The following is a 288,358-nucleotide window of genomic DNA, read 5'->3' on the forward strand; positions in this document are numbered from 1 at the left end:
AAACCAGCAAAAGACAACTTTGAAAAAATTACTCTGCGAATGAGGGTAGTTAGTGTTTTTCTGACATTGCTCAATGTTTGCTGTTTTGTTGAAATATTGTATTGAGAATAGCCTATATAAGATTAAGACATATCAATTCAGTTTTCCAAGTAAAAATCTCTTTCATATCTAAGAGTTCCATAGATAAATACATTTTTAACAATAAGGTATAAAAGCGTTCAACACAGACCTACAATGCACTCTGAGATTGTAAAGCGATGACATATGTTTCTGTAGAAGCCAAAAGTCAGTGCATTTCCAACTTCCCACTAAACAACTACATTACCCAAAATCAAGAAGAGAAATCCACCAATCACGGAATTCGTTGTTGCCACAAAAATTGAAATCACTTCAAAATGCTGCTACCAACCACTGCCATTAAGCATCGCAAATGACATAACTGAGTCTAGTAAATGACGACTTAAATTTCAGTCTTTTCCTCACACAAAGCTATCGTAGACTTTGATAGTAGTGCACGTGTTGGAGCTTGGAACTGTTCCTTCAAGAAAGTCTGGGTCAATTTTGATTTCATGTTGAATTTAAGCTTAGATGTTTGGGTCAGTTATGCTACTGATGCTGCATCACTTTGCTGCAGTGACCTGCTGTTGCTTTTTGTGGAGGCATGTCAAGCCAAGACATGTAAAGCAGCCCCACCTCCTCAGAAATGGCATAAAATCTCTCCAAGGAGAACAAAACAGCTGTATATCAGTCACGGTGAGCAGCGCGGTCCTCCTCTGTCCCGGCCCACTGCATGAAATACAGCCCATACAACTAGCTTTGTTAAGTAAAGTGTGTGGAGAAATGTGAGGGACTCTTAGGTAATTTGCTTATAAAGAGATTTTGCCCTGCTATTCACTGCTTCAGGCTAATCTCTCTTTGTGATATATAACAATGCAGTGTCAAATGAGGAGGAAATGTCAGGTTATGTTTCAGAGGCGGCCTTCTCCCCACCCTCCATCTGTAGTAATGGCCTCTGCTCACTGGAGCATATGTTGCCTGTTACACACCCACCATCTGTTCACTTCAACTGATGAAGTGATCCCGTTGCCATGGCGATTGGGCCAATCAGCCAACCAACCCTGGAAATCCTTCACACAAGAGTTTCCTCTTTCTCCCCGTTCCTGTGTGTGCTCAGGACGCATCTCACAGTGTCCAACTGGGTCACTTAAAGGTTTGTTGTTGTTGACCTGTGATTACTTTTCCAGTTTAGCTGACCCCTCTTGAGCATATGGTGACTCCAAACAGCACTTGGGGAAAAACGGCAAACAAACATCAAACACACCTCTTTCAAATGTCTACATTTTGCAGTATTCTTTGTATTTAAAGGAACAGTTTATTATTTACTCAACCTCTTGTTATTCCATACTCGTATGCTCTTATATTTGCTGTGTAACAAAGATGTTTTGAAGAATCTTTTACATACAATGAAAGTGAATGGTGACCACATCTGTCCAGTCTTGGGGAGTAACTAACTAAAAGTAGCAACACTACTAACTTAACTACAATAAGTAAGTAAAGTAGTTAAACTACAGTCAAGCTACTCTTTTAAAAAGTAGTTAGCTACACTACAAGCTACTAACAAAAAAGTAGCTAACTATACTGAAGTTATTTAAAGAAGAAACTATTTTTAGATATCCAACAATCTGATGATATTATTTATTTCCGCAATGATTGCTGAATTCAATAATATCACATGATAGTTATATTTTTAATTAGGGTGACATTCACTTTAAGAAAATTAAATATGGTTTTACTAAAGTAACCATAGTTAACCATGGTGTTTGTTGTTAAACCATAGCAACTACTAGTTACTACAATATTACTATAGTAAATGCATGGTTAACTTTCGTAAGAGTTAAACAAATAGGGCAACAACATTAAACTGAACACACATTTATACTTTATATATGCTAATAAATTGAAAAACATCCTATTTTATATAACTAAATTGAAATACAGTGATAAACAGAAGCAATGAATTAAATATTTTACTTAAAAAAGATTGCCCTTTAAGACTGTGTGAGGTTCAAGTGAATCAGTGAATCATGTAGGTGAACTAGTTCATTTAATGAAAGAACCGATTTATTTCAATGATTTGGATTTCCCAGTGCTACAAAGAGAACTGTTTAGGTGAGTGTGTTTTATTACTCCCTCAGCTCTATTGCTTTGTTCATAAGTGATTTAGGCTATGTTCCACTTCACTTTAAACATCCACTCACTAACTTCCCTAAGCACTTCCCCTCGGGCAAATCACCGCCACCATTTTGGAAGTCCGTTCCACTTTGTTAAGTGAGCAAGGGACGTTTCTATTGACAGACCCTTAACCCCTCGATTTTGACCGAGGGAGCAAGCCTACACATATGTAAGGTTCAGGCAGCTCCATCTCCAGAAATGCAACTCGACTGTGACATCACAGCAGATCGTACTTACCAGAGACTATTTAGCTTGAGAAGGAGCTCTTGTATTAAATTGAATGGAAGAATTTGAACAGCCACTATGCCGGGTGTAGAAAAGGAAGTCTTACAGGTAAAAGAACGAATCACCTTTGAGATACAGACATTGGCTGTCAGTAAACTCGAGAACATGCTTTCACAATAGAGTAAAACCGTCTGGTTCCGGAAGTAAAAATCCAATTGATTTATCCCATACCCAAATTGTTTATCAACTATAACTTATAAACCATTAAAGACAGACCTACCATGAGCTCCGAGGTTGTTCATCGATGGTATATGCTTCCGTTGAAGCCATCCGTCTGTGTTATTTCAACTTCATTGTTTAAAATCGTGTTTGATAGGGGGGAAACAACTACATTACCCACGGTACAGAAGTGAAAGATCCACCCATCAGAGAACCGCGTTCAGCGAAACTTGCGGAATGTGGCTCGGAGCGACTGCGCACTCCTATGACGTACTGTGAATGAAATAACCGAGTCGGTGTCTCTTTACCCTTAAACTACTTATATATTTGTACATACCGAAATATTTTGCAATAAAAGTTAAATAGTGTTTCTGTACTTATAATCAACAACCTAAAATCAATAGTTTTATAAATTCCCATCATTTTTATTCAATGACATCATTCGCAATGCTTCATGGGATTGTAGTCCGTGCCCTCATTAAAGACTTTAAGTACACAGTATTGTAACTTTGTCTTTATGTCCGATTTTCAAATACTTTTTCTAGTAGTTTTGATAAAAACATCTATTTCTTATTTGTAACATCAGATACATTTCTTAATATTCTATTCTAGGCCTAGTATACATTATTGCATGACATTATTTGATGCATGTATTTTAATGAGTTGATTAAATTGAAGTATTTGAAATAAAACATATTATGTCATATTTTGTATTGTAAGATAAATATATGCCCTAAAATTGCCTTTATAAAGATTTTTTGTTTTTGTTTTTGCCCCTGAAAAACAAGAATTTTCATTTTGAGGGTAAAACAAATGTGCACAGCTTTGAAACGTTTACATTTAAAATTGTATTACTGTATATTTATTTATTCCCTGGTGTAAGAATTCATATCTAATAGCTTAAACTACAACTACTTCTAGCTGAAGATCGTTCTGCATCTGTAGTGCAACTGATTGTATTTTATGACATCACTTTGACTCCCAGTTGGATAGACCAACAGCAGCCCATTGAAAAGAAGGCTTTTCTCAATGAGGGGCTCTTTGTAATGCTACTGTCTACAGCACAGACACTGATGGTGTCTGATGTCATTCCACACAACCGCCATCACCCAGCAAGGAGGAGCAGAAGCAAAGCCACACAAAAGAGCAGAGCAAGAAGTTAGCGACTGCTGAAACAGAACCTCAATTGCTTCGCAGCGCAAATGTATCTAACAGTTAAATGCTTGAACGGCAGCAGGGATAGACTGAGGGAGTAACTCCTGCCAAACACGAACACACACACACACACACACACACACACACACACACACGCACACGCACACACACACACAGGACAGTTTGATAGACCTGTTAGCCATATGTCAGTCTTTAGCTATAAAATGTAATGCTAGAGCTGGTAAAAGAACCAACTGGGAAGTGTTTTCAAAAGTTTATCAGTAATCAGGACTCAGCGGCTGATCTGCAACGGTTTTATGTGGCATCTGAGATTATGGGAAACTGAGCAGTGGTGTGTTACACAATAAACAAGCACTGCATTTCTACAGCAGTATACATAAGTAATTTAATCAGTCATAGATACTATGCTAACTGAGGATAGTTCACTGAATATTAACAAAGTGGAGCAAAAAAAAGCTGAAAGTTTAAACATGTCTTAATTTAAGGACAAACTAAAGTTTGAATGGGAATTAGGCAAGATATAGATTTAAAAAAAAATCAGTTTTAAAATGTTTCAGCCTTTTGACAATAATTAGTACCTCAATATCAACATAGTCTCATGACAACTCGTAATAAATATGAGATGGTGAAATTGAAAGATACCTTATGACTTGGCTCGTACAAAAAGGCACGACCAACCAATCATATACACTTCCTCGTCTCATTCCAAACCCTAATCACTTTATAACTTGGCACACAAAAGGTATTTTACTATTAAAATCATGGTAGGTTTAGGGTTTGGGGTTAAACTTCGTAATAACATCGTTCAATGGTTCATTTATTTTTTTTTTTTTATGGGAGTAAATGTCGTAACATTTTTTTTTCCAGTCATAGAAAACCATCATTTCAAAGAAACAACCATTATAGTCAAGTAGATTTAAAATGTTTAATGTGTAATGAGTTAAAGAGAGTCAAAACATTTTTACAATCAATCAAGGCATGTTTTTCCTCACTGTTTGTCCCTAAATGAATACAAGGAAGAATGAAAAAATTTACTTGGAAACTTTTGTGAACATTTTTGAGTGATGATGCAAATGAATCATTAAATCCGGGTCGAATTGAATCACTTATATGGACATTTTGAAGTTATTCATGGAACTGAGATGAACGTACCAACTCTATTGCCAGTTTTGTTACAAAAGGATGAGGTGTATAATATCTGCACTTTAGGCTTTCCAGAAGGCTTAATATCTCCACAATTAGCATAAACAAATGGAATTGCAAAAATGACAAACATGTTTTCAAACAGTTTTCCTGAACACTCCACCTATCTGCCAATGGTCAGAAAAATTGGGAATATTCATTATAGTGTACAAAAGGGCTAAAAGCTCCCCAGGGTAAAGGTTTTGTTTTGTCTTTCAAAAACTATGACAACATTTTCCTAAACAACTGTTTATCACTATGCACTGCAAAATTCTCCTGATTTATGAAATCATCGCTTGCAATGTTTTGGCAACACGATCATACAGAAAGTCGGCATATTGCTTCTGAATGTTCCAATACACTGACATTGGTCCCATTATTACTGACAAGAGTCATCTCCTGTAAGACATTTTTTCATCAGTTCAAGTGTGTTTACCATATCCTCTGACACGACGGATAGTGTGTTATGTCTTCAATGCGGAAGACCTGGGTTCTTGTCCCATGTTAAAACCAGGAAGTGATCGTGTTCACATAAACAGTAACAAGTACAATTCAGAGGTTCTGTTTTCCCTCGAAGATTAAATTTTTACTCCATTGATGGTTAGGTTCAGGGTTGGGGTTAGGGGGTAGAGTTATTAAAACATGCAATGGTCTTCATCTAGAGTATATTACATAATTTACAGCTAAAAACAACTCACTTTACAACTCGCTTCTAGTGCCCCTCTGTGGACCTTTCACCATCTGACAACTCACACTTGCCCTTATGTTCAAAACACTTCCCGCTTGGGCAACTGGGGGTGGTGCTTCGAATTTCGGTTTTGCTCAAGAAACGTTAACCTGCTGTTTTTGAATTCACTGTGATATCAGTCTGGTCTAAAGGCTGATTTTGAATTTGATCTAACATTTAATATCTTTTAAAATATTGTAAATTAATGAGAAGCCCTGAAATTATCAAATTTATTTTCAGATTTAAAATATTTATTTGTCATATTTATTAAATGTTTATTTTTTTAAAGGTGATTAAATCAAAAGTTTTTCAATATGTATCCAATAAGCGAAAGTTAAGTATTTGGGATAAAAAGCCCCCTTGTTCTTAAGTGGGGTGAATAGATTTGTTATGAAGAATGTTCAAAGTGGGCTCACATTGACTGTCCAAACACAATAGAGATTAATTTGTTTACAGAATACTTGAGATGGATATTGTGCACCCTTTTCTGAAGTGGTTATTTTGAGTAAGCATTATCTTAATTTGTTACTCAAAAAGCATCTTGCTGTCTCAAAAGTATTTGCATAGGTTGACAAATGTTGCCCTATACCTATTGCCTCTATATTAAAACAATATCACAATAATGCCACTGGTGACCTTTAACCCCAAGGGTGGGGCAAAACACCCCCTCGCCACTTTTTATTTTATTTTATTTTAAAGATGAATTTCCAATTTCAAAATTACCTTCCATTATTTCTATTTTTCACATAAATGTTGTTGCTCCATCAGTATTCAATAAAAAGTAATTTTTCAATCTTGATCATCAAAAAAAATAAAATAAAAAAAAAATCGAGATCGCACAAAAGCAATGCAAACTGCTGTGCTTTGGATTCACCTCTGAAACTTCTAATGACAAAGATGAAAATGATAAATACAATCTCTCTGAAAAGTATTTTGCTGACTTGATTTGCAAAGTTAACGAAGCACTTTAACACCACAGATCAGGCATCCATCCAGAGGTGAAGAGGGCGATGGAGAGAACAAGTGACAGAGCAGAGAGGGAAGGGTGGCCACTTCCTGTCTGAGTGCCACAGTCGGTCAGTGGAAATCTCAGTACTGAATGACAGATTGTGTTTAATAGTACAAAATAAAGCAATAATAATAATGAAGTCTTAATTAACATTATGGTTATTTAACATATTGAGATATTATTATTAAGTAAATTGTAGCATTTGGTTACATTATGTTTTGTGATTTCTCATACCTTCTTTATATAACATCCATCTCTTGCGCACTTTTGGCCTCTAGTGTGTGAGGCTTTTCAGACAGATAAACAGCAGCACAGGGCAGGGAAGAACAGTACAGCACCGTGAGCGAGAATGTTACCTGCTAGGACAGTTTATTTTGAACAAGAGGGGCGAACGGTTACAGAATTTAACATGGGAGTACAATACCAATACCAAACTGATGCGGATTGACAGAAGCGGACAGCCCGCCTGTGCACATGATGGTGCAAGGAACCGGATGGCGGGAAAAAAAACAATGTTAAGTGAAAAGTCAAAAGAAGATTGCAATGTATGTACTTTTCATGTATGGAAAACAATCTTTAAAAAACAATGCTGCCAAAACTGGCACACATGTGTCCTCAGACAAACTATGAATTAAATTTAGCCCAGTTGTGATTTACTGGAGCCTTTACGTCCAGTCGTTGCTGAAAAACCTCATCTCACAGAACAAAAGAACGAAAAAACCCCACAGACTGCATGTGGTGGTCAGCCCCTCCCTAGCATCCACAAGGCCCTACCAGCAAACACATCGAAACCAGCTTTATTTTCCCCCCACATTTGAGTAACATTGTTGGTGATGAGTCAAATATATTTAAATGCGAGTCTCTCGGTGGGACCAATGGCGCAATAAAATACAATAAAAATGCAACATGTATAAAACCATGTAGAGGCTGTGACAGCCTCTTATTATAGTTTCTTTGCAGTAACACCCCTTTCAATATTTGGGGAGCTTTGTTCCCAATGACCCTGGAACAGATTCAGATGCAGAAAATTGTTTACTTAGCAGCTCTTTTTCATAAACAGGCACCAGCAGTTGTCTTTATTTCTGTGCATGTGATTTCCGAGGGTAGAGCATCAGTAATTTTGAGATTTGTGTCTGATTGGATGATTAAAGGGATAGTTCACCCAAAATTAAAATTCTCTCATCATTTACTCACCCTCATGCCATCCCAGATGTGTACGACTTTCTTTCTTCTGCTGAACACAAACAAAGATTTGTTGAAGAATATTTCAGCTCTGTAGGGCCATTCAATGCAAGAGAATGAACTTTGAAGCTCCAAAAAGCACATGAAGGCAGCATAAAAGTAATCCATATGACTCCAGTAGTTAAATCTATATCTTTAGAAGCAATATGATAGGTGTGGGTGAGAAACAGATCCATATTTAAGTCCTTTTTATTATAAATCTCCACTTTCACTTTCACATTGGTTTTTCACCCAAAGTGATTGCATCGCTTCAGAAGACATACATTTGTGCTCAAAAGTTTGCATACCCTTGGATAATTGGTAATATACTATGTACCATTTTTAAAGAAAACATGAGTGAGCAGGCAAAACACATTTATCATATTCAACTGTAGGTTATAACAGAATGGCACGATCATAAATCAAAACATGGCAACAAAGAAAAAAATTAAATGACCCCTGTTCAAAAGTCTGCATACCCTTAGTTCTTAATGCTGTGTATTGCCCCCTTTAGCATCAACGACAGCATGCAGTCTTTTGTAATAGTTGTCTATGAGGCCCCAAATTCTTGCAGGTGGTATAGCTGCCCATTCGTCTTGGCAAAATGCCTCCAGGTCATGCAAAGACCGCACGTTTGAGATTTCCCCAGAGTGGCTCGATGATATTAAGGTCAGGAGACTGTGATGGCCACTCCAGAACCTTCACCTTTTTCTGCTGTAACCACTGGAGGGTCAACTTGGCCTTGTGCTTAGGGTCATTGTCGTGCTGGAATGTCCAAGAGCATCCCATGCGCAGCTTTCGTGCAGAAGAATGCAAATTGTCTGCCAGTATTTTCTGATAACATGCTGCATTCATCTTGCCATCAATTTTCACAAGATTCCCTGTGCCTTTAGACACACCCCCAAAACATCAGTGAGCCACCACCATGCTTCACAGTGGGGATGGTATTCTTTTCACTATAGGCCTTGTTGACCCCTCCCCAAACATAGCGCTTATGGTTGTGACCATAAAGCTCTATTTTGGTCTCGTCACTCCAAATTACAGTGTGCCAGAAGCTGTGAGGCGTGTCAAGGTGTTGTCGGGCGTATTGTAACCGGGCTTTTTTGTGGCATTTTAATTCGACCATGCAGCTCATTTTTGTTCAAGTATCGTCGCATTGTGCACTTTGAAACAACCACACCGTCTTTTTCCAGAGCAGCCTGTATTTCTCCTGAGGTTACCTGTGGGCTTTTCTTTGTATCCCGAACAATTCTTCTGGCAGTTGTGGCTGAAAACTTTCTTGGTCTACCTGACCTTGGCTTGGTATCAAGAGATCTCCGAATTTTCCACTTCTTAATAAGTGATTGAACAGTACTGACTGGCATTTTCAAGGCTTTGGATATCTTTTTATATCCTTTTCCATCTTTATAAAGTTCCATTACCTTGTTACGCAGGTCTTTTGACAGTTCTTTTCTGCTCCCCATGGCTCAGTATCTAGCCTGCTCAATGCACCCACCTGAGAGCTAACAAACTCATTGACTATTTATACACAGACACTAATTGCAATTTAAAAAGCCACATGTGTGGGAAATTAACCTTTAATTGCCATTTAAACCTGTGTGTGTCACCTTGTGTGTTTGTAACAAGGCCAAACATTCAAGGGTATGTCAACTTTTGATCAGGGCCATTTGGGTAATTTCTGTTAACATTATGATTTAAAAAGGAGCTAAACAACTATGTGATAATTAATGGCTTCATATGATCACTATCCTTAAATAAAAGTTTTTTTGCTTGATCAGTCATATTTTCAAAATCAATGCCAAAATTTCACAATTTCTGCCAGGGTATGCAAACATTTGAGCACAACTGTATATTAAAACACTGGAGTCATATGGATTACTTTTATGCTGCCTTTATGTGATTTTTGGAGCTTCAAAGGTCACCTAAATACATATTTTTTAAGAAATATTAAATATTTATAGATTAATAGCTGGAATGTAAGTACTGATTTGAAACTCCATTGTTTCAAGCTAAAGTTAAAACATTTTAACTAATACATAACACAGTGTAAGATCATTTAAAACTTCATGAAAAACAAAGAAACAAAATAATTTACCATCATTACATTTTTATTATACAGTATACTATTTTTGGTAACACTTTACAATAAGATTACATTCATTATCATTAGTTAATGCATTATGTATCATGAACTAACAATGAACAATATATACTGTATTTGTACAGCATTTATTAATCTTTGTTAATGTTATTTAATATAAATACAATTGTTCATTGTTAGTTCATGTTAGTTCATAGTGCATTATCTAATGTTAACATATAAAACTTTTGATTTTAAAAATGTATTACTATATGTTGAAATTAACATTAACCAAGATTAATAAATGCTGTAAGTGTATTGTTCATTATAAGTTCATGTTAACGTTGTTAACAAATGGAAACTTACTGTAAAGTGTTACCACTATTTCAGCATTATTAGCCATCAGCCACCCTAGCTGTCTAGATATTGTTTCAGTATCTGCCATTAAAAAAAATAACAAATAAAAAATAAAAAACATAACATAACAGTCGACCATTAGTGCTGACAGGCAGATGTGGCCTTTGATTTCAATATCTGATTATGAATATTGCACAAAAGATTCTATAATGCATCGTCATTGGATGTATAGGGGTTGGTAGATATGCAAATTATAATGCATGATAAGAAAATGTATGTGTAAAAACATTAGTTTTCTAAGAAGAAAACTTTGTATTTTCTCTTGTTTGATATGTGCAGTGCAAGTTGCAATGTTTTCAGCATATCATATTTAGGCTTGATACACATTCTGAACATATTCACTTATGCGCAGGCAGGGTTGCCAGGTGTGTGTGATAAAGACATCACAATGACCAATCCAATACCAATTCTAAAAATATGCCACTTCTAAAGCAAACACACAGATTTTAAAGGCATTTGTGCATTTTCTAATTTCATTTTCTTACTGTATAATGTAAGTAGCAGACTTTAAAATATTACATAAATATGGACCTGTTTCTCACCCACACCTATCATATTGCATCAGAAGACATGGACTAAACCTCTGAAGTTGTATGGTTTACTTTTGTGCTGCCTTTATGTCATTTTTGGAGCTTCAAAGTTCTGGTCACCATTCACTTGCATTGTATGGACCTACGGAGCTGAGATATTCTTCTAAAAACCTTAATTTGTGTTCTGCAGAGGAAAGTAAGTCATACACATCTGGGATGGCAAGAGGGTAAATGTTATAATTTACATTTTTGAGTGAACTATCCCTTTAAGAAAGTAAATAGTGTGAATTCTGATTATATGTTGCTTTTAAAAGCAGCCCGATCCTGCAAGAAAACCATTGACTTGGTAACTCTGCGCACAGGGGCGTTAAATCTTGATTAAACAGAATATGTACTAATAAATAAATAAAATTTTCACACCGTAATTCTATTTTGAAAAAGGTTTGGACTGTCTGAGAGTTGGAATGTGACCTCTCTTCTACCCTTAAGCCCCAATTACCCATAATGACATATGGAGAGGGATAAAATCTAGCTGCTTTCATCTGCCAAAGATTTATGCAATTCAAAATAGGAATTGGTGGTCTTTTCCTTCAATCGTTACCCCTTATTATGTTTCTCGCAAGTATGTTTTGGACTGATCGGCAGTGCGCTGTATTCTGTGTCCTTTGTGACATCTGGAGTGCGCTGGAACTGTCGCGGGTCCAACGAGCCCTGTGATCATTTCACAGATCTAAAGCAGAGCTGCGAGACGGGCCCTCCATAGCATATGGCTTTGTAGTTATCTCAGGAGTCACCCCCTCCTGGGTCGAGTCGTGGTCGTTCCAGTAGAGTTTAATAACTGCAAATTACATGTGTGTTTTAAAGGCCAGTACGATTAACAAACTTCCTAATGCCCCAAACTTGTTTTCCCACCCTCTTCATGTCCCCCCAATACCATGAGCCCCCCCAATGGAAAGTTCTCTCCACACCAGGCTTAGTGACACTTAGCTGTGAATGCTTAATTCCTCACAGATGGCAGCTTGAACAGGCATGCTGTTCCTCTGATGTTATGTCAATCACACGCATGAAGGCCAGGGTTAACGCACAGGAGCAGGGGTTACGTTTCATGTCTGTTTCTACGTGACCCCCTCAGCCGATCTCTCAAAAATGGAGCAGGGAGGTATCTCCTCTCAGGTGATGCTCTTTTGTGCCCATTATGATAATTCATGGTGGAAGTCATGGCTATTATTCCAGTCACCCTTTAATCCTACGCTCGGTTGCTGTAAATATCTTTGATGGCACATTAGCATTGTGCATGTTTTAGCCTCTATGGCTGTGAGTGGAATGGAAGTGTTACTTTGATGTTAAATGGACATCAGTGTGCATAGCAAGAGGTGAGAGTGGAAAGTGTGAGTCCAGAGACTGCAGAAAGTTTCCTTTGCCTTTCTTCAACAGTCATGCTAATTTTAGTTGCCCATTTTTGGCCTCGAAACCACCGCCTAACAACAAAACAAAGCCAGACACCTCAACAATCACAGACGTCACTTCAAAAGAAATAACACTTATTAGAATGTAACTATTGTTAATCTTACCGTGAGAGGTGATTCCTTTTAACTTTTAATTTGTATTAGGCCCATATTAACAGGATACAGCATTCACAATGAATTTAAGCAGCACAGCTCTGCATAGCTGCAGGAACAGTTTCAGTGCTAAACCTATTTTTGTTGTGCAAAATGCACTAAACTCAACAGAAAACATGGTAAAATGCACTGTAGACCTATTTACCAACATCATCGTTTGCAATATAGGGATTTTGGAGCAACATATAATAATGGAGTGACCTGCTCACCCTATGGTTAAAGAATAGTTTGTCTGACATATTTGCAAGTTAAACAAACAGTCACAAAATATAGAAATAAAGAGTTGTAGAATGGCAGTAAGCATAAAACGTCTGTCTGCAGCAATGGTCTAGGGTGCATTTCCCATACAACTACGTAACTCACTGCTTAACCACTGTAATACGATGCATTGTTGGACAAATTAACTAGCTAGTCACGGCTGTTTCCAGAAACCATAGTAAGTCTGTCGCACATCCTTCATTCGAACCACATTGGTTCAAAAATATAAGGCTTAATGACGTATGTGCATATCAAATTATAATAGCTCATTTAAATGTACTCCAGAAAGCTGTTTAATGTGCAAAAGCTGCTGAAGACATGAAAGTGCAATACACTTTGCAATGCGACAGATGCATTGCGTTGCAATAGTGGGGTTTCCCTTTACATCAGACTTTGGGATTCACCGGAGGCACTTGAGCACATACGCACATGCACACTCTTCAAAAACATATAAGAACAGCACTTATGCGTGAACATGGACACATTAGCCGTGTTCCTTGACAGAAACCGTGTGTTTTAAAGCCCTTTCTCTTAACAGCCTTTAATCCCTGAAATGGCTGCATTCGCGTCTACGTGATGTTTCAGAACGCCTCTTTCTGCGAAACCCCAGAATGAGCTGTTTTCTTAAGTGCATGTAAACGTGATCAAAGTCTTGACAGAATGAAAGGTATATATATAATAAAAGATATAGAAGCCTCAGCAAAGTGAAATGATGTCCACACAGAAAACTAACCAGGAACTAGGCTTCTAACCACAGGTGAAGAACTACAGTTCAAACCACACAACTTTGCGATGCAGTTTGCGAATATTTGTTAGAACTACAGTTTCGGGAAAACCAGATAGTTTAACTATGTTGGTAATGATGGAACTTGCAACAATAGACACATGTGGAGCACCTACCTCAGTACATGGTCTCATTATCGCACGTACTGGGCCAGCAGCGAGTTTCTCTGCAAACTCAACTGCCAGAGGGCTAAGGAGGAATGTCATCCAGGGATCACAGTCTGTGAACACGGCTGGGAGTCAAGAGCACACGTCTTCACCTCAAGGGAGGGGAAAGGCGCTATGTGCAAGCGAGTACACCAGGCCAGCTGTCCCGGAACTTACCTGCTCGTGCCTTCCAATACACGGGACGAGACCAGCTCAACCCGAAGATTGTAGAACCTCGCAAAGGTGTTGGGTGTTGCCCAGCCCGCTGCTCTGCAGATGTCTGCCAAAGAGGTACCACTGGCCAGGGCCCAGGAGGCTGCCACACTCCTGGTAGAGTGGGCTCATAACCCCGCAGGGGGTGGCATGTCCTGAGCCTGATATGCCACCGCAATGGCGTCAATGGCCCAGTGGGCGATCCTCTGTTTGGAGACAGCGCTTCCTTTCTGCTGTCCACCAAAGCAGACAAAGAGCTGCTCGGAGCTTCTAAAGCTCTGTGTGCGATCCAAATAGATGCGTAAAGCTCGCACCAGACACAGCAATGCCAAGGCTGGGTCTGCCTCCTCCTGGGGCAGTGCTTGCAGGTTCACCACCTGATCCCTAAAAGGGGTCGTGGGAACCTTGGGCACATATCCCGGTCGGGGTCTCAGGATCACGTGAGAGTAACCCGGACCAAACTCCAGGCATGATTCGCTAACAGAGAACGCCTGCAGGTCCCCTACCCTTTTGATGGAAGTGAGCGCATTCAGGAGGGCAGTCTTCAAAGAGAGTGCCTTAAGCTTAGCTGACTCCAAGGGCTCAAAGGGAGCTCCCTGTAGCCCCAAAGGACTACAGAGAGGTCCCAAGAGGGGACGAGGTGCGGTCTGGAGGGATTCAATATCCTAGCGCCTCCCAGGAACCTGATGATCAAGTCGTGCTTCCCCAAGTACTTACCATCTACTGCATCGTGATGAGCCGAAATAGCGGCTACATACACCTTCAGGGTGGAGGGGGACAGCCGCCCCTCCAGCCTCTCCTGCAGGAAGGAAAGCACCGATCCGACTGCGCATCTCTGGGGGTCTCGCGTCGGGAAGAACACCACTTAGCGAACAGATGCCACTTCATAGAGGGTGCCCTAGCCTGAGTGATCGTGTCCACCACCGCGGGTGGTAGGCCACTTAGGTCTTCCACGTCCCGTCCAAGGGCCAGATGTGGAGATTCCAGAGGTCTGGTCGAAGGTGCCAGATGGTGCCCCGTCCCTGAGAAAGAAGGTCCTTCCTCTTGGGGAATTCGCCGAGGGGGGGCTGTCGCGAGGAGCGTGAGATCCGAGAACCACGTCTGGGTGGGCCAGTAGGGTGGTACTAGGATGATCTGCTCCTCATCCTCCCTGACTTTGCACAGGTTCTGTGCAAGTAGGCTCACTGGGGGAAAAGTGTATTTGCGTAGACCAGGGGGCCAGCTGTGTGCCAGCGCATCTATACCGAGGGGTGCCTCGGTCAGGGCATACCAAAGCGTGCAGTGGGAGGATTCCCGGGAAGCAAACAGGTCTGCCTGTACTCGACCGAAGCGACTCCAAATCAGCTGGACCACCTGAGGGTGGAGTCTCCACTCTCCCCTGAGGGAAACCTGACATGACAGCGCGTCCGCTGCGGTGTTGAGGTCGCCCGGGATGTGAGTGGCTCGTAGCGACTTGAGGTGCTACTGACTCCAGAGGAGGAGACGGCGGGCGAGTTGTGACATCCAATGGGAGCATAGACCGCCTTGACGGTTGATGTACGCTACCGTCGCTGTGTTGTCCATCCGGACCAACACATGCTTGCCCTGGATCAACGGCCTGAACCTCTGCAGAGCGAGCAGTACTGCCAACAACTCTAGGCAGTTGATGTGCCAACACAGCCTACATTTACATTTGTATGTAAAATGCACCCTTTTCTCATGTAAATTAGATTTAACAATGATCACGTTTATAATAGTTCTCAATGGCCCACTCCAGATAACCATTTTAGAATTTATATCCTTAATTTACCTTCTTTGTTGATGCTATTAAAGGAACGACCAAAAGTAGTAACTTTATTTTCTGTAAAGAGCCATAATTTGATTACGCAGCAGAAAAGTTGTCAGTGTGAAACCTGTGTCAAACAGCCCTTTTTTTAACCAGCAGCTCTTCGAATGCTAGCACAGAAAATATGAGTGCATGTAAGGAGGTAGGTAAGTCGGTGATCAAGTTCAAGAGGGCTGTACCTCACTACTAGACATGTGATTCAGGAAGAGGTGCTGATTTTCCGTGCTGTGACCCGGGACGCTCTGATCTTTTACAGAGCAAAACTGTCTCTCTTGGGTTAAAATATTGGATCCAGGATGGGGCTTCCACATTCCCTTCCCCCTCATCCCAATTGCATTAAATGATGTCCCTCTCCACGAGAGCGAGACGGGCTCTGCAGGATAAGGTGGGAAATTGTGCAGTAAAACAGACTCTCTTCTCTGTAGACAGGTAAGTGACATGATCCCGCTGGCTTTGATAAGCGACACAGCTTCCTCTTCACAGAACTATGTCAAACAGAAGCTTGAATGCTCTTCTGGTCATTCACCTTTTTCAAGGAGGTGCTTCAGAGCTGCGTGTTGTTCTGTAAGTCTCACTAATACAGGCTCTAATTACACAGACAGGTGATAATAGACCCACAGCAGCCGAAAGGGTAAGACAGTTTTGAGAGGAGTGTTTTCTTTTGTTCTGTTTTCACGGCTGTTGTAGCCATTTAGCAATAAGGTGTTATGAGCCGGCACACTGACCACAGGCCTGAAAATATGACCAATATCAGCAAAACATGTCCAGGTCAAATAAATGCTGTTATAAATGTTGTTCATTGTTCATGATACTTCAACCATTTACTGATGTTAACAAATATAACCTTATTGTAGTGTTAAATATTTTCACCAAAAACATTGTGACTTACTGTATGTTTTAGACGGCAAACATTACAGTAATACAGATTTTTTTTTACTGTATAAAGAAATACAGTCAAATTTCTGTAATACAAATACTGTAATATCAATTATTTTATTTTTATTATTTAAATCAACATAAAGGCAGTACAACAAATACTACCGTGATAAATGTGTCATTATTTTTCCGCATTACAGTATGAGAATGAGATGTTTTTGCATTATGGGTGGAAATGTGTTTAATTTTCAGAAAAATAATGTCACAATGCAAAAAAACTGGTAACTACCTCTGGCAAAAGTTGTATTTGTTAACATTAGTTAACTATATGAATTAACATGAACTAACAATGAACGATACATTTTAAACAATAAAAATTACTTTTTAATCACTTATTAAATGTATATACTAATATGTTTTAATTTCTTTTTAAAGTTGCATATGTTAACATTAGCTAATGCATTTTGAACATGAATAAACAATGAAATATATTGTTCATTTTAATGTTAACAAATAAAACCTTGTTGTAAAGCTTTGCAAAATATCAAAACATTTATTTTTTTAAAGCAAAATGTATTTTCTTATCTGTTTTTTTTTTTTTTTTGTTGTTGTTGTTGTTGTTTTGTTTTGTTTTTGGTAAAATATGACCTAGGCATGTTCTTGACAGGTTTCATGAGATTCACCCATGTATGTTTGGGATAGTAGAGGGGTTAGGGTTTAGACACTAGACCATAGTAATGTTTCATTCACCCTGGGGGTCTATTGGGGAAATGTTCCCAGAGCCCCTGCTGCCCATTAGGTGTGAATGATCTCCATTCTCACCTTCGTAAGTACTTACACACAAATGGCCTGTCACCTCACAGATAGCCTCTTTCCACCAACATGGTGCGGGTTCCTGGGCCGGTGCAAATTCTTGAACTGTTCTGTGCGTTTCCACCATAGAAAATGTCGTTCCGGGGCCGAAAACCTGGTTTGACACTGGCCCCAAAAGCTTGCTGGTCTCCACGCAGGAACAGATTATGTCAGGGGCGGAGGGCGGGATAATGTTTCATCACCAAATTTTTCCCAAACAACAACAGTAGCTACCGTCTGCAGCAAAGAGTACTTCTTCACCCTATAAAAACAATAAAAAAAAAAACAAAATTATCAGAAATCAAAAGCATTCAGGTAACGCGGACAAAACAACCATTTTACTTGCGATATGATCTTAATGGAGATCCGAGATGAACTAGAGTGATTGCAAAGGGGGAAAAAATTGTCTACGAGAAGATCCAGCACGAAATCATGCACGCCGGCTTCAATCAGACAATTGACCAAATCATAAACAAATGGAAAAACACTTAAGGAAGTGCAGGGACGATAAGAAGGACCTAAATAAAAGCAACAGTGGACGGAGCTAAAAAGTCTGCACTGTCGTATGTAGCGTTGCTGGATCTTTTTCACAATTTATTAACAAAAAATCGATTTGTCAATCGATTTATTAAATGTTTAGTTGTTTTATATTTTTATTAATTAAATTACATTTGTATTATTATTATTATTAGTAGTAGTAGTAATAGTAGTAGTAATAGTAGTATGATTAATGATAATACATTTTATTTAATTAATTTATTATAATCTTTTATTAATATTTATTATATATTTTTATTTTATTACATATTTAGTGTATTTTTTTTTTCTTTGCAAGTTATGTTTTCACCCTAATTGAGACCCTTATTGTTTTGTGTCAGGTAAAAAAAAAAAAAAATCTAGTTCAGGCATGAAACTTTACATGGTACAAACTGATATGTTCTTTAAATTTGTTACCTGTTAACAAATCGGCTCGCTCACATGTGATATGTTAAGCCAGTCAATGGTTGTGTACTCTCTCTTTGCCTAACAATTTGCTCAGTTTGTAGGTAAGCTGCTTTCACTGCTGTGCGCTGCAAGAGTTTTTTCTGAAACATCCTCCACCCCAGCTCCACTTGACTAGATATGATACATGAGGATTTTATTCATGTCTAATTGTGCAGCAGCATGTCTAACATGCTTGATGCAGCATGTCTTGTGTTTTTCTAATTGTGCAGCAGCAGCAGCATGTCCACATGCTTAACTCAGTATGTCTGTTTATGTTCTAGCAGTAGCAGGTCTCCATACTTGCTCTGCACCAGCAACAGCGTAGCAGATTCAGTCCGCCAATACCAAAATCCTGATTTTATGTCATACCCTACATTAACATTCTAAATGTTTTAGCATGTTAAGTTGTCATGATTAAACTTCTTTAAATTGTGAGTAGCTTGCAGTTTGGCAAAATAGTTTCAAAAAGCTTTCCCAACACTGATAAATACAGTATACCATAGTGCTGAATGATTACCACATTCATATACAATGGTATTTACATATTACTTCAAGGCACTTCAAGGAATACCATTGTAATATACCATGATGTTAACATGACACTGTAACAGGGGTAAAATTGGGAAAGGAGGGGGCGGGAACTGACTGAACAGTCAAAGTAATATTTAATTTAAACAAAACGACACAAACACAAATGGCAGCTGCGTGTGGCTCTCTCTCTCCCGAACTGCCGCATCTGGCTGCATTTATCCCTCTCCTCGTCTGATTAGCCCGACTGGGGGCCGGGCATGCGTAGTCACATTTCCAAACAATAAACTATGGTAATATTAGATTTTAACAGCTGAGCTCTTTTTAAAGGAAAAGCAAAGCATTAATATGCATTTATACATGGCATTTTTATGCAAAAGCGTGGAAATGAGACGACTTGATTTAAACTTTAACTGACAGAGGTCTACAATAAACAAATCTGTTAACTTAGATATCACAGGCCTACTGCAGCAGATAGCACAGTCTGAGTTGATGTTAGAGAGGAAGCATTAGCACAGAGCTATCTCAAATCATTAGATTAGCAGCTGCTTTTAGAAACTGACCATCCTGACTTCTGTGCTCCACCTTTTCCCTCCCTGATAATTCTGTCACTCACACTGCCGCAGTCAGGTGATGTTTTAGGGAGCACTAATAATTAGCTAATAATTAGCCATGTAAGCGGCTGATAAGACAGCGGAAGCTGATGGTGAGAAGAAAGGCAGATGAGATGTTTTCGTAACAAGAACCATGTGTATCTAACAGACCCCTGCTGTGCCATATCTGACTAGACCTGTCATGCTCTCTCTCTCTCACTCACTCAATTCTGACATGAAATAGGGTGTCCTATTCTTCTAATCTTTATTTCATAAAACCATACCATACCATATACCATGGTACTCCAAAGTTTTACAAATAATAATATGACATGCCCAAAATAACATGGTATTACCATGGTACCATGTTCAAAAAACATGGTAATAACACTGTATTACATGGTACAAATGTATACCATGGTACAGAATGATTACCATATTAATATACCATGGTATTTACTCCAACATTATACAAATTATACTATGGTACATCCAAAAATACATAGTATTACCATGGAAACATGTCCACAAAACATGGTAATAACATGATAATACACGGTACTCGTGTATATCATGGTACAGAATGATTACCATATTCATATACCATGGTATTTACATGTAACTCCAATGTTCTATAAATAGTACTATGGTATGTCCAAAAATATGTAGTGTCACCATGGTACCATGCCCAAAAAAACATAGTAATAACATTGTAATACATGGTACTCATATATACCATGGTACTGAATGGTTACCATATTCATATACAATGGTATTTACATGTAACTCCAATGTTCTACAAATAGTACTATGGTATGTCCAAAAATATGTAGTGTCACCATGGTACCATGCCCAAAAAACATGGTAATACATGATACTCATAAATAACATGGTACTGAATGATTACCATATTCATATACCATGGTACTATGTCCAAAAAACATAGTAATAACATTGTAATTCATATCCCTGGGTATTTACATGGTTCTTTAAACATTCCAGTGGTACCAAATGATTACCATAGTCATATACCATGGTATTTACATTTGTGTACTCCAAGGTACTTCAAAGAATACCATGGTATTAAAATTGTGCATGTTTTTGTTTTTTTTTTAAGTAAAAAGTACCATGGTACTTGGTTCATTTTTTGGCCACACATTTTTTTCTTTATTTCCTAATGATTAAAATTCTGAAAAATTGATCAGTATTTTTGCTTTGATAAGTATTGGCTTTCATTGACTTTCATTTTCGACAAAGGCAATCAGTTGTTGTATTATTGATGTGGATTTGTTAACTTGGAATTGGTAAGAGTGTCCAAACCTAATGAGTGTATCCATCTGCCTTTTTTCTTACAATCACACAAGCTACTTTGAATTCAGTGCAGCACTTCATGACAGAACAAAACGGGTTTTGCCCATTTTGTGATGTGATTGAATTATATCTCTTTCCCACAAGCTGGTGTCTGCTTTATACCCTTGACACCACTCCCAATGCCACGCAGTGGAAAAGAAAGCCATTCTGATTGCAGAGTATAGTGTGCTTTGTAACAGGTAATTCAATTTTACACCATAGCCAGCGGCTGCATAATGCAAAGGCTAAAGGCATGTTAAGACATATAGCAAGAGCTTCACTAAACAGCACTTCATGGCTCATGTGTAAAAGTCATGTGGATGAGGGGATGAATGGGCTTAATGAATAAGAGTTGGACTCTGTGGTGTTAGGGGCTTGAACTGTGACGGCTAACATAATTCGCCCTCTATTGGTTGCTTGAATCTCATTGCTTTGTCACCTGAAATTTGATGAGATTATGCTAATAACAGAAACTGTGATGAAAAGTAAACTTTGCATGATCTATTGCATGTTTTACGCAGTGTTGGGGTAAAGACTGAATTAGCTGACACTATGATAAACCGATAAAGACAAGATTAATAATTCTATAATAAAGGCTTTGATATTTGCCTCTCTCTCTTGAGACATCATTATTCTAAAATTCATTACAGTGCTTGCAAGCAGGTGTCAAAAATTCTGGTTAGGGGCTATAAGTGTTAAAGGAATAGTTCACCTAAAAATGCAAATGTGTTATTATTTACTCCAAACCCATATGACCTTCTTTCTTCTATGGAACACAAAAGAAAAAAGAAAAAAAAAAACCACAATCTTTAGAAGTCTTTTTGCCATGATGTGAATAGTGAGGCTGTCAAGCTAAAAAAAAAAACACCATTAAACAGCAGTAAAAGTAGTCAATGTGAATTGTTTACTATTTACCAAGTCTTCTGAAGCTATATGATCAATTAAGCCTAATTTTAGTTTCTTACTTAACACCATGCCAGCTTCTATGGCTTTTTTCATGGCAAACATTTTTCTTGTGTCATGACCAACGAGGTTTTGTATTGTGCATTAGTTTTACTGTATATAAGTGACTTGCTTTAAAATGTAAGCATTAATTAAAGTGTACTTCTGTGTGTTGTTACATTGTACTTTTACTTGATTTTAAAATGCCAGCATGTAATCACATCTCTAAATAAAGTGGTGTAGTGGTCATGAAGGTTGTTGTACTGAGCGATCGAGTTAGAGAGGTATTCAAGCAGTGGCTGAGACAGATAGTGGCATTGTGTCAACACAAACGCCTCCCTGTCTATACTGTGTACCAAAGAGTTGATAACAGCAAGCACACTGGTGAGATGTGCCATTAGAGCAGACGGGTCAGAGTCTTCAGTTTCACACTATACCGACACTTCATCCCCCCGCGGCCCCTGTGTGTATAGTCCATCAGCTTCCTACTGTGTTGATTTAATAAGCCAAACTGTTAAAATAGAGATGACAAATAGGAAGTGGCTCAGTACAGATGCAGATGAGGACTAGAGGAGGGCTTGCTGGATGACTGTTGTAGATCAAAGAGTGTTCTGAAAGAGTTTGAACAGAATTAGCAGCTAACTGTTAAAGGAGACATTAAGGGTTAGATGCTGGAAAGCTGTATGTGAGCATGAGCATGCCATGTGTTTGTGGTTTATAGTGAATTGTAATGTTGGTTTGACAAAGCCACCTTTGATATTGTATTTATGTATGTATGTATGTATCTATCTATCTATCTGTATGTCTGTCTGTCTGTCTGTCTGTCTGTATATGAGCACGTTTCCACGTGGTATTAAGATGTGTTTCGGGTGATCCGATCACATGTGGTGAGTCCTAAATACAGGCCTAAACGGGGTCTAAAACATTTTGTGATCGGATCACAAAAACCACAGACGAATGTGGCCAAAAACGCATGTGACTAGATCGCATTTGAGGTGTAAAAGCTAATCCATTCTGTATGCATCCCGGCAGCAGTGAAGCACCACCCCTCACCTGTCAATCAACGGCTGCGATTAAACAAGTGTTTAAACTTTGAGAGTTTCGAGCGGCTTTAAAAGAAAATTACCGTCTGATCAGAAAATTTAAAAAAGCGAATACATACACAATCATGAGAGCTTCATAGATCTACTTTAGTGTGTCTGAAATCAATCATGAAATGAAGCATGATCAATTGAAGGTAATCCACTAAAATAATGGATAATTCTGCTTGACATGTTGCATTTGTGCTTAGATTAAATTTCAACCACATCTGGGAGAAACAGCACACAGTATTTTCTGCACTTTCTTTGTCTTTTCTGACTTTGTTGCACTTTATAATCACTGTAACACAAGTAACACACTGACAGAGTGATTGATGTATGTCATCATGAAACAGAGACCCTCCCCTCCAAATCTGAACACAAGTGGTCACAGGAGACGCATTTAAACTATCTATCTATCTATCTATCTATCTATCTATCTATCTATCTATCTATCTATCTATCTATCTATCTATCAGATAGGCAGACATATCCATCCTTCCTCCAATATAACAAGCTTTTTAAAACTTTTTGAATGTCAAGCCAGCATTCCAAGTTAGCTTCTTTTGCTTATTTTCTTTCCTTTTCTCTCTCTCTCTCTCTCTCTCTCTCTCTCTCTCTCTCTCTCTCTCTCTCTCTCTCTCTCTCTCTCTTGGAAATCATTAACAAAAACTACCATGGTACTGTCATGCTGTTTCATTGCATGATAAATTTACCAATGTAGTACCATTGTAGTACCCTGGAGTAGGCCTACCATGTAATTAACATGGTATATTAATATTGTAATCATTCAGTTCAGTGGTACAGTATAAATCAAAGTACCATGGTATTACAATCTGATACTTATTACTTTCTTATAATCTTTATCCACAACTTATGGTCAGCTTTCTAGAATTTCTAGCTGGACATTTGCTTTTTATATGGCACATGCTGTATCTACAAAATAAAAAAATAAAAATGTAAATCCAATAAATACTTTAACATAGAAAAAAATGATTAGACAACAGCTCAACATTTTATTTTAAGTATTTTAAAAAATCGTGTTTCTTTTTCATCTTTTTATTTATTTATTTATTTCACATACTTTTACTTTTCATTTATCTTCTTATACATACAGGGATAAAAAGCACTGTTCTGAATGTCTCCCACAAAACAAATATGACTGAAGTTATGAAACAGTGGCAGTTTTCATCGCTTATACTATGCTAAATCAGCCCTTTTCACTTTTCTGTGGTGTAATTTGGTTTGGCGTGACTGTTCATTGAGTTTAATAACAGAGAAATAAACTTTTTCCCCTGACATCCGGGCACACTCAAAACACCAGGGTCTTTTTCAATCACAGAAATCTGAACTACTTATATTTTATTTGTTCAAGTTTAGAATTATTTATCTTATTCATTATGTTAATTTACGGTAGATAAAATTCTTTGCAGCAATTTTCAAAAATATGTTGGCTTGACAACATGACTGGTCTAACTTCTTTATTATTATTATTATTATTATTATTATTATTATTATTATTATTAATTCTATTTGATCTATCTACATCAGATATCTACCTAGCAACACTTCAGCAACCATCAACAGCTTTAAACTTCACATTTCTGTTTAAACTGCCTAAGGATTCAAATTATATAAGGCCTATACAACCTTCAAACTTATGAATCCTCATCTATTACATATTTATTCATACTACAGAAAAAGTTTTGTTAGACACACATATGAAAATACATTAGCCCCATCAAACAGTCAGTCATTAAAGAAATTGCTCTATTAAATTCTAAGAATAGTGTGGATAAGAATATTTTAGAGTGGTAGTCCATTATTCAGAGCAATTTAACCACTTCATCCCAAACCTTGAACTAATTCAATATCAGCACATTGTGAAGTGTAAGAGGTGCTTGAATAGGAAAAGGAAGATAGATGGAGTTTATTTGATTTCTATTCTAAATTAGCTTGAGTCCTTCAGACCAGTGCTTCTCAGTTGGTGAGAAAATAGGACACAGTCTGGTTCTGATAGGGTTGTGGACAGCGGGAAAAGACAATGCTAAAGAAAACATATAAAATGCAACTAACAAAATAAGATTTTTGCAGCTTGTTCAATTTACTTAATTAATATGAATACAATTGCAGAACATTTTGTAACAAGTTGATTTCCTTGCATTCTATCCATTTGAATTTGTAAAATGGAAGTTTACTTAATGCATTTAAGTTGGGAATACATGAAAACGTTTTGTGGTGTTAATGGAGCACTGACGAAGCTGGGCAAGGGATTTCCATTTCCCAGCATGCTTTGCGTGGGAATCGAAAGGGAGAGTAAATGTTACAGTTAAGGGTAATCTCATGTGTTTTTGTGCAAAATGAATATATAGGAGATACTTGTTAGTGTTTAATGTTTGGTTATGTTGAGATTTAGAAGAGTTTCTGTTATGTTGGAGTTGACGACATGTAGATGAGGACAGGCAGATGTTGCAAATGAAATTGATTGCTCACTTTGTTGAGCAAATGCTGTGCTAACCATAGTATAGTTACTAAATTACACTCTGTAGTGTTTCCAACCAGCATGTATTTAGCATGCTAACATTCACTTTTACTAGTTAGTATGTAAAGAAATAAAAGTAAAGAGATCTAAATAACTTAATGTATTCCGGTTGATTCTGTTATATTAAATCATATTTATGTCTTGATTAAAACCAGGTCATAGTTGTTACCTCAGGAAGCACATTTATTCGAGTTACATTGACATGTCTAATTTTGTTGGGTTTACACAGTCCAACTAGGTTCTTTCTACACAAAGTGTTTATGTTGAGATTACATAGTAATTTTATGTTAAGAAAACTCATTCCAAACATGTGAAACCACTGTCCACTCCTGAATCAAGTTCAGCAAAACATTTAGAATAGCAAAACAAATACTTATGAACTTTTAAAAGGAGACAGTGTTTCCCATATCTTTTGTTGTTGCCACCAAAATACTGTGTATCAAATCAAACTTAACAATATTTGATGCAAATTCTGTCACTTGGTAGAAGATAGCCAAATAAGGCAGATGACAAGTTGTGTGACATGCCCTCATTCTCAAAAACTGGTAAATATATATATATATATATATATATATATATATATATAGACTGGCGGCCAAAAATTTGGAATAATGTACAGATTTTGCTGTTTCGGAAGGAAATTGGTACTTTAATTCACTAAAGTGGCATTCAACTGATCACAAAGTATAGTCAGGACATTACTGATGTAAAAAACAGCACCATCACTATTTGAAAAAAGTACATATATATATATATATATATATATATATATATATATATATATATATATATATATATATATATAAACCAGACTTCATAAATGCAGGTTATGGGTTTGGTACACTGTAAATGTGCTCAGTTGCATATGTTACATTAAGGATCTATTTCTATTAAAATTACTTTTATTGGGGTAACCTAATGTATTCAGGTTGATTCAGTCATATTAAATCATATCATGCCTTGATTAAAATCAGGTCATAGAGTTGTTTCCACAGGAAGCACATTTATTAGGTTTCTAATAAATAATAAATAAAATAAAAACAACGAAACATTAACAAGTGGAATGGAAACTAAAGAAAGACTTCTCACAGAAGCCTCTGACTTTGTATTCATGCCCCGCCCCCTCTTTTAATGGCTCCTGTTGCCTCTGGCGTTTCCCAGGCTGTAAATATTGGGCCACAGGCCAACGATTCATATCTGCATCATTGTGCTAATACCCTTATATAGTGTGTCATACAAACATATTAGTGTTGTGTAAAGATGTTATAGTGTTGCAGTTCAAAAACTGCTAGAAATAGCTAAAAGTTGGTGCTGGAACTGTGAAACATGGTGCAGGATGCTGATGGTGTGTGTGACAGATGGTGTAATTCTGGAATGTTAGTAAACAGCACTTTCACCGGTGCCACCACTTCCCACACTAACTCAAACTGAAAGGTGAGAAAGCAAATTTATTGGGAAAAAACTGCCAGTGTCCATTCTAACGAAGGAATGGTTCATAAAAACTGAACTCACTCTGGCCCAGATGGTGCTCACACCTCTTGAGTGTTCTGCTAAGAAAACTCCTCATTTGGCACAATTTAGCAAAACAGTGACACTGGGTAAAAACAAATACAGCTGAAGACGTAGCCCATCACCAGGCCCAGACTGAATCTCCAGACCTTTTTTACATTTTCAGAAAAATACAATATGTCCTGAATGACGTACATTGCAAAAAGCTTTCTGCTGAATTCTCTGCATGTGGATTCTGTGTTAGCTTCAAACTTTGGTTTCCATGTTGCCATTCTTCAAGCAAGCTCAATCCGACAGCAAGACACTTTGGCCTGTCACTGTTTAATCCCCTTTAAGAATCACCTCATGCAACACCCTTCAAAGGGAGAGTATTATCGGTTGCATTATCATCAAGTCTGGTTCCACTAATGGAGAGCTGGACAGATTCTGGAAAAGAATGGCTGAAGTTCTCGGGTGTTTCTTCAGCTGGGCACTTGTGGCCCTGTGGACTTAATGAAAATAAACACTTTTCACTCTCTCAAGTTTAATTTGTCAACTAACAATGTCCAAAATCTAAATAAGTAATTCAGTAATAAGTAATTATTTCAAAAAGTTGTTTTTCTGACCCAACAAACGTAATTCCCACAACAGTGAAAATTATTTAATTTGTTTGATTGGATTCTGTGTTAGAAATTACATTTGAAACATTTCTGGAATAAAATTGCAGAATCCTGTGTCTTGTATATATAGTAATATAATATAATATAATATAATATAATATAATATAATATAATTAGTATAATATAATATAGAATAAAACAATATAATATAATATAATATAGTATAATATAGTATAATATAATATGATATAATATAATTGTAACGTGGGTGTCTTGGAGAGGAAGAGAGGAGACGCAGGAGTAGATTTTTTTAGTTCTTTTTAATTATAAACACTGGAGTAGAACAATCGCATGAGTGGAAACAGAAGAAAGGCTCAACAATATTAATCGCTGGAGTGGAACAAACGCTGGAACAAACACTAAATCTTAACATTCAAACTAAGCTTAACATAACACCTCATAGCGAAATACTTCAAGGACTGACAAAGACTTAACAATACTAGAGGGTATTTATACACTGAGAAACTAATGAGGGAATAGAAGTCAGGTGCAGATGATGAAGAACTGATAGAAGTGATTAGGGCAGTGAATCCTGGGAAATGGAGTCCGGGGGGAGAACTTCAGATGAGGGAAACAAGACTGTGACATTCCCCCCCACCTTTTAAAGGGCGACTCCTGGCACCCAAGGACGGATGAGGAGGGTATGATGATGCAGAAGATGAAGGATCCAAGGATGATGATCAGGAGGCCTAGGGAGCGGATTCAGGGCTGGGAAAGGATCCGGATGCCTGGGGGGCGGCTTCAGGGCTGGGAATGGATCCAGAGGCCTCGGAGGCGGCCACAGGGCAGGGACTGGGTCAGGACGCCTTGGAGGTGGCCACAGGGCAGGGACTGGGCCAGGAGGCCTGGGAGGCAGCCACAGGGTTAGGATTGGGTCAGGAGGCCTGGGAGGTGGCCACAGGGCAAGGACTGGGTCAGGAGGCGGAATCGCTGGAGCAGGACACTCTGGGGAAGCAGGCAGAGCCACGGAAGACTCTGAGGGCAAAGCCGTGGAAGAGTCTGAGGGCGGAGCCGTGGAAGGCGGAGCCATAGGAGGTGGAGCTGTGGGAGGCTCGAGGGGCAGAGCCGTGGAAGGCGGAGCCATGGGAAGCTCGAGGGGCAGAGCCATGGAAGGTGTAGCCGTGGGAGGCTTGAGGGGCAGAGCCGTGGAAGGCGGAGCCGTGAGAAGCTCGAGGGGCAAAGCCGTGGAAGGCGGAGCCGTGGGAGGCTCGAGGGGCAGAGCCGTGGGAGGCTCGAGGGGCAGAGCCGTGGAAGGCGGAGCCGTGAGAAGCTCGAGGGGCAAAGCCGTGGAAGGCGGAGCCGTGGGAGGCTCGAGGGGCAGAGCCGTGGAAGACGGAGCCATGAGAGACTCGAGGGGCAGAGCCGTGGAAGGCGGAGCCATGGGAGGCTCGAGGGGCAGAGCCGTGGGAGGCTCGAGGGACAGAGCCATGGAAGGCGGAACCGTGGGAGGCTCGAGGGACAGAGCCGTGGAAGGCGGAACAGTGGGAGGCTCAAGGGGCAGAGCCGTGGGTGGCTCGAGGGGCAGAGCCGTGGAAGGCAGAGCCATGGGAGGCTCGAGGGACAGAGATGTGGAAGGCGGAGCCATGGAAGGCTCAGGGCTGAGAGCCATGGAAGGCTCGGGGCTGAGAGCTGTGGAATAGAGTACAGGCTGAGACTGGGGATCGACATCCACGGTCGAGAGCTCAGGTAGAGACTGGGGAATGACCTCCATGGTCGTGAGCACTGGCAGAGACTGGGGAAGGACCTCCGTGGTCATGGACATGGGCAGACATTGGGGAAGAGTCCTTTTCTTTCTCCTCTTTCGGCCAGCAGGGAGCATGGTTACGGGGTCAGTCAAGGCTACAGGCACTGGCTCTGGGACGGTCAAGGCTACAAGCACTGGGACAGTCAGGCTACAGGCACTAGCTCTGGGACGGTCGAGGCTAAAGGCACTGGCTCTGGGACGGCCGAGGCTACAGGCACTGGGACGGTCAGGCTACAGGCACTGGCTCTGGGATGGTCGAGGCTACAGGCACTGGCTCCGGGATGGTCAAGGCTACAGGCACTGGCTCTGGGACGGTTGAGGCTACAGGCACTGGCTCTGGGACGGTCGAGGCTATGGGCACTGGCTCTGGGACGGTCGAGGCTACAGGCACTGGCTCTGGGACGGTCGAGGCTACGGGCACTGGCTCTTTAACTGTGGCAGACTTGGGCACTGGCTCGTTAACCGTGGCAGGCTTAGGCACTGGCTCGTTAACCGTGGCAGGCTTGGGCACTGACCCGTTAACCGTGGTCGCTGCCACTGACTGCGGCAGGAAATCAACCACCGGAACCAGGAGAGGATGAGCACCCCCAAAAAAATTATTTAGGGGAATAGGATGGAGAGGAGTTACCATGGAGATAGGGGTGTGGAAGGCGTGGAGATAGAGGCCATGGAAGGCATGGAGATAGGGGCCGTGGAAGGCGCAGAGGGAGGAGTCTTGGAAGGCTGCGAGGGGTCTACCACCGGAACTTTGTGAGGGTCTTCCTTATGGGTAGGTAGAAGTGAGAGGAGATGTAGGGACAGTGAGGCTCTGACATATTCCAAAAATGAAAGATTCTCCACTTGCGGAAGGGCTGTTGGGCGGTGAAAGTTCAAGCCCATTCCATAGATGGAACAGAGGTAGGGGTCCGAGAACTTCAAAATAAGAGTCCTTGAAGAGAATGAGGGAGACAGACTGTGACAATAATATAATATAATATGATATAATATAATATAATATAATACAATATTTAAGCAATATCACACAAGCAAGAGTGTGATATGGCCCTACATCAGCACTGCTGTGATTCGGCCGCAGACCGAGTGCCATAGGTAATCACAGCAGTGCTGATTTAGGGCCATATAGCATGATTGCGAGTGTGATATTGCTTACATACAACAGTTCAATGAACAAGTAAATGTAAAAAAATTAGGAAAAACTGAGTGCGGTCATAAAAACGCATTTATGCATGGAACTACTTTATTAGGTGGCGGATCAGAATCTGCCATTGCTGGTTCAAACCAAATGATGCGTCTAAGCCTCCGTTAGTAATTCAAAAAATTTCACTTCAGAAATAGTATCAGGGCTTGTGCTGTTTCTAACAAGTTATTGGATAAACAAGGATGGATGTGTGTGTGTCTGTGTGTGTCTGTGTGTGTGTTTGTGTGTGTGTGTGTGTGTGAGAGAGAGAGAGAGCGATAAAGAGAGAGAGAGATGAAGCGTGTGCTATCACCTGTTGCCACTCCCAAGCAGAGATGCTGTCAGCTTTCTGAAGATCAGCTTTCTCAGTGGAAAAATAGCCATCCAAGTGGGGGTATTCCTCTCTATTTCGTGGTAGCCAGTGCGCTAGAGTCATTCACTATTAAAGAGTGTGTATCCAATGTGGAAACTCCGGTAAAAGGTAAGCACCTTGAGTTGTGTAATTAATCAGTCTGTTGTGTCTCTCAGCTGTGATGAGCCGTAATGCTGAAGTTGTTCATTTAAAGCCGTTTAAAGCTATTTCCTAGCTTTAGTAGTAAACCTTAAAACGACTGTAAAAATTAAAATTTAAACCACTTTACAGCTCAAGTAATACACAATTTTAACTAATTAATTAATGTAAGTGCTTTTATAAAATCATAAGCATCACATTTCTGCTTTTAAACCCTTAAAAAAAATTGCCCCATTGACTCCCATTGTAAGTGTCTCACTGTAACCTCAATTTTTAGGGATGAGTCGAAATACGCTTTTGTGGTAATCAACATTATGCCACAGATGTTGTTGACTGAGCTTAACTTGTATTGTCATTTTTATTTGTATAGCGCTTTTCACAACACACTTCGTTTCAAAGCAGCTTTACAGGAAATCATGAATTAACAAAAAATGAAACTGTAAAGTCTTAGAGTGATCATTCTGTAGTTTGATTGAATATGATTGTAAATTGTGTATAAAAATGTAATAATTAAATAATAATTGTATTTAGAACCCCAGTGAGCAAGCTGAAGGCGACTGTGGCAAGGAACACAAAACTCCATAAGATGTTTGTTAATGGAGAAACCAGGCTCACCTGGCTAAATAGATGAGTCTTTAGTCTAGACTTAAACTGAGTGAGTGTGTCTGCATCCCGAACATTGTTAGGAAGACTATTCCGTAGTTTAGGAGCCAAGTATGAAAAGGATCTACCTCCTTTTGTGGATTTTGAAATTCTTGGAATTATTAACAAGCCAGAACTTTGTGATCGTAATGAACGTGAGGAAATATAGCTTGTCAGAAGGTCACTTAAGTACTGTGTACAATGAACCTAGAATATTCCTTTAACCGGTAATGATGCACCATAAATATATAAAAAATTATATTTTGTTAATTAAATATTATGATATAATATAAGTGATATTCACTCTTTTTTAGCTCTTCACTGACAATTTTGTGTCCTTGGTAACCAAGTACAGTTACTTTTTAAAAGATTTTATTAGTTGCAAAATTGTTGGTTGTGGAGGGAATGATGCCACAACTAAGCAACAGTTGTAACATAAAAAAGTTGTAATGTAAAGATTCATATACATCATTGTCACACAATACATATTGGAATGGTTTATCTTTAGTATATGTTTAGTTTAGTGATAAACTATGATTTGTTTAGATCATAGTTTATCATAGTTGATCAAAAAATGTAATAATTCATATTTGTATAATGGATTTTTTTATATCTGGGACAACGGTAAAACAGTAAAGTCAATGCATAAATGGCATTTTTAAAGTAGCAAAAATAAACAATGAAGGCAAGGTGCCAGGTTTCCAATATTAATTTTTACAGTGCATAGAAGATTAAACACCGTATTGTAAAGGTAAGGTGAGGACAGTGCCAAACCATGTGTTCTTGATCTTTCCATACAATAAAGTGGAAGACAAAACAATAGAGATTTTCTATTAAAGCAAGAGTAAATATCAACCTATAGAAGAGTATGACAGGCAGGCTCTATAACAGCATATGATAAATGAAACAGTGCTGAGAGGAGGGATGCTTCTAAACAATGCACAGGTGTCCAACTGATTGTTCTCCTGTTGATGAGTGTGTTGTGATGGTGACATGTTTAGCAACTCTTGGGATTATCAGCACACATCAACACACAGAGGTATTAAAATATCTCATTAGTGTAAGGCATCTAATGCATGTAAATGCATAGCAAACAGATGCCTTTCAGTTAAGACTGATAAGCAGGCGCAGGTGCAGACTTTTTACAGACTTTCTGCTAACTGTTTACTTTCATGTTTTCTGCCCTTATTTCGGGGGGAAATCGGCAGAATTGTGCTGAATGGATTTAAATGTGGTAAAATGTCCTTTCACTGGGAGCTCAGAGAACTATACTCTTATTGGTAGCTGAAAACATTGAGACATTTTTTGACACTTTTTGACTTTTTGAGTTGCTCATTTGTGGGCTGGACTCAGATGTACAGCAATTAGCAATTAGTACTTAAGTAGTGAGAGAACTGTAGCGGTGGCACTGGTGTGCAGTAAAGACCTGTGAGTCTACCTGCACGAGTCCACCGAGCAAGGACAACGGCAATGCGCCAACCACTACGTTAAGTTTACATACGTCACATAGTATTTCTATTTCTTTATTATACTATATTATTTGTATTCAGTACATTCCAGTTGTTTCAGGTGAAAATCTACATGCACACACTATAGACAATGCACTCCAGAACACATAAGGTCACTTAGCACTGCCTCTCCACAGCCCCTCTCCATCTCTGTTGGACTGTGGAACTGCCAGTCAGCTGTCAACAACGCTGACTTCACTCTGGCCTATGCCAGTCAGTCAAAACTCAATGTTTTGGCTCTGACTGAGACCTGGATCTGCACAAACAACACTGCAACTCCCTCAGCTCTCTCTACTGACTTCACATTCACCCACACCACTTGTCTAACTGGGCGGGGTGGGGGAACTGGTTTGCTCATTTCCAACTCATGAAATTCACTCCACTCTCATCTCTCTGCAATAAAACAACTTTTGAATATCATGCCATTACTGTCATTAATCCTGCGAAAATTCACTTTTTGGTAATGTATCGTCCCCCAGGTCAGCTAGGCAACTTTACTGAAGAGCTAGATGTATGGCTGTCCTCATTCCTTGAGGATAGCACTCCGCTGGTGGTCCTTGGGGACTTTAACATCCACCTGGACAAAATTCAAACAGCTGACTTTCTAGCACTTCTGACCTCATTTGACCTTACAAGACTGGACACCCCTGCAACTCACAGAGCAGGAAAAAAGCTAGAGCTCATCCTTACACGTAATTGTATCACCACTAATCCCCTTTTTACTCCTCTACATATCTCTGACCATTTCTTCATCCAGTTTTCTGTTACTTTCCCTTCTTCTTTACCTCTCACTCCACCTAAGGTCTCCTTCCACCCCAACCTTCGCTCTCTCTCACCCACTCGCTCCTCTTCCATAGTCTCTGCATCCCTTCTCTCCACTAACCATTTATCTTCACTTGATTTAAATGAAGCTACAAATGCTCAATGCTCAACATTAACTTCTTGTCTTTATAGTGTCTGCCCTCTTACCACCAGGCCAGCACGTGCCACACCCTCCAGCCCCTGGCTGTCAGAGACACTTCGTGAACATCGCACCGAGCTGAAGGCTGTGGAGAGAATGTGGCACAAGTCAAAAGACCCTATGGGTCCTGAGCAAGTATCAATCACTTCTCTCCTCTTTTTTCTGCCAGCGTTTCTAGTGCTAAAATTGATTATTGCCAGAATAAGATCAGTAACACTTCAGATTCACGTAAACTATTTTCAACTTCCTCATCTCTTCTGTATCCTCTTCCACCACACCCTACTATTTCTCTGACTGCTGATGACATTGCCACGTTTTTATTGACAGAGTAGCAAACATCAGCAGCCAGTTTTCTACACCTAACACCCACAGCCACTCTCTTCCAACATCCCATCCTCTGTTCTCCTCTTTTTCCCCTCTCTCTGAGACTGAGATCTCCAAAGTGCTTCTTTCTAACTATCCTACAATCTGTCCACCCCTCACATCTTATGTAAGCTGCCTTTCCATCGATCTTACTCACACTCACACACATTATCAACACATCTCTCACAACAGGAAACTTTCCCAACACATTAAAGCAGGCTCGAGTACACCACTGCTCAAAAAACCAACACATAACCTGACAGTAGTCGACAACTACAGACCAGTCTCTCTCTTACCTTTCCTGTCAAAAACTATTGAGAGGGTCGTATTCAACCAGTTGTCTACTTTTCTCTCACAGAACAACCTACTCAACAGACATCAGTCTGGCTTCAAAAAGGACATTCAACAGAGACTGCCCTCTTGTCATTAGCTGAAACCCTGCGACTGGCAATAGCTAACTCCAAATCATCCATACTCGTCCTCCTTGACTTGTCTGCTGTTTTCGACACAGTGAACAATAAGATTCTCCTGTCCACCCTCTCTGACCTGGGCATCACAGAAACTGCGCTTGGATGGGTTGAATTATATCTCATTGGCAGATCTTTCAAGGTCTCTCCAAATCAAACCAGATGACCACTGGTGTTCTTCAAGGATCAGTGCTTAGACCCCTACTCATCTTAATATACACAACATCACTTGGACCAATCATTGAGGCATGTGGCTTTTTCTACCACTGCTACACAGATGACATGCAGCTCTACCTGTCGTTCCAGCCTGATGACCCAACTGTCTTGGCTCGTATCTCTGCCTGCCTCTCAGACATTTCAGCCTGGATGAAGAAACGCCACCTTCAGCTCAGCCTTGCCAAGGCAGAACTCCTCATGAACCCAGCCAACCCATCTGTTGACCAAAACCTCAGTATCCATCTTGGATCAACTACACTATCACCAACCAGGACAGCTCGGAACCTGGGAGTGGTGATAGATGACCAGCTTAATTTTACCGCCCACATCTCATCAACCTCCCGATCTTGCAAATTCGTGCTCTACAACATCAGGAAAATCAGACCTTTTCTGTCTGAATATGCTGCACAGCTCCTGGTCATTTCAAAACTGGACTAATGTAACATTTTGTTGGCTGGCCTCCCAGCTAACACAATTAAGCCACTGCAGATGATCCCGAATGCAGCAGCGCATCTTGTCTTTAATCAGCCAAAAAGGGTTCATGTCACCCCCTCTTGATTTCACTGTACTAGCTACCTGTAGCTGCCCACATCAAATTCAAGGCTTTGACTCTGGCCTTCAGGACAGTCAATGGAACTGCACCCACGTACTTCAATTCACTTCTCCAGGACTATGCTCCAACTCGCTCTTTGTGATCTATGAATGAGTGGCACCTGGTGGTCCCATCACAAAGAGGCTCAAAGTCTGTTTCAAAATCTTTCACTTTCTCTTTTCCACTGTGGTGTAATGAGCTTCCAACCTCCACACGATCTGCTGATACCATCTCAATAATCAAGAAACAGCTGAAGATGGTGACGCCATGCGAGGAGCAGACATGTGAGCGACAAGCTCCGTGCACTTTGCTAGTTTTTTTTATTATTTTCATGTTATAATCCGGTGAGATTCGATACACCCAGTTACATATTTGTTCTTTGAGGTAAACATGCATAGAAGTCAAAATCTGGAGACATTAAAAGACACTTACGTGCTCAAGCTTTGGAAAAACTGGAAGATTTCGAAAATAGGAGCCAAAGAAATAACGTACAGATTGTTGGAATTCCTGAGCATGAAGAAGGCAGAGATATGGTGAAATTCCTAGACGAACTCTTCCCAAGTCTACTCGACATAACAGGCCATAAGCTGGAAATCGAGTGAGCTCACAGAGTCCCGGCTCACAGATCTGCTGAAGGAAACAGGCCCCGATCAATTCTGGCCAAATTTTTTAGATCATCCGATAAAGATCTCGTGTTGCGCAAGTCAAGGAGCAAAGGAAAGCTTTCTTGGAAGAATCACAATATTTCTATCTAGTTCCCAGACTTTGTGAATTCGACAAGAGAGAAACGCGATTGATTCAAGGAGTGTAAGAAACTCTTGCATCAACGGAAGATCACTTTTGCACTAATGTTTCCGGCCAAACTGAGAATAGATACGAAGGATGGCTGCAAAGTATTTACGTGTCCCAAGCAAGCACTGTCCTTCATAAATACACTGGAGTGAGTAAGCCATATGGTGTTTCTCATGTGAGTGGATTGACTCGCTGTATATACACTCGATTGTCTGAGGAAGCTGGGCGCCAATTTTGTTTCTGTTTGTGTTGGTTCTGCCTAGCGGCTAGAGTTTGTTTTGTGGAATAACACTTCTCCTTCAAGAAACTTTTGCATTGACGGAGGATCGCGTTTGCACTGGGGTTCCCGGCCAGATTGAGAGTAGCTGCTGGGGAGGGCCGCAAAATATCTACATGCCCACACAAAGGATGTCTTTTATAAAGTTGACGGACTGAGTAAGTCATGGTGTATTTTTTTATGAGGCCTCCAATTGAATTTGACTCTTGACCATCCGAGGAACCGGGACGCCTGTTTTGTTTCTTTTTGTGCTGGTTCCGCCTAGCAGCTGGAGTTTGTTTTGTGTAATAACACTGCTTCGGGACAGTTGTGGATGAATCTGTTCCTTCCTTGTGCTTATGCCTACTGTTGGCTGGAGTATGTTTTGTGGAGTATTTTTGCTGGACATTGGAATGATTACATCATCTGCTGCACTCATAAACAGCCGGTTCACTGAACACTTGTTTGTCTGTCCAAGGAAACTGAACGGCTTTATATTAGTTGGAATTTGTTTTGTGGAGGAACACACCTTCGAGACAGTTCTGTGAATGAATCTACACATTCATTGTGTTTATTCTGCCTATTGGCTGGGGTTTGTTTTAAAAAATATTTTCTGTTATGTAATTTTGCCATACAAAATTTGTGCAGAAGCACCGGACTTGAGCAATCCGATGGCAAACTTGTCGCGGGGGCTCTCGTAGGCGTACATGGACCTTTTGAGTTTAGAGGGATTGACGCTGGTTGGCGCTGTCGTGCGCGGGGTTAATGCGCAAATTTTTCTTTTTTCTGTTTGTTTGGTTCGGGGGGGAGTTCGGGGTTTGATTGTTGCACTAATGTTGGAATGTGGTCTGTATAATCTTGTTTATTTTGTCTATTATATCATAATGTCAAATGTTAATATGAGTGGGTTATCTTTCTCCACATGGAATGTGAATGGGTTGGGGCACCCCATAAAAAGAAGGAAGATTATTTCTTTTCTTAAGCATAAGAAATGTGATATAGTGTTTCTTCAAGAAACACATCTTTCCTCGCATGAAGCTGAAAAATTTAGGAAGATATGGGGTGGACATATTTTCTTTAGTGCTAGCTCAAGTAAGAGCAGGGGAGTCATTACATTGATAAGTAAGCATCTACAATTCAAATCTCTCAAAAAGATTAAAGATAAATTATGGAGAATCATTATTGTTTTAGCAGAAATTCTGGGGCAAAGGTTGGTTTTGGCTAATATTTACGTGCCTAACGCTGATGATCAGGGCTTTTTTATTGATCTTGAAGGGATGTTGCAAGCCGCTGGCACCCCTCATGATATAATATTGGGAGGAGACTTTAATCTTTTGATGGACTCAGTTCTTGATCATAGTGAAGCAAAAGTGTGTAAGCCCCCTAGAGCAACACTGACACTTCACAGGATGTGTAAAAATCTTGGTCTTGCAGATATCTGGTGACTTTTGAACCCATCTGGTAGGGACTATAAATTTTTTTCATCAGTCCATAAGATTTATTCTAGAATAGATTTTTTTTTATATCTAACTCCCTCATTTCATCTGTTGTGGATTGCTCAATTGGAAACATATTAGTCTCAGATCACGCCCTGGTGTGTTTAGAGGGGTTGCCACATACAGAGAAAAATAAATCATATAGTTGGTGCTTTAATGTATCCCTTTTGCAAAATCCTGATTTACAACAAATTTTAAAGACTGAAATCAATGTTTATATGGAGACCAACTGGTCCTCAGTATCTTCTGTGGGCGTGGCTTGGGAGGCACTTAAGGCAGTTCTTAGGGGTCGGATCATACAGTATGCCTCATTCACCAAAAAATCCAAAGCACGAGAACTCGTGGAGTTTGAAGGGAATATTAAAAGTGCAGAGGCAGAGCTGAGGCGGCAAATGTTGTCTGATGGCCTCAGAGAATTGACCCGTTTGAAATACAGATATAAAACTATTTTGTCACAGAAAGTGGAGTTTTGGTTATTCAGGGCAAGACAGTCATACTTGAGTTGGGGGACAAAGAAGGGAAGCTTTTGGCTAGATATATAAAGCAGAGAGAGTCTTTTTCTACCATTCCCTCAGTGAAATCTGCTGGTGGTGAAATTTTACCTCGGCCATTAATATTAATAATGCCTTTTAAAGAGTTCTATCTTGATCTTTATAGTTCTACGTCTTCGTCTACTGATGAAGATATTAGAAACTTTGTAGAACCATTAGAACTCCCTAAATTGACAACTGAGCAAAAAAATTCTCTTGATTCTGAGATAACCATGGAGGAGCTTGATGAGGTAATTAAGGCCCTGCCTACTGGCAAGGCTCTGGGGCCAGATGGCTTTGCTGCTGAATTTTTTAGATCTTATGCTACAGAATTGGCTCCACTTTTATTACTTTTTATTTTATACGGATTCATTAAAGAATGGAAAGCTTCCCCCAACCATGACACAAGCCCGGATCAGTCTGATTCTTAAAAAGGACAAAGATCCAAGTGAGTGTAAAAGTTACTGTCCAATTTCCTTGATCCAGCTAGATGTAAAAAGTTTGTCAAAAATTTTGGCTAACCGATTAAGTAAAGTTATGACATCTCTTATACACATAGATCAGGTGGGGTTTATTCGGCACCGTAGCTCTTCTGATAACATTAGGCGTTTCATCAATATCATGTGGTTAGTAGCGAATGATCAGTCTCTGGTCACTGCCATCCAACTTGATGCCGAAAAGGCATTTGATATGGTAGAATGGGATTATCTTTTTAAGATTTTGGAAATGTATGGGTTCGAGAATACATTTATTGGTTGGATTAAGTTACTTTATAGACACCCTGTAGCAGCGGTACAAACAAATGGATTAATTTCAGATTATTTTACTCTGAATAGGGGCACATGGCAGGGTTGCCCTCTTTCCCCATTATTGTTCTGTCTTGCCCTGGAACCATTAGCAGCTACGATAAGAAAGGAGGATGATTTTCCAGGGGTGATGGCTGGAGGTGTGGCACATAAGCTTCTGCTTTATGCAGATGATATTTTATTATTTGTCTCTGAACCTACTAGATGATATGCCTTGCCTCCACAGAATTATTAATTCCTTTTCCAAATTCTCAGGATACAAAGTCAATTGGTCTAAATCCGAAGCTTTGGCTCAGTAACGGCTTTTCAGCCGAGTGCCTTCCAGTGGCCCAAACAGGGCATTAAGTATTTGGGTATTTTATTCCCAGCAAATTTGATTGATTTAGTTAGAGTTAATTTTGACTCTTTAATAAAAAGATTTTCGAGCGATGTGGACAGGTGGGCTTCATTACATTTATCGATGATTGGGAAGGTTAATGTTATTAAAATTAACTGTATTCCAAAATTCAACTACCTGCTACAGTCACTCCCTATAGATGTCCCCCTCTCTTATTTCAAGCAATTTGATAGCATAGCGAAGTCCTTCATTTGGAATGGTAAACGTCCCAGACTACATTTCAACAAATGACATAGGCCGATTGACAAAGGTGGGCTAGGCCTACCCAAGATTTAGTTTTATTATTATGCGTTCGGTCTCAGGCATTTGGCTCATTGGTTGCTTCCACCTGAAAGAGCCCCTCCCTAGTTTTCTATTGAACAGGAAGTCCTTGTCCCTATTTCTCCATTGCAAAGCTTTTCTATCAAACTAACCAGAGAAGTTAAGTCACACCGCGTTATTTCACATTTGCATGTGATTTGGACAAGAGTGGCCAGAGTATTTAATTCGGACATTTCTTTAAATGTTGCCTCAAGCATATGGCTGAACCCCAAATTATGTATCAACAAGTCCCCTTTCTGTTGGTCAGAGTGGATTGTGAGGGTGTTACTACACTCGGCGACCTGTATGAGAGTGAAGTGTTGAGATCTTTTGAGAATTTGGGTTATCATTTTGGGATTCCCAGATCTCAGTTTTATAGGTATTTACAGCTGCACCACATGCTCTGTACTGTTTTTGGGAGCTGTGACACATACCCCTAAGGCAGCAGGTGCTTTGGGAGAGGTGATTGCTGCTTTTGGAAAAGGTCATGAGGCATCAGTGTATTACTCCCTGCTAGCTCAGAGTCTGGGGGATGGAGCTTTAACTTCTATCAAGAGATTATGGGAGAAAGATTTGAACTTGGTATTGGAGGAAGGAGTGTGGACTAGGATTCTAAAAAATGTCAAGTCTGCATCTAGAGAGTTGGGAGGGCAAGGGTTCGCCTTATGCAATTTAAGATTTTACATAGATTTAATTGGACCCCCTGTAGATTATATAGGCTTGGTCTTAAAGACACACCCACCTGCTGGCGATGCCATTCAGAAGTTGGAGACACAACTCATGTCTTTTGGGGGTGTGTTAAGATTTTTGGTTGAGGGTTCAGAGTTATTTGTGTGACATTTTGGCCACTCATGTTTTACTTTGCCCCAGACTTTGTATTTTGGGCAATGGGGCGGTCATAAATTTGGGGGACAAATTTATAAAAAATGTTGTTCTGACAAGTGTTATGATTGGCAGACAAATTATTTTAAGGGGTTGGAAGTCAGACAGAGCCAGAATGGTCTGCGGAGATGGGGAGGGTGGCAGCTTTTGAAGAAAGGGTATCTAGAGGATTGGGTAATTTGGACTTGTTTGTGGGAAAGTGGGGCAAATATCTGGCATTTTTGGAGGGCTCTCGAGGAGGGACAGTGGAGAGAGAGGTGTAGATGTTATGTGTGTGATTATTATATTTTATTTATTTATTTAATTAATTTTTTAATATTTGTTTTTGTGTTTCTATAATCATGTGGGACCACTGGGGTGTTCTTGTGGGTGGGGTTGGGGATTGGGTTGTAGTAATAGAGGGGGTTAAGTATTGATACTTTTTGTAAATGTTTTTGCTTTTATTTGTTAATACATGAATCAATAAAAATAAAATTATCTAAAAAAAAAGAAAAAAAAAGAAAGAAACAGCTGAAGACATCTGTTTCAAGTGCACTATTTCATCAACACTAATTGCAATTTCTATTTAACTTAACTTGCACTTATTGTACACAAAAAACCTCTTTCTCTGTCTCTTTCTTCTGCACTAGCACCTATTCTACTCCAGCCACCTTGAGAGCTTTGCAGTACAACACTGTAGATGTTGTTGAAATTTGTATGACAAATTGCTTGCTATGTTCCTCATTTGTAAGTCGCTTTGGATAAAAGCATCTGCTAAATGACTAAATATAAATGTAAATTAACAAAGATATTCAATAAACATGCAAGTGGTTTGGGAAGTGCAGAACCATGATAAAATCTATACATAATTTTTTTTTAATTGGTTCCTTTTCATGAACCCTTCGAATGAATTGATTTACTAATATGAATCAAACTTTCTAATACTACATAAGAAAGAAAGCCATTTGATTATTGCATCACTTTGCTTGGCTGTAAAGCTACACTGAAAAAAAATGGCTTCTTAAATTTAAGTAATTGCACAAAATATATTTATTTACATTTAAAATAAATATTGTGAGTAAAAACCTCCTTTACATCTGGCACAACAATGTTGAAATCCCCGACTTTGTGTCTGAAGCCAGATTAGGCACGAGACTCACACAGCTCTGACAGCTCCGATGAAGCCATTTCGACCATTCTCAAAATCATTAGCATTCTACCAATCAACGGAGGAGCTGACTCCCACACCCCCAAAATCCCACCATCCACACCCAGACACACTGCCATATTGTGAAAAGGAGATCTATCATCACGCACTAACGGGAATCCCTTAAAACAAGCCTCATTCTTCTGCTTGGGTTGCTCACTCACAGACAGTACTGCATTGGAGGTGGGGGGTGCTAGGGTCATACTGTCCTGGGAAATTTAAGTTCTCCATTTAAATCAACAAACGATGTGGCCTTCTGCCAAGTATATGAATGTGCCCGGTGGCAGATGGCAGTGTTCCATACCCATAGACTCACGCAAGCCCTAATCCCCAGGGGATTATGCATTCCCGGGTCATCAGTTGTTCACATCAAGGAGAAAAAAAAGGGGAGTGCGCGAGAGTGGGACAAGGCGGAGAGAGGGGAAATCTTGTTCTCCCCTTCCCAAAGTGAACAAATAAATTTCAGGTCACTTCAGCAGAGATGTAAGCCTGGAAAAAGCCTGATTAGGTGTCTATCTCATTAGACTGTGGATATTGGAAAGCCTAATAAATAATGATGCCACCTAATTATAAAAGGCAGACAGTGCGCCTCAGTGGGTGTTTTAGTACAGTGTTCTCAACTGGTTTTGCTTCAGGGCCCAGATTTCACATTGGATTTCATATAGTGACCCTAAAGAGTATGAAAATTGTTTATTGTATGAAAATGTACAAAAATGTCCTTAAAATCAAACAATAAAATGCATTAATATAACCATAAACTGCAAAAGACAACAATATGCAAAAGCAACCCTGTCTCATTCATGACAAGTTGTAATAATAGTATGAAATAGTGTAATCGTACAAGTTGACTTGTTCAAAAATTTACAAATTTTACTCCCATTCAGAAAAATAAACTAACCAACTAACAATTGTATTACAAGTTTAGCCCCTAATCCAAACCTAAACCTAACCATAAAGTCTAACCCCTTACCAAGACCCTAAGCCTTCCATGATTCTAATAGGAAAAACACTGTAGTGTACCACAGAAAAAAAAGAGAAACATCAGGGTTTTAAATGAGCGTCTTACAATTTTTTCAAAGGTTTAAACCAAAACCCAGGCCTAAACCTAACCATAAAGTGTAACCACTTACCCAAACCCTAAACCTACTTTTCCCATATGGCAATATTGTAAGAAATCTTTCCAGTAGGCTCGAACAAAAACTTACGACTTTTACTAACATAAAGAAAAATTAAAGAGCCAACAATAATGTTATTAAGATTTTAACCCCTTACCCTAACCTAAACATAACCATATAATCTAACCCCTTATCATAACCCTAAGCCTACTTTTCCTGTTTGACATAATTGTAAGAAAACATACCAGTCGGATCGTAAAAAATGTTGACTTTTACTCGTATAAAGAAAATTAAAAGAACCAACGAATTATGTTATTATGATTTTAAGCCCTGACCCTAACCCAAATGTAACCATGATCTTAATAGAAAAATTAGTTTTGTTTACCATGGAAGAAACAAAACATCAGGATTTGGAATGAGATGTGGAAGCGTATTACAGGTTATTGACATACAGTACTGTGCACAGTACTGTGTTTTAGGCACTTGGGAAAATGTTGCATAGTGAGGATGTCCTCAAAAATAATGCCATAAATAGTTTTCATTTATCAATTAACGTCATACAAAGTCCAGTAAACATAAAAACAGCTAAATCAATATTTGGTGTGACTACCTTTGCCTTTAAAACAGCTCTAATTCTCCTAGGTACACCTGGATACAGTTTTTCTTGGTTGTTGGCAGATAGGATGTTCCAAGATTTTTGGAGAATTCATCACAGTTCTTCTATCTATTTAGGCTGTCTCAATTGCTTCTGTCTCTTCTTGTAATCCCAGACTGACTCTGTGTTCAGTGGGGGGCCTCTGTGGGGACCATGCCATCTGTTGCAGGGCTCCCTGTTCTTCTATTCTATTCTATTCTATTCTATTTGCAAAAGAAATGTTTGGGAGTCTCAAATGTATTTTTCCTATTGACACACTAAAGCTGAAAATATAAATAACCATCTTAAGACAAATGTTTTTGTAAAGCATCTTATGTGCCTAAGACTTTTGCACAGTACTGTACATCAGTCATTTGTATTGTATAAATAAATATAGCATGAGTAACCAATTTGGTCAATGACGTTTCCTTTGTTGATTGGTTGTTCTTTATTGGTTGTACTTGTCTTTATGACTCAGTGATTTTTTTCATACATTGTTTGTATGAATACATACCCACCATAGGCAAATTTCACCGTGACACCATCTGACCAGCTTAAATACGAGACAAATCACGTCCCGTATTGATTCGATATGGGATGCATAATTTTATCTTTAAATACGGGACAATCCCGTATTTTACGGGATGGGTGGCAACACTAGACCTGCGACCCATTTTTAGGTTGAGGCCCACCAGTCGAGAGCCTCTGTTTTAGTATAACTCACCGCATTCGTAATCCCATGCAAGTTAGACATGGTTTACAGAGATGAACGGGGCTCAGTGGCAGCCAGGGGTGGTGCTAGTGTCAGTGGACATTCTGGGCTTAGCCCAGACCTCTGTGGATATGGGGTCATACTTTGATGAAATATCAGAATATAATACACTTTATAATTAAAATCTTAATACATCTATGATGTGTCATTTATATAGTAAACTAAAAAAGTCTCACTAACTTTTGTCTCAGATACGCTCGAAGATCAGAAACTGCATGCTTTTAACATCTATACTTTAAAAAGCGATTTTAAAAAACCTTTGAAGGCTGCAGTATACCAAGTGTCCTCCTTTAAACGAGACGGCCTTTGTAGGACAAACGGAAATGGAACATAACATGGTTGCTATGACAGCACGCCACTCTTTAACAAGCACGAGCGCTTTGAGTGAGAAGGGAACAAAGTCCCTCTGGAAGGGAATGTATGAGGTAAATTTTAGGAGAGTTATAATGATGTACAGAGAAAAGAAAATAGATTTTACAGGTGTACTTTTAGTCTAATACTTTATTTTAATTATATATTAATATAATAATACATATTATACTCTACACACATTTACTGAGGTACTTCAACTTGAGAATTAACATTACTTGTGTTTGAACAAATTGGCGTTATTATTTTTAGACATTTCCGTTGAAGCAAAGAATTGTGGGTTGTGAGTGCCCATGAAGGATACACCTCATGCATCCTCCGAATTCCCGTGAAAGAAGGTCGCATTCGAAGTGTCCTACTCGCTTTTTTGAAACGAGACAGCCTCGATGACGTATGCAGCCGATAAATGTGACCTCTGGAGGACGCATCCTTCCAAACGAGAGACAGCCAGCATGTACGGCTCTATACAGTTTTCAATGATTCGTCGGGTGCTTAAGTTAATATACAAGAAAGCAGGTTGTAAACAGGCTAAGTAGATACTAGACATTAAAAATAATAGCTAGATCGCCTAAAGTTTGCTATGTTTATTTTATCGGTCTTAATAAAGTGTTTTGCTAAACACACAAATGTCCTGGCTCGTGACTTTAAAGTTAGCAAATTCCTCGAATACATCTGTATATATTTCTCCTTGTTTTCAGGGATATACATCTAAAAATTTGGTACTTACTACATCTGGATGGACCAACTCAACACAGTTTCCAAGACACACAGCTGCAATCACGTGCCTCAAGCTCTCTTCTTGCATGCGCACACAAAGGCTACATGAGAGCTGGAAAACAGCTGCTGACAAGACAGCACGTGGGTACTGAATTGAGTCTGTATTTGGTGTTGTCAGTACCGTAGAAAGACAGGAATCATTAATTTATATATATTACCCTAACTTTAAAATGCAATGTTAAAATAATAAAATGTAATATGTTTTCATATCAACTTGATACCCAAGCACTAGTACTTATGACGTCACTACAAAAAGATGATCAAAACATTTCGCTTTACGGAAAACATTCATGGCTTAAGCCCCGGTAGCCCAGCCCTGGAGCCGCCCATGGTAGGAGCCCTTATTTTCTCGAACTCATTTAGTTGCCCAAGTGTCATTAATTTCTAAGATGCCTGCTGATTTTCTTCATTGTTTGTTTAGGTGGGAGAGTGCCACCTCAGTCCCACACTCAGCCATGTGCGTGTGTTTGTACATTTCAGCTGCTGTGGCCCAAACAAAGAGCCTCATGTGACTCAGCAGTTGAGGGAATAATGTTCCTCCCCCCTCAGACTTTCTCACACCTCTCCATCTGGACGGGCTTCTTTCCAAACGTCAATCACAGCAGGAACTCCCATTTTTCAACCAGCTTTGGGGGATGACCCTCTCTGGGAGATTTAGTGCAGTGTCAGTTAGATCGTTGATTTCAGCTCTAGACTTTTGAGAGATAAACTTGCAGAAGCCGATTTAATATCGCCCAGAGGTCCTAAAGGCTCGTAAAAGTCATTTGACCAAAACAACATGCCAATCCTTAGAATTACTAAAGAAGCTGTTGTTAAATAAACAAATAAGAATGAAAATAAAGGAAAAATGCTAAGGATGCATTGCCTTTATAATGATATCAAGTATTTTGTCATATTCCAATTGCATACAAAATTATATAAAAGTACTACAATTTAAACTTTTGATAATAAATAAAATGTCATTTAAAAATAATTCAATAATCAAATGTGATCAATGTAATATGACCTTTGTTTTAATGCCCACTAGTAGTTTGCTTACACATTTACAGGAACTCACCCAACGGAAATACGGAGAGGCCCTCTAGTGGTATTACTAGTGTAACTGATATACACGCAATGTTTTGTATTTTAGCGCCCCCTGTCAACATGATCAAGAAGTGACACTGTTGTGTTCTTCCTCCAAAACTGATTCTGATGTAGCCTACAGTTCATCCTGGTAAAATACTGACGGGGTTTTTTCTAAGCCAGTGTACTATTAAAAAAAAAACAAACAAAAAAATCTCATTAAATAAAATGTATATTTATATATAAATAAAGTGTAATACAATTTCCATTTCCTAAACTGTCAAATTCTATGAATTCATTGGACCCCAGATTCAATTTGTTATTATGTTAATAACAATTATTAACAGTTATTATGTCATTATTTTACCCTAGAGGTTCAAAATTGTGAGACCACACTGACAATATGTTTTTCATTTCGCTCGTTCATTTTTTGAAGTTTGTTGAAGTGGCTTACACTGACACCTAGTGACATGGATGCTGCCTCATTTAAACACAGTAGTTTTGTGCCATCTTAAGTTTATTTACTTAAAATTACCCATTCATGATCAAAATAATGAGCTGTTGATAGTCAACATTATCGTGTATTGTGCACCAAGGGTTGAGGTCTGCATGCGCAACACTGTATCTTGTTTCTATTGTCAGTAATACAAGATGATGTTGTCTTGTAGACTATATGCAATGCATTAAATTTCCCAATGGGAGGCTTCATGTATGTCGTGAAGTACATGATTAACCATGTTTGAAAAGAAAATTAAGAAAGTGACATGTTCTAATAAGATGTTTATTTAAGAACCGCTTATATTGTATTTGTAAGTCAAAGTTAATTTACTAAAAATGTTTAAGTTACGTTTACTCACTGATCAATATTATGTCATAAAGTTAAGTCGATTTTACTTAGTTTTATACCATTAAAGATTTACTTAGAAAAACTGTGTGCAAAAACTTGGGAAATAAAAGTTCAGTAAATCTAACTAGTCATTTTGGTTCAGTGAATGGAGAAAATTATGTATAGCCTATATTGAATGTTAAAGATACCACTTTTCCTCTCATATAAAAAATGAATCTAAAGAAATGAATAGTAATTTTGAAACATATGTATAAAAGCATGACCACTAATGTGAGTTGAAGAATTCAGTCATATAAGTAACCTTATAAAAGCTCTTTTATTCTACATGGGGCAGGGGCGCCTCATGGGGGCGGCCATGTTAGCATCACATGACCAGCCAAATACTACTCGCTTAATCTCAGTAACTGCCCTGTTACTGGACGCATTTATTAATGAATTAAACCTGGTTTACTGTACATAGTGAATTTCTACAATGGCTTTGGTAACTGAAAACAAGAAGTTACCAAACATAACAGCAAATTCAACAATAAAAACAGTATGAAGAAATTTGCATTAATTATTTAAGACCAGTGCATGCTTGGAACATCAGCTTCGAAAAGTTAAGTAAAATTTAATTGTGAAATTTTTGTGAATTTTACTCAAATTGGCAAATACATATGACAAGGTTTTCTACTTTAGGATTCATACATGATGACATGTAAAAATAACAAACAATCATGAATAATATTTATTATAAGCTAGAGCATTCATTTTTGCATGTTTGAATGTAGAATTTACTTAATATTTTCTGCTATATTTACTTCTCCACAAAATATTTTTTTCTTTCGCTATCATTTTCATTTTTCCTTAAAAATTTAATTCATCTATTGAGTGTGAACAGCACAGCTTGCATCCTTTCAAAGTGATGCAGCCTAAATATATAAGTTAGTTTTTAAGTATTTAAAAGTCAAATATAAAAAAAAAGACAAGTTAAGGAAATCTTTTCACTTTGTCAGATTTTCAGAAGAGGTAAACATCGAATATAATGATGGAAAATGAGTAACTGATTTGCAGATTAAGTATACTAAATAAACACATTTTTTAAAAGTAAAAAGACTAATTTGGAATAGTAATAATGTATAAAATATTTTATTATTTTATTTTTTTATCAATGATTTATTGGTAAAGTTATTAGAGATAAATGACAAGATTAAGATGGAAGAACAGAGTGTGATTCACCTTGGAGCTGGTTGGTTAAATTCATGTCTTTATGAAGGACTTTATGAAATCACTATAGAAAAAGGTGAATGGAAAAAATACTTCCAGAACCAAGATGGCTGAAAAAGTGGACGGGCACTGTTGTGCTCTGTTGCAATGCCCGGCAACCACCCAAAACATCCTAGCAATCACATATCAATCCCAGAACACAATAAAGTTAAACAGAGATTATGGAAGAAATTTATTTTTATTCAAGTGCATTTAAAACAGCCAAATATTGTTAATGTCTATTAATGTTATCAATTACCGGAAATCATCAAAATTATGATCATAAATCACTATCATACGTTGTAAATGAAGAGTAAACATGATTTTAAAACTATTCAATTGAAATGACTAGACAGAAGTGAACTAAAACAACTGTGGGAACCAACCTGAAGTCATCAGATATACTCTGGACGCACTACAAATCTAAAACTGTAGTCATCAGGACAGGGGTTCGGCAGGCCCATACTGCTGTTGTTAGGAATCACCGCCACATCGTTTTTGAAATCTTGGACATGAAAGACTTTGTTTACATTTTTACAGCTGAGAATCAACCTGTTGTTGTAGCGAATGGTGCTGGTGTAATCGTACGCATTGCTATAGACGAAGAACTTCGCAACAGGGAGAGAATCACATGTAAAACCATAGTAAGAGCACTCTTGAATGCTAAGAAACACCTGCGCTTGCCATTGGACCTTTTGGTCTTTGAAATAGGCACTAGTGTGTACAGGAGCTGAGAGAGTCTGGATTCTGTTATTTTGCCCATAGTAGTAGTGACTGGGCTGATAATTGACTGTGGTGTCATTGACAAATACACTCAACTCGTCTGCAGTGTAGATTCTGGGCAGATACTCATTACTGATGTTGTCCAGTTGCTTCCTGATCTTAGAGAAGGGAAGAGTGTTGAACTGAAAGCCTTTGAGCAAGCCAGTTAGATACAGTTTCTCTTGATTCTGACGGAGAATGCTTGAGCTATACAGCAGGTCATAGAGTTTATCAACTGGGATCAACAGGAAGCGGATGTGATTCAGGAGACTGACCTGTTGTTCTGGACTAACTGCATCATCTTTGTCTTGGATCCAGCTCTCCAGTGCTTCAAGAAGAAAAGCTTCATCCCTGACAACCAGGTCTGAGCGCAACAGAAGAGTGTCCATCATGTGAAAGGAGAGGGTGTTCCACACCGGAGAACTGATGAGGAACTCACAGTTCCAGGAAAGGTACTGAAGGACATTCTCCTGCAGAACAATATCGCCTGTGCGGACACCATACTCGTACATTGACACTTGGGTCTGGAAGCTGTTGTCTTCAGGAATGAGTAAAGTGAAGACCCTGCCAACATCCTCCATAAGCTTCTTCACTCCAAAGATATAAGCCAACTGATGGAGGCATTGAGCCGATGTGATGGAAACATCAACCTGCCTAGTGTACAAATACCTGAAAAAAACATATCTGTTTAGTAGCTAACACAGCACTTATATTATTTCTTCTGTTAAAACGTATGTATTATTTGAGCTTTAAAGTTATGTAAAACATTTTTTTGATGTATTTTTCACTCCCTTGTAGAATCTAACCATTATTTTTAAAGGGGTATAACAAGACAACAAAAAGTGGGGGACAAATACAAATTATGGATTTTCTTATTATAGAAAAACTATTTTTTTATTTATTTCGCACTACACAATAAACAGATAATAATATGAACAAAATGTATAATGTCAATCAAATTCTGTGTAAAATGTACAATTCTGTTAATTACATCAGTAGTAAATCTTGACGGCACAAAATGCACAGTTTCCTAAGAATGACTGATAGAATAAAAGTTGCACAGTTAAAAAAAAAGGACAATATTACAACTGATTTAAAAAAGGTTGGATTCATCTAAATGAAGTGTTCTTCCAAAAGTTACCTGAGAAAATCAGAGACATGGGGATGGCACGTCTGGCTGACCTCCACTGTGAAGTTTTCGGGGTTGTGTGTTATGTTTAATTTTGAATAAGCCATGAGGATCAAACTGTGTACACAAAAGGTCAATTCTGCATCTTCACTGAGATCACGTACATAAATGCTAAAATCACAACCATCTCCACTGTCAAACAGAACGCCAAGATCATCAGACAAACCCAGACTGTTATCCACGGTGAAGTGACGATTGATGCTCATGTTTTTACCTACAAAGAAAATGGAAAATATAAAGTTTAATAGTAATAATAGTAAACATTTTCTAAAGTTTAAAAATAACAATAATAGAAATACACTTCAAATTATAGATGTGAACGGCAATTATTGGGGTCTACGCACACTGGACAAGGGGAAAGAATGACCACAATTTCCCAATTTGTCACAGAAGGGTGGTGAATTTCAAATTTCTTAAAGGGATAGTTCACCCAAAAATGAAAATTTTCTCATCATTTACTCACATTCTTTCTTCTGCAGAACACAAACAAAGATTTTTAGGAAAATATTTGTAGGTCCTCACAGTGCAAGTGAATGGTGGCCAGAAATTTGAAGCTCCAAAAAGCACATAAAATCAGCATAAAAGTAATCCATAAGACTCCAGTGGTTAAATCAGCACGTTCAGAAGTGATATGATAGGTGTGGGTGAGAAACGGACCAATATTTAAGTCCTTTTTTACTATAAATTCTCCTTCCTGCCCAGTAGGTGGCAATATGCACGAAGAATGTGAATTGACAAAAACAAAAGAAGAATAATGTGTATGTGAAAGTGGAGATTTAAAGTTAAAAAAAAAATACATATATACTGATTCGTTCCTCACCCACACCTATCATTTCGCTTCTAAAGACATGGATTTTATCACTGGAGTCTTATGGATTACTTTTATGCTGCCTATATATGCTTTTTGAAGCTTTAAAGTTCTGGCCACTATTCACTTACATTGTATGGACCAACAGATCTGAAATATTCTTCTAAAAATCTTTCTTTGTGTTCTGCAGAAGAAAGAAAGTCAAACACATCTGGGATGGCAAGAGGGTGAGTAAATGATGAGATCATTTTTATGTTTGGGTGAACTATCCCTTTAAGAAAGTTGAAATTAACCTCTGAAGCAGTTATGAGTGTCTTTTATTATAGCGCCCTCTCTTGGAATTTTGTGTGATCATTTTGTGTGTATCAAAATGCCTTCTTGTAGGAGTGCCCTTTGAGGACAGAGAGGGAATTTACACTGCCTGGCAAAAAAAAAATTGGATTTAAATAAGCAGATACTTAAGAGCCTATGATTGGATCATTATTGCAGTGATTAATATGTTTCAGCAGGCAACAATCCTTTTAACCCTAACTGATGCAGTGTGTAGCTTTTCATTTCTTATACAACCATGTCAGAAGATGCATCCCGTGGTCGTGGAAAAGATGTTACTGTGTTTCAGAAGCGGCAAATTACTGGCCTGCATCAAGCAAAGAAAACAACTAAGGAGATTACTGAAACCACTGGAATTGGGTTAACATTAAGAACTGTCCAACACATTATTAAAACCTGGAAGGATTGTGGTGAACCGTCAGCTTCGCAGAAGAAATACGGTCGGAAAAAAGTCTTGAATGACCATGGTCGGAGATCACTAAAATGCTTAGTGAAGTTACATCATAAAAAATCGACAGCAGAACTCACGGCTATGTTTAATAATGAAAGTAAGAGCATTTCCACGTGCACAATGCAACGAGAATTTACAGGATTGGGACTAAACAGCTGTGTGACATAAGAAAGCCACTTGTTAGTGAGGCTAATTGGAAAAATGTATTTCAATTTACTAGGGAGCATAAAGATTGGACTGTGGAGCAATGGAAAAAGGTCATGTGGTCTGATGAGTCCAGATTTACTCTGTTCCAAAGCGATGGGTGTTTCAGGGTAAGAATTGAAGCACATGAAGCGATGCACCCATCATGCATAATGCCTACTGTACAAGCCTCTGGAGGCAGTGTTATGATCTGGGGTTGCTTCAACTGGTCAGGTCTAGGCTCAGCAACGTAATGCGGCAATAAAATGAAGTCAGCTGACTACCTGAATGTACTGAATGACCATCAATGGATTTTTTCTTCCCTGACGGCACAGGCATTTTCCAGTATGACAATGCCAAGATTCATCAGGCTCAAATTGTGAAAGAGCAGTTCAGGGAGCATGAGAAACCATTTTCACACATGAATTAGCCACCACAGAGTCCTGACCTTAACCCCATTGAAAGTCTTTAGGATGTGCTGGAGATGGCTTTACGGAGTGGTTCGACTCTCCCGTTGTCAATACAAGATCTCGGCTAAAAATTTATGCAACTCTGGATGGAAATAAATGTTGTGACATTGCATAAGGTTGTCGAAACTATGCCACGACGAATGCGCATGCTTAATCAATGCTAAAGGTGGTCCAATGAAATATTAGAGTATGCAACTTTTTTTGGGCCAGACAGTGTACTTTCTGAAAAAGCTTTGCATTTCCTCACAGTAGTTTTCATTCCCATAACCATAGTATTTTTTGTAACTACAAATATTACAGTTGAACTATGGTATTTGAATTAAAACCATAGTAACCACAAAATTGACCGTGGTTTTACTACAGTAACTATAGTTGAACTATGGTATTTGTAGTAAAATCATAACCAGAAAATTGACCAAGGTTTTACTACAGTAACCATATTTTAATCATGTCATTCATGGTAAAACTGTAGTAACAATATAGGAAAATAAACTATGGTAATAAAAATCTTAATCATTCTACCTAAAAACTGTTAGTTTTGCTATAGTAACACTGGCTAATTTATGGTACATGTGCCATGCTTTTTAAAACCATACCTGTACCACTAACCATGGTGTTACTATAGTAAAACTTACTATGTTTTGAGGCAGAATGATTTTGATTTTTAATACCATAGTATTGGTTTTCCTGAATCATTACTATGGTTTTACTACAAATATCATGGTTAAAATATGGTTACTGTAGTGAAAAAACATGGTTAATTTTTGTAAGGGGTGGATGAAGTTATTTAAACCCAAAATAACTGTGAGGGAATGCAAACTATTGTGATTTCAGAAAATAAATTCTCTCCATGTCCTGTCCTATCCTATCATGTCCTGTGTGTACCAAGATTCATGAAGTTTGAACTTTATGTTAAGAATATGGGCCACACCCAAAAAATATATTGGGTTGTGTCTGCTAAACAAACGTTTTGTCAGGAGGGACTCCTGCCAAATTTTGTACCAATCGGACAAACAGCCTGGGACGAGTTAGAAAAGGTACCTCACAATCACACATTATTGAGAATATATGAATAAACCCTGACATTTCTCTTTCAAAACATGTTTTGTCCCAACCCTGCTCCGTTCAAAATATCAAAATGAGAACAACTGAACAAAAACATGAGGATTCCTTCTAGCACCTTCTCTGCTTGGACCTCTTAAAATAAATAAATAGATACAATTATATCACAAGGCATATTTCATATAGCGTTACATGAGCAAACAAGAGTCGCAAGTTTAGGAAGATCCTGTAGATGGCTCACCAGTTTCACAGACAACTCCTGCATCTTCTTTATGTGTGCAGTCAGTTACAGCCCAACCTTTGAAGCAGCAATCAGACAATGAGTTCTCTGAGCCTTTACAGTTTATATTATCCAGCCAGATTGGACCAGAGCCTAAAAAGGGTCAAGAAATCAGACAACTGTTGACAAAGACAGAACTCAACAATCAAATTCGGTCCTAAACGTTGCGCTGTGGAACTTGCCTTCACCATATTGTCCTCCAGCCATGGCTGATACAGCTCCAGGAAAACCCAGCTGACGACACACCACCTGAGCTTCAGCCAGTTCCCATCCATCATCACACACTGAACCCCACTGTCCATCATGATACACCTCCACACGACCAGAGGAAGGCAGATCACCCACCAATCTCACTCTGCCCTCCCGTTTAGGCTTTAACTGTTCATCTGGAGCAAGTAAAACTTGTTTATTAAGAGGCATCATAAAAATGCACATAAATTGTCTTTAAAACTACTCTTAAGTAACATAAATAAAAACACATTGCAACATTACTGCCCTACAGAGGACAAATGCAACGATGCCAACACTGAAAATCTAAGAAATGGCTTCAAAGTCCTTCAAGTTGCAAGGCAGCTCACATTCTTATTTTATTTAAAAGCAGTGGTTTGTCGATATACTAACCAAACAGAGTCCAACGCTGTGCTGAAACATGAAGAAACAGCAGAGGCCATAAAAGATACATGATTCTTCTTTTGCTGGGGAAACTCAATTCAGCAAAAGTATTCAGGAAAGAGTATAATGATGAAAATCCTTACCGAAAGAGCTACATAACTTCGTCTTGTGTTTATATGCCTATTAAATCAGGTCATCCATTGTGATGTATCACTTACATAGATCTCCCACTGTCCAATCACATTTGAGGGCTACTTTAAGTTTCATTTCACGACAAAGCAAAATCAAAGAACATGAGAAACTGCGATGTGAATGTTCAAACAAAACATGTTTGTGCAAGAGATATTAGGTTCACAAAAAATTCACACAATGCAAAGAGGAAGTTCTCAGCTCATTTATCAGTAAGCCTATTGATATATGAAAACAAATAAAAAAAACTGTAATGCTTAAATAAACCTGACTGTTTGCTTTCTTATTTAATTTTTATCCATTAGGCCTTTGTAATCCAGGGTGTTGGCATTTCGGTGACTTGCTTGGATTGGTTTTGAAGCAGACCTGAGCACATATACATACACATACTGCTGTTTCTGCAGACAATAAAATGTACAAACAATTTACACTTATTGTCACATACTTTATATTATCCTATAGCTTTAATTTCCATGTTGTTTTGGATACGAAGATAATTTTAACATGTATTAAAGGCAAAGAATATATATGTCACTGTAGTGTCGTTTACTTTGCATTTGTACTATATTTTAGTCTTTGTCGCTATTGCGGTACATTGCCCTAGATTGGAATCAGAAGTTTTGCTCAGGCAAGCATCATTCACATTTTCTTCAAAAAATGTAAACATTTGTTGTTAAGCTATTGTAATACTATGTGTGTTACATGTAACAAACATAAAAACACATTGTTTCATCCCGGACGAGCCCCCAATTTATGTTACGACCCAAGTTTGGGACCAACATAAGAAGGTCCCAAACTTGGGTCATAACATTAATTGGAGGCTTGTCCGAGATGTAACAATGTGTTTTTTTGTTTATGTACGTACCAAATTTCTTAGTTATGTGGTGTTTACCTGTTTTGTAAGTGTTAGGCTACTATAGTCTATTTGTATCTTCCATTAAACTTAAAGGGATAGTTCACCCAAAAATGAAAATTCTCTCATCATTTTCTCGCTCTCATGCCATCCCAGATGTGCATGACTTTCTTTTTTCTGCTGAACACAAACAAATATTCTTAGCAGAATATTTCAGCTCTGTAGATTCATACAATGCAATTCAACAGGGTCCAGACCTCTGAAGCTCCAAAAATCATATAAAGGCTGCATATAAGTAATCCATATGACTCCAGTGATTAAATTCAAAGGCGATATGATAGGTGTTGTTGGTGAGAAACAAATCAATATTATGTTGTACTGAGATCTTCTATACCGAGATAACAATCTCAACGTTTTTACCATAGGAGAAAGCATAAAGGTCAACTATTGTGTTACAACAATATGTCACTGTTTGCAGATACCATACAATGGAATGGGAAGAGCCGTAATCTGACACCATACCTGTCGCAAAATTGTCTGTGTCTTCTCTTTTAAAACAGTAATTTTATCATAGTAAACTCCACACATAGTTTCTTTCAAAAGGATTGTTTAGTGTAAAACATTTTGAAGATTAGTGGACAGGTGGTCAGTTCATTAAATGATGAGCTGTTTCCTCACAAAAGCAGTTTATTCAGCACACTGATGCATCTCCTCCATAGACGTCCATTAAAAAAAAACAGCCTCTTGTCTCCTTGCCAGTGTACCGCCGATAGAATATCTATGGGACTGCTGCATTATGCATTGCTTTCCTAAACTTGTAGGCTCGCCTTGATAGAGAGGCTCTGGCTCTTGTCTTCTAAGTGTTATTGTGCATTCTTCATACATATTGCCACCTACTGGGCAGGGAGGAGATTTATTGCAAAAAAGGACTTAAATATTGATCTTTTTCCCACCCACACCTATTATATCACTTCTGAAGATATGGATTTAACCACTGGAGTCATATGGATTACGTTCATGCTGTCTTTATGTCCTTTTTGGACCTTCAAATTTCTGGACTCTGCAAGTTGACTTGCATTGTATGGACCTACAGAACTGAAATATTCTTCTATAAATGAAGAAAGAAAATCATACATATCTGGGATGGCATGAGGGTGAGTAAATGATGAGAGAATTTTCCCTTTAAGTCAACTGGTTAAAAGAGTTTTGCATATTATTGTGTTTCATGAGCACATCTGGTCATTGTCACCTTGGTTCAATGTAAATAGTAAATATATATATATATTTGTTTTTATTTTTATTTTATTTTTACTTATAAACCACTAAATATTACACATTTGAACAGTTCTCCAAGAAAAGTGGGTACTTGAACAAATCTTATCGCACATAACGTCATCAGGATTTCAACGTTCATAATGTTTAAGCCAAAAACGTATGAAATTAATTTAGATCCAAACATATCTAATGCTTACATGAACAGTCTCTTCTGTTTTCCCATGAAGACACACAAGTTCAACATGCCTTGTGCTTCTCTTGTGATTTTGATTCAGATTCGTGACAAAAGGAATCATTCATGCCGGTTCACGCCGCTTTTTGAACCGATTTTGACCACTGATATCAGTGGATTTGACAGATTAAAACAAAATCGAATTGATCAAAAGATTTTACTTAAATAATTCGCTCACAAATCGGACATCTCTTTCACCGACACAAATGCAGTTTACATTTGCAGCTCTGTTATTTTTTGCTGTTAGTGTGTAGTTGAAAAAGTAACGAAAGTGTCTGGAGAAATGTAATGGAGTAAAAGTTTAATTTCCTTCTCAAAATGTTGTGAAGTGAAAGTGAAAGTCTACAGAAATATTTATACTTGAGTAACAGAAATATTAAAGAATACTTATAAATACAGTAATGAAGTGTGCATCTATGAAATACATTTTTGAAAAATATGACGAATGAAGAGTCTAGTACAGAGATGGCCAAACCAGAGCCCGCTGGCTAAAGTCAGCCCAAGATGACCTTTGATTTGGTCTACCTTGCCGTATAAGACAAGAGGGAAAAACAATGACAAAAAAAAAAAAAAAATAAAAAAATACAATTAAAAATGCTACTGATGCAGCTTTCATTGCATTAATTTAGCAGATTGCAGAGTAATGTTTTATTTTTTGTATAATTAAATCATAAAGGAGGGGAACCACACTGAATCAACTTAATACAAATATTTCAATTGATATCACCCAAAAAAGTTTTTTCAAATTTATTTTCCACTTTAGGCCGACTCAATTTCAATAGGTCAAACACACTTTAATGATTTGAGTTCTGTCAATCCCATAATTCACATTAGTATAACTTAATTTTGCTGCAACTGAACTTAAATATTCTACTTTTTTCCAAATTAATTTTGTGCTTTACTTGTATGTATAAACCTGATCATTTCCAACATAATAATATGGCTTGATTGAATGTATTATTTTCCACTAACTTAACTATAAAGTTTGTCAAATTTAATTAAATTACTTCCTTAAAAATGAAAAAACTAAAGCTGGGTTAAAACATCAAAGACTCAAATATGACTTTTTAAAATCAATTATTTTTATTAACAACTTAGTTTGTTTCTAGTACATTCACCAAGTTTAGGTCCCCACATAACAAAAGGCTTAGTGTATAATACACTTGACAAAAACTAGACACATTCTTACAAACAAACATAGTTACTGGTTTCTGTAGTCTACTGTCTTGACGTTGAACACTGAGAGACATCCTGTGCTGTTCAAGCTGCAAGAGTAGTTTCAGGAACACTTTGGTCAATCGAAGAGGTTTTGGATGAGCAAGGTTGAGTACATGTATCAAAGCAAGAAGCAGGGCACAATCAGAGGCAACTGAAGTTAGTTCATTCAAAACCTTCACTCCTTCAATTACTATGCCAGTGTCAGCAGGTGTTTTTTTTTTTTTTTTATCTTCCCCACGAATCACGAACACTGCCATGGTGAGCTGCTCCAGGCCACTCGGAGCACCATCTGCCTGGCTATCCTATAGCAAACATTAAACAAAAGAACAATCATTTGCCCTATGCTATCATAATTACAAAATGCACAAGGAGTCAAAACATATACAGCTGGGAGTGCTAGTGGGAGTAGTAGAGCATTAAATGCAAATAAATCATCAGCTTCAATCATTTTTTAATACACATTTCGGCATGTATCTGAATTGTCTCTGTTTCCATTCAGGTTTTTTTATGCCTAATAAATCAACACAGACAATTACACTGTTGTGTGTTCAGAACAATAGGATATGCTGACATCCAGCTCACTGCTGAAACTTGAGGTACTCCTTGATGAGGTCATCAGCATTTTCTCCCAGGAAAAATATTAGGGCCTTCAGGACACTCTCTTCAAAGATGAATGTTTTCAGTCTGTGATAAAGCAATCATGATAAGTTTTCATATTCCAACTCTGTCTGGTCATACATGCTTACACATGGCCTACCACATCTTAAGCCCAAAGTATCCACAATAGTCCCATGACGCTTTGCGGGCGATGTGGTTGGAACTTCCAGTTAAGCGTAAACAATCGTTATGTTTTGTACTAACACAGCATTAAAAATTACAGAAACTTGAGAACAAATTATCACAGAATAATAGTGAGGCGATATTGTTCTTCCCCACCTATCTGTTAATGATTATGGGTTTGAGGATGATGGCCAAATATCACAAATAGAAGCATTTTGGTTATTTTATTGAGTCTTTATCCATCGATGGAAGAACCTGAGCAGACTAACCTGAAAAGCTATGTAGACTGTTAGCGCCTTCACAGCTGTAAAGTTGGACATGTTCTGAGAACTGTAGATAATTATGGTTATTTTAAAGCATATATTGAGTCTAGTCAGAACCTGAGATTACGTACTTACTGCAGATACAGGGGAGGTCCAAACAGCAGGATGCTCGTGTATTACAGGACTCAGGCGATGAGACTGTCATGCTGCTGTTTTTCAGATAAAATTCAATTATTTTGCAGGAGATAAATGTGTAGTAAACTCAATCTAGCTTTATAATTGTTAGTTTACGTACATAATCTCCGTATCTAAATGCTATAACCTACATGAAATGTTTTAGTGTTGACTGAACAACTGATCCTGTTGATAGATTGAATTTATTGTTCTTGTGTATGAAATAACGATGTATTAGCAGCCACACAATAAACTGTACTGTACAAAAAGAACTACATGCAATACAAATAAACATTTATTTGGACATACACTACAAACATTGTACACAAAATTTCAATGTTCTCTGTAAAACAACTATAAAACTGTATGTATTATTAAAAGCACTAGCTGTACATATAAATTTAATTGATATTGAATTAATGTGCACACTGTTTTCCAAATCACCTTTTCCCCTTAAGGGAAGACAAGCACATTCTGCAAAGACACTCAAAAGAAAGTGAAGTTCAGGCAGGAAAAATCCAGGAAAGAGGACAATCATATTACATTAATTTCAAACGTGATAAAACATCTCACTTCTGTACATGTCTCATCTAATAATTATGGTCTTCTACTGTAGAATTATTCATTCAGCATCACAGCATGAACACAGTTGAAAACATCATCACTATTCACAGACAGGAATAACACTGTTCCTTTTTATACTAAGTAATAATGGCATAACAAAACACACGAAGGCCAACACTGAATAGAAATGAACAAACTCTCAAAATGTTTAATGAGCTTCCAGCACATGTACACACACCTGTTAGCACAATAATGCTAAAGTTTATATTTAAATCATTGCGCTCTGTTTCTGGACATCTATTGCAGCCGGACCATAACGGTGGATAAAATAAGTAATCCCCACTGTTGACTTCTTGCCAATAAAGTGAACCCAAAGTCCTACTTGAAAAATTGACCCGTACCCGGCAGACCTCTCATGTGAACTACTCTAAGAGCGCTGACAACAGCGTATTCGCGCGTGTACCCACAACATCATGTGACCCCTCAAGTGGTTTTTGCAGAGCTTTCCTACCGGGGCAGGGGCACCCCCAACGTCCGGGGCCCCACGCAACTGCATGGTTTGCGTAGTGTTTAAAACCACTTCTGTCGCTGAGAATAGGCCTGTTCGAGATGCCAAACGCCTCGCCTTGAATGTAGACGAGAGTAGACAGCTGCAGTCAAAAGAGGAGTGAAATAAGAGTTGTCAAGTCAGACATTTCTCACTTCTTGTAGTGGATCAGACACCTTCGAGATCAAAGGCAGATATCGCGGGATTCACGTTCATGTGCTGTTGTTAATAAGTGGATGCAATTTAAATTCTGTTGATTTTAAATGAAAATAAATATGATGAAAAAGACACTCAATGTATCTGTTATATAATTCCCCCCATAAGACGTGTCTTTCCATCCATTTTTAGTTTAATAAAGACACATATTTTAGATATTCCAGAAATATGATACCTATCACATACAGTATTCCATACAGAGATTGCACTGTCATAGTGTTGGGAATATTCACATATAATTTATACACATAAAAGCATGATATCAGAGATCAGGGGCACCTGCAACTGTACAGCTGTACGCACTGTGCGTACCACGAGAGGGCGCTAATTAATGCTGTTTTTATTTTTTACATAATTTTTTAATTGATTATTAATCCATGTACACTCATGAGATATTGAGAAAGCAAGAGAGAATGAGAAACATTTGTGTGTTGTAAAGTGCATGCATGGGTGTGGGGGTGGGTGGGTGAGTGAAAAGAAATCTGATTGGTTAGTTTAGATTTTTTTTTAATTGGCACTTTTTCCACACACAAACAAATGACATACAGATAGTTAACATTTGAACCCAGGCTCAAAATGAGTAAACGCTTGCTAAAACAGCTCAATTTGATCGAAACATTTGCAAAAAGGCCTAAAAGTATTGTGGCAAATTAAGCAAATGAGATCACTCCTCCTCCGCTAGAGACTGCAGTCTCCTCAGCACCTGAGACCAGGGAACCTAATGCTAGCTGCTCAACCTCCTCCCATGGAACCTCTTCCCTCCTACAGCAACCTTCTGCTAGTCCTGCCAGCCCACAGGTACCTGTTAGCTGCCCTCTAACAGTAACTGATGTATCAGATATTGGCAAATTTAAAGCAGATGAGCTTAAACTGGCCACTTATTCCGTTAAACTCATTGCACTGCAAAGTAGATTCAGACCGCTCACAGACTGGGTCGCTCTGTCAAGATCCATTTTTGAAAAGCAAAGAAAAATCCCTGATGAGTTTTTCAAACGAGACTTTATATCCAACATTGAGATACAGCATATCACAGGGTAGCCTGCTCTGTGTGGCCTGCATACTTTTCTCGTCTGGCAACATGGTTCTCAGGACAAAACTGCTCAATGACTGGAGTAATGGCAAAAAAATTGTTACGAAGCATCTATCCACACAAGCACATCAGAGTGTTTTTTTAGGCTACTCAAGAAATTGTTTATTTTCTATATATTTACATTATAATATTGTACTTTACATGTGTAAATATATTTACATTGATGTTACTGTAAGTCTAATATATTTATTGTATAACTTGTTACCATGTCTATATTTTACCAATCATTTTGTATGTTTAATCTGTTCAATGAAAATATTAATACATTTGCAATGGTTTTTGAGAGTGGTGTATGTTTTTGATTCATTATTGGATGGAAGGGCATGAGTGTGTGGAAAGACATAATATGCACCGTGGGCCGACTGTGGGCTGCCAGCAAGAATGTATTCTAAATCAACCTTTGTAAAATGGGGAGAGTATTGAGACAATTCATTGAAATTAGCCAGTTTACTGTCATTTTAATTTCACAAATAAATGCAATCAGAAGCAGAGGAATTATAATCAAAAGGGAACAATTGCCCTTCTGATAGGACTGTAATATTGGTCCTGATGTTGCGCCTATCGCAGGTTGACACTGGTTCTGACCCTAAAGCGAATCATCATGGCCCTGTTCAAGCTGGCAACCTGCACCAAGTAGTGGGGGAAACTTTCAGTCTTAGTATAAGGACCATCCATCGATGTGTATATGCTGTGTGCACAACTATTAAAGAAAAACTGAAGCGGTGTAATATCAGGGTTTACATATGATAAATTCCTGATATTCAATAGGCTATTTTGAACAATCATCTAATCTAAAGCATCTCCATCACAACTGCATTATGTCCCGCATATTTGTCCAGCAACTTTTAACGACCAACTGAACTTGATTGTCATCTCAAATTAATTTCAGTGTCATAATGCAATTTACATTTTCTGAAGAAGCTCAGCAAATGCGATCCGAGGTAAAGAGGGTTAGATTTAAACTATTTAAAAGTTTTAAAATATTCAAAAGTTAGTTTTCTGAAAGTGAACTCAGCACTGGACAAATAGTTCTGATAGTCTTGAAAAAAGTGTAGAACATTCTGAGAAAGTCATTCAGCCGACTTTTTCCATCTACAGAACAGGGTAAGGCTAATTTAAGTGTGTGTAAAAAAAAAAAAAAGGCAATATTATTTTCTCGTTTGGTAATTTATATTTTTAATGTAATGCTTTTTTCATTTGTAGCGCAAAGGCATTTTTTTCAAAAGTAAGCTAAACAATCATTTTTATAGAATTGGGCTATATGTTAGTGTTCCAAAAACGCACACTGAAGCTTTTCTCCTAGTATTGTAAATTTATTTTTAATTTAAAATATATTTGTGCACAGAAATGATGTTTTTTGTATTGTGGGCTAATTCCATGACTGCCGTCTATTATTTTGAATGGTGTGGCAAAGCAGCTTTAATAAATAACCAAATGGCTACCGCGATTCAATTAATCGCAAACAGTGGCCATTCATTTGTTCTCCGTGCACTTGTCGATGACAAAAAAGAGTTTTGCAAGCGCGAGGGGGAAGGCGGGTCTACCTGCTTAACCAATCAAATGAGGTATCCCTTGACCAGTTTACTCTGATCTGATTGGTTTAATAACGTGACAGACAGCTTCTTCTTCATATGGCTAAGCGTCATTCCTCTGGGTATCTCTCCTCTCTTAAATATTAAGCTGAAATAAAACGCGCACTTCCGCCAATGCCGCGATGACGTCATTTTTGCTGCGAGCAACCTCGCAAACAAGTATCGAGTTTAAAGTCATTATGCAGCAGTCAGCAGCGCGCTTGAGCACTTGATGAATTTAGTGTAAGTGGGCGCAGTGAGGAGCGCTTTGTCGCATAGTTACTGAACTTAAGATGTTACGGGTGCATAAACCTTTCTAAACCTGTTAATTCGACATGCAAATAATGTTATGCCATGTCTCCGTAAGCGAGCGACGCGAACTTTGAACTTTATTTTTTTATTTATTTTAATTAACAATTCTAATGAAACTGGAAAAAAATGAAGTGCAATTAAAATGTGTGCTGTTCAACTTTTTGAAAGATGGCTTTACAACAGCTGTGAAGGGCAACATCTCTTTGGCAGCAACAAACCTAATTCATCTGTGTATTCTCTACCTGTCGGGTATTTCGTTGTCCGGGAAAATACATCATGTATGTAAATAAATTTGTTTTGTTCCCTTCTTCACGATATATATATATATCGCAATATCCAACTACATGTGCAACCCCCGGGCTGAGGGATCGGTGAATATTCTTGCTTAAGTGTTTTTGCATTGAAAATTAAATTATTTAAAAAACTAAAAACTTAAATCAAATACATTTCTAAAGTCAGATTGCACTCCAAACGAAACGAAAAACCAATTAAAATAACGAAGTGATCAAAAAAATTATATATATATATATATATATATATATATATATATATATATATATATATATATACAGGTGCATCTCAATAAATTAGAATGTCGTGGAAAAGTTCATTTATTTCAGTAATTCAACTCAAATTGTGAAACTCGTGTATTAAATAAATTCAATGCACACAGACTGAAGTAGTTTAAGTCTTTGGTTCTTTTAATTGTGATGATTTTGGCTCACATTTAACAAAAACCCACCAATTCACTATCTCAAAAAATTAGAATATGGTGACATGCCAATCAGCTAATCAACTCAAAACACCTGCAAAGGTTTCCTGAGCCTTCAAAATGGTCTCTCAGTTTGGTTCACTAGGCTACACAATCATGGGGAAGACTGCTGATCTGACAGTTGTCCAGAAGACGATCATTGACACCCTTCACAAGGAGGGTAAGCCACAAACATTCATTGCCAAAGAAGCTGGCTGTTCACAGAGTGCTGTATCCAAGCATGTTAACAGAAAGTTGAGTGGAAGGAAAAAGTGTGGAAGAAAAAGATGCACAACCAACCGAGAGAACCGCAGCCTTATGAGGATTGTCAAGCAAAATCGATTCAAGAATTTGGGTGAACTTCACAAGGAATGGACTGAGGCTGGGGTCAAGGCATCAAGAGCCACCACACACAGACGTGTCAAGGAATTTGGCTACATTTGTCGTATTCCTCTTGTTAAGCCACTCCTGAACCACAGACAACGTCAGAGGCGTCTTACCTGGGCTAAGGACAAGAAGAACTGGACTGTTGCCCAGTGGTCCAAAGTCCTCTTTTCAGATGAGAGCAAGTTTTGTATTTCATTTGGAAACCAAGGTCCTAGAGTCTGGAGGAAGGGTGGAGAAGTTGCTTGAAGTCCAGTGTTAAGTTTCCACAGTCTGTGATGATTTGGGGTGCAATGTCATCTGCTGGTGTTGGTCCATTGTGTTTTTTGAAAACCAAAGTCACTGCACCCGTTTACCAAGAAATTTTGGAGCACTTCATGCTTCCTTCTGCTGACCAGCTTTTTAAAGATGCTGATTTCATTTTCCAGCAGGATTTGGCACCTGCCCACACTGCCAAAAGCACCAAAAGTTGGTTAAATGACCATGGTGTTGGTGTGCTTGACTGGCCAGCAAACTCACCAGACCTGAACCCCATAGAGAATCTATGGGGTATTGTCAAGAGGAAAATGAGAAACAAGAGACCAAAAAATGCAGATGAGCTGAAGGCCACTGTCAAAGAAACCTGGGCTTCCATACCACCTCAGCAGTGCCACAAACTGATCACCTCCATGCCACGCCGAATTGAGGCAGTAATTAAAGCAAAAGGAGCCCCTACCAAGTATTGAGTACATATACAGTAAATGAACATACTTTCCAGAAGGACAACAATTCACTAAAAATGTTTTTTTTATTGGTCTTATGATGTATTCTAATTTTTTGAGATAGTGAATTGGTGGGTTTTTGTTAAATGTGAGCCAAAATCATCACAATTAAAAAAACCAAAGACTTAGATTACTTTAGTCCGTGTCCATTGAATTTATGTAATACACGAGTTTCACAATTTGAGTTGAATTACTGAAATAAATGAACTTTTCCACGACATTCTAATTTATTGAGATGCACCTGTATATATAAGTAACGACCTTTCCATTTACGGTCAGGCAAGTATCCGTCTAAACATGCAGGCGGAAAATTACTTACACAAATTAAGACATAAAAACAATTATAAATGCCCTGTGGAAATAAAGTGAACTGAACTCAAAGCACCTCCTGAGCTGAGATGTCTGAGGTCATTTGCAGCACTCATAGATGATACTGTTCTTGCAAAAAACAAAGGCGAACGCCTTTTGTATCTTGTCGCTCCCTCATAATGCAGCACATTTGCAAGAAAGTCAGAAATAGCAAAAATACTTTGTGTACCAGCTGCATGATGAAGAGAGACACTTAAACACCTGTTACATCTCTCATCTCCATCTGTAGTTCCATCTAGGGTCGGAAATTAACAGGATCTCTGGACTAAAAAAATCCCCTGCAATCTGATATAGTTCCAAATTAATATATCCATTGCGTTCTTAATTTGAATTTTTGCTGAACATTATTTCTTTCGTGCCGTCCGTTGTGCAGATGTTGCCGAGTTAGTGGTGGATGCTTGCGCACAGACACTCAAGGCACTCCGCTTCTCACGCTTTGCATCAGTTCTGTGTCCTGCTCCCGCACTAAAAATACCAAATGCTACAATGTAGTTAATAATAATATTAACAAAAATAATATCTGGATGTGTTAAATAGCCGTGATATTAAATAAAACATTATTAATGATACAATAAAAATTTGACAGAACATTAACCATTTTTAGTGTATGAATCATATCTCTGACTAATGTTCATTGTTAAATATTTATTTTTGCATTGTTTTATTAAATTGGCATGGAGTTGCTAAGTTTTTGTTTATACGCTCCTCATTCCAAATCTGTAGAAATACTGTCATCTACTCCTCCTTGTCATGCATTTGTTTTGCAGGCTGTTAATTTAATAGCCAAAATATTTGGAAATATGTGAATGAGAAAAAGTTTTGTTCAGTAACAATGCACATTATGCAATGTAGAGACCATGCAATTTTGAATTATTGAAACATGCCATTTAAAAATGGAAGTAATTGTTTCATTTAAAGTATTTGATATAAAAGGATGAGAGAGTCATTTTATAAGGTTAGAAAAAAATTATATTTGTAAAGGTAAAAAAAAAATGCTCCCAGGGGCCTGGGTAGCTCAGCGAGTAAAGATGCTGACTACCACCCCTGGAGTCACGAGTTCGAATCTAGGGCGTGCTGAGTAACTCCAGCCAGGTCTCCTAAGCAACCAAATTGGCCCGGTTGCTAGGGAGGGTAGAGTCACATGGGGTAACCTCCTCGTGGTCGCTATAATGTGGTTCGCTCTCGGTGGGGCCTGTGGTGAGTTGTGCGTGGATTCCGAGGAGAATAGCATGAAGCCTCCACACGCGCTCAACAAGCCACGTGATAAAATGCAGGGACTGACTGTCTCAGACGCAGAGGCAGATTCGTATCACAAGCCAAAAGGCTCACAATATGCTACAGACTATTCGCGTTTGGTTGCACAAATATGCGTGTTATTTGCGGCATTTTTCATATAGTATAATGAGTCCCGCCCGCTGATTTCCACAGCCAGTAAATTTGCACTGTTCTCACCCAATCAACAATGAACTGAGTCAGACCAGACAAGTTCATCGCTGCCAAATAAATGTGCCTGTGTGAAGTAACTTGTCTGGTCTGACTCAGTTATTTGTTGATTGGGTGAGAACAGTTCAAACTTACTGGCTGTGGAAATCAGCGGGCGGGACTCATTACACTATTAGGAAAATGCCGCAAATAAGGCGCGTATTTGTACAACCAAATCGCGTTTTAGTCTATAGCGTATTATGATCCTTTTGGCTTGCCATAGATTCGTCCTCCACCACCCAGATTGAGGCGAGTTACTACGCCACCACGAGGATTTAGAGCACATTGGGAATTGGACATTCCAAATGGGGGAGAAAATCACAAATAAAATAAAAATGCCCCCATATGAGCCACTGTTTAATTCATTTTTAAATATTATAAAGAACGGTGGTTTGCAAAAACTACACTTATGGATAAATCATTTCGCTAATATAATAATATTATTAACAAGAAAATGCAATAATACGCCTTTTTCACAGACTGATGATGCGTTTCTCCCTTATTTAGCAGTGTAAATCTAGCAAACTTTTTTATATGATAATTTTTTTTAAATATTGAGTGTTGATTTATAACATTATGCTTTGTGTTATATTACCCTGGAATTAGTTTAAAAAAAAAAAAAAAATAATTACCACAGCTGCGAGGGGGTTTCTATTACAGTTGCTGAGAGAGTGACAGTAAATTTGCCATCTTCTCCCATCTGACTGTCTTAATCCACCGCTCTCTATTTTTTTTAAAAATATTATTCTGGAAAGTCATTCAGATGTAATAGTGGATTTTTTTATTTTGGTCTTAGAGCAAATGGGTAAGTAAAAATATTTGCTGTGATCTCCCATTCACTGCTGTCGAAGTTCACCCTGCAAACGCTTACTTCCGCGTTCCAAAACCCAAAGTGTGAAAAAGGTCCCACACCAAACGCTATCGTAAACATATTGTGACGCATTTATTGTGCGCCATTTTCTGCGGCTGCACGTGACAATGAAATCGCGCTCCTCCTCCTCCTCATGAGTGCAGCGAAGATGGCGCAGGACAGAAAGGTGCCCAGCGATCTCTACCAGCATGTGTACTCGTTTCTCGTGGAGAACAAGTTCAGTAAAGCCGCGAAAGAGTTCATAAAGCAGGCCAAAGTGGTAAGCGACGCTTCTCAGGTTTATTATAAAGTCCCGCGCGTGTGTGTGTGTTGTAGGTGTGCAGTGTGTCGATCGGCGCGTGCAGTTCAGCACACACGTGGGAATTACATGCAGGTAGTCTGGAACACTTGTTTAGGCGCTGTGTAAATATGTTACGCTTAAAGACATTTCATTTCTGCCCGTTGTTAATTTATGTAATTTTAATGTATAGTATTATAGCTAAGTGTGTTTTTTGTGGTTTTAGTTTAATAAAAATCAGAATGTTACAAAAATTTGTTGAAAATGTCAACACTTTATATCATGATCAATGGAAACGTGGGTAAATGCTTCATGGTGCCCAATGTTCAAGCCAAATCTACAAAATAGACTCTTGGTCATTTTAGTGTTCAAGATCAGTCTTTGAACGGACAATTAAGTGAATTGTTCTTTACCTATTCAAAAGATTCCATCATACAGTGTTTATTGCTCTTGACCTATATCTTGTATGATAGCTATGCGACAGTTTAAACATCTGTCATCAAGAAATTCACTGTGATAATTGCTCTGGTTTCCTCCATACTAAATTTAGATTTTCTAAAAATATTGTATCAAAAGTGAATCAGTGTGAAATATTTTACCTATTTCATCCTATCAGAAACCTCAGGACCAAAATGAGGACAATCTTCTGGATATCTTCAGTTTTTGGGTGAAGTATGTACAAGCTGTTTCTTTTCTGAATATGTTGTTCATTTAGCTCGCTTTTTTGTCAGATACATTTGATATTAATACCACTTTTGGGGTGTGGTTTTCTTTTTGCCTGCACCAGGTCCCCAGAGACTAAAAAGCGAAAAGCGGTCGCCAATGGCCCCGCGGCTGTCAACGGCCCCTCAGCTAAGAAAGCAAAGAAAGATAAAGAGAGTTCCAGTGAAGACTCCAGCAGTGATGAGGAAGATGCTGCACCTGCAAAGAAAGTCACAAAAGGTACATAGTTGTATCACTTACTATGTCATCATAAGTAGGGATGTGCAAAACTTTACATTTAAAGAAAACAATTGACTAGTCGGACCTCGCTAATTGAATAGTTGGCCGTTGTGACTCATCCCTAATCTTAAACATTGCCTAGGGATTGCAATCATACGGAATTAATGGTTTCAGTTCCACTTAATGTTCCATTTTAAATGCATACAATTCATGTTTTCTTTGTTACAGTAAAAGCTCCTGTTCCAGTGAAGCCAGCAGCTTCAAAAGCAGAAAGCAGCAGCTCTGAAGACTCAAGTGAATCTGAAGATGAGGCTAAAGCTCCAGTGAAGGTCTGAAAGTCGATGCAATTTATATGAGCGTGTGTTTGATATCACTGTAGGTTTGCTCTTCTTGAATCACAGCCTGTTCATTTGTTGCACAGACACCCGTGGCTGTGAAAGCCGTTGTTAAGCCTGCAGTGGTGGCCAGGAAAAAAGACAGCAGTTCCAGCAATGAAGAGTCAGACTCTGATGAGGAGCCCTCTAAAACTCCAGCTAAAGGTGATCTGAACAGATGAACACATTTATGATGGCTAGTTCTGTGGATAATTCCTGGTATAATTGCTCAGGCTTTTATGAAATTATAAGCTTCACATTTTTGCCTTTAAACCCTCAAAATATTGGCCTCGCACATTCCAACTTCCTTAATTTTTTAAAGAAAAGGGACAGGTCAAATTTTTTTGTTTTGTGCTTATAAGTATTATGACACACAATGTTGTGGCTTCACATTTCTACTGTTGCAAGGTATATACTGTCACATTGCACAGCCCTAATCAGTTGAAAACTCAAATCATTGATGTGTGTTCCTCAGGGGCCAAACCCATAGCTTCGACCCCTAAGCTGGCGTCCACTCCTGCAGCTGCAGCTCAGAAGAAGCAAGACAGCAGCAGCGAGGATAGCTCGAGTGAATCTGAGGATGACGCACCAGCTAAGGTACTTTTAACCTTTGGCACGTGAGTTTTTCCTGTACTGACTGATCCCCCAGCGTGAGTAATTTTATTTGTGCTGTAATAAAAAAGAATTTCACTTACACATCACAGCAGATGCACTGGAGGACAGATTATATATTATCAAATGGATGTGATTTACAGGTGTTTATAATGATCAAGTATGATAGATAAGATATGAGCGCAAACTTGATTGCTGGCTGTGCGTGCCGCCATGTTTACATTGGAATGCAGCATGGGTTTCTGATTTCATCAAGCATAGTAGGTTCTAAAAACCTAGACCTTCCACTTGTTGTGCCAGAATGAGTGACGAACGGAAGGGAGAAGGCTCAAGTGGATTAACTAGTTCAGGGCTATTCAACTTCACAGCCAAGTGGGCCAGATGGAAAAAAACCTCCGGGCATGTGGGCCAAGCCAGTTTATTTTGTTAATGAAAAGCTTCTATCAGATATAGTGTTCTAGTTAGCCTATAGTAATTGTTCATTACATAAATAAAACATAAAGAGAAAAAAAATCCAGCAGAAAATTCAGAAAAAAAGAAAAAAAAAGTTTGCAATTAAAGGAATAGTTCACCCAAAAATGAAAATCCTCTCATGATTTACTTACCTTTAAGCCATCCCAGATGTGTATGACTTTCCTTCTTCAGCAGAACTGAAGTGAAGATTTTTATAAGCACATTTCAGCTCTGTTTGTCCATACAATGCAAGTAAACAGGTGCCATCAGTCTGCTGGCTGTTTGACGGTCCGAAAGTCATATTTAGGCAGCATAAAAGTAATCCACATGACTCCACTCGATCAATTAATGTCTTCTGAAGCAAACCGATTGGTTGGTGTGAAAAAATAAATCACAAAGCTATCGCGTGATGTAGTCTTGATGAGGCATTCATGTGAGAACGTCACGCGAGAGTTTGGTCATTTTAAACAGCATCCCAGCACTGGCCGGAAGCAACGATTAAAAAAAAAAAAGTTTTAATTATCGATTTGTTTCTTTCACAAACCTATCGGCTTGCTTCAGAAGACATTCTTTGATCAACTGGAGTCATGTGGATTACTTTTATGCTGCCTAAATATGCCTTTTGGACTGTCAAAAAGCCAGCAGCCTAATGGCACCCATTCACTTGTACTGTATGGACATTTAGAGCTGAAATGTGCATCTAAGAAATCTTAATTTCGGTTCTACAGAAGAAGGAAAGACATCCACATCTTTGTTGGCTTAAAGGTGAGTAAATCATGAGAGAGTTTTCATTTTTGGGTGAACTATTCTTTTAATCATGTCCCTGGACCATAATAAGGAATATTCCTACCATCAGAGCATTTCAAACTTGTAGTACCACCTGTTTTCAGCAGGGGCCAGTAAGCAAAACTCCAGCTGTATAGGCAACACGCAGCTGTACAGAGAACAAACCACACTTAGGCTTAACACTAGCGATCGCACGTGATGAGGGCACGTTCTTGATGAATTGGTGTTTGTGTTTGATCTGAGCCTGTTATAATCCTCTCTCTGTATCACAGACAGCGGTAAAAGCACCCGTCCCGGTGAAGACCCCTCCAGTCAAGCCAGCAGCCCCTGCAGAGTCCAGCAGTGAAGAGTCATCCTCTGATGAAGAAGAGACTCCTCCTACTAAGAAACCCAAGACTGGTATCACTGCACTTCTCTCTCACATTGATCTATCCTAATGGTGCTGTGAGTGATGTTAGCCATTTCATGTAGTATACTAGTGTTTTTAAACATTTATCATGGAATAATGCCTGTTTTACTTACTATTGTAAAGCAGTGCAAACTAGGGATAGGCATTAAGTAATTTTGAAGTAGAGTACGCTAACCCAGGAAAAAAAAATAGAGGACCTGATTACTCATAAATTAAAATGCATGTTAAAAATAACAAGTATGGCACGTGCGTGAAATTTATCATTTGTTTTATTCACAAACTTTACCGTGCACTGTTTCCAAATAAGATAACTTCAACAAACTATGCTTTTCTTTTGGGGAAAGAAAATGAAATGAACAATATGCATTAATAAAAATGGAAAACAAAAAAAGATTTAAAAATATCCGCAAAAATATTTGCGCTCAACCGGAGCTTATGATGACATTAGGGTAACGCAAATATATAAACTCTGAGTCTACATAAAGGCTATCACATTTTTATCATTGCACATGTTATTATTGATATTGAAAGTTTGCCTTTTATAAAATGCGCTCTGCCGGTATTCAGCATTTTAACACATACTGGTCTGATAAGCTCTGGGTTCCTTGTGTCTTTCCCCTATAAAAGCAGATCCTTGTACGTTGCTTTGCATAACTCCAACTAGGGGTGCTTCGATCGATTGGCCACCGATCTAAATTGGCAGATTTTCATCTTAAATCCATGATTGGCGATTGGCCGATCGTGCCTAGATTAAGGGCCTGTCTTTTTTTGCAGCACACATACAATGCTACTGTAATGAATGAGCACTTGCTCAGCCCTTGAAACATACAGTGTGGCCACTGGAGGATGAGTTGGTGGCAATTCTAAGCATTCACGAATTTAAACTTTCAGATATGCTGTAATTTAGATGAATATGCCAGTTTGTTTTAAAACGTGTAAGAATAACATGTATATGAATATTAAGTTGCCATTTTCTAGAGTCGTTACGGTAGTTATTCTGACTCGATGCACGGTGAGAACTAAAGAGACTGAAAACGGGCATAAAAACAAATTAAACATACAAATTCAAATGAGTATACGTGATGTAACGTAGGGATAGAGACTGTTTGAGTGATCATGAGCGCTCTCCAGGTGCTCTCAATATCTCATCAGTCACCCATCTCAGCGCTAATCTGTGAGGGTCCCAATTTAAATCAAACTGATGTTGGTCTCAATGCCACTAATAACAGATAACTGTTCAACCTTAAATAACGGCACCGTGTCTTCACGCATTTGCTTAATGAGTTATTTGTATTGCAACAAAATGCCAAAGGCGGTAAACAAATCATAAATACTAATGATTCCTCACAGGAGCAGTTTTGGAGCTAGTAATAGACAACTTTCTTATTTTTGTAAGTATCTCTGCTGTGTGTGATGCTCTCATGGTTTTTACTGGTTGCCAGTATGTCACAATGACCTTTTGATATTGACAACAGAACTATTCATAACTTTTTTTCAACTCAAATAAATGTCAGCAAATCACAATTAATGTAATTTCACTATGTGGGGCATAAACATAACTGCAGAATATAACTTGCAAAAGTGTGGCTAAGGGCACTTTAAAAAAAAAAAATTGGTATCGGTCGATCTTAGTGTTAAAAAAATATCTGTAATTGTATCAGCCTCAAATTTCTTGATCGGTGCACCACTAACTCCAACAAGAACCAAATTCCAATAGGGTTGAATTCAATAATAATCTAAATATTACAAGTATTGTCTTGTAATATAACTTGGATTTGCTTTAGAAGAACAATACATCTTCTCTCATTCAACACCTCGACAACACATCCACAGCGCCCCCAGTGGACTAAATTGTAACTACAAGATTTGGTGAGATTCAGAGGGAAAATACATTGTTATTCAGCGCTGCTCACAGGCAGTAAATGTGATCTTAAAATAGAGATCGACTGATAGTGGATTTTGCAGATGCTGATAATTAATATGGCGTAAAAGACAGATAACCGATTTATCAGTTGATGGCTTTTAAAATCAATTTATCGAATGTTCATGAAAAATGCATTTGAGTTTCCTTACTATGACGGGCACAGACATGGAGACAACAAGAGTCCAAACTGAGTAAAAGCACAGATGCTGTTTGTTTGACCAAAATTCTAATAATAACACACACACACACACAAAACAAAACCTAAAACTTGATGTATAACATGGAACTTTTACCTAAAAGCCCAAAACACCCAAGGGACTCACTTGAAATGTCAGAGATGTTGCTCTGATACAATGCTTTTTGCTTAAATGTTAACCAAATTAAGCTTTTTATAGCCCATATACAGCTCTGGAAAAATTAAGAGACCACTGCAAAATTATCAGTTTCTCTGGATTTACTATTTATAGGTGTGTGTTTGAGTAAAATGAACATTTTTGTTTTATTCTATAAAGTACTGACAACATTTCTCCCAAATTCCAAATAAAAATATTGTCATTTAGAGCATTTATTTGCAGAAAATGACAACTGGTCAAAATAACAAAAAAGATGTAGTGTTTTTAGACCTCGAATAATGTAAAGAAAACAAATTTATATGCCAAATTCCAGCCTTGTTGAAGCACCCCCAGATCCTCCACCTGGTCATCTAATGGTTAGACGGAGACCTGGAGAAGCCTTCAAGCCACAGTGTCTCGCACCCACTGTGAAATTTGGTGGAGGATCGGTGATGATATGGGGGTCTGTGATTGAAAATCAAGGTTATTCCACCAAATATTGATTTCTGAACTCTTTTTATTTATTTATTTTCTCCCCAATTTGGAATGCCCAATTCCCAATGTGCTCTAAGTCCTCATGGTGGCGTAGTGACTCGCCTCAGTCCGGGTCGCGGAGGACAAATCTCAGTTGCCTCCTCGTCTGAGACAGTCAATCCGTGCATCTTATTACGTGGTTTGTTGAGCGCGTTACCGTGGAGACGTAGCACGTGTGGAGGCCCACGCTATTCTCCGCGGAATCCACGCACAACTCGCCACGCGCCCCACCGAGAGCGAGAACCACATTATAGCGACCATGAGGAGGTTACGTTTTCGTTTTCTTTACATTATTCGAGGTATGAAAACAAGGCATCTTTTTAGGTATTTTGATCAGTTCTGTCATTTTTCTTTAAATAAATGCTCTAAATGACAATACTTTTATTTAGAATTTGGGGGAAATGTTGTCCATACTTTATAGAATAAAACAAAAATGTAACTTTTACTCAAACACATTCCTATAAATAGTAAATCCAGAGAAACTGATAATTTTGCAGTGGTCTCTTACTTTTTCCAGAGCTGTATATTTACCAGATGAAAGGTTTAATGAGGAATAAGGTTTATAATTATTCACAAAATATGGAGTAGGAGACTTGATGTACAGTATGTGCTGACAGGGCACGTTTCTGTATAGTATCTATACATTTTTATTTGCATGCCCTTCAATTTAAAACGCTTGGTTATCTAATCAAAATATGCATTGATGTCAGTTGAGAATAAAAATAAAGATGAATATAGTCAATGAAGCAAATCTCCACTATTGTTTTTATTTCACCTCTAGAGGCCACTGTTATACTGTACAATCAAGTCGTTCTAACCAACAGAGAAATTATTATTTTTAAAACCATCGGAGCAACTATCGGCACAGATTAATCTGTAAAACCAATATGTCAGACTACCTCTAGCTCAAAATCACTGACAGGCAGAGTCTAATTATTGGCTAAACGATAGTTTTCCATGGTCAGATTCCTTTTTGCTGTTTACATAGCCCAGGGATGTCACAGAGAAAGGTGTGATTTGTCGGGAAAGAGGGATGTTTTCTGCGTGCCATTCCATAAAAAAATCACTTGCAGCACCTTTAAGAGAAAAGTGGGTTTCTAATAAAAAAAATAAAACTTTTTTATTAAAGAGAATCTCTTTTCATAGGACAGTTCAGTGCTGTTCCGCCTCCTGGGACACTGACAGCGTCTGCTCCAGTCAAAGCTAAAAAAGCCCCTGGTAAGAGTTTGAGGTGTCCTTTAGACTTACTAAATCATTTATCCACAAGACGGCAGTGCATTAAAGTGATTTGTACCACAATTTAGGCACAGTGCTAAGTGGAGTGCCTAAAACCCTCTTAACCAGTGGTTCTCAAACAGGGGGCCTCTGCAAACTTTCAAGGGGGCCACAAGATAATTTGTATGTAATATTGTGTAGGTTGTGAACAACTGCTCTTAACCATGGTTTGATGATTTCATTGTATAAAAGGCACAACAAATACTTCCATGATGTTATACTTTATAATTTAAATATCTTGTTCTTTTTTGCATTAGTCATGGGAATTTTGGTGAAAACTGCTTAATTGTTCTGAAAATGTTGCAATGCAAAAAAAAACTTAAGGTCCTAAACAGGCTTCATTTTCTTTTTAAGCAAACATTTTCTTATTTTTTCTCTGATTTTGGGATGAGAAATGAGAAATTTTTGACAGGCTTTGTTGGGTTTCCCCTGTAAATTTGTGTATGTATTTCATGTGACATTTGGTCTCTCCCAGCAGCCCCAGTAAAGACTGTGACCCCCAAACCTGCAGCTAAGAAAGACTCCAGTTCTGACAGCTCTGGTACAGCCCTCTCCAGATCATCACCACAAACAGTCATTTTTGTTTTGTTTCTTCTATGACCGAGTGCTAATGAGTTTCTTTTTGTCAGATTCAAGCTCAGAGGATGAGGTACAGAAGCCAGTGGTGAAAGCCGCACCGGCTAAAGCAGCTCCAGTTAAGCCAGCGCCTGCAAAGATCTCTCCTGCTCAGGAGGAGGAATCTTCAAGCTCAGATTCAAGCTCGGAGGATGAAGTGGCAAAACCAGCTGCTAAAACCACAACTGCAAAGGTTGTGCCTGCTAAAGTCACACAAGTCAAAGCCGCGGCTGTCAAAGTCACCCCTGCTGCAGACGAGTCTTCATCTTCTAGTTCTGATGACTCTGATGATGAGGATGTGGCAAAGAAACCAGCCACAACAGTTGTCCCGGTTAAACCTGCGCCAGCCAAGAAAGCTCTGGCTAAAGTCACACCCACTGCAAAACAATCATCGTCTAGTTCTGAAGACTCTGAGGATGAGGAACCAGCCACAAAACCTGCTCCAGCGAAGGCTGCCCCTGCTAAAGCTGCCCTTCCAAAGGCGGCAACTGCTAAGAAAGACGAATCCTCAAGTTCAGGTGAGTTAGTCAGTTAAGAGAGGAACTGTACATTCAGTAACTTTGACCCAGAATTTATACTGAAGAACACACAGATTCATAGTCTTCTAAAAAGCTGTTAAAAGGTAAAAACGTCTAAAGGGTTCATTCACCCAAAAAGAAAAATTATGTAATACATAAAAAGTACCACTTTCTTCTGAGCTCAAAGGAGATGTTGGGTACAATGCTTTAGGGTTGCTCGATACACTAATGAAATATCGCAATACCAAAAAATTTGAAACGGTATGATATCATGTTGCTAATCTTTATGCAGTTCTTTCAGTCAAGTCGTTTTCTGTGTGGCTTTATCAGTAATCTGAGGCTATTTATTTGTTGCCGAAGTATCGATACCGAGGTACCAGGGCTGGTATCGTACCGAAATCAGAAGTTTGGTATCAGAGCAACCCTACAATGCTCAAGCTGCTCTTTCATAATACAAAACTAAAAATGAGTGGTTAGTATGATTTATGCAATACATTCCAAGTCTGTTGAAGGCATACAATAGATTTGTGAGGAACAGACCAAAAATTAAGTAGCTTTTCACTGAAAATATTCTCTCTGTTGGTTGCTCTCAAATATCATTCACGTTTACACACTCAACACATTGGCCCCATTTACACATTGCATTAACATGCGTTTAATATCTGGATAGTATCTGGATATTTGCATTTACACCTTGCACTCAAATGCGTCTTCAGAGATCCGATCAAAGATACCAGTGCAAAATTGAAAATGCTACTTGCGTGTGTTAGCAAATTTGAAATACACTAATGGATAATTCAAATGCTTTCCATTACTTTGACAGTCAGGGTTTTTTCTTCACTGATCATGTTTTTGGTGGCCACTTTCATTGTTCATTCTACATTTTTTCCATACGTTCTTCAATTTCTCCTTTTGTGTTTCTTGGAAGAAAAAGTATCAGTGGTTCAGAGTGTCACAGGCAAGTAAATACTGACTTGAAAATGTAAAATAATAAAACAAATTTATGTACATAATGAATTTTCACTTTTAGGTGAACTAAACTTTTAAGAAAGCTAGAGCTAATAACTTGAGGGATAATGTACATTTAGCTGATTATCGCAAAATAAACCGGCTGGGTTAGGCCAGGTGATCAGGACCCCGATGCGAATGGGAGTTGACTGTTCATTATCCTGCTTACTACACAACTAAAATGCTAATACATAAATATATGGACATGAAATATTGAATTGCGTTCAAATTATGTTAATGCATAAGAAATCGCTGAACAGCTTAATTTCACATTCGGTTTCTGTCTGGTTCTTCCAAATAATAGTTCTGTTGGTGTTTTTTTACGAAAATAACCACCTGACAGCTCATTATCCATCTTATTACAAGACTACTTGCCAATTTAATAAATAAATTGACATGAAACATTGATTTTCGTTTGTTTTATTATGCAAGAATAAATCACTGATATGATTGGAGTTGAAATTACCCGGATAACTGGTCTATGTCTTAATACACGAATGTGCGGTTGTTACTCAAAAATATCAGACCGCTAGATGGCGCCATTGACCAATCAGAATAAAGTATTCCAGAGAGGTGTGTAATAAGAGCTAATAACATCTTTATAAACATCACTCATAAGCTGTTTTATCTCACAGATTCAGATAGTTCTGAAGATGAGGCACCAGCTAAACCAGCAGCTGCTCCCAAACCTGTGAGCACTCCGAAACCTGCAGCTAAACCTGCGACAAAGACCGCTGAAAGCAGCTCTGACTCGGACAGCTCTTCAGAGGACGACGAGGAACCTAAAAAAAAAACTGCCACCACACAAGTATCCAAACTGGCTGCTACTCCAGCAAAACCAGCCCCAGCCAAACCTACTCCTGCAGCTAAACCTGCGACAAAGCCCGCTGAAAGCAGCTCTGACTCGGACAGCTCTTCAGAGGACGATGAGGAACCTAAAAAAAAACATGCCACCACACCGGTATCTAAACTGACTGCTACTCCAGCAAAACCAGCCCCAGCCAAACCTACTCCTGCAGCTAAACCTGCAACAAAGCCCGCTGAAAGCAGCTCTGACTCGGACAGCTCTTCAGAGGAAGATGAGGAGCCTCAAAAGAAACCTGCCACAACACCGGTATCTAAACCCGCTGCTACTCCAGCAAAACCAGCCCCTAAAGCCACTGTTAAACCAGCCGAAAGCAGCTCAGACAGCTCTTCAGAGGAAGACGAGGAACCTCAAAAGAAGCCTGCCACCACGCCGCTATCTAAACCCGCTTCAACCCCAGCCAAACCCACTCCTACAGCTAAACTAGCCCCTAAACCGGCCAAAAGCAGTTCGGACTCCGACAGCTCTGACTCGGAGGATGAGACTCCAGCTCCTAAGACGGCTAAACCAACAGCGAATGTTGCAAAGAGCCCTGCGTCTGATGCCAAAACCCCTGTACTGGCCAGCAAGCCTGCAGCCGAGTCTAGCAGCAGTGACTCTGACAGCTCCAGTGAAGATGAGGCACCAGCTAAGACAACCGTGACTCCCAAAGTCACGGCGACCAATGCTAAACCTGCGGTCGGCAACGGAAAGGCTGCAACAAAAACCCCCACCTCTGCAGCGAAGATGCCGGCCAAAAAGACAGCCGAGTCTTCATCCTCAAGTGACAGCAGTTCACAAGAGGAGGAGCAGCAGCCAAAAACACCAGTCGTGAAAACACTGCCTGCTACAAAAACACCGGCTGCTAAAGCCAAAGCAGAGAGCAGCTCATCAGAGGACTCTTCATCTGAGGACGAGGAAACAACAGAAGCCCCCAAGACTCCTGCTACTTCAGCAAACGGTAGTGCTAGTGCTCAGTTTTTCTGATTGTTCAAAGACACCAATATCGTCCAGAGTTTTTTGGGTTGACGTGACATTTCTTAGAGGCCTACTCATACTGTTTCCTAACAAGATGTCAAGTAATTTTTCTGTTCTCACTGAATGTGAAAATGCGGCACAAAGAAACAATCACAGGCATTCAGAACATATTTGTTACAGCAAGGATCACAACTTATGTACGCGATTTGATTAGTCAAATTGTAATTGTAAATTGTCGGTGAATCAGACGACAACAGATTTATCACTTTTCCTTTTAAAGTGTTGCGCATGTTTGGGACACTGTCAGTTTGAGTAAAATATTAGGCTACATTTGAACCGCTCTTATATGAATACACTTTGCCAAGTTAAGTGTAAAATTGCTCTTTCCAGTGTATGAAGTGTCAAGCTGACTTTAAAACAAAAGCATGGTCTGAGTTCAGCATCTCTTCTATCTCTTCTGATCACAGGCACACAGAACAAAAGAAAGAGGGATAAGGAAGAAAAGACCCCCAAGAATAAGACAATCACCACATCCACACCTCAGACTTTTCCCCAAGTCAAACAGAAGGTAAAGGGCTGAGCATTTTGAACATGTTTGTGTGGACTTTTGGACCTTAAATGTGTGCAATGTAAAGTGCATGTTCAAACGCACCCAAACCAGATAGAAATTCTTTGTTCTTTATTGACAGTGGGAAAAATCTGAATCCATATGGCCTACACATACACAACTATACGTTGCAAAAAACAATAAACAACAATGCATTGTGGGATTTTAGTAGTGGTCAACCCATATAGGTTTTTAATAGCTGATACCGATCTCTAGAAAGGAGGGCAGGTAAAATACAGATATATGCATAAAATATAATTTAATTGACAGCAAATGAGGTGATGTCCTGGTGCTGTTGTACCCTAAAACCATAAACAAATATTATATTTTGCTAAAGAAAATGTAGCCAATTTTAGGGCCATTATGTTTTTTTACACTGTCAATTTATTTTCATAATTTATGCACATTGTACCCCAATTCTTATTACCGCAATGCAAAAATGTATGTATGAATATATGCATTATTTAAAGGGATAGTTCACCCTAAAATGAAAATTCTCTCATAATTTACTCGACGTCATACCATCCAAGATATGTATGACTTTCTTTCTGCTGCAGAACACAAGCAAAGATTTTTAGAAGAATATTTCAGCTCTGTAGGTCCATAAATTCTCCTTCCTGCCTGGTAGGTGGTGATGTGCACGAAAAATGTGGAAGTGGAGATTTATAGTAAAAAGGGATTTAATATTGATGTGTTTTTCACCCACACCTATTATATCACTTCGGAAGATATGGATTTAACCACTGGAGTCTTATGGATTACTTTTATGCTGCCATTGTTATTTGGAACTTGCATTATGAGGACCTACAGAGTGGAAATATTCTTCTAAATATGATCGTTTGTGTTCAGCAGAAGAAAGTCATACACATCTGGGATGGCATGAGTAAATAATTAGATAATCTTCATTTTTGAGTGAACTACCTTTAACGTCAAGTATTTGTACGTGATACAGTATTCACTTCGTACTGCCTTTTTGATTTTCGCTGATTTAAAAAAAAAAAACAAGTTCAAATATTTGAAAACAAATTGTTTATCCAGTCATTTTAAAGAGAGGTTAACACAAAATTGGAGGCAACACTTCCATTCATCAGCTATACGGACAATCTCAAAATGGCCAAATATTGACCTTAAGCAATTTTTTATACAGAACAGATGTTAAATGACTGGTACTTTATTTAATATTCCAGAATATTGCTATTTTAGCTTGTTTTTCTTTTATACACGCTTAAATACTAATTGGCAAAATTATCTCTTAGCAGAGGCAACAATTCTCCAGTGTACTCATGTTCTTACAGTAGGAGCATACTGTCACACTGTTTGTTTATGCACTTATGCTTAAATGCATTTTCTGTCTGTTTCTCTGTCTGTTGTGTGGCCTCTAAAGGCAAGCAATGCTCCTTTCCGTAGAATAAGAGACGACGAGATTGATGTGGACCCCCGCCTAGCAGACAATTCTTTTGATGCCAAGGTAAGAATGTCAACATAATTATATTATTATTAACTAGGGATGTGCGCTACGACTAATTTGACTGTCGTTTAAACGGAAGTTTTGTAACCGACTAGTCTAAAGACAAACCAACCTTCAGAAAACAGTTAAAAAAAAAGTTTTTATGGGACCCATTTAAAATACGTAATCTTTCCAAATTCCACTGAAAAGGGGCATTTATCTGCGACGTGCTCGCCTTGAATTATGATCATTGTACATTAAATATAGAACATGACACGCATTCACCTTTAGCGAATACAGGTTTATTTATTGAAAGCAATTGAATGAATAGTGCAGGATCAATGGAACAACCCTAAAAGCCTGTTCTAAACAGAAATCACCAAGTGAAAGTTACTTAACATATTAAAACAGTCAGGACATTGTTGAAAATAATTAACAGGTAGACTAAGCCAAATCTATGAGAGCAAAAAAAATGGCTGAAAAGTTGCGCGTATTTCACGATGTGCAGTTGTGCATTAACCATTGATCTGATATGACAGCTGTTCGGTAAAGAACGTTAACCAATAACAGTTACGATGTAAAAAAAAAAGAAAGAAAAAAGTAGTTATAGGATAGAAAAATATGCCTGATGTAGCCTTGTTGAAGATAGCCTTCTTAATCAGCAGATTAAAAAATGCATACCTAGTCTAAAACAGTTATTTTCTAGGCTACTTACTCAAAAGTATACATTTTTGGATGAGTAAAATTAACACGTTGACATGGTCTGGTGAAAGACGGGACTTGACTCACCTGAGGCGTCTATCCTGCACTTGAAAAAGCCTGCACAGCGGAAAAATAACATACAAGCATGCACAGATGTAAAGAAGACTCAAATATGAAAACATCCTTAGGGACTTTCAAACATTTGGAAAGCCGATTCCCGCACCACTGAAGTGATTTCATAACTACTTTGCTGAGTTTGCTTGTCTAGCGAGAGGACATTTTCCTGCGCACACCGCGAGTGAGAGAGAGAGCAGCAGCATGCGCAGCCTGAGGTGAAATTCAACTCTGTATCTGCTCCAGATATCCTCTTTTTAAATAATATTTGTATTATTCTATTTAAAATATGTAACATTAATATGACAGTAATTTAAGTGCAGCCTCTGTTAAAAAAAAAAAAAATTATATAAAGCCAAACGTAAATGTGTAAAAATTACGATCAGTTTAATGGGGGGAAATATTAACCGACTAGTAATTCCAGTATCGACTAGCAACATCAGAACCGTTTAGTCGACTAGTCTCACACATCCCTAGTATTAACATCTCGTGACCACTTATGATCAGATCACACCATCCGTTTTCTCTGCATGTTAATAAACCACAAAGTCAGCACTGTTGCCATCAAAAATACTCTTGCCACAAATGTAAAGTTTCGATCAGAATGCTCCGTTATTTTAATCAAGCACTGAAGGTGTTCCATGAAGTCTATGTATGCGTTTCTTCAACTTTGGGCCATTTTGTGTCCCAGGGATTGATTTTTATTAAAACTAATAGATTCTTTTTGTTATATCAAGATCACATTAAAACGGAAGAAAATAGGAAACCATTTACCAGGCCATTTATTTTTGGTACATTTTAAATGCCTTTTAATATTTTTCTGTTTTAGCCTTGTCTCAGACCAAGACTTTCAATATAAACTATGAAAATCTATTATGAATATATAAATGAATACATGTTTAAAACAATGATAGTCTATACAAAAAGTTTCAATATTTGTTAATGATTCGTCAACCTTTCGAAAATTGTGACTCACTGTTGTGGTGTCATTTCCACCACAAACAATTTTGCCCCAATTTTCTTTTTTCTTTTGTCTCTCTCTCCAAAAGTGTCAACAAGTGTCAGTGAAGAGTATGCTTGATGAAATATGAGTGATGTTTAAGAGAAAAAGAAAAATCAAAGTTGATTAAACTTAAGCAAAATATTTTTTTAACGGGTGTCATTGAAATCAAGCTGCAATTTAGCCATGTTATTCAAACATTTGAAAATATTATTTGTGTATTTAGGATACCGGTACATAAAATGTTAGCTATGAACTTAGCCTTAGCAAGACAAAAGAGTCAGTAATTTTATTTTAAAACATTAAAACTGTCATTTCCATCAGCATCATTTCCACCACCGAATCCTATTAAACACAATACAGAATTTGAGGTGTGCTGGAAATGACAGAGTGGTGGGAATTTTCATGACTTTCAGAAGAAATGACAAATCTCATGTGATGCATGTACATACACTGTTTGTAGACAAATTAAAAAGTGAGTGTGAAAAATGTTTTAACCCTTCTATTGCGTTCGGGTCATTTTTGACCCGTATAAGTAAATCATAATTTTTAAATACCACATAATGTTTTGTGTGGGAACCAAACTCTGTGACATTGTCAAGCCTGCCAAAATGAAAAGGAAAAAAAAAAAATATATATATATATATATATATATAAGTTATTTAAGAGAGATTACCATTTTTATTAAACTATCTCTTTTGCATTCCCAGGTCAATTTTGACCCGGGCATCAGTTGTGGCTTTGCACATGATATTATGCAGATATTTTTGCTGCATAATAAAGACTGAATCTTGTTTACAAACATACACATATATTCTAACTGCACTCTCACACACACAACAGACAAAACAGATGTAACAAACATAACTAAACTATATCAAATGAAAAAATGACTAAAGGGAGGTGTGACGAGTAAAAGATCTAGCATACATAGTCTGGATAAGTTCTGAAGGAAGAAAAGTCCACATTGCCGCACTCTACAGACTGATCTAATAATGAACCAGCTTGCAGCATAATCACACATTAACATTCAGCAGAAACGGAATACATTTTAGTTTAAAGCTGCACTACATAACTTTTGTGCGCTCTAGCGACATCTGTGGTTGAAACTTAAAATGGCAAGCAATCTGCTGAAGAAGACATTACGTCAGTGGTGTTTCGGCACTGTTCTTCTGACATCGCCTGCGTGTGGTCGTGACTGGAGCCGGTGTCATAACGTGCTATTTTCATGTTCATATGTTACACAATTAAACATTTGAAATGGAAATATTACTTGCTTTAAGATAACACACTTATTTACATATTTGTATGAATATCCAAGCATTATAGCAGTTAACTTTACCAAACAGATAACGGATAAACATCCATCTAGACTGCAAGGTTGCTGTCCTGAACTGTGTGTGACTGAACTGAGTTGAACAGCTCAGTTAGTTTCTCCAGCTGGATCATGAGATGACCTACGAAAGTATGTGTGTGCAGACATGATGTAATGATGCAAGGATAAACGTCATAAACCAGCGGTTTTTGCGCCAAATCCAAACCGACAGCTCAAAATACAAATCATTTTTATAGGCTTACCGGAGTGAGTCGGGGTAAGGACATTGTTTTGAACACTGATTGTTTATGTACTCAATCAGAAATGGCAATTTGTTCATTTTTAACCAAAAAATTGTTAAAAGTCTAAATACTTTGTATATAAGTACTGATGTGTAGTTATGTTGTATAGTTGATTTGATTGCGTAGTTTTTGACTACTGAGTTGTTTTTCAGCAGTAATGAGTGATTAATATGGAAGTTAATTGGTGAATTACTAGAAATTCTCAATTTTAAATGTTTATATGAATTTAATGCGATATTTTCAAATTAAATTATATATAATCCTTGATAAAAAAAATAATAAAATATATATCTTCACATGTATCACACTGGTTTAGCTGTAGTTAATGTATATTTTTTCATCATCCATAATATAAATTATATTTTTGTGCCTAAAATTGAAGGAACATCCATATATTTGCTTCTGCAAAAAAAAAAAAAAAAAAAAAAGAAATGTATCCGATATTTTCCATTTAAGCCACACAACTGGTAAAGTTCAATGTTTTAGCACAACGGATGATTTACAGGTGAGTAGCTGGTCCTTGTGTGTTGTCTGAGGTGCATTAGCATTTACATTGAGAATGTAAACGGTGCCCATATAATAGGACAACATTTACAATAAGAGTTTTTATTTTTATGCATTTATCATGGCATGTTCCATTTCTTTGACCTGTCTATTATTTATTTTAGTTGGGAGCCAATGGAGACTGGGGACAGAAAGCCAACAACGTTCTTAAATTCACCAAGGGCAAATCTTTCCGCCATGAGAAGACTAAGAAAAAGCGCGGCAGTTACAGAGGCGGTGCCATCTCCACCTCCGTGAACTCCATCAGGTTCGACAGTGACTGAGAACCAAACCAAACAAGCAACATCAGAACTCACTCCATCTATTTCTCTTCTTTGCTGTATGAGGTCTAGCCAGTGCTGTTCTGGCCCATCTACCCTCTCTTCCTGCACGGCTGGCAGTTTACTGACACGGTTTTACGTTCAGTACCATTGTGCCAGCATAGACTGAAGGCAGCAACAGAAAGTAGTCAGGTCCATATACATTCTTTGATGCAGTTAGACATGGCAACCACATGGTGGCGCTGGTTCATTGAGTGTTGCAAATATAAAGCCTCTTGATTGGCTTCAATGTAAAAAATCTGTTTTTGACTTGGGTTTGACAGATTATGTATGCACATTCTAAAAGCCAATTGTTAATAATGTACTAGAAATTACAAAAAGATGAGTTTTTTTTTAATGTGATATCCCTTTGTTGGAAGAAATGAGGATAAATGTCGAGTTGTCTCACTGATGGTCATTTCAATATAACAAATGTCATTTTTATGCTTGTGTTAACATTTACGAGCCTATCCATATATTTTGAGCCTGGTTACTTTTTTGTGTACGGTTCCATTTTAATTAGAAGCCATATAGTTAATGACTCCGCCCATTTCTGTTTGACTGACACTGGAACACCTGAATTGGAACAACACATTTATCCTCATAAAATTTTAGTAGTTTTTGATATTTTATTGTCCATTCTGTGTTACACAGGGTTTTGTCATTTTTCTCCCTCATCAGTCTTATAACTGTAATTAAAATCTCGACTGATGAACCACAACTGCTTGTCTGTTTTGGTCAAATTTCATCACTAGTTCTGACAGGAGATTAACATTTATGCCACTATGGTTGAAATGAATATTAACTGTAAAAATATTAAACTGTACCAAATTCGTAATAAGTATGGCTTGGAATTCAAAGTGAGCATGTTTATATGCACTATTTTAACCTGTTATGCTTAAAGGTGCACTCATTAACTTTTTTCTAGTGGTGTGGATGCAGCATTATTGAAAAACAATAGTTTTTAGTTACTGATGCCTTTATAGAAATTCAGTCAGCCATGATTCATTTAATCCATGAGTGAAAGTGTCAACAAACAGGTTGTTTACTGAGATTAAGCGAGTAGTGTTCAGCTGGTCATGTGATTCTAACATGGCTGCCCCCATGTGTGGACCCTCTCCATGTAGAATAAAACAGCTTTTGTAAGGTTACTGATATGACTGGAGTCTTAATCTAATGTGAGTGTGGATGATTTTTATACACGTTACTTAATTATAGATTTTTTAGGAGTAAAATTTTTTTAAATGGAAAAATGTACTGAGTGCACCTTTAATAAGCTGACAATATTTGTGGTCAAATAATCCTTTCCAGGGAATACACAAACTAATCAAATGTATACCTTGAATGCACATTAAGGGGCCGTTTACGCAATGTTTTCAACTAAAAACAGAAAACTTTTTATGCGTTTTGGCTGTTCGTTTACACGACAACGGCGTTTTGGGGCCTGAAAACGCAAACTTTTGAAAACGGGTTTCATAGTTTAAGTTTTTGAAAACGATGCCGTTATCGTCTCCGTTTAAACATACAAAAACGAATTTGTGAAAACGATGACGTCATGCGCACGCGTATTACGTGTTATATAAAGAATAATGGATTGATAGGCATCAATTTGAGATGTATAATTATCAGTATGAATACTGGTGTCTATGCAAATAACAATAATCAACAATTTATTCATTTGGAGTGTTTTGTATGGAGTGTAAACATTGTACAGTAGGCAGAACCTGCAATTTGAAAATCTTGAAATTAATGTATGGATTCAGATGGGGGAAATTATTTGTATTTTAAATGTTATTTATTTTATTTGATGTACTTTTACCCTGCAGATCATTCACCCACCGCTTATGTATATAGCCTGTAGACAGCTGTGATGCCATGTACAGTATTCAATGATATGCTTAGAATATGAAAACATGAGGCACTGAAAATGCATGTTAGATCCAGTGTACACAAGACCTCTCTCTCCGTCAGAAGATATCCATATATCAGAGGTCTCTCTGATATCCAAAACCAGTCAACATCAACAGCTTACGTAAACTTACTCTCCTACCAGCCCAAGAGTCAGCAGGGGGAATACAGAAGGAGGCAGGAGATGAAGTGATGGTAAAAATGAGCAGTTTATTGAATAATCTTGAGATTTCAGTCTATAGGCATGCGCGCGAGTACTTCAAAACAACACACGAGACATTCAAAACTACAATGGCGGACTACAGGACAGTGTTTGTGCTGCTCAAGATTTTGAGTTTATTGATGCTTCTCCAGCAAAGTAATTGTAGTAATAAAGCAATCTCATCGTCTGTGCAGACAAAATTGCTCGATGCTTTCACCATCTTCATTGTTTGTGTTCACCGCTGTTGAAGAATGCTTATGTTCGCAGGCGCGTAGTGTTTCTTTACAAAGTGACATCAACAACTTCTGGCCTGGCATGCATAATACAGCGTTTTTAGTCGTTTTCGCGGATCCGTGTGAACGGGGATCGTTTTGACAACGTTGTCGTCTGTACGCGAAACATTTCCGTTTTTAGTACATCGTTGTCATGTAAACATGCCCTAAGTCACTGGATAAAAGCATCTGCCAAATCCATAAATGTAATTTTATTTTTAAAGATTTCCTGTTTCAGTGGCCAAATTAAAGGCTCGACAAAAAACCAAAATATAATAAATAAATAAAAAAATAAACAACAAGGGTAAAGTGTTTGGTATCATTGTAAAGAAAACCTTTCAGAATTTCTAATGATAAATTCTGAGACTCTCAGCCTAAGAAGCTGCTGAAAAATCACGAAAAGACTTAAGCTAAAAATTTAATTTCTTCTTATTTTACTAATTTGACATTATATACCTCAGGGTGTGAGTAAGTTGGCTACAAAAAAAAACTGCTTTTGTTTTGTTCCCAATCATGTCAACTGTGAGTAAAATTTTGTGTTGATAAGACAAAGCAATCAAAAGTTATTGCATTACAAAAATAATTTATCCTAGTGTCCAAAAGCCTCTTCAAACAAATAAAACAATAGTTGTTCATAAAAACTAATTACACATGCAAACACAACAATGACTAAAGGTTTGCATACCATGCAGACATGATTACACTAATGAGATTTCACAGATTGAGTTCCTTTCTGTGCCATTTGAGTCATCAAGTCTGTGTCATGTACTTGGTGCCAAACTTCCTGGTGGCCAAATGTAAAAGTAACTAATCACGTCTCTCTGCCCAAATATGGATGACTTTCCGATTGGTTTAGTGTTCCATGACGCTACATCATTTCCGATGAAGTCATCTAATCCAGGAAAGCTATAATGCTTTCAGCCAGATTGTCAGATAGCCAGATGCTGTGTGTACTGTGCACTTTGTGCTTAGTGTGGATTATCTAATGATCTATGCATCCAATTACCTTGTGTGTGGGCTTGTTTAAAAGATAATTGCCTCTTCTAAGTAATAGTATGTGAGATTTTATGTTATATTTCTTTTCGTGAAGTTATAAGCGAAAACGCGGCATATGAGCAACATCTGTTCACATAAAAAATAATGTCAAAGACATATACTTAGATATTATTACACGCTATATTTTATCTGGTTGCATTCTACTCTTTGAGAGCTTTCCAACAACATAGGACACATGGCTGTTTTAGGAGTTTGATGTTTTTACTTATTACAATAATATGTATAGTGCAAAATTATGAATAAATGATCAAAACGGAACTCTTCTGATTTGTCTGCCAATTTCAAAGCACTTGTTCAGTTTTGGTCATAATGCTTGCATGCATTGGAATGTAGAGCTTCTAAGCTTACAAACGATACCTAATTTGTGCTGGTCAAGACATAGTTATTATTAATATTTAGATTTTTTTTTTCTTCTCACGGGCCAGCTGGCGCACCCACCCGAGCTTACATTTAAGGGATAAACGCCTAAAACTGTCATAAACTGTTAAAACAAAAACCGATCGTCACAGGTAGATTTTTGCCTATTAACCTGATTTTGTGTAACAGGTAAACACCTTTACTAGCGTACCTGCTTTTCTCATATGAGCATGTTTGTGTTGCATTAATGTTCATGTTTTGACGCCAAAAGCAGAAAATAATCAGATGATATATAAATGCAGTTTCTGACGATGTCAGTTTTTGAACAAGGTGGTTTTGGCAATATTTTACATTAATGTTCCCTTTGTTAAGGGTTTATAAAGGGGTTCATCAAATGCTAGTTTTTCATTTACAAAGGCATTATAAAGCACTGATGTGCAAACCCCACCCCCCCAAAAAACAAACAAAAAAATAAGCCAAATAGTGAGCTATTTTACCCAACGTTATAAATACTTAACCCTTGTACTGTAATGTAAAGTGGACACATATAAAGAATTTATTAAAGAGTTGTCAACAACACCTGTGCATAGGTAATGTAGTTGTTCACCAGGAATTCCACTATTAAACGCGATTTTCATACAATTAAGTTGAAATAACACAGATGGATGGCTTCAACGAAAGCATATATCATTAATAAACAACCTTGGAGCTCATGGTAGGTCTGTCTTTAAAGTTTTATAAGTTAGCTTTGAAAATCAATCAATTTGCCTATGGATGGGATTTTTACTTCCGGAACCAGACTTTTGCACTCTATTACACAGCGGCCTGGAATACCCGATTCTGTTTGGTCAATGGCGCCATCTAGCGGTCTGTTATTGCTCTGTAAAAACCGCAGCTCCACGTATCAGACTGCTCATCCGGGGTATTGCAAGCCATCTCATCAAGCTAATAAAATAATTTAAATTCAAATCAATGCTTCATGCGCATTTGTTTTTAATTTATTTGGCAAGTAGTCTTGTAATAAGATGCATACTAAGCAGTCAGATGTTCATTAATTAAAAAATATACAACCGAACTAAACGCAAACCAGAGGTGGAATTTCAGCTGTTCAGTGTTATATTTCTTCTCACATACAGTACTGTGCCAAAGTCTTAGGCACATAAGATTTTTCACAAAAACATTTGTCTTTACATGGTTATTTTTATCTTCTGCTTTGGTGTGTTAATAGAAAATATAGATTTTAGATTCCCAAGCATTTCTTTTATGAATAGAATAGAAGAACAGGGAGACTGCAGCAGATGGTATTGCCCCCACAAAGCCCCCCACTGAACATCGTGTCAGTCTGAGATTACATAAAGAGACAGAAGCAATTGAGACAGCCTAAATAGATAAAAGAACTGTGGTGAATTCTCCAAGAATCTTGGAACATCCTATCTGCCAACAACTAAGAAAAACTGTATCCAGGTGTACCTAGGAGAATTGGTGCTGTTTTAAAGGCAAAGGTGGTCACACCAAATATTGATTTAGCTTTTTTATGTTTACTGGACTTTGTATGACGTTAAGTGATAAATGAAAACTATTTATGGCATTATTTTTGAAGACATCCTCACTATGCAACATTTTTCACAAGTGCCTAAAACTTTTCCTATTAACAGTTTCAAAGCAAATCAATGTTTCATTTCATCTATTTGTTTATTTGGCCAGTAGTCTTGTAATAGGCTGAATAATATATAATGAGAATGGTCATTTTCACAAAATAAATACCAACAGAACTCCGACACAAACCAGAAGCAGATTTTAGTGGTTTATCCATTTCTTTCTTCTCAAATTACATAATTTCAACACAAATCAATATATTTTATATCCATATATTTATTTATTTGGTTAGTAGTTGTGTAATAAGCGGGATACGTAAAGTCAACCGGTGGTGATTGTACAATAAACTCCTTCAGGGTGATACAAATCCCCTCCGCTTCACGTCGGGTCCTGATCACCCTGTGGGGGTTTAATTAAGCAATATCACACCAGCAAGAGTGCGATATGGCCCTACATCTGCACTACCTCCGTGAAGTTGGCACCTCATATAATTAAATAATCATCAAAACTATTCCATTCATTTGTGCTGTGTTTGTGCTGGTTTGGTGTTTGAAATATTAAGCATATTTCTTTGGGCTGTGTGACGTCACTCTCCACCCCATCTCGCTCAAATCGATCCAAACTGGTGCTGGTCGTTTGTGCTCGGTTTGTGCCGTTAAAACAAACGCTGTAACTATTTCCCTTCCTTAGATATAGCAAGAATGTTTTTGGGAGCGGTGACGTCATTCTCCACCCAATGTTATCTAAATTGCACCAAACCGGTGTCATTCGTTTGTGCTCGATTTGTGCCAGTTTGTGCCATTAAAATGAACACTTTATTTATTTCCATTCCTTAGAAATATCAAATATGATTCGGGGCTGTGACGTCGCTTTCCACCCCATGTCGTCCAGATCGCTTCAAACGGGTGCTGGTCGTTTGTGCCGGTTTGTGCCATTAAAAGAAACAGTGTTACTATGATCGTTTCTTATATATAACCAAAACATTTTTTTAAGAACAGTGACATCACTCTCCACCCCATGTCGTCCGAATCGCTCCAAACTGGTGTCATTCGTTTGTGCTCGGTTTGTGCCGTTAAAATGAACAGTGTATTTGTTTCTGTATCTGTATCTGTACAGACCTGTCTGTGGTCATGAAGTCATTTGAGAGACTGGTGTTGGCCCATCTGAAGAACATCACTGGACCCTTTCTAGATCCCCTTCAATTTGCTTATCGAGCAAACAGGTCTGTGGATGATGCAGTCAACATGGGATTGCATCATATCCTGCAACATCTGGACAGACCAGGGACATATGCAAGGATCCTTTTTGTGGACTTCGGTTCAGTTTTCAACACCATCATCCCAGCTATACTCCAGAATAAATTACACCAACTCTCTGTTCCCATGTCTATCTGTCAGTGGATTACCAGCTTTCTGACGGACAGGCAGCAGCTTGTGAGACAGGGGAAACTCACTTCCAGTACCTGTACAATCAGCACTGGTGCCCCCCAGGGATGAGTGCTCTCCCCACTACTCTTCTCCCTCTACACCAATGACTGCATCGCGTGTGGTGTAGTCAAAACAACCTTGAGCTGAACACGCTCAAAACGGTGGAGATGATTGTGGACTTTAAGAGGAACCCCCCAACACTGTACCCCCTCACCATTCTAAACAGCACTGTGGCAGCGGTGGAGTTATTCAGGTTCCTGGGCACTACCATCTCACAGGACCTGAAGTGGGAGACCCACATTGACTCCATTGTGAAAATGGCCCAGCAGAGGTTGTACTTCCTTCACCAGCTGAGGAAGTTCAACCTGCCACAGGCGCTGCTGATACAGTTCTACTCAGCAGTCATTGAGTCTGTCCTCTGCACTTCAATATCTGTCTGGTTTGGTTCAGCTACGGAATCGGATATCAGAAGACTACAAAGGACAGTTCGGACTGCTGAGAGGATTATTGGTTGCCCCCTGCCCCCCCTTCAAGAACTATACACTTCCAGAGTGAGGAAAAAGGCTGGAAAAATCACTCTGGAGCTTTTTGAACTGTTGCCTTCTGGCCGACGCTTCAGAGCTCTGAGCATCAGAACCGTCAGGCACAGGAACAGTTTTTTCCCTCAGGCTATCCATCTCATGAACAGTTAAATTGCCCCATTGAGCAATAACTATGTGCAATACACAGTTTAGTCTTTTTTATATTTATCCAACACATCCAACCTCTTCTGCCATTTCATTCCTCTGAGAAAAAAACAAAAACAAAACATTTGCACTGTACATAACATATTTGTATTTACATTGTACAACACAGATTGTATTAGATTTGCACTACCCATGTGTATGTATGTACACTATATTGCCAAAAGTATTTGCTCATCTGCCTTTAGACGCATATGAACTTAAGTGACATCCCATTCTTAATCCATAGGGTTTAATATGACGTCGGCCCACCCTTTGCAGCTATAACAGCTTCAACTCTTCTGGGAAGGCTTTCCACAAGGTTTAGGAGTGTGTTTATGGGAATTTTTGACCATTCTTCCAGAAGCGCATTTGTGAGGTCAGACACTGATGTTGGACGAGAAGGCCTGGCTCTCAGTCTTTGCTCTAATTCATCCCAAAGGTGCTCTGTCGGGTTGAGGTCAGGACTCTGTGCAGGCCAGTCAAGTTCTTCCACACCAAACTCACTCATCCATGTCTTTATGGACCTTGCTTTGTGCACTGATGCGCAGTCATGTTGGAACAGGAAGGGGCCATCCCCAAACTGTTCCCACAAAGTTGGGAGCATGGAATTGTCCAAAATCTCTTGGTATGCTGAAGCATTCAGAGTTCCTTTCACTGGAACTAAGGGGCCAAGCCCAGCTCCTGAAAAACAACCCCACACCATAATCCCCCCTCCACCAAACTTCACAGTTGGCACAATGCAGTCAGACAAGTACCGTTCTCCTGTTAACCGCCAAACCCAGACTCGTCCATCAGATTGCCAGATGGAGAAGCGTGATTCGTCACTCCAGAGAACGCGTCTCCACTGCTCTAGAGTCCAGTGGCGGCGTGCTTTACACCACTGCATCCGACGCTTTGCATTGCACTTGGTGATGTATGGCTTGGATGCAGCTGCCCGGCCATGGAAACCCATTCCATGAAGCTCTCTACGCACTGTTCTTGAGCTAATCTGAAGGCCACATGAACTTTGGAGGTCTGTAGCGACTGACTCTGCAGAAAGTTGGCGACCTCTGTGCACTATGCGCCTCAGCATCCGCTGACCCCGCTCTGTCATTTTACGTGGCCTACCACTTCGTGGCTGAGTTTCTGTCATTCCCAATCGCTTCCACTTTGTTATAATACCACTGACAGTTGACTGTGGAATATTTAGTAGTGAGGAAATTTCACGACTGGACTTGTTGCACAGGTGGCATCCTATCACAGTACCACGCTGGAATTCACTGAGCTCCTGAGAGCGGCCCATTCTTTCACAAATGTTTGTAGAAGCAGTCTGCATGCCTAGGTGCTTCATTTTATACACCTGTGGCCATGGAAGTGATTGGAACACCTGAATTCAATTATTTGGATGGGTGAGCGAATACTTTTGGCAATATAGTGTATGTGTGTGTCTGTACGTGTGTATAATTTTCTTTTTTATTTTCATTTTTTTTTTATTATCTATGTCTTGCTGCTGTTTTTGTATTGTTTTTGTGTTGTTGTACACTGGAAGCTCCTGTCACCAAGACAAATTCCTTGTATGTGTAAGCATACTTGGCAATAAAGCTGATTCTTATTCTGATTCTGATTCTGTTTCCCTTCTTTAGAAATAACAGATTTAATTCGGGGCAGTGACAACACTCTCCACCCCGGAGAGTGACGTCACTCCTAACCGGTGTCATTAGTTTGTGCTCGATTTTTGCTGTTGAAAGAAACAATCTAACTAATTCCCTTACACAGAAATAACAAAATTATCTCCTGGACGGATCTGTGACGTCAGTCATGCATTTACCTCATCTCTTCCAATGCACTCATTTTCTGACTCGTTTGTGCTCTCGGTGCAGGTTTCTTACCGTTGCTGTTAATGTTTTATATATATATATATATATATATATATATATATATATATATTTACTGAACAAAAATATAAACACAACATGCAACAACTGAGTTACAGGTCATTTAAGGAAATCAGTCAATTGAAATAAATTCATTAGGCCCTAATCTAATCTAATCAATGCATATGGAAAATTTCTGGGATCTTTTATTTCAGCTCATGGAACATGGGACCAACACTTTACATGTTGCGTTTATATTTTTGTTCAGTGTATATATATATATATATATATATATATATATATATATATATATATATATATTGACAGTTTGACCATTGGCAGTAACTTCAAGCTTCAAGAAAGAAAGAGGTTCAAGTTTGAAACCTCATGAGGATAAGGGGGATGGGTTTATGTCTGAATATATATATATATTTTTTTTAACTTTCACAAAATGTGCATCATTGTGCACATCTAATCTTAATGTGTTTTATAGCAGGGAACAAAGATGTCCTACCCTTATTGGTGTGACCAATGCAGGATAATATTATTCATGAGGATGCTCATGTGAGTTTCTATTGAATGCCAAATACTAATAAAAACATTAATCTCTCTGAAGTGTGCTTAATTCGTTGTAATGAATTGTAATGAAAATGTATATATTTTCCTACACACATGCTCTGAGTTTCTTTTATTTATTTATTTTTGAGTATTGTAACTCAAGTACATGTTAATACTTACCTTTACCCACAGCCAGACCTTATTTCCCACAATGCAGTGCTTAGGGTAAATACAAGTTTTTAAGGGGGCAGAGACTACAACATCTATAAACTATTAAGTGTTCAGATAACTTAAACACCACACACTGAGATTGTTTAATCATTATTTACTGTAAAAATGAAAGTGTTACTCCTACTACAGCAGTATCAGTACAGTTACAGTAATGACAGTACATTTTTACAGGTAAATGAGATCACAGAGTATTGTGTCGAATATCTTAAAAATCATTACAAATGACAATCTGTGGCACAAATACAGGGGATTTGAAGCTTGAAGTTACTGCCAATGATCAAACTGTCAATATATATATATATACATATAAACAATAGCAGCAATGGTAAGAAACCTGCAACCAGAGCACAAACGAACGAGTCAGAAAATGAGTGCATTGGATCGGGGTGGAGAGTGACGTCACTGCCCCAAATTAAATCTGTTATTTCTAAGGAATGGAAATAAATAAAGTGTAATTTTAATGGCACACACCGGCACAAATCGAGCACAAATGAATGACACCGGTTTGGTGCGATTTAGACAACATGGGGTGGAGAATGACGTCACTGCTCCCAAAAACATTCTTGCTATATCTAAGGAAGGGAAATAGTTACAGCGTTTTTTTTAACGGCACAAACCGAGCACAAACGACCAGCACCAGTTTGGATCGATTTGAGCGAGATGGGGTGGAGAGTGACGTCACACAGCCCAAAAAAGAATGCTTAATATTTCAAACACCAAACCAGCACAAACACAGCACAAATGAATGGAATAGTTTTGGTGATTATTTAATTATATGAGGTGCCAACTTCATGGAGGTATCAGAACTGCTGTGATTTGGCTGCAGGCACGAGGCCGCAGGCCTGCGAGTGTGATATTGCTTATATACAACATTTCAGTGAACAAGTAAATTTTAAAAAATGAGGAAAAACTGAGTACGGTCATAAAAACGCATTTGTGCATGGAGCTACTTTCTTACGCGACAGATCAGAATCTGTCGTTGCTGGTTCAAACCAAATGATGTGTCCAAGCCTTCGTTAGTAATTCAAAAATGTCACTTCAGAAATAGTATCATGGCTTGTGCTGTTTCTACCAAGTTATTGGATAAACAAGGATGGATGTGTGTGTGAGAGAGAGAGAGTGAGTGTGTGTGTGAGAGAGAGAGAGAGAGAGAGAGAGAGAGATGGAGCATGTGCTATCACCTGTTGCCACTCCCAAGCAGAGATGCTGTCAGCTTTCTGAAGATCAGCTTTCTCAGTGGAAAAATAGCCGTCCACGCGGGGGTATTTCTCCCTATTTTGCGATAGCTGGTGCACAAGAGTCATTCACTATATACACCGCAATTTCCTCCGGCATTTTAAACAATGTGTCCTCTCCAATGTGTAAAGTCCGGGAAGAGGTAAGGGCCTTGAGTTTGTGTAATTAATCAGTCTGTTGTGTCTCAGTTGTGATGAGCCATAATGCTGAAGTTGTTCGTTTAAAGCCGTTTAAAGCTATTTCCTAGCTTTAGTAGTGTAGTAGTAATACGAGCGATCACGTAGTGCTGATGTATGTAAACACTGGCTGACACAGATTCACTTCACATCACCTAACTGGCTCATATTACACATAAAAATTATCTTTTGCCACCACTTGCTGGCTAACATATGTAAAAAAAAAAAAAAAAAAAAAAAAGACAAACCATAGCTCTTAACACATCTGCACTGCTCTTACACTTTAGTTTAGAATGCACGAACACAAGCAGAGTGATACACACAGTGAAGCATCTGAGTGCTGATGGTGTCAGACCATCAGTGCTCATGGAACGTCTCTCGTCCAATCAGATTCGAGGACCGGAACTAACTGTTGTATATTGTGCAATAACAATGACTGACTTTACATTATCCCTTACTTAATGAACGGAACCTTATTGTAAAATGTTACCCATTTTTATTAATGTTGTTATAACTGCATATGTCAATGATTTATAATTCTTTTGTAAATGACTTCTTAGTCATAAATGAACCCCTTAATAAACTCTTAACAAGGGGAACATATATTTAAAATGTTATCCTTGTTTTTGATAGTTATCAGTGTATTGCTGTAAATATGCCCAGTGTCAGTGAAAGAGTAGCTTGACTTTCAGAAAGGTACAACTCAGGAAGTCAAACTAAATATGTATTTTATATTAATGTTATATGAAGCTTACCATTTTTGAAACTATATTACCAAAGTTTGATTATGAATATGATTTCAAATCCTTTTTTTTTAAACAAATAAACTATTTATTATAAGATTTTATCATTGCCACTTCACTTAACACTGTTATCGTTTAGCTTCATGTGTCGTTCGTTTTTTTGTTGTTTTGTTTTTTTTGAGTCAGACCCCCTCCAACCCCCTTGTAATTTGTGCCCTGATCAAATCCCCTCATATTCAATAACTAACACACAAACACGACACAGCCGTCAGTAATGTAAAAATCATTTAATAGTATCGCTCTTTCAACATCCTTATAAATGTAATTCAATAAGATTTTCAAAATATTAATGCGGTTCATAGTACAATGGAAATTGCTTGTTGAAAGTCAGTTGGAAGCTAATAATCTGCTTCTGGGACATCTGGATACTTTTGAGAAAAAAGGTGTAAAAATCGACCTTCTCACATTTGAGCTTTTTGCTTAAACAGTGAAAGCAAGTGTTTTAAATCAAATATGGAAATCATACAAATAACCTAAAGAAAAGAAACTCATGGCACTGGCTACAGGACAGAACATTTATTGAGTATTGCTTTCCACTGTCATTCTTGCCGTTTTGATGCCACATTCAAATTCTAGTGTGTGTAGAATTGTGCAACTGAAAAATTGTTAAAACATCGACAAATAAATACAAGATAACCAAACTTTTTTGTCTTAATGCTAAATAGTTGTTGGTGGGGGTCTTAAACGTGGCACAGAAGCACTGAATGCACGAGCACTGGTTATTGTAGCATACGTGTATCAGATGTGCCACACTAGTTCATTTTTTAATGATTAATTAAACTCCATCAGAGGACAACTCTCCAAGCATTACTGCTGTTTAGGCATGGCAAAGTCCCAGGCGGTGTCCTGGGCACACTTCCACATGGCACGCACAAGCCGGGTGAAACCCATGTCCTTGGGTTTCTCCAGCCCACGCATCAGCCTCTGTTTCATGATGGCGATGAATTCCTTATTACTCAGCTCTCCATTACCTAAAAGGGAGCAGATGACAAAGAGAAATATGATGGGTAATTATCACCACCAGTGCTGGCCAACTCCATCTGCACAGCCAACCTCAGCAGAATTCAAAGAGGATACTTTTAAAATAGAAATAGAAAAATATTTAGATGATTTTTGGTCATTTTGAAATTATCAGCATCGGTCGATAACTGTGCCTAATTAACACAAGTAGTCATTCCAGACTACTGTCTTGTGCCCATTTTTTGTTTTCAAATATATATATATATATATATATATACACACACACAGTGGCAAGAAAAAGTATGTGAACCCTTTGGAATTAGCTGATTTTCTGCATTAATTGGTCATAAAATGTGATTTCTTCATCAAAGTCACAAGTATAGACAAACACAATGTGCTCGATCTATCAACACACAAACAATTATAATCTTTCATGTCTTTATTGAACACATCCAATTAAACAAGTGCTGTGAAAAAAGTAAGTGAACCCTTGGATTTAATGACTTGTCAATCCTCCTTTGGCAGCAATAACCTCAACCAAGTGTTTCTATTAGCTGCGGGTTAGACCTATACAACATTCAGAAGTAATTTTGGACCATTCTTCCTTACAGAACTGCTTCAGCTCAGCCATATTTTTAGGATGTCTGGTGTGAGCAGCTCTCTTGAGGTCATTTCACAGCATCTCTTATTGGGTTAAGGTCTGGGCTCTGACTGGACCACTCCAAAAGTTGGACTTTCAAAAGTTAGACTTTCACTCTGTAGTATATTTACTTTGATGTTTAAGGTCAATGTCGTGCTGCATCACTCAACTTCTACTAAGCTTTAGCTGGCGCACATCCACACTGATATTATTCTGTAGGATATCTTGATAAACTTGGGAATTATTTTTTCTCTTGATAATGGCAAGCAGTCCATGCCCCGAAGCAGCAACGCAACCCCAAATCATGATGCTCCCTCCACCCTAGGGATGATGTTTTCATGTTGGTATTATGGCATTCGTAGTGCTGCGTGTTCTTCCCAAACAATTAAACCATAGTTTAATCGGTCCACAAAACATTTTCCCAGTAGCGTTGTGGAGTGTCAAGGTGGTCTTTTGTAAACTTCATCAATGTTTTTGTTAGAAAGCTGAGGCTTCATTCGTGGTGTCCTGCCATGGACACCATGCCTGTTTAATGTTTCCTGTATAGTAGACTCATGAACAGAGATGTTAACCAGTTCCAATTATTCCTTCAAGTCTTACGCTGTCAATCTAGGGTTCTTTTTTTTACATTACTGAGCATTCATCTTGGCTGGACGGTCACTTCTAGGGAGAGTAGCCACAGTACTAAATCATCTCCATTTATAGACAGTTTGTCTAACTGTGGACAGATGAATATCTAAGCTCTTCGAGATAACTTTGTAACATTTTCTTGATCGTAGGTCTTCTGAGATCTTTGCAAGGCCTGGTCAACGTCAGCAGATGCTTCTTGTGAATAGCAAACTCAAAATGGTTGAGTGTTTTTATAAGTCAAAGTAGCTCTTACCCACACCTCCAATCTCGCTTCATTAATTATATGACAGGTTTTCCAACTCCTGACTCTAATTAGCTTTTTTTGTCATCTTTAGCCTAGGGATTCACTTACTTTTTCCATGGCATTATGTTTAATGGGATTTGTTAAATAAAGACATGAAAGATGATAATTGTTTGTGTGTTGTTAGCTTCATCACATTGTGCTTTGTCTATACTTGTGACTTTAATGAAGAAGAATCACATTTTATGAGCAATTTATGCAGAAAACCAGGGTTCACATACTTTTTCTTTCCACTGTATTTTTAATGAATTTTCAGTAAGTATTGTGTAAAAAAAATAATACAAAAAAGCAAAATAGAAGCATTTTCACTAATGGTCTTCAATTAATTACTTTTAAGGACATTACTAGGATTACACATTTCTAAAATAATAATATTTATTTAGACTACATAAAAAAAAAATAAAAAAAAATAATAATAATATGTACATCTGTTTGTATTCCTGTCACAGCTGAAGGGTGTGTGCCCTTTAAGGAAGATATACAGACATTATTTTAAATTTGTTGTGCAGAAAAGAAAGTTGAAAGTAACTTAAAACTTAAGTAATTATTAATGTGATTACTTTTCCAATGAAGTAATCGGTAAAGAAATCTGACTAAAATTTTTTAAGTAGTAATGGCCACACTTTTTTACAGTGTTCATGTTACTGTGCATTTACATAAGTAATTAATGATTTATACTAATCAACTACATATGTTTGCCATGTAATTATTTTTAGAGCTGCTTGTACTTACACATTGTTTATGTTATTACTATAGTAATTAATAACAGTAACGTAATATGTGTGTTGTAGTAATTTTGAATGTGTATTGGATTACTTTAAGTAACTTACCAAATGCATATATAATTTATATGTATTGCAATTCAGCAATCAAAGGTCAGGAGCTTCAGTTAATGTTCACATCAACCATCAGAATGGGGAAAAAAATGTGATCACAGTGATTTAGAGTGTGGCATGATTGTTGGTGCCAGACGGGCTGGTTTGAGTATTTTTGTAACTGCTGATCTCCTGTGATTTTCATGCACAACAGTCTCTAGAGTGTAAAGAGAATAGTGCCAAAAAAAAAAAAAACATCCAGTGTGCAGCAGTTCTGTGGATGAAAATGACTTGTTAATGAGGTCAGAGGAGAATGGCCAGACTGGTCCAAGCTGACAAGAAGCTGACAGTTACCCAAATAAACACACAACTGTGCTATGCAGAAAAGCATTTCTGAACACACAACATCTCGAACATTGAGGCGGATGGGCTACAGCAGCAGAAGACCCCTCCAGTAACCAATACTCTCAGCTTAGAACAGGAAACTGAGGCTGCACTGGGCACAGGCTCACCAAAACTGGACAGTAGATGATTGGAAAAACATCACCTGGTCTGACAAATCTGGATTTCTACTGAGGTCCACAAATGGTAGGCCCACTGCAGTCTCAGTTTTCTGTTCTTGGCTGACAGAAGTGGAACCCAATGTGGTCTTCTGCTGTTGTAGCCCAGCCGCCTCAATGTTCGACATGTTGTGTATTCTGAGATGCTATTCTGCTCACTACAATTGTACAGAGTGGTTATCTGAGTTACCATAGCCTTTCTGTCAGCTCGATCCAGTCTGGCAATTCTCCTCTGACCTTTCTCATCAACAAGATGTTTCCGTCCGCAGAACTGCTGCTCACTGGATGTTTTTTGTTTTTCTCAACATTCACTATACACTCTAAGAGACTGTTGCGCATGAAAATCTACCTGTGGCAAATTCAATTGATTAGACATGATTTGGAAAGGCACACACCGTTCTATATAAGGTCTCAAAGCTGAAAATGCATATCAGAGCAAAAACCAAGCCATGAGATCAAAAGGAACTGCCTCCAGAGCTCAGAGACAGGATTGTGTCGAGGCACAGATCTGGAGAAGGCTACAAAATGTTTAAATGTTTATTTAATGTCTTAAATAAATCTGAAAGCATTGTAAATATACAGTACTGTGCAAAAGTTTTAGGCACTTAAGATGTTTCACAAAAACATTTGTCTTAAGATGGTTATTTATATCTTCAACTTTAGTGTGTCAATAGGAAAAATACATTTTAGACTCCCAAACGTTACTTTTGCAAAAAGAAAGATTAGAATAGAAGAACAGGGCGCTCTACAACAGATGGCATGGTCCCCACAGAGCCCCCCACTGAACATCGTGTCAGTCTGAGATTACATAAAGAGACAGAAGCAATTGAGACAGCCTAAATAGATAGAAGGACTGTGAGGAATTCTCCAAGAATCTTGGAACATCCTATCTGCCAACAACCAAGAAAAACTGTATCCAGGTGTACCTAGGAGAATTAGGGCTGTTTTAAAGGCAAAGGTGGTCACACCAAATATTGATTTAGCTTTTTTATATTCACTGGACTTTGTATGACGTTAATTGAAAAATGAAAACTATTTATGGCATTATTTTTGAAGACATCCTCACTATGCAACATTTTTTACAAGTGCCTAAAACTTTTGCACAGTACTGTATATACAGTGCATAAGTATTCACAGCCTTTGCCATGACACTCAAAATTGAGCTCAGGTGCATCCTGTTTCCACTGATCATCCTTGAGATGTTGCTACAACTTGATTGGAGTCCACCTGTGGTAAATTCAGTTGATTGGACATGATTTGGAAAGGCTATCCAATCAATATATATAAAACCTGTCTATGTAAGGTCCCACAGTTAACAATGCAGGTCAGAGCACAAACCAAGCCATGAAGTCCAAGGAATTGTCTGTAGACCTCCGAGACAGGATTGTATCGAGGCACAGATCTGGGGATGGGTACAGACAAATTTCTGCAGCATTGAAGGTCCCAATGAGCACAGTGGTCTCCATCATCCGTAAATGGAAGAAGTCTGGAACCACCAGGACTCTTCCTAGAGCTGGCCGCCTGGCCAAACTGAGCGATCGGGGGAGAAGGGCCTTAGTCAGGGAGGTGACCAAGAACCTGATGTTCACTCTGACAGTGCTCCAGCATTTCTCTGTGGAGAGAGGAGAACCTTCCAGAAGAACAACCATCTCTGCAGCACTCCACGAATCAGGCCTGTATGGTAGAGTGGCCAGACGGAAGCCACTCCTCAGTAAAAGGCACATGACAGCCCGCCTGGAGTTTGCCAAAAGGCACCTGAAGGACTCTCAGACCATGAGAAACAAAGATTGAACTCTTTGGCCTGAATGGCAAGCGTCATGTCTGAGGAAACCAGGCACCGCTCATCACCTGGCCAATACCATCCCTACAGTGAAGCATGATGGTGGCAGCATCATGCTGTGGGGATGTTTCTCAGCGGCAGGAACTGGGAGACTAGTCAGGATTGAGGGAAAGATGAATGCAGCAATGTACAGAGACATCCTTGATGAAAACCTGGTCCAGAGCGCTCTGGACCTCAGACTGGGGTGAAGGTTCATCTTCCAACAGGACAACGACCCTAAGCACACAGCCAAGATAACAAAGGAGTGGCTACAGGACAACTCTGTGAATGTCCTTGAGTGGCCCAGCCAGAGCCCAGACTTGAACCCGATTGAACATCTCTGGAGAGATCTGAAAATGGCTGTGCACCGACGCTCCCCATCCAACCTGATGGAGCTTGTGAGGTCCTGCAAAGAAGAATGGGAGAAACTGCCCAAGAATAGGTGTGCCAAGCTTGTAGCATCATACTCAAAAAGACTTGAGGCTGTAATTGGTGCCAAAGGTGCTTCAACAAAGTATTGAGCAAAAGCTGTGAATACTTATGTACATGTGATTTTTGTTTTGTTTTTTATTGTAACTTTTTTTTTTAAATAAAATTTTAGTTTTGTAATGAAATAAATTAATATGGTAGCACAATTATATTTTTGTCTACAAAACTAATTTCAAACATTTAAGCATACGCCTTCAGATCAAAAGATTTTTAAGATCATGAGAAATATTTCAGTCAAGTGTTTCAAAACTTTTGACCGGTAGTGTATCTCTCTCTCTCTCTCTCTCTCTCTCTCTCTCTATATATATATATATATACACACACACACACACACACACACACACACACACACACAGTATATACTGTATATACAGTATATGCACACACATTGTGTCAGCCATTGGCCATCCTTCTCTTTTGATATTGGCATTAGCCACTGCAAAACCCGTATCAGTCTACCACTATTATAAATGCACACAGACACTCACCGTCACAATCGAAGAGTGCAAAGACCACGTCACACACATGGTCCGACAACTCCACCTTGGCAACCGTGCGTGCTACCTGCTTCATGGTGGCTGAAGAGATGGGATGAGATGGAGAGAGAGAAAATTACAGTGTGTAGATTGATAAGTGGAGCAGTAACAGAGCAGTCTTGTCCCACTCATGAGCTTCATGAACACTGTGCCTGAGCTCGATTAATGGATATAATGTACAGTTTTGCTGGGCTTGATCAATATTGGAAATTCAGTTTCTGAAGAGAAAGCTTCACCATATAGAAAAGGAAAAGATGGATAGATAGAGAGAGAGAGAGAGAGAGAGAGAGAGAGAGAGAGAGAGTACAGTCTGTCAGGAACTTTAAAGAAGGTCATCAGGGGATCTAGGAAAAGTAAGGGTAAGAGACATGGGCGATGGAGCCAGGGAGTGGGGGCACTTTTTCAGCCTGCATCAACTGAACTTAGTTGACTGATATTAAAATGTAAATAGTAGAGCAGGACACTTCAACAACCTTTTTTCAGGGGCCAGATTATCCACAGGAAAATTTGAAGGGGTGCCAAACTTTTTTGCCAAACATTATAACTATAATGTTAACATGAAAACAAAACTAATCACCACTAATACAATGCATTTATTTACATTACATAGTCAGAGGTATTCAATTAACATTTTTAAGGTCTGTCCACAAATTCCTTCTAAATATCTGGCCGAAGAGCAAACATCACACCCTCAACTAACAAATAGGCTTGTATAAACTTTACTTTGAAAATAAAAAAATAATAGGGTTATTGTTTACAAATTATGAAAACTGAGAATGAACATTTATATCTGCTAAATTCTGTATCTTTGACAATATCAATACACATAAGAAAACAATGGCAATCTAATGTAAAACTGTATTTTTACATAAAATAAAAGTCTATTATGTCTATTAAAGTTCCTCTATTATCCTGCCATTCAATGAGGGGGAAATGAGCCTTTCCTTGTCAGATACTTTTGTAGATAATCATTGGTAAACAGAAAAACAAACTGATTTGATGATGTTGGGGATTTAGAATGCCGACTCACAGCTGTATATAGAACCAAACACAACCAGGATATATACAGTTGTGCTCAAAAGTTTGCATACCCTGGCAGAAATTGTGAAATTTTGGCATTGATTTTGAAAATATGACTGATCATATGACTGTCTTTTATTTAAAGATAGTGATCATATGAAGCCATTTATTATCACATATTTGTCTGGCTCCTTTTTAAATCATAATGATAACAGAAATCACCCAAATGGCCCTTATCAAAAGTTGACATACCCTTGAATGTTTGGCCTTGTTACAGACACACAAGGTGACACACACAGGTTTGAATGGCAATTAAAGGTTAATTTCCCACACCTGTGGCTTTTTAAATTGCAATTAGTGTCTGTGTATAAATAGTCAATGAGTTTGTTAGCTCTCACATAGATGCACTGAGCAGACTAGATACTGAGCCATGGGGAGCAGAAAAGAACTTTCAAAAGACCTGCGTAACAAGGTAATGGAACTTTATAATGATGGAAAAGGATATAAAAAGACATCCAAAGCCTTGAAAATGCCAGTCAGTACTGTTCAATCACTTATTAAGAAGTGGAAAATTCGGAGATCTCTTGATACCAAGCCAAGGTCAGGTAGACCAAGAAAGATTTCAGCCACAACTGCCAGAAGAATTGTTCGGGATACAAAGAAAAACCCACAGGTAAAGACGGTGTGGTTGTTTCAAGGAGCACAATACGACGATACTTGAACAAAAATGAGCTGAATGGTCAAGTTGCCAGAAAGAAGCCTTTACTGCGCCAATGCCGCAAAAAAGCCCGGTTACAATATGCCCGACAACACCTTGACACACCTCACAACTTGTGGCACACTGTAATTTGGAGTGACGAGACCAAAATAGAGCTTTATGGTCACAATCATAAGCGCTATGTTTGGAGAAGGGTCAACAAGGCCTATAGTGAAAAAAATACCATCCCCACTGTGAAGCATGGTGGTGGCTCACTGATGTTTTGGGGGTGTGTGAGCTCTAAAGGCATGGGGAATCTTGTGAAAATTGATGGCAAGATGAATGCAGCATGTTATCAGAAAATACTGGCAGACAATTTGCATTCATCTGCAAGAAAGCTCCGCATGGGACGCTCTTGGACTTTCCAGCACGACAATGACCCTAAGCACAAGGCCAAGTTGACCCTCCAGTGGTTACAGCAGAAAAAGGTGAAGGTTCTGGAGTGGCCATCACAGTCTCCTGACCTTAATATCATCGAGCCACTCTGGGGAGATCTCAAATGTGAGGTTCATGCAAGATGACCAAAGACTTTGCATGACCTGGCGGCATTTTGCCAAGACAAATGGGCAGCTATACCACCTGCAAGAATTTGGGGCCTCATAGACAACTATTACAAAAGACTGCATGCTGTCATTGATGCTAAAGGGGTCAATAAACAGTATTAAGAACTAAGGGTATGCAGAGTTTTGAACAGGGGTCATTTCATTTGTTTCTTTGTTGCCGTGTTTTGTTTTATGATTGTGCCATTCTGTTATAACCTACAGTTGAATATGAATCCCATAAGAAATAAAAGAAATGTGTTTTGCCTGCTCACTCATGTTTTCTTTAAAAATGGTACATATATTACCAATTCTCCAAGGGTATGCAAACTTTTGAGCACAACTGTACATGTATGCAGGTTCAGTGGCGCTTCGAGTTATCACTTTTAACAAGCACTACAGACGCTGAATTGATGAGACACGCCCGTTTAACACTTGAAGAATAAAGAACAAAAGGTAACTTTTCTGTACATTTTCTTTGAAGTTCGCTTTTCATTATCGATTTATCTTTTGTTGAAAAAGGTTGTGCATATGAGCTGACATCACTTCTGTAACAACTGCTGTGATGTCAGTCGAAGACTCAAATAAAACTGATTGGCCGCCAATTGACTAGTGCTACAGTAGAGTCCAAAAATCTGACACATTGAAAACCTGGGATGAAAATTTTATATAAACCTGAAAATAAAGTTTTAGCTTCTTTTTTTTTTGTTGTTGTTGTTGTTGTTTTGTAATTAAACCAAACGTTATGACAGAACATGAAAGAAAAATAGGCAAGATAGGCACCGTGTCTAGGTCACTAATAAAATGTAAGTAAATTGGTGACATTGACCATGTTAACTGCTTAAACATTTCCTATTCATTTTGCATCAAAGTTTCTTTGTTTAAATTTCTCAGAATCCTAAAACTTTGTTTCCAGATTTAAATTAGACATACATATAATCCCCTTAAAGCAGATCTAGACCGGTGGTGCTTGTGGAGGAGGAGGGTTTCAGTGAGAAAATGTTTGTAAGGTGCTGCAGTGAAACCTTGTAGCGTGCTGCAGTGAAAACCTAACTCAACCCTAACCCCCAAACAACTGAGGCAATTTGAATGTTAGACAAAGAGAGAGTATGCAAGTAAATTGGTAACAGATTACATGTCAAAGGACCTATCAATTGGCGCCATGTTGAGTTTCATGACTGAACTTAGAATCATTTATAAAAACAGAAAGGCTGCGTAAAGATATTAGATCAAATCTAATATTGAATCTCATTGCCAAGTCAACATGGTACATTCTGTCGGAATGTCCCGCTGGGACAGCTGTTTTTAAACAGCTGTCCCAGCGGGAGAGGAACCGGACAAGCCAGAGAGAAACAACCAAGCATCCATCATAGTCAGTCTCGAGGCAACCAGTTTCTTTCCAGACATGGCCTCAGGATCAAAACATATCAGATGATAAAAAGACACCGATCAAGAGATGACAAGCTGATGAAAAGCCTCTTTTGTCTTCATAAGGATCAGTGATTCACTGAGTTTCTTTTGGAAAATGTTAGCAGCTGGAGATCAGACAGAGAGACATCCAGTTATCATTCAGCTACTAGATGAATCAGTCCCAGCGATAAGCCTTGTGTGGAAGAGTGCGGATTTAAACAGGACAGCCCTGATGCAATGCCACAGGCTGTGAGGTGCAGAGAGACAAGTAGCACTGCAGTACAGTATTTATAGTGGTGTTTGCTAAGACAGGAATGCTCATACTAATGTAAACAAACCCCTAACCCCTAACCCTAAGTGTTAAGAGGTGTTCATACTGAAAGAGGTTACATTTCTGGAAGTTCCTACTCAACTGCAGTGTCCAAGTGTATCAGGAGACAGATCACTTGAGCTTCACTGTCTGTATGGCATTGCTGCGTATCTGAATAAAGTTGAACTCTGTTCAATTTAGTTGCATCATTAACAGTCTCTTGTCACAGATTTCTCCTCAGACTGACAACTCTCAGAGCAACCACTAAGAACACCTTATCAACTGTATAGCAAAATGCTAAAAACCACTCCTAAGCATCCATATAGCAACATGCTAACAACCACTCAGAACACCTTAGCACATAACACATGCCAACAACCGGCTAACAACCACTAAGAGCACCTTATCAACCATTTAGCAACATGTGAACAACCACTCACATTTCCTTTATAAAAATCGAAAGTTTTGGCAAACTTGCCGCGAATTTGCCACTCTTTCTTTTCACATGCAAATTAGCTTTTCAGGAAACTCTTCATTGTCGCCAAAGGTTTGCTGCAGGTTCACCACTACCGGTAAAGAACTGCAAACTTCTGGCAAACATCTGCGGTGAATCGCAAGCTCATTTGCATTTGCATGAGTGGGAAGTTTGCTGTAAGCTTGTCAGAACTCTAGATTTTTTTGGAAGGGCTTATAAACCGTTTAGCAACATGTTAACAACCACTCAGAACACCTTATCAACTGTATAGCAACACACTAAAAAACACTCAGAATATCACAACAACCGCATAGCAACATGCTAACAACCACTCAGAACACCTTAGCATCAGTACAGCAACATGCTGACAACCACTCAAGTCACCTTAGCATCCATATAGCAAAAGGCTAACAACCACCTTTGCAACTTCATAGCAACAGGCTAAAAACCACTCAGAAAACCTTAGTAACTGCATTGCAACAGGCTAACAACCACTCAGAAAACCCTAGCAACTGGGGATGTGCAAAACTACCAATTTTCATAATTGACTAGTGGGTCGGTTGTTTGAACGACTACCCAGATAGCACACATACGTCTCTGAGATCTTTGTTTAAGAGAGTTTCATCTGGAAAGCATTGCATTCTAATTAACATCTGCTACACATTTTAAAAAGATCAGATCACCAAGAAACATTTTGAAAACTTTAGAAACTGTTTCAAAACAGTATGACGTAAGCAGCCTTTTTTGCTAAAATCACGTGACTTGGCCAGTTTCATATGCGCTCCAAAGCAGTGGTTCGAAACAAATAATTCGTAAAGGTTTCAAAGCTTTGAAAGCACCCATCACTACCTGGGAGCACCATGTAAATACAATAGTATATGAATATGTTAACTCTTAAACGCATACCTATATAAATAAAAAGTTTTATAATGGTTTAAGTACCAAAAGTGTATAGGGTATGATCCTATAGACCCTAGGTATGTAATAGTGTTGTTGTTGTTTTTTTGGACTACCATAAATGATATATTTTTTATGGTTATTTCATATCTATATAAGTTTACTATCATAGGATATCTATTTCGTTGTTTATTACAAGAGAAATTAGTACTATACTCATACAAATAAACACTATATCACGTTGATGTTCTCTGCAACATTGGTGAATTATCTGTATCTCATATGCGTGTACACATACATATTATACATGCTATTTATTACTCAAGGTGGCACTGATGTTTCAGTGATTGACTTGATTTACATTTGACATTGCTAGCTGATGCAGAAACAACATGGAAGTAAACTATAGCAAGTGTAACACATGAACGGTATGACATGACTATTGTCATTTGGGTGTACTACTGAAATTATGTAAGTTGTACATCTATTCAGATTCAATAAGTGCCTGAGAAAATACTTGTGTCTTATGTGTAGATTATGTGTTATGTGTTGCTCAATATGTTTGACAGCCAGTTACGTCTCGTGAAATATCAGTGTTTTTATTAGTTGCATTATCTTTTTGATATATGCAAAATAAAACATCAAAATATATAAAAATGTATGCTATGTGGGCATTTTCTAGATCCATTTCGATAGATATACGTGCCGGGTCTCTAAAGACCCAAATATTTAAGAGTGTTTGGTGAAATGCCCATGCATTTAAGGGTTAATCATATAACGAAGCACCAGGAGGATGAAAAATAAAACATAAACATAGTGATTTTGCATACTGAACACATGGGTTTGTATAGGTAGCATGTATAAATATGATTTTTTTTATATGTACATGCTTTTATCTTGCACCATACTGTGTACTTGTATACTGTATCACACTATACTGTACTATGGCTTTGATAAACATCATGTGAATAAGTCTTTTAGAAGCTTTGTCTATGACAGTATGCTCCATCTAGTTGAAAAAAATAAAAAAATAAAAAAATCAAGTAGCTTAAATGTAGCAAGCTACGTTTCGCATGTAGCTTGTAGTGTAACTTGCTACTTTCTCTGAAGTGTAGTTTTCAGCTTCGCTTAACAAATTTTTCTGTTGAGTAGTTGTTAGCTTAGCTTGCTAAATTTTTTGAGTAGCTTGCCCAACACGGTGTATGTGTTTGTGTGTGTGACAGTGTAGAAGATTAAAGTACTGCTGGGAAGAGCGCCAGCAGCAGTGAAATGGGATGCATCTGGTGGAGTGTTTAACAGTCCAGAGGATCTGCTGATGGTGGGAGTGAGAGGAGGAGGAGGAGAAATCAATGATGCAATATGGAGATTAGAATTGGGAATTCTCTCATTAGAAAGTAAGTCTCCCAAAGCCAGATCTTTGATGATAGATGTGAAATGTGGTTCACTTAGCAGCCTATTCTGACCAAGAAAAGCCCACTTACACATAAAGGGACCGTTTAAGTAACCAGTCAAGCGACCAACCATGGTGTGTGCTCTCCATGTGACATTTAGGCTGTGTTCTGTTTCAGGATGAGATTACAGTAGAGTTGAGATTTTGTGAACATGTTTGTACCTTTATCTATTGAGGCACCCGCCATGTGATAGAAACTCAGTGCAGTGTCCACGTCATTCACATTCTTCAGGAAGGTGAAGAAGTTCTCCACTTCTTCAAAAGTGATACCCTAAAAACAGACAGAGAAAGACACAATTTATTATAAAGCAAATCATTTAGTTTAATTCTTTAATGATGATTATTCATTGAGCTCAGTTAGAAAGACGAGTATTAGTTAAGAAAAACATGCTGTGTTTGCAATGAGCACAGAGCTGTTTTCATACTCTAGAGTGCTGTAGTGCTTTCATGCTAACGTAAGTGGCTGACGTAACGTTTACACTCGTCCTGCCAAACATCTCAGCTGCTCCTCGACGAAATTAGTGTAATTGGATGAATCTCAAGAAGCCTGTAAAGAACATGTCTGTCATATTTCAACCAAAATAAAAATATACAGAATTACACCCCTCCCCCCCCAGAAGGTCTGCTGTGGCACAAGTCACAGAAAATTTTAATGATGGTTATAGGGGGAGCCTGGGTAGCTCAGTGAGTAAAGACGCTGACTATCACTCCTGGAGTCGCGAGTTCGAATCCAGGGTGTGCTGAGTGACTCCAGCCAGGTCTCCTAAGCAACCAAATTGGCCCGTTTGCTAGGGAGGGTAGAGTCACATGGGGTAACCTCCTCGTGGTCGTGATTAGTGGTTCTCACACTCAATGGGGTGCGTGGTAAATTGTGTGTGGACCGCAGAGGGTAGCATGAGCCTCCGTATGCTGGGTGTCTCCGCGGTGTCATGCACAACAAGCCACGTGATAAGATGCACGGATTGGCGGTCTATGAAGCGGAGGCAACTGAGACATGTCCTCTGCCACCCGGATTGAGGGGAGTCACTATGCCACCATGAGGACTTAGAGCGCATTGGGAATTGGGCATTCCAAATTGGGAAAAAATAAATAAATAAAAAAAATAAATGATGGTTACAGGACGAATGCGTCACAACAGAGTGCATCGCACCATGCATATGGGGCTGCTTAACTGCAGACCGGTCAGAGAGCCCATGATGACCCTTCTCCACCGTCAAAAGCGCCTACATTGGGCACGCGGGTGTTGGAACTGGACCTTGGAGCAATGGAAGAACGAAGAAAATGAAGAACCCCTTCATGGCAATGGTATTCCCTGATGGCACTGGCCTCTTTCAGCAGGATAATGCACCCTGCCACACTGCACACATTGTTCGGGAATGGTTTGTGGAACACAATGAAGAGCTGACCTCCAAATTCCCCAGATCTCAATCTGATTGTGTATCTGTGGGATGTACTGGACCAACAAGTCAGATCCACGGCGGCTCCACCACGCAACTTATAGGACTTGCAGAATCTACTGCTAATGTCTTGGTGCCAGATACCACAGGACACCTTCAGGGGTCTTGTAGAGTCCATGCTTCAGCAAGTCGGCACTGTTTTGGTGGCATGCGGAGGACCAACGGCATATTAGGCAGGTGGTCATAATGTTTTGGCTCATCAGTGTATAAATTAATATATTACTTAATTTATCAAGTATGTACACTGTACATCATGGACATATTCTTTATACACTGAAAACCATATAAAGTTGACTTTACTCAAATTAATTGAGGGGGTATTCCACATAGCCTCAATTGTGTACTCAATCGTTTGAGTTATTAACACTTAAAATCTTAAGTATAAAAATTTAAAATATGTTCAAAGAGCATAGATATTTGAGGCCCAAAACTTGACATTTCAAGCAATGCTTAACCCTCCTATGGTATTCGCAGTCAAAATTGGCCGACTACTGAAACTGAATGGGAAAGAACAAAAAAAAAAAAAAAAGAGCATTTTTTTTTTTTTATCTGTTAAATACAATCAATAAATCAGCCACAATGCAGAAAAAACAGACAGAAATAACAGGGTGAGACGATAACACACTCACACACACACAAACATCAATAAGTGACACTATAATGTACACTATATGGCCAAAAATATGTGGACACCCCCTTCTAATTAAAGAGTCAGGTTACTCCGTTAATACCAGTGAAGATAAATCATAATTCTACTCCAAACAATGGCATTCTAGGGCATTCGGTGCTTCCAACTTTATGGCAACAGGGGAGAGCCCTTTTCTATTTCAGCATGAAAATGCCCCTGTGCACAAAACAAAGTCCATAAAGAAATGGTTTACTGTGTCTGATGTGGAAGAAATTGACTGGACTGCACAAAGCCCAGACCTGAACCCCACTGAACACCTTTGGGGTGAATTGGAATGCCAACTGAAAGCCAGGCCCCATCGCCCAACATCAGTGCTGGACCTCAGTGATGCACTTGTGTCTGAATGGGAACAAATCCCTGCAGCCATGTCACTACATACAGTATAGTGGAAAGCCTTCCCAGAAGAGTGGAAGTTGTTATTGCACCAAAGGGGGAAATTGATGCATATGGTTTTGAAATTGAAGTTTCATCAAGCACATATGGTGTCCACAAACTTGTGGCCATATAGTGTACAGTCCAATGAGAATCACCAACAAGGATTATTACCAAAAAGTCAAGTAAAATGTCTGGATAAGAATTTGTGGGGTAAATGTACATAACTGTCCTGAAAATAATGTTACAATGAAAATGAAATATTAACAATACTAAAAAATGTGTTCCATTCTGAGCTAAGGGTTTGGGGTTAATTAGTCTTTAATGAGTCTAGGGCTCTGTGAGGGACAATTATTGGGATTGAGACTCTTATCAAGAATAAGAGAAAATTTACAAATTAACCATGCGACCCACTAAACAGCGCTACGAAGATCCATTTCCTTGCCTGACCCATTAAATGCTCATTCATTAACAGTAAAATTAAAAAATGTACACTGATATGGCAATGTGAAATGTCACATCATAAAGGTTTTAACCCCTGCTGTATATTGAATGGGTCATTTCATGAGGAACCAATTTTCCTTGATCCTTTGATATAAAAGAGCTTGATGTACTATGATAACACATAATATAACTGTCAGAACCTGGAACTACATTGACATTTCACACTCACAGCATACAGCACTGTAAGATTGGCGGTTTGCCCACCTGAGCATCCTTGAACATTCTTTTGAGGTTCTTCTGCATCTGCTTGAGTTTGCGAGACTGAACTCCACTGTAGGCCAACAGCATTCCTCCAAACTGCTTCTCTGTGATCCTGCCATCTACCGGATCATTCCTCTCAAACTACACACACACACATACACAGTGAGTGCTGAATAATGGCATCAGAAGTGAATCTTGTGCTCAGCTGGTCAATATAATTTACAATGCATGTTCCACTGAATACTTAAGCATGGGGTTGGCTGTGCCAAGTCACAAAAGCTTAGTAATTTAAACCAGGTTCCCACTCTTTCCAAGGCACAATTTTCCAGGACATTTCCAGGACATTTTATGTGCCCAGCAATGGTAATATTTAAGCAAAAACACATGCGTCCATTTAAATCAAGCTTTTATTTTGCCGTTTCTGTTTTTTTATTTTTTATGGTAGTTTCTCACCTCCAGATAAGCATTTTGCTCCATGGCCCAGTGTAATTATTAATCCCCGTAAAGCTGTGATTCAATGAAATAAAATACATAGTCTGTATGTGCTGCACACTTCAGAGTGCTCTCTGTTTCTGTCATCTCACACACACAAGAGCGAGCACTTTAAGGTTCCTCTGGTACCATGAGCTCGCTGGTCTGCTGAGGCCCCCTTCAAGTTGTTGAGGGGGTGGGTGTGGAACTGCTATGCACTCGCTAGTCTGCTGAGGCCCCATTCAAGTTGTAGAGTTGTCAACAACCGCTCCTCCCGCTTGGCCACGGGAGTTGTAGGCCCCTGGGCTTCAGCCCATGCGTTAATGCACCCCTGCGCATGATAATCATGATGAGGTGTTTTCAGTGTATGAGCGGCCTGCTCTACACATTCATTTTGATGTGCACATCACTTGCAGATTATTCATTTATTCAATTAAATCAGAGACTTTTTTAGTTTAATTATCACACTAGGACATATCACAATTTTAATTTGATTAATTTTACATTCAAACATTAATTTTCATCCAAATGTGTCATATTCCATGACATTCTGCGTTTTATTGCTAATGTAATTTATATGACTGGATTCTGTTTTCCACATACTACATGTGGTAACTGCGGTATAAGCTGACTCCGATCGTTGAATTATTGTAAATTAATTCACATCCCGAGGTATTAAGGCCGAATCACCACGCTACCAACCCAGTGTGAATTATTTTTTTTTTTTAATCAGTGGTTGAATATGAATAAGTTTATAACCCACTGGGATGCAAACTCACGAGAGGCGATCATCTGACAATCACTGATCCACGTTTCACCCCTTTTTGATGGGGTGAGCAAGAGACAGACACAGTGGGTGTGGCGTCAAGCCTCAGAGAAGCATTTATTGGAAATAATGATAAAAATAACACGTCCATAAAAGGGGAAAATAAAGTGTCCAGGGGGGGAATAGTGTTCATAATAAAGGGGGAATCTGGCATCCTTAAGGTGAGACGGGGGCTCCGTGAATGGCAGGTTAGTGTCTTTGGAATGGCCCAGGCATGAGCTGGGTCCGTCGGCCGCACACGCTCCCCTCCAGGGTCCACGGCGCAAGGGGCGGCGGCGTTCTTGGTGGCCTGACTTCCCAGGCCCGCGGCAGGTGAGAGGGGAAGGCGGCCCGTCGGCCGCGATGTGTGCTGTTCTCCCCCGGCGACTCATTTAATCCATCTGGGGGTCCGAGGAGTGGGTCCGGCGGCGCATCCACTCGTCCGAACCCTCCCAGCTCTGGTCCTGGGCGTGCGAGGATGCCAGCGTGTGCACACATGGAGATTTGAATCTCCGCTGTCAGAATGAGGCTTATTAATTATGCACCTCTTCTCGCTCCCCTGCCCAACTCCCGTTGTGAGCCTGGCTGAAGGGCGGCCCTAAGAGGCGGGGCGACGATGATGAGCCGGAGGGATAGATCATTCCGCCACACCTTCCACATGACAAGCATTTCAGAAAGCATCACGGAGGGGTGAATTTACGAGTTTGCCACGCATGAAAGCCGGAGGAGTGCATAATACACATTGAAACCATGTATTTGGAAGTGAAAAAAAATGGCAATTGCTTTGATTGCAGAAAATAAAGAGGACTCGACTTGTTTATGTTTAGGCCTTAGCGTTTTGTAGTTCAATAACTGGGGTCTCTGGATACTCGGAAACGATAAGGTAATAATTAATTAAAATAAAGGATAAGACATTCAATATCTCTTCTTAAATTTGGACAGTTTAAAAATATTTCTTGTAGCTTTGTACTCTCAAAGACAACATTTGTGTGAGGCAAAAACGTGCGTGAAAAACATTTTGGTGTGAAGTTGGAGCCAAGGTTGCGCTGACGTGTCACTTCATAAACTTTAATGTATTCGGGAGCGCTGATGTGAGTCATGTGAAAGCCCCTGCAACGTGTATAAACATCAGTCACTTTTACGCATTAATAGCTCTTCCTCCCTTTTCTCTCCGTGATGAACAAGGTAGACTCACATGCTGATGCTGAAGTAAACGAACAACATGCCCCTCTCTTTCCTCGGTCGGTACATGTACCAGGTCATTCAGTTTGTTTATGAATGAGAAGTTTCACAAGTGCCACTTCTCACTGTGCATGCGCTGCTGTAGTCAAGCACACGATTGGCCGTAGCTGTAACCAATCAAGTGATCTGCCGCATTTGGACCGCGACTGCCAAGTGCACGATTGGGCACTGTTGTAATCAATCACGAGGGTGCAAGCGTCCTTAACCATTGACGTTGTTACACAATGCGCAGCCGTCGACAGTGACAAAACGATACGAATGTGTATTTGACTCCTATTCCGAGCCCCCATCATTACCATGTTTTTGTACATGTAAAGAAACCTTGCTAGCAACACAGTCAAACCGTTTTATTATACTAAAATATTTTGCAGGACAAATAATTATTTTCCAGGACATTTAGGTATTTTCTAATTTTCCATGACTTTTCAATGATTGGAAAACTGCACTGCAAAATTCCAGGTTTTCCAGGACGCGTGGGAACCCTGTTAATGTTAGCTGACAGCAAAAGTCGAATAGCTCTCTCTCACTGGAATGCATCAGAGTTATACCATTAGATTCACAAACTTTTTTTTTATATTGAAAAAAGTTGCTTGCACATTCTTCAAAAAATCTAATTTTCAGTTTTATTGAAGTAATAGGGGTTTGGCAAAACATGAGTAAATTATGTCAGAGTAACAAACCCTTTAAAGGGGATATAATGCATTAGCCATATTTAGTGACTGTCGGGGCTGTAAAAATGCTTATCTCGGCTCTCTGTAATTTTAGATTTAAAAGCTGAGGTGAGAGTGTCCTGCAGGTGGGAGCTGTTAGCAGATAGAAGGTGGAATATCTGCCAGATGAGAGAGCTGCTGTCTCAGCACATATCTCAAAGACCAGATAAAGACAGAGAGAGAGAGAGCGAAATAAAGGTCTCAGTGACAGCAGCTGCCTAAAGAACTGACACTCTCTCGGACACAGAGGAGGTTACGTCACACTTGCTCAGTCCAGACTGCTGTCAACTGCTCTATAGCCCTTGGTAACCTTGTTATGTGCACCCCTCAGATGTCTGATCATTTGTTCTGTTGTTTGTTCTTTCTTCCTTTCAAGCTGGTCTGTTTGATGGTTTTAGAGTGGTTTTGGGGACTGCTCAGGCTGGGAGACTAGCTGGCTGATAGACTAAACTGCAGCTGAGCACTAGACCAGCTAGAGCAGCTTATACCAGCTAAGACCAGCAAACCAGTTTAAGCTTCTTTAATATGTTTTTCTCAGCAGGATTATTTTTTTCTTACTTTTCTTTCTTCCCTTTTCTTCAACAGCTCAACCCATCTCCTCACACTTAACACTAAATTAGGATTAATACCCTCTTATTTCCAGGAAAATATTCTGTGTGGAATGAGGTAACAAATGAAATTATGCCCAATGTCCCCTGAGACTGCGCTTCAATTGGAGAGAGCTAAAAGTTACTTCAAACTTCAAATTTATTTTTCTGTTATCTATTATATGTAGTCTATACTTCTCCCTCCTTCTTTCTCGGCCCAGTACCTCAAGTTTAAGCACGTCATGCTGCAATTTTCTCTGGAACTCCAGGAAACTGCCTATGGTGAGTTTGCCTTTCAAGTCAGCACCGAAAAAGTAGGTGGTGAGAGCTGAACTGCAGCCTCCGGACTTCAGAGTGTTTCCTGTGGTGGAGCGATCTCTGTGCCTCATCCCCATACTGGTCTGAGAACGAATGATACTCTGAACCTGCAAAAACACAAAGAGACAGATGAAAGAGGAAGAACGAGAACAAGGAGGAGGATAAGTAGGAGAAAAAGGAGGAGCAGGTGGAGAAGTAGCATTAGGAGGGGAAGCAGGAGGAGGAGGAGAAAAACTAGAAGAGGTAGGAGAAGAGAATAGAAGAATAAGATGATTAAATGGAGGAGAACGGGAGAAAGGGATGAGAACAAAGAGAATGAGAAGCAGGGGAAGAATGAGAGGAAGAAGCAGGAAAAGAAGATTGAAAAGAAGAAAAAGTAGGAAGAGGAGGATGAGGAGGAGAAAGGAGGAGGAGAAGCAGCAGCAGAAGAAGAAAAAGGAGGAGGAGGAGGAGAACAAGATAATGAAAAAGAGGAGAATGAGAGAAAGGGAGGAGGAGAATGAGGAGAAGTAGGAGAAGCAGGAGAAGAATGAGAGGAAGGAGGAGGAGGAGGAGGAGAAAGGAGGAGGATAAAAGCAGAAGAAGAAGAAAAGGAGGAGGAGGAGAAGGAAGTGGAGAAGAAGCATGAGAAGAAAAAAGATGATGAACAGGAGGAAAAGGAGAGAAAGGGAGGAGGAGAAGCAGGAGAAGAATGAGAGGAAGGAGGAGGAGAAGCAGGAGGAGGAGGAGGAGTAGAAGAATGAGGTTGAGAGGCAGGAGAAGAATAAAAAGTAGGAGGAGGAGGAGGAAGGAGGAGAAAAAGCAGAAGAAGAAAAAAGGAGGAGGAGGAGAAGGAGAGGGAAGACGAGAAGCAAGAGAACAAAAAATACGATGAAAAGGAGAAGGAGAGAAAGGGAGGAGGAGAACGAGGAGGAGGAGGAGAACGAGAAGAAAAAGTAGGAAGATGAGGAGGAGGGGTAGGAGAGGAAGGAGAAAAATAAAAATTTGGAGAAGAAGAATGAGGAGGAGAATGAGAAGAAGTAGGAGAAGGAGAGGGAAGAGGAGGAGGAGCAGGAGAAGAAAAAAGACGGAGAAGGACACAAATGAGAAAAATAGTAGAAAAAGTAGGAGGAAGAGGAGAAAGAGGAGGAGAAGAGTAGAATGAGAAGGAGAATGAAAGGGAGAAGAAAAAAGATGGAGAAGGACAAGAAGCAGTAGTAGAAAAACAATGAGGAGGAGGAGGAGGAGGAGGATATGTAGAAAAAGCTGAAGGAGAAGCAAAAATAAGTTGAAGCAGCAGGAGGAGAAGGAAGTAGTAGTAGGAGGAGTAGAAGAAAAAGAAGTTGATAAACTCTGGAAGGTGCTCTCCTCTTCAGAAATCCTTTAAAAAAAAACAAAACTCTCTTTTCTAAAGTTATTTTTTGTAATTCATTGATGCAACCCTGACCTAAAGCTGAAATCCACAGAGAAGAACTGTACAGTTTGCTTTCTTTAATTGTCTTGAAACACTTCCAGAATGTAAATGTCTACAAGACAAGAGCTCTGGGACAAATTCAAGGAGTTCATTTCAGGGTGAAGTTCTAACTGTTCAGGTGTCCAGGGACTGAGGAAGGTTCAGCTGGAACTGGGTAATTGTCACAAGGACATCAAGGGCATTTAACTCCTGTAGTTCTATGGGAATAATGGTAGTGTGCTGTTTAGCAGTGATTTTTGTGAGGATCTGGGACACCACCTTAAGAGAAGCATCAATAAATCACTGACTGCACAAATTCTGCAATTTAATAAATCATTTCAACAGGGTTTGTTGGTAAGATCAAGCAATTTTGATGTATTCCTTTAAATTTAAGCCTAGCATTTCAGAATCAGCAGCTGTAAAACACTGTATTTGATGTTATGAATGAAAGGAGTGCGAATTTTGTTTTCTGTAAACCATAGGCCATATTCTGCATAGTCTCACTACTGGTGTTCCACATGCCCAGGAAAGAGTGTTAAATATTCTCTTTGATGTGACTGTAGTATATTAGCTCTGTTGAACACATACAGTGTTCTTGCCTAATGGGTGCAGCATGTACCCATGATGCTTTGTGAAACACTCAGTGACTTTGCAAAGAAAAGGCAAATGTAGGCAGAAGGGCAAATTCAAATAACAAAACTTACATTGAACAGATTGTAAATATATAGCAGCTCTATTTCAGAACATTTTCATTTGATTAAGTTTAGATATGATACTAAAAAGCGTCTTTGAGGGTCTGTGTGTTCACCTACTTGCTCAAACTCCTCAAGGTCGACCTCTCCATCTCCATTCAAGTCAAACATTTTGAAGGCGATCTCAAAGTTCCTCTGAGGAGCTGCAAAAGGAATGAAATAGAGAAAACATATTAAAGTTTATAAATAGGGGTGCAAAACGGGGTTTACAACATGATTTGGCATTGAATACCATACTAGCACCAAAATTACCTTTTTTATGTATGTCCTATAAAGCCTACAAATAACCTCAAAGATAATATGAAACGATAATAACAGAACATCATATATTGAACAAGATGCCTGTAGCTTACTCTGCAACAAAACCGCAACTCAACTGTTGCAGCGTTTCGAAATGAGCAGAAACTGCGTGGTGACTAAAAACGTTTTCCCACATCCAGAAGTAATAAGCACCAAATATTTTAGAGACATTACTCTGAAAACAAAGCAGAATAAGTTGGCACTGTCTTATTGATTGATATGCAACTTAAAAGGTATGACTCCACTCTCATTTACAAACAAATTCTGTATCTCTTACAATAGCTTTTCAAAAATGTAGGTATAATTATAAAGCTTTATCTACTCCGTGCCAGTGGTATAGAAAAACTATGGAAATTTACCATTGCTCTTGCATAGCAACAACAACAGTGTAATAGCAGTATTTGTAGTAAAAGCACAGTAAACGTTTACATGGGCACCAGAAAGCGGCTTATTGCGGGAAAGCAGCATTCCCGTTTACATGCACTGTATAAGCGGTGTACTCTTTATACCTGTATATAGCAACATAATTTCCCTTCGATGCTTGTGTAAATAACAAACATTTCCAGATTTATTTCCAGATATTCCAGAGATGTTTGTGTGTTTGTAACCTTAACTTCAATATTGGGGTTCCCCTCTTACATAAAACTCTGGGATTCCCCCAATGTGCATGTGCATATACGCGAACGTGAGGGACCATCGATATTTTATATTAGTGTGTATAAATGGGTATAGTTTATAGTGTATGTGCTTTTCCCACTGTACTCCTACTTTCCGCTTTGTTGACTTGTTGTTGGGCTCCATCCTATGACGTTTGTTATCCGGTCTGTGCTTATGCATTTACATCACCACATTAAGCCGTGTTCTCCAGGAGAAACCTGGGTGTGTTAAATCGCTTTCTCTTAATCCCTTAAACGCCGTAAGGAAAACGGCGTTCTTGTTTACATGACGTTTCAGAACACAGCTAACTGCCAAAACCCTGGAATAAACAGTTTTCTTAAGTGCATATAAATGCAGTCAATAAAAGTATTTAAAAATTTTAAGGAATTACACTGTAGTTAATACAGTATTTGTAATGAAAAATACACTAAAAACATTTTAAAATATGTAACTAAAACTACCACAGCTACAAATTAAAAATGAAGCAAACTTCCTCACTCTCCTAATAGATTTCGAATGAATCTACGAAATTCCGCGGCCGAAGAAGCCATGGGCGGCATTAAGCGCATGTGAAACCAGCAAAAATCTAATTTCCAAGCAGCCTCTTTTTAAAGCTGCATTTTATACTCTGTGAGAGTGAAGGTAAAAAGAAACTTGCTACTAAAATGATATCCTTGTCCATTGTGAATACCCTTACAAAAAATCTAAACTAGCCGCAAACTTGCCATTCGTTATTTTCCCATGCAAATGAGCTTTTGATTCGCCGCAAATGTTTGCCAGTAGTTTGCAGCTCTTCGCCAGTAGTGGTGAACCTTTCAGCAAACCTTTGTTAACAATGGACAATTTGCCGCAAGTTTATCAATTTGTCACAATCTCATTTGCATGTGAAAATTATCAGTGGCAAATTTGCTGCAAGTTTGCAGCAAATTTGCCATGAACTCGCGATTTTCGTAAGGGTATTCAGTGAAGCTGTGTACGAAGCACCACCCACACAGAGGTCACTGCCAAACCAAGCAAATTCCTATAGGTCAATGTGGAAAATTCGCCTGTCAAAGTTCACCAAACAGGAAATACGCAAGGGCAAATTCTTCAACAGAAGTCCAACCGAAGTCCACTGCCAATAGGTGTCAATTCAAAGTCCAAGAACCTACTATCATATCGGCCAGCAAAACATAAACAAAAAGTTACTTTATTTTAGAAATTATTTTTGTAAATACTAAAGACTCCAGTGTCTGATAAATTCTGATAAAAACACAATGGTAACGGAAAACACACTCAGATACACTCACTGGAGAGGACGGTCGTGAGGAAGATGTAGTCAGAGAAAGAGATGAGTCCACATTCTCCCAGTGTGTAGAAGATGCTTCCCTCATCAGCAAACCTCTCTCGGTCCTGAGTGATCTTCTACAGGTGCCCACAGAGAAACAGAGATAGAGTGTGTCAGCACTGCTTCTCCTAAACACTAGGTGGCACATTTGAGTCCTGTTTGAAATGAGAGCTCCATACAGTGTGAACAGAGCAGCAGATAGAGGTACTAGCATGCTAACACTGACGCCACACAGTACAATCATGCAATGCTGCATTCTCATACAAGAGACGAGTAAGAGAGGAAACAGCATGAAAAACAAAATTAAAAAATTTGTTATGTTAAAATTGCTGGGCATCATAGGCCTGTTCAAATTAAGTAGGTTTCCTATCCAAACAACATTTGCAGGGCTCACTGGCACATTTGAATCTTTAAATCAGGTGGGATGCCTGCCTAAACAGCAATTTTGGGCATCCTATGTGTGTACAAAGGTTAACATTAAACACGTTGGTTGCCTTAACATTCTATGATGACCATAATATTTTCTAGGTAGGCAGCTCACTAGATTTCTAGACGCAGCCAATGTGTCTATTATGAATAACAACATTAACTGCAAGTAATCACTTAGTTGGCTTTACAAATCCCGAGAACACACTGTATTTGATACTTCTGGTTCACATTTCATAAGTCTGAGCGAAGGTGACTCCACAGTTGTGTGAACACAGTTTTCATCCTGTGTTTTGACATAAAACAGACAGTGACTGAAGAACAGATGCCACACACTCAGAATAATTAAGTGTGGGAATACACACACACATACACATAGCATGCCAGTTCAGCATCTGTTGACATATTGTGTTACCTCTGTCTGGGATGGATCCCATCAGTGTGTAAAGGGGAAGATAAAACGGGTTAAAACACAACCTGACCATTACGCAGTAAATCAGGGCTGCCACACATCATATGCGTACAAATGCACCATTGTGACTACATTCATCCGGTTGCAGCCTTTGACTTCTTCATGCTAACACACACACACACACACACACACACACTTATGCAATATCCCAGATACACTGCCCACTCAACACACACTCTCCCTCTGAAATAACACTGAATAAACAAGCTGTAACATGATACAAGCCAATTATATATGATATATACCTCCATCTTGACTTCAGCGTCACTAGATCATAAATAGAAAATGAGATTTCCCCCTGAAACTCTTATTAGTCATGTTTTCCTAAGGCTCGTACAGGGTTAGGGATTTGACGAACACCTAACCCTAATTATAGAGCTTAACAGTTCCTGTCCACTTATATAATATAGTGCTGCATAACAGAGCATCACAGAAGTGAGATATTGTTTAAATATAATACAATTACTATTGACTTATTATTATTATTATTATTAGTAGTATAACAGTGAATATTACATAACTATACAGTAGTGGTCTATTTCTGTCATACTTTTTTCATTTGAATTGAGCTTTTATTTTGAAGTGTTTCTGTGTTTTGACCAAGGAGTTCTGACATAATGACAGCAGATTCCCAATCTGGAAAAGCCAGTCGCTATGTGACTCAAAGTGATTTTTAAACCGCGAAAGGCTACTATTTAAATAAATAAATATGAAGTCTGTATATGACTCGTGCTAAAAGGTGAAATAGCACTATATATTGCAAACTGTATATTTATCACTTTAAATCACAGCTTTTGCTGTTAAATAATCTCACTAGGACATGACGTGATTATTATTTGTGCGCTGAATGTTTATGTCTGACATTCGTATGTCAGATGGTATCGGTTTTTGGTATTGGAGCATTTTTACGAGCACTAGTACCAGTACATGAGCGCAGTATCAGACCCGATTCCAATATCAGTATCGTATCGGGACATCACTAAACATAAGCATATACAATCAATTTACCAACCTCGGAGCTCACGGTATGTCTGTGTCTAAAGGTTTATAAATAGCCTGCGGTCAAATATTTTTGTATGTTAAAGGGTTAGCTCATCATTTACTCACCCTCATGCCATCCCAGGTGTATATGACTTCCTTTCTTCAGCAGAATATATTTGAAGAAAAAAACTTAGCTCAGTAGGTCCTTAAAACGTAAGTGGATGGCGATACCACCTTTGAAGCTCCCAGAAGAACAGACAGTCAGCATAAACGTCATTCATACAACTTCACTGGTTACATTAATGTCTTCTAAATTAACGATCGCTTCTGGTGTGAAAAATATCAGTATTTAAGTACTTATTAACTATAAATCATTGCTTCCGGTGAGCAGCAGTACACGCGACATAATCGCGTTGGCACGTTCCCGCGAGAACAGACGCAAGTGCGACACAATCGGAAGAGCAGCGCTGTTTACAATTGAGTAGGAGGAACACTGTACAGAAGATTTTGATTTAAATCTGTATTTGTATCTGTATTTTTACTCACAATGGTGCATTTCTGTGCTCATCCTGGATGTCTCAACCGAGAGAAAAATTTGAGATTACGTCCGAACATGCCAACATGAATACGTCACATGACAGACCACATGAACTCCGCCCTCTCGTGAATGTGTATACAGCCGCTGACCGGAAGATGATTTATAGTTAAAAAGCACTTAAATATTGATCTTTTTCGCATTAAAAGTGATCGTTTCGCTTTAGAAGACATTAATTTAACCAGTGGAGTCATATGGATGACATTTATGCTGACTGTCTGTTCTTTATGGTGCTTCAAATGTTGTATCACCATCCATATGTGTTTTAAGGACCTACTGAGCAGAAAATATATTTTTTCTATTTTTCTTCAAATGTGTTCTGCTGAAGAAAGAAAGTCATAAACATCTCTAATGGCATGAGGGTGAGTTAATGATGAGAGAATTTTCATTTTTTGGTGAAGTATCTCTTTAACGCTAAATTGTATAATTAACCTTGTCCCAGGAAACCAATGTCCTACGTAGTTGTGCTGGGATCATGGCTTTTCTATCACTCCACGCTCTTTCTTCTCACATAAAAGTAATTCCATCTCAAATCAATATTTCATAACCATTTATTTGTTTATTTGGTAAGTGGGATAGCATACAGTCAGGAAGTCTGTGTCGTGTCAAGGTCCTGGTCAGCCTGTCTCAGTTTATTTTGAGTGCACATTATATCTTAAGTATTGCATTTTGGGGCATAACATATCTTGCACCATTTATGATACAGACATTAAGTAACAGTAAGTATCCATCTAGCAACCACCCAGAACATGCTAGCAACCATCTAGCAACACCCTAGCATGCAAAACAACAAGCATAAAACAACTCAGAACACCTTAACAACTGCACAGAAAGCCCCTGGCAACCACCCACAACACCCCAGCATTGTAGCAGTGACTTTTGCACAAGCAAGCACTCACATTGTGAATGGTGTGTCAATGCAAGTATCACTAGTATTATTGCTCATACTTAGCTTTAAGGATTTTAATGAAACCCCTAACAATACTTCACCAGACTACACCAAACTTCAGCAAGTAACTCGTAACTCGAGAGGTGTGCTGTTACTTTGCTAAGCAATCAGACGTATACCTTTGCAGACATGGAAACAGGCAAAAAATTCCTATAGAAACTGAAGGAGGGACTAAAGCCATATCATGGGACCAGAATATAAGAAACTTGGGTGTGGGATCTTTTTACTTTTTGGCTTGTGGGCAAGCAAACAAGAACCTAGCAACCCACCCAGAACACCCTAGCAACCATCCAGAACACCATAGCAACTGCATAGCAATGCACTAAAAACAATCTGAACGCCTTGGCAATTGCATAGCAACACCCTGGAAACCCACAACACCCAGGCAGTGAGTATTGCATGGGCTGGCACCACTCACAATTTCTAGTGCGAGTAATTGCTTTGCTGCAGTTTTCTCAGCATGAATTTGACTGCATGGAGGGTGGTTTGTGTGTGTAGGGGACAAGGTGTACACAGGTTATTTTTGTACCAGCTCTGAAACTGGTTGGAGTGTGAATAGATTCGAATAGCCAGCGGGTGCTGTTGAAGGAGCTGACAGTAACAAACGTGTGTGTGAAAAGAAGTGGTGAGGGGCTAATAAGCTCCAGGCTCAATGTGTCCCTTCTGTCACCTTCAGAAGACACTCAGGAGATCCAGTCTTAGATCTGAACACCTAACACACACATTAGCAGTCGGAGAGAGAACGGTCAGCAGTGCATTAACATTGTGCTAAACTCTCTCTGTGCAAAGACACTTGCTCTGTTCCAAAACCTAGTTAACTGCCAATGGAGGCAGCATTTTAAGGTATCATAGGCCTCTAAGATTCCTTGTTTTAGCCATACTCTAAAGCAGCATTACAGGAATCCTTTACGGAAAAGGCAATCCCATAAGGAAGAGTGATAAGCTCAGTGAATAAATCAATGATGGCAGACGAGGTGAGATGTTGAATATAAATTTTGTCCGTTTTTTTCTGCCTGGTTTCTTTTACTGTGGCGGAGCCATTGTGATCACAGGGAATGAGAGAAGCCTGTGAGGTAAACCTCCCAGACAGTCTCTGGTGAAAAGTAAAAAATAAAGCAGGTGGGGGGTGCAGAGAAAGAGAGAGCTGTGAAAAGCTCTAGAAAGGCTTTCAGCAGTCAGCTCAATCTCTTTAATGACTAATCTTCAGATGAGCTCCGCAAGCCTGCAGCCAGAGAGTCCAGAGACTTACTCAGAGTTCATACACACAAACGTACACACATCTTGTTGGTCCTCAGACTAATCGGGCCTGAGAACTTATTTAGGCTGCTTTCACACTTCCAAGTTTAATTCCACCCCTGCCCCTGCAAGACTCTTTTCAATTTGTATTTTTGAATCTGACCCGTGGTATGTTTGCACCTTCAACGTGACTGTACGACCATAGTAGTAAACAACCAGAAGGAGAAGATGCCAAAAATGAAAAGAATGCACACTTTTAACTCTACAATTTTACTGCTGTTTTTGTCTCTTTGGTTTTACTACTAAACCTTGGCATACACAGAACGTAACGTGTCAGTTTGCCGCATACGTGTTGCAAGAAATGTAAAGAATGTGAGCAGCTTGCCAAAGGCAATTTCTGCAGAGACAAGCAGCATTTGCATCTCTGGTTGCAGGATATCTGTAAAGCTTTACATGCTTTATCAATAGTGGTTCAACTATGCAAGTTAGCCAGATTGTTTTCATACCAATTGCGAACTACACTGGTTGTCCCAGACCTCGATTTTCAAGTTTACTCATAGGTGTGCACCTGAGTTCGGAAAACAGTTGTCATACCAACCAAATGGATTGAACTAAAATATTATACAGACTTGGAGCCACACCAAAAAGCTCTACTGTAAAAACACTTTTATGTGTGTCCTAACCAGGTGCGACACGATAATGCAACAATCAATAAAAGCTCTCTCTCCCATGTAAACCTGAGTTTTTGTTCTAACCAGCCACAACTGTGACAAGCAACAGTGTTAGGGGTGTTCACACTGTCAATGATTAAGTCACTGGAGTTCACCAAGTCTCTAGAAATGACAACTAGTTGGCATTTCTACTCGACCGCTGTATCCAACTCTCTCAGGTGAAGGATCAAAGTCTGAACTCCCATTGGTAGTCACCACATTGTATCCTTTTAAATTGCATGAAATTGATCTCTGCTCAGCTTTGTTGTATCGCCAACGTCACTCAGTACGTTTACATACCATTTAAAAGTTCAAATTCAGTCAGACTTATAAAAAACTGTTTAACTGTCATGTAAACACTTGAGTCTGACTGAAATCGCACCAGTCTGATTATTGCAAAGTCAGACTAACAGAGCTAAATAATGTGATTGGAACCAAGCTTCATACATCATGTACACACCTTAACCAGACTGTAATTGGCCTTGTCCTCATGCTCCAAAAGACAGTTGATATTTAACATTTCCTCAGCTGACGTCCTTCCTTCAAATAGAGAGAGATGACGACTGTAGCCTGACTACACAAAGACCTGCTGTAGCTCGATTACAACTTTGCACGTAAATATATTGACTGTTGCTGGAAAACACAAAGTATCATCGAAAATTAATGACTTCTGGTTGCTTAGTCCCAGCAAATCACTTTCAGTGAAAACACCACTTTAGAATGGACTAATGCTGAGGAACTTTGACGTGAGATGCCTAGAATGTGCACACGTAATGCAGTGGAAGAAGTGGCAACATTAAGGAAGAGACTCCTCCTTCCTTAACTTTCATTTAAAGAAGTTTACGATACTGTATTATCTATCATTTCTCGTGATGCTCCGTTCTTCAAAAGACAGCATGAGTAATCTTCAGAGCTTCAGTGCTATACATGTTTGGAAAAATATGGGGAGGGAGAGGGAGAGAGAGAGAGAGAGAGAGAGAGAGAGAGAGAGCACAAACAAGCAACAAGCCTACTGATCTGCGTCCAAGCATTAGGCAGCAGGCCTATGAAAAGAGGATGAATGTGAAATGTAGAAGGCGTGCAGCCCCTAAAGACAGGCCTGTTAGCACCTTAGGCTGACCTTCAGAGCAAAGCAACTGAGTGTTCCCTTTCCAAATGCCAACGATGAGTCCAAGGGTTTGAATGATGCTCTAAGTCTCTCATAGTCTGAACTAACAAGAGCTTAGGAGGTAACGACAGAAATGTTAGTTGAAAGCCAAGCTCTTGATGGGATAAATTACTACTTCCTGTTCTCGTTATTTTCGCTCTTTGGGGGCTTACACACAGGATCAATCTTGCAGCTAGATGGAGCACGATGATGTGAAGTGGAACGCATACCGTGGTCACGAGATGCATTTTTAGCACCCATGGTAGTCATCAGCTGTAGACGAAGTACCATGATCTACTTTTTAAAAAACAAAAAAAACAGGGTGTTGTAGTTTCTCTAGATGTTTTATTTATTCAGGATATCCAGACCACTTGATTATCCATCTTAAAAATGCAACTTTCATGGCACAAGACACTACAAAGACTCTCCCCCAAATGACCAAAACCGTCCAGCTGAGGCATGTGTCCGCAGATCAAATATTAAAGGTGATCAGTGTAATGTCCAAACAGAATTGCAATCTGTTTGTTTGACAAGGTTAAATGGGCCGGCCATATTAACAATGGCTCACCCAATTGCGTGACTATGGGGTGGGACTTCGGGGTGGACATTTTTAAAATTTGCTTGAAAATGTAAAATATTTGTAATATTCTGTATGGTGCCACAAGTAGCACAGAAATTACACTGTGGTGATGTGGCCGTGGCCGAGCGACGTCTGTGGAGAGCGAGGCTGGGAGAAGGAGAACGGTAAGGATTGACACCTGTGGGAAATGATCTCTAACAGCTGTTCTGTGTTTCAGTGAGAACTGGAGGGGGATAAAAAGGGTGTCCAGACTGCCAGAAAGGAGAGAAAGAGAGAGTCCAGCAGAGTCCAGTGTGTGCATTTATATGACGTTGAGAAGCGAACCTTAGGTGCTTGTACTGAAAAGTGTATCAAATAAAGACTTATGTGGATTGTTTATCTGGCTCCCACCTCCTCTTTCCTGGGTTTCGTCACCACTGTGATAAATCTCTTGCTGGGCCATGCCCACATCACCACAGACACATTTCACCCAAAACATAGTGCAACACTAGAACACTAGAATGTGTCTTCGCCCCCTTATTCTTGTTTTTTTTATTTTTTTTCATCTTTTCTTTATGTTCCTCCTCTGATAGTTGAATATTTTAGGAAAGCTGTGCACTGCAATTTGCTGTATCAAGGTAGTGCTGGAGGAAAGATCAGTCTGTGTCTCTGTGGTGTGGGACTCCTGGAAACACTTTACATGTGCCTGTTTCCCGAAAAACTAGGAGCTTCGTGCTGCTGACTACAAAGAGCTGCCCTCAGATATGGCAGCAGACCTTTGCTCCCACTGTGCTTTGTGTTAGGTCCAGGAGTTTTGTAGAGCATGCATTGGTCTTGTGTAATGCAAGCTGTTCTGCAGAGTTGTAATTTAACAACCTCATTACAAATTATCAGCAGTTCTGCTCCATTAATGTCATACAGTTTGAAACTATATTATCCATAAACCCCATTAGGAAATTGTTTGTTCAACCAGATCCGAATCTTGACAATTCAGTAACACCACTATCCAAGAACTAAGCACAAGACACACACACGTCTTTTCCCGACTGATAGGAATTGAGAGACAGGGTTTAGAAATGGATCAAACAAGCTTTTGGTTCAAGCAGAATCCGTTTGATGTCAGAGCTCAGTTTTTTTGGTTGGTGCAAAAGCATTTTTTCTTTCTCGGGTGCACACCTGTGAATTGCACCCAGTTCCGCTGGAAAAGGTGGTCTGGTGTATGGTTCGTGTGAACTTCAGTATGGTTCACAATTGGAATAAACACAAATCCATTAGCATGAGCCAGTTAGTCCCTACTGGTAGATATCGCAATACCCTATTCTGCTGCCAAAAAGCATCACTGTCCTTTGACAGCCATTCAGCAGCAATATATAAAAAAAAAACATTTCCAGCAACAATGAGGCAAATACTTACAGCTTTTGCTGGACCATTTAGAAGCCACCCAGCTGGCAAATAAAAACGAAAAGGACTGAAAGAAAACAACAGAATGAAAGACTGAAAGATACATGCAAGTGGTGTTCACACATACAGTGATTTGTATCAGTTTTAATTTTAAATGAGCGACGCCATGAGCAATAGCAACCATTGGTGATGCGATGTGGGTGTGTCCAGCAATGTCCAAAGTTGAGAAAAGTTTAACTTTATGCAAATGAGCAGCAACTCGATTCGGTGACTGTAATGGATATATCTCTCTTATTTTCGAACGTATCTTTTCTGTGTAGTGCTCTCATGGTGTTTACTGGTTGCCAATATGTCACAATGATCTTTGATAGTGACAACAGAACTATTCATAAAAGTTTTAAATTCATATTAATGTTAGCATTTTACAATTAATGTAAACTGAATTTTACAGTGTTGAGCATAAACAAAACTGCAGCATATAACTTGTAAAAGTGTGACCGGGGGCACTTTAAAAACAAATATTGGTGATCTGACAGGTACCGGCAGATCACGGTGTTAAAATATCGGTGATCAGCATCGGCATTACATTTCCTGATCAAGAAAAGCAGGTCTTATGAATCTTTTCTCCTAAACATACACAACTGGCAAATTAGTAAAAAACTTTCCTTACAAAATAAACCCCATATGCAAATATTAAATGTCAGCTTCGACACAAAGGTAGAGTTACACAAAGCTCAATATTAACACAATATGCCTGGGAGACTTAGAAAAAGGCCATTGTCCCATTACACATCTCAAATAAACCCATACATATTCACACATGAAACTCTCACAAAACTACTTCTTGTTTGAAGCCATATGATACCATATATGATGCGTTCAATTCATTTACAAAAGCAGCCTGAACATTGTTAAATTAATCAAGAAAAGTCACATGGGTTTGGAACAACACGAGGGTGAGTAAATATTGCCAGAATTGTCGTTTTTGGGTAAATTTGCAATTTCAGAGCTTGTGACTAATCATGTGAAAATCTAATCCAAATTCAGAAACTGGTTTACTCAACCCAACCCCCCCTCCCACCCCCCCTCCCATGGTTGTCAATGGAAGGCACCTGCTAAAACCAAACGTCAGATTAAGGTCAGCCAAAAAATATCAGCCCCATCAGCATCCCACATATATCAGGCTCCACCCCCTCCCACCCATTCATCCATCATGGTCATGGTGGCATCACAGTAACTAGCGGTACCATCAAGGGTTTGACAGTTTGTCTGGGCAGTGTCCTAAATAAAATTCTAAAGTTAGTCAACTCATGCTGTGTGCTTGGTTTTCATGCAGTTAAAGGGCCATTGAGGCCCAGTGAGCAGAGATTAAAGGAAAGGAAGCATGTGTTCCTGGGTCCAGGGCAAACTGTGATGTCACCGAGCACAGGCAGGGGGCGCTACAATACGCCAGCTCTTCCCCATACCACTAGCAGGCTGTCCTGCAACCAGTCAATTGCAGGCATTGAGCGCAGAGCATGCACAATTATCTAAAGCACAGGCACACATCTCCGCTTCAAACAGAGAGAGAGAGAGAGAGAGAGAGAGAGAGAGAGAGATAGACAGAGAGAGACAGAGGAACATTCATCTTTCTGAGTTGCCAGAGATCTTGACTGGTCTTTAAAACTTTTCAACCTGAGGCTGTAGAAATGCAAAACTCCAAATGTGTGTGTGTGTTTGTGTGCACGCTATTGAGCAGCAAACATCTCCGAGTCATATTTACTGTTCCCACCCTTTTTGACCAATGAATTTCCATGATTTTTCCATGACTTTTCCAGTCATTTCTGATTACTGGAAATGGAATTTTAAAAGTAATTTTAACTGACAGATAGGCTAAAGAATCATTTCGACCAATTAAACTCAAAAAGTTTAAAGGATTTGCTCACAAATTGGATATCGCTTTGGCTTGCGATCATGTTTGACTATACACAAGCTCTAAACAAGAGCAATATCTAGGTGAATAAATATTTTAGAGCAGAGCAAAACTAGAGGGGAAAAAAGGATATTCACTAAGTAAATTTTAAGGACTGAAAAACACTATTTTAAAATTATTCAAACTATTGGGAGGGAACGCAATAGTTTTTGCATCCTCTTGCAATAAATTTTGCGTCCCCTTGCAATAGTTTGCGTTCCCTCGCAATAAGTTTTGCGTTCCCTAGCAAAAAGATCTGCGTTCCCTCGCAAAAAGATCTGCGTTCCCTCGCAATAAGTTTTCCATTCCCTCGCAATAAGTTTTGCATCATCTTGCAATAACTTTTGCGTCCCCTTGCAATAGTTTGCGTTCCCTCGCAATAAGTCTTGCGTGCCTTCGAAAGAGTTTGTGTTCCCTCGCAGTAAGTTCTGCGTTCCCTCGAAATAAATTTACCATTGTTGTACTATAGTAACCATATTTTAACTATATTCATAGTAAAACCATAGTAATAATACAGGACAATTAAAACTATGGTAAAAAATATCATAATTTTGTGGTTATTATGGTTTTACTACCTCAAGAATTACCATGGTTTATATACTGTAAAACCATGGTTACTATATGGATACAGTATACTGTATTCATATATTGTTACTACAGTCTACAATATTACTATTGTAAAACCAAAGTCAAACACCAAAATGATTATTACCATATTATTACTGATTTCACTACCGATTTTGTTTCACTTTGAATATCATGGTTAAAATATGGTTAATGTAGTAAAATTCTGGTAAATATATTGCAAGGGAACACAACTTATAAGTGGCTCTGTAGAACCCTGCACATTTCACCCTAAGAAAAAAAAATTGTAATTACATTGTGTCATTATATTTTTTTCTTTTGATTTTGTGATAAACTATGAAATAAAAAATATTCTATCAAATTTATTTTTTCAGTAATCTCAAATGACTGTGATTAGTTCATCCAGAAGAGCTCTGAGACAATAATTTGCACTTGAATAAACACACTGAGAAACTTTAATAAACACTGAATTAAAAATGCACAGCGACGAGTAAAACAGGATATTTATTGTGTAGTCACAGACCGATATATACAGTATGTGCCAGACCAATAAATCTGCCGATATTTGATCCTTTTGATTATCAGCATCACCTGACAACTATGCTCGATTGGCTGATTAATAGACGCATTGTCAGTTTTGCAAGATATGAATCCACCAATGGATCGCTGGTCTGATCCCCTGACAGTGCTGCATTATTCATGTACATCAGCATTTGCACATGCATGCAAAGATGAACATGCACTCTTGCTTTCTCTGTGCAGTGCACAAAAGGAGCATCTCTATGCTCAATAATTCAGCAAGAGAGACAGCAGCTGGTCTCCCTCCATATTGTTCCAGAACAGACTGTACTGCACATGTGCAAATGCAAGACCTTGGAGCATGTGCGTGTCTGCGTATGTGTGGGTGGGTGGTGGTACAGAGTGTGTGGGCTTCAGAAGAATGAAGTGACAGAATCTTCTATATCAGTGGTTCTCAAACTTTTTAGGTGAAGAACATCCATTGATCAAATCAGAACATCCAAATATCACCTGGTCGCAACAATGTTACTTCTGATTTATTTTATTTTAGCTTTGAGCAAATCTTTAAGAGCAATCTTAAAGAGACAGTTCACCCAAAAAAGACAATTCTATCATCATTTAGTCACCCTCATGTTATTCCAAACCCATATGATATTCTCTCTTCTGTGGAACACAAAAGATGTTAGGCAGAATGATCAACCACATCATTAAAATCACCTGCCTAATATTGTGTAGGTCCCCCTCGTGCCGCCAAAACAGCGCCAACCCGCATCTCAGAACAGCATTCTGAGATGTTATTCTTCTCATCACAATTGTACAGAGCGGTTATCTGAGTTACCGTAGACTTTGTCAGTTCAAACCAGTCTGGCCATTCTATGTTGACCTCTCTCATCAACAAGGCATTTCCATACACAGAACTGCCCCTCACTGGATCTTTTCTGTTTTTGGCACCATTCGGAGTAAATTCTAGAGACTGTTTTGTGTGAAAATCCCAGGAGATCAGCAGTTACAGAAATACTCAAACCAGCCCATCTGGCACCAACAATCATCCATGTGATTATCTTATCAGATGATCGTGTGGCAGCAGTGTAGTGCATAAAATCATGCAGATATGGGTCAGGAGCTTCAGTTAATGTTCACATCAACCATCAGAATGGGAAAAAAATGTGATCTCAGTGATTTGAACCGTGGCATGATTGTTGGTGCCAGAAGGGCTGGTTTGAGTATTTCAGTAACTGGTGGTGGTGTAGTGGACTAAAGCACTGAACTGGTAAGTGAAAGGTTGTTGGTTCAATCCCCACAGCCACCACCATTGTGTCCTTGAGCAAGGCACTTAACTCCAGGTTGCTCCAGGGGGATTGTCCCTGTAATCAGGGCACTGTAAGTTGCTTTGGATAAAAGCATCTGCCAAATGCATAAATGTAAAATGTAAATGTAGAATTTACTCAGAATGGTGCAAAAAATAAAAACATCCAGTGAGCATCAGTTTTGTGGACAGAAACGCCTTGTTGATGAGAGAGGTCAACAGAGAATGGCCAGACTGGTTTGAACTGACAAAGTCTACGTTAACTCAGATAACCGCTCTGTACAATTGTGGTGAGAAGAATATCATGTCAGAATGCTATTCTGAGATGCAGGTTGGCGCTGTTTTGGTGGCACGAGGGGGACCTACACAATATTAGGCAGGTGGTTTTAATGTTGTGGCTGATCGGTGTATATACAGTATATTTTCTACATTTTTAGTAGCCTACAGATGAAGTCCGATACTGTTTATTAACAAAAGCTCAGCGGCGGCATTTCCCGGTTCTATTGGCACCCCAGAAAAGAACTGCTTTCAATGGGTGCTTCATTAAAATTTAGCTGAAATTACCAAAAAGGCAGAAACACCCAGTTTCCAAAAGATTTCTAAAGATTTAGGATTTTTACAAATTTCAATCAGGATCAGGACAAACTCAGGATTTAACATGAATTATGATATTTCATTACGGGTCACCATAATTGTTTTCGCATCTGCTCTAATAAGACCAATATCCACCACAGCTGCTGTTGGTAGATTTGAACTTTTCACTAAGGAATTGCACAAACTCCAATCACATATGGTTGTTTTTAATTTCCAAAACATGGAAAAAGATACTGAAACTCTATGAGGCAAATATGAGCGATTATCTTGTATGAATATGACCACCATGAAAGATCAAATGGGATGAACCGGACCCCGTCACACCAACACCCATATTCACCACTGATATGCTGCACAAAACAACCCGGAAGCATAGTTGCCTGCGGTGTGACATTACATTAATTTAATTTATTGCAAATTTCCAGAGTCGTGTCACATATCACTTGTATATGGATACCACAGTTTGAGAACCACTGTTCTAGATCAATTCAGATTAACCCAAAGTCCAGAGCACTGCCTTGGGGTCCATAGCAGGTCTTGTGTGGGGTGTGGCTTGCAGAGTACGCACAATGTGTGTATTATGTGTTATTCTGTCTAGTGGGTCTAACAACACACACCCTAAAGCTCTAGCCTGCCTGATCATGCAGTCTGTATGTCTGTGTGCATGTGTGTTTGTGTTTGTGTGCATGTATGGGCAGGTTTAAGTGGTTTACGAGGAATTTTTTTAGGTTACAAACTGGTAATTACAAGGGTATTATGCTATAAATGTGGTTTATGAGGACATTTCTATTGTAAAAAAAAATACTAAATTATGTTTTATTGAAAATGTAAAAATGTAGAAAGTTTTTTTGTGAAGGTTAGGTTTAGGGGCAGGGGTAGGGTTAGGGGATAGAATCTAAAGTTCGTACAGTATAAAAATCATTAGGTCTATGGAGAGTCCTCATAAGGATAGCTGCACCAACATGTGTGTGTGTGTTTGTGTCTCAAGGTTTGCCTTCCTTAACCATTGAGCAAAGGTCACCACCCACTAACCAATATTACAAAGGTGAAGTGTGTCATTGCTTGCTGTTAAAATACTATTCCAGTGGATAGGAAAATTGTGCAGACACTTTTAAAGTCAACATACTGCAGTATTAAGATTGGTGCAATCATGTCTAAATCAACTCATATTAAGACCTTTTATTTACATCTGCCAAAATGAACCCAACCCAAAAAGAACCCAAGAAGTTACACTATATGGCCAAAAGTTTGTGGACACCCCCTTCTAATTAATGAATTTGGTTCCTCCATTAAATCCAGTAAAGAAAAATCTTAATGTTTCTTTATATAATGGCTTGGGCTTTGTGTGCTTCCAAATGTGTGGCAACTGTTTGGGGATAGCCCTTTTCTGTTCCAGTATGACAATGCCCCTGTGAACAAAGTGAGGTCCATAAAGAAATGGTTTACTGTGTCTGGTGTGGAAGAAATTGACTGGCCTGCACAAAGCCCAGACCTGAACCCCACTGATCACTTTTGGGGTGAACTGGAACAGCAACTGTAAGTCAGGCCCCATTGACCAACATCAGTTCCTGACCTCACTGATAGCCTTGTGTCTGAATGAGAGCAAATCCCTGCAGCCATGTCACTACATACAGTATAGTGGAAAGCCTTCCCAAAAGAGTGGAAGCTGTTATTACAGCAAAGGGGGAAATTGAAGCCTAAGGTTTTGAAATCAAATGTTCATCAAGCACATACAGTGTCCACAAACTTTTGGCCATACAGTGTACATGTAAGTCCTTTGTTTGCAAGGTTTGTAAGCACTCCATAAGATAATTATTAATCTGTATTTTGACATGCTTTCCAGTAAAAAAAATACATATATAAACGTCCATAGAGTAAGATAAATTACTTTTAAGTTCAGTCATGAAACTCTACATGGTTCAAGCTGATAGGCCCTTAAAACATCTAATCCAGTGGTTCTTAACCCTGTTCCTGGAGGCCCCACAACACTACAAATTTTGGATATCTCCCTAATCAAACACACCTGATTCAACTCATCAGCTCACTAGTGGAGACTCCAAGACCTGAATTGAGTGTGTCAGAAAAGGGAGATATACAGAATGTGCAGTGCTGGGGGGCCTCCAGGAACAGGGTTGAGGACCACTGATCTAATCTGTTAGTCAATAGACACGCGTATTTCATGGCCCAAGCAGATACATACTAGTACTACCATACTCCCTTTGACTAGGATTTAAATAGCCTCTGTTGTTTGCAGATAGCTGGTCTTACTGCAGTACACTACAAGAGTGTTCTCTCTGAAACCCTCCTCCTCCCCAGCACCACTGGTCTAGATCTGCTTTAATGGGATTGTATTTATGTCTAAATGTGCAGCAGAAGCAATTAAGCTATAACATTTTCCTCCATCTTAAAGGAACAGTTCACCCAAAAAATGAAAATTCTCTCATTATTCACTTACCCTGATTCCATCCCAGATGTGTCTGACTGTCTTTCTGCAGCAGAACACAAATGAAGATTTTTAGAAGATTTGTCAGTGCCATTACTTTGACAGTCCAAGTCATATTTAGACAGCATAAAAGTAATCCACATGACTCCAGTCGATCAATGAATGTCTTCTGAAGCAAATCGATATGTTTGTGTAAAAAAAATAAGTCGTTAATTAAACCGATATTAACTTATAAAAAGAGCTTCCTGCCAGCAGCTGACACGAAGCGTGACGCAATCGCGTCGGCAAGTTGACATGTGAATTCGGAAGCGGTGTTTATTTACAATAGAAGAATAAATGTCATGCGAGAGCTGGCCATTTCAAACAGCATCAGAGCCCTGGATGGAATCGCCGATTTAAAGAACATTTTAATTATCGACTTGTTTCTTAAATAGACCTATAGATTTGCTTCAGAAGTCATTCATTGATCGACTGGAGTGGTGTGGATTACTTTATTGCTGCCTAAATATGACTTTTGGACTGTCAAAGTGCTGGCACCTGTTTACTTCTATTATAAAGACCTAATAGAGCTCTATATTCTCCTAAAAATCTTCATTTGTGTTCTGCTGAAGAAAGACAGTCATACACATCTGGGATGGAATCAGGGTAAGTGAATAATGAGAGAATTTTCATTTGTAAACTATTCCTTTAAGCTTAATTTACATAATCGCCAGCCAGTGCTTTAAACATTTATTCTGAGTGTCCTTGACTGAAATGTACTTGAGAATCAAAATTATGTAATATAATAAAGACTTTTTTAAGAGAATATATCTGGAGTTTAAATGTATTTTTCTCACTTTAGTTTATTTCTTCTTGTTTTAAACATAAACCATACAAAATTTTGTTAGACTCATGCTTAAAACAAGAAAAACTATTTATATGAATTATTCATTTATTTTAAGAATGTTTAGATATTTTTGCTGGAAAATGGGACAACAATACTGATTAAGAAAATGATTTTTTTGCAATGTGTTGAATCAGAAAACACACTGATGTTACAACCAACATCTGGTCATAAGATATCTCAGCATAATATTCGCTCTGGTAGTGCAGACACTATCAGGCTCTCCGCTCTGCTCTCTCTGGAAATGCACAGTCAGTCCGTTAACGCCTTCTCTGCTGTAATCATACTATTCAAATCTCTCTTTTCTGCTGAGCTAAAGCTCTCACCTGCTCATATGGTCCAGGAAGGCCAAGGTTTATTACCCATCCAGTGATTTTTAATGAAATTTAGAGCTTTTTGTTTTGCCAGAGCTCCACATCTGGGAACTCCTATTCCCTCTCTGACAACTCGAGGAGAAGAAGAGAGAGAGAAAGAGAGCGAGAGAGAGAGAGAGAGAGAGAGAGAGAAATAGAGGTCTAGAAAAGTTCAGCTAAATCGCGCATACAAACGCACACACACAGATCCATGCAGCTTGGCACACGCCCCATACCTGCCAGAAGTCCTGCAGAGAGGGAGGGGTGCACAGATAGGGGGAGGGAGGTTCCAAGGGAGGGATGGAGAGGTAAAGAGATGGCAGAAGAGAGAATGACGGGTTTATTTGGTTAAATGGACGCAGAAAGAGCCGAGAGAGCAACAAATTAATCACAGTCAACACAAACACAATGGTATCACTTTAGAATTTAAAAACACAATGTAGGACATCTTGAGACCTGGAGGAACAATGAATTCATGTGTTAAAAGAGAGAGAGATGGAAGGTCAACATAGATAAACAATTACATGTTTATACAGATAGCTATTGTATTCAGTGTCGGGGAGTAACTTGCTAAAAGTAGTGATGCTTTAACTTAACTTTTGAAAATTTTTCAGTAATGTAAAAGTCGCTCAGATGTTTTAAAAATAGCTTAGCTTTTATTGGAACTAAAAACATTTTTCAACCAGTAGTGATATAACGCAACAAAACTACTGTAATATTTCTTCCTCTTTCTTGTAGTGTTGTGAAGTCTGATTCATTTCAGCAAATCAGTTAATTGAGATGGATTGCTTTAACGAATTGGTTCATTTTAATTAACTAGTTTTAAAAAAGATTTGCCGATTCATATGAATGATCATACTATAGTGTTCACAAAAGTCTCTGTGCGACATTTCAAGTTTTTTTTATGGTGAAATTAAATATAAAGTTAAACACTGCTGCTTATAGCATAATAAATATACATAAAATCTAATAATTATCCAAAAGATACTGAAATTGCTTCAATGTAGCTAGCTTTGTGAATTGTATTTTTTCTATATATATAGAATAATAATAATAATAATAAAACAAACTCTAATAAATATTTAAAAGACATCGTCCCCTTAAATTTCTTCAATGTAGCTAGCTGGGTGACAGAAATAAGAAACTGTATTTTTTATATATTTTTTTTTTTGCTTTGTAACTTTATTTTCATGGCAATTAAACAGATATTACCCCAAAGCCATAATGCAATTTCCTTACCATAACGCAAAAAAAAAAAAGAAAAAGAAAATAATTATTTGTCATTACCGTAATGTGAAAAAATAATATATTATTTAAACGGTAATGTATTTATACATCACGGTAGGATTTATAACAATGTCTTTAATTTATGCAGATTTAAATTAAAAAAAAAACTTTGTTCAGTAATTAAAAAAAAAAGGGAGCATCACTATCAAGATTAATGGGGATTACAAAAAGCTAAATAGTTCAAATACTGATGCATTTTGGTAATGAGAATTTGAAGATAAATGTCATAATGCAAAAAAAAATTATTTCTGATTTTTATCTTTTAACTTGTGGTGAAATGTAACCTGGACATGCCTTCATGAGATTCACCCAGACACTTTTATTAGTAACTTGTAGTGTAGCTAACTACTTTTTCAAAAGAGTAGCTTGACTGTAGTTAACTACTTTTATTATGTGTAACTTAGTAGCTTCCCCAACACTGACTGTCATACTGTAGGAAAACTTACATCAGGTTTGCAAAAAACTTGTGCATATTAAAGTGGGCTAAAGGGATTGCACACTTTTGGTCTCTCACACACAAACACAACACCTTTTTGCTGTGAAAGTCACACTTATGATGCATCAGCTGTGATGACCTGTAAAACACTTTTGGCATATGATGAACGTGATGGTTAAACATGCTGGTGTGTTCACACTCTCACACTCTCACACAATTATGCACAAGTGTTTATTAGCATACTGCACCCATGCACTAACCACTAAAAATACTGTCCAAGTAACCTCATTACAACTGTGATTCAGTGGCCATGGCAACATGAGGAAATGAGGAAGAGGGTCTGGATTCAGCAGTCCTGCCACGGGCCGTTTAAGGCAATCCAGGCGCAAGCTTGGACAAAAGAATAAAAACGAAGAAATAGCAAGACATACTTCACATTCCATTAGGCCACGATGTGGCCAACAATCCCAAGAGAAAACAACATGAGAAAGGGAAATGGAAAGGAAGAGAAGGGAGTTATCGAATAGAATAGGAATTTTGCTGGGAAATAACACACAAAAAAAGGCTGTACATATAAAAGACGTTACCATAGGAGGTTATAGAGTTATACAGACTTTTTTTTTTTTTTTTTTTTTTTCCTACCATGGTTTTCACCAAAAACACAAGAGTTACTAAATTTTTTGTTATAACAGGAAACCTAGAATAAATTGCTATGGGATCTCCTTCAAAAAGTGTAAGCAACTTTGAATCTACTGTAATTTTGTTTAATTTCTTTGTTTTGTTTTTTTGAAGTAGGGTTCCTACCTTTTTTAAACTATTGATTTCCATGACTTTTCCAGGCATTTGTGATTACTGGATACAGATTTTCAGAAATGATTTCTAATCAGACCGCTTTGCTAATGAACCATTTAGACTTATTTATTAAAAAAACTCAAAAGAATGATTCACTGACAAACCGAACATTACTATGGCTTGTGAGCAGGTTTTCCTCTACACAAGAACAATATCTAGCTCATGAAATATTTGATAGCAGAGAAAAATTAAAACAATATATATTCAATATAGAAATGTACATGACCTGCGAGATTTTATTAATTTCCATTCCTTTTCCAGGTCTGGAAAACACAATTTTAAAATTCCCTGATATTAATTTCAAGGCTTTCCATGACCGTTGGAACCCTGTTGATGAGAGTGGTGGTCGTCGATACCAAATTATCATAGTATTACAGTAGTAAAAATAGAATGCAACAGTGTGGTTCCAGAAGCATAAATCTCATTCATTTTTTCCACAGGCGAATTGATTTTTAACGATAACTTATAAACCTTTAAAGACCTACAGTGAACCTTGAGGATGTTAATCGATAGTAAATACTTCCGTTGAAGCCATCATTCTGCGTTATTTGAACTTCTTTGGTTAAAAACAGTTTAACAGCGCAATTCCTGTTTAAGAACTACACTGCCTATGATACAACAAATAAAGCAAGCCAAAAGAGCTCTGCAGTGACCGCCCACTTGCATGACACACTGTGAATAACGCAATCGAGTCGGTCTCCATACACTCTCAAACTACTTGTATATTTGTATATATGAATATTTTGCAATAAAAGTCAATTATAATGTTTATATACTTTTAATCAACAACTTTAAATCAATAGTTTTATATTTTCCATCAATTTTACTTTGTCAGTTGCAATGCTTCATGGGATTGTAGTTCATTCCCTCATGAAAGGATTCACTTCAGAGCTAGTTGGTTTGGTTCATGGCTTAGAACTCTTTTATGAAGAATTTAAAGGTGCACTCAGTAACTTTGGTCTTTGTGTCATCTTGGACTTACACTGACACCTATTGGTTTGGATGCAGCATCATTTAAAATCAATAGTTTTCAGTTTCAGATGACATTGTAGAAATTTAATATTCACAGTCAGCCATGATTATTTTAATCAATGAGTGAAAGTGTCAAATAACAGGATGGTTACTGAGATTAAGCGAGTAGTATTCAGCTGGTCATGTGATTTTAACATGGCCATTCCCATGTGTGGATCCTCTCCATGTAGAATAAAACAGCTTTTATAAGGATACTGATATGACTGGAGTCTTCATTTTAATGTGAGTGGTCATGATTTCCTACATATATAGCAAAATTACAATTCAAGTCTTTAGGAGTTCAACTTTTATAATGAGGAAACAATTACTGAGTGCTCCTTTAATAAAATCTCTATGGAAGAAATTTATGGGAAAAATATTTCAGAAACCAAAACGGCTGAAATAGTGGACGGGCACTGTTGCGCTTTATAACTGTAGTAACTATGGTAATTTGGTCACTAAGTTTTGAATGGCTCTTCATGTAGCTCAACTGGTAGAGCACAGTGTTGTCAACATGGGTCAGGGAACACACAATCACATAAAATATATACCTTGAAAGCACTGTAATAAAACTTTTCTATAAAAAATAAATAAATAAATAAATAAAAGGTGTATCATGGTTTGATTAGCTGTGAGATTTTTCATTGTCTCACCTAAGGTTAATTCACCAACTATCATGAATATTCCCATTTTTAAATGATGTATCTATCAGGTATCTATCTGATTAGGCTAATATTGAAAGCAGGGCTTATTATTGCTAGTTTAAACAGTATACACTTTAACTAAATAGTTATCAATCTTTTACGGCTTTTACTGTACATTATAATGTTTTGATGGCAATTTTACTTATCAGCCATCACAAAAATAATTATCGGCTATCGATGTCCATAAAATGTTTTTTACCTGTACATTTCTAGTACAAGTGGCTACAGTGGATGGGAATAAATCCAAGAAAACAGAGAGAAGAAAACAAAGAAATCAAGCCAGTGAGGCAAGAAAAGGCACATATAAAGATAGACACAGCAAAGATGAATTTAAAAAAGGTCACCTTGAGACATACAGTTGAAGTCAGAAGTTTACATACACTTAGGTTGAAGTCATTAAAACAAAATTTTTACATTTTTTTTATATGAGCAAACTATAGTTTTGGCAAGCGTTTAGGACATCTACCTTGTGGATGACATGAGTCATTTTTCCAACAATTGTTTACAAACAGATAGTTTCACTTTTAATTGACTATATCACAATTCCAGTGGGTCAGAATTTTACAAACACCAGGTTAACTGTGCCTTTAAGCAGCTTGGAAAATTCCAGAAAACGATGTCAAGCATTTAGACAATTAGTCAATTAGCTTCTGATAGGAGGTGTACTGAATTGGAGGTGTACCTGTGGATGTATTTTAAGGCCTACCTTCAAACTCAGTGCCTCTTTGCTTGACATCATGGGAAAATCAAAAGAAATCAGCCAAGACCTCAGAAAAAAAATTGTGGACCTCCACAAATCTGGTTCATCCTTGGGAGCAATTTCCAAATGCCTGAAGGTACCACGTTCATCTGTACAAACAATAGTACGCAAGTATAAACACCATGGGACCACGCAGCCATCATACCGCTCCGGAAGGAGACGCATTCTGTCTCCTAAAGATGAATGTAGTTTGGTCACTCCCAGAACAACAGCAAAGGACCTTGTGAAGATGCTGAAGGAAACAGGTAGACAAGTATCTATATCCACATTAAAACGAGTCCTATATTGACATAACCTGAAAGGCTGCTCAGCAAGGAAGAAGCTACTGCTCCAAAACTGCCATAAAATAGCCAGACTACAGTATGCAAATGCACATGGGGACAAAGATCTTACTTTTTGGAGAAATGTCTTCTGGTCTGGTGAAACAAAAATTTTACTGTTTGGCCATAATGATCATCGTTATGTTTGGAGGAAAAAGGGTGAGACTTGCAAGCCGAAGAACTCTATCCCAACTGTGAAGCATGGGGGTGGCAGCATCATGTTGTGGGGGTGCTTTGCTGCAGGAGGGACTGGTGCACTTCACAAAATAGATGGCATCATGAGGAAGGAAAATTATGTGGATATATTGAAGCAACATCTCAAGACATCAGCCAGGAAGTTAAAGCTCGGTAGCAAATGGGTCTTCCAAATGGACAGTGACCCCAAGCAGACTTAGTTACACCAGTTCTGTCTGGAGGAATGACCCAAAATTCCAGCAACTTATTGTGAGAAGCTTGTGGAAGGCTACCCAAAACATTTGACCCAAGTTAAATCATTTGAAGGCAACACTACCAAATACTAACAAAGTGTATGTAAACTTCTTACCCACTGGGAATGTGATGAAAGAAATAAAAGCTGAAATAAATAATTCTCTCTACTATTATTCTGACTGTAACAAGGTAAAAGGGAAAGGAGGAGGCAAGAACCGGCTTGACAATATAAAAAATATTTTAATAAAACAAAAAGACACAAACATAAACACATACAGGGCAGCTGCCCGTAACTCTCTCTCTCTCTAACTGCCGCCTCCGGTCGCCTTTATCCCTCTTGAGGGCTTGATTAACCTGATTGGGGCCGGGTTTGCAGCATTACAACCTGGCCCAGCCCTCCTCCCTGCCACACTCCTCCCTCCTTCAGGCCGGGGAGCCCCCGGAATGACGTGGTGTGCCCTTCCGGCCCCGCCTGCCACTTCACAGCAGGAGGGGAAGGAGGACGCGGGGAACCGGTTTCTTTATCTCACAAGTAAGGCTTTTAATTAACAAAACTTGTAGCGTTACAGCAACTCAACAGCTTCACAAACAGTCATCAGCTTCTCAATGGCTTGTCAGCATCACAATAACTTTATCAGCATCACCATAACTTTTATCAGTGTCACAGCAGGTCTCGTCCCTGACTCCCTCTCTCTCGACCTGCCGCCTCCGGTCGCCTTTATCCCTCTTGAGGGCTTGATAAGACTGATAAGGGGCCGGGTGTGCAGCATCACGACCTGGCCACTCTTTAAATAGTGATCCTAACTGACCTAAGACTGGGAATGTTTTCTACGAATAAATGTCATTAATTGTGAAAAACTGAGTTTAAATGTATTTGGCTAAGGTGTATGTAAACTTCTGACTTCAACTGTCTCAAGAACACAGAGTAGAGATGATACCAGAAATAACACACTGAATGACAATTATTTTTTTCTAAATTGCACAAAATATATATACTGTATATAATGACAACATATGTCCCTGATGAGAACGTAGTTGTAACACAAAATATTTAAATAGTGCTGTGAGTTTTTCTCCAGTGCGTCAGAGTAAAAGAGAAAATGTCTCGAAGAACGCTCGGCAGTCTGAAGTGGATTGAGCTGTGGATGAGTTTCTGTGAAGAGACTGAAAGGGTTTTATGAAGAGTGCATGGAGAACAAACATCTCCAACCTGCGTCATCCTGTTGAGATGTACAATAGCAAAGTAACGACTCGGCTCCCACTCACTCACCCACATTTACACACACACACACACACACACACTTGCAGCTTACCTTTCCATCATAGCGTTTCACCACAAACTGATCAAGACCAAGGTCTGTGAGAGAGAGACAGAGAGAGAAAGAAAGCGAGTCAAACACAATGGCTACTGACTACATGGACAGTTGGGTCATTGACAAATTGCCCAAGGTGATAAAAATACAAAATCTTTTAAAAATCTAGTTTAAAAACAAGTGTCAATTTCATGGAAATGCTTTCGTTGTGTCTATGCTGGTTTCATAAATATTAAAAAAAACATTTATGGCATTTTCTACATTCTATTGATTAAATGGCTTTAAAAATGCCATGTGATGTAGCCATCAAGTAAAAGGTATTAAAATATTTAATTTGCACCTTGAATGTATATGAGTGTACACAACTTAATCATTAATTTCTCAAATCAAAACGTTTTATTACTGTTAATCCATCTGACCTGAACAAAATGTGCTTTTTAATAAAAATGTCAAAACATCTGATTTTGTTTTTTAATTTTACACAAAGGAGTCACATGACAAAAAAAATGGCTACCTGCATGTTGTTTACACCACCTGGCTTTGATTTGGTGGACAAATGTTTTTTAAATATTAATTATATTTTAAAACTATTTAACTGTTATTTAAAACTAAAAATAAGTTAATTAATTAATTAATGTAAAAAATTTCACTGTTTATTTATTTATTTATTTTTTAAAGAAAAATAAGAGTATTCCAAACTACTTATGCCAAAATGTTTTAAGAATTTTTGGTTTTGATGAGACTTACTGTTTCCAGACACAGGAGACTCAACTCACAGTTGCTTAGCTTACTAGGACTCAGAACAGAGTCTTTATCATACATAAACATACATTTGTAAACAAACCTTCTTAGTGGTCGTGGAACTTACACATGTCAGTACAGGAACTGCTCATTACTGATGTGTACAAGTGATTAATATCAGCCATTATCGACTCATTTCCATTGTCAAGATCTTCCTCATAAATACCAAAATCGTTCAGCATCGATTTATTTCTCCATAGATCCTGTATAACATTGCAGGGCTATAATGTAATACAGATGCCATAGAGCAGAGCTGAGCTCAATATGAGCTTAATCTGTGCAGGACCTTAACCAGGGTTTGAAAATAAGCGAGGTCCAGGGTGGGGTGTCAAGTATGTGAACCCTTTGGAATTAGCTGGTTTTCTGCATTAATCGGTCATAAAATGTGATCTCATCTTCATTAAAGTCACAAGTATAAACAAAAACAATGTGCTCAATCTAACAACACACAAACTATTATAATCTTTCATGTCTTTATTGAACACATACAACTAAACATTTACAGTGCTGTGGAAAAAGTAAGTGAACCCTTGGATTTAATAACTGGTCGATCCTCCTTTGGCAGAAATAACCTCAACTAAGTGTTTCCGGTAGCTGCGGATTAGACCTGCACAACGTTCAGAAGGAATTGTGGATCATTCTTCCTTACAGAACTGCTTCAGATCAGCCATATTCATAGAATGTCTGGTGTGAGCGGCTCTCATGAGGTCATTCTACAGCATCTCTATTGGGTTAAGGTCTGGGCTCTAACTGGGCCACACCTTAAGTTGGATTTTCTTTTTTAGAAGCCATTCTGTAGTGGATTTACTTTGATGTTTAGGGTCATTGTCCTGCTGCATAACTCAACTTCTATATAAATTAAACATATTATTAACTTCTCCCGAGCTTCAGCTGGCACACAGCAACCCTGGCATTATCCTGTAAGATATCTTGATAAACTTGGGAATTAATTTTTCCCTTGATGACGGCAAGCGGTCCAGGCCCCGAAGCAACAAAGCAGCCCCAAATCATGATGCTCCCTCCACCGTTCTTCACCGTTGGGATGATGTTTTCATGTTGGTATGCGGTGCCCTTTTGCGGTGCACCATACGTAGTGCTGTGTGTTCTTCCCAGACAATTCAACCTAAGTTTCATTAGTCCACAAAACATTTTCCCAGTAGCGTTGTAGAGTGTCATGGTGGTCTTTGGCAAACATCAGGAGTGCAGCAATATTTTTGTTGGAAAGCAGTGGCTACCTTTGTGGTATCCTGCAATGGACACCAAGTGAGCAGCACTGAATTATACTGTACTTTCCCTGTGGATCTCTCACCAAATTTCGCAGTTATAATTGAGTCCACTAGGGGGCACACTGTGAATATGTGTTATCGAGGTGTTGAATGAGAGAAGGTGGTATGATGGCATTTGTTCTTTGGAAAGAAAAGCCTAGCACTAGCAATACTTGTAATATTTTGATTCTTATTTAATTCTACTCTATTGATATTCGGAATCATGCAAAGCAACAGACGAGAACCTACTTTTATGGTTGAAAGAAACTGCAAAGCGGTACGAGAAACTCAGAAGCTTATCAGACCAGTAAGTGTGTATGTGCGTTAAATCTGTGAACATGGGCAGAGTGCTTTTTATAAAAAGCCAACTTTCAACACTTGTTTTTCCTGAAATAATAACATGTGAAATGATAATAAATGTGGTAGCCTTTTTATGTAGACTCAGAGTTTATACATGTGCATTATCCTAATGCCGTCAGCACTGGTTTCTAAGTAAGCAGGGGCGCCATAACCGGGGGGAAGGCTCGGACAATTCTTAAAGGCCCAGGACAGACTGGGGGCCCAGCAGAACCCCCAGTCTTTTCCTGCATGATTTTGTGATAAATGGCCACTTCGCACTGGTTAGCCAAAATGAAGACTGCTCTTAATTGATAATAGAAGATGATCTAGCGTGTGGGATCCTCCCTTAAGGTGTTCAGTGGTGTATCCCAAACAGGCATTTTAAGTGCTAAATGCGCTTCCATTTTTACAGCAATGCGTAACTCGCGCATCCTTGCGCTGGACGCGTCATAAACCAGGCTTGACTGGATCATGCAGATCACTAAACAGTGTGATGCAGACCACAAAACCTGAATTAAACATATAATTTTCTACTTTGATGCACTATGGAGAATGTCAAACATCTCATAAGGCCAGACAGACCTGACATTTTAAACAGCGCTGAAAAGACGAGAAAACAATGTGTGCCATTACTGTAGCAACACCATCTGTAGTAACAGGTATGATTTGACAGAAATGTTACAGAATCATATTAAAACTATAAAAGGGGAAGGAGAAGCCTACTTAGTTTTATTATAACAAAGGCTGTTTTAGTTTTAAATTTTGTGTTTAGGCTACTGTTTTTTTCCAAATGTTTTTGATGTTATTTTTCAATCTTTTTTGCACATGTATTTTTTTTAACGCCTATTGTTCATTTTATTTTTTCCAAAAAGAAAAGCATAGTTTGTTGAAGTAAGCTTATTTTAACCATTCTGGGTAACATTTGTAAATAAAACAAAATATAAATTTCACGTAGGTGACATTGTGAAACATTACTAAAATGAATGTAATAGCCTAGCCTTCACCATGGCCAGTGTTTGCATATTTGGCATATTTCATACTGTAGCCTGTACTACAGATGGTGTACTAGTGTAGTGTGCTACTGTTTTTTGAACGTTCCTTACAGATAATGTCATGATGATCATTGCTTTTGTCTTTCAGAATTCGTAATGCTGCCAGCAATAATCTGCCCACTGTCTACGTGCCTTTTTTTTTATTACTGTCAGTTTAAGTGCCGACGATGTGAAGTACTGGGTGGGAAGGACTTAGACTCTCTAATCTAGCCAACTGTCTAAACTGAATTATACACACAGACACTCAAAGGATGATTTTACATTCAGTTGTATATAGCTTCAAAATTTTCTTTTTGAATATGAAAAATGTACAGAGGTCTGGGACAGTTCACCCAAAAAGGATAATTCTCTCATCATTTACTCACCCTTATGTCCTTTTAAACTCGTATGACTTTCTGTCTTCTAAGGAAAACAAACAAAGATGTTTGATGGAGATATGATGTGAAAATACAGTATCCGTACAATGCAAGTCAATGGGTTCAAACGCAATCATGATTTGAAGCTTGATTACACTTCCTCGTGCTTGGCGCATGCTAGCTTCAGATGTAATTGAGCTTCAAATCATGATCACGCCTAGGAAACTGCAGATGACAAGATTAATAGTAAAAAAGGAGTAACATTTTGGTCTGTTCTCACCAAAAACCGATCGTATCGCTTTAGAAGACATGGATTATACCACATGATTCATATGGGTTACCCTAATGCAGCCTTAATCTCCTTTTTGGAAGTGTTTGAACTCATTGACTTGCACTGTATGGATATATTTACATCATATTCCCATCAAAGTATCTTTGTTTGTGAGTTTAAGACGGCATCATTTTTGGGTGAACTATTCCTTTAATGCTGATCTAGAGTCAGATAGGTGATTGGTATTGGTACAGACTACTAAAACTTCAGTATTGCGACAACCAAGTGCAGGTAGTTGTAAAGTGTTAAAGAGCCCCACCTAGACAAATTACTGTTGCATCCTAAACACTCTATATGCATGGAGCATTTGAATGACAGGTCATGAAAGAGATTACGGGTGAAAAGCCAGACCTAACTCACAGTTGCTGCTCCTCAAGGTCTGAACAGACCTTTGAGCTCAGCAGATCTGTTTAATTCTGCTTCTGAAACAGGATGAATTATGGAGCAGCTTTCCTCGTAGCCAGATGAATAATGAATTTTATGTTCACTTGCTCACTCTTTCTCTCTTTTACAACCACTCTTCTCTCCCTAAAGGAACAGCTGACTCTTTAATCTCACCGTAATGACATCACACACTGCTGTGGCACGACAGGTGTCTCCTGACATCCAAAAACACTTTACAACAGGAACTACTTTTTCTGAATGACAGGAAACTTATGTGCATGGTAGAACCCTGCACAAACCGCTAAAATGGAGGTCTGGCGCTTTGGGGGTTTGTGTAAACTGTATGTCAATTATGTATGTCAATTATATATTCAGTGTGGTCTATGATTCCATTCTACAGTCAATAAAGTCATATTTGTGGATCATTATTACAGCTGGAAAATTGCAAACGTCATTTCCAAACTTCCAAAGTATTCGTACAGTCAATATAAACACCCCATAAAATCTTTATGGTAGTATACTCCAAAACATTACAAAGTTCACTTTTAGCCAATATACACATTTAACATTTAGGGTATTTCTCTTATGGGAAAATGGACCAAAATATATTGATAACTTATTCTGCACTACACAGATTTTTGTCCAATCAAAGGCTCTCTAGAATGAGAATGTCCCTCCCCCTGAGACAGACCAGCAAGAAGCAAATCATGGTTCATGGCTATGACGTAAACTAAAGGCTATTGGCTATTATTTTAAAAAGGGACAAGCCCATCGGTATGTCCCAACCAAACTTCCTGTTTCAACAGGAAATGTCAACACAGGGCAGACAACTGCACTAGTCAAGCCATTTCATGAGGTCTATAACAAATTTATGGCAGCCACATTGGACACGCACCATGTTAATGAAAACTAAAACAAAATTGCAATTGGAGTGTAATTGGAAAAACTAACACTAAACTAAAATACATTTTCATGACTCCAAAATTAACTATAATTAAACACAAATGACCACAAACTAATTTTTGTTTTAGTTTTCAATGCACATTACATAATACAATTTTAAACCTTTGCAATCCTAATAATGAGAAAAAAAAAAAAAGAAGAAAAAAACATCTGAATAATTAGCATTTAATGCAACGTTTCGGTCATGCAACCCTCATCAGAATATAAACGTCTACCTGGCAGGCAAAAAAAAAAAAAAAAAAAAAAAAAAAAGGGAAAAGGTCCCCACACATATATAGGGATCAGTATGTCGTAGACTTGGGGGTGCTCTCTTTTGACTTTGCCCAGTAAGCAATAGGGATGGGACGATATTTCGAATTTTGATATATATCATGAACCAAAAACATGGCGAACCATATCGTGGCAAAACTCGATATCGGTCAATGTGATCATAAATGAAATGACCCGTCAATCATTATAATCTCTCGATCGCTTGATTTTACCACTACTGCGCTTTTTTTCTAAATTGTTTACAGGATCCGCACAAGGTCCTTAAAGTGCTTGATTTTAGCTTTTAGAAATTTAAGCAATGGAGTACCTGGAAAATCGCCTTGTTTTGATGAAAAGTGCTTGAGATTAAGACGGATCGTTTCCTCCGTGTAATGTGTGTCCGTCAAAGATGAGGCGCACTCCACTTTCATTGAACAATGTGTATTAAAATCCTTTCTATTCTTTACAGTCAGATAAAAAAGTGAAAAGAAATATTCATTTTAATCTTACGAAGCATGGATGCGCTAAAGAAACTCGTTGATGTTCGCTGAAGCAGAACACTGTGAGGAGCTTGTTCATCTCTTAAAGTGACAGTAACCTTTTTAGCATTTCTTATACAGATGAAATTAAACTCGACATTACTTCAAACAGCGATATCTCATATCATTATTATATATACAATTTCATGATATAATATTATTTAATATAATGTTGAATCTTTGTATTTTTACAATGTTACATTTTGATTATAAAAATGATGACAAAAAATTATTAAAATATAAATATACACTTTCGCATACTTTTTTCAGGACGGGTTTTGTTCAGTTCTGTTGCTTGTTCTGAATCTGATCAGCCAGAATATAGTCCACTATTTTTGAAAGCTTATTGTTTGTGATCTTTTCTTATAGAGAAAGGTATATTATCAACACTTATTATTTAAACTTTGAGCATTTATATTGTGTATTAAAGAACTTTATTTTGATGAGAAATGAAAATGAGCATTTTGCTCAAACATAAAAAAAAATAAAATAATAAATTGTTATTATATCGAATCGAGATTATATTGAATCGTGAACCTCATATCGTATATATCGAACCGAATCGTGAGAGAACCATATCGTCCATCACTACTAAGCAACCATCTTGCAACCATTTAGTAATGCCCTAGCAAGCAATGCCCTAATGATCACCTAAAACACCCTGTGATTGCATAAATATAAACAAGTAGCATAAAAGCATAAAATAATCAAAATTTTAAACACATTCATTTTTGAGGAGAACGCAAAGGTATTCGAGCAAATTAGGGATGTTAATGATAAATTGATCAATTGTTGTTAATAATTCGATTAAGCTTATCGATCATCGGTTAATTCATTTCAGGACAAATGCGTTCAATAATCATGCTAGTAGATATTAAAGGGTTAGTTCACCCAAAAATGAAAACTCCATGATTTACTCATCTTTAAGCCATCCCAGATGTGTATGACTTTCTTTTTAGAAGCACATTTCAGCTCTAAATGTCCATACAATTAAAGTGAAAGAGTGCCATTAGACTGCTGGCTGTTTGACAGTCCAAAAGTCTTATTTAGGCAGCATAAAAGTAATCCACATGACTCCAGTCGATCAATGAATGTCTTCTGAAGCAAATCAATAGATTGGTGTAAGAAACAAATCAATAATTAAAAAGTTTTTTTTATCGTTGCTTCCGGCCAGTGCTGGAATGTTTGAAATGACCAAACTCTCGCGTGACATTTGTTCCTCTGTTGTACACAAAGCATGGGCTTCCGACGTCTCACATGAATGTGCCATGACAGCAATGTGATGCATCGACTGCTGGCAGGAAGTGATTTTTTAAAGATAAAAAAAGTTTTAATTATCGATTTTTTTTTTTTTTTTTTTACAAACCAATAGGCTTGCTTCTGAAGACATTAACTGATTGACTGGAATCATGTGGATTACTTTTATGCTGCCTAAATATTACTTTTGGACCGTCAAATAGCCAGCAGACTGATGGCACCTGTTTACTTGCATTGTATGGACAAAGAGCTGAAATGTGCTTATAAATATCTTCACTTCGGTTCTGCTGAAGAAGGAAATTTATACACATCTGGGATGGCTTAAAGGTGAGTAAATCATTAGAGGATTTTCATTTGTGGGGGAACTAACACTTTAATAAGACTGTCTATACAGTCATCCGCCATTAGAGGGTGCTTGTGCACTGCATGTCACGTCTTTTCCGCATCTCAGAAGAAGAACCACAATCAGTGTCGGAGCGTTTCTCTGTAAATGAACATTATGTTTTCTGCATACACATGATGGTGTGTTACAGTACAACATGACAACAAGCACTTTTGATCTGCTGGTCTCCTTGTTTTATCCCAACATACAATTACGTCAGTGATCGCTGGGAAATCTTAAAGGCACATTCAGCTGACATCTTACAAGCACCAAAGAAACAGTATGTTATGTAGGCTACTGTGTTTACGCAGCATGTAAGGACTGGACAAAATTTCAAATAAAAGAATGTCCAAAGGTCCGAAATATTCCACGATCCACAAAGTGAAGTTTTAATGAACTCAAATATGTATCTTGTATACAAGTAATTATTAACAGAAATTCCTTAACAGTAATTCGACAATTGACAAAATCGTACTAAACATAGCCTAAATGTACTGAAATACACTGAACTCAGAATAGTTTAAGAGGAAAATGCCAGTACTTGCATTTCTAAAGTGTATTCATTTAAAATATACTTAAAAAGTAGGCTAAAGAGCAGTCCTCCACGTGTGTATTGTGGTATTAAAGTTAACGATTAATCGATTCATTGATCGTTAATTTCCATGACAATCAATTATGAAACTCTCTGAAAACTGACATCCCTAGAGCAAATATAAGATAATTTGCTTTGCACATTTTTTACCTCTTAAATGGGTCAAACATTGATCTGAATATCACAGGAGGGTTAAACGTGAGAATGCCACAAGATAGCGATAACACTAAATGGCCATTAGAAATTTAATGGCACTAAACAAATTTACATGATATTAGTTGTTTAACTTTGGCAGCCCTAAAATACTCATTTTAACCCTTATGTTGTGTTCTGGTCATTTTGACCAGGACAAGTTTTTTTTATTTCATTTTCTTCTTAATATTTATTTATTATTATTTTTATTTTTTTACTTAATCCAATTGGAATACAATTCCTTGAATTTATTCACATATGGTATCTGCAAACACCAAACAAATTTGGACCATTTAAAAAAAAAAAAAAACTTGTTTTTATTTCACTTTGTAACACTTGATGTGTTCCCAGTCAAAAATGATCGGCCAATGGAAATGAATGGATTACACTACAAAATACAGAAATATTAAGTGTTCAGGAGCATCCCAATCCTTTACTTGAGCACAAATGTGGATGTGTGTTTGCACACACAAAGTCTTCAAACATGTGCACACACACAACACACACAAACACACACACACACACTGTGTGTTGAGCGCCCTTTTGTGCATCATGTTTCCATGTACACTCTTTGAGGAATATTTCAAGATCTACTCATCATATTATGTTGTGTTTGGGCTCGTTTGAATCGGGATAGTCTACTGTAAGTTGCAATATGTCTTGTTTTATGTTATATGTATGTTTCAGGACGTAATAAGGAAAAATGTGACAAAAAGACACTCCTGTTTATTCTATTTATGTGTCTGTGGGAATCTCATTTACAAAAGCTCACTGCATCCTATAAACTGAGACCTTTCCAACGATATAAAATACATGGCTATGTCATCTTTTTTTATGGTTTTACCAACTCTGAATATAATTGTTGTGATAAAAAATTTGCAAATGATGAGAACGAAACAGTTAATTGTCAGCTAATTAAAAATCATTATTTAAGAATTGGTAGGATCATCTATATGCATTGTAAAGTCCAGATCCTAAGCTTTAAAATGACACCTATTTTGTTCAGATCAAGCAAATGGTTATTCATTTATTATGTAATTATTATATATTTTTTGGTTTTCCGTAGGGAGTGCCCCCCACTAGCCCGGTATAAGCTCAGTGCAATGAAACCTTCTATCAATAAAAATATATATTTTTAAAAAATATGTTCAAAAAGGAGTAAAAAACCCATTATAATTACTAAAAAAGAAGTTGATAAAAAGATCTAATGCAAAATCTTGTGATAATATATGGAATATGAGAAATCTTAGTAGGCCGGTCATTTTTGACCGGGAATACAAAATGTGTTAGCACAAAACAAACACAGCACAAAGGTTAAAATAAAAACTGAATACACTGAAAACAAAAATTAAACTGAAATAAAAATAAAAAAAAACACTGAAAAAAAAAAAAACTTAAGACTAAACTAAAACTAACAATCACTGAGTGAAAACTAACAAAAACAAAACAAAATTTAAAGGACAAACTGAAAAAAAAAAAAAAAAAATCTAAATTCAAAATAACCCCCGACAGCGTGCAGAGTAATGAAACTCAAGAGTGATTCCTGTAATAAATACATCTAAACACTTATGTAAATCTCAAATGACAAAATGATGCACAGCTTAAAACTGAATGACTATCATAATGCACATAATGCATAATTCACAAGCTCTTAGAGCAAACAATTATTTATTCATTACATTTACACGTGGGAGCTGTGTTAGGCCCGTCCTGAAACGAAGAAAAAAGTAAAACCCCTTTATCCGAGCCCAACGAGGCACTACACTCTAATAAAGCTAGCAAAACTGTGCTTCGTAATTATGGTTGCAAGGTATTTGGCTGAGAGGAAAGCACTTGAATGGGCGTCTGAGCGTTCTGCACTAATTCGTGGTGTGTCTTTCACACTCTTTCTGCTATACGCACACTGCCCTACTTCCTAACACACCAACCTAGACAGTCACGCAGAGTCCACAATCTAGTTTGAAAATTAGGTTTGGAATAACATGAGGGTGAGTCAAGGGACAGAATTTTCATTTTTGGGTGAACTATATACTTTAAATCAGAAAATCAAGTGAGAGAATAATAAAATAGAAGAGAGAAAGGTTTGGTTATACAACTGAAGAGAGATAAAGCAAGAGGGCGAATGCCAAGAGAGACAGACAAAAACAGAGCGACGAGGAGATATAAAGAGAGCAAGTGTAGATGGATGTGGAGGTGTGATTTGGCTTTCAGAGGAGTGCTGAGGTGGGCAGTATGAAATAAGGATCTCCGCATCTCCGTTTTGCCATCATTTAGACTCCAGTAAAAGGACATAGCAGGCCCCTGTTAAAGAGGAGGACATGGCCAATATACTGTAAGCCCTTCCACATAAATTGACAAAGCAGTGACTACTTTCAGCGATTCCAGTAAAATTACATCCCTAAAGGGCATATTTAAGTGGGTATTTTCTCATTTCCACTTTGCCTTAATAGTGCCCATTTATCTTTGCATGGTCCTACTGACAGCCCATGTGATTAAAGCACATCTGAATGCACAGCATTACAAAAGAGCACTGTGCAATGTCTTTTGGCCAAGTGGCACATGTTCCTGCATCAACTTCCTTTGTTGTTTCCCAACCACAAGCCTAACCCAATCCCTTCCATTACTGTATGGAAAAAAGATGCAATGAAAGTGAATGGTGACTTAGGTTGTCAGTCCCTATCATTCTACCTAACATCTTTTGTGTTCGATGGAAGAAAAAAGAAAGTCATACAGGTTTGGAATGAAATAAGAACAAGTAAATGATGACAGAATATTCATTATTTGGTTAACTATGCCTTTAAATCAAGAGCATTCAAATGTGTGACCTCATAAACGTGCATCTTAAGTTATCTATCATTAAATTCCAAAATGGCAAAATGTAATTTATAATACATTCTGGTCTGGAAATTTTGAACAATTTAACATTGAACTCAAAGTGTGGATGCATTCAACACATCCAAACACACTCACACAGACTTTAAGAACCACGTTTGCAGCCATCAGCACTTCCAACAGTTATTCATGGCCAGCGATCAAATCTATCCCATCAGCTTTACCTCTGGGTGAGAGTGACTGGACTTGTTCATTAATTTAGCAGGCACTGTCGCCCTCATACATGCACACACACAGCTGATGAGTTGGGCTGCACTCATGGCATTCCACTCCTCTGAAAGCCCCTACTCAGTTTGGCATCATGTGCATGCAACAGCTGCTGTCCTGGCTCAGATGTCATGATCCAAAGTATCATGAGAGGTCGGACAAGGTCCAAGATGACCCAGGAGGGTGTTCGAAATACAAGCCAAAATAGGCTTTTTATATATATACACATATATAATGCTAAGGATGCACCGATAACATTTTTGGAGACACAAGTAGAGATTACAAGTTCAGATATTTTCTTTTTGGTCTCACTGATACCACAGTACACACTGAATAAAATGATTTTGTGGTGAAGTAAACATAGCAGAAAAGATCAAGTACTTTCTACATTGAATAAGTTACTTTTAGGGTGAACTTGAAAATATGAAGTAAATTCTACATTTGTACTTAAAGTAAATATTATTGATGATTGTTTGTTATCTTTACAATGCATCATCATGTATCAGTCGTAATGTAGAAAACCAAGTAATATTTATTCGCTAATTTGAGTAAATTTCATAGGTAAAAAAAACTTTTCGAAGCTGGTGTTCCCAGCATGCATCAGATGATCTTGCATGGTTTCACTGTTTGCAAGTTTATTTACACCGTTTTTAGTTGATTTTCCTGTTACATTTGGTAACTTCTTGTTTTGTGAAGTCTAAAGTTCTTTTTCTACCTAAAATGACCTGTTCATGATAATAAAAAAATTACCTTTTTATTGTTGATGTCATCATGTTTTGCGCACCAAGTGTTGAGGTCTGTGTGCGCAGCCCTGTATCTTGTTCTATCTATAGCCTGTAATATAAGGTGATGTTGTCTAATAGACTACACAGCATGCATTGCGCTTCCCAGCTGAAGACTTCCATATGTAATGTGATACGTGATCAAATGTGTTTAAATTCAATTTGACTAAATGTATATCAGATTTGTAAGTGAAAGTTACTGTATTAACTGAAATGTTTAAGTTAAATTTAACTCACTCACTTTAATGTCATGAAGTTAGGTAGATTGGACTTGATTTTATTCCATTAAAATTTACTTCGAAAAACTGTGTGCAAAAACTTGTGAAAGTAAATTTTACTAGTCATTTTTCAGGGTTCCCACTCTTTTCAAAGCACAATTTTCCAGGACATTTTATGTCCCCAACGGGTGTAATATTTAAGCAAAAACACACTAGAGGTCATAATATGTATATTGTGGTTATTTTTTTTTTTCTGAATTCTCTTTTTGACAGTTTAATTAAATTATATTATCAAAATGGTGTTTAATCAAATAAATTCATTAAAACTTTCATCAAAATAAAATAGAATTATATTATTTTAATTTTTCAACATAACATTGCATTATTTTTTAATGAAATGAAGTACTTTAATACAAAATCCTTAACACAATCCGAAAAAACAGTGGAGACATATTTGTCAAATGAAGTGCTGCACAACAGATCATCACAGATGTGAGATATTGCGTTATTATTATTATTTAATTTCATTTAATTACACTAAACATTACATATCAATACAGCAGTAATTGATTATAGTTTTTTTTTTTTCGCCTTTTCACGTGTCCATTTAAATCAAGCTTTTTTTACGGCAGTTTCTCACCTCCGGATAAGCAGTCTGCTACGTGGCCCAGTGTAATTATTAAACCTTAAAAAGCTGTGATTTAATTAAATAAATATATGATCTGTATGTGCTGCACACTTTAGAATGCTCTACTCTATGTCATTTACTACACAGACGTGATGATCATGATGCGGTGTTTTTAGCGTATGAGCCGCCAGCTTCAAACATTCACTTTGAAGCGCGTAGCATATGCAGATTATACATTTATTCAATTAAATCGTAGCAATTTGTGGTTTAATAATGACACTAGGACATATTACGATATTAATTTAAACCTTGTTAGCGACACAGTCAAGCAGTTTCGTTATGTGAAAATACTTTCCAGGACAAATTATTATTTTCCAGGACATTCAGGTATTTTTCTCATTTTTCATGACTTTTCCATGACTGGAAAACTGCACTGCAAAATTCCCGGTTATCCAGGATGTGTTGGAACCCTGATTTTTTTCAGTGTAGTGGGGTTGATGATTTGAGGGTGGTTTAGCATTTTCAAGAACTCCACTAATAATAATATAAAATACAGGACATTATAGATGATGATCACCAAGGCATCATTAAATCAAAATACATGATCTACTCTTTAAGTTCTTTTTTATGTTTCCATCCAAGTTATGCATTTAATTTATGCGCAAAATCTGAAAAAACTATTTGTGAATAAAGCAGCATTTCCATCCCATGTGTTCAAGAAAATAAAATCTGCAATTCTAGGGAAATATGATATGAAAATGGAAGTTGAAGCCACTGTAGCGCTTCTATTAAATGGAAATAATTACTTGAGGTTCAGAACACGCTGACAAAACGCTCTGATGAACTTAATGAAAGCGTGTCAGACAGTTCTGGGAGGTAACAGTGGCCAATCAATTTGATACCATGCTTTGGCTCTGGCATTTCAGTATAACCAGTGCAACATTTGAGATCCTATACGATGATATTGAGGATCCTTTCTGAGTGAATAATGTATTCGCATGGCTTGTTGAGGCAGTCACATTACTATAAATTCTATAGGAAAATGTTCGTTAAATGTTTCCATCGTAGTTTTCTTATTGAATAAAAAATCAATCCACCTCAAGCGAGCATATAAATGTTTTACGCACATTTTGGAGATTTTATTTGCATCATGGGGTTTCGATCTAACATTTTTTTATGCAATATCCCAAAAGTCGCATAAAAACACATGGATGGAAACCCAGCTAATGTACTGGCTAAGAAATATGGATCTAATGCACCTCATGTAGTTGGTTTAGAGAATAAACAGGCAGTGCAGAGCTGTAAAGAAGCTGAATGAAGCTTTATTAGAGTTTTATTTTTTATCCCTATATAATTCCCATTCTTCCATTTATGTTATTTCAGTTTTGATGACTTAATTATTCTAAAGCTAAAAAAAATGAGTTGGCACTTAAAATAGGAAAGATCTTACATTAATTTATTTGGTTGACATTTCCGTGAAATTGCATTGTATGAATTTGCAATGTTCTATTATATACAGTACATACATTTAAAATGTAAGATCTTTTGTTTTGAACTGCAAAAACAGAAGTGCAAAAATGTTTTAGAAGTACAAAATAATCTTTTTTCATATCAGACATCATGTAATCATATACAATTACTTTTCTGTATCTTTTGCATCTTTTTATCTTGTATTTATCTTTCATTATGGCTCTCTTTAAAATGTCGGCCTGTGTTCAACAGATCCAATCCACATTCAATGGAAATTATTGATTGTTAGAACTGTATATAAAAAATAAATAACTAAATAAATAAATAAATTCTGAAGCATAACTCCTAAGTAAAACAGTGATCTGATGTAGAGGTCGACCGATAGTGGATTTTGCGGATACCGATAACTAAGGTGATGGAAAAGGCAGATAACCGATTAATCTGCCGATAGTTTTTTTTTAAAATTGATTTATAGAATGATAAAAGTGTTCTTTGTCTTTACTTACTATGACGGGCACAGATATTGAGGCTACAAAAGTCCAAAATGAATAAAATACCACTGAATGAATGAATAAAAAAGCAGTTTATTGTGCAACCAAAATTCCAATAATAACCAGAAAATTAAGATTTGGAGGGACTTTTAACTAAAAACAAGCCAGAAATACACCGGAGACTTTTGTTTAAAAAATGATAAAGCATTTAATAAATTAATCTTTTTATAGCCTATAATTTCACCAGATGAGGTTTAATTATGAGGAATAAAAAAATTAGAATAAAAAATAAAAAATAAATAAATAAATAAAAACCTATCGGCATATATTTTTGGAGATAACCGATAGTTCCAAAAAGCATCAGTATTACCAGTTTTACTGATTAATTGGTGCCAATAGTTGCTTTTCAGAACTAGCAGATATAACAGATAGTTCTAAAAAGCAACAATCGGCACCGATTAATTGGTAAAACCGATATATCGGCTACCTCTAATCTGATGACAATATAAGGTAAGTGGCAACACATCGGTATCGTTATCAGTATCAGCCTGTCATTTTTTGTTAAAATCAGTATTGGTAAAAAAAATTCATATCGGAGCAAACCCATAATAAATTCTAAATTTTGTTGAACCCTGGTAAAGATTTGCAACTCACTCTCAGGCTGTTTCTCATTGGGCGTGATGGAGCGCACAAAGTCCTGTGGAGTCATGTACACCTCTGCATCTCCGTGTTCGCTGATGATCTTCAGAGTGGCGAAGTAGCGAAATATCTTGTCTGGGGTGGAGTAAGCTCTGATCCTGTTCTCATACTCCATCACCTGTATCACACACACACAAATGCACAGTCAATGCTCTCCAGTTCTCTTGGCTCAAAACTAACAAAAAGTACTAAAAAGCATTATAGTATTATCGTGTCCCGTAGTAATTCCATGGTATTCCTTAATGGACAGTGGAGTAAATTGTATATTCTAAATGGTCATATTTGACAGAGGTTAATATAAAAAAAGCATGCTGTGTACGATATGGAGCTCCAAGCAGGAAGAAAAGTAGCTGAACAGGTCATTTAAATAACTTAATCTAACCCTCGGATCTTTTTAATAACCTGTCATTTCAGATTGTTACAGTGGAAAGATTTGAAGGTACAATCTTGACGGAGCAGACAAAGTTATGAATTATGAGTAGACCAAAAGTTAGTTATGGTCTGAGGTGAAGACATGCATTACCTGAAAATAATAAAATCGAAATAAAAATAAATTATGTTAACTATGAAACATCTATACAATACCACCCTCAGTACAGCCTAAAGCAGTGTATTGCAACTTATCTTTCAAAACATAATGCAATGTTACTGACTGCCCATTTTTTAGCCGCTTATTTTTTCTTAAAAAAAAAAAATAAAAAAAAATATATATATATATATATCTTTAAGAGAAATCTTAAGCCATGAACCAAACCAATCAGCTCTGAGATAAATCACAATTTTACAAAGTTTTATATTTAGCTAAAAAAAAAAAAAATTTGAAAATCATAAAAAAGGCAAATGTGCAAGACTGTGTACTTATTCTTTAGTGATGGACTGAACTACAATCCCATGAAGCATTGTGAGTGATGTTAAAGTTACTGATTTAGGTATAAACGATATATTATAAGTATGTAATGTTGCAAAACGTTCACAACAGGGCTGTTTCAATTACTCGATTGACTTTGATTACTTGATTAAAAAAATTCTCGATTAAAATATAAGGCGGAAGCGACACATTCCAAAGACGAGGGTCCAAAACATAATGACAAGAGATGTCAGCTGTGCGAGACTTTAGATTTGAAACTTTAGATTTGAAAATCTAGTTGTCTATCGACCAGAAATAGCATAACATCACTTCTGCAATGCAATATTAGGCAGGTGGTTTTAATGTTGTGGCTGATCAGTGTAAGTATATCATCACTTAACACTTTGTTTTAAAAGATATGTTTTCACTAAACATATTTCTCTCTGGAGACAATAACTAGAGGGCTTTTACATCCGGGACCCTACTGTTCACCCCCATCAACCTCTCTCACCTAAACATGGTAGCCAGAGGCATAATTTTGTTTTAAATATGATAAGAAAAGGTAACTTGTGCATTACAATTTTCACTTTTGATTATCTGAAAATATTTAGACACATTTTGATTTATATTTAGTGATTATTGTGCTTTACCTCTCTTCGTGTGATTAATGGATTTGCATGTTTGCACAAAGAGATTTGTAGAGAAATCATAGTAATCAATGGCAGTTTTACTGGTGAAACATTCTTGGTATCTAGCCATTGGTGAGGTTTCATCTTCTCTCATTTAACAAGCATCCGTTTTTTTGCGAGTGACTCGTTAAGCAGGCTACTGTAGGCTAATGAACTCTATTTCTATGTTAATTAACCATCATCTTGCATTCAGCTATTAGGCAACGCAACTGATTGTAATTGCAAGATGAAACTAATAATAATTTTTATATAATAAATTGCATGAACGGCTTCTATTAGCAATGCTTGTAATTTGAAATATTATTTGTCAATCATACACTAACATTAGTGACATCAAGTAACCTTTGTCAAACATGTCCATTTATAATGAGATATTTTTTCTACCATTATAAATCTGCACACCACAGTCTGAGAACTGTTGACATACAGTATTTGCATAAGTAATATATTTTACAGGTGAAGTGTGCAATTTGTTTTTATATTAAAATACTTACTCCTCTCCCAACTTTATATGCAGAGACTTTATGTGCAGAGCTGAATGGCAAAAGAAACCAAAAAATGCACTGCATATATTTATTACAAGTTTATTACAATTATTATGATGCTGACTTATACATTATTTTGTATACAAATTTACAGATAACATTCTTTTTAATGGTGTAATTCAGTTATAAGAAAAAATATGCATAGTGTACCTATGTGCAAATGCATTTCTCCTTGCTATACCGAAATCATACCGAACCACCAAAAAAAGAGATACTTACTAAACCATGAATTTGTATACCGTTGCCGCACTAATAAACTTTAGCACTATTCTTTTGCTGCCTTGCAAGCACTGCTATTTCAGGAAATGCAAATCTAACTTTTAGAACTGTTTTAAAGTGATCGTGACACTTGGTTTTGAAATATTAAAGGTCATGGTTACCTGCAGTGAGGATGACGGTTATACTAACTTTTTCATGTCATCAAATAAACACCCTTCCAGCACAAGACCATTTACTGCACAACCTTCAGAAGGAATTTTGGACCATTCTTCCTTACAGAACTGCTTCAGCTCAGCCATATTCTTAGGATGTCTGGTGTGAACGGCTCTCTTGAGGTCATTTCACAGCATCTCTGTTGGGTTAAGGTCTGGGCTCTGACTGGGCCACTCCAAAAGGAGGATTATCTTTTTTTGAAGCCATTCTGTAATATACAGTATTTACTTCAAGGTTTAGGGTCATTGTCCTGCTGCATCACTCAACTTCTACTGAGCTTCAGCTTCACCCTGACATTATCCTGTATACCTTGATAAACGTAGGAATTAATTTTTCCCTCATTGATGGCAAGCGGTCCATGCCCCGAAGCAGCAAAGCAGTCCCAAATCATGATGCTCTCTCCACTCCATAATGTTTTAATGTTGGTATGCGGTGCCCTGTTATGCCATGCGTAGTGCTGCGTGATCTTTACAAACAATTCAACCATTGTTTCATCAGTCCACAAAACATTGTCCCAGTAGCCTTGTGGAGTGTTAAAGTGGTCTTTGGCAAACTTCAGATGCTCAGCAATGGTTTTGTTGTAAAGCTGCGGCTTCCTTTGTGGTGTCCTGCCATAGACACCATGCCTGTTTAATGTTTTCCAATACAGTAGATCTCATGAACAGAGATGTTAACCAGTTCCAATGATTCCTTCAAGTCTTTAGCTGTCACTCTAGGGTTCTTTTTTACCTGATTGAACATTCTGCAGAGTGCCATTTGAGTCATCTTGGCTGGACGGCCACAGTACTAAATCATCTCCATTTATAGACAATTTGTCTAACTGTGGACAGATGAATATCTAAGCTCTTCGAAATAACTTTGTAACCCTTTCCAGCTTCATGCATTGAAACAATTCTTGATCGCAGGTTTCTGAGATCTCTTTTTTTGCAAGGCCTGGTCCACGTCAACAGATGCTTCTTGTGAACAGCAAACTCAGAATGTTTGAGTGCTTTTTATAATTCAGTGTAGCTCTAACTCACACCTCCAATCTCATTTCATTAACTGAATGACAGGTTTACCAACTCCTAACTCTAATTAGCTTTTTGACTCAACTGCACATCCTAGCATAGAAACTGCATTTGTGGAGCAGTGCACGCTTATTCATTAAGTGTGGGGGAAAAATAAACACGACAGCAGATTTACTGTACAGAGAATGGAGACTTCACCTGCAAGTGGTGACCCAGGTGTGGCAGAGATATGGGTAATCTGTCGTATCTCTTCACATCACCCGAAAACGCTCGCTCACTGTCATCTGAACCAGTGTCAAAAGCAAAACTGCACGAGAGATACAGCTTTTAAGCGAGACTGAACGGCATCCAGAGAAAAGAATCGTTTTGAGACATTTATGTATAGTATCTAATAATGCATCGGCAATGTACACTTACGTTTATCTTGCCAATAAAGCTTGATATGAATTGAATCTGCCCATTTGATCTTATTATTTAAAAAGTCAATTTACTTCCATTTTGTAACAAATGCTGCTAATTGAGCTTAACTTGTACTGAACCCGGAACATACACACATGTTTTCTGTACAAATAATTTTGTAACCATACAGATGTTTTTTAACCTTTTATACTCACTGAGCACTTTATTAGGAACACCTGTACACCTACATATTCATAAGATTATCTAATCAGTCAATCATGTGGCAGAAGTGCAATGCAAAAAATCATGAAGATATGGGGCAGGAGCTTCAGTTAATGTTCACATCGACCATCAGAATGGGGAAAAATATGATCTCAGTGATTTAGACTGTGGCATGATTGTTGGTGCCAGATGGGCTGGTTTGAGTATTTCTGTACCTGCTGATCTCCTGGGATTGTCATGCACAACAGTCTCTAGAGATTACTCAGAATGGTGCCAAAAACAAAAACCATCCAGTGAGTAGCAGTTCTGCAGACGGAAATGCCTTGTTGATGAAAGAGGTCAACGGAGAATGGCCAGATTGATTCGAGCTGACAGAAAGGCTACGGTAACTCAGATAACCACTCTGTACAATTGTAGTGAGCAGAATAGCATCTCATTATCCACAACATGTCGAACCTTGAGGTAGATGGGCTACAAAAGCAGAAGACCACATCCGGCACTTTATTAGGATCATAGTGTTCCTAATCAAGTGCTCAGTGAGTGTATGTTTTTAATAAGACTAACCAGCAAAATATAAACTTTCAGTCATCCTACTGGTGAAATTGTTACTGCCTGAATGAATTCTTTGGGATGTTAAAGTTGCAAACAACGGTGGACTTTAAGAGCTACCACAGTCCAAATGAAATAAGGATACAGAAAAAATATAAATTACAGAATGTGTCAATACAGCGGAAATTGTTTCAAACTTCAAACAACGTGTTACAATTTATAAGACTTCATTAATCTGAGCCAAACGTAAAAAGGAGTTTATTCATAACAAATACTTGCAATCAGGGCAAAATGAATCAATACTCATTCTGAAAGAAACGGTTCTACTTTCAAACTCATTCAAACTAAGAAGTTTGGTCTGAGATGTCTTTTTGTCTGTACGAACAGGGATGGCAGAAGGGACAGTGATGAGATTGGCACCCATCAAAAAACATTTGGTATTAGTAACTTAATTTAGAATTTCCATTTCAAGCCGCTTTAAGATTAACAATATGACACTCTTCAAGATCACTCAGAGTCTGGAAGGGACAATATATTCCAAAACCTAATGACAACTCACGAGAAGAGCATGAGACTTGACTCACAGTTGATTTTAATAGAGTTTGTCATTAGCATGTTGCTAAGCTAACCACGTGATACTTTTATGAAGCATATTATTACACAGCAGCATAACTTATTAATATTGTTTTACCATTCACAATTCTGGGTACCTGCTGCACCAGGGGCAGTGGTAGCTCAGCGGTTAAGGCTCTGGGTTACTGATCAGAAGGTTGGGGGTTCAAGCCCCAGCACTGCCAAGATGCCACTGTTGGGCCCTTGAGCAAGGCCCTTGACCCTATCTGCTCCAGGGGCGCCGTATCATGGCTGACCCTGCACTCTGACCCCAGCCTAGCTGGGATATGTGAAAAAGAAGAATTTCACTGTATATGTGCAAATGTATAAAGTGTGATAAATAAAGAAAATTATTATTAAATTATTATATGGCATTCTGCTTTCTGTAATTTGGCTAACTTCTACCAAGTGACAGAAAAAAATTGCGCCAAAACACTGTAGAGTTTGACAGGAAGCCTTTGACAACAAACAACAACAAATCATATGGAAATAGTTTTCTCCCCCTTTTTTAAGGATAATAAGCCTAGATATTTCACTATTGTAACTATAAAATAATGGGCCTCATTCATGAAACTTTCATAAATTCTAAATTAAATTCGGAGTAATTTGCGAGTATAACGGACCTTCCCGAAAACTTTCCGCCGGATTCACAAATGCTTCATACTCCACAGATTTGTTAGTAAAACGTGTGTATGTTCGTGAATTCCAAACATTTGCAAAAAAGGGCCGTGTGTACGTTCATTCACAATGATCATAATCCACACCCCTTAAAACTTCATATGAAGAAGGCACCAGACTTGCCTGTAAATGCTTTTAACATCTATATGAAACAGTAATGAAATCGTTTTTATGAATGAAGTGCATTCACATTGTAAAATTTTGATTTAGCTATCATTAGCATATTAAGGAGTGAGGACTCATTGCATGTTTTTGCTGTCATATGACACTCTTTTGTGAATCAAACAGTTCAAGAAGTACATAAAAATGGTTTGACATTGAATTTGTTTTCCAAAAAAATTGAAAGAGGATGTCCACCATTCTCTGGTTCAGTTTGCAGCACATCGCCAACATCATTTGTGAAACTTCTCAGATAAATCATAATGGTAACAGTGATATACTTGCAATTGGAAGAATCTTCAGAGAAATTAATGGAATGCCTGAAGAAGAACTTTGACCGAAACGCTATGAGATATTACCAATTTGCAGGCAATACGACAATGTGCCAGATTTTTCTATTTTTTTCCCATTGTACCGTGCACGCACCTGCTTGCGATGTGTTTATTTATTGGTTTAACAACATTAGCATTGACTGTACGTTATCAACTGAACGTGATTTACTGATGCCTATTCTAAATTATAAAACCTAAATTATAGAGCTCATATAAAAAACTGTTCGTTAGAGGGCTTTAATGTTTTTAAATCAAGCACTTCTGCTGGAAAAACCATAAGCAGAGTTGGAAAAAATTATACTTTGAAAAAACAAATTCAAGCAGTAAAGAAAGATTTCTAAATAAGAATAGGCTATGGTTTAAAAAGCAAGCAAAGCTTTATTTTTATGTTTTGTTTTTTGTTTTTATGGATAATTTCACTCATTTAATTATTAGTTAATTTCTTCATTACTTATTTATTTAATTTCACATCTATCAAAGTCGAATGGCAGTTTTCCTGAAAGAACATGTAAGCCGGGGTGCCAAGGTGTTTGCATTCAAAGGGCAGAACTCCCCAGGGAGGCAAAGAGCAAATGTATAATCTCTGAGAAAATCAGTGTAACAGTATAAGGATGGGCAAGGAGGAGGTGGGAACTGGCTAAACAGTCAACATAAAGATTTAATGATATAAATGAACTTAAAACAACATAAAACATAAACGAATAGACACACATGCAACGCGGCCGCGTTCGTCTCTCTCCCTCTGGAACTGGCGCCTCCAGCTCGTCTTTATCCCCTTCGCAGCTGATTAGCCCGATTCAGGGCAAGCCATGTGTCCACATGGCCCGGCCCGGCCCTCCTCCTAATCACACTACTCCATTGCTTGACTCAGGCCGAGGAAACCCCTGGCATGCCGCCCTCCCTTCCCTTCCTGGCGGGGGGTTGTTGCCCTTCCGGTCGTGCCTGCCGGCAGGTCTTACCCGCCTTTCTGGAGCCCTGGGAGTGACGAGGGGAGGGAAAGGGGAGAGGGAAAGAGCGAGGCGGCGTGACAGAGAGAGAGAGAGAGGAGAGAGAGAGAAAAACTTGCTCGCCGGTTCCCGGACACGCTGTCACCTGGTCCTCAACCACTCCTCCACCCTCTGGCAGACGACAGCTCGCTCCACCCCTGGCGGAAGGCAGTGAGTCCTCCGGACCCTGGTAGATGGCCGTGGCTGCTCCTTTGGTGGATAGCAGCCGTTCCTCCGGCTCTCGGCGGCCGGCAGCGACCACTCCGTCCCAAGGCAGATGGCCGCAGCTGCTCCTTTGGCGGATGGCAGCGGCGAGGACACCGTGACAGCGCATCCCTCCCTCCCGGGTTTCGGCACCACTGTAACAGTATAAGGATGGGCAAGGAGGCGGCGAGAACCGGCTGAACAGTCAATGTAAAATATAATGATATAAATGAACTTAAAACAACAGACACACATGCAACGTGGCCACGTACGTCTCTCTCTCTCTTGAACTGGCGCCTCTGGCTTGTCTTTATCCCCCTCTCGGCTGATTAGCCTGATTCAGGGCCGGCTGTGTGTCCTCAAGGCCCGGCCCCACACTCCTCTTCATCACAATCAGCATAGCAACTTTCTCGCAAAGATACCATCTCACACCCAAATGAGCAAGAATTGCCTTATTGTTTCCTTCTCACATCTGTTCTCTCTCCTCCTCCCTGTCCTGTCCCTCTCAGCTCAAAATCACCTTAAAACACACTTAAATTTTGTAGGTAACAAATGTTAATTATATTTCTGGCAAATCATGTTTCATATAATTGAAAAGGCCTCAGTGCGACTGCTACGAAGGTCTTATTACCTTCTCTGTAAAATACATAACACAGTTTTGAGAATTTCGAATTCTGACCAATTTTGTGGGCCTGCCTACCTCATGTATGCAGATAAGGTGTGACGCCAGGACTTCCAAACCAATTCATCGCCAAATTACTATTGTCATTCCATTTGGTTGTGGTCTGAGTATTTAAGGAAATTTAGCACATTGTTCATTGGAATTTTCTGTAGCCAAAAATCCCCGTGGTGCTTACACTATGTACTGTTGAAGTTAGAAGTTTACATACACTTAGGTTGAAGTCATTAAATCTAATTTTTTTAACCACTCCACAGATTTCATATTAGCAAACTATAGTTTTGGCAAGTCGTTTAGGACATCTACTTTGTGCATGACACAAGTCATTTTTCCAACAATTGTTTACAGACAGATTGTTTCACTTTTAATTGACTATATCACAATTCCAGTGGGCCAGAAGTTTACATACACCAAGGTAACTGTGCCTTTAAGCAGCTTGGAAAATTCCAGAAAATGATGTCAAGCCTTAAGACAATTAGACAATTAGCTTCTGATAGGAGGTGTACTGAATTGGAGGTGTACCTGTGGATGTATTTTAAGGCCTACCTTCAAACTCAGTGCCTCTTTGCTTGACATCATGGGAAAATCAAAAGAAATCAGCCAAGACCTCAGAAAATAAAATTGTGGACCTCCACAAGTCTGGTTCATCCTTGGGAGCAATTTCCAAATGCCTGAAGGTACCACATTCATCTGCACAAACAACAGTACACAACACTGTACAAACACCATGAGACCAAGCAGCCATCATACCACTAAGGAAGGAGACGCATTCTGTCTCCTAGAGATAAATGTAGTTTGGTGCAAAAAGTGCAAGTCAATCCCAGAACAACAGCAAAGAACCTTGTGAAGATGCTGGAGCAAACAGTTATACAAATATCTATATCCACAGTAAAACGAGTCCTATATCAACATAACCTGAAAGGCTGCTCAGCAAGGAAGAAGCCACTGCTCCAAAACCGCCATAAAAAAGACAGACTACAGTTTGCAAGTGCACATGGGGACAAAGATCTTACTTTTTGGAGAAATGTCCTCTGGTCTAATGAAACAAATATTGAACTATTTGGCCATAATGACCATTGTTATGTTTGGAGGATTAAGGGTGAGGCTTGCAAGCCGAAGAACACCATCCCAACCGTGAAGCATGGGGGTGGCAGCATCATGTTGCTGCAGGAGAGACTGGTGCATTTCACAAAATAGATGGCATCATGAGGAAGGAAATTTATGTGGATATACTGAAGCAACATCTCAAGACATCAGCCAGGAAGTTAAAGCTCGGTCGCAAATGGGTCTTCCAAATGGACAATGATCCCAAGCATACCTCCAAAGTTGTGGCAAAATGGCTTAAGGACAACAAAGTCAAGGAATTGGAGTGGCCATCACAAAGCCCTGACCTCAATCCGATAGAAAATTTGTGGGCAGAATTGAAAAAGCTTGTGCGAGAAAGGAGGCCTACAAACCTGACTCAGTTACACCAGTTTTGTTTGGAGGAATGGGCCCAAATGTCCAGCAACTTATTGTGAGAAGCTTATGGAAGGCTCCCCAAAATGTTTGCCCCAAGTTAAACAATTTAAAGGCAATGCTACCAAATACTAACAAAGTGTAGGTAAACTTCTGACCCACTTGGAATGTGATGAAAGAAATAAAAGCTGAAATAAATCATTCTCTCTACTATTATTCTGACATTTCACATTCTTAAAATAAAGTAGTGATCCTAACTGACCTAAGACAAGGAATGTTTTCTACAATTAAATGACAGGAATTGTGAAAAACTGAGTTTAAATGTATTTGGCTAAGGTGTATGTAAACTTCTGACTTCAACTGTACTTTGCTGAAGTCAGGTATGCATCTGTTACTCTTAAGATTAATTTTTGAGCATTAGATGTTTTGTATTGATTATTTCTGAATTGACTAATTATTTAACTGGCTTCATACATACACTACCGATCAAAAGTTTTGAAACTTCACTGAAATGTTTCACATGATCTTAAAAATCTTTTGATCTGAATGTGTATGTTTAAATGTTTGAAATTAGTTTTGTAGACAGAAATATAATTGTGCCACCATATTAATTTATTTCATTATAAAACTAAAATGTAATTTAAAAGAAAAAGTTATTGAAATTGATGACTTGGACCAAATAATAAAGAAAAGCAGCCAATAAGTGCCCAACATAGATGGGAACTCCTTCAATACTGTTTAAAAAGCATCCCAGGGTGATACCTCAAGAAGTTGGTTGAGAAAATGTCAAGAGTACATTTCTAAAAATTCTAGGAAAAGGGTGACTACTTTGAAGATGCTAAAATATAACACAGTTTTGATTTATTTTGGATTTTGTTTAGTCACAACATAATTCCCATAGTTCCATTTATATTATTCCATAGTTGTGATGACTCTACTATTATTCTAAAATGTGAAGAAAAAAAAAATTATAATAAAGAATGTGTTTCAAAACTTTTGACAGGTAGTGTATTTACTTGACTAATAAATTGTTAAACTTGATTCTATTCTGACTTATTCTGAAATTATTAGCTTTAGTAGATTATGTTAAATTCTTGTTACCGCAAATCTGTGATCAGGGTTAATACATACTAAGACCCAGTATTTGATGGAGCATGAAGCACATCAACTGCGATCTTAGTGTTCTGATTAACCATTTGACTTTAGTTAAGTGTCATAGAATGTAAAGGCTAAAAGAAAGTACTATTTGGGACAATTTAATGTTGATCGACCAAATAGTCCAAACAGTATTAGTCATGACCCCTGTTTAATGCTAATATTATTGTAGTCAAGTGTAATAGGGAACTATAGAACTAAACAAACCTACTTTAACTGTTACTATCGGCTTCATTCAAATAGTATTAGTCGTTTACCTCTGCCTAGAAATAATATTATATTAATAAAGTGTATACAGATCTAGAGAACTAAGTTAAACTACTATTTAGAAATACATAAGCTGCTGTAGTAATCATTTTAAACAGTATTATTTACCTCTGACTAAAGATCAAACTGACAAGTTTGTGACCATGGGACCCAAGCACGTGGCTGACACGAGGCCCTAAGCGACAGAATTCCGAATGAATAAGTACAATTTAAAAGTATAGCATCAACTAGAATAATCAAGTATCCAAATACAGAAAAGATCTCAATTAATGAGCAATAGTAATTAGAATCTTAACCTAAATTTGAGGTCTAATAAAACTTGGAGTCCGATTAAATTATTAACGGAGTTAGATTCGGTCTTAACTAAATCAAATAGTTATGATGCTCCAGCCACACGCGCACAAAACAGATGAACGCGCAGATACCTTAACCACTTCACTGGATTCCGTCGTTGAGCCAGCGAGGTGGCATTTTTACAAACACAAAACATTCGGATCTCTTACGCACGGTGTTAATTTCGTTCGTACCAACTAACGTTTTGAAAATATAAAAACTTCCATGATTCCGAGAATTTACGTCAGAACAGCTTTACAAACGATTTACACAAAACAATAATTCTGCTCGTGTTTCGTGAATGAGGTCTAATGATTTGATAGAGTGCACTGACAAAGTACTCAGCCCCCAGAACAATTTTCACAATTTAGTTTGGTCAGTTTATAAATGTAGAATATTAAAGAATGACACTTTCCCCAAGCTGGTACACAGTATTGTATAACATGACAAATCAAATCTCTTAAAATTAAGAAAACATAAAACCTTGAACTCCAATTTTGTATTCATATCTTTCGTAATTACTAGGTTAACCTTGTATAGGTGCAAGATATTGTCTTTCAGCAGCAGGAACTTGCTATCTTGTGAAGTTTGATGGGATAATGAATGCTGAAAAAACAAACAAAAAAACACTGAGATTTTGGAGAACCTTTGAAGAATCTACTCCCCTCTGCCAGAAAGTGTAAAATTGGAGGAAGTTTGTGTTTTAGCAGGACAATGACCCAAAGCATACACCAGAGCAACACTGGAGTGGCTTAAAATGAACAAAATTGATGTCCCTGAGTGGCCCAATCAGAGTCCTGACCTCAATCCTATTGAACATCTGTGGAGCCAATCCCCAACTAACGTGGTACAGTTTGAGCAATTTTGCAAGGAGGAATGGGCTAATATTGCTCTATCACGTTGTGCAAAGTTGATAGAGACTTATCCAAAAAGACTTTAAAGGTGCAGTATGTAACAATTTTCATGTAATATTCGCCTTCTCTTTTTTTTGCCAACGTGTGAACGGCTTGTAACGCAACTTACAAAATGAGCCCTTCCCGGATTTCCTAGGTTGCCTATTAAAGCCTATAGACTGATTTTCATGAGAAGGGTGCGGGTCGCATTTGCCGGGAAAATCCAAAGGATGTGACGTTCGTGCGTGCTCCCGAGAGCCTTCTACTGGATCCCGTCTGGCTAAGCGGGAACGTGATCGTGGTCGAGCGAAAACTAGAGTGAACATCTGCAGGGCATTTGATTCCTGGAGGGAACTTCGTTCAGTTTTGGGGATCAAAACCGACCCTGAATTGGCGTTCTTCTTATTGGACAGGTAAGCACTTACATAACTGCAAATCACGTGAAATATAGTGGCATAAGGATTGATCTGTGTCATTTTAGCTAACTTGATCTTGCCTGTTAACGCTGACGAATTGCAAGCTACCTTGCTTCGTAACTTTCAAATAATTTCAACGATCTTCTCTTTATACTAAAAGTCAGGTATACAGGATACATTTAAGCAAATACGCTGGTTTCTTGATCTTAGTACAACATATGGCATACAAAACATACAATAGTGCAACATAACAGTGCAGTGCAACAGTAAAGTTCATTTAAAGTTCGGTAGTATGTAGCTGTATGTGTGTATCAGTATGCTATGTTAGCTGATAAGTAGTTTTAGTTTAGTCTCAAAGTTTGTAGTAAAACAATCATAACTGTGTAATTTTAATTATGCTACCTCATCTGTCAGCATGATGTCAGTGAATCACGTTCAGTCTCTTTGTACTTTACGTCATTGTTTTGGCCAATGCTCGCTCGCTCGCATCCCTATGGAGAGTGTGCACGAGCACGAGCAACAGGTAGCTGGCTGAAACAAATTGAAAACCACTGCTCTTACGTGGTCTAGATTTAAAGAACAATATAACATGTGCACACTCGCATCAAACATACTCAGACTCACAAGAATCTGTACCCAAACACACACACAAACAGACACAGGTGTCTAATGTAGCTGCTAGATGATGAATGGCCTCATCCATCAAAGGCAGAGCCCCACCATCATATTGTGTGAATCAATTTCACTTTTAATCTGTTGCGGCTTTGATTTGTTTATTGTATTGCTGTATCCATAATTCAAGGAATAACAAAATTCTCTCCTTTAATGCTTAAATGTGAGCATTAAAAAAATGGTTATAAACACGAGCTCTGACCTACACATTCCGACTGCTGCCACATCTTGCTATTTCAGGGCACACAGTAGAAAAAAAATCAATCATCCTGACAAATAATGTCCTTCATTAAGAAACATATATACACAAAACACAGACGTAAATCAAGCAACCATGCCAGGAAATTCAATCGGTAGTACAACCATGATTCTCAAGAATGTGTAAAAGCCAAAGCCAATTAGGCTTATAAATAGGTCTGGGTTCACCGATACAAAATGTTTTACAGTAGAGAGGTCCCGATACAATTTTTTTGAGAATGACTACAAGTACCGATACTTCTTTTTTGGTACCTGTCGATACCAATATCTGTTTTTTTCTGAATTCAATATCAACCATTTCAATTTATTCATCAAAATGGTGTCTAAATACATTTATTCATTAAAACTTTAATCAAATTTTTAACATCATATTGAATTATTTTTATCAAATGAAGTACTTTTATACAGAAACTCACATCATAATACAAAATATAATATTTGAGTTATTTTTTGTAAAAAAAAAAAAAAAGAAAAAAAAAGCACTACATAACAGAGCATCACAAATGTGAGATATTGCTTAAATATAATACTTTTCTATCAACTTATTACTAATATTATTGTTATTAATAGTAGTAGTAGTATTACAGTGAATATTACATAACTATACAGTGTATACTTTTTATTTTATTTAAATTTATCTTTTATTTTGGTGGAAGCTTTTATTTTGGAGTGAAGCCATTTCCATTTTTGACAATAGTTTCTCACCTCTGGAAAAGCAGGTCGCTATGTGACCCAAAGTGATTATTAAACCGCAAAAGGCTGCTGTTTAATGAAATAAATATGTCGTTTGTATGTGCCTCATGCTACAATGTGAATTAGCGCTCTGCCTGCTGTCATCTGCTACAAACAGAGCATGAAATGCTCATGATGGTTTTCCGTTTATAAGCCAAGGAGCTCTAAAAGGTATAAGCAGCAGTATGTCGGCACAACACCGGCCCCACACATTCACTTTGAAGCGTGCAGCACATGCAAACTATAAATTTATCTCTTTAAATTACAGCGTTTGCGGTGTAATATTCATACTACAGGACATAACATGATTTAAATTTGTGAGCTGAATGTTTACGGAATGACATTTCGTACGTCAGATGGTATCGGTTTTGGTATTGGAGCATTTTTATGTGCACGAGTACAAGTATATAAGCATGGTATCGAAACCAATTCCGAAAATAGTATCGGTATCGAGACATCCCTAGTTTACGGTGAATAGCACAACCAAAATAAACGGAGTTCAAACAAACATTTAGCAAACACAATCCTGGTTGTACAGGAGGAATCCTGACTGACTGTGGCAGTGTCCTACAATCTTTGTCTAGGCTGTATCTGTTTAAAAGGGACATGTTCTATACTTTTGTAGCATTTTATTTTCCCCTGAAGTTAAGCAAGAATTATTTTACCAAAACAGTCTGAATTAAGGTTTAGGATCGATTAAAGGTGCAATATGTAACATTTTTCATGTAATATTCGCCTTTTTTTTTGCCAATGTGTGAACGGCTTGTAACGCAACTTAAAAAATGAGCCCTTCCCGGACTTCCTACGTTGCCTATTAAAGAGACTGATTTTCATGTGAAGGGAGCGGGTCGCTTTTGCCAGGAAAATCCAAAGGATGTCACGTTTATGCGTGCTCCCGAGAGCCTTGCCTCAGTGCTTCTCTTCTGCTATTCAACAGCGGCAACAAACTGCAACACTAGGTAACGTTATCTTAGAGATGGAATCCAGCAAACGTCTGGCTCCCAGCACAACACCGACTCCCACACAAACTCAGAGTAAGCCAAAAAAATAAATAAATAATAAAAAAAATGTATCTACTGAATCCCGTCTGGCTAAGCGGGAACGTGATCGTGGTCGAGCGAAAACTAGAGTGAACATCGGCAGGGCATTTGATTCCTGGAGGGACCTTCGTTCAGTTTTGGGGATCAAAACCGACCCTGAATTGGCGTTCTTCTTATTGGACAGGTAAGCTTACATAACTGCAAAGCATGTGAAATATAGTGCCATAAGGATTGATCTGTGTCATTTTAGCTAACTTGATCTTTCCTGCTAATGCTGACGAATTGCAAGCTACCTTGCTTCATAACTTCCAAATAATTTCAACGATCTTCTCTTTACACTAAAAGTCAGGTTAATGTCAATGTTAATCTATAATTATTCAGCAAAGTAAATTACAATAATACATGAAATGAATGCTAGACAATGTTCAAGATAATGCAAAAATCTCCATTCATTAGTGTAACGTAACTTGGTTATACAGAAAATATATACAATCTATTATTAAAAAAACAATAGCGCATCGATATATCAATGACAGTTGTGATGGAATCACATCAATACTGAATTGTGTCAACATATTTATAATGTACAGTCTATTTTATAAACAGCTACTGTTATCATCCACCAAATTTAGCTAACAGCTATTGATAAAGCTGGCTAGCTAACTAACACCATCATAGGCTATCGTATAAATGCAGTCAATGTATCATGCAAAGAAAAGTGATTACTTCAAACTACAGTCGCACATATTCAGACCTATATCCACACTTTGTTTTAGCCCTGTTCCAGCACTGGAGAGTCAAATATAATATGCAGTCTCAAAGTTTGTAGTAAAACAATCATAACTGTGTAAATTTAATTATGCTACTTCATCTGTCAGCATGATGTCGGTGAATCACGTTCAGTCTCTTTGTACTTTACGTCATTGTTTTGGCCGATGCCCGCGTCCCTATGGAGTGTGTGCACGAGCACGAGCAACAGGTAGCTGGCTGCAGTTCACTTAATGGCCACAGGTGTCATTAATAACAAGGGTTTCTGAGTCTTATATACTGCACCTTTAAGTTGCTGAATACTGAAAAGGCATAAATGTGGGCAACAGGGACTGAAAACAGTTTAAGGAATGAAAACAAAAACCGAAAACAAACGAAAATTTTTGCAGAACGTAACCAAAAATTGAAAAGTCATTTTCAATTGTTCCGGAGTGAAAACGTTATTTTTAAATGTTGATAACCGGTTATAACTGGTTCATTTCGTTCCAATAATTTTTTTATGAAACCTGTGGGATTGCAAATTTAAGTGTAATTATTGCATATAACATCACATGAAAAACTAAAGTGATGCACATTTTGTAGGGCTTTCAAGGTATTTGCTATTGTGATTCTGTGAGATTTTCACAGAATCACATGTGTAGACTGATGCTCCTGATCTTTTACAATAAAGAATCCTGCTGAAGCTTTACCCGAGGCTCCTGGTCTTCTCTGAGAGTTTCCAACAAACCAAAGTTCAAAGGGTTTACCACAGTAAATTTTTGGAATAACACCACTTCATGTTGCCCGAAAAAACATGTGCTTTGATCATGAAGGAAACTGCTGCATCTCACATTTCTTTGAATAATTGCCCATTATGGATGTCACATTCTGTGAATGAAGACCTTTTTTTAACAACTATGTATTTTTACTAAGTACGTTTATGTGGTAATTACCACATATACTGTACATGCACGGCTAATTCAAATCCAAGAAAAAACATTATTATAGAGGTAAAAATCACATTTATCAGTTGTTTCCAAGTCTTCACTGAATTATTGTTAGATATGATGCATTAATACAGGTTTTGTCTGAGAAGCAGATCTGTAATTAAAATTATACTTGAATTAACTGTATGCTTGTTATGATTTCTATGCCGATAAATCCACCACACAAGGAAAAAATTAATTGCTTATTTTCGCTTACTTCAGTGAGGCAAGTGGCTTATTTTGGGCTTGTTTTTTCCAGACCAGGTTGCTTGTTTCTCTTTCGAGATCTGGTAACACTGCAATTGGTATTTCACCCACCCTAAGTGCAGAGTACCATCATTTTAAAAAGAACCGTTCTTTTATTTTGTTTAACTGGTAACCTTGTGGAAAGGAATGAAAAAATACAGTTTTTGCTCAGAACGAACCGAAATTAAAAACATTTCGTTTTTAGTCCCTGGTGGGTAATCATGTTGAAGTGTTTGTTGTTGTGACATCATACACATGATGATTTCTAAACAAGGTTCATTTCAATAAACAGGGGTAACGCGTTACAGTACTGCATGTTAGGAAGTCAGATTACTATTTGCAAGTAACAAGTAACCTGTCTGAATTAACAAAAAAAAAATTAAATCATACTAAATTTACCCTTTACGTTACTTTCCAATTCATTTATTTACTGAGCATGACGTGGCGAGCCAGTAAGAACATGTAACACAAAAGCATGTTCATTCACATTGAGTTCTGGGTGATATGTTAAATATGCACAATGTTGTGAATATCGCAATGATATTAATATGCTTTTTATTTAATTTTAGTTTCCTAAAAAAATGTGTCATTGGAATAATTTCATAACCCCTCCTTGTCTCACGACTCCTGAGAATAAAAGCATTAAGACAGAGATGTTTTAATAGTGTCTAAGATTTAAACATCAGTAGCAAATGGCTTTAGAGTTGGTAAGTTTATTTTAGTGAATCAGTTCAAACTGTTGTTTCAGTTAACTGATTCAATGGTTATATGGCTTAAAAGTGCTTATTAAATCGCAAAAGGCTGCACTACACTGATAACAACTCATCATAAGCACAAGCATTGCGTGCGTAATGTGTTTGTAAAAGATTACAGGCAGAAGAGTGTGCATTAAGCTTGAAGTGCGCAGCACACGCAGACTATATATTTACATAATTAAACTGCAGACTTTCACGGTTTAATATGCATATTTAAGCTATATAGTACACTGCTTTTCCCAAGGTGAGTGTCACGTCTCAGGGAAGACAAAACACAGCAGATGAGGGTGAACCCAAGTGCAGGATCTTTAATGAAGTTGCCGGGATAAATCCAACAATGACGATGACAGGGAATACTAACAAGGATAAAGGTAACACTTAACTATAACGGGTGAGAGCTAAGTGTGGTCTGGGCTGTGTACAAAGATGAGTACTTGATGAGTAGTGATTGGTGACAGGTGGTGCTGATTAGATTATTAGAAGGGTGGGTGAAAGCAGATGAAGGGGAGACTGATGGAGGTGTGACAGTGAGAAGCTGTCGTCAAAAACCTACAAAACTTAAATTGCTACATTCTGCTTTCCGTCAAAATAAAAGATCAATTTAACTAAACGCGTGAAATTTTGGAAACTGTGACAGAAATATTCTACTACTGAATAGTAAAACTTAATATTCAATGAAGTAATAAATAATAAAATAATATTCCATTATATTTAAGCAATATCTTACAAGCAAGAATGCTGTTGTACAGAATAAAATTTTTCCTCATTGATTTCATTAATACTGTGATGCTCTGCTGTGCAGCACTGTATTTGACAACAAAAAACTGTAATAACTCCATTGTTGTGTTTTGGATTGTGCTGTGAGGATCTGTATAGAAGCACTTTATTTGATGTCATTAATGTAATGGGAAATCATTTAGTTTTTCATTTGATTAAAATTCTCTGAATTCATTGTAATTGGGCAGTTTTTATTATAAAATTTAATTAAACTTTAAAACACTAAATTCAGAAAAAATGAAACAGAAAACACAGAATTAGGGGAAAAAAATTAAACGGATTTCATATGGCCCTATTTATGGCATATATCCAAGACCCACACTGGCTTGTTTAATCTCCTGCTGACAATATCACATTTTCCCCACAGTTAATGTCAGCTGCAAATTAAACTTCACTACTGTCACTTTGCCACCTTCCCACAGCTGGAATATCACATGCTACCCAGTTCAGAAATCTGCAGGTTCATCTTATGCCTTTCAATCTGCATGTAGATTAGAAATGACATGTCGCCGTGGTAAAGCCCATCTGACTCATCAGATAATGAGATATGAACTCGCATTTATCACCTTGCGGTCACGGAAGCCGACTCTCGGTTTCTTCTTCTTCTCCTCTGAACCTGCCTCCTCCTCCTCCCCACTACTCGACTCGATTGCGCCATCTGAGTCCGCCTCCTCTGACGCCAAATCTTCCAGAGGCTCCTCCTCCTGCCTGACTGAAGACCCCGCCTCCGCATATGCTCTGCCAATCAGGATAGTGCATGTAGATCAGTCACAATGAAAAGTTAATCTACAGATGCTGTGTTCCATTCATTGTCGGATACGGGATAGCATTGTTCACACAATCCCATGTATTAAAGTGTGTTTTGCACAGGCAAGCATTAGAGGTGTGACGTGATCTTGTGCCACGAGATCTCGCAATATTAAAACGTAACGATATTTCTCATTGAGGTGAAAAGCTGTCTCACGATATCAGCATGATGGAGTGTGAGGGTGAAATTAGCATAGAAGATGCCCCTGCCACTTTTAAATCGTTTGTGTGGCAGCATTTTAGGTAGCCGGTGGAAACAATAAACGGCGACAGAGTGACAGACAAGACACGAACAAAGGCTTGTCTCGTTTGGAAGGCTGCGTCCTCCGGAGGTCGCATTTATCGGCCGCATACATCATCGAGGTACTTTTGTGTTTTGAAACACTTGACTGTTTCTCATGATCTTAAAAATCTTTTGATCTGAAGGCGTATGCTTAAATGTTTGAAATTAGTTTTGTAGACAAAAATATAATTGTGCCACCATATTAATTTATTTCATTATAAAACTAAAATTTAATAAAAATAAAAAAAATAAAAAATTTGAAATTGATGACTTGGACCAAATAATAAAGAAAAGCAGCCAATAAGTGCCCAACATAGATGGGAACTCCTTCAATACTGTTTAAAAAGCATCCCAGGGTGATACCTCAAGAAGTTGGTTGAGAAAATGTCAAGAGTACATGTCTGCAAATTCTAGGCAAAGGGTGACTACTTTGAAGATGCTAAAATATAACACAGTTTTGATTTATTTTGGATTTTGTTTAGTCACAACATAATTCCCATAGTTCCATTTATGTTATTCCACAGTTTTGATGACTCTACTATTATTCTACATATGAAAAAATTTATAATAAAGAATGAGTAAGTGTTTCAAAACTTTTGACCAGTAGTGTATATAGTGTTAAAATATCGTCTCGTCTCGTTCTCGTGAACCCAGTATCGTGTATCGTCTCGTGAGCTAAGTGTATCGTCACACCCCTAGCAAGCATCATTCACATTTTCTTCAGAAAATGCAAAAATATGTTTTTACTAACAATTACATATGAGACCCAATACTATCAATGGAATGTCTGAGAGTGTATTTATCTCTAAAAGTTACTTAGGAGAAGCAGAGAAATCAATATCTTTAGGACATAATTATTTATATCTTTAGGACACAAAAGCAGTAATTGAAAAAAAGGTCTGACGATGACTTGATGGGATGTGTGTGTTTGAAGGAGTGTTCAATAAGTCAATGTAATGAGACATTGGGAAAATGACTGCACAGTCCCAGCATTGAAATGCCACCTCGTCCCATAACTCCCTCATTCTACAGATCACCTCCCAGATGCATTTATTTATACTTCTGACACACACACACACACACACACAGCCTGCGTTGGACTGGCCTTCACACAAACAGGAGATGAATCTTTGCAGAAACGGTCTCAGTAAGGACACACCCTAAAGGCATCATTTTTAAAAAGTATGTACTTTTGTTCAATGTAAAAATACTTTTTTCTATCCCAGTTTAATATGCAAAGACAACTATAGGTAAGCTGGTTAAAGGCTAATTAGTTGCTTTCCCTAAAAATCTTTTTTTTTTTTTTAAAAAAGAGACATTTAAGAATATTTTGCAGTGTGACATTATTTTCATGACAATTTAGAAAATGTTGCCTAATTCTCATTACCGTAAAGCAAACTGTCTTTATTCTCATTACCATAATGCAAAACATTTAATTCTTATTAACATAATGCAACAAACACGTCATTCTCATAACTGCAATGCAAAATCACCTTAATGAAGAAAAACAACACTTCATTCTCATTACCATATTGCAAATTCATCATGGTTGCAATAGTTGTACTGGCTTTAATTTCTCCTGATTTAATTTTTTTTTTAAACTTCAAATTACAGTAATTTTTACTGTAATACAGTAAAACTACTACATTACAGTAATGAGAATCTAATGAATCACCATTTGCATTGTAACATTATTTTCATGACAATTAAGCAAATTCATGACAGTTAATTCTCTTAATGTAACACAAAAATACCTCATTCTCATTACCGTAATGAAAAAAAACATCTCATTCACATTACCGTAATAAAAAAAACCCCTCTCATTCTCATTACCGTAATAAAAAAATAAATAAATCTCATTCTCATTACCATAATGAAAAAAAAAACCCTCTCATTCTCGTTACTGTAATAAAAAACAAAACATCTCATTCTCATTACTGTAATGAAAAAAAACCCACCTCGTTCTCATTACAGTATTGCAAAGAAGTATTTTTCTTACTGTTATGGAAAAATAAAAATGTAAAATATTTATTCATCATTGTAGTAGTTGTTGTACTGCCTTTAATTTCTCCTAAATTTAAATGAAATATCAAATTACAGTAAAAATGACAACATCACAGTATTGAAGCTTCTGCAAAATTTGTATTGTGACATAATTTTCATGACAGTTAAGCAAATTCGTGACAATTAATTCTCATTACCATATTGCAAAAAAGTATTTAACATTACTGTAATGCAGAAAATAATTTAAATTAGGGCTGTCAATCAATTCACATTTTTTATCGAATTAATTTCATGGTATGCCGATTAATTAATCGAATTAATTGCAATTAATCACATACATAAATATTTGCTGAGAAAGCCCCTCAAATAACAATAATTCAATATATAATGATTAAATAATTATCAATAGTTATATTTAAATAATTATAAAGTAGGCATATTTAAAAAAATAATAATACAGAATTTAAATGCATTACATTATTTTGGCACACGAGTTAAGCATTAAAAATGACAATACAAAAAGATGCTTTAGAATGTAATATATTGATAATTTCATATTATTGAACATAAGTCTGTTGGCCTATAGTTCACAGCAATCCATCAACCAGTCTGAGATTTATTATAAAGGCTTGTTTAAGGACGTATCAATGTACACCTGTGTCAGACAGGTGCTTTTGGAGCGTCCCGGTTGCGTCACATCATAAACATACCGTTTTTAGGTCGCTGTGTCAAGTTAAACAAAGTTTGAAATGTAGAAAAACACGTCTTGAGATCCCTGCGTTCGGATTTGTATTGCATAAAGCTGTGTTTGAACACAAGAACCTGTTCTCATCTCGTGTTGTCTGCTCTCGATAAGTGTGGTTTGTTTTCTTACAAGCATGAATTGCTTATATGGAAGGAATATTTCTTAATATGGTCCTGGGACATTATTATTGCGTACATTTTTTTAACGTGTTATATTTTTATATAATTAATCGCACTGAATTAATTAGTTTAATCGACAACCATAATTAAAATATTTATTCAACATCGAAGTATTTGTTGTACTGCCTTTCATTTCTCCTGATTAAAAAAAAAACGAAAAAAAAAAAAAACAACTTTTTACCGTAATTCAGTAAAAATACTACATTACAGTAATGAGAATCTAATGAAATCACCACTAAGAGTTATGGCAATTACAAAACGTATGTGCCCGCAAACAAAATAAACAACATTAAGGCACCTCAATGAAACCTGGCATGGTTCTCATATGTTACAATGCCGCATTTGATTTGTAAGATGCTGTATTGGCATAAAAGGCTACGGAATGTGTAAGACAGCTCTCTACCTCGTCCACAGTAGTCCAGCACTGGCTGAGATGCCTGTCACCCCCACCAGAGCAGCCAGCATCAGTCTACGACGCTGATAGGGACGGAAGGCACCGCTGTAATGTCGCCTTGACAACTGCACCATCCCGACGGTGGCAGCCGTCAGCAACCGCAAGCGGTACATACTGCTAGAACATAGAGAGAGAAAGAGTGATTAGTATGCAAATAGAAGGTTTAATTCACAATGACATATATCCATATGCAAATAGTTCATTGACTCTAACATAACACAACAATTTAAATATATAAGCAGGCACTGAACTACAAGTTATAAACTATCAAATGAAATAAAATGAAACCAATGTCAGCTCTTCCCCTTTGGGTCAATCTGAAATAGCACATATGAGTCTGTGTGAAATTAAAGCTGTAAATGGGGGATTTGAATCTTTCCAGAACACTGCATGGATTAGCCTGAATCCCTGCACTGTAGCACATCTCCCGCAGCCCGGAGCCTTCACTCACAAAAAACTAATTAAGCAAGCTTGGGAAGGAGCCACACTTTTAACAACTGGCTTTGGCCCATAAGGAACTTGTACTCAATGGGGAAACTACTATTTTTATTTTTATTATACTTGTGATGTAGTCGCATTGAACTTGGTGTCAAAACAACAGACTTATAAGAGTAACTCATTTAGGAATTGGGCTGTACTGATCGCACTGTAGGCACAAAAGAACTGGCTCATCAGAGTCATTAGTTCAGGAAGTAGCGCTGTATGTTTTGTGCTGTAGATTAAAAAAACAAAAAAACAAACACGGCTGATAAGAGTTTTTGTTCTGAAGGCAGTGCTGTTTTGCAATGTAGATAAAAAGAAACAACTCAGAAGAGTCATTAATTCCCTGAGAGTCGGGCTACAATGGTCAAGCTGTAGATTCAAAAGGAACGGCTCATAAGAGTCGTTTGTTTGGGAATAGATCTACACTGGTCGCGCTGTATGTTTCGCGCTGTAGCTTTAAAAAGATGGCTTATAAGAGTCATTTGTTCGGAAGGCAGTGCTGAATGTTTCGAAGTGTTTTGGAATCAGACTACACTGGTCATGCTGTATGTTTGGAGATGTAGATTCAAAAGAACCGGCTCATAAGGGTCATTTGTTTTGGAATCGGACTTCACTGGTCATGCTGTATGTTTTGTGCTGTAGATTCAAAAGAACCGGCTCATAAGTCATTTGTTTGGGAATCGGACTACACTGGTAGTGCTGAATGTTTTGCAGTGTAGATTCAAAAGAACCAACTCATAAGAGTCATACTTCGGGAATCAGACTACACTGGTCACGCTGTAGATTCAAAAGGAATGGCTCATAAGAGTCATTTGTTCAGGATTCAGACTACACAGGTCGTGCTGTATTTCTCACAATATGGATTCAAAAGAACCGGCTCAAAAGAGTCATTTGTTCGGGAATCAGACTACACAGCTCGTGCTGTATGTTTTGAGCTATAGGTTCAAAAGGAACGGCTTATAAGAGTCATATGTTTGGGAATCGGACTACACTGGTCGCATTGTATGTTTTGAGCTGTAGATTCAAAAGGAAAGGCTCATAAGAGTCATTAATTTGGGAATCGGAAAACACTGGTCATGTTGTATGTCTCGTGCTGTAGGTTCAGGAATCAGACTACACTGTATGTTTTGTTCAGTAGATTCAAAAGAACGGCTGATAAGAGTAATTTGTTTGGAAGGTCATGCTGTATGTTTTGCAGTGTAGATTCAAAAGAACTAACTCATTAGAATCATTCGTTCAGGATTTAGACTACACTGGTGGCATTGTATGTTTTGAGCTGTAGCTTCAAAAGAACCGGCTCATAAGAGTCATTTGTTTTGGAATCGGACTTCACTGGTCGGGCTGTATGTTTCATGCTGTAGATTCAAAAGAACTGGCTCATAAGAGTCATTTGTTTGGGAATCAGACTACACTGGTTGCATTGTATGTTTTGAGCTGTAGATTCAAATGGAAAGGCTCATAACAGTAATCTGTTTGGAAGGTAGTATTCTATGTTTTGCAGTGTAGATTTAAAAAAAACAAACTCATAAGAGTCATTTGTTTGGAATTCAAACTACACAGGTCGTGCTTTATGTTTTGTGCTGCTGATTAAGCATTGTTGCAATGCCACTGTGCTGAATAGTAGCACAGAAAATGCTATCAGAGTATTTAAGAACGGTGTTGTGTCCATATCGGTGGAAGAACAACGTTCGAGAACCTATAACTAAACCAAAAGTCATGAAAATCATTTGATTCTGGTATTTTATTTTATTTTTAAATAAGAGGCAGTTCTCAGTTCCCAACCCTAGTAGACAGCTGCTGTACATCTGACAGGAGAATGTTTAGCATCTGTCAAATCCAATCAAACCTACTGTAATCATTAGCTTAATATGGGATGATGCAATTGTGGTTATTGAGGGCCGTGATGGCTTCTAAATCAAATGGTTTTCAAATGACAGAACTCTTCAGTATTTACAGGCACTAGACTGCTAATGCATCACTGTTAGTTCAATTGATGGTTGGTGCATTGATGGTAATTTGAAAAATATTCAAATATTTGCCAAAGGCTAAAATGTGGGGAGATTTCTTTGAAGTTACCAAATTTGCATAAATGTAATTTTTTTCAAGGGAAAAGCCTAAAAATATAGTTGTGTTATCCCTTTAAAAGCAGGGAGTAACCTATTGCAATCATTCAGTACAGAGTACAAATAACAACTTTGCTGGAAGCCGCAGCATAGCTCTTGTGACTTGCCATTTTCAATCTTTTTATGTGGAAATGACCCAGTCTCCCCAAAATAAACAAACCAGCATCTGCTCATATTTCCTGGAAAAGAGCCAACGAATCATTTCACATGCATTTTGCAATATCAAATCGCATGAGAAAAAGTCGAACTCTCCCTCTGTGCTTTGCCTAGTTCTTAAAGGAATAGCTTAACTAAAGTAAGAAAGTCATATGGGTTTAGAACAACATGAGTGTAAGTAAATAATAACAGAATTTAAATTTTTGGGTGAACTAAATGAATAGTTCACCCAAAAATGAAAATTCTCTCATCATTTACTCACCCTCATGCCATCCCAGATGTGTATGACTTTCTTTCTTCTGCAGAACACAAATGAAGATTTTTAGAAGAATATCTCAGCTCTGTAGGACCATACAATGCAAGTGAATGGTGATCAGACTTTTGTAGCTCCAAAAAGCACATTAAGGAAGCATACAAGTAATCCATGTGACTCCAGTGATAAAATCCATGTCTTTCACTTCCACATCTGAAAGTGAAAGTGGAGATTTACAGTAAAAAAGGACTTAAATATTGATCTGTTTCTCACCCACACCTATCATATCGCTTCTGAAGACATGGATTTAACCACTGGAGTCTTATGGATTCATTTTATGATGCCTTTATGTGCTTTTTGGAGCTTCAAAGGTCTGGTCACCATTCACTTGCATTGTATGGACATTCAGAGCTGAAATATTCTTCTAAAAATCTTCATTTTTTTCTGCAGAAGAAAGAAACTCATATACACTATATTGCCAACAGTATTCGCTCATCTGCCTTTAGACGCATATGAGCTTAAGTGACATCCCATTCTTAATCCATAGGGTTTAATATGACATCGGCCCACCCTTTGCAGCTATAACAGCTTCAACTCTTCTGGGAAGGCTTTCCACAAGGTTTAGGAATGTGTTTATGGGAATTTTTGACCGTTCTTCCAGAAGCGCATTTGTGAGGTCAGACACTGATGTTGGACGAGAAGGCCTGGCTCGCAGTCTTCGCTCTAATTCATCCCAAAGGTGCTCTATCAGGTTGAGGTCAGGACTCTGTGCAGGCCAGTCAAGTTCTTCCACACCAAACTCGCTCATCCATGTCTTTATGGACCTTGCTTTGTGCACTGGTGCGCAGTCATGTTGGAACAGGAAGGGGCCATCCCCGAACTGTTCCCACAAAGTTGGGAGCATGGAATTGTCCAAAATCTCTTGGTATGCTGAAGCATTCAGAGTTCCTTTCACTGGAACTAAGGGGCCAAGCCCAGCTCCTGAAAAACAACTCCACACCATAATCCCCCCTCCACCAAACTTCACAGTTGGCACAATACAGTCAGACAAGTACCGTTCTCCTGGCAACCGCCAAACCCAGACTCGTCCATCAGATTGCCAGATGGAGAAGCGTGATTCGTCACTCCAGAGAACGCGTCTCCACTGCTCTAGAGTCCAGTGGTGGTGTGCTTTACACCACTGCATCCGACACTTTGCATTGCACTTGGTGATGTATGGCTTGGATGCAGCTGCTCGGCCATGGAAACCCATTCCATGAAGCTCTCTACGCACTGTTCTTGAGCTAATCTGAAGGCCACATGAACTTTGGAGGTCTGTAGCGATTGACTCTGCAGAAAGTTGGCGACCTCTGCGCACTATGAGCCTCAGCATCCGCTGACCCCGCTCTTTCATTTTACGTGGCCTACCACTTCGTGGCTGAGTTGCTGTCATTCCCAATCGCTTCCACTTTGTTATAATACCACTGACAGTTGACTGTGGAATATTTAGTGGCGAGGAAATTTCACGACTGGACTTGTTGCACAGGTGGCATCCTATCACATTACCACGCTGGAATTCACTGAGCTCCTGAGAGCGGCCCATTCTTTCACAAATGTTTGTAGAAGCAGTCTGCATGCCTAGGTGCTTCATTTTATACACCTGTGGCCATGGAAGTGATTGGAACACCTGAATTCAATTATTTGGATGGGTGAGCGAATACTTTTGGCAATATAGTGTATATCTGGGATGGCATGAGGGTGAGTAAATGGTAAAATTAGATTTTTTTTACAATTATTGAAAAAACTGTAAGTGATGCTTGCTGTCACAATGTGAGGGTGTTGTGGGTGGTTGCAAGGGCATTGCTATGCTGTTTCTAAGGTGTTCTGAGTGGATTTTAGCATGCAACTATGCAGTTGCTAGGATGTTCTGGGCGGTTGCGAGGACGTTGCTACGTGGTTGCTAAGTCAAAAGAGACCACCCCCATGGCTTTGTGATATTTTAAATCCTTCGAATGTCTCCCGGTATGTACCGGTAACCTGATTCTATGGGATTTTTTCACCCTTTATATCATAACTGAAAATCGTACATCCCATCACTTAACACAACATTACTTTGCAACAAGAGACATTATTCATGTCCGTACTGTAGCACAAATGCTGTGGGATGAAATACACACCAAAGTTTAATACTTAGGATAAAGAGTTTGTTTAAATGCTTGCCTCAGCAAACACCACTAATGAAAAATCTGCATGGTATTTAACTGGCTATGTTTGAATGCCAAGTCTACATCCAGTGTTTTGCCAGGTATAATTGTAATTTGGACATGGTCAAATTAGTCTTTTTCTATTGATCCGAGGTCCACAGGGAGGGGCAAGCATTATGCAGGACACAATTAATCACTTCTACAAAGTGGAGAGATCTTATTACTCAAACGTACCTACAAAGTGCAAACTCATGACAGTTGCAATGGCAAAATTAACATTCGACCGATATATCACCAAGGCTGATTTAAATGATCTGCATCGGCTGATAAATCTTTCCGTTTGGCCGATTCGTTTCGCAAGCTAAGAATCACCTGCTTGTATATGCAAACAGAACAAATGTTCCCCTAACAATGAAATTTCGACTTTTATTTATTCACCCTCATGTCATTCCTTGCATTAACTAAAAGGCTAAATGCAGCGCAAGAAATACAGTTTAACAGAATGCAGGTGTCTCGAGCGTCTTCTAGCTCTTTTAACTTGACACGGCATCTGACAAACAGAGTGCTCCAGCACGAGACGCTGAATAAACTATGACATGTGGCGCAAAGTGTTTTCCAGTACACAGAACATGTTTTTTCTATGTACATAGGAAATTAATGGAAAACTGAATGGATGGAAGCAAAAGAGTTCAATGTCAACAGCCCCTTAGATGGAGGTCTTTGGCCGTTGCGTCTTGCTCTCTTATCAGCGTTTCTCAAAAACATACGAGAGGTCATGATGTGTTCTGTGGTTTGGATGGTTATTTTTTCAGAATTTCTGTATTTGACAGCTTGATTAAACTTTATCATCAAAATGATTTTGAATTAAACGAATTCATTAAAACATTAGTCAAAGAAAACAGAATGATCTAAATGAGTTGATTTTTAACATAACGTTGCAATATTTTTATTTTTAATTTTTTCTCCCCAATTTGGAATGCCCAATTCCCAATGCGCTCTAAGTCCTCGTGGTGGCGTAGTGACTCGCCTCAATCCGGGTGACGGAGGACGAGCCTCCATGTCTGAGACCATCAATCCATGCATCTTATCACGTGGCTTGTTGAGCGCGTTACCGCAGAGACACAGCACATGGGGAGGCTTCAAGCTATTCTCCGCAGCATCCACGCACAACTCACCACGCACCCCACCGAGAGCGAACCACATTATAGCGACCACGAGGAGGTTACCCATGTGACTCTACCCTCCCTAGCAACCGGGCCAATCTGGTTGCTTAGGAGACCTGGCTGGAGTCACTCAGCACGCCTTGGATTCGAACTCGCGACTCCAGGGGTGGTAGTCAGCGTCTTTACTCGCTGAGCTACCCAGGCCCCCGCATTGCATTATTTTTAACAAATGAAGTGCTTTGACAAAATCCTCACAACAAAATTTGAAACAACATTGGAGATAATTTTGACAAATGAAGTGCTGCACAACAGAACATCACAGATGTGAGATATATCTTTAATACATTGTTATTATTATTTAATTACAATTAAAATTACATAACATACATTATTTTTTTATTTCATTAAAATCAAGCTTTTATTTGAGCTTTTCTGTATGTTTTTGACGATAGTTTCTCAACTCTGGATAAGCAGTTCGCTACATGGCCTGGAGTGGTTATAAAACCCCAAAAAAGCTAAGATTTAATGAAATAAATATAGTCTGTGTTCCAGGGCTTCAGAGCACTCTGCTCTCTGTCATCTACACACACACACACACACACACACACACACACACACACACACACACACACACACACACACACACACACAGAGAGAGAGAGAGAGAGAGAGAGAGAGAGAGAGAGCACATGATGATGACAATGCAGTGTTTTCAGTGTATGAGGGGCCGACTTCACACATTCATTTTAAAGCATGCAGCACATGCAGATTATATATTTATTTAACTAAATCATAGACTTTTGTGGTTTAATGGACCTTTTTCACAGACTGTGATGACGTGTTTCCGCCTTATTTAGCAGCGTTCAACCCTTGACATTAACGTTTACAACAAATTCATTATCCAAAGTTTACAACTACAATTTTTTGTAGTTAAAACTACAGCCATCAAATCCCCACCAAAAAAATATATAAATATTTTGCACTATATTGATACTTAAACTATTTCGTCACAGCAAAGCATCAGATGAGCAGAGAATGTACATGACAGGGCTTTGTTTATGACAGTAAACCAATGATGTTGTTTCACAATGCGCAGCCGGCAACACTGACAATATGATACCATATGTATGTGTATTTGCAACCCGATCTCATGAAAATTCGTACATAATTTATGAGTTGGCTATTTCGAATGGTCTCGCACGATGTTGTTTGCATAAACTCGTACGACTTCATCACGTGCATATTCCCGGATGTCTAATGCAGAAGCGTGAGTTTCGCGGACGAGGCGTTAAGGACATGCTTATGAATATTATGCCCTTACCCAAACCCCTTATCTAAACCTAACCAATCAGTAGAGTGTGTAAACATGATAGGAAGCTGTTGTGTGTGACAGAAGCAAGTAATTGTCGCGTATTAGATGGAAACGATGCCCAGCGACATCATTGGCTGTAGTGAAAGTCGTAGGAATTCAAACGAGTTCAGTCACACGATATCATGCGGTTTTTCAGGATGCATGGGAACCCTGAAGACGCTGTGTCAGGAAAGGAGTTCAAATTGGAAAAGTATGTCTCAAGATCCTCGCGTTCTGTTTTATGGTGTTGCGTTTCGTCTATTTGAACCGCCCCTGGACTCAGAGTCTGAGCCGCTTCATCACCGAGTTCAGTCGGATACCACTACTATCTGGAAATATTTCTCCCATACATACAACTTTAATGGATGAAAAACACTGTGGTATTCCATTATTTAAAAAGTTTGAGTCGTACTGAGGCACCAGTGTTCCCTGGTTTTACTTTTTACTTAACATATGAGAATATTAACTGGCTAAGTCTTTTTTTTTTTTATAAAATGACGATTATTACTTTATGCACTTTAGTTTAAAATGGAATGCACAGCCATAACTAACATGCTTCTGTTTGGTTTATGCATTTCTTTTGCACTCTTGTGGGTTTAGGAAACAATATCCGTTTAAAAATCTGAAATTTTGGTAATATGCAAGTGAAAAATTCTAATTGAGTTTCTCAGCCCTGTTGACAGTTTGAGTTTGTCAGTTGACGTCATTGATGTGCAATTCCAATGGTTCTCACGCGTCGTAACCAAACGCAGTGAGCGAGTTCGAATCTGTGGAATGGAGAATGAGATTTAAGAGCTGCAATGGAGGGCCAGATTTTTTAGCAAACGTTCCTCACACAAAGCTATCGTAAGTCTTCCGAAGACTTGGAATATGGCGCACAAGACATATGGAATACTTTTGCGATGCCCTTTTGTCCTTCATAAGCTTAAGAGCCCCAGTACCCATTCACTTTCATTGTACGAAAATGATCAGCCTGTACATTCTGTAAAACATCTTCTTTTGTGTTCTGACTGAAGAAAAAATTAATAAAAGACCTGTAGTTTTTCAATGACATGCGGGAAAGTAAAACATCCTGTAAGATGAATTCAATCAACACATCTGAGATTTGGGATCATAATAGAAATGTGTATTGCAAAGCAAGATCTATACTTGAGCTGTCAAATCAACCCCCCATGGAGCTAAGCACTGCACCATGGCAGGAAACACTTTGTTACTGCTGAGGCAACCCGTAGTTCTTGTGCACCCCATCAGCCAGGCATAACTTCTCCACAGGGCCACATATTTTAAGACTCCCAAACCCATTTACTTAAAGAGAGCTCTTTAACTTTGTTGCTCTCCAGTCTTCAACACTCACCTCTACAGCATACAGAACACAGCCCTCTAGGTTGCACATATCACATGGCAATCTGGAATGAGCTGCTCTCTATGCACCAGCAATCTAATAGCCACACGCCTTTCAAATAAGGTTCTGCCAGCCACTGCACCAACAGGAGGAGTCAGGGCCAAGGCACAACCATCAGCCAAACACTGAGTGAGGGAGGACCACCATTATTTTGCAAATGGAAGATGCAGAAAAGCTGAACTTATCACGAAAACAAACTCTCACCCTGTCTGTAGCAATCATGCATTTTATGATCAAATAAGGTGAAATAAATGAAAGCGTGGGATGCGCCTGTGTAAATAACCTAAAGGGTGGACTGTAATTTTCTCAGCTTGGAAAATATCCAGCAAGGGATATTTCTCTACTCTAAGGAAAACAAATTATCTAAAATCTACATGAAGGAAAGAAGCAAAGAACTCTCTGTGGTGCCCTTTAAACCTGGCATTTATACGTGTTTAATATCCAGATAGTAGGGTTGTCAAGATATCAGTATAATACCAGTAAAATGTCTCGATACAACAACAAAAAATATATGTAATATGCTATTGAACACTCTCCATTTTTTATAAAAAAAAAAATGTAATCCCCTTTTCTCGCACATGCACATTTCCCAATGCGCTCTATTTCCTCGTGGTGGTGCAGTGACTCACCTCGATCCAGGTGGCGGAGGACGAATCTCAGTTGCATCCGCTTCTGAGACAGTCAGCCCGCGCATCTTATCACGTGGCTGCTGAGGGCGTTACCCCGGTGACCTAGTGCGTGTGGTGGCTCAAGCTATTCACCGTAGAATCCAAGCAAAACTCACCACATGCCACATCGAGAGCAAGAACCACCTTACACCGAACACGAGGAAGGTAACCCATGTGACTGAGTGCGTCTCAATCAGTTCTCTAGTTCAGTAGTCAGGGCACTGATCAGTGAGTCGGCCATTTTTAGGGCTGTCTCATTCACAAAAAAAAAGTGTCCCAATGTTCAGTGGATCAGTGCCCTTACCAGTGCCTGAATTCGTGTTTACAATATACTGATTCACGACATAGGGAGCTTGGGAGCTGATTGAGACAGCAACCAGGCCAATTGGTTGCTTAGGAAGCCAGGCTGGAGTCACTCAGAACACCCTGGATTTGAACTCACGATTCCAGAGGTGGTAGTCAGCATATTTGCTTGCTGAGCTACCCAAGCCCTGAACACACTCCTTTAGCCTACATAAAGAAGTTACCTTAAAGGAATATTCCGGGTTCAATGTGAATGTGGCCAATTTTTGGAGGGTTTAAAGGCAGAAATGTGAAGCTTATAATTTTCTAAAAGCACTTGCATGAATTCTTCTGTTAAAACTCTTGAATTATTTGAGCTGTAAAGTTGAATAATTCATCATTTTTACAGTCATTTTAGGGTTTTTTGACATTACATCATCATGGCAATGAAGTTGTAAAATTGGCTATAACTTTACACAGAAAAGGTTAGTAAGTGATTTTATCACACTAAAATCATGTTAACATATTGTTTGTCTTGTGGCTATACTGTTAAAAAATTATTTTAACGTTAAAAAAATTGGCTCCCATTCACTTCCATTGTAAATGCCTCACTGTAACCCAGATTCTTGCTTTTTTTAAAGAAAAGGAGGGATGAGCTGACTATACGTGTAATTTTACGGTAAAATATTGTACAAATTATTTTTTTTTGTTGATGTAAATAGTATCATTTTACTGTAGAATTACCAGTAAAAATGTATTTTATAACAAGAGAATACATGAACTTTTGATGGTAAACTGTTAAAATTACGGTGAAAAACAATAATCTGGCTTTCCCAAAAGTCCCTGCATGATTAATCAAGCTTCATTAAATTTTATGGGAATAGTTATGTTTCTACTTATTTTTAATAACAGTTATGTACATTAGGGTGTTCGGTGTTATATTTCAAGTAGGTTAGTCAATGTTTATTGCATTATTTTAGTGTTACATGTGTTACCCTGATTGTGTTTTGTGTTTGTGTGAGTGACACTGTCTCCACATGTTAGTAGGGTCCTATGATTTCCACGCTGAGGAAAACACGGACGGAATCGCGGAATACAGTCACAAAAATGGAATTAACTATAAAACACGGAATGTCACAAAATTTGACATTTGGGATCAAATTAATATGTAAATGCACAATTCATTAAATTAAAATCGTAATATGTCCTAGTGTGATGATTAATACATAAAAGGCTGAGATTTAATTAAACAAATATACGGTTTGCATGAGCTGCGCTTTAACAGTAAGTGAATGTGTGTGAAGTCACTGCTTAAACACAAACCACATCTTTAACATCACGTGCAATCTGTGTGTGTATAAATGACAAAGAGAAGATCACTTTATTCACTGTGACACGCAACACATGCATACTAAATATTTATATAATTAAATCGTAGCCTTGAGCTCAGGGCTAGTTAACTGGCTAATCCGGCCTGCCAATCATCTTTGTCTGGCCCTCCAACTGTGAGGCGGTGAGTTTAACAACGGTCATTGGCAAGTGCAACAGCATTCATCGGTCATCAGTTTTGCGGACCGGAGCGCGTTTAAGCTTTTCTGGCGATAGTTTAGTTACACTGCTTTGCTAAACAAGGATCACACCGTTTAGGTGAGCATTTTACAGCGTCTTTTTCAATCAAATGTATTTATATAAAATGGCTTAGTTGTGTGGAGTGCGGTCAAATCTACAGATGTAAAAAATTATCACCACAGTTGTGACAGAAATGTTGTCAGCACATATGCACATTAGGCAACAAAAGCAATCGATTATCAAAACTGAACGTTCAAAGAAAATGTGCTGAAAAGTTTGCTTTTATTCACTATTCTTGAAGTGTCAAAATGATCATGTCTCATCTGTTCAGGGTCTGTAGTGCTCGTAAAAGCAGTGATAACGTGAAACTGAACCTGCAGATATCCTGATTATATCTGGTTCTATACAGCTGTGAGTCGGCCCTCTCAATCACGAACAGCATTTTGTTCTTTTGCCAATGATGGCTCAATTCTCGAATGAGAAGTTCAAATTTCTGAACAATTAGTTTCTTGTTCACACCAGATTTGAATTTCTTATTCATTTAAGCATATTGCATGCGTTTTGGCACATGTGTGCAAAAGAGTAAGTACAATTGTCTACAATTTGCATAATAACTAAATGCACATGGCTTGCTGATCAAAACTGACTCAGTGAAACTGTCATACTCTTCACAACTTCTAAACATCCTTTTATCGTGTGAGCCATCACATGCAAAATGATCCATTTAATTATCAAAATCTGTCAGAAATACATATATATTCCAAAAATATCTATGACATGGAACGTTTTTTCATTGTTTCACTGTTGTTGTTTTGTTGTTTTTTTTTTGCATGGATGTAATTTTGTGGCAATATTCTGTGCAATATATATGACTTTATATGTAAGAAATGTGTAAAAAAATAAAAAATAAAAAAAAATAAAAAATGTACATTTTCTATATATATGTAACACATTGCTACAAAAATAAATTTACTGTATACATACAAATGTGCATATCCTTTTTTCTGTGTACTACAGTATTGTACAGTATTGACTTTTCCCAGTAAACTTTTACCTACCGTTGAATTCGGTATCTCAAAAGCTCTGTGTGATACACAATAGCATTCAGCTAGACAAAACTGACATTCTTGTATAGTACAGTAAGCAGTCAGTGTCAACAAAAATGTAGAACAAAAATAAAAATGTTATATAACACACATTTCCAGGGTTGATTGCCATGGTGAAAAAAATATCTAAACATTTTGACCAGTACGGCTCACACAATGACAAAAAAAAAATTCATTTTGGTGGCACTGGCCAATTTACTGACACAATAACTAGATTTTGAAGCATGAATTAAATGTTTTGCAGGCATTGTTTCAAAAAATTTGCCAAAGCGATTGAGAAAAACTGTAAACTTCGATTAATTAATTTGATTAGACGTTTTTTTTTTTTTTTATGATAAAATGTAATTAAACTTTAAAACCCAGAATTCAGAGAAATTAAAATGGAAAACATGGAATTTGGGAAAAAAAATAAAACAGAATTTGGAAAAAATAAAACAGATTTCATAGGGCCCTATGTTATTTAGGGCCCTATGTTATTCAGACAGTGTGCGGGGACCAAACTGAGTCTGTGCTTGGTTCTAGTGCTACTGCAGAAACACTGGCATCCTGGCATCTTGTTTTATTGAAGTATCGACTTGGTACCAAAGTACTGGTCCTTTTGACATCCTTACCAGATAGCATCTGGGTATTATTTAGCTGGATTGCATTTACACTTCAAATGCATTCCAATGCGTCTCCACTGTCACTGACAGGCTGGGCATAGAAATGCATCAATTCTTCAACTACAAACTCTTCAGACATGTTTAGTAATTCTGTTCTCTGTTTTGTGTTCAGCTGTGTTGTGTTCTGTTGTCGCTAATCGCTGTGTAGGACCTGTTTTAAGATAAACAAAACAAGTTTTCTCTTAAACGCCCCAATGTCACGAGGGGGCTGCGTGAACCTCGTGCCTAATCATGAACGTGCACAGAAGATCAACGGTCAGTCAACAGTTTCACTAAATAATACATTCGATTTTGGTTTGTCTCGCACCAAACCTTATCATATGCTTGCAAGACCATCATGAGTCTCATCCTGGAATAATTCATTAGACTTCTGAATTCTACTTTTGTGTCTTTTTGAAGCTTGAAGAGGTGGTCACCATAAACTGCCATTGAATGACATCACTGAGCACAACAATTTTTCACAATTTCTCCCTTTGTGTTAAGAAAAAGAATGAAAGTCAAATAGGGTTATAACAACACAAGGGTGAGTAAACCATGACTGAATTTTCATTTTTGGGTGAACTATCCCTTTAACTGTGGCATAACTTCAAGTATACATAAAACTTATGATAGATAGTCACAGAGCAGACTATAACTTTCTACAGTATCTTAGACTGCAAAAACATTCAGCTATCAAGATGTACCTTTATTAATCCCACAGGGAATACTTATTTTTAGAACTGCAAAAAAGTACCATGGTGCTACAATGTAAATTCATGAAGGTACGATGGTCTAGTATTATCCGATTACATCGGGTTCTATGATAACACCACAGCACTTTTTTTTCAAAGGGACATGAGACATCTACGGATATCAATACCACAGCCTCACTGCAGAAATTAAAGTAATATCCCTGTTCCTGACAGATAATTAATATAATGTTCAGTTAACACGTTCTAGGTTGCGTTATCAACATCAGAGTGTCAGTGCTCTCGTCACTATAAAGAAATAAAACCAGCTTAACAAAGATAGAACAGCATCACAGGTAAAATATAAAAGTCCAACACAAATCCTCCACAAATGATCCAGAGTTTATTATGGTAAGCATCTGGATCAGCTGAGACGCGCAGCAGTATTAGCCTGAGCTACAGAACGACTGCATTAAACTGCTTCCTTTTCACGCACACGCCGTAAATGAAAAAGTCTGGGGATCGCATACTTGCATTATTAACCTCCTAAACTGTAATGCTGTTGTGCAGATACGATCACACACGGACATTTGCTATCCACGCTAGCAGCTTTAGCAGTGTCGCAGTCAGTGGAGAGTTAAAGTGATCAGACATATACTCACTCGGACAGACTTCACACGATCTCAGTTAAAGTCCTGCAGTGGTTAAGACTTGTCAATGAATGCTGAGATTCACCTCCGATTCTCCGTTAATGTGTGTCGTATTCACGTTATGCGCTGAAGTTCCGCATCTACGGAGGCCGAACACATTCACTCACAGACTCACGCCCCACAATAAACGTCGAGACCGTCCTCTCCTCACTGCTGTCACTCCCTTCTGTTTGTAAACAGTGTTTTTCATGGAGGATGTGCCTGTGAGGCAGCAACTGAAGTGTACTTTTGTCATACATTTAACCCTTGTGCGACTTTCAGAACATTTTTGTCTTTTTCATTTTTCATTAATGCCAGCTTCATAACTTTTGCCAAAGGTGTGTATTTTTGAGGAAATTTTGATATTTCAACCTCAGTTCCTATAATACATCTATAATACACTGTGTACACAAAATAGTTACACTCAGGATCTTCAGGACAAAAATGTCCCCACTGAAACCCATTAAAACCGCAATATTTGATCCCAGTGCCATTAAAGCATAAAATCATGAATTCTATGATATTATGCTTTCATTCCAGAGCCCTGGCTTCAAAATGTTCTTTTTTAATATTTTCCACCAGATGGTGACATTTTTCTCATGTTTAGCCTATGGAGCAAATACATGCTTTTTTCCTATTTTCTGTTTGCTTTATTATAGAGCACTGCAGGCCAATTGAATAAATGATGCAGCTAAAATTGTATGGGTGTGTTGGTATGGATGTCAAAGTGTGTTATGTATGTGTGTATTGAGAAACTGTGTGTGTGTGTGTGTGTGTGTGTGTGTGTGTGTGTGTGTGTGTGTGTGTGTGTAAAAAACAACAGTGGCATTATGTAAACATTTAAAGGGTTAAAATCCTGAAAATGAATGAATATTTGGTTGTTAAAAAATTATTGGAAAATAATATAAATATATAATATTACAGTTTTTGTTGATCGCTTTGGTACTATTATCGCAAGTATGTGGTAAAACCTCACAAGTGTTAGTACAAAACTCAAAGCAGATCATCAAAAAGGCTGTTTTTTTCAAACATGTAATCACATGTTCAAAAGTACAACACACAAAATTACACAGTAACTTTTTCACCACACCTAATCAGTTTGTCATCAAAGAAATACCTTTCATATGAAGTAATTGTCTTTCACAATGCAATGCTCACAATACTTTTGATATGCTTCTCTTCTGATTTGCGTAAATACATTTGACCAACACTTAATCCAACAGCTCTTGATGGTTAATCACTGAACCGTTTGGTAAACCTATAGATTTTAAATAGTTTTGTCAGCTATATACCGTATATGGATTTAAAATGTGTGTTTGTATGAACATCTAAATTACATGTAACCACACATAATGAATACTCATTATTGCTAATTGATTTCACATAGTGGTAACCACAACTGGTCACCATATACTGTAAAGGGTGGGGGGTGGGGTGCAATTTCTTTCAACATGGAGCAGGATAGACAGCAAGGAATAGGAAGAGCTCATGGACAAGGGATCCGTCAGAGAGGTGGGCATGGGCACCAAAAGAGAGGTCAGAGAGGTGGGCATGGGCACCAACAGAGAGGTCAGAGAGGTGGTCATGGGGCCTGCCGAAGGGTTGGTCGTCAGAGAGAGGGAGGCAGAACAGTTGTCTCTAATGAAGTCCAGGCCATCATCGTTGATCATGTGGTGAACTGAGGCCTTACTCTGGCAGAGGTTGCCAGATTAGTTGATCCAAATCTAAAAAGATCAACTGTCAATTCTATCATCCGAACTTTTCGCCAAGAAAACCGGTAAGCCTGGAGGATATATACTATGATTTACCATTACATTTACAGTAAATTATAATGCATGTAAATTCATAAAACATGTCACAGTTTTCTTACAGTATGATCTATTGACAGTATACTCTGTTCTACGCTTAGAATTGACGGAAAACCCCATAGTGGTGGCCGTGTGCTGACCGACCAGCAGGAGTGGGCAGTGGTGGAAATGGTCAGAGCCAGGAATGATATACGGCTGTCGAAAATAAAGCAGGCAATTGAGCAGCACAATGACACCTTTGCCAATGTGGCATCCATCAGCCTACCAACAGTAGCCCGCCTTTTGAAGAGGCACCAGGTATCAGTGAAACACATTTACCTGGTGCCTTTTGAGAGAAACAATGACCGGGTGAAACAACTGAGGGCTGAGTATGTACAGATACAGCACTAAATACTGTATTACTGTTACTATTTGATGCATCGCCTACTTCATTTGTATATTGGAACTACACTGTAAAAAGAACTATCTGAAATATATATTTTTAGAGGGTGATTGTGCTTGATGCTGATGTGAACCATCACAAGTACATAGTTGTTGATGAAGCGGGCTTTAACCTGGCCAAAACTCGTCGCCGTGGACAGAAACTCATCGGCCAACAGGCCACTGTCCAAGTGCCTGGACAATGTGGAGGAATCATCTTCATGTGCGCAGCTATCTTTGAAGATGGTGTGGTAGGACGTAGGCCATTACTTGGCTCCTACAACGCTGCACATCTCATTGAGTTTCCCAATGAAATTGAGCCGGCCTGTCAAGGTGAAGGGGTCACCTATGTAATTGTGTGGGACAATGTCAGGTTCCACCATGCAGAGGTGGTTCAAGCATGGTTTCAGGCCCATCCCTGATTCATGACCCTCTACCTGCCCCCACACTCTCCTTTCCTCAACCCTATTGAGGAATCTTTTTCAGCATGGAGGTGTAAGGTCTATGATCGCCAACCCCTTGAGCGCACCACTCTCCTTCAGGCCATGGATGAGGCATGTGTTGACATCAGTGTAGACCAATGTCAAGCATGGATTTACCACGCCAAATGGTTTTTCCCAAGGTGCATGAACAATGATGACATTCATTGTGATGTGGACGAGAATCTATGGCCAAATGCTCAAGACCGGCTTGATCCAAATTAAAGTAATGTGTGCTAAATGTTATGTTTTGTTGTCATTTAGTTAATTTGTTTTAACTGTGTACATTTGATTATAGAGAGTATACCTATGTTACAATTATATCTGAAAAACACAATTTGCCCAAATGATTGTAAAGGATGTCTTCATTGATCACAGCTTGATTATCCATAGGATAGATATTATGGAAATTATAGATTCTGTAAATGTTGGGTAATGTAAGTGTATTGCCTAATGTGAAAACTGTGTAGTCTGTCTTTTACAGTACTGTAGCATATTACTTTCAGCATTTCTAAGGGCGATTTGATGAGTTATGTACTAAGAGATGTGTGGTTTTACGACAATTGCGATAATAGTACCAAAGTGATCAACAAAAATTGTATTATGGCAGTTTTTTTGACACGGACATTTTTGTCCTTTAAGGACCTGTGAGTAACTTTTTTTTATTATTATTATTGACGCACAGGGGTTAAAGGAATAGTTCACCCAAAAATGAAAATTTGCTGATAATGTACTCACCCTCAGGCCATCCAAGATGTATCTGAGTTTCTTTCTTCATCAAAACAGAATTTAAGATTTTTAGGATTTCATTTCAGGCCTCCTCCTCTAAACAATGCAAGTGAATGTCCTCCATTTTTTGACGGTCCAAAATGCATATTTAGGGTGCATCAAAATAATCCACATGACTCCAGTCGACAAATAAAGTTCTTCTGAACCCAAACGATTGATTATTTTGAGAAACAAAACAATACTTATATACTTTTTAACTACAAATGTACATCTCTGTGAAGTGCGCTCATGAGAGGTATGACATAAGCTCGTTGGTAAGGTCACGTGTAACGTGGAGGAGGAGTCAGGAAGCACGTCATTAATAATCAATTGTTTGCATTCAGAAGAACTTTATTTGTCAACTGGAGTCGTGTGGATTATTTTGATGCACCCTAAATATGCATTTTGGACCGTCAAAAAATGGAGGATATTCACTGTTTAAAGGAGGAGGCCTGAAATGAAATCCTAAAAGTCTTAAATTCTGTTTTGATGAAGAAAGAAACTCAGATACATCTTGGATGGCCTGAGGGTGAGTAAATTATCAGCAAATTTTCATTTTTGGGTGAACTATTCTTTTAAGAGTAGTGCCTGACGTAGGTAAATGTAGGAGTCACGACTTGGAAAAACAAGGTGCAATAGATGTAGAACAGTGGTTCTCAACCAGGGGGCCGGGACCCACTAGGGGGCCTCAGCACACTTCCAAGGGGGCCTCTATATGACTTAAAATTAACTTAAGATAAAAAAAATAACACAGGGGGGTGAAATACCACAGTTTCGCCAGATTAACCTATGTACATAGTATTCCAAAGTACTTCAAAAAATACAGTGGTACCACCAAAGTACAAGACCATCAGAATATTGTGTTGCCAATTTTTGGTGGTACATATCCAAAAAAATGTTAGTATCATGACACTTTTCGGCACTTTTTAGTCAATTCAGTTAGTGTAGATAGATAAATACTGTATTTTTCACACTTATGAAAAAGTAACATGGAATAACCATACTTTTTTATACATTACCATAATGGTAACCCCATGGTAATCTTTGATGTACCTTGGAGTACCATGTAAACACTATGGTATGTAAAAATTGATATTGTACCATGACATATATCAAAGTTCCATGGTATAACTATATGATATGATTAATGTACCATGGTTTCACCACAATACTTTTCTGTAAGGGCACTACTGTGAAAATTTGTTTTGCCTTCTCACAGAAATTTACTAGCAAAAATCAAAATCAAAATCAAATCACTTTATTGTCACACAGCCATATACACAAGTGCAATGGTGTGTGAAATTCTTGGGTGCAGTTCCGATCAACATAGCAGTCGTGACAGTGATGAGACATATACCTATTTACAATAACATCAAATTAACACAACACAATTTAAATGTCTGATATACACATAATTACACTCAACAATATACAAATAATAACATACACTGTACAGTATACAATACGCACTATATAGATACACTTTATTCAATAAAAATAAAAATAAAAAATAAAAATATATAAAAAAGTATATATAGTAGTATATATAGCAACTAGTGATGTCACAGTACCAAAATTTCAGTAGTCTGTACCGATACCAGTGAAATTTCACAGTTCTAGATACCAATTTCGATACCACAGAAAAAATGTGCTAATATGATAATGTGCTATTGAACACACTCCTTTAGCCTGTTTAAAGTTAAATTTCAATGTCAATAATAAATTAAAAGATATGCATTTTTCCTTCAAGTGTTTGTTTGTTTTTAAGCAGGGCTTAAACCTTAAATCTGTTTAATTGTTTCCTCAAATCCTTTTTTCCTTTTGTTTTTTTTTTTTTTGTTTTTGTTTTTTTGTTTAATTATTATTTTTCCAGAATTCCATGTTTTAAAGTTTAATTTAATTTCATTATCAAAATGGTGTCTAATCAAAGATTGTTCCTTAAACTCTTAAAAACTTTTAACAAGTAAAATAGGACGATTACTTGTCAACATACCATTGCATTTTTTAACAAACTTTTATTCAGTACAAAAGCACTCTTGCTTGTGATTATATTGCTTAATTTTTTATTATTATTACAATCATTATTCATTAATCATTATTTATAATTATTATTATCATCATTATTATTTCTACAGTGAGGATTACATTTTACTGTACATTTATAATATATTTCTGTTGCAATTTCTTCAGTTGGATTAAGTGTTGGTCAAATGTTTTAGTTGTGCATTTCAGTGTAAAAGGAGTAACAGAGCACACGCTCAAATAAGCGTGTGAGCATTTGAAAGCAGTCGTGTAAGATGGTGTGCCGGTACCGAATTAAGTCGGTGCTCGGTACTACCAGTACTGTAGAATCACTGGCATCATTACATCTTTTTTATTTTAGTACCGACTTCGTACTGGTACTTTTGACAACACTACTAGTAACACAAAAATCCAAAGGATCACATAAAATCACAATCTGATTACAATCATGATCTTCTTACTGTTAGCAAACCCCACTTTTCCCTTCTCCTTACACACATAAACACATGGACACACAGTCTTTTCAGATACGAAAACTCATTTGAATTGTTTGTGAAACCACAAGGTTTTTGTCCTTGTTATGTTGCCATATTGGCCTGTCATTTTCATCGGCCTGCTGGAAAATCCAGATAAACCAGCTTCTGATGGTAACTGGTTTTACATGGTGTCTAACTGATTGAAACTGGTAATTTATGGTCATTAGCTGGTTTAAGTTGTTGAACAGCTGGACTTCCCACCAGTGGCCCAAGATCAAGCTGGTTATAGAGCTAGTAGACCACCTTGTTAAGTCAGTACATACCTTGATGAGCTGGCTAACCATTTTCCAAAACACAACATAATCACAGGCTGGCATGACTTGGTTTTTCTAGCAGGGCAGGATCTTGAACTCTCACATTTTGATACTAACTTGGTGTGGTGTTGGATATTTGAAGGGGCAGATTCGCTTGACTGATTTAATTTTCCCCTTCAAGACATGTTGCAGCCACACTACAAATGTGTCTTGAGGTGGCTCTGTATCAAAGCACAGCATTTTTGCACACAACACAGAGTGGCAAGTTTAAAGGTGCATTTTTCCCTCATTAAAAAAGTTTAACTTCTAAAGACATGAATTGTAATTTTGCAATATATGTGGGAAATCATGACCACTCACATTAAAATGAAGACTCCAGTCATATCAGTAACCTTATAAAAGCTGTTTTATTCTACATGGAGAGGGTCCGCACATGGGGGCGGCCATGTTAGAATCACATGACCAGCTGAACACTACTCGCTTAATCTCAGTAATCGTCCTGTTATTTGACACTTTCACTCAATGATTAAAGTAATCATGACTGACTGTGAATATTAAATTTCTACAATGACATCTGAAACTGAAAACTATTGATTTTAAATGATGCTGCATCCAAGCCACTAGGTGTCAGTGTAAGTCCAAGGTGACTCAAAGACAAAAGTTTACTGAGTGCAACTTTAAAGGACAAATTTCACCCAAAAATTTTGATTCTGTGATTTACTCACCCTCATATTGTTCCAAACCCAGTTATTTTTTCCTGCTTAGAACTTAAATATGAAAGTGAATGAGGGGAAAAAACACCATAAAAGTATTGTAAAAATAGTCCATACAACCCGGGTGCTATAATCCAAGCTGGATACAAAGATTTGCAGGAATAACAACTTACATTTTCATCGGTTATTTACAGGATATTCTGTGTTCCACAGAAGAAAGTTAGTCATACAGGTTTGGCACAACATAAGGACAAGTAATAATTAAATAATGAGCTATCCCTTTAAGGAGGGAACCATAAATATGCAAAACTTTCTAATGCTTACCACCCTACATGCCTGAACTCTTTGCCTTGCTTTTGATATATCATTTGCTATCACACACACTCTCTACAAATTAGGATATCTTTCCCACATTTCCTCTCTGGATCAACCAAGCGTGAAACAGGATCTGAGCAGGCTTGGATGCAGAAGATCCATCCACGCAAACTATTCTATTTTTGGATGCTTTCAGAGACCCAGATATCTTTTGAAGTCAAATTTAGGTTTATAATGCTCTGTGTGAAGCTTAGCTTTGTCACCAGGCTGTATAGCATTCACCTGTTGTTATAGCAAGCTAAATAGTTAGTCTCTGTTAGCCAAGAATCTAGTTACATGCCAGATTATATGACAAGTTCAGTTGACACTGTTGCAACATTTGTCCTTTGATTTATTGTGAATGATTGATAAATAGCAGTATTAAATCAATATCAATGTTTGTTGTCTTTTAGTCTATTTCTCTTAGTGTTGAAGCTGTCTACATGCTAGTGTACCCCTAAACATTCACAAAATTAAACATTCTTTCTCTTCAGGGGAAAATAGACTACAAATACTGATGACTCATCTTGTGCGCATTTTATCAACTAAATATTGATATGAAATATGAATGAAATATTCTGATATCATATAAAAAGTTAATCTGGATCACCTCTGCAAAGTCATACACAATCACACTGTGAATTTCGCATTCCACTTCACTTTAAACATCCACCTGCTAACTTCCCTAAGCACTTCCCCTCTATTTTGGAAGTCCGTTCCAGTTCGTTAAGTGGGCGAGGGAAGTTTTTTCTGACAAACCCTCAACCGCTCGATTTTGATTGAGGAAGTGAGCCTACTCAGATGTATGCTTCATGCAGCTCCATATCCCACCCCCACACAACTCTAATGTATGAAAGAAGGTAAGTTAAGTCAATTAAGCAGTTTAGAAAAGTTATATTGACATTTAACCACATAATACTTTTAGCTACCTTAAACAGACTGTTTGTTACACAGTCATAGCATACATCTGTTCATTGTAATGTTACCATTTTCATGTGTGTAAAACTTGATTAATCCTTTCTAACAATTAATTCTAATTAAAAAAAATATATAAATAAAATACAAAATACCAAAAAATTCTTAACAGACAAGATTTATACATAAGCCTTTGAAATTACAACTAAACTTTACCTGATTCTGTGATTGCATCATTCTATGAAAACGTCTTCTCAGGTGCAAAAATCACTAAATAATTCCACTAAATGACATCATCCCTCAACGATCTCCAGGTGATCGAGGGCTTAGGGTGTTTCAGTTAAACTCATTGCATGGGTTCCTCAAGTAGTGGGCACTCGCGCAACGTAAGCAGTGATGTACATCCAAATCCATGAGGAAGTTAGTGAGGGAAGGCCATAAAAATCTGAAGTGGAACGCAGCCTAAGTCGAAAGTTCTTCAGCTGAATTTGGTCTGTGCATATCAATATTCGAAACACTGCCCCCAGTGGTCGAAGCTGGCAGTGTTGTTGAACGTATGGGCACATGTGAGCTCCATTTTCCGGGTGAAATATCCACAGAGTGGTGCCGAACACCAGCACTTTTATTTGTGAATGATGTAATACAGTAAACAGGAGTGCATACTTTATAAACCCTACTCCATAACCAAATCCCTTACCTAAAAATAACCATCAGTTGAGTAATAATGTAATTTTGGAGTGAAGATGCAACTGCTGAATCATGCTTACCATTGTTTATGTGATCACGATTACTTCCTGGTTCCCACGGGACCAGATTCGGTGTCTTGGAGGTTGTTCATGTTACAAGCTATCAGTAGCACCAGAGGGAAAAGTGATCAAACTTACATTGATGCAAAAATGTCTGATGTGGAATGGTAATTGTCAGATTTTGGACCAACTGCTATGTTTGAATGGACGAATTCAGATAAACTCAGCCCTAAACACATAAAAACCAAACAAACCGTGGTTGTCGCTTTACATGTCAGTCAGATGTTCTCTTCCTATCTGATTGGGCAATTTTTGGCCAGAATAAACTGCAATGTGGACCAGACATTATGCCAATAGTCAAAACTCTGGCCAAGCAAGATTAACTAACTGCTGTTCAAAAATAACCACAGGTCCCAAAATGCAGAGCCAGACTGGAGACATGTCTCATATTGTAGCCAACTTCACTGTACCCTGTTGCATATCTATAAATTTCCATAAATGTCTCCATGTCTACCATGATACATTTTTATAGTGCTGATATGCGTTCAGTCTAGCTATAGTGAGTAGTCATACAGTATTTGATGATGTGCAAAATAGAGTAAGTGCAATATTTAAATTCAAGTCTTTTTCAGTCTATCAGAAATGTCATCGGTGTGTTCAATGTTCTGCATAGTATATTCAATTACTCTGCTGTCAGGCTGTTGGAATCTATCTCTCAATCACAGAGGGTTTCTAAGCAGTTACTATACTCTGGTGCATTTTTGGGCTGCCGCCTGCAATTTTTCACACTCAAATTGTGAAAATTGTAAAAGTTCACCATTGACACATACTGTGGACTAATCCCAAAAAATTGGTCTCATTTTTCTGAGAACCCCCCAAATAAAAAATAAATTAAAAAAAAGACTCAAATTATTCATAATTATTAATGTAATAATAATCTCATGATAAACAGAAAGGTTTTTTTTTTTTTTTTAAACAAAACTTTTTTTTCTTTTTTAATTTGTAAAAATGTAATTCTGGTTCTGTTCATGCTACCTCACTTTGAAAAGTCTCTTTTCATTCCAATAGATGACAGAAAGCACTAGAAAAAAACATTATTTTCTCTATCATATTCCATCACAATATACAGATCTGAAATGTAGGTGGCGCTCTAACGCATTTTAGCATTCACAGATGTGCTCGTCCATAGACATTCAGTCTAATTTTCAGTTCAAGCACCACCCTCGTTGTTTCATTGAATATCTTAGCCTCTGAATGGACTAGCAGCTCAATCTAGGTGTCATTTGAGATCCTCCCTTTTGCGATGATATAAAATTGGCGGCCAAAAGTTTGGAATAATGTATAGATTTTGCTCTTATGGAAAGAAATTGGTACATTATCCACCAAAGTGGCATTCAACTGATCACAATGTAAAGTCAGGACATTAATAACGTGAAAAATTACTATTATAATTTGAAAAAAAAAAAAAAAAAATCAGGACTTCTTAAACTACTTCAAATAGTTCTCATCAAAAAATCCTCCACGTGCAGCAATGACAGCTTTGCAGATCCTTTGCATTCTAGCTGTCAGTTTGTCCAGATACTCAGGTGACATTTCACCCCACACTTCCTGTAGCACTTGTCATAGATGTGGCTGTCTTGTCGGGCACTTCTCACGCACCTTACAGTCTAGCTGATCCCACAAAAGCTCAATGGGGTTAAGATCCATAACACTCTTTTCCAATGATTTGTTGTCCAATGTCTGTGTTTCTTTGCCCACTCTAACCTTTTCTTTTTGTTTTTCTGTTTCAAAAGTGGCTTTTTCTTTGCAATTCTTCCCATAAGGCCTGTACCCCTGAGTCTTCTCTTTACTGTTGTACATGAAACTGGTGTTGAGCGGGTAGAATTCAATGAAGCTGTCAGCTGAGGACATGTGAGGTGTCTATTTCTCAAACTAGAGTCTCTGATTTACTTATCCTCTTGTTTAGTTGTACATCTGGTCTTCCACATCTCTTTCTGTCCTTGTTAGAGCCAGTTGTCCTTTGTCTTTGAAGACCGTAGTGTACACCTTTGTATGAAATCTTCAGTTTTTTGGCAATTTCAAGCATTGTATAGCCTTCATTCCTCAAAACAATGATTGACTGATGAGTTTCTAGAGAAAGCTGTTTCTTTTTTTGCCATTTTTGACCTAATATTGACCTTAAGACATACCAGTCTATCGCATACTGTGGCAACTCAAAAAACTGGGATGCTTTCAGAGACCCAGATATCTTTTGAAGTCAAATTTAGGTTTATAATGCTCTGTGTGAAGCTTAGCTTTGTCACCAGGCTGTATAGCATTCACCTGTTGTTATAGCAAGCTAAATAGTTAGTCTCTGTTAGCCAAGAATCTAGTTACATACCAGATTATATGACAAGTTCAGTTGACACTGTTGCAACATTTGTCCTTTGATTTATTGTGAATGATTGATAAATAGCAGTATTAAATCAATATCAATGTTTGTTGTCTTTTAGTCTATTTCTCTTAGTGTTGAAGCTGTCTACATGCTAGTGTACCCCTAAACATTCACAAAATTAAACATTCTTTCTCTTCAGGAGAAAATAGACCACAAATACTGATGACTCATCTTGTGCGCATTTTATCAACTAAATATTGATATGAAATATGAATGAAATATTCTGATATCATATAAAACGTTAATCTGGATCACCTCTGCAAAGTCATAAACAATCGCACTGTGAATTTCGCATTCCACTTCACTTTAAACATCCACCTGCTAACTTCCCTAACCACTTCCCCTCTATTTTGGAAGTCCGTTCCAGTTCGTTAAGTGGGCGAGGGAAGTTTTTTCTGACAAACCCTCAACTGCTTGATTTTGATTGAGGAAGTGAGCATACTCAGGTGTATGCTTCATGCAGCTCCATATCCCACCCCCACACAACTCTAATGTATGAAAGAAGGTAAGTTAAGTCAATTAAGCAGTTTAGAAAAGTTATATTGACATTTAACCACATAATACTTTTAGCTACCTTAAACAGACTGTTTGTTACACAGTCATAGCATACATCTGTTCATTGTAATGTTACCATTTTCATGTGTGTAAAACTTGATTAATCCTTTCTAACAATTAATTCTAATTAAAAAAATATATAAATAAAATACAAAATACCAAAAAATTCTTAACAGACAAGATTTATACATAAGCCTTTGAAATTACAACTAAACTTTACCTGATTCTGTGATTGCATCATTCTATGAAAACGTCTTCTCAGGTTCAAAAATCACTAAATAATTCCACTAAATGACATCATCCCTCAACGATCTCCAAGTGATCGAGGGCTTAGGGTGTTTCAGTTAAACTCATTGCATGGGTTCCTCAAGTAGTGGGCGCTCGCGCAACGTAAGCAGTGATGTACATCCGAATCCATGAGGAAGTTAGTGAGGGAAGGCCATAAAAATTTGAAGTGGAACGCAGCCTAAGTCGAAAGTTCTTCAGCTGAATTTGGTCTGTGCATATCAATATTCGAAACACTGCCCCCAGTGGTCGAAGCTGGCAGTGTCGTTGAACGTATGGGCACATGTGAGCTCCATTTTCCGGGTGAAATATCCACAGAGTGGTGCCGAACACCAGCACTTTTATTTGTGAATGATGTAATACAGTAAACAGGAGTGCATACTTTATAAACCCTACTCCATTCCTGTAGCACTTGTCATAGATGTGGCTGTCTTGTCGGGGACTGCTCATGCACCTTACAATCTAGCTGATCCCACAAAAGCTCAATGGGGTTAAGATCCATAACACTCTTTTCCAATGATTTGTTGTCCAGTGTCTGTGTTTCTTTGCACACTCTAACCTTTTCTTTTTGTTTTTCTGTTTCAAAAGTGGTTTCTTTGCAATTCTTCCCATAAGGCCTGCACCCCTGAGTCTTCTCTTTACTGTTGTACATGAAACTGGTGTTGAGCGGGTAGAATTCAATGAAGCTGTCAGCTGAGGACATGTGAGGCGTCTATTTCTCAAACTAGAGACTCTGATGTACTTATCCTCTTGTTTAGTTGTACATCTGGCCTTCCACATCTCTTTCTGTCCTTGTTAGAGCCAGTTGTCCTTTGTCTTTGAAGACTATAGTGTACACCTTTGTATGAAATCTTCAGTTTTTTGGCAATTTCAATCATTGTATAGCCTTCATTCCTCAAAACAATGATTGACTGATGAGTTTCTAGAGAAAGCTGTTTCTTTTTTGCCATTTTTGACCTCATATTGATCTTAAGACCTGCCAGTCTATTGCATACTGTGGCAACTCAAAAAACAAATACAAAGACAATATTAAGATTCATTTAATGTACCAAATAGCTTTCAACTGTGTTTGATATAATGGCAAGTGATTTTCTAGTACCAAATTAGTAATTTAGCATGATTACTCAAGGATAAGGTGTTGGAGTGATGGATGCTGGAAATGGGGCCTGTCTAGATTTGATCAAAAATGACTTTTTACAAATAGTGATGGTGCAGTTTTTCACATCAGTAATGTCCTGACTGAAAATCTGTACATTATTCCAAACTTTTGCCTGCCAGTGTATACAATAATAATAATAGCAATAATAATAATAATAATAATAAATAATTCTGATGATTTGTTTTGCATGCTTTTCCTTCTGGATGGCATATTTTGTTCTGGGCATCTAAGATATAACATTAGACTATTCAGCCAAGCAAGCTCAAAGAAATGTACAAAATCACAGAAACAAGTAAAAATGGCAATTTATTTATTTTTTTTTTAGAAAACTTCCTAAGGTAAAAGCAGATATAAAGTTTTGGCTACTTGGCTTACAGAAGCCCAGAACATAAAAGAGACATTGAGAAATCATATTTCACTTTGTGATTCTTTTAAAAATCTTTCAAACTGTGGTATTAGAGCAACAAATCTGTACAGCCACATTCCTGAGAATGAGAGTTTTAATTTGATATATGACTTGTCCATTTGGGTGCTATGTGAAGGACTTTTATATTCATATAAATATTTCTACCCCATTACATCAAGGGGGCGCTAATTTTCAACACGAATGATTTGAGGCCTTATTTTGTTATTTTAAGTAACATAAATGCAGAAGTGATGGTTATCTCTGAAAAGTTACGATTCTAAGCTTTCAACTGATACCTCATATGCCAGGTATACGGATACTTCAACGTTTTAAGCGTAAACTTTTTTCACGATATAGCGCCACCCTTTAAGGGGTTAAGTCAGATAAAACATGCTGTCTTATTTTGAACTGCCAAGAAGTATACATAAAAGAGTGAATCTCATGAAACCATTTAAGCAAATATACTGGTCATATTTCACTCCAAAATCAGAAGAAAATAATATGAAATTTCCAGAAGTGGGGAACTCGAGTCGCAAATTTTTGACTTGCTTGATTGACTTGACCTTGACTTGAGGACCAATGACTCGAGACTCGACTTTGACTCAAAGTGGATGACTCAGCAATGACTTATATTCGAAAAAATATATTATTACCACAACAGCGTATTGATACAAAAAATGTAAACCACAGAGTCACGTCAAGGGTGTAGATTTGGCTTGAACATTGGGGGGTTGCAATGTGAAACATTTACTCATGTTTCCATTGATCATGGTATAAATAAGAGGGAGGCTGTACTTGCTTGTTTTGACTATTGGGGGGTTACCTCCCCCATACCAACCATAAATAAAAATGATATGTTTCACATTTCTGCTTTTAAACACTTCAAAAATTGGCCCCATTTACTTCCATTGTAAGTGCTTCACTGAAACCTTGATTTTTGTTTTTTTTAAAGGTTCAGTATATAAGACTCAGAAACCCTTGTTATTAATGCGTATTTGCTTAAATTTATCCTGTATACCTGACTTTTAGTATAAAGAGAAGATTGTTGAAATTATTTGAAAGTTACGAAGAAAGGTAGCTTGCAATTCTGTCTGCGTTAGCAGGCAAGATCAAGTTAGCTAAAATGACACAGATCAATCCTTATGGCACTATATTTCACATGCTTTGCAGTTATGTAAGCGCTTACCTGTCCAATAAGAACACCAATTCAGGGTTGGTTTTGATCTCCAAAACCGAACGAAGGTCCCTCCAGGAATCAAATGCCCTGCCGATGTTCACTCTAGTTTTCGCTCGACCACGATCACGTTCCCACTTAGCCAGACGGGATTCAGTAAATAAATGTTTTTTGTTTTTTTTGGCTTACTCTGAGTTTGTGTGGGAGTCGGTGTTGTGCTGGGAGCCAGACGTTTGCTGGATTCCATCTCTAAGATAACGTTACCTAGTGTTGCAGTTTGTTGTCGCTGTTGAATAGCAGAAGAGAAGCACTGAGGCAAGGCTCTCGGGAGCACGCATAAACGTGACATCCTTTGGATTTTCCTGGCAAAAGCGACCCGCTCCCTTCGCATGAAAATCAGTCTCACAACCTAGGAAGTCTGGGAAGGGCTCATTTTTTAAGTTGCGTTACAAGCCGTTCACACTGGCAAAAAAAAACAAAAAACGAATTTTACATGAAAATGTTTACATATTGCACCTTTAAAGAAAAGGAAGGATGAGTTGAAATAATTTTGTTTTGGTAATCAACATTATCCCACAACTGCTACTGATGAATATTACATTGAAAAGGGATGACGTAAGCTCGTTGGTCACCTGTCATGTGGAGGAGTCAGGAAACGCGTCATTGTTTACCAGAGAATTTTGTGCCGTTCACAAACCAAAACAGTCCAAAACAATTTCAAAAGAATATAAAATAAAAAAAAAACAAAAAAAAATCCAAATAATAATACAAAAAAATAAAAAAACAACGTAAACAATGATGCGCTTCCTGCCTCCTCCTCCACATGACATGTGACCTTACCAACGAGCTTACGTCATCCCTCTCATGAGCGCACTTCACAGAGATGTACGGAAGCGAACATTTGTAGTTAAAAAGTATACAAGTATTGTTTTGTTTCTCAAAATAATCAATCGTTTGGGTTCAGAAGAACTTTATTTGTCGACTGGAGTCATGTGGATTATTTTGATGCACCCTAAATATGCATTTTGGACCGTCAAAAAATGGAGGACATTCACTTGCATTGTTTAGAGGAGGAGGCCTGAAATGAAATCCTAAAAATCTTAAATTCTGTTTTGATGAAGAAAGAAACTCAGATACATCTTGGATGGCCTGAGGGTGAGTACATTATCAGCAAATTTTCATTGTTGAGTGAACTATTCCTTTAACTTATAATAAACTCAGAATATGCATTTAATGTAGTTCTCAGATATGTATGCAAAATTGAGAAAATTCATAATTCTTGGGGGAAAAATAAAAAGAAATTTAACCTCTCTCTTTGATTCTGTTTTGTACTGTGACTGTTTTGACCCAACTATACTTGTCTATTAGCAGGTCTCGAATTGACTTCCTTGAGGTGAACCGCTGACTTGACTTGTCTTGATTGACTGTATGTACTAAAAAACCAAAGCACTGTATACAAGAATAATAATGAACATATTACATTTCAGCAGCAGCACGCATATAATGTAGGTGGAACATTGTTGTATAATCAGAGGCTAGTCTGTGCAGGGTCATAATTAACATTTTGTTCTGTATTTAAAGGAATATGAAAAAAAGAAAAAAAGAAAAAAAAAAAAAGAAAAAGGAATCTGTTTGGTGTTAAAATTTTATATATTTTTGGAGTAGTTTATATCCCAGTGCTCAGTACTCATGCTTCATTTCCATGGAAAAGCATTTTGCAAAAAAATAAAATCTATTTCATTAGAGTTTGGAGGGGGGTGAAGGTGATAAAGGATCTCTCTGTTCTCTCCATGGCATTCAGAGAGGAAGCCATATTGAAGGCAACATTGGGCATCGAGTGTGTACTCAGATAATATCTGCAAAAACATCTTTATTACAATAGACCTATTCAGCAGCATACGCCCACAGCATGATTGAGCCAGCCATATAGGCGGCATGTGTGCTTGTAACTTTTGTTTTATTTATCACATGTGCATTATTATAACATGTATGACACAAAATAACAGTATCCTATCCACGTTCAATTTTTCAATGTAAACAACTTGTATACCGTTTTGGGGAATATAAAATTAATTAGAGGTGTTTGCTAAGTCAAGCATTATTATCACTATTGCTTCCACTTAGAGTTATTAGGGATTTGTTCTAAACCCCAGACCATACGAATGAAAGTTTTGTGCATAACTCGTCTTGCAACATTTGTACTACAAACATGAATGAAACAATACCTTATACAAAATCAAATCAAATCCCTTTATTGTCACTCAACCATATACACAAGTGCAACAGTGGGTGAAAGTCTTGGGTGCAGTTCCAAGCAACATAGCAGTATGACAATTACAATAAACATCTGATTTATACATAACACAGTTTACACATCTTGTTACACAACACAATATACACCTAATAATATACAACATACAGTATACACAAAATAAGAAAACTGTGTACAACAAAAATAACATACAATATGCAGTATACACAAAATAAGAAGACTGTGTACAACAAAAATAACATACAATATGCAGTATACACAAAATAAGAAGACTGTGTACAACAAAAATAACATACAATATGCAGTATACACAAAATAAGAAGACTGTGTACAACAAAAATAACATACAATATGCAGTATACACAAAATAAGAAGACTGTGTACAATAAAAATAACATACAATATGCAGTATACACAAAATAAGAAGACTGTATACAATAAAAATAACATACAATATGCAGTATACACAAAATAAGAAGACTGTGTACAACAAAAATAACATACAATATGCAGTATACACAAAATAAGAAGACTGTATACAATAAAAATAACATACAATATGCAGTATACACAAAATAAGAAAACTGTGTACAACAAAAATAACATACAATTTGCAGTATACACAAAATAAGAAGACTGTGTACAACAAAAATAACATACAATATGCAGTATACACAAAATAAGAAGACTGTATACAATAAAAATAACATACAATATGCAGTATACACAAAATAAGAAGACTGTGTACAATAAAAATAACATACAATATGCAGTATACACAAAATAAGAAGACTGTGTACAACAAAAATAACATACAATATGCAGTATACACAAAATAAGAAGACTGTGTACAATAAAAATAACATACAATATGCAGTATACACAAAATAAGAAGACTGTGTACAACAAAAATAACATACAATATGCAGTATACACAAAATAAGAAGACTGTATACAACAAAAATAACATACAATATGCAGTATACACAAAATAAGAAGACTGTATACAATAAAAATAACATACAATATGCAGTATACACAAAATAAGAAGACTGTATACAATAAAAATAACATACAATATGCAGTATACACAAAATAAGAAGACCGTATACAATAAAAATACACCACAAGCTCCTTGGTCTTGTTGACATTGAGGGAGAGGCTGTGCTCCTGACACCAGTGTGACAAGCAGCTTGTCAAGGAGAGGTGCTACAGTATTACTATTCTAAGCAATCCGACTTATAATTTTTGCCTGGTGGATGACAAATGAGTGGAAAACATCGAATGAGGGACCCAAGCCATATCTAGACACCAGAATCCTATGGGACTCTTTTGACTTGGACAAAACATCCAATCACAAAAACACTCAGTGTTGGTGCTCAACCAAAATGGGAAAACAAATCTTTTAAAGAAAAAAGTTGGCACACCACAGCTCCAAAGGATAAGTCATTTTATATAATATATACCTTGGTGACATTTTGACCCACATGACTCTTTATCAGACCGACTTTTTTAACTTGGGCAAGTAACCAACCACCTTGCAACTGCATAACACCTTTGTAACTACCTAGCAACACTCTGGCAACCACCCAGAAGACCTTCATACTTTTATACTGGCCAACCAACAGCAACAATATGATTGTATTATTTGTGATTTGTTATTTTGTTATTTAGGAGAAACCATCATAATAGTGATGATTTCTGTTTTATTGACAATAAATAGTCAGTAATTTTAGATTGATTTAGTATTATACAGGAGTGACTCTGTTGACCTGGTCTGCTCTTGGTTTTACAGTTACACTTTTTGGGACAACACTAATGTTAAAGACCCTATGAAATCACCTACTGACCTCCATACGACTCCAGTGGTTAAATCCATTTCTTCAGAAGTGATATGATAGGTGTGGTTGAGAAACATATAAATATTTAAGTCCTTTTTTTACTAAATCTCCACTTTCACTTTCACATCCGAAAGTCACATTTGGCACTTGTTTAGTTTCACTTTCACATATCGGAAGGTGAAAGTGAAAGTGGAGATTTATAGTACAAAAGGATTGAAATACTGATCTGTTTCTCACCCAAAGCGATTGCATCACTTCAAACGACATATATTAAACCACTGGAGTCGTATGGATTACTTTTATGCTGCCTATATGTGATTTTTGGAGCTTCAAAGTTCTGGCCACCATTCACTTGCATTGTATGGACCTACAGAGCTGAGATATTTTTCTAAAAATCTTCGTTTGTGTTCTGCTGAAGAAAGAAAGTCATACACATCTGAGATGGCATGAGGGTGAGTAAATGATGAGAGAATCTTCATTTTGGGGTGAATTATCCCATTAAAGGGCTTGTTTCTTTTTTTGTGTGTCACGTTTGAATTGAACTCATAACTGTGGCATTTTGCTAGTTGCATGTGCTGCCAGTTGAGCTACAGGAACAGTAACATGGTGAGCAGAAGTGAAATGAGCACATTTAGGACAATAACACCTGAAAAACTAGCGCTTTATGGACACCAGTTGTTGCAGTTGATATCTATTATCTGTGAGTATGAATGAAAGGACTAGACTCAGGTTACAACCAAGATACAAACTGTTAATTGAGAGTGTGTGTTCATTCCAACAGAACGAGTAATGCTGGTTCAGATTTCTGCTTATCTTGCCCAGTCATTGTGTATGCATGTGTGTATATGTGTGTGTGTGCAGCTGTCAGGGGAAAGTCCTGCCATGCATGAGTGGAAAGCCAAGTCATCATGTGTGTAGTCCGTGCAACAGAGAATATAATTTTAAAAAAATGAACGAAAAAAATTGTGCTTTATTGGATCGATTCTTTCATCCAAGTTGTTCTTTGGTGTGGATAAATATTTCATTCGGGCTAAGTGAAGTGTTTCAGGAGCTCACTCCCTTTCGCCCTTCATTCATGCCTGATCCCTGGGAGTGGTGCATTCACCAGTTGCTGACAAATGTTTCGGTGTTTCTGTGGTTACCAGTCCTCACACTCTCTCTAGACTAGACTGACATCTTAGAACTTGACCTTGAAATGAGGCACTGAGTATTGTGTAAGGGTTGTTTTAGAAATGATTTCTGTGCTCGCAAGGCTTCACTGTATTTATTTTCCTGAAAATAAACTATCGAGCTCTTAGTATTAAGCTTCTACAATTAATTCAGTTTTGTATATCATTTCAACCTTAGGCGTGCTTTCTAATTTTGTTTTTTGTAACTTGATTATTTATTATTAAATTAAAAAAAAAAAAAAAAAGAATGTTCAGAATATAAAATCTACACAATATCATTGTAATATTTGCATACAGAATTGCAATTGCTCTTCTTTCTTCCATTTATTGGCATACTGAATTGTGAAAGGAGGAGGAATTCCTTGATCTCAGATTTCTTTTTGTGAATCTCTCATTTTGTAATGCAGACTTTGCAAAGCAACATGATCACAAAATCGGCATGTTGTTTCCAAAAGTTCCAGTATCCCAGAATCGGCCACATTATGCTGACTCACTGACAAGTGCCATCTCCCATCAGACATTTTAGCATCTGCTCAAGCATGTTTGCCTTCCCTTGTGGTGCAACCGGTTGTGTGTTGCATCAGCATCTTAGGAGATCTGGGTTCGAATCTCACATTGTAACCAGGAAGTAATCACATTCGCATGATCAGTGACGAACGTGATTCAGAAGTGGCATTTCCCCTCTAATATTACATTTTTACTCCACTAATAGTAAGGCTTAGGTTTGGGTTGGGGGTACAGTTTATAAAATATGCTTTTTTTTCTTTACTGTAATTCAGCCTGTACATTTGAAAACAATTCGCTTCACAACTCACATTTGGTGCCCCTCTGTGGACATGTTACCAGGAAAATGGAGCTCACACATGTTCATATGCCCATCAACACTTACCACTTTGGCCGCTGTGGGCAGTGTTTTAAATTTCGGCAAGCACCGATCAATTTTAGCTAAAGAAATGTCAACCTATGGAATAATTGCACAACTGCTTCTGCTTAGTGAGGTTCAGGTGTTTCTGATAACAGTGTTCAGTGCTTCATGCAGAGATTTATTCATGGAAGGCAGATTATATATACATTTTGGAGCTGTTGGTTGATTGAAACAATAATAATGCTTTTGCCCTTAACGTGACTGATCTTGAATTTTTCATATGCTGAAATTTGCCTCTAAATATATATATATATATTTTTTTCCTTTTCAAAAGCACACTTAGCTCCTGAATAATAAATCAAATGGTTTTAACCTGCAGCAGTTAACTGCTGCCCTTCTCATTAAAGGTGTGTTTCATTCATAGATGATATTTCATACCCGTTGAGCTTCAACGATAATTAAATTCCTCCATTGCAAGACAGCATATGACTTTACTTCTGTTAAATGTCCCATACGGTGTTGGTTCATAAAAAAAGCCGTTCTCTTACTCTGACTAGTTTTAAACAATCACACAGGATGGAATGAAGCTGAAAGTGACAAATCAAGTAATACGTTAACTGCACTAAAATATATTTAATGTCATCAAATATTTCATTAATCTCAAATGTTTCAATCGTTATCGTTGGCATCTCTACTACTTTTTACATATAGCTATATGCAAAACATATGCATTCACATTTCAACATGTAGTGATACTTATCAATGAAACAATTATGCAAGATAGCGTTTAAAACATACATTTAATAAAACATACATTGCATTCGTTCGTCAGGTTTTTCCTTCCTCACACATGGAGCACTGCAGTATTTGAAGCATGTAGTTGTTACATTCAAAGAGTGGTACCCTTTACCAGTCTCCTTCATCCTGTGATGTGCGGTTCAAGCTGATCTGTGGTTAAATGTCTGCACAGACATCTGTGTGAGGAGAAACAGTGAAATGCACTAGAAGTGTATACCAGCCATTGCTTTCTGAGATCGGCTTGTGCTTAAAGCTTTTAAAACTTTTATTCCACTGAATTTTGAATTCAGTTCATTCTGTATAAAGTAATGTTCAGAATATTTATTTTCCTGTCTCTGAAATGGTCCAGACTTAAGAATCTTCTTCCGAACATTTTTATTTTATTTTTTTTTGTGGTGTGGAAAGTGAACATTTTGGCAGGGCAAGTCTGAAACTCTGAAGCCTTGCCGGGCCAGCAGAAAAAAATCCTTAATGTTGAGCACTGTATAAGAACAATATAAACATATAAAGACATAATAAGCAGATAGAAGTAAATTATGAGTAAAAGTATTCCAAATGACTCATGCTGCATTCAAAGTCCTCCGAAGTCGCATAATAGCTTTGTGTGAGGAACAATGTGAAACTGAAGGTTTTATTCACTGAAATTCTTCCTCTGTGTGAAGGCGGGGACATCTCATTCAAAAATATACATCCAAACATTCGCATGTCGTAATCGTCACAAGACATGAGAGAGACAATCCCTTAAAAAAATTAGCTTTACTGCAAGCTTGCGGCAAACTGGCCATTGTTGCAAAAGGTTTGCTGCAGGAGGAAGCACTAGAAAGAATATTTTTTTCCCTATCACATTCCATCATAATATACAGATCTGAAATGTAGGTGGTGCTATAACGCATTTTAGCACTCACCGATGTGCTCGTCCATAGACATTCAGTCTAATTTTCAGTTCAAGCAACATTCTTTGTTGTTTCATTGAATATCTCTGAGTGGACTAGAAGCTCAATCTAGGTGCCATTAGAAAGCTGAGATCATCCACTTTGCGATGATATATAACATTTTATCATCAATAGTCAAAAACATATTTTTTTGATGATTTGTTTTGCATAATTTTCCTTCCGGATGGCATATTTTGTTCTGGATATCTAAGATATAACATTGGATTATTCAGCCGAGAAAGCTCACAGACAAGTAAAAAATTGTTAAATCTTTAGAGAATTTCCTAAGGCAAAAGCAAATATAAAGTTTATAGCTATTTGGGGCTTACAGCAGCAGTTATCTGAAGAGATGTCTGGATTTGATTACTTGCAGAAATCATATTTCACTTTGTGATTCTTTTGAAAATCTTTCAAACTGTGGTGTTAAAGCAACAAAATTTTACAGTCACGTTCCTGAGAATGAGGGTTTTCATTTGATATATGACTTGTCCATTTGGGTGCTATGTGAAGGACTTTTATTTTCATATAAATATTTCTACCCCCATTACCTCTAGGGGGTGATCATTTTCAACGCAAATGTTTTGAAGCCTTATTTTGTTATTTTAAGTAACATAAATGCATAAGTGATGGTTATCTCTGAAATGTTACAATTCTAAGCTTTCAACTGATACCTCATATGCCTGACGTATGTATACGGAGACTTTAGCGTTTTAAGCGTAAACTTTTTCCGCAATATAGCGCTCCCCTTTGGGAGAGTTTATGTGAGTTTAAAGGCTGCCTTTATCTCACATATTTAAGTTCTTAAGTCGCTGAATACTAGCCGTATATCTTTTGGTTTGGTGTCAGCTAAATAAAACCCCTTGACATTTCTAACTCTGATCCACATCGTCCAGTTAAGAGCAGTACTTGGGTTTTAGTTTTATCCATTTGACTTTTCTGTCAGAGTTCATTTGAGCTGACCATAATTCATGCAGTTTCACTGATAAGAGACCTTTCTAAGGTTTGAAAATATGTGCATGATTATCTCCCATGGCAACAGACAAGTGGCTCCGAGAGAGTTGTAGGCAGAGAATGAGGATGTCAGCCATGTTTTCAGGAGGGGTCTATGACTCAGCAACAGGTGTGAGGAGGAAAAAAAAAAAACAGTGTCTTTTTTTAGGCTCAACAATCACATGGCCCAAGTTAAAGTTAACAAATTGCATAAGTCTTACAGCTGTTGAATGCAAATGCTGTCCTAAAAACTAATGACCAGCAGTAGATATTCAATTGGTTCTTCTCTATAAAAGCTTAAGTCTGTTAACAGAGGATTTAGTGGATAGTGTTTAGTTCAGGAAATTGAATAGTCTAAATTTGTAGATTAGTTAGAAAATACAGAAGTGACAGACGTTTAACCTTCTATGAGTCATGTTGTTTATAAATGACACAACAAAGTGTTTTAAAACACTTGTTGTTTTTTGGAAAGTTGAAATTTGTTGTGTTATAGATCTATAACATACTTATGTATGCATAATTAAAACTTTTTTGCTTCCAAATGAAGTTTGTGTCATGCATAAATGACAATAGCCTAACACATATTTAGTGCATCTAATAGTAATATTGAACATAATTTATAAAGGTGATTATTAAAATATTGCTACATTAGTATAGATATAGTTTGTTATCATGCAAATGAAATAGACCTTAATAAGAAGTGTTTAGTTCATTTACAATGGAAGGCCAAATAGTTTAAAACTATTAAATTAAATCACTGAATCACCAAATAAATCAATATATGTATTTTCCATATATTTCATTTTACTAGCTTTGTATCCATTTTTAACTTACCTTTAACTTTGAGGTGATTTTTTATTAATGCATTAGCTATTTTCATTTTTTTTAAATTTGCCTCACTAAGGGCCACTCAGAGTTCACACAGAATGTGTTCTTGCTCAGCACAACGAATGGCACAGCATGCAGGTGTCTTGAGATGTGTTTTAAAAAGTTATTTTAATTTGACGCAACATCTTAAAAATGCTGGGCTCATTGCACGAGATGCAAAAATAAATCAGTGAGACATGCAGCAATAGACATCAAGACGTTTTTCTAGTGAATGTTTAGGTTGAAAAGCAATTCTAAAGCAGTGCAGACAGATGCACAAATGTGTCCTGTGTGAATGGCCCCTAGAAATCAGTTCTGAAAGGTGACGCCCACAAATGAAAAGATGGAAGCTTGTAATGAAAATCAACTCTAAGCATATGGTAAATTAAAAATGGAATACTTTAATTATATAACAGTTCATATAGTTTTAAATTATGTATTTAATGATTTATTTAAAGATGTAATGATTTATTGGTAACACTTTTCAATACGTTTCTATTTGTTAACATTAGTAAATTGATTAGGCATCCTGAACAAACAATTAACAGTTTCATATTAGTTAATAATGCATTAACTAATGTTATCATCTTTTAATTAAAAAAATAAATAAATATTAGTATATATCCAAATTAACGTTATCCAAGATCAAAAAGTTCCTAAAAATGATTTTATGCAATTTGTGGGAAAGATGCAGTACCCAGTGGAGAAGGTGGGGCAGCTAGAAAACAGTATGGGGCTAGGGGCTAAATTTGAAATGTTTTTAGGACAAATTTTATACAAAGATGTACAAAAAACTATTTAAAGCTGTAAAACATACAGAAAGTCCGAAGGTGAAAGGTCACAACTGGTTCTTCCCATACGGGTCTATCTATCTATCTATATACAATGGCGGCCAGAAGTTTGGAATAATTTTGCTCTTATGGAAAGAAATTGGTACTTTTATTCACCAAAGTGGCATTCAACTGATCACAATGTATAGTCAGGACATTAATAACGTGAAAAATTACTATTACAATTTGAAAAAAAATTTCAGAACTTCTTAAACTACTTCAAAGAGTTCTCATCAAAAAATCCTCCATGTGCAGCAATGACAGCTTTACAGATCCTTGGCATTCTAGCTGTCAGTTTGTCCAGATACTCAGGTGACATTTCACCCCACACTTCCTGTAGCACTTGCCATAGATGTGGCTGTCTTGTCGGGCACTTCTCACGCACCTTACAGTCTAGCTGATCCCACAAAAGCTCAATGGGGTTAAGATCCGTAACACTCTTTTCCAATTATCTGTTGTCCAATGTCTGTGTTTCTTTGCCCACTCTAACCTTTTCTTTTTGTTTATCTGTTTCAAAAGTGGCTTTTTCTTTGGAATTCTTCCCATAAGGCCTGCACCCCTGAGTCTTCTCTTTACTGTTGTACATGAAACTGGTGTTGAGCGGGTAGAATTCAATGAAGCTATCAGCTGAGGACATGTGAGGCGTCTATTTCTCAAACTAGAGACTCTGATGTACTTATCCTCTTGTTTAGTTGTACATCTGGGCCTTCCACATCTCTTTCTGTCCTTGTTAGAGCCAGTTGACCTTTGTCTTTGAAGACTGTAGTGTACACCTTTGTATGAAATCTTCAATTTCAATCATTGTATAGCCTTCATTCCTCAAAACAATGATTGACTGATAAATTTCTAGAGAAAGCTGTTTCTTTTTTTTACATTTTTGACCTAATATTGACCTTAAGCCATGCCAGTCTATTGCATACTGTGGCAACTCAAAAACAAATACAATGTTAAGCTTCATTTAATGAACCAAATAGCTTTCAGCTGTGTTTGATATAATGGCAAGTGATTTTCTAGTACCAAATGATCAATTTATCATGATTACTCAAGGATAAGGTATTGGAGTGATGGCTGCTGGAAATGGGGCCTGTCTAGATTTGATCAGAAATGACTTTTTTTTCAAATAGTGGTGCTGTTTTTTTACATCAGTAATGTTCTGACTATACTTTGTGATCAGTTGAATGCCACGTTGGTGAATTAGAGTGCCAATTTCCTTCTGAAACAGCAAAATCTGTACATTATTCCAAACTTTTGGCTGCCAGTGTAAATATATACTGTATACTGTATATCAATACTTTTTATTTTGTTTGTTTTGATGGTCTTAAACAAAGTCGCAATGTTTGGTTCCAGTACCAAAAACGATGCAGTATTCATAGCATTTTCTTTACCTGTCCTGGGTCAATAGACAATAGACAATAGAAGAGTTAATAATTACATTTTGAGAAATTATTTCCATAATTTACAAGTCAAAACTTGCTTTTTAAAAATTATTTATAAAGTCTTTTAATGTGTTGACAAACCTCATGCATTAATTATTAGAATGTGATAGCTAATGAACAATGAGCAATCAACTTAATATAAATGTACAAAATTAATTTGAAAGAAGTTTACAGTCTATTTTTGACACTTTAAAAAAAAAATTAAATACCCCTTTTTCATGAATTATTTTACCCCTTAGTCCACTGTCATGCATAAATGTTGTTTTGGTAGGTCATATTTAACAAACAAACTTCAAAAATAATTTGGGGATGTAATTAAACTATAAAACCAACAGCTTTTTTTTTAAATGTATGACATAATGTAGTCCACAGAGGGAATAACACTGTCACTTTAATTGTGTTTATTTCAATTCAAAATCAAACATTACAGGAAGCAATTACATTTGATTTATTTAGTGTTTTTAACAAAGGTGGTTGTAAAAAATTATTGATAACGGCAGTCAAATACTCCTTCAGGATAAAGAAGAAGGCTTGGAAGGAACCAAGGTCCAAAGGTTACATTTGCCCCACCTTGGAGAATCAGTCCTTTGAAAAACAGCCAGTTACAGTAGTTCATAGATTTAAAGGTGCACTCAGTAATTTTTTCCTCATTAAAAAAGTTTAACTCCTAAAGACATGAATTGTAAGTTTGCAATATATGTAGGAAATCATGAGCACTCACATTAAAATGAAGACTCCAGTCATATCAGTAACCTCATAAAACCTGTTTTATTCTATAAACAGGAGAGGGTCCGCACATGGGGGCGGCCATGTTAGAATCACATGACCAGCTGAACACTACTCGCTTAATCTCAGTAACCGTCCTGTTATTTGACACTTTCACTCAATGATTAAAGTAATCATGACTGACTGTGAATACTACATTTCTACAATGGCATCTGAAACTGAAAACTATTGATTTAGATGATGCTGCATCCAAGCCACTAGGTGTCAGTGTAAGTCCAAGATGACTCAAAGACAAACGTTTATGGAGTGCACCTTTAATAAAGTGTTCACAATATTTGAACACTTTACAAGATTTTAGTATGTATGCAGCATTTTATGGTTAATGTGGAATTGTTAATTATAGACAGGATACATTCAGTGGAAAAACAGCCATCAATTTATTTGCAGCAGAGGTATACATATACAGTACACAAACTTTAAAAAAGCAACAATATAATTCCAGAACAAATCCCAAGACTCCTGTCACAGTGTAAACAGAGTAATGGCATTGCTTAGGATCAATGCTAAAATAATCCCTTAGAATGATATATGATCTTTTGAAATAGTCATAGTAAAAGTTTAAACATATTCAAATTACATTTGTTGTATACACACTCATGCAGTCAAAATCAGTCTATTGTCAGATGAACTCTGGAATGTGTAGCAACAGTTTATGAGCTGCAGGGTGTGACCTCACAATTGCAACCTTTGAGCAGAAAAGGAACATATCTTTGAAATAGTCAGTCTTGTTTGGCTGCTCACTGCTTACTTTTTGACATAAAAAACAACAAGATACACATAGGGACTCACAATCCTGCCCTAAAAATATATACCTGTAGAGAGACACCATATAAATTTGTCAGTAGATTGAATTGCTGTGTGCATTGTGTTATTGCTTTAAATGGATTAGGTGCCCTGACTGAGTATATTAACTATGCTTTGGCATTTCTTGTTCGATACCTCCAAAGAACTGTTTGAAGGACAGACTAATAATAGAAATGTAATTATATAATGCACAGGATGGATCAGTAGCCAAGAAGCAAGAATGAATGACACAGTGACACAGTGGCACAGTTGAACTTTAGGTTACCTTGGAGATGGTATAAGACATTTCTACTCTTTCACATCGTTCATAAATTTAGCTGTGAATATACACTTACAAAAAGTACTGCTGGGGTACCATGATACAGGTGGTATAAGATGGCAATAGAACTTTGATATACAGTAAGGGAGACTGGGACTAGCCGTCACACTTGTTACTGTGAATATTTCTCAGGGTAAGTTTATATTTAAAAGCCTATTTCTGCACAAGCACATACCTTAAAGTGTTGACTACAAAAAAATCGATTGAACATTTTCACCTTTAATGCCCAGGAAAAAGATATAGTACATTTTGCACATGCCTCAATAGTTTTTACAATGGGAACCCCCATCATATAGTCTATGATATGCCATTAAATATCTTTTTATGCTAAATATAAATAGTGAAACAATTACACTGTGAAACCACTTTATACTGTGCCAGAGACTATTTGGTAGAGACGGGCCACTTCTATTCAAATGAATGGGAGTAATTGGAATGCCCAGTGGTCAATGGCTGTAGAAAGGAAGTTCCGCCTTAAAGGTAAAAGAGCCATTCACCTTTTTATACAGACATCACCTGTCAATCAGCTTGAGAATGGGCACGCGCATAAGCTATGCAAGCAGGGATTTTTTTTTCGTTCTTTTTTTTTTGTGTAATCTGAGGTAAAGATGCACAAGTTATTAATTCAGTGTTGTCAGATTTTACTGCTGATTTAAAATATGTTCTTGGATCATAATCTTGACCAACCGTTTAGAAGATTTCAGTCTTTTCCCATTCAAGTAGATGCACTGGTATGAAAATGGCCTCCTGAGAGCATTCCAAAGATGGCCGACAGTGGACTGACTTGCTAGAAAGACTTTAGACTGTAATTAGCACAGAGTTGTATCTTAAAAACAGACCTTATATGCTAATACTTAAAATATACTAAGTTATGTACTAATAGGAATGTGCTTCTATCTTCGACATGATGTTCAATACCATTAAAAGCCATGTTTAACCATTCATGGTGTGATGTTACATCCAAACCACCACAGGATATCACTTTTGACCCTTACTCAAAAATATGTCTGACTGTCCTTTTCATATGTCATCGTGTTTTGTATTTATGACAACATAAATTCAGTGTTGTCATTAATTAAATGGCTGACACACCAAATATCTATGTACTTTATTTTATTGCAGTAAACATATGTGTAACGCTCACAAAATTCATCATTTTGGATGATGTATATGTATATATAAAATGTATCTGCTCCTTTTTTGGCCGGAACGTCCCGCGCTCTCTGATTGGTCGGCCTGTCGTTCCCTTCAGTTTTCTTACTAAACTACAGAGTAGCGCGTCTTCTCATTGGCCGAAAAGTGTTTCGGCAGGGTAACAGGGCGACCAATTAAAATGCTGGTTTCATGTTTTCCTCAAGACCGTGGTATTTCGGACTACGACTTCCTTATACTGCCCATTTCACTTCATATTGTGTCGTAACTAGCGAATTGTGCAAGAGGTTCACCATTTAAAAAATATAAGAGCCTCTGTAGATAGCAAAACCTTTGCTTCGAACGCGGAACTACAGCGACCGTCTGTCTTAAACATTTGTAGTGTGTGTGTGTGTGTGTGTGTGTGTGGGGGTGTGTGTATAATATTAGCCCAGCCCAACAGCCCGTTCTACTTCCCCTCCCTTTCCTCCAACAGTGTCAGTCGGTTCGCCCGCAGCGCTTGCGTTCCTATGGGCAGGGTTTCACTTCAGACATGGCTGCGAAAGTGTATAGATCGGTCCTCCTCCTGTCCCGGAGCAGTGGAGCCTTAGCCTCTTCTGCCTTTCCCGCTTTCGGGCTCTCCTCACAGCGACATCATCAGAGCACAAGAACGGTGAGTCCCCGGAATGGAAACCTAACACGGGCTACTGTTGCCGCTGAGGCTGGACAAGGGGAGGGTTGAATTGGGAGAGAGATAAAGGGGTTGGGTTCCTCTCATTCTGGACTGTGAGGGTTAGATAAAAACATCCCGATAAGGAAGTACATCGTTATTGGGACATTTTTGTCCGCATTGAGTATAGTAGTGCATTGCACTGTGGTGATCAGCAATGCTGCATCATTAAACAGTGCATTTTCAGTCTATAGCTTTACAAGACGTCCCGGCGGCGTCTACTTATGTTTAGTGCAATAGCCTTTCCTAGGTATGCACTGTCTGGTCACGTCTTCTACATTGCGTTTGAACTTTGCATGCATGCTACGGCATTAAACGCGAGCGATCGGATGCGATCTCCTGGCCGAAAGTGTGCATGGGGGTCCGTGCGTTCCCTTGCAAGGATAACCGTGAAAGCAACAGTGGTCTCAACTTTAACAGTGACTGTACGCACAACTCTGGGGCATGGAAAACATCATGCGCTCTCCGTGATTGATTACGTGGCATTGGATCGCTCCAATGCTTTCGGCATTCAAGCATGCAGCGCCATGCATTTCCCGACCGGACGGACCGCGTGAGAGTGGTTGATCCACTGCAGTGTCCGATCGTGTGTATGTGTGTGTGTGCGCGCGCGCGCGTATATACGAGAAGAGAGAGTGACAGTGCAGCAGAAGTCCTCTCTTAAGGGGCGTTCACACAGGACGTTGCGTTCGAAACAAAATCGAACAGAATGTGTTTTTACAAGTTGAACTATGCGTAACTTGACGCGCCGTCTTAAAAACGCAACGCTTGTTACGCGAAGCAACGTCCGTCTGACGCATATATACATGCAATTGACAAAATATTAACGCCCCCTTACAACCCAGCTCCTCCCCATCAGTGTCCGGGGAACTACAGACATCGGTAGGGAGTTAAACTCATGCACATCGAATATTCTTCCTATAATTATGTCACTCTCCTCCTATTTACTCCCGCACCCCTCCCTTTCTTTTCTGCGGGTGTTTCCCGTTTCCATCGGCAAGCCTCTGGGTTTTCTTTTGAGCAAACTCCAGTATGCATTGCTTGATGGAGCTCCGGCATGTTTGAAAAAGCTCGTCGAGTACAGTCATTCGGCTGAACAAGAAAAATACGGCAGTCCTCAGAGTGATAACGAAATAGATGAATGGGTGGAGGAGGGTTAGAAGTTCTACTAAAAAAAAAAAAAATAGTGACTGTAAAAGTATAGCATGGAAAAATGTTGCGGGTTTTTGGACACTATTATGGTAGTGATACAATGGTATCATTTGAAGTACCATAAATAGATACTATATTGCCCATTTATATATATATATATATATATATATAAACCACCTTGGCATTATCATGTGTTTTGGACAAGGTTCCATGGTAATACCGTGTTTTTTGGACAGTACCATTATGCAGTGGTATTTACAGTACCTTAAGCCGGGTTCACGCTTTACGATTTAGGGCAAATTGTGGGGATCGTAAAATATTTAATTTGTCTTAGGGCAATATCATCAGTCTTTGAAGGCCAAAGTTTAGCCTACTTCGGTTTTCCGAGTGCCAGTACATCTCAGGCACAGTGCACGTGATGCAGCCAATAGAGTATACTTTGAAAGGCTGAGCTCTTGACCATGCGCTAGACAGAACGGCACATGGTAAAACGAAGTGTATTCTAGCCCTAGGTGTGACATGTTCACAGATAGCCGATTAATTACCTTTGTGCAGAATCCAAAGGCTGAAACATACTCTACGCTAGTACATAAATGCACAGGGTTCTGTCTACACAAGCTCGGGTTTGTGCATTCCAAAATGTGTCGGACTGCAATTCATAACACAGCACAAGTACGTGTTGTCGTCAGAAAGTGCGCTATATTGGACATTTGTGTGAACTGTCTACTTCTACTGTGTGTTTTCAAGTCAAGTAATTTAATGGTGGAGTAAGTTAGTCCAGATATTTATGGCAACTTACTTGAATAATAATTTAATTGCACAGACCTTTGAAGGTAACTCTATCGCTCCCTGGATTACGGAGGTTTGTTACCGCTACAGTAATGCAACAACACACGTTAAGCACTTTCAACTGGACCACATGTATGCAATGCATTGGCCAAGCACCTGCATCTGTGTTTCTAGCCTTATTGTGACCCGTTTACGGTCGATAAATTGTCTTTGCGATTAATTTTGGTTTCTGACGAAGTTCTGGATAGTTTGCGATGCAGTTGTGCAATGTGACCTCCTACGATGGCCAGATGAGATAAAGCACACAGTCAGTGCTGTCAGTCGGGAATATTGGAACCAAAGGTTTGGCTACAATGTGTATTGTACAGTCTGATGTAGTGTCATACAGTGTGTCATGTAGAGGTAGACCGATGTATCGGTTTTACCGATTAAACAGTGTCGATAGTTGCTTTTTGGAACTATCAGTTATCTGCAAAATCTGTGCTGATAGTTGCCGATAGTTTTTCCGTCATTTCAAATTAAGAGTCCCGGGTGTGTTTCTGGCTTGTTTATACTTAAAATCCCAGCGTAATGCACCATATTTTTTTTTTTCTGGTTATTATTGGGATTTTGATTGAAATCTAGGATTTTATTCATTTTGTACTCTTTGCCTTTACCTATTCTTGACATTCTATAAATCGATTTTAAAAAATATCGGCTTTTCCTACCACCTTAGTTATCAGTATTGGCAAAATCCACTATCGGTTGACCTCTAGTGTCATGGCTTTTACCAAAGATCATATCATATCGTACAGTTTAAAGCGCAACAATTGTAAAGGACCATAAAAATCATACAATGTGCACCTGGCTTTACAGAGCCATTTAAATATGATGGTAATATGCATGAGTTAATCAGACAGTACTATTGTATATATCAAAGTACAGTCCGTTACCATCACTGAACCATGGTGCCAAGACACAACTTTTATTTTTGTGACATCTTGCCAAAGATATGAGTAACTTTACAGTTAATGTCTGGGCTCATACTAGTGTTTGCTTTTGATGAGATTTTGGTATGCAGATAAATTGTCTTCTAGTTTCGTAGAGCATCACACCACTTAGATTGGCAAATAATAACACCAATAGCCTCTGTGAATTGTCTCCCAACCCCTTCTATGAAGCAATCTTAGTTTGATCATCAATCTCATGTGTCATCTCTTTATTTCCCTCTGGGCAGTAGTATTTGTGGCTCGGTTGGCATTTACAGCATTCCCAAAACCAAGCAGGCATGGACACTTGCGATGCCCAGCACAAATCTGTCAGGCTTAGAAAAAACGGTGACAGCAAGGTCATGCTGCACAAGCGGCAACTCTCAAAGCACCCTTTTATCATAAACATCCAAAGCGCAGCTGTGAGGTGGTTAACGAATTGCTACAGCACACCATTTTCCCTAAGGACAGTGCACTTCAGCAGATCTAACAAGGCTTAGAGAGGAAAAAACTGCCTTCTGTCTACAAACAGTTTGAGCCTGAGCTGAAAACAAGCAGTTAAAGGGAAAGTATGTACTTTTTTAGATGCTAAAATACTTTCTTCTATCCAAGCTTAAAGGGATAGAAGACCAATGTAGTCATCATTTACAACACAAACAACATGGCAGCGAGTAAATGATTTTATGTTTTTAAATGAACTATCCCTTTAATATGCAGAGTCATCTATAAGCAAGCCATTCATTGAATGATTCCCCAAAAGTGCACTGTGGCCCCTCAGAATAATTGTTTTGATGATCATCTGTTAGTTTGTTGTTTAGGAGTGCCATACCAAAAACAGCTCAATCTTGAATGACTAACTGAAATGCATGTCACACAGTGTCAGATAGCCAGACTCTTATGTTGGACCCTTGAGATAGGCACTTAACTTTTGTTGGCTCACTTTTGACTCACCTGTTCAATAAAAGCTTTGTATTTGAATTGAGAGAAGTACAGAGACTAGAAGAACAAAGTGTACTCACAATATCGGAAAAAGTAGATCAGCTGGAGATCTCTGTGGACCACTCAAATGGTCAGTGCCATGCATGTCTTTTTAAGGCCATCAATCTGGGCAGTGTTTTGTTGAATTTACACTGTTCCTCTGTCATCCTTCAAGCTCGATGCACAAGAGACACGCTGACCTTTTGATCATTGTAGTGTGATCGTGTGTCAGATGTGCAAAACAACATATTTTCAAAATTGACTATGTGGTGTGTTGTCTGAATGACTAGTCGACTAATCATTACATTACATACAATCAACATACTCTTACTGTTCTATCAGTACATGAAGATGGTACCTAAAGGATCAACTTAACCTTGACTTTCTTAGAAGCATGAAAAACAAAGCATTTACTAACATTTTGAAGAAATTATAAACAGAAGCGAGCAACGGACTTGCCTGTGATTGGATACAATACTCAACCACAGCAAAAACACACATTAAATAGAAAATTAAATTGAAGATTTTGACGCAACATGAGTAGACCTACATGGACTGCTGTAATTGACACTTTTCATGATAGGTGAATTGTTGCAGCTGTAACTGTAATCTTGATTATTTATTCTAATAATTGAGCAGCCCTTATTAGTGTTGGTCAAGACTACATATATTCGAACCCACAGACTAACCGAAGAATCAACTTAAACAAAGCCCTGTATAATTAGTCTAGTTTCGGGTTCACTTGGCCTCAGAAGGACACGTTACTTTGGGGGTGTTTACATAAGATGTGTTCTTGCATTTGAATAAAATGTAGTGCTTTTAATATAAGTTTTTAAAAGTTCGACTATTTAAAAAAAAAAAAAAATGTATCCCCTTTATTCCCCAGTTTGGCATGCCCAATTCCCACTACTTACTAGGTCCTCGTGGTGGCGCGGTTACTCGCCTCAATCCGGGTGGCGGAGGGCAAGTCTCAGTTGCCTCCGCTTCTGAGACAGTCAATCCGCGCATCTTATCACGTGGCTCGGTGGCATCGCGGAGACTCACAGCATGAGGAGGCTCATGCAATTCTCCGCAATCCACGCACAACTTTCCACGGCCCCATTGAGAGCGAGAACCACTGATTGCGACCACAAGGAGGTTATCCCATGTGACTAATTTGGTTGCATAGGAGACCTGGCTGGAGTCACTCAGCACACTCTGGATTCGAACTCGCGACTCCAGGGGTGGTAGTCAGCGTCAATACTCGCTGAGCTACCCAGGCCCCAAAGTTGGACTATTTTTAACTTGGCATGCCATCTTAAAAATGCAGTGCTCATTGCGGGACGCCAAAAGAAGTGCAAGTTTGTGACACAATGGCCAAAGATGTCTGTCTGCTCTGCATGTGTATGGCTGTAGCGGAGGTTGTTTATAGATGCTGAGTTTAAAGATGCAAATAAGGTTAAGGCTTAGTCACACTTACCTTTGCATGGCGAAATACAGTCACCTCAAAGGGAATCCGCACAAACAGGAATTTTAGCTGATGTACTTCTGAGAGCAAAGAATTTCCCTACATGAATTTTGGTTCAACTTTGGTGTACTTTGACATTTGGTGACACTTTTGGTGACACTTTGACAATTCGCAGCATTGACCAGTAGGAAGTTGCTAGGTTTGGCAGTGACCTCAGTGGGGTGGTGTTTCGTACATAGCTATACTGAATATTCCCAATGGATAAGGAAATAATTTTAGCGTGAGTCTTTATAACTTTACTCTCCCAGAGTATAAAGTGCAGCATTAAAAAAGAGGCTGCTTGGAAAATTACTACGCTAAAAATATCTAAAAAGAAAAAATCTGTAACTAGTCACCCTCAATAATTGATTAGTTGGTTATTGGATGGCTAGTCATGACCCATTCCTTTTTTTATGCATCTAGTCCTGTGACTGGCCCAATTAACTGTGGCTGTAATTGACTGGGCAACTTCACTGATCTGGATTAGCAGGAAAAGAGGGAGGTAGGTCTAGACAGAGAGTGCACCTCTCAGTGTCCCAGCTGGAAGACTGCTAATGCTCATCTCCCCTATGACAGCCTGGGATGAGACTGCAAGCACAGAATTCAACTCTTATATTTAATAGTGTTTAATTATATATTTCAGGCTTTTTTGCTGTAAAGGACAATGATTTAGGAGCACCAAATTCTGCAACCCTCTAATGATGTTCCTGTGGCTATAAATGAAGATTCATTGAATGGATGATGTAATCTTTGTCTGATTTATATGACTAAATAGGTTTAATACTCTGAAGGACTTTCCCATGGAGTATTAAATGTACACTCTGCCTGTCGCTCTCAAGAAAGCACCGTAAATCATTTTTACATCTGTTGTAAGGAGCTCCATGTCATGTTTTCAGATTGATGTTGGCCCACAACTATCGTTGAATGGTTAGTTTTTCCAAAATGATAATTCTGTCATCATTTACACATCCTCATATTGTTCCAAACACTTATGATTTTCAAATTCTTAACCCTAAGGATGAGCAGTAGGAATACCAATGCTTGCCTCAGGAAACACCACATATCAATATATTGATTTATGAGACTTAGAATAGTATTTCAGATCATTTTTTCAAGATGGATAATGTTTTGTTTATTAAATGGAGGTCTCCATGTTTTAACAATGGATTGTGTCATATATCCAGCCTTGAGGAATGTCATTAAGTGCAAACTGTGGGCTGAATAATCTGCTCAGAATTATGCAACACTGTTTCTTTATGTCTGATAAAAAGGTTGGACCCACGGGTTCAGCGTTCATGGTTATGCACTTCATTATGGCCTGGTACAATTGTGCCTTAAATCATTGTAAATCCTCAGATTCAGTTTCATATTAGGCTATTACTTTTGCATACGTTAAACTGTGTGTGCTGAATATCGTGTCCCTGTGTATCTTTTCTCACAGAAGTATAAACACGAAATGTGTAAATAGAGGGATTCCAATCCAGTCATGTGGTCGGCAACATCATAAACAGATTTTTTCCCCCTGAGACAGCTGTATCTCGTAGATGTGTTTTTAGGGATGCCTCGGTGTGAGTTTTTGACGTTTAGATTACCGTCTGAGGAAAAATCGCGGTGAACCGGTTTTACGATTATTTGCAAATGCTGTTATTATGCATATTTTAATATTTACAAAAAAAATATTCTCTTTAATAGAGACAAAAAAGTCATTACAAATCACAATTGAACGTGTTAGTGGACACATTTCTTGGGGATATATGGAGGCTAAGTGCAGTGCTTGGATTTGTTTCAAAAGTGCATAACTGTAAGATTATTGTGGGTGCGCAACATGCAGTTCAAGTATCTAACACTTTTTTCTTCTGGAACAGTTTATTAAAGGAATCCGTTGTCTGTCAGACATCCCACTATAAAGAACTGACAACAGCCTTGATATAAATTTCTTTACAACACCTTACAAATAAACCTGTGGACTATGCATAATGACGGGAACATTGTTTACATCAGGCGATTTAAAGACCTATAATGACTTAAATTGAAATTTATTGAATGCGCTGAATTTGTACACCAGCATTGCTTTAAATAATGATGAGGATGATTTAAGATTCAACTTATCAAAGTTTACCATGCTAAAAGTAACTATATGCAAATGCACCAAAACTTGCATCTCTCAATTCATCCCTTTAAAAGAACCATATCTAAAAATATTAAACTCACTAGTTTGTTGTTGGACGACTAGTGGAAAATCCTGTCCCATTTGTTGGATGTGTACCTTTATATGACTTCTGTCTAAATGTTTATCATTCGTCGTCTTATGAAAACTTTTGTCATTCAAATGCTCCCAACAAGCCGATTTAAATCGCTTTTTAGGTGGATTTGAATCTGGTAGATCGAAATCCTCTGTTATATTTTGGAGTTTGTGTGTTATCCAGTTTCACGTGAATTGAAAGTTTACATTCAGTCTGCGATACCCGGTCAAGCACCCCGCGGACACCGTACGTAAACATAGCAACAGCTGCCCTAACCACCCAGGCACAAGCATAAGATTTTCACATTTTGGCATACATGGAATTTTATATACTAATATATTATACTGTCCATCCATCCATCCATCCAGATGTGCCAAAACATTATGACCACAGGTGAAGCAAATAATGTTGATCATCTCCTTACAAGGCCACATGTCAAGGTCTGGGTAGATTAGATGGTAAGTGCACAATCAGTTCTCATAGTCAATGTGTTGAATGCAGGAGAAAAAGACCTGGGCGACTTGACAAGGGCCAAATTGTTATGGCCAATCGACTGGGTCAGAGCATCTCTGATACGGCAAGGCTTGTGGGGTGCTCCCAGTTTTAAACCGTACATTCAAAATTTTTAGTTAATCTAATCATTACATTTTTACAGATAAATCGCTGTTAATAGTGTAACTGTATAATTGTGACATCCCTAGTCTGGAACAATGGCTTCAATTTTCTTCCATCCCTGTTGACGGTGTTGCTAGCATTCTGGATTTAAGGAACATTGAGTCGAACATTGAGTTCCAAAACCTAGTGACTATGTTACAAAACCTTGATATCTACTGTCTTTTTAGGCAGCATCCTAACTGAAATGGAACCTCAAGAAGAGACCAATTTGGGACATGGTAAGCTAACCGTGCTGAAAAATCTGGGCCAAGAACGATTTGTAATCGTCCTGTGCCGAACCATACTCAAATAGAAATGGTACCGGAACTGTTCCTCACCATGCTCAGAACTGTTCAGCCCGATGGTGGAAAAGTGGCTAAAGTGTAATTGAATAAATACTAAACATATTTAATCAACCGAGCACGGTGCTGGGTATTAACGGATTACATGTCATTTGGATTACATAATTAGACTACAAAAATCAAGTACTTGTAATTGGATTAAATTACATTTTAAAATACTTGTAATCAGACTACAGTTACTTTTTATAGATTACAGTACATGATTACATATTAACAAGGCAACGGCAGTAAATTGTTATTAATTTATTTATAATTTGAATATGAATATCATCATATCCTAACCCCAAAGTGCAATAGTCTCACATTTTTAGCATGTGCTCCTTTTACGTTACAACAGTAAGATATGCACCTCAGCTTTGGAATAGTGGATGGACTATCAGTAAGTAGTAAGGGTTAAAAGTGTTTCAGTGTTTTGTGATGAAAGCTTTGACCTAGGCAGTGTTGTTGCTGTTGATTTTATGGTCATTAATTTTTGTTCATTTAATGTTCGTTTTATGTTGATTTTATGGTCATTAATGTTTGAATGTTGCTATTGTGTTATGCACTTAAAATGAACTTGATGTCTCAGTGTTTTGAATTATAAACTTTGGCCGTGCACTAGATTCATTGTCATTGCTGCTAGATTTAATGTTTAATTCATTTATGTAATGTTTAAAGCACTATTTTAAAAATGTCATAAGGAGCTCTTTTTGTGAGGCTCTTTTTAATAAAGTAATAAAGAACGGAATACATTTTCTTCCTCTTTTTGTGCTTCTATGTTAAAATGATTATCCTACTCAAATGTATGTGACATCAAATAAAATAGAATTAGGTTGAAAGTAATCCAAACATAATCGGATTAGATTACCCCCAAAAATGAGATTACGTTACTGATTGCATTTTTTTGTCTTAATTTGTAACCAGTACCAGATTACAATTCACAAGTAATCCACCCAGCACTGACTGCACATATACTGCATATTAAATTGCATATACAGTTGAAGTCAGAAGTTTTCATACACCATAGCCAAATGCATTTAAACTCAGTTTTTCACAATTCCTGACTTTTAATCGTAGAAAACATTCCCTGTCTTAGGTCAGTTAGGATCACTACTTTATTTTAAGAATGTGAAATGTCAGAATAATAGTCGAGAGAATGATTTATTCCAGCTTTTATTTCTTTCATCACATTCTCAGTGGGTCAGAAGTTTACATACACTGTGTTAGTATTTGGTAGTATTGCCTTTAAATTGTTTAACTTGGGTCAAACATTTTGGGTAGCCTTCCATAAGCTTCTCACGATAAGTTGCTGGAATTTTGGGCCATTCCTCCAGACAGAACTGGTGTAACTGAGTCAGGTTTGTAGGCCTCCTTGCTCGCACTCGCTTTTTCAGTTCTGCCCTCAAGTTTTCTATCGGACTGAGGTCAGGGCTTTGTGATGGCCACTCCAATACCTTGACTTTGTTGTCCTTTAAGCGATTTTGCCACAGATTTGGAGGTATGTTTAGGGTCATTGTCCATTTGGAAGACCCATTTGCGACCGAGCTTTAACTTCCTGGCTGATGTCTTGAGATGTTGCTTCAATATATCCAAATAATTTTCCTTCCTCATGATGCCATCTATTTTGTGAAGTGCACCAGTCCCTCCTGCAGCAAAGCACCCCCACAACATGACGATGCCACCCCCATGCTTCACGTTTAGGATGGTGTTCTTCAGCTTGCAAGCCTCACCCTTTTTCCTCCAAACATAACAATGGTCATTATGGCCAAACAGTTCAATTTTTTGTTTCATCAGACCAGAGGACATTTCTCCAAAAAGTAAGATCTTTGTCCCCATGTGCACTTGCAAACTGTAGTCTGGCTTTTTTATGGCGGTTTTGGAGCAGTGGCTTCTTCCTTGCTAAGCAGCCTTTCAGGTTATGTGGATGTAGGACTCATTTTACTGTGGCTATATATAATTTTCTACCTGTTTCCTCCAGCATCTTCACAAGGTTCTTTGCTGTTGTTCTGGGATTGATTTGCACTTTTCGCACCAAACTACATTTATCTCTAGGAGACAGAATGTGTCTCCTTCCTGAGTGGTATGATGGCTGCGTGGTCCCATGGTGTTTATACTTGCGTACTGTTGTTTGTACAGATGAACGTGGTACCTTCAGGCATTTGGAAATTGCTCCCAAGGATGAACCAGACTTGTGGAGGTCCACAATTTTTTTTTTTCTGTGGTCTTGTCTGATTTCTTTTGATTTTCCCATGATGTCAAGCAAAGAGGCACTGAGTTTAAGGTAGGCCCTAAAATACATCCACAGGTACACCTCCAATTCAGTACACATTCTATCAGAAACTAATTGGCTAATTGTCTAAAGGCTTGACATCATTTTCTGGAATTTTCCAAGCTGCTTAAAGGCACAGGTAACTTTGTGTATGTAAACTTCTGACCCACTGGAATTGTGATATAGTCAATTAAAAGTGAAACAATCTGTCTGTAAACAATTGTTGGAAAATAACTTGTGTCATGTACACAGTAGATGTCCTAAACAACTTGCCAAAGCTGTAGTTTGCTAATATTAAATCTCTGGAGTGGTTAAAAAATTAGTTTTAATGACCTCAACCTATATATATAATATATATATATATATTAGCTAAATGAGCTGTTTGTCTGCATCAAGCAGGGCTTCATCCACAACCTCTTGTTCAGCTGTCTTCAAAGGGGAACAATGATACGCGAAGACGCTAGTTTGTTGGTTCAGTGTAAACGCGACGGTTATGGTGGTTTACATTCTAAATACAACAGCCAACTTTAGATTGTTTCAAGTGTTGCCTTTTGTTAGGGCAGTTTGAACTGTCCTTAAAAAGCGTAAAAATACATATGCACAAATATTGGGTAAAATGTTCCACTTAAATTACATTGTACTAATGTATTATGGATAATTTGCAGTACTGAAAGAATTAAGCATATGTATAATCAGCATTTCTCACGCTTCATCTGCCATCATAAGATTGTCGCAATGAATAAAAGTATTGCCATCTCTGCGAAGGATACATATGATGTTGTCTTATAGCTTTATTAAAGTTCAAATAATACGGAAGCAGATCATGTAAATAACTATAAACTCCGAAACTGGCATTTCTCTGTGCGATCAGCGCCTCTTCTAAGAGTTGCGCGAAGTGTCCCGGTCTAAGGGAGAGAGATTGAAACTGCATCCGGCTGATGCACACTCTGTCGCAGGGACGCTCATCCCTTGAGTTCGTGCGCTTGCTGCAGCTAGATTATAACGTGATAGCTCATGACTTATTGAATCATAATATATGTGTCACTGTCGTGAAGAAAATTGGCAATACGCAGCTTTATTAATAAGAGAGAGTTTTTTGTGAGTTAAAGATGGATTGAAGTGAACAGAAAGGTGAGAGAGGGTAGTCTTCGCCCCATTAGGCTATACACTGCAACAAAATACATTATTTATTTGTTTTTGTTTTGGCTTGTTTTCCATTATAATTATCTAAAACTCCTTTAAAACAATGTACATTTTCTTTAGCACCTATAACGCAGAAGAAAAAATTGTCTGAGCAATCTGAGAATGTTGAATATAATATTAAAAATACAAATATTTTAAAGTATCTAAAAATCCTTTAAAAAAAGATGCATTCACCTGAGAAACAGCATATAAGATATTTAGACTTGCTTTTAGAGAATAGATCTTGAATATAAGTATATTTTGTCTTTACTGCACTCGCAGAAGTATAACCAAATGAAAAAATACACTTATATACAAAATACACTTATATTTAAGATACATTCTCTTAAAGCAAGTTTAAATATCTTTTATGTTGCTTCTCAAGTAAATGTATCTTGTTTTAAGGATTTTTAGACAATTTTAAATGGAAAACAAGACAAAAACACTTGATAACAATAGAATTTTTTTGCAGTGAATTTGAATTAAACTTAATAAAAAGTATTTTGTTTTTCTTTTAATTCAGTGAATGTCATTTAGAGGTATTTTTAAAAGTTGATTTTGTTCTCTTTATTGTTAGTAAGCATGTTTAATACAACCTTTTAAGTTGGGGCACAAGCTGAATAATCGGTTAAGAGCTAATGAATAATCGGTGCAATAATCGCAGAATAGTCTAATTGGTCTAATAATTGTTAGATTAATCGATTATCAAAATAATCGTTAGTTGCAGCCCTAATACAAAGTGGAACGTGTCCCAAAGTCAAGATGAGGAAGAGTTTCTTATTAAGGGGTGTATTGGGCTGGGCGATAGGACGATGTAATCGGATATCGACGATTTCTTACAAAGATCCCGATGCCGATTGCGAACAGATGATGATCGACAATATCGGGAAATGGCAAAACCATGGATCTAGGAAGTTGTCAAATAAATTAAACCGTGGACAGGGTGTGAAACTAGCACCCGCCACCTGCAAAATGCGACAAGGCTGAATCCAGTTCACAAGCTCCTCGTCCAAATGTATTTCATGCGGGTAATTTTGTTCATCTACCCGCAACAGGCAGGCGAGCTGTAAGACGTCTCAGAGTAACACATGACAAGAAATGCTGTTAGTCATAAAGACACGTGCTTGAAGAAACACACTTTATTATATTTTTAAGAACAGACAAAAGAAAAGCCGTCAATGCTTGTGTCTGATTTTGCTGTTTGTTCAGAGGCGTGCAGCACGAGCCTGTCATGTGGAACAAGCGCATGTAAAGGATTTTCACTCTTTTTTTTTTTTTTTTTTTTCTCTCTGTTTCATTCATCTGAAAACTGCTTGCAAGAATAATGTTTGAGAATGCTGCAAATTATCTCGGGAGGTGATGTGAGTTAAGTTTGCTTCATTTTTACACGGTTGGCATGCATTGTGAACACAACTCTGTAAGTTCAGTAATATATGTCTTTGTATTAAAGAAACAAAGACGAAAGTGATTAAATCATAAAGTAATACAAGACACGTTCACCTTGAACCTAAAATTGAGTTCTATTTTCGTTTCTTTAGGCATAATAAACTGTGCAATACAAACACATTCGATAAGAACACTCATTTGGCAGCATTATTTTGGGAACACAAGGGAATTTATTAGGCTTTATTATTATGATTATTATTATCTTTACATTTATGATTGTCTTTAGTTCTTAATCTGAATGCTATTAGTAATTTTCCACCTGTTGTCGTTCACTGACGCTTGCGTGATGGCAAATGGGGCCGTTGTAAACGGTAAATGTTTGGATTTGGGGAGGTGGTTAAAAATTTTTGATCACTTCTTTATTTTATTGCTTTTTTCATTTAGTTTATAGTGCAGTTTGAAGAAATTTATTTTGTTTATGTTTTACGTGTTTCAATAAAAATGAAAGCAAAACCAATAAAGCAAAAAAATGTATCGACCCTCGGCAGGGGGGTTGTCGCTGTAATCAGATATTGCAATGTTTTTTAAGGCGATTATCGATAAAATTATTTTTACATATCGCACGTTAGGGGTGTAACAACGTTGCTACTTCCCCACTTATATCGTTTTCAGTTGATGTGTTACGGCTTCGAATGTTGCTCATCCAATCAGAATTTAGAGTCTCAACTTGCCATTTTATGCAACCTAGTCTCGTAGAATCATGTTACTATGCCTACATTTTTGCTAAATGATTTTTACGTGGCTCGTTGGACGTTTCGCTGTAGTTCCCTTGTAAAATGAACACTAGATTGCAACAACAACGACTCTTATTCCTTTTCACACAAATCACGAGTAAAACGGCAGATTGTCAGTTCAGATACACAAAAAATCCACCTTTTTAACAGGGTGCATGTATATTTCTAGTCGTTGAAGGTCATATTCCAAACCTGTAATGTGTGCCAACACTATGCCCCCCCTCTGCTTTCATCAGTTCTACACCTGCTTTGGCATTCTGCTGTCCCTCTCTGGACATCCTTGTTTACGTTCCTCTACTCGTTTTCATTATTCAGCTTTATTTAAATGCAGAACAATAAATGAATTGTGACTGATGTGATTTGGGCTAGTTCATCATTTTGAGCACTTCTATGGAAATCCATAAAGAGTTCAGCTACAAAAAAATATCCTGTCCAAACGGTAATGTGAGTGTCTGCTATACTGAGGATTAATAAGAGATTGCCTGCCTGGCTTATTAGAGAAATTAAACCTGTCCTTTGGGGTTTAGGATGGGGATTATTAAGGCATTTTCAAATAAATCTTTGTTGAATTAATAAGTTCATTGGTAATATGAGGCCAAATTCACACTATAAAGTCTTTGGAGGAAAATGCATTGATTTTTCTATCTTGGTGCCTCTCATAGACACAAGAACTGTGTTTACTTCCACTGAAAACTGAGACTTTTGAAAACACTGTCTAATACTGCATACTTTGGAAAATAATGACGTTAAGATATTGAAACCAAAAACATAGTGTGGATGTGGCTTAAGATTGAAACCGCCAATTATGAAACTGGATAGACTTTTGATTTTATGTGTTTGTAACATATCTAAATGTTTTAAAATATATTATAAAATAGATAGTTTTGACTCTAAATTCTGATTGGATGAACTGCATGGAGCCATTGTTAAATGCCGATAAACACACACCTGTGTCCGCACATTCTATATTAGTGCACTAAGTTGCTACGTTGTAAACAGCCTACATTTACAATAGTAACTATTACTTGCCGAAAGAATTGTTTATTCTGATTTATTGTTAATAAAATCAACTATTTCTTGAATATTGGTGTCTTTTTTTTTTTTTATCATATTGCTCTTGCTTCTTGCAATAAGCCACTCAAGTGATTTTTTTTTTTTTTTTAAACACAGCCTCTCAAGGCTTAACACTCAAAGTATTTTAGCCTATTTTTAAGATTTATGCATTTCAATTTCATAACATTTCTTCAAATTGAATTGTGGAGTTCTAACAAAATTAAATTAATAAAAATGTACTTATTTTAATATTTAGTTTTGTAATTTATATTTTGTTAAAGATTACTCAATTCAGTTTGATGGAATTTTGATGAATTTTAAATGTGTAAATCATAAAAACAATTTTTTATGTATGTATGTCACAAAGTGCTATTTTATAAATAGCACCGGTGTCCTTTTCACATATATCAATAAGGAAATGTAGAGATTTATCCGTCAGTGTTTGCATACTACTGAGATTATCATTGTTAGCTCATGCTATTTGCATTTCCAGCTCTTCTCACACTTATCAAAGGATTTTATGGTTTCATATCTTGCTTGCATGCACCTATCCACATAACAAATAAAGGCATAGTACCATGCTACATAACATGGGTGTAGCAACCATTATAATCCCACCACTTTTGAGAATTTTTGCATTCTACTCACTAATTTTTAAAAGGAAAAGTTTTATTTATAGCAATATATTTTTACTAGAGCTGTCAGAATTAACACGTTAACGCATGCGATTCATTTAAAACGTTTAACGCATTAATTTTCTTACACGCGATTAACGCATTTACTGTTAATACAGCATAAACCAGCATAAACACTTGTTGGAAGCGTGGGACCTTTGCAATTTTACGCCCAGAATCATTACACTGAAGCACACAACACACACACACCTCAGACACACACACAAAACAGCTTTCCTGTCAGTGATAAAATGATGGAGAAAGGACCTCTTTTGTGTTATTTGATGCACAAAACAAGCCCGGATGGGACTTGTGATAAAAATCAAGTATTTTTCAGCCTATCTAAGGCACATTTTAATTGCCACAGAAGCACCTGAAGTCTTAACTATCACCAAAATGCAGAATGAGACGTTTTTGTCTTCAAGCGCTTTTCAAAGCAGCGCTTGATGCTGGCATTGAAACGACGCCCTAACGCAAATCTTCATGATTCATGATGTAACAAAGTGGATAGCCACAGTCTACCGGCAGATTATTATTGTGGCGGATGAGAGTTTAAGAGATTTAAGACCCATTGCAATGAATATGCAAACTACTGGATGTGTGGACTAGTTCTTTCAGTTAGTCAAACTCCACTTAGACTTTGGGAAACATTTAATGCTAATTGAATTGGTGCTATTTTAGTGCATTTCTATCTTTATACTGTGGAAGGCTTTGTTTGGAAAATGTTAATAAAGCATTATATTGTTACATATTTTTTTGCTTCTTTCCTAAAATGTAAATAAATGCATTTTGACAGGAAAATAATAAATACAGTATATACAGTAGAAGTATATGCAGTATAGTGTCAAATGTAGCACTTTCAAAATCTGCGATTAATCGCGATAAACTAAAACACAATTATACGATTAATCGCGATTTAATTTTTTTTGACTGACAGCACTGATTTTTACATATGCCAGAAGAAATCTTTATAGTACCTTTTTTTTTTTTTTTTTTTTACAGTTTCTTTAATTTGCTATAAAAGCTATGTTATACCACTGTAATGTAGCTTCACAACATCATAATTGGCTGGAAAACATGATTACAAGATTTATTTTGTATTGTTTTCAGCCAACTCTTATTACGTTTCCTTGATGAAGTTTCAATCAGCAGAATTTACAATAAATTTACAACTATGTTCAAAACACAGAAAACTGAATGTTTAATGTTTAAAGAAAACAAAAAAAAAACACGATTGACAAATGTGTCATTTACATTTATGCATTTGGCAGTGCACTAATTACTGGGACAATCCCCCCAGAGCAACCTGGTGTTAAGTGCCTTGCTGGCTGTGGGGATCAAACCAGCAACCTTCTGCTTACCAGTTCTGTGCTTTAGCCCAGTACGCCACCACCACGCCAAATCGAATGTAGTGACAAAGCTACTGTTGCCCCCAAAACTATCTTGCATCCTTATTGTTGAGCTCAGCCCATGCCTAAATGTTCCCCTCCCTATTCACTTGTACGCCCCTAGTTCATAATGGCCCATTTGTAAGTAAATGGGGTGTATTTATTTGTTAATTTTCTGGAGCAGAGGTCCTTTGTACAAAGATGCTTTATGCTTTTCTTCTGAGTGTCTGGATGGAGGTGTGAGCTTGTGAAGGGCTCCCTGTGGCCAAGTTGATCGATGTGCAACTTAACGGCACAGGGCCTTTACATTTTCAGGCCTGTTATGTTTGTAGATGGAAATTTAAGAGAAACGTGTACAACATTTAGCACGAAACACCTCACTTTAGTGGGGCATGATAATGACCATTTGACTGACATAAAAACCACAATACGACCAGCCACAATTTGTTGTTTTTGTGCGCTGTTTAGTGCCAAGATGCTGTCTCTGAGGCAATAACTGTAAATATTGTATTGCATGTAAGTAATAGCAAATAAAACATAATAAAATGGCACTTATTTCTTCATAAAATGTGTTATTACTGTAAATATTCCGTGTCTCAGTAGAGTTCTACATATGCTTTAACAAGTGGTTAAAGAAATAGAATTTGCTATTTCATCTTTTAATTGGCAAATTTGTATACATTCTAAAAATACCTTAAATATAATCACATCAAGTGCTACATTTAAGTTTGTTTGTATCATAAAGTTCAAGAAAATCTGCCACAGCAAGTACTACGTGCTCCTCCTTGATGTTTTTGACTATGTGAAAGCTACATGCCATTTTATTGGTTGTGAAAAAAAAACCCCTCTGATTGGTCATTGACAAGCGGCAGCCACAAAGAGATAAAATATTTGTATCTTGCGCGGTGTGCGCCACAAGCACTCGTGCACAACAAAACGGCAGGATTATTAAGTGAGCTTGGAAAGCGGCGCCGCTTCGACTGCCGTGCCCGTTTTGCCACCTGCTGCCTCTCTCTCTCTCTCTCTCTCATTGAAAATGAATAGAGAACGCGCGGAGACCTCGTACCGTGTAAAACCGGCTTTATTGTAATTTTTGATGACACTGATACTACTGCAAAGATAGGTGTGTAAAAGACTGTTAATGGGCACAATACAGACAAACAAATGATAATAAGAGGCATCTCTCACTTTGGGCAGATGTGTGAATGGCTTTCGGCTGCAGAAGGCACTAATGAGTTTTTGATGTCTCTATGCAAACGATCCTACAGATGTAGGCCAGTTTGCACCAGCTCACTAATAACTCTGCATGTTCATGTGTTCATCTTAACTGACTGAAGAAGAATGTAACCGGAGCTTCAGGTCACACCTACCGATGATGTAGACCACTTGCAGTAAGGTGTTTAGCAGCCGGTACAAAGTTTTCCTGAAAATTTCCATTGGCGAGCTGTTACGAACCACCGAAACGAATGCAGAAACACCTTTTTTGGCCATGTTTTGTTCGGAATGATGTCACACCCATTAGTTCTTTGATTTCAAATTAAGTGTATCGGGGCCTGTTGTTTGAGCAAATTTTGCCATGGAGTGAATGCGGAGCTTCGTCAAGTCGAGTCATTTTTATTTGTATAGCGCTTTTCACAACACACATCGTTTGCAAAGCAGCTTTACAGAAAATCATGCATTAACAAAAAAATTTTACTGTAATATCTATAAAGTCTTAGAGTGACCATTGTGTAGTTTGATTAAATATGATTGTAAATTCTGTATAAAAATTAAATAATTAAATAATAATTGTATTTAGAGCCCCAGTGAGCAAGCTGAAGGCGACTGTGGGAAGGAACACAAAACTCCATAAGATGTTGGTTAATGGAGAAAAATAACCTTTGGAGAAACCAGGCTCACTGTGGGGGCCAGTTCCCCTCTGGCTTACCAGCATGAATATAATGCCAAAATTAGTTATGTGCAGTGCAGTTCATGGTTTAAGATTAGTAAATTAAGTTGTGTTAAGGTCCAGTGTTTAAAAAAAAAAAAAAAAAACGTTTTTTTATAAACTGTAAGATTAATGACTAATATCTTTTAAATCCATCCTGGATTAACTGCAGAAGTTCACATAGATGCATTGTCCTTTGTTAGTTGGCTGATGAAGGCTTTTGTTGGCAATTAAATGATAGTCTATGTATTCAATTTCAAGAGTGTAGTCCATCAATAGACAAAGGTGATGCAGGCAGAGATCAATGAGGTGCATCGCAGTTCAACTGGCAGGTGAGGTTCGGTGGGGTCAATCCTAAATCCAAGGTTCAGGCAGTGGCATATGAAGTATCCGATGTCTTACAGTTGGAGTTGTCATCAGTTCATCCTCTGAACTCCATCATAAAAGACTGAAGTAATGTATGGCTAGCACCGGCTGTAGTTTGTCGTCATCACTCAGAGACACATAGCAGTGGAGTCCGACACCAAGCAGGAATGGAGCTGGATCTGGCTGGCTCTTTTAACCTCGGGATATGAATCCCGAGGCATGGAAACAAATAGAATAATATTAGCATAGATGTCATTCAATTTTATGCAGAGTTATAGATCATGATAGATGTTTCTGGTTCCAGCAGACCTAACTAAAGCAGGCTAATTGTGAGATGATGGATAAATTAGGTATATACCTGGCTAAATAGATGTGTTTTTAGTCTAGACTTAAACTGAGTGAGTGTGTCTGCATCCCGAACAGTGCGAGGAGTTAATAATATTAAGAAGAGGTTCTGAGATTACAGGGAATTCACTTTTAAGAGCTTAGTTGGTATTGGATCTAACATACATGTTGTGGCGACAAGTTTTGTTAGCTCTTCATGACCTATGACACGAATGATTGAAGTTGCTCATGAGGAAAATTATGAGACACTGTTTTCTGAGGTGCTGTGACAGTTGATTGCATAGTCCCAATTTTATTTCTGATTATATTCATTTTTTCAGTAAAGAAATTCATGAAGTCATTACTATTGTTCTGCGATGTTTTATTCCTAACCAATTTAGCCACAGTACTGAATAAACACCTAGGATTGTTGTGATTATTTTCTATGAGTTTGAAAATATGCTGACCTGACAGATTTAGTGCCCGTCTGTAGCTACAGACACTATTCTTCCATGCACCACGAAATACCTCTAATTTTGTATTTTTCCACTTGCGCTCCATTTTCAGAGCTGCTTTCTTGAGAGCATGAGTGCGATCATTGTACCATGGTGCGATGCTTTTTTCTTTCATTTTCTTTAATCGAAGGGGGGCGACACTATCAAGAGTGCTAGAGAAGACTGTGTTTATATTTTCTGTTATTACATCAAGTTCTTCTAGACTTTTTGGCTTACTGAGGATGTGAGAAAATTCTGGAAGATTATTAGTGAAGCTATCTTTAGTGGTCGAAAGAATGTTTATACCTGAATGATAGCATGGTATAGATTGAGTGACATTAGCTGATCGCAGCAAACAAGAGACAAGGAAATGATCTGAGATGTTATCGCTCTGCGGTAGAATTTCTATAGTATCAACATCAACTCCATATGACAGAATTCAATCTAGCGTATGATTATGGTGATGAGTTGGTCCTGTCACATTTTCTCCAAGAGAGTTGAGAATATCGATAAATGCTAATCCCAATATGTCATTTTCATTATCTATGTGAATGTTGAAGTCAACAACAATTAAAGCTCTATCTACATTAACTACTATATCTGATAGAAAATTTGCAAACTCACCAAGGAAATCTGAGTAGCAAGGGCAAAAGACAATAGAGATGTTTTATTTACAGTTGAAGTCAGAAGTTTACATACATTTAGGTTGAAGACATTAAAACTCATATTTTAACCACTCTACAGATTTATTATTAGCAAACTATAGATTTGGCAAGTCATTTAGGACATCTACTCTGTGCATGACATGAGTAATTTTTCCAACAATTCTTTATAGACAGATTGTTTCACTTTTAATTGACTATATCACAATTCCAGTGGGTCAGAAGTTTACATACACCAAGTTAACTGTGCCTTTAAGCAGCTTGGAAAATTCCAGAAAATGATGTCAAACCTTTAGACAATTAGCCAATTAGCTTCTGATAGGAGATGTACTGAATTGGAGGTGTACCTGTGGATGTATTTTAAGGCCTACCTTCAAACTCTGTGCCTCTTTGCTTGACATGAAAAAATCTAAAGAAATCAGCCAGAAAAAAATGTGGACCTCTGGTTCATCCTTGGGAGCAATTTCTAAACGCCTGAAGGTGCCACTTTCATCTGTACAAACAGTAGTACGCAAGTATAAACACCATGGGACCATGCAGCCATCATACCGCTCTGGAAGTAGACGCATTCTGTCTCAAACGTAGTTTGGTGTGAAAAGTGCAAATCAATCCCAGGACAACAGCAATGGACCTTTTGAAGATGCTGGAGGAAACAGGTAGACAAGTATCTATATCCACAGTAAAACGAGTCCTATATCGACATAACCTGAAAGGCTGCTCAGCAAGGAAGAAGCCACTGCTCCAAAACTGCCATAAAAAAGCCAGACTACAGTTTGCAAGTGCACATGGGGACAAAGATCTTACTTTTTGGAGAAATGTCCTCTGGTCTGATGAAACAAAAATTGAACTGTTTGGCCATAATGACCATTGTTATGTTCGGAGGAAAAAGGGTGAGGCTTGCAAGCCGAGGAACACCATCCCAACCGTGAAGCATGGGGGTGGCATCGTCATGTTGTGGGGGTGCTTTGCTGCAGGAGGGACTGGTGCACTTCACAAAATAGATGACATCATGAGGAAGGAAATGTATTTGGATATATTGAAGCAGAATCTCAAGACATCAGCCAGGATGTTAAAGATTAGTTGCAAATGGGTCGTCCAAATGGACCCCAAGCATACCACCAAAGTTGTGGCAAAATGGCTTAAGGTATTGGAGTGGCCATCACAAAGCCCTGACCTCAATCCGCAGCATTGAAAAGCATGTGCGAGCAAGGAGGCCTACAAATCTGACTCAGTTACACCAGTTCTGTCTGGAGGAATGGGCCAAAATTCCAGCAACTTATTGTGAGAAGCTTGTGGAAGGCTACCCAAAACATTTGACCCAAGTTAAACAATTTAAAGGCAATGCTACCAAATACTAAAAAAGTGTATGTAAACTTCTGACCCACTGGGAATGTGATGAAAGAAATAAAAGCTGAAATAAATCATTCTTTCTACTATTATTCTGACATTTCACAGGGAATGTTTTCTATGATTAAATGTCAGGAATTGTAAAAAACTGAGTTTAAATGTATTTGGCTAAAGTGTATGTAAACTTCTGACTTAAACTGTATATCTGACAGTGTCACATTAAGCATTAATAGTTCAAAAGACCACTGTAAATTGTAGCAACACCTCCTCCTCGACCCTTCAGATAAGGCTTATGTTTATAACAATAACCTGAGGGAGTAGATTCATTTAAACTAATATATTCATCCGTTTTAAGCCAGGTTTCAGTCAAACAGAGCACATCCAAAATATAATCTGTAATAATTTAATTTACAATTAGTGTTTTGGTAGAAAGAGATCTAATGTTTAGTAGCCCTACCTTTCCATGATGTTTAACTTCAATTTTTTTGTTTTTTTCAAGTTTGACCTTAATCACATTTTTTTCTAAATGATTTTTTTTTTTTGGTAGTTTGGGGAACAGACACAGTTTCTATATGATATCTAGGTGATACAGTCTCTAAGTTTTGTAGTTTAAGTGAACTGTGTGACGTCTCAAGGCAGCTAGCAGATGTTCGGACTAACCAGTTTGTCTGCTTCCTAACCTGGGCCCCAATTAGTCAGATACTATCACTATTAAGACTATGACCAAATTACTAGAGAGGAGAGTGGCACCTTCCCTGGAGGGATGGAGTCCGTCTCTCTTTAGCAGGTCATGTCTACCCCAAAAACTATAATTGTCTATGAATCCTATGCTATTCCCCAGACACCACTCAGACATCCAGCCATTCAGTGACACTAATCTACTATAAACCTTGTCATCACGACGAGCAGGGAGGGGGCAAGAGCATATTACAATGTCTGACATCATTTTTGTAAGTTCACACACCTCTTTAACATGATCTTTAGTGATCTCTGACATCGGACATCGTTAGTGCCGACATGAATAACAGTTTTAGAAAATCTACACTTAGCATTAGCCAGCACTTGTAAATTTGATCTGATGTCCGATGCTCGAGCCCCAGAAATGCATTTAACAATGGTGGCTGCAGTCTCTATTTCCATTTTCCTTACAATAGAATCACCAATTATTAAGGCTCTTTCAACATGATTCTCAGTGGGTGCATTACTGAGTGGGGAGAATCGATTGGAAACCATAACAAAGCTTGGTTTCTCTGATCAGTGAGCAGGGAGCAGGAAATGAACAACCTAGAGTGGAGTCGGAGCAGAGTGATTATACAATGCTTTGAGTGCAGAGGGGAAATTGTTGCCACTCCAGTCACATACTCTGGTGCTCATGCATACTGTATCTAGTTTACTTGCTCCTAAGTGCCTCAAACAAAACTCTGAATAACTTTCAAAATATTTGAAACCATGAACAAGACAAACTTTGGCAAATCCAGCGATTAAGTCCTCACAAGTTCTTATAATATCAACATTTTAAATGTGATTTCTTTCTCGACAGACTGTTTAAAAGCTTGCTCACCCTGGTTCACATAATTGCGTTGCAGTCTGGCAATCTTATGAAGCTTTCAATTTTTCATAAGTCCTGTCCAGTTTTGTGTGAAATATAAGGCTGCATGATTATGACAAAAATCAAAATTGTTAATTATTTCCCTTGATATTGACATTATATTTGATTTCACTGAATAGAATTTACTGGGCATCTTGCACATTCTTTTTGTAGGCAATACATCACAGGGCTCCAGACTGCGACAAAAATGGTCGCAAATGCGACCAAAAATAATTTATTACGACTTGAATATAAAATCTAGTCGCCATTGGTGACGGTCGGGTTGTGTGCGTTCAAATATCATCTTGTGAGTTATTGAATACATCTGTAGAGCACCAGTGTGTCTCGTGTCGCTTTTCACTCGTTCTGTTGTGATGACAAGCTCGCTGCACCGCACGCAACAACAACAAATCCAGCGCGAGAGAGTTGTGACCAAATGACTCTTTTGAACCGGATCTTTTTCATGAATCACCCAACAATCACCAGTACATCATGATGGCGCCGGGGAAGGCCGCCTCGGTGTGGAGCACTTCTATTGTTTTGTTGTTTTTGTTTGTTTGTCCTGTGTTTAGTAATATTTTTTCCAGTCAGTTTTACCAGAGACAAACTGCTGAACATTCGACAGCATATACCAGTCAATCTTTTCCCAGATTTTTAATATTCGGACGTTTTGTTTGACATTTTAGTTGGAGGTGCGACTGTGTTGTTTAAACGCGCTATGAGACGCAGATGAGGGAGACGAGCAGGCACGCTGGTCAAACTCCGTCGGCGGGGCTTTCGAAAAACGCTGCCGAGCATTCATCTAGTGAATCTCCGCTCTCTCCCTAACACAACGGACGAACTACATCTCCTCACCCGCACAAACAAGGACTTTTCAACCTCTGCTGCCTTGTGCTTCACAGAAACCTGGCTGAGTGAAGCCATTCCGGACAGCGCATTACATCTGCCGGGCTTTCAGCTGTTCAGAGCGGATCGCATCGCGGAGTTAACTGGGAAAACGAGAGGCGGTGGAACATGTTTAACATCAATGAAAGTTTGTGAACAGATGTAACAACGTTAAAGAAGATGTGCTGTCCTAATTTGGAAGCACTCTTTAATAACTGTAAGCCTTTCTACTCGCCGCGGGAGTTTTCCTCGTTTATTCTAGTGAGTGTATATCACGCCAAACGCGTGTTTGAATGCCACGCTGCAACAGCTGGCTGATCAAATCACAGACACAGAACAACAATACCCAGACTCAGTTATTATTATTCTTGGGGATTTTAACAAAGAAAACCTCACACGTGAACTGCCCAAATACAAACAGCACATTACATGCCCAACCAGAGACAGAAATATACTGGATCATTGCTACACAACAATAAAGGATGCATATCACTCTGTCCCTTGAGTAGCTTTGAGACTATCTGATCACTGTCTGGTTCATCTTCTTCCAACCTACAGACAGAAATTAAAATCAACCAAGCCAGTAGTAAGGACTGTAAAGAGATGGACCAATGAAGCAGAGCGGGAACTACAAGCCTGCTTTGATTGCACGGATTGGAGTGTTTTTGAGGCAGCAGCCACAGACCTGGACGAGCTCAAAGATACTATTACATCATATATCAGTTTCTGTGAGAATTTGTACATTCCTACTAGGACTTATTTAACATTTAACAACGATAAAGCATGGTTTACAGTGGAACTCAGGCAGCTTCGTCAGGCCAAAGAGGATGCTTACAAAGTTGGGGATAAAGTCTTGTACAATCAGGCCAGGAACACACTGAATATGGGAATCAGAGTGGCTAAAAGAAGATACTCTGAGAAGCTGAAAAACAAGTTTTCAGCTAACGACCCTGCATCAGTGTGGAGTGGCATGAAACAACTTATGAATTACAGGACTCCTACCCCCAACCCTGTGGTGGACCAACAACTGGCTGATGAACTGAATGTGTTCTACTGCAGATTTGAAAGGCCCAATCTCACACCCCACACCCACTCTGACCTTCACTTCACACAAACACCAACACCTCCTGCAGCCCCCCTCCTCCCCCCTCCTGCTACTCAACCTGAACATAAGATCTGTGAAGATGATGTGAGCCGCATCTTTCGAAAACAAAGGATAAGGAAAGCACAGGGCCCAGATGGCATTTTACCTGCATGTCTTAGATTCTGTGCTAACCAGCTGGCCCCCATCTTCACACAGATGTTCAATAGATCACTGGAGCAGTGTGAAGTCCCATGCTGCTTCAAACGTTCCACTATCATCCCCATCCCAAAGCAACTAAAAATCACAGGACTTAATGACTACAGACCTGACGCCCTGACGTCTGTAGTCATGAAGTCATTTGAGAGACTGGTGTTGGCCCACCTGAAGGACATCACTGGACCCTTTCTAGATCCCCTTCAATTTGCTTATCGAGCAAACAGGTCTGTGGATGATGCAATCAACATGGGATTGCATCATACCCTGCAACATCTGGACAGACCAGGGACATATGCAAGGATCCTTTTTGTGGACTTCAGTTCGGCTTTCAACACCATCATCCCAGCTATTCTCCGGACTAAATTACACAAACTCTCTGTTCCCACGTCTATCTGTCAGTGGATTACCAGCTTTCTGACAGACAGGCAGCAGCTTGTGAGACAGGGGAAATTCACTTCCAGCACCTATACAATCAGCACTGGTGCCCCTCAGGGATGTGTGCTCTCCCCACTACTCCCTCTACACCAACGACTGCATCGCCAAGGACCCCTCTGTCAAGCTCCTGAAGTTTGCAGACGACACCACTGTCATCGGCCTCATCCGAGATGACGATGAGTCTGCATACAGAAGGGAGGTTAAACAGCTGGCTGTCTGGTGCAGTCAAAACAACCTTGAGCTGAACACGCTCAAAACAGTGGAAATGATTGTGGATTTTCGGAGGAACCCCCCAACACTGTCCCCCCTCACCATTCTAAACAGCACTGTGGCAGCAGTGGAGTCATTCAGGTTCCTGGGCACTACCATCTCACAGGACCTGAAGTGGGAGACCCACATTGACTCCATTGTGAAAAAGGCCCAGCAGAGGTTGTACTTCCTTCGCCAGCTGAGGAAGTTCAACCTGCCACAGGCGCTGCTGATACAGTTCTACTCAGCGGTCCTCTGCACTTCAATAACTGTCTGGTTTGGTTCAGCTATGAAATCAGACATCAGAAGACTACAAAGGAGAGTTTGGACTGCTGAGAGGATTATTGGTTGCCCCCTGTCCCCCCTTCAAGAACTATACACTTCCAGAGTGAGGAAAAAGGCTGGAAAAATCACTCTGGACCTTTTTGAATTGTTGCCTTCTGGCCGACGCTTCAGAGATCTGAGCACCAGAACCGTCAGGCACAGGAACAGTTTTTTCCCCCAGGCTATCCATCTCATGAACAGTTAAAACTGCCCCTTTGAGCAATAATTAATGTGCAATACACAGCTTAGTCTTTTTATATTATCCAACACATCCTACCTCTTCTGCCATTACATTCCCTTGCACTGTATATAACTGATTTGTATTTAGATTTGCACTACATATGTGTATGTATGTATGTATGTATGTGTGTGTGTATGTGTGTATGTATGTATGTGTGTGTGTGTATGTGTGTGTGTGTGTATATGTATGTGTGTGTGTCTGTGTGTGTGTGTCTATATATATATATATATATATATATATATATATATATATATATATATATAATTTATTTATTTGTCTATTGTGTATTCTATATATACTTTTTTCTTTTCAATATTTATCTATTTTTTTATTCAATTGTAATTATTTTTTAAAAGTCTTGTTGCTGTTTTTGTATTGTTGTGTACTGGAAGCTCCTGTTACCAAGACAAATTCCTTGTATGTGTAAGCATACTTGGCAATAAAGCTCATTCTGATTCTGATTCTGAAAAGAACTGAGGGTTTGAACTTTCTCAGCGAATCAGCTGCCACAACTGGGAACACAGATATTACAAAATTAGAGTCCCAAGCGTATTTCGGGCTTCTTTATAATTAAAAGTCCCATATTGTGTACCACTTTTTTTTTCTTCTTCTGGTAATTATTAATTGGGATTGGAGTAGCACAATAAACTGTATCTGGGATTTCATTCAGTCATGCCTGGGGCCATCTGGTAACAGTAAAAGTTTGTAAAAAAAAAAGTAATATTGTAAAACAATTTATATACTATATATATATGTAGAGAGAGAGAGAGAGAGAGAGAGATCAAGCTTTTGACACTTAGGACAATTGAAGGTCTTGTTCACAACTATTACACAAGATGCACACATTCATTGATGCTCAAGAAGACAACAAACTACTATATGCATACTATACTTTATGTATTTATCTGTAATGTAGATTGTGAAAAGCAGTATTAAATAAAAAAATCTTTTGTCTCTTATATTTTTATAAATTATGAAAGGGGTGTGAACATTTATGAGGCAAAAGGAAATGCAAACTTATCTTCTCAACTATATACTGTATGCTGTTTATTAAACCTCTGATTAATGGGTTGTCAGCTGTCTTCCTTTTCTTCTGCTTTCTATCTTGTTTCTGAACAGCAGTCTAAATTGAGCAATTCTGTGATTTGGCGACTAAAAACAGCCATTTGGCTCCTTAATGTTTCAGTTTAGGAGCCATTGGCTCCTAAGTCATTTTTTTTAGTCTGGAGCCCTGCATCAAATACAAGCTGAGAACTGTTCCTGAATTGCTTTATTGCTTCTTTTTACATCACTAAATCAAGACCTAAATTATCAACTTTACATTAGCTCTCTTAGCAGCATGAAAAGCAAAATTGTTATTAAAATTTTGAATAAATAAGACAAAGTGAGCAGCGAACAGTAGCTACTGGAAAACAACATGCTGTACATAGAGAAGTAAGTAGATGTAAATGGAAAGCTTTAATTGACACTTTCCATGATTAGTCTAGCTATAATTGTAATCTTGATTATTTATGATTACCTTAATTGTGCAGCTCTAGTAAAATATGCATCAGACTGTCTCAGTGAATAAACTGTTTGCATATGAGGCTGAGACTTGTTTTGTGGTGGATCTATTCTCTAGCAAATGATAATATTTTTGATGCGTGAAATACTGCCTTACTTTTAAGAAATATAACTTTCATCTTTAATGAATCGAACTCATTTTTAAAGTGCAAAGTTAGTTGCACAGGAAGAAGACAGACTTCATTTTAATGCAAATTTTGCTCTTCAGTGAAAAATGCAAAGAGCTTTTAAAAACCTTAAAGTCACCTTCATCGAACTAGTGAGGTGAGATTCCACTGACAACAATTTCACGCCCAAAGATGAATAATCATTAAAGGAGAGATTAGAGGAATTCTTTATGTGCATGTTATAGTGGCTAATTAGTGCTATTAAAAGGGTACGAACAAGCATGGGTGTCCACATGAGGACCTGAAATCTGTGTTTACACTGTAATTAGTTACCACAACAACAGCGCTCTTGAGACTCCATAAACAAACAGCAGATTCCAGCTCCACTGGCTCAGTGGCTGCCATACTAACACTGCTTCTGTTTTGTTTCTACTCGATCACCCTAACTGATCATTTCTCCAGCATACAATGGACAAACACCAACCCAAACCACAGGCTTCTCTGTGATTTCATACCAGCTATCTAATTTATGTTTGGCTTTGTGTTTAAGAGTGTTTCTTAAGCTACATGCATTTATTTTTTTTTTTGTTCCCCGGGGTGGATTTTTATGAAAGCAAACTGACTTCAACTTGTTTCATTATACAAATGTCACATTAAAACTGTCTTGGAAACATTTTACAATGCCTTGATTTATTTTAACTATTTTTCAAATGCCTTTTTATGTTTTACCCTTGTCCCAGACCTAGAATTTTAATCTTAAAATATGAAAATCCACAAAAAAATATGAATTGACATTTTTAAAACTGTCAGTCTAAACAGAGCAAGATAATTTTGTCACAATTTTGTCATTTTACTAATAAATATTGAATTGGTTTACTTCAGTTGTTACATAAAAACGACTGTCCCAGGGTTGATTTTTATAGCTTTTTTTGTTTCGTTGGCTATATGAAGGTCACATTAAAACTTTTTATCACATTTAATATTTGTACATAATTAATATTCGTACATAATACATACTTTATTTTTTGTCGTTTTTCAAACGTAAAGATTTAGTTTTACCCTTGTCCCAGATCTTGACTTGCAATCTTAAAATATGAAAATCCATCAAAAAGTATTTATTAATTATGAGATTTTTAAAAGTGATCAAAATAAAAGAGTAAAATAAACATGAATAATTTTGTGGCAATAAATTGAATTTATTTACTTATACTAATATTTACTTAAATTACAACTGTCTGCCAGTTATGGCGTCATTTCCATCCAATATCACTTGTAATATAAACAGAATATAATTTCCAATTTAGCTGTTTTTTTTTTTTTTACATTTTGCACAAACAATATTTTGTCATTGTATTTAAGATATTTAAAATGTTAGCTATGAAATTAGTCCTACCAAACAAAAGAGTTGGCAATTAAAAATTTAATTTAATTTAATTACATTTTTAAATGTAATTTCCACCACAGAAAGCTAGCTTACAAAATACATAATATGAGATAGAGTGGAAATTAGGTCTGAAACGATTAGTTGACGTTATCAACAATGTCGACAATAAAAAAGAATTGTCTAAAATATTTTGTTGTCGAACAGTCGTTCAATCTCATTAAACGTAACATGAGATCACATTAAATTCTAATGATGATGCACGAGTGCAGCACTGCAGTTCGACTGACTGAGGAGAGGAAGAATTACACAGCTCACAGTCCAGATGCACTCTAAACTTTCACAGCTTCAGGTGATGTGGATCACAAAATATGAGGGAATAATAATGCAAAAATAAAAAATACGTAAATACAGAAGCACTCTTGTTGTGGAATATGCGGAGCCGGAGTTGTCGTTTAACTGAAGCAAAACTTGCATGTCGAGTGTCTTTAAATGCAGTTCTATTTAATGCGTTATAGCTTTATTAAAGTTCAAATAATACGGAAGCAGATCATGTAAATAACTACAAACTCCGAAACTGGCATTTCTCTGTGCGATCAGCGCCTCTTCTATGAGTTGCGTGAAGTGTCCCGATCTAAGGGGGAGAGATTGAAACTGCATCCGGCTGATGCACACTCTGTCACGGGTACGCTCATCCCTTGAGTTCGTGCGCTTGCTGCAGCTAGATTATAACGTGATGGCTCGTGACTTATTGAATCATAATAAATGTCACTGTGCATTTCTTATCGTGCAGAAAATTGGCAATATGCAGCTTTATTAATAAGAGAGAGTTTGTTTTTTTGTGAGTTAAAGATGGATTGAAGTGAACAGAAAGGTGAGAGAGGGTAGTCTTCGCCCCATTAGGCTATACACTGCAACAAAATACATTATTGATTTGTTTTTGTTTTGGCTTGTTTTCCATTATAAATATCTAAAACTCATTTAAAACAACGTACATTTACTTTAGCAGCTGTACTGCAGAAGAAAAAATTGTTATCTGAGAATGTTGAATATAATATTAAAAATACAAATATTTTAAAATATCTAAAAATCCTTTAAAAAAAGATGCATTCACCTGAGAAACAGCATATAAGATATTTAGACTTGCTTTTAGAGAATAGATCTTGAATAGAAGTATATTTTGTCTTTACTACACTCGCAGAAGTATAACCAAGTGAAAAAATACACTTATATACAAAATACACTTATATTTTAGATACATTCTCTTAAAGCAAGTCTAAATATCTTTTATGTTGCTTCTCAAGTAAATGTATCTTGTTTTAAGGAATTTTAGACAATTTTAAATGGAGAACAAGACAAAAACACTTGATAACAATGAATACTGAATAAACTGAATAAAACTTAATAAAAAGTATTTTTTTTCCCTTTAATTCAGTGCATGTCATTTAGAGCAGTGGTTCTCAACCAGGGGGTTGGGACCCACTAGGGGGCTTGAGCACACTTCCTGGGGGCCCTCAAGATCTCTTAAAATTATTTAAAATATGATAGATTATTATAATTTTTATCTAATTATTATAATTCAACTTACTGAAAATGCTAAAAATGTTTTATGGAGAATATACAGTTCTTGACATTTCTGGAATTACAAGTTTTAAGGAAATATCTTATAATATGTAGATATATCTTATAAATATCTAATAGCCTACTTCAAATATTTTCTCAGACGGTGGGGGGCCTTGGAGTCAAAAAGGTTGAGAACCACTGATTTAGTCGATTATCAAACTAATTGTTAGTTGCAGCCCTAGTGGAAATTACATTTGTTGGTGTAAAATGATGATTCAGACAAAATTACAGAATTTGTCTGTGATGCAAGTTTGTCCACTCTTGAACATTGTTAGTAGCTTAAATAACAGGACCAAATGTGCCCATAGTTGACGAAGCATCCTCCTTATGTGCATGTGTGTGGCATGTATTTGACTCAGCTATTCCAAGGACACAGTCGGTGTGCAAGCTCCCATTTGATTTCCTCGCTCTGCCAGTTCCGTCTCACTGAGCTCTCGGTGGGCTGTCTGCGGCACAACCTCCTCCGCCTCTGAATGAAAGAAAACAGGAAGGGGTGACAGGCTTCATGGGGCTTGATCTCATCTACTTAAGCTCTGTATCACAACAGGAAATCCATTTAATTACACAACAGCTAAGCATGCAGGGAAGTGGGAGGTCAGCAGGAGAGAGGTGAATGTTATGGACGAGCAAATAAAAAGAATGAGGGAAAGTTTCCTCAATGAAAAACAAGAAAAACAAACCATCCCTCAAATGGATCTGGTAACCTTTGGGAATGGATTTTATTAACTGTAACAAAGCCAGCTCACACACACAGGCCCCCTCTGTGGCTTAGAGAATCGGGAAAGTAAAGCTTAGACAGCGACATGCAGAGTCGGTCCACCGAGAGACCTGGTCTCTCGCCCCTACGCAGGTTTTCTTGAGTGAGTTAGAAATTGGGGTTATCTTAATAATGGACTAGAGAAGAGAGTGATCCACTTCTTGTTCAAAGTCACCGCTGAGAAATATGACTGCTAAGGAAACTGATTACGAATGACAGGTCTCGTGAGATTCATCCAATGTCTGGGTCAGTGGTGTTTGCTTTAGTACTACAGGGGAACCACGGATTCCCCTAAAATGTATAAGAAATGCGGGTTTAATATAGTACATCTAATAAATTTATATATAAATTACAAATTACTCTTTGTGTATTTCAATATTTTAGCAAATAAAAATGTAAACAATTCACAAATCACTATAGTGCTGTTCGTTCAAGTAACGCAATCCATGTTTTTCACATGAATATCTATAGAAGCCTGGATGCACAGCCCATAGAGCACTGTAGAAGAAGTGCTTCAGTGGGAGTCTATGGCAGATACCTGTACCTTTAGATTTCTGAGGAGTAAAGATTGACATTTATTGGACGAGAGTCTCTAAACATGTCATTTTGGTTCCTGTCCGGACAACATACTTTTCTGAGAGTCTATGGGAGCTTAATGAGTGCTTTTTTTGCTGAAGTTGAATTGGATCTGCATCTTATTGCCTATTGGACATTGGACTTTCAATAAATGTACACCGATCAGCCACAACATTAAAACCACCTGCCTAATATTGTGTAGGTCCCCCTCGTGCCGCCAAAACAGCATTCTGAGATGATATCCTTCTCACCACAATTCTACAGAGCAGTTATCTGAGTTACCGTAGACTTTGTCAGTTCGAACCAGTCTGGCCATTCTCTGTTGACCTCTCTCAGTGAGCGGCAGTTCTGTGGATGGAAATGCCTTGTTGATGAGAGAGGTCAACAGAGAATGGCCAGACTGGTTCGAACTGACAAAGTCTACGGTAACTCAGATAACCACTCTGTACAATTGCAATGAGAAGAATATCATGTCCGAATGCTATTCTGAGATGCGAGTTGGCGCTGTTTTGGTGGCACGAGGGGGACCTACACAATATTAGGCAGGTGGTTTTAATGTTGTGGCTGATCGGTGTATTTTTGTTCCACCTGGAAGCCCAGCATCTCTATATGATGATTGATTGAGCTCTTAAATGGGTGGGACTTTGCCAATGTTTGACAGTGTATAAATGTAAAAGTACCGCTGTCGAGCTCAGAGTGTGTTGTTATTTGCCACCTGATATTACACATTGATTAAAACTTTTAATCAGATATTTTGCCTGTTTGGTTTTAAAAACATTGTTGAGCTCAGTTAATTCTTTTTGTTAGGAAATTTCATTTTCTTGTAGTAGTTTGAGAAGCTTTTGGGAGCAACACTGCAGACACCAGAAATGATTTTTGAAAAGATGTATCATACCTACAATATGATCCACATAGTAATACTATATGTCATGATTCATACATTTCGATGCATCACAATATATAATTGGATCTCAATTGAATCTGTGCCAAATGCGTGAGAAGGAGCTACTCTAGGGCAGGGCTGTTCAGTGTAGTTATTGGACGGCTATGTCCTGCAAGTTTACTTCCAACCCTACACTAACACACCTGCCTGTAATTTCAGGTAATCCTGAAGATCTTGATTAGCTTGTTCACATGCATTTGATTAGGGTTGGGGCCAAATTCTTCAGGACATGGCCCTTAAGAAAAGGAAATGAATAGCCCTGTTCTATAGGATCAGTTTAAATCTCACTTCACTTTTGTCCTTTATAGCAATAAACCAATAAATCATAACACGCTAAACTGGCCAGTGAGCTAACAGCGTTACCCACCATGGTTGATTTTCACCCACATTTGGTGAGTTAATGGGTGTTAATTTCAAACACCAAAACACCACTGAAGGAAAGAGCTTTTAATTTGTCTGCTGTAGAACATGGTGGTTTTGTTGTTCTACAAATTGGGACTTGTCTCAGGTCATTGTGGTCAGCCAAGAGTGTTTTGAAGAATAGAGATCCTTCATATATCCTAATTGTTATTGCCAGACATGGGTTAGCTCCTCTTCTGTCATATGAGCCTTTCTGGAGGAGTGCTTAACGTGATGTCCATGTAGCCGAAAGCTAATTGCTTCTATCAGTAGCCAAGTCTCTTGGGCTCTGCTGGACTCCACTTGGCTTTACTGTGGTATGAGACCAGAGTAGCCTTATGAATGAGTACTGCATCAAGCCTATGTGGCTGAACTGAAATGAGCGAGATAATGAAGGCCAGTTGTGCGGCCCACTCATCCTTAATTCAGCATGTGCCACTGTATGTGTACTGAGTAATGGGGCTCCTGATGTAGAAGACTCATATTCCTGCTGTTTCATTACTCTGTGGCTGCACCGCACCCCTGCATGGATACGGCCAGTTCCCGAGTTCTGCAGCTGCATTAATATTAATCTATTATGCTGCATTAACATGGGAAGCTCTAATGCACAGATCCGAATTAGGAAATGTCTAACGGTTGACTCATTTCTACAGTCTTGTGTTATATCTGCCATCATACTGCTCAGCGATATTCTATAGTAGGTCGTTCGGGGTATTACCATGACATTCTAAACAGTTATTGGCAGTTGTGACTACTAACTGAACTGATTTCCACCTGCACATAGAACAATTTCTTTGTCTGAAGATGCATTAAGTTGTTGAAACCCTGCATGACTACAGTAAACTGAAACCGGAAAGGAAAGAAAGCATTATTATGGCAAGAAAGAATGTGAGAGTAAGTGTCTTGCTGCCTTGGCTAGTGGAGGGTTAAGTTGCATGTGTTGTTTGTCAACTGGGTCTAAGGGAATAGAGAGTTTGCACTCTGGATCAGCCTGTCAGCCTCGCCTCTTGAGCAGCAGATTTGCAGCCCTGCTCCTGCTATGTGCTGTCAGAGTGATACAAGCTTACCCGCTACTACTGATGAATAAATACACGCTTTTCATTTCGCATGCTTTTGCCATTTCATCTACCAAACAATTTTACTGTAAGCAAATTCGGCTTGGCACACAGTATTTATAATTTAAAGGATGGTATATTAACATCAGACGTTTTTCAGCTTTTACATGGCCACACATGAAGTATGTAATTCCTGTGACACTAGCACCACTGAATGGAATTGCAAAAATAAACTTTATCAAATCAGGTTTTTGAATATGCCCCCCTTCTGCAGTTGTTCAAACAGTCAGATAATCCCACCCCCCAACTCACACCATTGGTTGAGTAACGTTGTTGGGGCAGGTCTTAGAGGGTCACAGTGCTTTCAGTTTTCAAAAAAATTAACCTATGAATGGCTTACTTATAGTCTGCATATTAAGCTGGGATAGAAAAAAGTATTTTAACACAAAAGTTTACATACTTCAGCTTTAATCATAATCAGTGTAAGCTTGTGCATGTAAACGTGCTTACTCATTTTCATGACGTTCAGTTTAGTTTCTTTGAATACACCTGTATTCTCCAGAACACGTACTAAAATAATCTGGCAGCGATCCCTGCACCGCTATTGAAAATTCTGCAGAAGTACTAAAATTGTTAATGGAATCTTTATGGAACTGGACTTAAGTAGAATCGGAATCAGAAACCAGAATTGTGCCAACTGCGTGCAGCTCATCAAAAATAAAACAAGGTTCCCATAAATTGTCCGGTGAGACGGGGTGTAAGCAAATCGCACAGCGGACTTTTGAAATGGTACGAATTCTTTCTTCTGTTTATGCCCTAGGTACATTTCTATTTTGACGCGAAGGCTCAGGGTATGTGTACAGCCGAATGCGAGTGTAACAATTTGGGAAAGGAGGAAGCTGGGACCGGCTTGACAAAACACGTAGACATTTATTGTTGCACTTTTCTGCATCACACATTTTTCAGCTGAAACATTCACAGGTGGAATTCATTTACTCTGCCCAGACGCCACTCAGCCCCGCCCTGCTTGCCACAGCGAGCTTGTCAAAGTATACTACATATAACTGTGCGTGCATACACAGGTGGTTGGCGCATACCCGCTACGACTGCTATGAGAGACTGGACTATTTCTCCTCAGGAGTTTAGACCCACAAATATGTCTTCATATACCGTCAGATTTGAGATATACAAATGCAGGTGTCTCCAGAGCTACTCACACACACACTCTTGATTTGCACATCCTGTTTTTGTTTTTACCTTAATTTCCTGATGTTTAGCGGCGATCAAATGGGAGTGTTGCCACCTTGTGGACACTTAATGCAAATAAATCCAGGTGCATGTGCATTCTGCGAGTTCAAAGGCGTGCGGTTAGAGCAATCGGGCCGCACGCGTTTAGTGCTCGAGCACTTTGCTGATTAAGAGATTTGCATTACACATCCTGTATACGGACGCTTTGGGCTTTACATACAAACCAAAGTTTACTTTGGGCTTTACATACAAGCCAAAATTTTTGCAAACCCCTGTAATTCTTGCATGACTCCTGAAACGAACTAAAGTGTACTTTTACAAATAACTAGTCAACTAGTAAAAGTAAGTAGTTGTGCAAACCCTAGAACTCTCAAACATTTGTTTGCATTGCATTCATGAAACTCTGTCTGCCACAAGGGAAATATGACAAAGGCAGCACATAGGAATCCCTGAGAAACTCATTAATGGCACTAGCAGTTAATTCCTTAGAGTTAAGGCAGAGCAGAGAGTGTGAGGGTCACGCTGGTTCAAAGCATCAGATCAGGTCTCCCTGGCAACTGATAAACCTCCAGACTGTTGTTTGAGACTATTATACTCTGGCCTTCTGAAAATGAAAATGAGGAAGTGAATGTAGAACATGTTAGATAGAAATAGTTGTAAGATGTGGGACATCTGAGCAGGGCAACTGATGTCTGATAAGGGCCCAGTGGCTAATGTACTGGATGTGTACCACGGTAGAGAATTGATTGAGCCAATGCCAGGCTGTCAAATCTGTTTGGTGGCGCAGAAACTGAAGGTTTAATGTGTAAAAACAACTATACAGAAAGCAACTTGTGAGTTGACCTACCAAAGCGTATAAACATTGTGGTATTATCTAAATGTTTGTTTGAATGGTCCAACATTTGTGGTGAGACTACCTATTTCTCTGAACATTGGCACAAGGTGGAAGTGTTTGGGGAACCTGTTTAAAACAGTCATTAGTGGGGCTTTCTTTAGAAAGGCACCCTCTATTACTATTGCTCTGACCTTCGTTTAGGGATTTTCCAAAATCCCTAACCCTACTCTTTTTCTTCTGCCAAAACTTTGGTGCGTAACTCGTCCCACATGTTTGTTGTACACCCATGAATATAGGTGTCAACTCAACTGGCTTAATTAGGAGATGTGTGCTATAACTTTTATTAGTAATCTGGTGTACGATTTTCACCTGGTGGGCAAAAAAACTGGCGAAAAAGCCCAAAGACTTAACATGGAAAAAGGAGCAGAGGGCTCATATTTCCAGAATAGAAACTGTTGAGACATGAAGGTGGCTTCTTTTCACTTGGGGCAGTAAGGAACATTTTGTTGACGCCCTAGCAACCACCCACAACACCATAGCAACCCCCCAGAACAACATATCTTGTGACCAGAACATTGTAGAGACATGGGAGTGGGCTTGTTTGACTTTGTGAAGTCTACTGAGACCCTTGGGTGCCCCTAGGTGCCCCTGACATATCTCGGCATCAGAACACTGTAGAGATGTGGGTGTGAACTTGTTTAACTTGGGCCAGTGTACTGGGATCCCTGGTAGACCCTGTGAGGCCCAGCCATATCTCACCACCATAACATCAAAGAGACAATGGGGCGGGCTTACTTGACTTTGGGCAGCATATTGAGGACCTTTCTGGGCCCCATGAGGCCCTTGAGCCATATCTCTGCACCAGAACATCGTAGAGACATGGGGATGTTGGGGCTTTTGACTGAAAGAAGTTTACTGAGGCCCTCGGTAGGTCATTGTGGCAGCGAGTTTTGCCACAGCAAGCAACACTCACATTTTCTTCAGAAAATGGACATATCTATTTTTTTTAATGATTTCTTTTGGTGCCACAAGTGGGGGATAAAATTACACATTGCAGATTTACATAATGAAATGACTGATCCAAGTTTTAACAGTGAATTCTTCCACTGCCCGATGTTTTCATGGGAAAAATTTGCCACTAGTCCTTTAAAAACATATGGAAAAGCTGTACTGTAGTCCATAAGAGTTGCATCTCAGAATAGACCAGGACTGCAAGTTCTGCACCGAGAAATGGATCATTCTTTTGATAGCTCTGCAGTCTTGATTGGTCATTTTCTTCCTTCTAGAAGATAAAAGGAGGTAGGAGTAGAAAGAGAAGTTAATCTATACCCAGGATCAGTGATGATGACAGGACTCCCTCTGTGCCTAAAGCTCCATTTTACCAGGGTATCCTCGAGGATTCCCCCACACTACACAGAAAGAAAAGGAGAAAGACTTTAAAAGACAGTAAGAAAAGGTAAGCGTATGGAGGAAGCAAAGTGTGGGATTGTGGGGTTTTTTGGGTACAAAGGATTCCTGTTTGTCTTGCACAGTAAGCAGACAAACGTGCAAAAAAGCTTCATTTCACAGGCAATTTGCATTGCCGTGTGAGCCTGCGGCAACTACTCAAAGGCATGTAAATCTAGACTGAAGGCTTCCACGCGCAGCTCGAGAGGCGTGAGTGTTTAGGTCAAGCTGCTTTCAGATGAACAAGGAGTGAAGAGATGGCATTCACAGCACATTTGAACTCACACTTTTCTCTGTCGTCATGGAGGTGCTGTGGAATTCAGCCTGCTGAATGCGCCCACTCCAACACACTCCCATTGTGTTATCCATGAAATGTTACAGAAATGCCAGCTGGCCAATACTTACACCTACTGTTAAAGATGAAATCAATTTTTTTTTGTCTATATCTGTTAGCCTTGAAGGCATCTGTATGTTTGTATACTCTAAAAGTTTATGAAAATATTGATGACTCATCTAGCACTCCACATATTTTTGTCCAATCAAATGCTCTCTAGAATGGAATTGTCTCTTCCTTCTAGTAGAGCGCAGCAGTGCCCACCCACATTTTCAGCAGTCTTTGTTCCGTAAGTATTTTTTCCAGATGGTTTTCATAAAGTACTTCATAAAAGAGTTCTAAGCCATGAACCAGACCAACCATTTCGGAGGTGAATCAAAACATTACAAACTTAATTTGAAGCAAAAAATATTCATTAATCAGACAAAAGGACAAAGGTTCAAGACTGTGTACTTAACGTCTTTTAAGGAATGAATTACAGTCCCATGAAGCATCGTGAATTTAATAATCAAATAATTAGAATAATTAGAATAATAAAAATAGAGAATCTTTCAATATTGATTTAAAGTTGTTGATTATAAGTATAGAAACAATATATTTCACGTTTATTGTGAAATATTCATATAAGTACAAATATACAAGTAGTTTAAGAGTATATAAAGACTGACTCGACTGTCAGCTGTTGGCACGATTCTCTTAATGGTGGTTTTTCCCTCTCAGGATCTTGAATAGTGTAGTTCTTCACTGGAATTCCGCTATTATTAAATTTTTTTTTATATAGTATACATCAGCTTCGGAGCTCACTGTAGGTCTGTCTTGAAACGTTTATAAGTATTAATGCCCAATTCCCAGTGCGCTTTTAAATCCTCGTGGTCGCGTAGTGATCCGCCTCAATCCGGGTGGCGGAGGATGAATCCCAGTTGCCTCCGCCTCTGAGAACATCAACCCGTGCATCTTATCACGTGGCTTGTTGAGCGCGTTGCCACGGAGACATAGCGCGTGTGGAGGCTTCATGCCATCCACCGCGGCATCCGCGCTCAACTCACCACGTGCCCCACTGAGAACGAACCACATTATAGCTACCATGATGAGGTTACCCCATGTGACTCTACCCTCCCTAGCAACCGGGCCAATTTTGTTGTCGCTTAGGAGACCTGGCTGGAGTCACTCAGCACGCCCTGGGATTCGAACTAGCGAACTCCAGGGGTGGTAGCCAGCGTCTTTTAGCACTGAGCTACCCAGGCCCCCAATGACTTAAGGAAAAGTCATGGTCAAATTATAACTGCATTGAAATCATCACGGTAGTTACGAAGTTGCCAGCAGAATCACCGCCCACATTCCCTTGCTGAATAAAAAAACATACAAAACAACGTTGGTCACCAGGATATTTGTTTTGAATGCTGGTGTTCAAACAAGTCTTTTTGACCAACTTAAACAGCAACACTTCTATGGTTAACCAGCATTACCAACAAACCATGCTGATCGACTGTCTTCACCGGCTAAATTTAGCTGGTGAACAACATGACTATGCTGGTTCACTATAGCTAGACCAGCACCAAACTACCACAAATTTGCCTAGACCAATATGGTAATTGAATGGTTAATCTGGTCTTTTCAGCGAGGATTTGATTGGATAGAAACAGCTTACAGCAGGAGATGTTCTGCTGGAACAACTTGAGCCTTAGGAAAGTGAGATTTGCTAATAGATGTGAGTGAGAGAGAGTGAATGAAAATGAGATGGAAAAGAAACTCTCGGGGGGAACCGTGTAATTCCTCGTTTAGCATACAGCAGAGCCACTCTTTTGCTGTCAGTCAGTTTACCAACACATTTTTTTTTACTCTCTCCACCATCTGCTTTCACACGCAGATTCTCTAATATGTCTGTGTGCATGTCTGTTTTCCACAGACCTACACCTCCAGCACCTCCCGATGATCACTGCCATTCTCCTTCTGGCTGACCTGCTTTGTGAAGGTGCGAAGGTTGAGTAGGAAGCAAGACTTCCTGGCAACTGCGCCATCTCTCCATTTTTCTCAACTTTTTTTGCCTTATTAAAGGGCATTCTCTGAAAATGTCAGGAAAACACAGTCAGGAAATCGTAGACCAAGAGAAAGGCCAGGGGAGAAAGAATAAAATTGAGTAAGAGGTAATTTGCTACACTGAGCATAGGCGTAGTTTCATGCGCTATAAACTCCTTCATAATCCCTTGACGTTGTAAGGAACTCTTAGGTTTAAGGGACTCTTGCTGGCTTTGTTTATGGTAGCTGCAAAATGTGTGCCCATTTTCCCCCTCCGAGATAATTTTAGTGCTAACAACAGCTGTAAATATGAATAATAATCTGGTTTTGATAACATTTCACTACATTTCTGTGAGTGTGTAGATGGAATAGGATTGCTTTCTCTGTGCCTTGTTTTGTTGGGCTGCCATGTTGCAGATCTATCATTATGAATGAAGAGTTAAATCCATTCATCTTTGCTTCTTCAGAGGCAGCCAGTTTAAGACTTCCATTGAGCCTGCCAGCCTACAACACACTACTGTGTGTGTCAGTGGGTATCTGTTGGGTATCCCTGCTATTATCTGGAAGTTTTGGATTCTTGATATCTATATTATTCTTTCAGAGTATGTATGTCTTGGCTGGCTTCTACTCTATTTTTGGTAGTCCACCAGAAAATGGGGTTGTTACCTTGTTGGTACAATGAGTGCTTTTGAGGAAGAACAAATCAGTGGATTTGCCATAGTTTACCAGGCTAGTGGCTTCTTTGAAAGATAGTAGATTTGTCAGAAGCACTAAGTAGCAAGTATAGTAGATATTCACTAGCATAAATGTAAATGTGTGTGTGTGTGTGTGTGTGTGTGTGTGTGTGTGTGTGTGTATATGTATGTATATATATATATATATATATATATATATATATATATATAAAATTATTTTAATTTTTTTTTCTCCCAATTTGGAATGCCCAATTCCCTCTGCTTAGTAGGTCCTCGTGGTGGCGTGGTTACTCACTTCAATCCGGGTGGCGGAGGACAAGTCTCAGTTGCCTCCGCTTCTAAGACAGTCAATCAGGGACGACGTGAGCCTACAGGGCTTGGACGGGAGCTTAGGGCGTCTGCGCCAGGTGGTGGCGCTCTGCGGGCATAGGTGCCCCGCCATCGAGGGTAGTGAATGCGGAGGAACTGCGGAATCGGGGCCGGGCAGTAAAAGGTGCCTCCCATGACTTCGTCAGCTCCTCGTGCACTTCCGGGAGGAATGGCACTGGAGCGGGGCGTGGCTGCTTTGAGCGGCGCCGCGAGCCCAGAAACCAATCATCAAGCCGCGAGGGTTCAGGGGAGAGCGGAGGGTTCCACTCTAACCCGACGCTCGTGGCCGCCCGGGAAAGCATGTCCATCATTTCGGCATCGGCCTGTGACTAGGCAATCGTCCCCGAAGGGGGAAGCCCAGCTGAGGCTTCTGCGTCCGACTGGACAAGCCCGCTCTCCGATGCTGCGCTTGAGAGCTCATCATCTTCGCGGGCTCCGAACAAGAAGCCAGACTCGCTGTGAGACTCGCCGGCGAGCTCATCCGGAAGCCCGATTGGGGCAGACGAGCATGCTGGGGAATGGGAGATCCGCACGGGGATACCCGGCGGAGACGATCCCATTGGGTTCCCAAATCGCCCCCAGTGCTAGCCGCGCTGGCCTCATACCCGTAGGTAGAAGGACCGAGGCGGTTTTACGAAAGCAAGCTGCGACTGTAATGTTGCCATGGTCATGTTCTCGCAGTGAGAACATGAACCATCCACAAACGCTGCCTCCGTGTGGGTTGCGCCCAGACACGAAAGACAGCGATCATGACCATCCGAAGTTGAGAGATAATGACTGCAACCAGGAATAACACACAATCGGAAAGGCATCTTTAAAAAGACACGTCTTTAAAAAGACGTTCCGTGTGTGCCACTCTTTTAGAGAAATATATACTCTTTTAGAGGGGAAAAGCTCTTTCAGAAAATATACTCTCGAGTTTTTCTGCCGAAGCGCCCAGGGGCGTCCTCTGCAGTACACCAGTGCAGAGGAGGGAGAAGCCGCTGAAATGCGCCGTCAGATCCAGCAGAGGTGAATGAACAGTTGTATTCAGCTCAATGAGCATGACCGTTCGGCTCCGAAGAGAAAATCTGAATGAGTGGTTGCATACCAGCTCCTTTTATACCCGTGTGTCTGGGGGAGTGGCATGCAAATACCACTCGCCAATTTTCGTTGGCCTTTTATAAAAGACCAGAGGTGTCTCGGGCTCCCAAGAGTGACCCCTAGTGTCACTACATTGACACAACATCGATGGAGTGACAGATAGGGAACTGGTATTGTTACATCTTTTTTATTTTAGTATCGACTTGGTACCAAAGTACCTTCACTTTTGACATCCCTAATAGAGGTACAGTCTGCCCATAAAAAAATAGTTCATGACAAATTTGCCACTGATTATTTTTACATGCAAATGAGCTTCATGGCAACCTTGTGGCAAATTGTCCATTGTTGCCAAAGTTTTGCTGCAGGTTCACCACTATCTGTAAAGAGCTGCAAACTTCTGACAAATATTTATGGTGAGTCACAAGCTCATTTGCATTGGAAAATAACGAGTGACAAATTTGCAGCAAGTATGTGTTTCAGTTTTTGTAAGGGTGTTCAATAAGTCATAGAGTCTTGAGGTCCTAGGATTACATTTTGGTTTCACAATCAATGCTTTTCAAAGTTATTTGTCCACTGGATGTTTTGTTGTCTAATCAATTGACTCTCTGGTCCTCAACAGTATGACATATTGAACAGAATATACTTCCGTCCCTCACAGCCTTGTTTTCATTTGCATCAAATTAAATCTACTCTTAACTAAGGTCTGCTGGCTGCCTGAAGCTACCCTATTTTGTTCTTGACAGAGGTTACCAATAGTGGTGTGGAGTAAAAGGAAAGTGGAGTAAAGAAAATTAGGACAGGTTTGTGTCTGAGTTTGTCCGCTGCAGCACGTTCACACACAGCTGGCGGCTTCCATGCTTCATGCCTCCACTCACAGGTGTTGCTGCATGCACACCAAAACCAGCTCATTAGGAGGGATTCCCTTCATTTCCAATTCAGCAGAAGACCTCATGGCTTCCCCTTACGACTCCTGTCATGGAATCTTTCTGCACAGAAACATGTGCAAACACCTCTGCTGAACATATTAGCTCTGTTCCAAAAACCTAGTGAGGTGCCTCACTGCCAACATGGGCAGTATCTTAACCATCATGAAACCTTAAAAGTGACTGATTTTGGATGCTCTACACAGGCAACAACTCCATGAACCACATAAAGTTAAAAGTTTATTTTTTCACTGAGCTGGTCGAACTGCATTCTAGGATTGCCTTCTTCACGGGTAAATGCAATGCTGCCTTTAAATTTGGCTAAAACAAGTTATCTTCGAAGGATCATAATTAAGTTGCCTGCCTTATGGAACATGATGCCTTTAAATGCTGCCTTTGTAGGCAGTGAACTTGGTTTAGAAGCAGAATAATTGTATAAGAGCTTGCATCATGACACCTCATCTCTGGTCCTTTTGTTGCACTCAGTCTAGCCTGTTCTCCATGCATCCCTTGACCTCCTTCACCTCTCCTTTCATGTCCCTTTGGGTCACTCTGATGTAGTAAGTGCACACCTTGAGTGCGCATACGCACGTGTTTGTGCTTGTGCTTCAAGAAGAGGGTGTTTTATGTGTCTCAAGCCAAATTACTTGTGTCTGGGTTAAAAAACCGTAAGAAGTATAACTATATTTTTACATTTCTGAAGAAAATGGGAGTGGTGCCCCTGTTGAAAAGACCAGCACTGCAGGTCACCAGCATATGGTGTGTATTGGATGCTGGTGTCCTCAACAATCTTCTTAACTAGCTTAACCAGCAAGACTTTCTTAGTTAGTCAGTTTCACAAGAAAGACCATACCGGTTGACCAGCATTTTTGCTTGTGAACAGTATAGCAATGCTAGTTCACCAAGTAGACTAGCAAACCAACACTTAACCAGTATGAAATATATTCTGGTGGTATTCTCCTTTAATGTAAGTCTATGGGATTTTGTCATCTGTTTTATTGTCTGCTAGGTGAAAATTGTAAGTCTGATTGCTTAGTAAATAATTGTACACCTCTCTTCAACAAGCCACTTAACCAAAGTGTAATGCTTTGGTTTAAGGTTTTGTTCAAATCCCTAACCCAAAGTACTAGCAATAGAAATAGTGATGCATGTCTTTGGACAGGGACAGAAAAAAGCTTAATGGCTTAGAGTGGGCTCCTTGTCTTTCAAACAAAGCGTCCCTGTCCACTGACCCCATGTCTCTCATTAGTACATTTGCATTAAATCGGTAAATGCCACCTTTATCTCTCATTCACACCGATGCAGAAGGCAGCCAGATTCACATCGATTTTTGGACCCTTTGTTCCAGCAGCTGTCTACAGTGAAATTGCTTCGGATGTGAGAGAAGTGTTTCCTTCCTCTCTATACACACCAATACCCACAGTTTTAAACCATATGGAGAATTGTTTTTTTTTTTTTTTTTTTTTTTTTTTAGAAACAAGATTTTGAGCTGCAATACAGAGAAGGTCTCTCAGATTTCTTCTAGATAAAGACCAGCTTAGACCAGCATGAATTTACATGCTTGTTCAGGTTGGTTTCTGCTGGTACCACTAGTTTGGTCTAATTTTTGGTCTAAATTGTGTTCACCAGCAAAAAAGCTGAAGTATACTTCGGTACCTCACGTGCACAGTGCATATGACGCAAATTTTTATCATCAGCACAGTACTTGCGGTCAAATGGGCTCACGGTCAAAAGAGTATATTTTGAAAAGGCAGAGTGCTTGACTGTGTGTGAGATGGAACGACTCTTGAAAAAACTATACCCTTGCCTTAATGGAATAGTTCACCCAAAAATTTAAATTCTCATCATTTACTCACCCTCAAGCCAACCCAGATGTGTAGACTTTCTTTCTTCTGAACACAAATGATTTTTAGAAGAATATCTCAGCTCTATACAATGCAAGTGAATGGTGACCAAAAGTTTTAAGCTCCAAAAAGCACATAAAGGCAGCATAAAAGTAATCCATATGACTCCAGTGGTTTAATTCATGTATTCTGAAGTGATCCAACTGGCTTTGGATGAGAACATACCAAAATACAGTGCCGTGAAAAAGTATGAAAAAGTCTTCTGTTTTTGTGTGTATCTCAATCTGAGGCAATCTGAGTAAAAACAAAATACAGTTTTTAAATGAAAATGTTATTTATTGAAGCAAAAACATTATCCAATACCAACTGGGCCTGTGTGGGAAAAAGTGTTTGCCTCCTTAGTTACTAAATCCCCAAAACTATGAAGCGACATTCATAATGGGGTTCAGCTGGACTAGACACACCCAGTCCTGATTACTGCCAGCACTGTTCAATCAAATCAACACCTAAATAGAACTTTTTCAGCAGCATGAATTTGGCTAAAAGGTCTCACCCAGTAGCACACTATGCCAAGGTCGAAAGAAATTCCAGAAATGATGAGAAAAAAGGTGATTGAAATACATCAGTATGGGAAGTTACAAAGGGTTTTGTAAGGGTTACAAAGCTATTTAAAAGGCTCTGGGACTACAAAGAACTACAGTGAGAGCCATTATCTCCAAATGGAAAAAACTTGGCACAGTAGTGAACCTTCCCAGAAGTGGCTGACCTTCCAAAATTCATCCAAGAGCACAATGACGACTCATCCAGGAAGTCACAATAAAGCCAAGGACAACATCCAAGGAACTGCAGGCCTCTCTCGCATCAATAAAGGTCACTGTTCATGACTCCACTATCAGAAAGACACTGGCCAAAAATGCCATCCATGGAAGAGTGGCGAGGCCACTACTAACCCAGAAGAACATTAAGGCTCGTCTGAATTTTGCCAAAACACACCTTGATGATCCTCAAACCTTTTGGGACAATGTTCCGTGGACTGATAAGTCAAAAGTGGAACTGTTTGGAAGACAGGGGTCCCGTTACATCTGGCGTAAATCAAACACAGAATTCCACAGAAAGAACATCATAACTATGGTCAAGCATGGTGGTGGTAGTGTGATGGTGTGGGAAGCGTTGCTGCTTCAGGGCCAGGGTGACTTGCAATAATTGAGGGAAACATGAATTCTGCTCTCTACCTGAAAATCCTAAAGGAGAATGTCCGGTCATCTGTTTGTGAGTTGAAGCTCAAGCGCAACTGAATTATGCAGCAAGACATTGATCCAAAGCATAGGAGTAAGTCCACCACTGAATGGCTCAACAGAAGAAAGATTTAAGTTTTGGAGTGGCCTAGTAAAAGTCCTGATTGAGATGCTGTGGCAGGACTTTAAAGGGGCAGTTCATGCTCAAAAACCTTCCAATGTGGCTGAACTAAAGCAGTTCTGCAAAGAAGAGTGGGCCAAAATTCCACCACAGCGTTGTGAAAGACTGATTACCAGTTATCGGAAGTGTTTGGTTGCAGTTGTTGCTGCTAAAGGTGGCACAACCAGCCATTGAGTTTAAGGGGGTAGTTATTTTTCACATGGGTGATATAGGTGTTGGATAACTTTAGTGCTTCAATAAAAAATATATATTTGAAAATTGTGTTTTGTGTTTACTCAGGTTGCCTTTTTTTTTTTTTTTACATCTCGTTTGAAGATCTAAAACAATTTAGAATGAAAAATACAGAAAAATAGAAGACTGCACTGTACTCCTTTTTCACTGTACATCTTGCCATTGCAGTCTTCAGGCATGATCATGACTTCAAGCTCGATTACACTTCTTAGCTTTTGACGCATGCGCAGAGCATTTGATGGCGGTAGGAAGTGTAATCAAGCTTTAAAAAAATGATTGCGAAAGAGCAGGATAGTGAAAAAGGAAATATTTTTTTTTGGTCTGTTCTTATCCAAAAACAATTGGATTGCTTCAGACAACATGGATTAGACCACTGGAGTATTATGGATTACTTTTATGCTGCTCTTATTAGCTTTTTTGAGCTTCAAATTTTTGGTCACCATTCACTTGCATTGTATGGACCTATAGAGCTGAGATATTCTTCAAAAAATCGTTGTGTTCTGCAGAAGATAAAAAGTCATACACATCTGGGATGGCATGAGGTTGAGTAAATAATGAGAGAATTTTCATTTTTGGGTGAACTATTCCTTCTAGATGTTAAGTTTTTGTGCATTACTTTATGTACCTCCTACTGCAGTTTCTCTTAGATGTGTGTCTGTATTTAGAACTGCTGCGCTTTGGATCTTGTTTACCACGGGGGCCTCATTGTCACTGGTTTAGTGCCAAAGTGTTCATGTCAGGTAATATATTAACTCAAAGTCTGTTACTCATCTCTGAAAGAAAACAGGCCCCTGACCTCATAGGGAATCTCATTACAAGTTGCGTTCACTCTTAAACTATGAGGAAAGGGTTTGTGACTGTTTTAGAATGAGGCAGAAGGGATTGAATTAAAGGGGGGCCTGGGGAGGGCACTTAAAAGTGATGTGTGATTTTCTGAGTTACTAGCTTGACCAAATGCAATTGCAAAAGTAACCATTTTCAATCACGTTTCTTGAAACACTCCCTCCGTCTGCTATTGGTTCCATGATTCATAACGAAAGCCTGTTTTCTTTTTCCAGTCTCCAGTGTTTTCACTCACATGTTTTTAGAAGATGATGTGATGTTAAGCGTATTAATCATTGATATTACATTGGTATCATTAACTACTTTGAGTTATTATGAAGGCCAACAACTGCAAAAGTTGAGTCTGAACTCATTTTTACTCCAACTAACACTTACAATGGTTATTGTTCTCCGTCAGGATCGCTTGTTTCTGTAGTTTTTACATTGCTTTTTATGGAGACCGGAACCAGAAAACAGTCCAGCGGCAATCAGATTCATCATGGCTCCATACAGTGGTTGGTCAGGAAAACTCTGAACTGGGGTAGAAAGTATTGTAATATCTAAAAAAAAAATTGCAATGGATGAACAGGTTTTAAGAAGTGGTATATTGACAACCAGTGGTTTGTAGGAATTGTATAATAGAACGCTAAATGTAATGGGCAGATTTAAATATACCACCATTAATATGTAGGATAAATGACAAATGATCAGATTAGAAATGTAAATAAAATTCTCCATCATTAAAAATGTAATACAACAGGCTCATTGTATCCGCTCACAATTTATATGTAAGAAATTAGCTTAATTATGATTAATTCACTTATTGAAAGAATTAAGGTGTACGTCTGATCACTCAGCCACGCTGAGTTGAAATGATGCATCTGTAATTCTTTAGAGTAATACTATTCTCATGGCTTATTGAAAATATCACAAATATGTTTAGATATGGTTTGAGCTTCGGAGCGCAGATCTTTTAAAAATCAAGTGATGAGATTATTTATGAAAATATACCACACTCAAATGATCTTTGAATACAAACAAGACTTTATTGCTAATCTAAACACACAGACAAACATGACAAACAGGTTGGTGAGTAAATTGTAACAGAAGGTTAATGAAATGATCTGTACAGAGAAACTGAACTTCATGGAGTCTATAGACAATACCTTGAGAACTTCATTTAGAATAAATACCTCAATTTACAATCAGGTTACTCAAATTTTATTAAAGAGACACCAGCACTTTCAGCAAAATTTGGAGATGTACTTGCATTTCCTTGTGTTGCTTTGGTTCTTTGGCTCTTTGTAGAAAGTTCTGGTTGTTCCATCGATGTTTTGGACTTCTGTTAAGATCGTGGATAGTTCGTTGCTGGAATGATGAGTCGGGGCTTTGAAGCGAGGCCTTCCGCAATGAAGATTTGCGACTCCCGTCACGTGTGTGAGTCAAAGAGCAGAGACGTAGAAGAGCTTCCTCAGAAATTTGCGTTCCGAGCTTTCCTGGACTCTACATTGTGCAAACCTGGGCAGAGGGGCACTGAAGAAGGCTAAGAGCCACAAAGGCAAGAGAGGAAGAAGAGGCACAAAGAAGAGAAAAAAGAAGAGGAGGAGCAGAAGAAGAGGGCGTTTGTCCTAAGCGGGGAGGCTTTGTACTGTTGAGGTTGGCCGCACCCCAAAGGTGTCTTGAGCCAGTCAGAAGTGTCTTTTCAGATTCCATGTGATCATATCTCTGTCCCTCCTTCTGAAGGTGATTGATGAGTCTTTGTTTGAAAGGTTTCTGTTTCCCTCTCAAAATAGGGCAATGTTTGATCATGACCTTTCATATCTCGGATACAACTGAATATATAAAAAAATTAATTAACGTAGGCATTCCTGAAATGCAGAAAGAATCTCAACGATAGTAAACATGATGTGCTTTATCATGAATGGTTGCCATTCTTGTAAAATGACATGAATACGATAAGATTAAAGATTATAATCATCAATTTGTCAGTAATAAGTGATTACAAATCAATACACGTTTTAAAGGTTACATTAGGCTACAGTCATTTGTGTAAGGAATTTACTATCAAAATACACTGTGCATTGAGCAGTGTAGAACAATACAATGAAGTCTTCTGATAGCGTTATAGCTCATAATACATGTATATGCATTGTTAAAACACAAGAAAAGTTAGTTTTGCGATTGTGTCAAAGTTCCTGGATTAAGATGAGATTTCCTGCTAAAAAGAGTTCAAAGGAATCCTTCCAAAGACAGTAAGACACTTTTCAAGCTCTTTCATCTCATACAGAGTTTTAGCATATGATACAGGATATGTCTCATTTTTAAGTGTGTCAAATTGGTTAAATCAGAGGACAAAGGAGTGTCATAGATTTCCATGGCAACCATGGGGTTTCTTCAGAAGATGGCCTTTAAGTCATGTGATGATCATTAACGTTCAGGGCATTCCTGATTTACAACATGGAGAGGAGGATTCTTGGTGCGTCCATGGAACTTTCTTTGTTTTCAAGGCAGTTAACATTAGACAGATGCGGGTTTTAGCTCAGTTTCCTTGGTGCCAGCAGAGCAGAGTTTTTAATTTATGACTTTGAGGAATTTCCGGTGTGACTGCTGGCCTCTGTGTCTTAGTTTTAATAACTTAGAAGTAAATATCAATGTAAATCCTGGATTTAAGTCGTTCAGTTTGGCATCTGATAATTCTTCTGCCCATAAGATCCTACAGGTTTGTGCAATAAAAGTACCATTTAAAAATGCTATTATTATTACTTAGAATCGGCTCTCAAAATCTACTATCATGCAAACCTCTGAAACTCTGCAGACAGGCTGGTGGTACTAGATTTTGAGATCTAATATTATTTTTACTAAAGACCCTGGAACAAAAATGGGCATCAGGATATGATGTCATGCTCCAGGGCTTGAGTTTTGAGTTAATAAATTGTTATGAATGAAAAATGGTAAGAAATACCATCTGCTCAAGTTTCACAAAGTTACCCTGCAAATTATGAAGCTACTTAACTGAAGTTTGTGTTCTTGTATTATGTTGAAAAGAATGATGACTGAGTTTCTTCCATGATTGATTTTCAGCCAAGAGGCTGAACATTTAGATACATTTTCGGTCCAAAGTCTTTTAGCTATAAGAAATTGCTGAGTTGTATGTATAGCAGTTCACCCAAATAGTTTTCTCACATTTGAGGGAGTATGAAAACAAGCTAAAGGAACAAAATGTAGTGCGACCACCCCTTAAAGGAATGTTCTAGGTTCAAAAAAGTTTAAGCTCTATCCACAGCATTTGTGGCAGAATGTTGATTAACACAAATGATCATTTAGATTCAACCCGCATTTAAAAAAAAAAAATAATAATAATAAAAAAAAAAAATAGAATGTTTTAATGATATAGATTAAGATAAATTATGAGAATCTCAGCCTGAGAAACTGCTGAAAAAAAGTAACTTTTTTTTCGTACTTTTCGGATTGGATGAGATATATTTCTGGGTGTAAATAAGGTTGCTCCGAAAAACTGCTTTTTTGACCATAACTTGAATTGAACCCGGAACATTACTTTAAGTGGCCATTAACAAATGGCACACGTGCAAACTAACTAAAAAAGTTTGTATAATTACCACAGGTAGTTTAGACATCGCCACTGACATCGCAAAGGTTATGATTTCAACACCATTATCAAGATAGAAGAGCTGTTGTTTTGGTATCAAGATTCAAGAGCCTTAGGGTGTGTTCACACTTGGCAGGTTTGGTTCAATTAAAATGAACTCTGGTGTGATTGCTCTGTTAGTGCAGTTCATTTGAACAAGTGTGAATGCTGCCATTCGAACCTTGGTGCACACCAAACAAGTGGACCGAGACTGCCTGAATAGTTTGTCTTCCAAACGAACTCTGGTGTGGTTCGATTGATATATGAACTCAACATGGACCAAAGATGTCTAAACGGACCACAAACAGGAAGTAATTTGCCTAATGGGGCTTTTCCACTGCACGGTAGGACTTGACTCTGCTCGCTTTTTGGGGGTTTTCCATATGTGGATAGTACCTGGTACTTTTTTTAGTTCCACCTCGGTCGATGTTCCAAGCGAGCCGAGCCGATACTAAATGTGACGTCAAAACCCTGCATATCACTGATTGGCCAGAGAGAATCGTCACTACCAGCGTCACTGGATTTGTGACACGGGACATCAACCCACTATTTTTAAAGTTAGCAACAGCGATAGCAGTATAATTTGTTCATGCAA

The 288,358-nt window shown here is 38.1% G+C and overlaps 4 protein-coding genes across 9 annotated transcripts in view; 2 read left to right on the forward strand and 2 right to left on the reverse strand.

The window, feature by feature from the left end:
• Nucleotides 1-49,582: 49,582 nt before the first annotated feature.
• LOC127412505 (galectin-3-binding protein A-like) lies at nucleotides 49,583-55,803 on the reverse strand. The gene is made up of 5 exons (XM_051648964.1): nucleotides 55,584-55,803; nucleotides 55,145-55,348; nucleotides 54,924-55,055; nucleotides 51,331-51,592; nucleotides 49,583-50,858 (listed from the first exon to the last, which is right to left on the reverse strand). The coding sequence occupies exons 1-5, from the start codon at nucleotides 55,642-55,644 to the stop codon at nucleotides 49,823-49,825; spliced, it is 1,695 nt and encodes a 564-aa protein (XP_051504924.1). The 5' UTR covers nucleotides 55,645-55,803; the 3' UTR covers nucleotides 49,583-49,822.
• Nucleotides 55,804-69,581: 13,778 nt separating this feature from the next.
• Nucleotides 69,582-88,431, forward strand: nolc1 (nucleolar and coiled-body phosphoprotein 1). 4 transcript variants are annotated; one of them, XM_051648957.1, is made up of 14 exons: nucleotides 69,582-69,735; nucleotides 70,370-70,425; nucleotides 70,541-70,695; nucleotides 70,924-71,024; nucleotides 71,117-71,234; nucleotides 71,545-71,666; nucleotides 73,193-73,319; nucleotides 77,266-77,337; nucleotides 77,870-77,935; nucleotides 78,024-78,527; nucleotides 80,171-81,340; nucleotides 81,825-81,925; nucleotides 83,349-83,432; nucleotides 87,513-88,431. In XM_051648957.1, the coding sequence occupies exons 1-14, from the start codon at nucleotides 69,610-69,612 to the stop codon at nucleotides 87,669-87,671; spliced, it is 2,961 nt and encodes a 986-aa protein (XP_051504917.1). In that variant the 5' UTR covers nucleotides 69,582-69,609; the 3' UTR covers nucleotides 87,672-88,431. The 4 variants fall into 4 exon arrangements, with proteins under 4 accessions (XP_051504917.1, XP_051504918.1, XP_051504920.1 ...); XM_051648958.1 differs by having other exon boundaries at nucleotides 77,873-77,935; XM_051648960.1 differs by having other exon boundaries at nucleotides 83,372-83,432; nucleotides 87,513-87,661.
• An 11,888-nt stretch (nucleotides 88,432-100,319) lies between these two features.
• LOC127412508 (calcium uptake protein 1, mitochondrial-like) lies at nucleotides 100,320-204,330 on the reverse strand. Of its 2 annotated transcripts, none has more exons than XM_051648969.1 (12): nucleotides 204,128-204,330; nucleotides 189,346-189,510; nucleotides 185,491-185,662; nucleotides 165,805-165,967; nucleotides 149,761-149,804; nucleotides 125,501-125,615; nucleotides 123,315-123,397; nucleotides 120,977-121,177; nucleotides 116,941-117,078; nucleotides 113,878-113,986; nucleotides 106,810-106,899; nucleotides 100,320-101,078 (listed from the first exon to the last, which is right to left on the reverse strand). In XM_051648969.1, exons 2-12 carry the CDS (start codon nucleotides 189,507-189,509, stop codon nucleotides 100,915-100,917), a joined length of 1,443 nt encoding a protein of 480 aa, XP_051504929.1. In that variant the 5' UTR covers nucleotide 189,510; nucleotides 204,128-204,330; the 3' UTR covers nucleotides 100,320-100,914. The 2 variants fall into 2 exon arrangements, with proteins under 2 accessions (XP_051504929.1, XP_051504928.1); XM_051648968.1 differs by having other exon boundaries at nucleotides 189,346-189,513.
• Nucleotides 204,331-234,717: 30,387 nt separating this feature from the next.
• The window catches only part of LOC127412509 (calcium uniporter protein, mitochondrial-like), a 138,574-nt gene continuing 84,933 nt past the window's right edge, over nucleotides 234,718-288,358 (forward strand). Inside the window, exon 1 of one of the 2 annotated variants that reach the window (XM_051648970.1) lies at nucleotides 234,718-234,895. In XM_051648970.1, the coding sequence (XP_051504930.1) occupies nucleotides 234,776-234,895 (120 nt within the window). In that variant the 5' untranslated portion in view covers nucleotides 234,718-234,775. Of the gene's footprint in view, nucleotides 234,896-286,983 lie in introns of those variants that run through there. The other variant, XM_051648971.1, reaches the window with a different exon arrangement.

This window comes from Myxocyprinus asiaticus, chromosome 21, assembly GCF_019703515.2.
Source record: "Myxocyprinus asiaticus isolate MX2 ecotype Aquarium Trade chromosome 21, UBuf_Myxa_2, whole genome shotgun sequence".
In the NCBI taxonomy this organism is placed as follows: domain Eukaryota; kingdom Metazoa; phylum Chordata; class Actinopteri; order Cypriniformes; family Catostomidae; genus Myxocyprinus; species Myxocyprinus asiaticus.

What these genes read in the sequence shown, in the direction of transcription:
- LOC127412505 (XM_051648964.1), bottom strand. Translation starts at nt 55,644, where the DNA reads ATGTATCTTTTATGGCCTCTGCTGTTTCTTCATGTTTCAGCACAGCGT. An exon ending in ACAGCGTTGGACTCTGTTTG is followed by an intron (nt 55,349 to 55,583) that starts GTTAGTATATCG and finishes TACTTGCTCCAG; the next exon opens with ATGAACAGTTAAAGCCTAAA. An exon ending in TGGAGGACAATATGGTGAAG is followed by an intron (nt 55,056 to 55,144) that starts GCAAGTTCCACA and finishes GACCCTTTTTAG; the next exon opens with GCTCTGGTCCAATCTGGCTG.
- LOC127412508 (XM_051648969.1), bottom strand. Translation starts at nt 189,509, where the DNA reads ATGTACCGCTTGCGGTTGCTGACGGCTGCCACCGTCGGGATGGTGCAG. An exon ending in TCGGCTTCCGTGACCGCAAG is followed by an intron (nt 165,968 to 185,490) that starts GTGATAAATGCG and finishes TGTGTGATACAG; the next exon opens with GTGATGGAGTATGAGAACAG. An exon ending in CAATGAGAAACAGCCTGAGA is followed by an intron (nt 149,805 to 165,804) that starts GTGAGTTGCAAA and finishes TCTCTCTCACAG; the next exon opens with ACCTTGGTCTTGATCAGTTT.
- nolc1 (XM_051648957.1), top strand. Translation starts at nt 69,610, where the DNA reads ATGAGTGCAGCGAAGATGGCGCAGGACAGAAAGGTGCCCAGCGATCTC. An exon ending in TCATAAAGCAGGCCAAAGTG is followed by an intron (nt 69,736 to 70,369) that starts GTAAGCGACGCT and finishes TCATCCTATCAG; the next exon opens with AAACCTCAGGACCAAAATGA. An exon ending in CTCTAAAACTCCAGCTAAAG is followed by an intron (nt 71,235 to 71,544) that starts GTGATCTGAACA and finishes TGTGTTCCTCAG; the next exon opens with GGGCCAAACCCATAGCTTCG.